Raw genomic sequence first — 207646 nt, forward strand, 5'->3', positions numbered from 1 at the left:
GTGTACCCACATGTTCAACTTGTGTTCAGATTTTAATTTTATTACTATCCAGTACCACTCTGTGCACATTTGCTTGTCTGTCTCTATTCATCAAGAAAGAAAACTGGAAGCCAGGTCTTGTAAAAAAAAAAAAGATTGACATTTGCTTCTGTTGTTAACGCTGATAAGACAAGAGACAGCAAAAGAGGACATGACAGAGCGAAAAAGTTAACGACACAGTCACTGTAAAATTAAAGAATAACCTCTTTTATTCCTATAGGCTTTATGTATCAGGAAATAATATTAAAACATTTAAATGATCTGGTCCTTACCAAGTCTTAAAGTTAGGAAAACCTACAGAGGAACTACAAAAACCCAAAAGCTACATCTGCAGATGTTTAGGTAAGGTTAGCTTAGGTTTGCAAGCTTGCATCTGAATAAACAACAAGACCTCTAGCACAATGTCCTTTGGACAGATGAGACTGGATGTTTGGCCACGGTGCACAGCACCACATTTGGAGAAAACCAAGGCTGATAAAGTCAGAAAATGACTGATTGACGTTGTTGCTATAGCAATAGAAGTGGTTCTTAAAAGCTACTGAATCATGGAGTTCACACAGCTTCTGCATTTTGGTTTAGTTTTTATTAAACAAATAATGACATGGTGTAATATGTCAAATGTTGTTGTTCACCTCAGGTTGTATTTAAATAATTTTACAACCTGGCAAGGACCAGATGATTATACGTATATAAAACCCTAAAATTTACTTTCTCTTACCATGACTGCAGGTGCATTTTACCCTGACTGCACACTTTCCTGCTATGTCCTTGTTAAGAATACACAAACTGGATCTTGGCAGAAATGTTATTTTTAGTGCTATCCAAATGTGATCACTTAAGACGCCTTGGCTTACACAAAGGTACACATGCATAAACGTACACGGTCGGCCTTTATTATCATTAAAAACTTCCTTATTTGACAATAAAAACATATTACGTGACAAATGCTGAGAAGTTGATCAGGTGATCAACTTCTCAGCATTTGTTTACTGTTTCCCCAAAAGTTGTCTTTCTTGTTCGATGGTATGAACAGTCAGATACCTTAAACTACAGTCAGCATCATCCAAACTGTCAGATGCAAGGCAAGTATTTTTCTAAGGAGGTCTTGTTGTAAAGCTCTTGTGACATAACCCACCATGATCCATACAGTCATAGTGTGACAAGGGCTTGTTTTCTGAGGGAACAGTGACTGACCCCCGCTTTTGTCCTTTGAGACAATAAGTAGGCATTGTCTCCTCAGACTGACTGAGTTCAAAGTAACAAACCCACTCAATGTTCCTTGAACGAGCTCCAAGGACATTAGGAAAGCTTGATTCTCTGTGTTAATCTGTGCAGATGTCATCTCATAGAATTGTGTTGTTCTTTCACAGCGCTGCACTGACCTTTGTAATTGCTTGGGCGCTGATCTACGTCATTATATCAAAGCCGCAATTGAGTAAAGTCTGCTGTCCTTGCTCTTTTGTTCTCTGCTGAACAATGCAGCTGAACTGGCAGCTGGACTTTTGTAATAAAATAAAAAAAAATGCTTCAAATATAATGAAGTTATCTGAGTTTAGTTATACATTACTGGAAAAGAATCTCTAAGAATTTTGTAATAAAAGGTATCCAAAGGAAAAAAAACTTATGGAAATTAATCTACAGTTATTTTGTCTGACTAGACCTTTGCTTTCCTCAGTGTGTATATGTGGTTGGACGACAGGGAAGGTTTGAAGGTTTGTGTAGTTTATGAGCAGGTTTTCATAAGCCAGATGAAGATCATTGACATCATCCACCGGAGACTGACACCGCCAGGTGCCCCAGTCACGGTGCTCTGTCTGTGAACCTCCATGTTCGAAAAATTTCAAACACATCACATTCAGTCGTCCCCGTGCTTCTACATTTCACATCCTTTCCCTTTGACTCACACAGGTCACAAAGGTTAATGACCACAGTCGCGGCTGTTACCCAATGCGCTGTGTCACCATGTGCTCTCCAAAAAAGTATTGTCGTCTTCGCCAGTCCTTCTTCTCTGATGTAAATGTGTGTGTGTGTATGTTTTAGCACATGTGTTTCACATGGGGTGGTGCATCTGAGGTTTTTCTACCATCTGCCAAAGGCTTAATAAATGGCCAAATTTAAAATAGAAACTGAGTAATGCATTTAGGAGAGGCACTGAGATTACAAGAGACAGAGTGGGCTCCAGAAAGCAAACACTTTAAAAATGTGTCCCCATTCTCTCTCTTTGTCACTGTTCATAAGTGATCTCTCTCTCTCTCTCTCTCTCTCACACACACATAGAAATAGAACATGGGTGGGTGTGTCTCTGGAAAGGATTTGTCTATTGATATCTGTCTGAAGGCTGGCAGCCTGCCACCCCCCCCCCCCCCCCCCCACACACACACACACACACTGCAAACTCAAGTTCATGACCTGTTATGCAACTCTGCTCATTGGCCATTGTAACAGATTTAAAACACATCTGCATCTAAAACAGATGTAGTTTCCATTCGTCACTTAAAAGTAAGTAAGAAAGAAATCACTCATTTGACACTATACAATAACTACTTATGCTCCAGTATTGTAAATATATACAGTGCTGTGAAATGCATTAACAATTTTGCTAATGCTTAATATTTTTTTTTACATATTTGTCACATTTAAGTGATTCGTATGAAGTTAATTTGAATTTTAGACAAAGATAATATGACTAAATACAAAATACAATTTTTAAGTGATGATTTCATTGATTAAGAGATAAAAGCTTCAAAACCTACCTGGCGCTATGCAGAAAACTAACTGCCACCTAAACTTAATAACTGGATGTGCCACTCTTAGTAAAAGAACTGCAATCAAGCATGTGTGATAACTGGCAACGAGTCTTTCACATTACTGTAGAGGAATTTTGTCTCACTCTTCTTAGAATTACTTTAATTCAGCCACACTGGTATAGAGGACCAGCACAATTTATTATTATTATTATTTTGGGGGGATGTGTGTGAATCTTCTGGTTCTCCACAGTTTACAGTCAAAGCATCTCAATCTGATTTCAGTCCAGACTTTAACTAGCCCACTTCAAAAACTTACATTGTTATATTTCAGAGGTGGACTTGCTGGTGTGTTTCAGATCACTGTCCTGCTGTGCACTCAAGCTTCTGGTTATGAGCAGATGGCCACACATTCTCCTTCAGGATTTTCTGGCAGAGAGCAGAATTCATGGTTCCATCAGTTACTCATCCTGGATGAGTCATCGGGCAGCAGCAAATTTCTGACTATATTTTTGTTTGATCTGAAACATTTAAGTAGGACAAATGTACACAAAAGGTAAGAAATCAGGACGGGGGGGAAATACTTTTTTGCAGCACTGTGAATTGTTTTGTAGTGAATAAAACAGCCTGCACAAGTACAAACACCACAGTGACATAGCCAAAGCAGTGAAAAAGCACTTTATTTATCGTTGTTTTTTCAGCTAAGATTTAAAGTGTGTTTTTGGCTGGTGAACAAAAGGTCTATTGACTGCGTGTGTATTTAAAAATTACATTTTAATATTAAGTTTGCAAAATATTTTGACTTAGAGTCAGGTATTGCATTCGGTTTCTTCTGGCCTTAAGTGTGTTATCCTATCTTAAATCTGAATATATCTTAAACATATAAAACAGGAAATATAGCAAGTAAAATAGCAACCTAGAATTCCTCATGTGCCAGCTGTATAAAATTACAGAAGAGGATTAGGGCCACTGGAATAAAAAAGTGGGCACATCTTTTTTCCCCTTCTTTTCCAGAATTCTGAGAAAAAAGTCATAATACTGACTTTAAAGTCAGACTTTAATTCTGACATTAAAGTCGTAAAGACTTTAATTCTGAGAAAAAAGTCAGAATTTAATTCTGACATTAAAGTCAGAATTCTGAGAAATTAAATCAGAATCAGAATCAGAATACTTTATTGATCCCTAGGGGAAATTATTTTGGTTACAGTGCTCCAGTATAAACAGTAACAAAGACAGACAATACACTAAGTAAGAAATAGACACAACATATACAATATATACATGCATATCTATACACATATAAGTCACTTATTGATAAATAGCTGAATAAGAAAGAAGAGCATGAGCAAAAAGGGTGTAGCTATTGCAGTATACAGCGTGTTAAGTGGATGAGCTGTACAGGGAGATGGCCACAGGCAGGAATGATTTCCTGTGTCGTTCAGTGGTGCTTTTTGGTAATCTCAGTCTCTCACTGAACGTGCTCCTGTGACGGACCAGCATGTCATGGAGTGGGTAAAGTCAGAATTCTGACATTCTGACTTCTTAGAATTCTGACTTTAATTCTGACTTTAATGTCAGAATTCTGACTTTTTTCTCAGAATGGAAAAGAAGAAAAAAAGACGTGCCCACTTTCTTTTTTCTTTCGGTGGCCCTAATCCTCTTCCATATAAAATAGGGCTGCAAATAATGATTACTTTAAAAAAAATATTGTGCAGTTTTACACTTTAGATACATTTACTGTTTCTCTGTTATAGTCCTATAAATCAGTCACACATTGAAAGTTTCACTACTTTCTAATGAGTATTTCTATTATGCTTGCCTTTTGTTTGCTTTTAACAACTAATTGTTCAGGTCTGCTTAGACTATATATTTTCTTCTTCTTCTGTTTTTGGTATCCTCCCATTCACGTTATGCCTATGAGCATGGACTTCTTTACATCACCTTACATTACATCTGGAAACCTCTGAGGTCTCACTAAAAGCTTAGGTATCTTTTTTAGCCGCATCTAAAACATGATACAGGGATTCCCCTGCCTGACTGGAGACATTGGCTGGGATGGCTGACCTCCCCTGAGCTGGATAGTGCCTCTGGAAACTGCAGTCAGGTGGTTGCATGGATGATGACAAGCTGTCATCGGACTGAAAATAAATTTCGGAGCCATACATTTCACAGAGACTTCTCGTTTTCATCTCCCACAGTGCTTGCGCGCACGCTTGACCCAGACATGTTTAAACTTTCTTTTTTCTTTTCCCCCAGTCAGATTTACTGCACAATAATTAATCATTTAATTTGTATTTAGTTTCTACTGTTACATCTTTGTCCCATGTCTCCAGGGTTCCACTGCTATGGGTTTGTAGTCTGTACTATCTGTTTCAGGACCATTGCTTGTTTCATGTGCTTGAAATGCACATTACACTTGGCTGCTGTATTCTACTTTCTGTCCACAGAAAGCCGAAAATGTGAAAAGTCTCTGCAAAATGACCAGGACCTGAGTGAGATCATGTGCAGAAGCTGTTTATGCAAAGTAATAGGCCAAGTAAAAATATTTTTAAAAAATGGTAAGTTGAATGATTCTGGTATATCCTGCCAGACAACTACTTTTTTGGAACTAGTTTTGCTTGAATTATTATTTGTTTGGAACTATATTTAAACAGTTTTAGTAACCTTTTAAAAGTCATTTATAGCTTTTGCATAAAAACCACAGTGTGTAACCTTTCTATTCCAGTTTTTGATTACATCAGAGGCATTTCTCACAAGTCTTACCCTTGTGATGCTCATTCGGTTTGCCTGACGTCTCGTACAGAGATTCCTTAAAGGCATGCGGTTTTTCGAAGTTAATCTCACTGTCACTCAGCTCCTGTTAATTTGGCAAACCTCTGATCTGGAGGATCTTGTTACACATATATCCGATGGAGTGTTTCCTGCAGTAGAGCTAGCTGTGAGCTTTAAAAAATGTGATCTATATTTATGACCTGATTTAACTTGTTTGGGCAGTTTTCATCATTTGTATGCATACTGTAGAAATTTACACATTTGCCTAATAAACAAAAGCTTACTGGTTCAGTCTTTGGAGGAGACACTAATCTCTTTTGGGGCTGCGTCAGGAAGGGCATCCGGCATTAAAAAAAATTGCCAAATAAGGTATGTGGCACTACCTGCTGTGGCAGCCCCTTGTGAATAAAGGAGCAGCCAAAATTAGCTTTACATGCATAGGGCTTTACACTTTGAGTTGTTATGGAGACATCCCACATACCTTACTTCTAATAGGCTGTTGTCACCACAGTGAGGCTACCTGCCCAGCAAGCATTTGTAGGATTGTTTTAATGAGAGTCACAGAGTATTAGTATTATACTGTGTCAGAAAACCTTTGAAACGCTGCCCTATTGCCTCAAGGTGTAAAGCATAGCGTAGTCCACAGCTTTTCACCAGCACAGGGTGAAATAGATGCTTGACACCAGATGGTGTTGTTATAGAGAGAAAGCGACACTGCGCTGCTGCTAGGCCCACATATCTAAGAATGGCTGAGTCCTAGAGCCACCAGTGCTTCTTTGACCTTCTTGAATAATTTAGGTGCTTACTCATTTCAAGCTGGGCTATCGTTCCTGTTTATGGCTGCCACTTAGCAGTTGGTCATCATCTCTCAGTCATGGAAGGTGTGACGAGTTTTAATCCTGAGATTGGCGATAATCTCCCCACCATCTTAATTTTTTTCTGCTTAGTTGCTGTGAGCCCAGTTTGAAAATGGCAAGCGTATTCCTGGAAGGTTCAGCGTCAGGACAGATCCCTGGCCTATGCCAGGGAAACCAGTTGGACAGAGAAATAGAGCGAGATATTTGTCATTGAGAGGACGAAAGGAGTTCTGTTCAGTGCGTGACCGACCCGCTCCGAGTAGTTGTGGTATAATGTTGAACAAATGCCAGCTGCATTCCTGTTTCCACCTCACTCTCTGTAGCTCCCACCCTGCCATTCAGGCAGACTCATTAAGTGCCCTTTTGTTGGGGGGATTACAGAGTTTATATTTAACCTGTGTTCTCACTGTCAGTGGACTGCCGAAGCAGTGGCTGGCAATGCCAGCTGTGTTCATCTGGTGTCTCACTCCCACAAGTGTCTCCACACATTGTCAGCCTCTCTGCCTCTCACCTCTCTGCTCCCGGGACTTTTCTCCCTCTCAATAAATCAGAGCTCCCCATCTATTCCAGTTATTGTTTTATCTATATTTGCCAATACAGGTTCAAGTTTCTTCGCGTGAGGGTCCAACTTTGCACACGCAAGACCTGAGCACCATGAAAACTGCCTCTGATTTTAAGCCATTGTCTTGCACCTGATTAGTTAGGCATCCCATGTTTTCTGAAATCTTCCCAACTGCACTGAGTGCGTTTGTGTGCATGTACGTATATAAAGTGCCTTGAGGTGACTGTTGTTGTGATTTGGCGCTATATAAATAAAATTGAATTGAATGTACGTGTACACATACAAACATGCATTCACGCAATGCACTTTTCCTTGTCTGCCACTATGAGTGTGCACTGTGGCTTCAGGGACATAGTGTGCTCATCATGCTGAGCAGAATGACTCGTTTGACTTCTAATTTGTCACTGACTCATACAGAATGCAGTTTTATGGTTTTAACAAGCCCTTAATAGCAGAAACATTGTAATAGTAGATGAGGTTTAAGACATGGAAGCAGCAGATTCTATTTTGGGGTTTTGTTTTGCATCTCTTTGTGGCTGATTGTTATTTTGACCCTGATGACTTTTTTTAGTAGCATGTGCAGAGTGTGTGATAATTCTGAAGTGGTGCTCGTGTAGTTTTTTGCTATTGCACGTAGACCAGCAGGTACTGTTCTTGAAGCACACTAAAGCAGGCAAAGGGTGTTTTTGCTTCAGCTGAGCAACGACTCTCATTGGTGTGCAACAAACACTAGACTCTCTCTCTCTGGACTTTCTGCCTCATGTTTCCTCTTCTGCTTCCTCAGGCTCAGTTTCTATCTCTCTGTCTGACTCCATCTTAGGTTTTGTATTAACTAGTCAAGGCATGATAGAGTTTTGGATGTATGTTTTGGACTGGCAGATACAGATCAGACATTTTGGCTCCTGTGTTCAGTACATAGGTGTGGATCTAAATGTTCTTGCCAAGTGATAGGAATAAGCCGGATCGCTATGTATCTAGGCTCCCCCTTGGCGCCCACCACGCAGCCACAATTGAAAATAGATGTGCATAATTTGGCTGAGCTCTTACAGGTCTCTTTCAAAGGCTACATGCTGAGCAAATATCCAGAGGCTACTTTGTACCTCGGACTACAGTTGGGTGACAAATGGAAAGAAAACCCTTCTTGAGGTCTTTTTTGTGTGAACCTACAGAAATGGTGCCATTTTCAAATAAACCCTTCAAACCACCTTTAGTGCACTTCACATTTAGAAAAGTCAGTTGGAGTAATGAAACACCTTTCTTCCAAAAGTACCTCATTTGGTACTTCTAATGATGATTGTGGTGATAAAGAGCCTAATCTAATACACGGATCCAAAATCTCTCATTGATGTTTAGGTGGGTTATGGCTTGGTCACTGCATAGACAGTAACATCTAATTGACATTATTTTTATACTCATCAAGCCATTCAGTTGTTGTCATTGTTATCCTGGCAGAGATTGCTTACGTCAGGATAGAAATATTTGGGACAAGTGGATCCAAAATGCACCTCACAGTATAACATACCCTTGCAGCCTCACTGTAGTGCAGTGTGTTGTTTTGTTTTTTTCTTTCATTGATTTGTCCCTGTTTTAGTGATGATCTGTCTTTTGTGATAGTAATGAATAGTTTGGACTTATTTGTAGATGACTCAAACCTATGCTGTGAGTATATATTTCTGAGAAACTTTTATACCATTTTCTTCTTTCATCCATCTATACTTCCTCATGAAAGCACAGGATGCTGTCAAAAACATTTTGGTACTAAGTCATAGGAGCTACATAAAATACAATTTGTGAAGTTACTCATTATCTGTTGGTGTTAAGGTTGTACAAGGAGGATGCTCTTTCATTATCAAGAAAATAAAATGAAATGTAGTCAAATAGTACTTTGGTTTATAAAATGAGTCAAATATTAATGAGCCCATATAATAGACTGATTAAATGTGTCTTAGAAAAATTCATAAATTAATACATTTATCATAAAAATAAATGTATTAATGTATTAATTTACCCTCCCAAGACCCAAAGTCTTTTGTGGCATGCATTTTTAATTTCTCTTTGCTATTTGGGCTGATTGGGACCTGATGAATGTAAAAACAAAGAATTATCTTTTACCTGATTTTGCTCTACAAGGGCAAACACATATGAGGGCATTTGTTTTAGTTTTCGATAGAGCAGTGGCAGTATAATGTCCTCGTAAGCGATGTTCCCTCTAAGCTGACACGGTCTCCGCGCACAGAAAATCTGCGTGCGCACAAAAAAATCTAACCTGTATTAAAATTAAAATAAATACGTTTACAGTTCATTCTGTTTTGCAGTGTGAGTCAGTAAGTGACCGGTGACTGGCTGCTCCAGCCAATGATGCGATTCACATTCGTATATACGCAGCTAATCAACGTCGTTGACAGGCTATGACAGCGTCCTTATGTGCCGACACCGGTGTTTTAGCTAGCAAAGCGGCGTGGCTGATGTGGAGTGAAGCCAAGTTTGCAATGTTTGTTTTTTTCCTGAATACTATCATTGTTTGTATTTACTGTGTGAAGAATTGGTAAAACGGCGTTTTATAAGGAAAGCACTCAAAAGCACTCTCCGCCTGTGAACAAAAACAAAACCAAAAAACCCCAGCCTTTCCTATTGGTGGAAAAATGTACCATGTCGACCAATCAAAAAATGATATGGCCACATGGCATTTAGTTGTTTAGGAAGGGGGGAAGTTTTAGGAGTGACAGCGGTGTTTTGAGATGTGAGAGATTTGCAACGTTTAGCGTGTTTGGAGTCTAAAGTTAGTGTGTTGTCTTGTGTAGTTAGTGTGTAGTGTAGTCAATAGTTTTGTTGTGTGCGTCAGAACAATGAGGCGACTGCTGAATGTTACAGGTGTTCAGTGTTGGGAAGGTTACTTTTAAAATGTATTCCATTACAGAATACCGAATACATGCCCCAAAATGTATTCTGTAACGTATTCCGTTACGTTACTCAATGAGAGTAACGTATTCTGAATACTTTGGATTACTTAATATATTATCATGCTGTTTACAACTACGTGAATGTACTATTGCTGTGATTTATTACTGTTACTGAAGGTCCGCGGCTCCGAACCGCAGTAAAGGGACTTCTGGCTAATACGGTGGCTTCCGTGTCGGGCTCGTAGCTGAAAACTAGCTTTACTTTGTTGTCTGGGTCAACTTTGCTAGCGAGAGACAGAGAGAGGCGTTGAAAGGCTGCTCCAACGGAACTTATTTTTTCCGGAGGAAAACACGAACACAGTGTACAGTTGAGTCTTAATAGCTTACTTACAAATGGGCTCGTCAGGCACTCTTCTTGGCTGCAGTGGTTATTATTATATTTACATGCTTCCAGCTCCCGTTTTTGCTCCGTGACAGCTCGGACTTTTCCTTTCTCTCCCTCCCACGTTCACAGACACATAACGTGTATGGCAGTCCATTCTCGCTGCAGCACGGACTACACTGCCCATCAGGCTACATTCTTTAGGGCCATGCCTGTAGCATTCTGCCTTTTAGCTTAGCACAACAACAACAACAAAAAAGCGCTCTCTCACCCAGGAAACGTGCAGCGAGAGAGCGCGTCACCCTGTAACCATGGCAACCGTAACGCTGCCGCCTGGAACAACAGAACGTAGCTGTCAAACAAACCCAAACAGTCCTGACCCGCGACAATATGAAACAGGAAAGTACCGCCGTGTAATCCATTTATTTCAACAAAGTAACTGTATTCTGAATACCACCTTTTTAAACGGTAACTGTAACGGAATACAGTTACTCATATTTTGTATTCTGAATACGTAACGGCGGTACATGTATTCCGTTACTCCCCAACACTGCAGGTGTTACAGGAGTGAAACATCTCCTGTTGTCAGGCCTGCAGGTATCAGGCTGTTGTTCTCCTTTATCTCATAGTGGACAGAAATTATTTTTTGGAGTGGCACAAATAATTTGTGTGGCATCAAATTTGATGCAGAACAGCTGATTGTTCTGTAAATAGTTTGAAATGTTTATTTAAAAAACTGCCTTGGCTGCATTTTTAGGTAAACAGCTGCAAAAAACTTTGTTTGCAAAACTCAGTTACTTTTTTGAAGAAGTAACTATATAATTAATTTCCCAACATTGGTCATTATATACTGTATTTTGCAGACAGAAAGTTACAGGACTCTCTCCCAGACCACAGACTCATACTCATAATACAAGTCAGAGCTTTATAAAAAGAAAAAAGGAGTTCAAGTTATTTTTACTTCCAATAGTGTTAACATACTACACAGGTCATGAACAAGACTTTTTAAAATTTTCATTGTAAGTGGGCTAAAGCAGTTAATTAAAAGTAGTCTAACATAAATGTAAATGCTGTAATTTGATTATTTTAATAAACCATGTAACTCGGATGGATTCGATGCTGGCGTGACCACAGTGCACACGTCTTATGTCGCTTACAGTGGTCCAAGGGATCGCTCAGGGAGTTTGTGTGTTTGCTCAGACACATGAAAAATTAGAGGGAACATTGCTTGTAAGAGATATCAGGCCCTTGTTGAGCAGAATTTCGTATTTTGGTCTAGACAACCCCAAAATGTGATGTCCACATATGTGGATGTCAGGCCCTGGGAGGTTAAATTAATAAATTATACTTATAAATTAATTAACAGTACAGATAATTACTAAAGAAATTGCATGTTTCTATAATGGTTAATCCACAGGTATGCACAGGCTCTTTAATCAAAATGATATTTTTAATGCTAAAATATAATTAATGTTTGTATCCATGCATTTTTGAATTAACATTTTTAGAAAAGCTCAAAAAATGAATCAAACAGTAAAGCACATCATTATCTTTGATTAAGATGCAAAATTACAGTTATTTTCATGTGCATCCCCAACCTGTTTGGGAATGCACATTCAGTTTGATGCTGCTGTTTTAAGATAGAGGAAGGCTCATTCTAATGACTTGGGCTTATGCATCTGTAATGTGCACTGGATCACTTCTGCTGTATCAAAATAGAAAACTTAATTCTATTTTGGGTAAAGAGAATTAAGTCTTATGAAGAAATTATGGCAGATAGGCTTAGCCTTCAGGCCTGGACAAAGCAGACACACTACTGGGTTGTAGATTGGGAGCCAGCTCCACCATATTGTGAGGTTTGTGGTGAAATCACAGACATGTGCATGCAAATAGTCAGGACTCAACTTTGAATGGTGTATCTGAAAATGGCACCATTTCTGTAGGTTCACACAAAAAAGACCTCAAAAGAGATGTCAAGCAAATTTAAATCAGGTACGTTTCTTACTATTTTTTTGGAGTCACAACTTTTTGATTGCTCCTTATATCTGACATTAACAGTTGCCAAAAGTCAGTCTGGTTAACCTAGCAAACTGTCTTTAACCTTATTTGTGAAGCATTTATTTTTAATAGCAAAATGCAGTAAACAGCATGTAGCTCCATGGTTAAATTCAGCACAGTGTATTTGCAAAAGTGATGCTAGTTCATATTCTAACAAAATATTTGCAGGAAAGATGAAGTTACAAGTGTAAAAGAGCCACAGGATTGCTATACATAGCTTCCTGTTCAGTTTGTGGCCATTCTAGAGAGGATCTGTTTCCTGTTTACATCCCCTAAACACATATATTTTTATTTCTTTTATATTCATTGATTGTTACAGATGTTATCTGGCTAACTGTTAAAGATTGGGAGGATATAATAAGCTTTCTGTTGTACATCACTTAGATTTCCTCTTTTCTACCTCCATGGGCCCCAGGTATTCTCTAGACCCCCTTTGGACCAGCGCCAGGCTTACAATCAGCACCCACTTAGAGACCATCTTCTGATTCATCACCCCAAATCACAGGAGTCTCAGAAGCCTCCCCACAACCCTGCATATCTGTCACCTCCACTGCTCATTATCCAGGTATAGAGCTTTATATTAGGATAAAAGCAGCCACACTAATGGGCGAAGAGTCAAAAAGGTCATTTCAGTTTTAAATGAAGTGGAGGATGAGAGGTTAACAGCGGGTATTGAAGTTTCATCCCATTTTGTCCCAAAATGGAAGTTTCCTTCTCCTTTAGGCATCAGTTTTGTGGACTGAGTGTAATCTGTACTGTGTCATATTGCTGGCTAGTCTTTTGCTTTGAGAGGATGAAGTGCTTATTATGTTGGATAAATGCTGCTGTTTTGGGGGAAGATTGAGGACTGGATGTTCACTTGACAAAGAGATTGAAATGATGGCTGCATTAGTGCAGGAAGGGGTGTAGTTTCTGTATGGGAGGAGGAGGGCGGGGATCCTTCGGAGGGGGATGTGGATGGGCTCATCTGTAATCCTCTGACATGTGCGCTGTTTCTCACGTGCACACACAACCACTGCAGTGCAGAGCAATCTATGGCACAGAAACATGCTGCACTGCTGCCAGTGCAGCCCACGCTGCTTTGTAGCAGCCAACGTCCCCGCCCACACAGACTTGAACCCACAGTGCATTTCAGTGCCTCGCTAGACGTTTCTGTGCTGTTGTACCTGTGCTATAGTGGAGCGTTGGAGTGCATCTTCACACTGACCTTTTTCTGCCCTGCCACAAAAATCTGCACATTAAGGCCACAGTGATGCTTGTTGGTACATTTTGAAAGCAGTTTCTGGTCTTTGCAATTATGTGAATCACTTCTAATTGACTTCTTCTTGACCTACTTACAGATTTAGAACTGGTTGCGCTATTTTTGTTCTCCAGTTAAATGATATAGTTTAATACCAATAAAAAAGCTGTTTGGTTGCTTTGGATAAGCTTAATAGGTATTATATTGCACTGCTTTATACTGTTATATCTATACTGTTAACAGTTTATATATCACTGTGAGCTTAATTTAAGAGCAAAGGAAATATTATTATAATAATTATTATATTAAAATCCATTTTTTATAAAGTCATCACTTAAGCAGGTCCAGTAAAGGGTAAATAATAAATCAACATAAACTAACAACTACAAGTATTTTACAGCTGACATCAGTGATGTCAGTGCTTTCATCAGTGTGAGACACTTTCACGTCTCATGCTGATTGCAGGACTGTTTTTTTTTGTTCCTTGCACTGAAAGGCAGAGTTCACATGCAGCCTGTGCTGCAAGCCGTGTGAGCAGCAGTCAAAATATTAGGCAGACTATCACTGAACCATAGCAAGCTTTTGTTTGAAAGCGCCTAGTGTGTCTCATTCCCATCACAATAATGTGCATCTAATAGTATGTGCATGTACTTGAGGTCAGTCAGCACCAAGCTTCTAAGTTGCTGTAAGTGGACACCGTATTAGAGTCTGATCTTACCGTATTATGTTTATGCACGTGTGTGGGTTTTTTCCAAGGATTAATATTCATCTGGGCAGCAGTCAGCAAGAGCTGAGACTGTGTGGGCTTTCTTCACGCTGAGTTAGTTTACAGTGTAAAGTGTCCTGGAAGGGTACTCTCTTGCCTTCAGTGCAGTGGTCACATTTCTTTTAATAAGAGGAGGTCTCAGCCATTAGTATGTCTGACTTTACTCATACTATTATCCTTCAGTCCTCTCTTCACCTCTCTTTTTTCTTCTTTTTCGTCTAAATATTACTCACTCCACTTTACTGTTTCTTTTTTTCTTTGTTTACTAAAATTACTGCCTCTTTTAAGTATGGCTCTAGCCCTTCCTTATAAAGACATAAACAGAGATGCACGTGGTTGGACAGTGTGCTGTCACCTCTTGTTATGGCGCATGTCCTTGTTGGGTAGAAAGTAGCTGTATCCAAATGGCTGCATTTGGCTGTGCACATTAGTGTGTAAGTGTCTGCATAGGGCCTTGTTATAAAGATTACACTGAGGACATTCCATGGTGTTTATGTCAGATCACAGCTTTTAAAGGTTTACGATGAGGGATATGTGTGCTATTCCTGTAGGTGAAAGACGTGTGTGTATGTTTTTATTAGGTCTGAGAAATGTGCCGTTGTACTAAATGATGTGTAGCGTTCGCTCTGTTCCGTCACCTCGTGCAAAGCGGTAGATAGCTGGAGTTGACACACTTCGGAGGTGAGATAATGTCAGTAATTCACATACGGTATTCAAACACACGTGCAAACGCATGCGGGTTAGTTGTGTGCTAGTTATTTTTACAGAACGTCTAACAGAAATGGAAACACTTGACCATGGTTGACTGTGCCTGTGTATGAAGGAACATCAGAGCAGATTTTTGATGCGTCTTAGCTTGTATAATGACATTGTTATTACATTGTTATTACAAATAAATTACTGCTGGAAAAACTATTCATACTGCATTAAAAAGTAAAAAAAAAAACAAAATACAAAAAACCCCGTTAATCACTGGGTTGTGCATTTACAACTGCAGCATCTGCAAAATGTTGTTGTTGTCTGTCTTGGAAACTGTTCAAATACCCACACTGTCATGGTCCCTTAAGGCAAAGGAGGAGTGATGAGTGTTGTTGACATGCTACTATGTCAAGAGCCCTATCTATAGGATTAGCAGAATGAGGGCTTCCAGCCACCGTGCAAAGAACAAGTTGACGAGATGCCTTAAGTCCTGTATGACAGGCATTATTTCTGCTCTCAACATCTTGCCCGACTCCAAGCTTCCTGGCAAAGACAGAGAGGCAATAATGGATCTATTAAAATGTTTATGCAAAACTAACAAAAGCCAGTAATTTTTTTAACAGCCATGCCATAGAGCTGCTGTTCTATCTCTGTTATAATCTTCATTCTTTAGTTTTTGAAAACTAAATCAGAGAGTGTGGGCGTGCCAATGCCTTTTGACCTTTCTCAGCTGCAGTGGAGGAACTCAGCCAGTTAGCCATGGGAAAAGTTCATGCAAGGCCTGTATGAGCACAATCCCAGACCCAGATAAATCCTTTTGAATTATGGGTTTAATGTCACTGATATGCTAACGTTACCAGTTGTGAAAATAATATCTATGAAAACATTATTTGAATAATATAGTGACCTTTTATTAAAAGTATTTCTGTGCATCATAGCTTAATGACAAAATCCGCACTTTTTGACTTACTGTGCTGTCAAATTAGTGATTAGTTGTTTCCGTCAATGAAACTGCTGTGTTCATGAGACATTAAGCAGCACCCAGGAGTCCATTAGCAGTTCTGTGTCAGACAGGAGCTGGTAACCTGCATTGTGTCAGTGGACTGGAGCCAGCTCAGTCTCTCTCGAATGCTTCTGTGTCACAGTGTCTGTGTGTGTGTGAAAGAGAGACACTTTAAGCATGTGGCAAAGCTTAAATCCAGGAAGTACGTGACGTCTACGTTCTCATTTCCTGTACATTGCTGAGCTTTACGGCTTCACAAGTACTCCCCTAATTCAGTGACTCGCGATCCAGTCACAAACTTTGGCAGTACTCCTGGATTAACAGTTACTGGGAAGACCTTATTATACTAAGAAGCATTCTCAGTCCTCTATCCTGTTTTAATTAATTAGATGACCAAAGACAAGTCAGAAAAGAGTTTTGCTTCTATCTCGTTAGACAGATTTTAAAGACTTGATTTAGGATGGCATGCCATCCTCTTGGCACTATACTGAGACTAAATAATTAGCTAATTAATGCTGGATCATTTGCCACTTGCAAAGGATTGGTGTCTTCTAGAACAAGTTCTAGCTGCCCCACCTTTTGCACTCCAGAGTTCTTTGTTATTTTCATGCTCCAGCAAATCATATTTATTGCACATCTTCTTGCCCTGAACCAAATACACATAAAAAAAATTATAAAATAAATTAGGTCTACAAAAATTGTCCTTTTGAATTTCTTAGTTTTTTACAAGTCAAAACATCTGGTAACATACTGTGTAATTGTTTAAAAATTATTTATAAGCCATTTAATTTGGTAATGGAAATATTGATGCCTCATCTTTACACTCAACATGGTTTGGTCAGAGAAACCGGTCCAGCCTGTGTGTGTGTATGAGTGCGATGCCCTCATTGCTCACACCCACATGCATTTATGTACACACTTGTTAAGCAGATAGAAAGAACCGTGCTCATCCTTTAGCTGTAAAAGTTTAAAAATCTTATTTTATTGATATCCATATACACAAAAAAGAAATGAGCACTAACAGGGAACAGAAAGAGAGCTCCTGCAATTTTCCCATATTAGCTTTATTTTATTAGCGCCTTAATAATTACAAAAGGAAAGATGGAGCCAGAGGCCTTAAGGCCATTACAAAGCACGTTACGAAAAAAGATGACGAGAAATTCCCAGTTTTTTGGATGCAAACTTGTAAATCCACACCAAAGGCTTGTGTTTTTGTGAAAAATTTGTCCTCAAAATTTGCACTGTGCAAAAAAAAAAAAAAAATGGCGTCGACATCAAGCAGTGATGAGCCGGTGCTGATGTTTCTAAACAAGAAAAAGAAGAACCTGATATTCTGGGTCCATGCAATTTTCAAGAGAAGGCAGCAGGGAGAATTTCATGGTTTGATCTAGGAGTTAAAGCTGTATCATGACCACTTTTGTACATATTTTAGCATTTGAGTGGGGAAGTTTGAGCTTTTGTTGGCAGGGTTAGGACATCTGAGGAGGCAGAGAAATCATTTCAGAGAGCCGATTGATCCAGAGCAACGTCTAGCTGTGTGTCTGATTCATCCAGCAAAATTACACGGTTGATTTGAACAGCTGCATTAAGAGTGGAAGAGTCTGAAAAATATTTTTAGCACACAAAACATTCACACATGTTTATGCGCCTGGTGTGTAAAAGCCTTTAGACTGCTGAATGCTTCCCATGAGGTGCTGAGCACTTCTCCATTCCCATGTCTTTACATGCTGCTATTGCGTGTTATTGAAGTCTGTCTTCTGTCTTGTGTAGTTTGTGTTTTACTCTGTTTATTATTTGTGTTTATTGTTGCTTCTGCTCGTCTACCAACCAGTTATGGCAGACAACTGCCTCTGGCAGAATCCTGCTCAGAGAGTGGCTGAGAGTTTCTTCCTTTATGTGTAATCATTTTGACAGCTTCAGGTTTATTTGCATGCATGACAAAAAGGACAAGACCAAAAATAGACTGTACAGCCATGGTTGAAATTTGACCAGTAGGTACAACGATGAGACTTCTATGTATGCCCTCATTGTCCATAGTGGCAGCCACTGAATTGTTTTCTCTCAGTGTGATTCCTGTGTATAATTGTCTGTTGCTTTTGGCATGGTGCAGACTTAGTTTTATAAATAGCTACTTTCTGTCCTGAATTGCCAACAGCATGTGGTATTTTTAGTGCCAGATTAGGTGTTTGGTGACCCATGAGGATTTGATTACCAGGTTTATCGGGCTCAAAGCGAGGTGATCAGTCTGAAAATTGACCCCGTAAATCTCCACCCAGGTAAGATTATCCTTTTTCCACTGTGGCCATGCCATGTGCCAGATCAGGTATATCAGAACATGTACAAGCTTGTGTAGTGAGATGTTTTGATTGTTTGTTTTGATTGCCTTATCCATGTATGCATTTCTGTGTTTGTTCCTGTCAGCATGCATGACGCCTGGGTTCTGCACACCTGAATGTGAGTCATTGTACCTTGCATGTGTTCATTGTGTAAATTGATCCATTAAAAATTCAGACGCGTGCCACCTGATTAAGATTATGCACTATGTCTCATCCTAAATCTTGTTAAGCGCTTGGAGGACATAAGGTCGACACATCAGAATTGTAATGTAGAACCTGAAAAAAAATACTGTGTATAAACAATATTTATTGATAAAATGTCCTTGGTTGTATAAAAAAGTTTTTAAGATTTTTAGGGGGTGTTCTCTCTAAGTAAAACCATGCTTCTTGTTACTTTGTACTTCATGTTCTCCACTGATGCCTCTATATTTTTCATCTGTATGACTACAAGGAGAAAGATCTTAGCCACCCATCCTGCCTGAGCTCATTCAAGATCCTTCTCTATAATTTTCATCTTAATAGAGACATCTAGTCCAGACTGTTTATAAGTACATAAGTTTAGTTTGGGAAAAAATAGAGTCTTACATGCAGTTGCAGTATTTCTGGACTTACACAAGGCATTTGACGTCCCTGACCACAGATTATTATTGAAAAGGTTAGAACTGTATGGAATAAGGGACAGCAGATATTTTGTTAAGTAGTTGTTTAGAAGATCAGTATTAATATGTCTATGTAAATAATACAAGGTCACAACTAGTAAGTGTCACATGTGGTGTTCCACATGGTTCTCTACTTGGTCCTTTACTTTTTATGTTGTATATAAATGATTTATGTAGGCATTTATACATTTAAAATGGATTTTGTTTGCTAATTATAGTACTGTGCTTGGTAGCAAGGAAAATCAAAATGCGGTAAAAAAAGAATTTAAATAAATTATTTGCAAAGAATATGTTGTCATTGAATTTAAATAAAATAAAATTCCTGCTCACTCACGCCTCCATACTTGACCTACAGCCTGCAATGAGAAATACAAGGTGTGAACAAAAAGGTATTTAAAAAACTCACAAATTGCTCATTCAGTTGACAGTTGGCACTCCATAGCCTGTCACATTTTGAAATAGTGAAACTATCCAAACATGTCTTCTGATCATAATTTTAGAACAGTCACGTTATATAAAGCCTTGTAAATCTACTGTAGCCTTGAATCAACATGACACTGACCCACTTGATGTCCTCAGTGACATACCAGCGCTCACTGTATTTTCTGGGCTGCCATATTTTGTTGATAGATAAAAGCTCACCAATTAAGATTGCTAAGTGAGCCCTTTGATCTTGCTGTACTTGTTAATCATAGTTAAGGATGCTTAGACAGGTGTCTGTATGACTTTGAAAATGATGCAGAAGGTGAAGTTGAAAGGGATTTAAGGTAAAGGTGTAAACATAGACGGTTACTTTTCCAGCACAAACAGAAGAAAAGGTTCGTCTGGTCTTTCTTGTGTACTTTTTGCAAGATCTTCTTGCCTAAGCATTTGCTTAATATGTGTTCAGTCGGGCAAAGGCATATTTATATTTGAGAAGATGTGTTTTTGGAATGAAGAGAAAAGCAAATTTTGTCCAAATATAAATTCATATTTTTGCTAATAAATATCTATACAAATGTAAGCGAGTCGATTAGTATAAAATACACAAGGTGAGTGTAGTGGACATGGTGTAGGCTCAGTATTTGTGTAATTTCCATGGTAACAGCTCCAATAGTACATATAAAGACTTTGAACTTGAGCTTCACAAATAGCTTTGAGTAAAGTTTGATGGTCTGTCTGCCTGATGATCGACTGCTGATATTCACTTTGTTCTTCTTTCCATTCCATAAAGGCACCCTGTCTCTGTGTTTTGAGTTTACTGGGGATTAAGATTCACGTTTTTGATTTGCAAAGCTGTTTTCTTCATGTTCTGTGGTACACAGATTAAAATCTGGCCTCTTTTTTCAGCAGCGCAAGACCTTATCACCTCATCAAGAGACGTTATTTTGACTGTGCAGTTGTTGAATGTTCCGTACAGGTGAGGGGTTGGATTTGGGACTTTGCGTCACCTGCATATCTCATATCTCAGTTTCTCTGTTTGTGACGGACACGTGCGTCGGCATCACTGTGAAAAGCCCCTGTTAACTACCCCATGCTGTGCATGGCTCATTACTTTCAAGGTCATAGCAGTCCCTTACACTTGTCTCTCATGTTTGTCTTTTTAGATTTGATCTAGTGTATCCTATCATACATTTAAATTCCTCTGCGTAACTTAAAAAGTAATTTGTTACATCATAAAACATTAAAACTGTTGTGTGAATTAGATCATGTTTGTTTATGTTTGTGCTCACTTGAGCTGTTGGAAATAAAAAGCATACCTGAACTCTATAGCTTCAAACAGCATGCGTCCTGTAGCTTTAAATGTAAACGAATGCCAGCACGCTGTTCTCTTGCGTGGTTTCATGATTTTATGGCATTGTCAACTGTCGTTTTCATCTCCTGTTTCATGTTAAATATAGTGGACAATGCAAGTCTTGGCACTGATGTTGTTTCGTATTTGAACAGCAAGACAAATGCAGGATCATAAAATTGTTGTTTGATCAAAGATCTCAGTGCCACTGCTCAAATGTTGCTTTAGGCTTCAGTTGACATATAGCATTGTACGATTTTAGCTACAATCAAATCGGGATTTAAAGACAGCAACCTTTCTCTAAAATAAAAAAGAAACACGCCATTGACATTCGTTTGTGTTTTAGTTTAGAAACTGAAATAAAAGTCATCACAGGCTTTTCAAGATTTTACTGCAGAGAACAAAGCAGCCTCAGCCTCACTGCTCACAGATAAAAGGGAGATGTGCAAAAGTCGGTGGCTGCCCCACCCTATCTTTTGTCCACAAAAAAAGGTAATTGCACTGAATATACACGTTTATTTAACTGGGAATATTCCCTGCTTGTTTATCATGGCCCATTTCCCCTTTTGTTCCAGGAGGCAGGATTAGAGAGATTAGTGCTGACTCTGTTCCTACAACCCCAGCCAGTCACCAACTCTAACTTAAAGCACACACTGATATGTGCACACAAAACATGTTATGATATGTTGGAGGCAGCAAACATGCATTTATATGTTTTGGGAATAGTACACTGTGCACTTACACGGGTTCCTCGTCAGCAGTTTAAAGTTAGCCTCACTGCAGTTAGCAGTGAGCGACTGGTTTAATCAGATGTTGTTTTGCCTGCTACGATAATCTATGTCAAGGAGGTCTGGGAGAGTGCAAGATGAGGATTATAGTTTCCACTCAAGTCAGAGCACAAGCTCTTAGAAACCTTACGCGTCACTCCTACCAACGCCTTTACTTCATAACAACACAGCTCTGAAGCCAACAGTGACTGAAGAAATCACTGATAACAGTAGAAGACTATGCGAATGGAACCGGCTTTACTATCAACAACGCTTTACTATAGATTGTAAGCTGAAGGTAGGGGTCCCCCATTTTTAATCATGCTGTTTGCTACCCTGTTATTACTAAAATGTGAAAGCTGGTTTGTAAAATTGCAATATTTTAAAAGAAATTAAAGTAAAACGATTTTTTTTTTTAGCCTTATGGCAGTTATACCAGCAAACAGCAGTAATTACAGAAAACCTAAATTTATGTTATGCAGTAAATTGTATGAGGAACAATTACAAGTATGTAACAAATCTCCTAAGAGTGACATTAAATTTGAGGCGTCTTCCTTTTTGCATGTTTTCCTGGAAGAGCAAAGCTACTTGTTCATCCAGGAACATGAAGTATTTTGTCTAGTTTGACTTTTTTTTTTTACTTATATTTGACTGCTGTTTTGCATTGGATGTCAGTTTGTGTGTTTAACTCCTGTCCTAGTTCTGTGCTTCTCTCCCCCACACCGTACGTCTTTTAAGGAAATGCTGGTGCTTATTCTGCCAGTTTGTTAAAACCCCCGCTGTCGCGCAGAGAAACAGCTGAGTTCAGCTCTGCCCTCCCTCCTTGTTTTTATTCTCCTCTTCCTCTCTCCCTTCACCCAGACTGCCCCCTCCCACCCCTGTCTTTGTTTGCTTGCTTCTCTGGGCTGCCACCCAACAACCTGCTTTAGATGCACGTGATTGGTGGGCTGCCTGTGATAGGGCGGGCCGAGTGTCAGGCTCCTGAGAGCTTTACCAGTAGTGAGCCAGCTCTCATCTGTCATAAGGCGTCGAGTCTGCGGAAAAGGCACAACCAGGGTCTGTGTCTGGTCGCCTTATCTGCCGCAGCAGCACAACTCCAAACCTTAATGTATAAAGGACATAAGACGGCTTTGTTTTGTTTTTTTCTACCAGGCTACAAGGACTGTAAGGCAAGGAGCCGAAAGGAATTGAGTATTCAGTAAACCTGAGTCGTGTTTTCTGTTTCTCTTCCTCCTTCCTGTCCTTTGTTTTCGAGCAGCAGTATCAGTGAGAGCATCGGCACAGCAGATCACCATCACAGCAAACGCTTCGGAAAGCACCGCCGGAATAACTCATAAAAACAAACTGCGATCTTTAATGCAGCGTGCTAGGACTAGTCCTCGGGGGATCTGTAGCCCGTGAGTGTGTGCGAGTCCCTGCCGGAAAGGGCCCCCACCATATTGTTGGTGCGTGCGTCAGGAGTCTAATGCCCGCGGCAGTGTGGTCAGGGCCAGAGGAGGATGAGTCCGGCTGTGGAGGCTCAGGCCCAGGAGGTCATGGATGCGGAGCAAAAACAAAAGCAACAGAACAAGCTGCAGCACCAGCAGTGCTACATGGAGAAAGGAGTGATGCTTGAGCCCTTCGTGCACCAGGTCGGGGGACATTCCTGCGTCCTACGCTTTGGAGAGCAGACCATCTGCAAGCCTCTCATTCCCCGCGAGCATCAGTTCTACAAAAGTCTGCCTGCAGCAATGAGGAGGTTTACCCCCCAGTACAGAGGTAATGACAACTGCTGTGTTTTTTCATGCATGTCTCTTTCTTTACGTGCATACTTCTTTTTTGTGCATACATACATCAGATAGGTATAGATGTGTGCAGAGCCTACTTGTATGTGTCTTGTGTGCAATTTTAGATTATTAGGAACTAGAGATCCCCATGTCTGCACAAGTAGGTGCTTGCCAGCTTTATACCGCATTGTGCCACAGGAGGGTGCTGTAGCTGAGGTTGTAATTGGGACAAGCGGGCCTTTCAATTGTGCTGCTTGGCTAGCTGAGTGATGAACTGAAGGTAAGTCAGGTGAGCAATTGCGAGCCACTGTTTTTGTGTTGTTTTACTTTTTTCTTTTTACCGGGCAACACACCAATGAGATGAAAAGGGAACTATGTGAGATTCTTCCTCCTTTGGATCCAGAAATGCAGGCAGTTGCTGGAGGAGGTCACCTGCAAAGGTCAACGTAGGTGGTGCCTCACAAAACCACTGAATGGCTTTGTATTATTTCACAGACGTTTGAGACACTCCCACGTTTTTTTTTTTAATTGTCAAATATGAAGCATAGTGAGTGACGATAGCAAGCAGAAACTGTTGGACCGGTTAAACATACCATCTCTTATTTACATAGCCAACATTGCTCCTGCATTCATCTCATTCTTTCTTTCAGAGAGTGTGATGGATTAAAGGGATTAAACTATGAGTAACAGCAGTAAGGCCTTTTCTTTACAGCAAAGCCCTTTGCTACTGTGTCCTTATTTCCCTTCACATTACACTACAGCAGATCCTCTTTAAATGCTATCTAAGACCCTTCCTCAAAGAGCAGCGGAGCCGGTTCTTTTGTGTCACCAGCAGAGAATTGTAAGGTGATATAGAGCAAATGCATGTCTCTGGTCTTCCTAAAAAGCACTGTGCTGCCTTCAGTTTGCTGTCCCATATAATAGTTCCAACAAACCCCAGAAGTGATGAAGTTAAATTCACTCTGTAAATTGACTGTTTTGTGACACCTGTGCACTGTTTTCCATGTCAACAGTTTCCCCCATTTATATTTGTCTTCACAATGAGGCATACTTGCTTGCTACATGCTTCACCTTCTCTCGGCTTGTGCTTCAGCCATACATGTCCCATGTATGGCTGAATTTTCCTAAGCAAAGGGGAAAATTATGGAAATATATATTTTCTGTTGAAGTTACTGAACTTGAATCTTCCAAACTTTTCTGACTCACTGAAGCTCCTGTTATTTTGTTAGCATCAGAAAATATACGATTCTTTCTCCTGTATGTGACTTTCTGGTTCCTACGTGTTTTACAGTGTATGTATACTATTGATTAGTTTGCTTTAGATAACTGGTGGTAATCAATAAACTGAATTCTGACTTAAGTTTTTATAGCCTGGTGTCTTTTGTGTTTGGGCTGTTATTTGAATGTGTTGATTAGAGCTCGGTGTGCGTCAACCATCCACTTCAGTCCTAGTTTTGTGTCATTTCAACATACATCTCTTATCCAAGTCGTGCTGCTTAAAGCAGTTTCCTTTAAGTTTGTCATCCGCTTTGATAGTTTCCTGTGAAACAAATTCCCTTCACTGTTCAGTGAGCCTGTGTCTAAAATGTACCTTTCTGTCTCCGTCTCAGGTGTGGTGTCCGTGAGCTTCGAGGAGGACGAGGAGGGGAATCTTTGCCTAATCGCCTACCCCCTTGATAGTGACCCAGCCACAGATCTGGTGAACAATGAGCACTCGGTGGACTGTGACCCCAAGAGTAAGATGATGACATGGGGAAAAATGATGGCCTCCTCGTTGCTAGCGGACAGCAAAGATGGCCGAAGCCGCAACTCTCGTAAAGACAAGGAGAAAAGGTGAGACAGAAGGAAATACCCTATCACAGACAGTAGTTGACTCAGGAACCTGTTAGTCATGATAAGATAGGACGTGTTTGATGCATCAGCAGGTGGGAGCAAAGTGAGTCATTTTCACGCTGATCTCACTGCTCATGTAAAAGAAATTAAAGATGGTTTAGGAGCCGTTATGCAACCGTATTACCTTATAACCAACTTTAAATTTTCCATGAATGTAGCTGCAGAGGCATACCACGACTTATGATGCGCACACTGACTGATGCATACAATCTTAAGCCTAACTGTCTTTAAATACAGCTGGAGGCTGATCCTTGGAGTTGGCAGCTAGAGAGAGGGTCAAAGAGTCATTGTTGCATAATTGCAATAGATTCATTCTAATGCCTTTATACAAAAGCAAAACTTTGACTTAGGTAGCCCTGTGCTGGGGATTAGAGAAACAACTAGAGGGATTATTGGGGTTAAACAAGGAAAACTGATGTTTGAATGCATGGATGGTGGTGAGTGAAAGATTCCACTTCGTACCTCTTTCCAGGAATTTTTTCTTTCTCCATACTTTACTCCTCATTTCCTGCTCTTTAGCCATGTGTAACTACAGTGGTTGCTTTCTTTCCATGTCTTTCATTCAGTGTTCAAAAGCTGCAGGAGGACATGGAGTTGGAGTGGCTGAAGCAGGCTGAGGTGCTCTACTACCGACTGGAGCACAGCCACAGTAACGCTGTCCCACAGCTCAAACACAACCCTTGGAGCCTCAAGTGTCACCAGCAGCACCTGCAGAGGATGAAGGAGAATGCTAAACACCGCAACCAGTACAGTATCCTTTCACTGACTGAGTTTTCTTTTCAAACTGTCTTATATGTGACTGCAGAGAAAGGCTACGTAATTTTATTTATTTATTTTTTTGGGGGGGGGGAGAGAGATTGTAATGAAATGCATTGTAGGTTCCAGGCCAGTGTACATGGCATGAGTCCTGGCCAAGTAAGCCACCAGATTACGGTTATCAGTGGATTCAGTACCCGCTGCCCGTTATCTAATACATTGTTCTCTGTTCTGTGGCATTGCATTTCAGAAGCACTCTTATCGGTTACCTGATATTGCTCTGATTTGATTTTACATATTGCAAGGACAAATGTTAACGGAGCTGAATCTTTCGAGGAAACGCTCAGTTCTGTTTTCTCATTCAGCCTCGTCCAGCAGGTTTAACTTAAAACTGGTTAGTCCAGAAGAAGGTAGTATTTTGTCTGTTTTGTCTTCCTTGACTCATTTTCTCAGAATTCATTCTGCTTGAAAACCTGACCTGGCGGCACACCGTGCCGTGCGTGTTGGACCTAAAGATGGGCACGCGACAGCATGGAGACGACGCTTCAGAGGAGAAGAAGGCCATGCAGATACGCAAGTGCCAGCAGAGCACATCGGCCTTAATAGGAGTCCGTCTGTGTGGCATGCAGGTGAGCTTTCAGGCAAAAGCTATTATCTATACTCATTTCTTACTCTTAAAGAAATAGAAAAGAGATGATATTTTGGGAAATATATGAAATAAGAGTATTGTCATGTCTGTCTATTGAATGCTATATAAGCTGACTTGTAGCTTAGCGTAAAGACTGGAAACAGAGACAGAAGGCTCACCCATTTAAAACATTACAGCTGTTTGTCAATTGTCTGAAAACACAATTAGAAACAATGTCTTGGTGGTTTATGTGGGTAATCCAGCTTTAGTGCCCAAGACTGCGACTGTTAAAAGTTAATGCTTTTACCCTACAATGCTACAAAATCTGCAACAGTTCCTGTTGTAATCTGATTAACTTGTTTTATAGCCATCTAGCCTGAAACACGCTGGCCTTTTAATTATACGAGAACACAAGTCTGTCTGTTTGAAAACTTTGAATAAGGCAAAAAAATATCTTGGTGAGGTGGAAAGATTGACTGCAGATACACTCTATAGCCATTTTAATGCGAATGTTTGAGACTCTGTGAACTCCTTTCCAGCTTTTTCAACCTCTCCATGTTTTCTCATCACAACAGGTGTACCAGAGTGACACAGATCAGCTGATGTTTATGAACAAGTACCATGGCCGCAAACTGACCCTTGCGGGCTTCAAGGAGGCTCTGTTCCAATTCTTCCACAGCGGTCGGCGTCTGCGACACGAACTGCTTTCCCCGGTGCTTAGCAGGCTCAGAGAAATGCAGGCTGCACTGGAGGCCTGTGAATCCTACCGCTTTTACTCCAGCTCTCTGCTCATCATCTATGATGGAGCTCCACACAGAAAACACACACGCCGACACACTGAGGACGGGCTCTCTGAAGAGGAAGAAGATGAGGATGATGAGGACGAGGAGGTGGAAGCCGAGCCAGAAATGGACGAAGAGGAAGAGGAGGAGGAGGTGGGTGAAGTTGCAGGTGCGCTTGGTTTTCCACACAGTCCCTCCACGTCTAGTGATAGCAGCAGCAGCAGCGGGAGCTCAGGTATCAGCCAGACTCACCTGTCCTGCTCAGACACTCACAGCTCTGTGGTGGATGTGAGAATGATAGACTTTGCCCACACCACCTGCAGACATTACCGGGAAGACAGCGTGGTCCACGAGGGCCAGGACAGCGGCTACATCTTTGGTCTCCAGAACCTGATCACCATCATTTCTGAGCTGGAGAACCAAAGTACAGACTGAATACTGACATAACATTCATCCGTTCAAACACAGAGGCACAATAACACACTGTCTGAACCTTGAACGAATGGAGGAAGAGCAGACTGCATTAAAGGGGAGAGAAATTTCTTCTCTTATCTTCAAAGTTGGACTTCATTGTAGCTGGTCTTTGATCGGACCCCCTTCCTGTTTCTGCCACTGGTGCTTCTCGATGTGGCCGTTGAGTACGTCCATCCTCAGGATGTGAAACAGACCTGCAAGTAACATAAAAGCCATCTGTGTGAATGATGCAGTGATTTACCCGTTGTCACCGTTCTGTTTTAACCCATTAAGTAACCATTAGAAAAAAGGGTAGGCAGCAAAAGGAAAGGCAGTTTGAAGTTTGAGACAGTAGAAATGTTTCCTTGTGTCTGATTTCCAAAGAAAAGTGTTGTCATTTTGCACACGCAAACATGCACTTCTGCTGAGTGCGTGTTTAGACTGAGGGCTATCATAGAGAGCAGGAGTAGTATGACAACAGAGTCCACGGGGAGAGAGGTGGTGAGCGCACGCCCTCCATTCTCCTCTTTTACCTGGTCATTCTGCCATCCTTCTCCCCTGTTCATCTATATTCAAAGAGACTATATTCATATAGGTGTCAGAAAGAGGTGAGATAGAGCTATTTATTTATATGACATCTTTCATAAAATAATCTAAAAGTTCAAAAAATGTGAATGGAAGGTAGTACATTCCATGTTATTAATGTTACAATAATGATATTAATAAATATTGTTATTTGACATGTTTGGATACCTCTATCTTGTATATCTGTGCTGTCCACAGTTTGTTCACAGAAAAATTAAAAACCTTGGTTTGTGGTAACATCAGTGTCCTCTTTAATATTCGACGTTGGGGTTTGTTTGTTTGTTTTTTTGTTTTGTTTTTAAGACGTTTACAGAGAAACCACATTTCCTGCTCAAACCAAAGGGAAATGTTGGCAGTCAAATTTTATGCAAATGAGTGCTCGTTGCCTCTGTGCGTGAATGTATGGAGGCAGATGACCTCTTTTTGGCGTGCCGCTCAGTAAAAGCCCGTGATGACCGACTGATTAGTATATCTACCATCAACACTGAAAGTATGAAAAGACTGCAGACAATTCAGTGCAAGCAGGTGCCAGGGCTTGTTCCCCAACACCACCACCTGCTGTGAAGAATTACTAAGGCACATGCCCAGGCTACTGTGGATACTTCTTGTAATATTGTGCAGCCAACACACCACCACCCTCCCCTCCTCCTTGCCCCGAAACATATTTACAGCCTTACTCTTCGGTCTGGAAGAGTTTCTGTTGCTGGGCGAGGCGAGAGGATGACTGCATCATGTCTTGCCTCAGCCAGTCCCGGTCATCTACAGCTGGTCTGTGGCAGAGTCATCTGCTCTTGGAGTCACAAGCTTCGTGTGATGTGAGGACAGCATCAGCAGTGTGAGTGGAGAGGAGCCGTTACGCAGACAAGCTTGTGTCAACAGAGTGCATGGGCCATTACTGCTCCGCTGTCCTGTCTGTGGAATGTGCTGTCCTGCTAGCACAGATATCCATCTGGCACCCGATATGAAATCAGTCAGAAGTATAAGGCACGATTATGCAACCGAAGTCTTTTATTTCTAAAGAAACATTTTGATATTTCAGTTAACACACGCTGTAATCATCCACGACCGCACACGCTGTTCTCCTGTAAAATGAGAACCTAAGTATTATAAGACATTTTTCAGATATGGTGTTGGTTATAGTAGCATAAAAATAAAGCACAGTGTGTGCTGAATTACTGCCCGCGAATCACCATCTGTTACATGCTGGCGTGATTTTGAATGTGAGTGGTTTGTCTCATAAGGTCTGACATAGACATACTTCCCTTAACTAGTCATTGTATTTAAATGGGGAAATACAAAATGTCTAATAATCATCCTTTTGAAGATTATGTTAGCATGTGTATGTGCATGTGTGATAATATTAATGCACATTTAAGTCTTTGTTTGGCTAAATATTGAGAATAACTCAGGTAAAATATTTTATATATTATTTGGAATTCTGTAGTATAGTGTGATAATCTGCTTACAGCACTGATCCCACTGTTTGACCTATGCTTGCTCTTAATACTGTGTTACAGCGTGGCTTGGCCACGACAAAAGGGGAGGACACACACAGTTTTTGGCAGTTCACCAAAGAAATTTATTAAACAAATGGAATAAACTTCAATACATCACAAAAGCACAAAATTAGCAGAGTCAAATTTAGGGAATCAGGAAACGTGTGTCCACTGGGTTGTCAATCACAGTCTTGAACCTTGCTGATTGCAACTGCGGTATCACTTTGAGAATACAATATCAATTCAAACCCTTACAGTTTGAGCAGACAGTTGTGGTAGTTCATTCCTCGGAGTGTCTTGTTATTGTAAAACAAAAAAGGTTTTGTTAATTCATAGAAAATGTGTTTTCAAAATGTGGACTCATTGTAAAAAAAAAAAAAAAACCCAAAAAACAAACAAAAACCTGAAATTTCTGGTAGATGATGGAATTATTATTAATGGAGTTATTAATTGTTTATCTGTTACTTAATAACTGTGGTGTAGTATGAATAGCCATGGGACAGGTCTTCATTAGTAGGAAAAGTTGTAAAACTTTTGGCGATACAGTTAAAAGCCCAAAATGTAAGCCATCCTTCACATTTTCCAAAGCCATCCAGTGAGCAGGATTGGAGTCTTTGGCGGACCAGTTCTGGCCCCTGGGCCTTATGCTTGACACCCTTGCTTTAAAGTCTTGGTAAGAGGGGAAAGATTTATGAGCACTTACTGTATTTGTATTAGCAAGAGTCCATCAGACCCCAGTGTTTGCCATGTTAAATGGAGTGCCAGGGAGCCGCTGCGGAGCTGCTGTCAGTTTTGTGATGTTTCGGAGTTGTGCACATGCAAAGGGATGGGGAGACTGATAGATGAGAGGATGGAGAAGATAAGCTCTCCGTCTCCACTGTGCTGCGAAGAGTGGGGGGGTGGTGTGTTAACCAGTGTTACATAACAGCCTCAGGGTCAGTGGGCTGCTTTCAACCATTAATGAGATCCCATTCTGTCACTGTGTTGTGAGCATGCGTGTGAGCACGTATATTACACAGATTCACTGTTGCGCTACGCTACAATTCTTGCTTATTTATTTATGAGACATTGTGTGTGTGTGTGTGTGTTTGTGTGCATGTGCATCATTGTGCCCCATTGCTTTGTGAAGGTTGCTGCTGGAAGTGGAGCACTTGCGTAACATTGGTTAAAATCACCATGGCAACAGCAGCCTTTGCCGGGAATGAAATAGTGTCAAAGCTTTTTGGGACGCCAGAGTAACAATCCCCCTCCTCATCACTATATGAATACACTTTCTGTCCCCATAGGCTTCATTCATTAAATCTGCTCTAACATCTTACGAGCGCCGAGCCTTTCCTTGCACACCGTTCGCTCTCGCTTGTTCTTGCACATTTAAGGCAGTTGCGTGTGAAACAAAGACAAAGACCTGCTGCAAAAACTGCTTTGAAAACGCCGTCCATACTGAAGTTTGGGGCTATTCTTGTTTTTTCACCTCTGTCAGCTCGTTTCCTTATCTCGGCACCTCAGTGTTTCAGTTATCTAATAACTTTATTATACAACTAACCCTTCAACGAGTCTTCAGTTCTTATGGAGGAAAGCCCAGACTAGGCCTGCTCCACTTTATTCTTGGCTCTTGTTTTATGTTTATAGGACTCATCCTTGACTCGTGCTCAAACAGAGATATGCCTCAACATGCAAACATGAGAGGGGAAAAATAACACAGCTTTCTGCTATTAATTTCAAGCGTTTGCAGTTTCAGTTGTTGGTAAACGTCCATTAAATCTATTTTTAATTTCCTCCACCTGAGAACAGCGTGAAATCCTGATAGGTTCTACATAATTTAAGATCAGTCCCTCTGCTAAACCCTACATAAACTCACCCACATGCAAGCGCATTACAGCTTATGGTTTGAAATATAAAATAGATTTAAGGACTCGTCAATTCAAGATTATAATCAATAATGAAAAATGTTAGGTGCATGAAGACTAACTGCCAAGTGACTAACATGTGATCTGCTGCATCATATGTCTCACTGTGTCCTCTCACTGCCATCTGAGAATTGCTCCATTGTTTTCCACAGAATTTAGAGCTGCTGCCTCAGCCTGAGGCGAAAGTACACTGGTGTTATTTACTTCTCCTATAGGACACTGCTCTGACCTATCGTACCAAAACCAGTTTATTGTTGTTATATTGTTAATACCATTACATGTTTTTGTGTTATTTATTTCAGCAGATTGACCTAGACACTTTACTTGATAAGATTTAGCTTTATATCCTGTTTGTAAGGTTTGTTTTGCAAACTTCTAGCCTCATCAGACCAAAAGATACCACACATAGATTCAGATTATACGGCTGGAATTGAATTTAGCGCATGCAGTTCATTTACACTCAGTAAAGTAGCACTTATAATCCAAAATGAGCAGCTGAATGAGGACATAGAAGCAAAATATTTAGCTGTGAGTAGGCAAACTGTGAAATTTTGCCATATTCATGCTCAGATATAGACAGAAACTTGGAGATGCATCAGTCAGAAGCAGGCCAGGCCTGTTTTGACAGGTGTTAAATTGAGCTTACTCGACAGTGACGAGCCCTGCACAGGCAGTTACATAAACGGGTCAATAATGTTATAAGAGGGACATGAAAGCAAGGCAGGATGACTGAATGGAGTCGTTACCTTTCTACTATTTCTCACACATTGGGATTATACAGAAAAAAATAAACATTGTGTAATATGATGATGATTGTGAGGATTAATCTCCTGACCTGCTTTAATAAATATACATAAATTTGATTAGAGCTCAGGCAGCAGTGAGGTGTGTGTGTGTGTGTGCACCATGTTTGCATATCTTTGTCGGGACCAAAAATTGGAAGTTTACTATACTTGTGGGGACCAACAGCCCTTATGGGGACAAAATCCCAGCCCCCACGAGTTTGAAGTCATTATCGAGACTCAAAATGTGGTTTTAGTGTCGGGGTTACAATTAGGTTATGGTTAGGGTCAAGGTAAACAGCTAGGGAAAGCATTATGTCAATTAGATGTCCCCACCAGGATATGACAACACAACTGTGTGTGTGCTTGTTTGTGTGTGGATACAGAACCTGTGTATACAGTCACACAATTTGGTTTCAGGTCAGTACTGGAGAAAGCTGCCCTTTACTCAGAGCAACATCAGGATTTTTTATTGCTACATATAAATCCAAAAGGAAAGCTTTTCTGTGATGTGCGTTTTAGATATGCGTGTGACGTAGATGTGCTATAAAATGAATTAACCCACGACAAATGATAGTTAGAAGTTAGTGTGGTACTTTATTGTATGACAATATTCAGGCATGAAGACCTTTTTATTGCAATGATTAAAAAGGGACTTTTAATGTCAAAATATGCGATTGTGTAATTTAATTTTACCAAAAGATGCTCCATAAGATCTTCTTTCCTTTTCCACACAAGCAGTGCAAATGTGAAATGGTGTATGTGTGTACTGTATATATGAAAATGCTCCAAAAAATTAGGAATATACTATGTAAAACTTGAGATTAATACTAGACAACAAACAAACAAAAAGAAAATTATTCTTTGTCTGGAAATGTCATGAAATAATCAGAGTAAATACTGAAAATTGATGACATAATGGGAGTGATTGTTTATCATAGCATGATAAAATCATGTCATAACCTCATTCCTGTCTGTTTCATTCAGTTCATCAAATCCCAGCTCTTGCACTTTGTCCAGCTCTTACACACAGAGCAGCATTAAAGTCCTATTAACACTAGGAGAGCTCATGTCTAGCGGGTTTTAACCACTGAATGGAATCAAATGGACTGTCCAGTCACAGAAAGAGCCAGAAAAATGGTTCACACACGCAACAGAGGAGAGGCAAAATCGAGCCAAGATGTAATTAGAGTGTTGCATAACGTTGGTGGTGACGCTGTCTGCCAGGCACTGAGCTGGCCTGAGGCGCTTGTTGTGCACATCCCTGTCAACCTATCATCCTCATTTACACTGACCTCTTAATTACTCTAATGAAGCATCACAAAAACAGATTAACAATAAACAAACTATTTGTGCAAGCTAACCCATGAAGGTCGAATCAATAGAAAGACTTTCTGACCTCTTAAACCAGACTTTGGGTGTCACTGGATTTGTACTACTCCACTAGGCCTCTATAGGATTAGTCATGGATTACATCAGTTTAGGCTTTAGTTGGAAATTAGATAAATACTGTGAATACATAAAACCATTGTTTAGAAGGCTTTGCGGTCATAGGTGACTGCCAAAGCGAGTTCATGGCCTCTGTTGTTTTACAGATAGACAGACACCAGACATGGTGTTATAAAGTGAGAATTCAGGTACGGCAGCCAAATCTACATCCCATTTCTTTCTCTTTCTAACTATGCTTCGATGTGCTCTATCCTCAGTGGTGGGTTTATATAACACCAATATATATAATAGCCTAAATAGCACTTGTGGGTACTGAAGTTTTAATTCGGGAGCATCTATAAAGTCATGATTAAACAAGACTGAGGAGCACAATCTATTGTACCTGTGTGTGAAAGAAGCATACAAATGGGTTGACTGGACATCACTGCCTTTTATTCTACTGGTTTCAGTCCACTCCCAGCTTCTTTAATGCAATTTTATTTCCCAAACCTCCCTGATTTGCTGAGGACAGCTGCCCACTGACTGAGTAAAGGCTCACACATGCTTCCACGCCCTTGGGCACAATTCACTGTTTACATTCACACATCTCTAAAAATAAGGATAAAAATCTGTGACTCATCTGGAACAGACGCAAACTACCCGACTGGCCTCCCACTGCTCAGTCGGGCTGCACGTCTGTGTCACCCTAGACGACATCACTATGTGGAGGCATATGTGTCTGCTTATGTGTAGGTGAATACACCAGGGCGCAATTTATTCTGAAACTGAGGTCAGAAATCATGGATATGATACACCCGCAGCAGTATGTGAAGGGAAAGTTAAACTAATAAATGGCTTTTTTTTTTTTTTTTGCTAAGTCTCTTTTTCGCCCTGCGATTGAAGAGGGAGTGTTGCTGCTTTTCATTAAGAAACAATTCACTGACATCCAAATGAATGAATTTAATTACAGCACTGTTTACCAGCTGTAGAAAGCCAGTAACGTCATTGGACAGTCATTAGCTTACAAAACAGGTAGGATTTCTAAGGCCTTACTTGGCAGTAAATGGGTTTCTCATATTGGTCAAATATCCATACTGGCTGATTAAACATGGCGATGGATGATGTTTATCTGTACCATCATTTCTGCCCCGATGAAGTGTTCAAAGTCAGCCTGAAGAAGAGCTGAAAGACTTCAGTTATTTTATATCATGAAGATTTTGACATTTGGAAATCTGCTATTTTAAACATAGGTAAGACATAATGTGCAGACAATTAAAATTGTCCTTACAGTATTGTGCAAAAGTATTGAGCCACTCCTCATTTCTTTATATTTTGCTTCAAAGGAGCCATGTATCCCATGTATTGACCTCCCCAGAGCCTGGGCCTTAACATTATTGAAACAGTGTGAGGTCATCTTAATAGAGAACAGAGCAAAAATCAGCCAACATCTAAAGAAGAGCTTTGAGTGTCTTTCAAGGACCCTGGAGAACTATTCCTACTTAGAGAAATGACTAAGAGAGTTCAGGCTGTGTTGAAGAATAAATGTGGTTGTTCCAAACATTGGACTGTACAAACTCACTCACTCAAAATATGAAGACATGAGGGGTGACTCGAGACTTTTGCACAATACTGTAAGGACCATTTTAATTATTGTTAGCCAAAGAAATGCCAGAAAATGTTTATTTTTGTACTTTTATTCTTTTCATTGAAAGAAATTATTTACATTTTTTATGCCTTACAGCAAAAGCAAGTTTCACTTCCTGGTTAAAAATGTTTTTAAATGAAACAAAAATGAGGAAAGCAGTGGTAGTTTATCCATTACTTTATCTTAGTTTTTCCTAAAATGATCTAATATCCCTATACTTTTAATAAAGGCCTGTCTATATGATAAAAGTCCTGTGCATCATGAGGTGTATTGCATTTTAGGCCACCAAAATCATTTTGTTACCAAAGAGCAGTCTTGATTCCAAATTTTTCTTTTTGTCACAAAAAAGTGCAGCAAAATTGATTTTGGTTTCATTAGATATAATTATCATACATCTCAGCTTGAACTCATATTTATCTGATTTATAAAGTTTAAGCACTTGTAATTTGTTTGACTACACTGACAGGCTTGAATATTTATTTTATAGTTATTTCTGTTACGGAATTTAAAAAGTCGGTTAATGTGAAATTTGTGAGGTCTCATTTGTAAGCATTAAAACATATTTCAACAAGGCACTGTTTGCCCTTCTGGGAGCTTTTTGCTTTTAGCCAAAGAGGAAATCTCATCAGATTTACTTTCACCAACTGCTGGGTCCAGACCAGAGGATAGGTTTGACTTTGAGCACCTGAGCCTCTGGCAAGATTCAAATTTAAAATGCAAAGCACTGGGAAGAGACTCTCTGCTGTGGCTTGAGGTTTCATGTATTACATAATTGAAGGCTGCAGACAGCCACCGTATCCTCCATGGGAACGCACCTTTACTTACTGACATTTCAGTTTCATTTGCTTGAAATTTTCCTATTGCGTCTTTACACTGCTGTTTTCCGTGAATTTTTGATTCACTTGTTTTCTATAGGAAAAAAAAAACATGTAATTCACTCCAAAATAAATGCATATAAACTTGTAATAACTTGTGTTTAGTAGATCAAAGTTTCCACATGACTGGCAGGAAAAAATGTAATTTGGATTTTAATAGAATTCAAAGTAGTGGGAAAACCAGAGACTGGTGGGAGGCTGTGTGGAATTTGCTTGTCCTCACCTCGGTGTTAGCTCACAGCTCTGCGGTCATTATGTAACCACATGAACAAATATCTCTTTATCTTAGGGCAGATGAGCAGGCTCCCAACCACCCTCCGCTGTGTGCGTGTGTGCGTGCGTGTGTGTGTATATTTCCTGCTGAAAAACAAATCAAGTGATCGTTGATAGCAGGTCCACAGAGTCTGACTGATCAGACGGACAGCCGGCTGAAAGATTCAGTTGACATTGTGCTGTTATTTGAATCTACAGGTCAGTGCTCATCACCAATGAAGACTTCACCAAGTATAACAAAGTGATGACATTCGCACAGAAATTTAGCCCTAAATCAATGGATTTATGTGTGGAGGTTGTTTAAATACTCAATCAACAGTGAAATTTAAAAAAAATCATAAACCACACACACACACACACACACACCTTACATCAAGGCTATAGCAACACTGAGCTCTAGTGGTGAGAACTGATATATTAAAGCAGGGGTGTCAAACACAAGCCCCTAGGAAATGACGGAAATGTTCGTGATTCTCGTGATCGATGGAGATTTAGGTTTAGGCAATGAACAACCAGAACTTTTTCTATAATTATACAGATCATGTGGAAAAAACAGAGACTGCTGAAAATGCCATTCTTTTTCTTACATTAAGATACATCTGGGATTTAATGTGTAGTTGCAGATCTTTACACTGACAGAAAGTGGAGTTTCACTTGTCGTCCCACTTAAGAACAAACTGGTCTGTATGATGTAGAAATTAATTAGCTCTCAGTTCACTGCTGATGTCTTTGCTCCTTGCCATTGTGTTAACACACACCTGAATGCTCCAGAGCAGCATACTGCCAAACCCCTACATTTATAGATGTTCTCACATTTGTTGTTCAAATAATTATTAAATGATAATCAGATTAGTCAGTTGATTTGATTATTAACAGCTGGCTGCTACTTACCCTCTATTCCTAGCACTAAGCAGTAAGAGTGCAGTTAGTTTGTCACACACTGTTTCTGAACTTTAGATTCATTTGTGCAAAATGACTAGTGAAATGGCATAAGATGCAATGTTTTATGGTTTGTCTGAGACTGAGTTTATTTAACGCCTGCCAAGGACCAGGTGATGATTTTTATTGTGTCTATTATTATGCACAAAAGCTTAAAACTGAAGCAATGTGTACTTTTTTGAAATCTAATTATACTGAAGAATAGGGAAAGTGGGGCCATACCAAATCTACCAGGAGAACATCTTCTTAAATATCTTCTCAAATACCTAAGCTGGGCAACACTGGGGTGGGGCTATTTGGGGGTCTCTGTGCTTGTAGAAGTTCAGGGTAACCAGGAGGATTTATTTCTGTAATTATGAGGCATCGTTATAAGAGGTAAATACAAATATGTTTTTAATACCGTCGGCACTGAAACACACGTCAAACACTACTGATAGTAAAACTTATGTGGAAACTACATTTATTGGTGGAAACCAATGAGGGCAGCAAAGCACCTTCCAGCTTGTCGTCTTCTCAACCGAAGAAGGAAATGACGCTCGCTGGAGGTTGGGGCGCCCCCTGTAGGGTAGGATGACTTTGTGATATAGCTGCTAGAATATAAATGTTAAAAAATTAAAATCACGCATTTTCCGAGTTAATATTGTTGGTTTATCAGCTCTGACAAAGTGTCTTCACAGACCGAGCTGTGGGCGGCCTGCAGCGGGCTTCGTGTCGGCTCTGCTGGGCTCGGAGCAGTGACGTGGGGTAGCGGCTTGTCTGGTGACGTGTCTCTACGGCTCCCTCTTTTCTCACGGAGCGGCTGATGGAGCCACACTGAAATCGCACAGCACTCAAACGGATACCAGTAACACGGCAGGAGTCGGACTAAGGACACCATGGGAAGTACGTGTTATGTTTTCTTGTGTATATGCTTGTTTTTGGTGCTCTAAAATACCTGCTATCTTTTTCCTTTTTAAAATCTCGAACATTAAAGGGCACTCGGCTCTCGTCGGAGAAGCTAATTGGCTAACCTTGGCCAGGTTATGTGGCACTTGGAGCTAGCTCATAACGGGAGAAGGTTTACAGCCTAGTTATTTTTCGATTGGATTAAGTACCATTGTAGTGATTTATATCACGCTGGGATGCCTCTTGTGTGTCTTTTTGAGCGGTGTGTCAATTCTTCATCTTAGAGAATGATGGCTAACTTGTTCTGTGATTGAACGCCAGTTAGCATCACGCTAAATGAACTAACCATGTACAGCACAGAGGTCTTTACTTTCTCCTTCACTTTTATAATGTAACTAGCTTTTAAGTCCAGTTTGACTTTCTGTGCGGCTGGGAAGCAAAAAAAGAAAAGAAAGAAAGAACCGAAGCGTGTGTGTGAAATCACTTTCTGTCATAGTCAGTTTCATTGATTGATAGAGCGGATCAAGGTGACAAAACATTAGGCAGCTCCACCGTAAGCGGTCTAAAAGTGAGCACACACCTAATATTAGTAACTCCCAGCTGTGCTTACTTTTCTACATCCTCGTTGTTGCATTTTAGCGTGATGACGAGACTGGCTTGTTTGGTTTTGCTGCCAGCTGTTTAGCTGCTGGTTAGTGATGACGTAGCATCAAAGTAGATCTGGCTAAAGAGGAACAAAAGCTCAGATGTTGTTGATACTCATAGTAGAGCTGCTTGATGTGTTGTTTGGTGTAAATACATATACATTTTTTAACTCGTCACTCTCTTTTCAGTCAAATTTTTGGAGGTCATCAAGCCGTTCTGTGCAGTCCTGCCAGAAATCCAGAAACCAGAAAGAAAGGTAAGCTTTGAGCTTTAGTTTAGTACATTAGTACACAGTAGTGATGATTTACACGACGAATGAATACGAACAACAGCTTATTATCTCCTCTGTTTTTCTTCTTTTTTTAATTTTATTTTTTTAAACCTTGCAGATTCAGTTTAGAGAAAAAGTACTATGGACCGCCATCACACTATTCATCTTTTTGGTGTGCTGCCAGGTTGGTATCTGTCAGTGACAGCCTTCCTACTGGTTGTGCTTTTGGTCATAGTGCTTTGTTGCATAATTTTTTCTCTTTTTTTTGTTCTTGCAGATCCCACTCTTTGGCATCATGTCATCAGATTCAGCAGATCCCTTCTACTGGATGAGAGTAATCCTGGCCTCCAACCGAGGTGTTTACTTATATTTAATTGGTTTCAAAAGAACTTTGCATTTTGCGTTCTTTGTGACTTTGCCAAGGAAAATAATCTAATCCCACTGTCTTGTCATGCAGGACGTAATCTTTTATCACGTGTCATAAGTCAAAGGTCAAAAGTTGCAGGCACTCTTACATTGTTTTTGTGTTTGTGACGCTGTCTGTGTTCTTCAGGTACTCTGATGGAGCTGGGTATCTCACCCATTGTCACCTCAGGCCTCATCATGCAGCTGCTGGCTGGTGCCAAGATCATTGAGGTGGGAGACACTCCTAAGGACAGAGCCCTCTTCAACGGAGCTCAGAAATGTAGGTGTTATTATTACTCATCAGACAGTTGCTATTTTCAGAAGCTGTCACGTACCTTTTTGAAGCTTTAAAGATGTCTTTGATACTCTGATGCTTGCACTTTCATAACAGCTCTCATTTCAGTTGTGTCAGTTGTGCCTGTTTCACATTTTTTGATGTACTTTTGCAGTGTTTGGAATGATCATCACCATTGGACAGGCTATTGTGTATGTCATGACTGGCATGTATGGAGATCCTTCAGAGATGGGTGCTGGGATATGCTTGCTCATCATCATACAGGTTAATATAAATTACAACTGCTAACACCATATAAAAAAAAAAGATTTAAACTTTTTAACCTACCTACAAAATGAGCATTTGTCAAGAAGAGTGTTAAACTCCTGCCTTTGTCTCCAGCTCTTTGTTGCAGGTCTGATTGTCTTGCTACTGGACGAGCTGCTGCAGAAGGGTTATGGCCTGGGATCTGGTATTTCTCTCTTCATTGCAACCAATATCTGTGAGACCATCGTCTGGAAAGCCTTCAGCCCCACAACTGTCAACACTGGCAGAGGTATTGGCACTAAGAAACAAAAGGCTTTAAAGCTGAGTGATTGCAGAGCGAGGTATTTCTGTGTATCTATATTACTCTGACTTAATCTGTGGGTCTTTCCCAGGTACTGAGTTTGAGGGAGCCATCATCGCTCTTTTCCATCTGCTGGCCACCCGTACAGACAAAGTGCGTGCTCTAAGAGAAGCCTTCTACAGGCAGAACCTGCCCAACCTCATGAACCTCATCGCCACTGTCTTTGTGTTTGCAGTGGTCATATACTTCCAGGTGACTTACTGTTTATCTCACCTGATTTTTATTTGACTCTGAGGAATATGCATTGTATTAAATCAAATGTTTCTTCATCAGGGCTTCAGGGTTGACCTGCCCATCAAGTCAGCACGCTACCGTGGCCAATACAACACCTACCCCATTAAATTGTTCTACACTTCCAACATCCCCATCATCCTCCAGTCTGCCCTGGTCTCCAATCTGTATGTGATTTCTCAGATGCTCTCAACACGTTTCAGTGGCAACTTCCTGGTCAACCTCCTGGGAACCTGGTCTGTAAGTACATTTAGTCCAAGTCATGGCAGCATAGGCATGAAGCAGGCAACTTAAATGCTGCTTTATTATGAGGAGCCATGGCTCGTCTCCACCCTATTCAGTACAAATACAATATTTGTGTTTAGGACACTTCGAGTGGAGGACCAGCTCGTGCCTACCCAGTGGGCGGTCTGTGCTACTACCTTTCTCCACCTGAATCATTTGGTTCGGTTCTAGACGACCCCGTTCACGCCGTCATCTACATCGTGTTCATGCTCGGCTCCTGTGCCTTCTTCTCCAAGACCTGGATCGAGGTCTCAGGATCCTCTGCCAAAGATGTAAGTGTGTCTTCGTGCAAACATGTAGGGTGTTCGTTATGTCAGAATCATGTATTAAATATGTCCACCGATTTTTATTTTGTACGTCTCAGGTGGCGAAGCAGCTCAAGGAGCAGCAGATGGTAATGAGAGGACACAGAGAGACCTCCATGGTGCACGAACTTAACAGGTACACAAAAAAAGACTTGGAAATGCGCTCTTAGGTTTAATGTTTGCAGCATATTTAAGTCTTTATTTCTGCCTACTTTCTATCTGCAGGTACATCCCCACAGCTGCTGCATTTGGTGGGCTCTGTATAGGAGGGCTCTCAGTCATGGCAGACTTCCTGGGTGCCATCGGCTCAGGTACAGGAATCCTGCTGGCTGTGACCATCATCTACCAGTACTTCGAGATCTTCGTGAAGGAGCAGAGTGAAGTTGGCAGCATGTCAGCGCTGCTCTTCTAGAAAACACTACTTTTTTTTTTTTGCGACAGACACAAAAGAATCCACCCCTATCAATGTTTTTTTTATGTTGCAATATGTACAATCAGTCTGTTTTGCAGCTGGGAGACGTAAATTTTATGCCATCGTCTTTGCGCTCCACCACACTGCTCCTGCATTTCAATGCTGAGAAAACTCTTTTGGTTACGTCCAGGGTTGAGCATGGTATTGTGTCTTTATTTCCTTTTTTTTTTTTTGTCCCGTCCCAGTAGCAGTTACCCATCTCTCTGCAGGCTGCCTGAATCCCCACTGACTGTCTTATCAGCTGAAGAAGACCTTAAAAAAAGTTTGAGGTGCTGTCTTTGACTGACCTCAGGCATTGTTCATTGCAGCATGTTCAAGGAACACTAAGACAGCATGTTGATGCTTATTTCAAGCTGAAAGCACTGTGCCTGGATATATCGGGGGGAACTGAAAGAAAGCCATCTTGTTCATCACCTAGCAATCATTGTTGAGGTTTCTAAGAGCCTATAGTAGGATGTGGAAAGTACAGATAAGATATGTTTGTACTCCTGATAAGGTTTCCGGTAATCTCATACAGTTTACCTTTGCTTTGATTTTAAATCTCATGGACTATGTTTATATTTACTCTGGTCTAATGTAAGGCGCAGTGGTTGTCCTCTTGTCTCTGGGTCCTCAAAGGAAAGTGTTTGTCTGTGTTGTCATGCTCTTTTTATTCCCAGACTGAATCGCTGCACAAAACTGCCGAGATGGTCGGGATGAGGGTGGGTTTGATAGGGATGGAAAAAGGGGTCTCATTTTTGTTTTTACTTTATGTAACAGACATAATTGTGTTATTAAAAAAACAGGATTTGTTTTCCAATACACTTGGAAATTGTTTTGATTCTTGTTGTTGTTGTTTTTATTTACAGTAGCAACTATTCTTACCACATGTTATTGTTCCAGCAACCAACACGTAGATAATGAGTTACTATGTAGTTAAAAGTTTATATCTAGAGTAGGGCATTATTGGGTGCTGTAACTTGTGACTTCCTGTAGAGGTCACTCTGTCTTTTGAGATACCTGCTCCACATTTGAGTTAAACTGGCAATGTGGCTAACTTAGAGAGAGAGCCACACACAGTTGTATGCACACCTACAGTCAATCTAGAGTCAACAGTTACCCTAACAAGCATGTTTGTGGACTGTGGGAGGAAAGTGGACTTCCCAGGTAAAACCCACAGAGGTGCAGGGAGTCCTCAGCTGGACACAAATACTTTTAAATCTTGCTGACTCTTACTTGTAAGTGTCCCCTTTATACCCTCATTCATAAATTTTTCTCAGTATAATAGCATATATTTAAGAGATATTTAAGTTAAAATTTTGTAATTGCAGACCAAAAAAATCAAGGCCCCACTTACCAATGAAAATGCATAATGTGGACTGTAATTCCATAAGGAAGTTGGAATCTTTAAGTAATCAGTCTTTTTCAGAAAATGAATTTGAACCTTCCATCCAAAATCTAACAGAGCTCTATCTGTAGTTTTACATATACGAGGGTCAACATGCAGAGATTTTGCAATGAATGTTAGTCTTGAGATTCAGCCTTTGAAAGCAAAATTCTTCCTTTTAATGACAAATCTTGTAGAAACCATGAGTTTAAGCTTTTTTAACTTTTTCTATTATGGGATTGAAGTTATTAAAACATTGCTGTGATTCAATAAGTTCAATATTAACACCTAAATAGGTAACTGAGTTTTTCACAGGAATATGTGAGATAGAGTCAGTATTACAATCCTTCGTCCTAAGTCACACTTTTTAAGCTTAAGAAAAAGACCAGAAGCTTTAGAGAATGATTCTAAGAAAAGAAATCTGTGAGTTATATATATATATTTAAAACAATGTTGTGTTATTAGAAAGTTGACTAATGAAAATTGTCCTTTTAGTGATATAAATGCCCTGTAAGTTGCTAGATTTTATATGAGACCACAGCAGCTGAGCAACAAGAAGAAAAAGTTATGATGAAATCAAATTGAATGAAATTATGTCTGGTGCCAAATTACACATATCTGACTGATGACCCATGTTTAACTGTAATACAGCAGTTGGTATTGTTATATAACACTCTAACAGCGTTGCATAAAAACTCTCCAAAACCATGCTTTTTACGTAAATGGTGTAAAAACTGGTGTATACCTGTGTCAAAGGCCTATCTAAAATTTAAAAACACAATATAGCCATTATCTGGAATTAAGTATGTAATCCAACAGATCCAAGGCAAGTCTGATATTACTGGAAATATGTTTGTTAGGTAAAAAGCCAGGTTGCTCTTAATCAGTTATTGGTTCTAACACCAATGTGATTTTCTGTGCAAAGACAAGAGCCAAAAGTTTGTATCATTATTTAATAAGCGCATCGGACGCCAGCTGTCAACTAAACGCAAATCTTTTTTAGGTTTGGGAATTAAAGGAGTAAACACTCCTTGAGTCATACTCCAGGGTTATGCACCAAGTGATATGAATTCATTAAATCGCTGTAATAAGAAAGGGAACTAACTGGGGAGCAAATAATTTATAGAGCTCAGATGAAAGGCCACCTGTCCCCGGTGATTTATTATTTTCAGCCGTCTAACACAGTCTATGATTTCTTTAAGTGATAACGAAGCGCCACTTAATTCATTATCAAGTTTGGGAGTGTTTTGTAAAGAGTTTAGAAAAGCCAGAGCATCACTCTCACACTATTTTGATGTATAAAGTTTTTTTTATATAATAAAATGAACAGAAATTAGATGGTTATCAGTTACCACTTCTTCTATTCTTAAATGAGTAACTGTATTCAGTTTTGCTGTATATTTTTCTAACATAGGAATTCTGCCCTCCTCCAGCCATCGTTTCCGAGACACCACAAATGCCCCTCCTTTATACGTTGTCCAGTCCTTCTTTTAAATCTTGTTTTGTAACGCTATTATTTACAGAACACTTGAGTGACGTCATTACTGCGCGCCCGCGTGTGCTCAGGTCAGGCATTGGTCTGGACGCCGGGTAGCCTGTCAAATGAAATCGTTTAATTTGCTAAATAGTCTTTCTCGCACTAGAGCCCAGAGGACGAGGCCCGACGAGCCGTAGCATCAGCAGACATGTCGTACTGCAGGCAGGAAGGTAATTTTTTTTATCTTCTTTCATTCATTTTTGCTTCCATGGCTGAGCAATGTCACCGAGCGAGCCACCACCACCATGCTAGGCTAACGTCTACACCCAGCGAGACCTTAGAGTTTGTTACAGTATGTCAGGAAACCGGCTAGCCTCCTGCTATAGCCAACACAGCTTTCAAACAGATTGCAGTACTTTTTGACTTAATGCTGTGATTACTGCAGTAAAGTGCGTGTAAAACAGTGACTGCGGTGCTGTTAAACAGCTAGCAGTGTTGCTCTTGGTGCTGCCATGAGTTTCAAGCAGCAGGTGAAAAGCCAGTCACTGTCATACTTATTATAGCTTTTCACCTGTCATTGTTCTTCAGTCAGCACATAATCTTCTCAGTTAATTTTCAAAGTGGAGCCAGGTGTTTCAGTCAGCAAGCTTTTACTTGTTGCAGCAATGAAAGATTATAAATGAAAGTCATAGACCCAGTAACCCATTTCCTCGTGTTTTTGTGTTTTGCCTTGTTTTAAGGTAAAGATCGCATCATCTTTGTGACGAAGGAAGACCATGAGACACCCAGCAACGCTGAGCTGGTAGCGGATGACCCCAACGATCCATACGAGGAACAGGGTTAGTCTTTCAGACTATATAGATGTGCTTTCCAAAAGAATAATTTGATTTATTTGCTGATGTGCAGTTGTTTGCTTTCCGTAGTGTAGTGGTTTACACATTTGCCTGACAAATGAAAGATCCCTGGTTCATCTCCTGAGAAGAGACACAAATCCCTGTGGCGATACATCAGGAAGGGTTTATGATGTGAAAGGATCTACCCACTGTGGCAGGTTCTTGTGAATAAGGGTGTAGCTGATAGTAGCTTGTTCTTATTTAATGATTATAATACTGTGCAAGTTCTAAGCCACCCCTCATATCTTTATATTTTCCTTCCAAGGAGACAAAATTTCTTGTATTTTTTTTAAGTGGTCTTGATGAATAGTTCTCACAGTTTCAATGTTTTTCTTTGGAAATTGACGGCTTTTGACGCTCAACTTCAGTCTAGACCTTGTACCTGACCATTTTCAGAGGGTTTTGTATTCTTTTATTTTGTATGCTACTTAACAGTAACTTATAACTCATTTGAGTTAAAAAAAAAAAAAAAAAAAAGAACCAGTATGTTCTTTAAAAAAATGAAAGGAAGCTGGACAATTGGAGGACAAAAGAAGAAGTAGCAGGCCTAAAAACCTCTTTACAGCAAATGAACAGTATCTGAAAGTCATGTCCTTAAGAAATAGCAAAAATTCCAAAGACCTGACACAAGACCCGAGAGATGTATCTGGCTCTTCAGTTGTTGCTGAAGCTTCATCAGAAGTGGTCTCGGTGGAAGGATCGCTGTCAAGAAGCTATTTGTTAATGAAGGGAAAAAATTGGCTGAGTCAGATATTCACTTTTAAGCTCATTAGAATTCTGCAAACTCTAAATTTGCCTTAGATGCTGTTTTTCCATGTATGTTTCCACATCTTTTAGTAGGTTGCATCTCCACTGAAAAAATATGAATTTGGAAGGTGACTGAGGACTTGTGCACAGTACTGTATTTTTATAAGGTTGATGGATGTGACTGAAAAGAACTGAAGAAACAGTTGGCAAAGAAAGAAAAACCTGGGTTGTCATTAAAAATAGATTTATGTTTATGTCATTGTGCTATTTTTCGTACCAGGTTTAGTTGCCTGGAAACCACATAAACATAGATGCTTCACATTAACCAGAGACCGTTCATTTTTAAAGAAAAAACTGATTAATTAGCAGTACCCCCCCCCCCCTTTTCTTTTTTCTTTTTTTTTTTTTTATTTCTCAGATAACTTTTGTGAAAACTTTTATGCCATAAACACAGGAATGTTTCTTTCTCTAAAGACCACCCCATATAAACAACATTGGACCCTCCCTGAGCACTAAATATCTGTGACTAATTAAGCAACAGTCAGATCTACTTTAGGTTATTTTGTAATGAATAGTTAATGAACAAGACTGTGTGTATGTGACTCATTAGTAAAATACCATTTAGGCTTGGAGACTGTGTGGCTCAGTTAGATTTTTGTGATACTGTCCGCTAACAGCTACACATCCAGATCTCTCTTGGTGATCTTGGTAGTGCAGGATGCACTACTTTAGTTTCATTAAACATTTAAGGTTTTCTGCTAACCTGCCACGCTCTGATGTCTTTAGGCCTCATCCTGCCAAATGGAGACATAAACTGGAACTGCCCGTGTCTGGGCGGGATGGCCAGCGGACCATGCGGCTCTCAGTTTAAGGAGGCCTTCTCGTGCTTTCACTACAGTAAGGAAGAAGTGAAGGGTTCCGAGTGCATCGACCATTTCCGTAACATGCAGGAGTGCATGCAGAGGTACCCCGAGCTCTATCCCCAGGAGAACGACAAAGACGAGTCCGCCGCCCCGTCTGACAGTGCTGCCTTAACATCCGAGAGTCACTCTACTGCGGTCACCTCAGCTGTTTCGTCTGACAGCACCTCACCTACAGACGGCCAGACCACCAGCTAGAGTTGATTAGGTCAGCGTTAGAGACTTGTCCAAAAGGAGCTCCAATTGGTCTCTTCTCCTCCTCAAGCCTTCAGAGAGGGACTATTGATACAGTTCTGACACTCACAGGAAATCGACGGGCCATCAGGAGAAGAATTTCAGAGAGACGTAGAGCGTGTACACAAATACGAGCTGCTTCATTGGCTGAACACTTAGGCAAAAAAAACCCTAATTAAATTATCTGATTATTGACAGTGGGCCAAGTGATTTGCTTCAGGGACATCAGCCGAAATGCTCATTTTTATGCAGTGCAAACATCACTTGCTGCTTGTTCTCACGCCAGTCAGAATTTCAGCATGTATCCCAAGGTCAGTTGTGCAGGAGTATAACTAAGCATTTATATTAGTTCATCTAAGAAATCACAGGTCGATCTTTTGATTTGAGTGATGCTCAGCTTTATTTTACCTCAGACAGTTTTTCAGCACTTCAACTTGCTTTCCACCACTCGAGACCAAAGCAGAAATAATCGACAAGAAAGCTGTTGAAACATCTGTACTGTTTTAGATGTTCTGTTTCTGACTTGTTGGCATCATGTACTGAGTCTCCATCTATAACTGTTAGTTTGGTCATCTCTTCTGTTAGTTTTCAATCTGGCCTGTCACATTCACCTGTGAATGCATTAATGTTTTTGTCATGTTAATGCAATCATGAGTCTTCATTTGAATGCTGTGGTCACCACTCGTGGTTTTTCCAGATTAAAATGATTGCCTGACATTTTCAATCTCCATTTTACGTTCATTCTAAAGAGAGAGGGCAGTGTCCCAGTTTCTTGTAGGATAAACATTTATATTTATTAGACAGTCGGCTGTGCTCATTCTTCAATGCTCAGATTTAACAAGGTGCTGGAAATGTCCTAGAGTTTTGCGTTTTTTATTGACGTCATAGTTTTACGCAGCTGTTGCAGGTTGGTGAGCGCAACATTCACATTTGGCTGCACTCTGGTGACTCTGCAGGCCACTGTCGCACGCACTTCAGCTGATTGTCATGAAAGCAGGCTGAGATTATATGAACTTTGTGACATGACATGTTGTCCTGCTTAAAGTAGCTATTAAAAGATGAGTAAATGATAAGAGGGTGCAGGTGGTCAACAACATTACTCGAGTAGGCTGTGGCATTTGAATTTTGCTCAAATGGAACTAAAAGGTATCAATAATCAGCCCCCACACACAGTACACCCCTGAATTATAGATCCATGGGTTCACGTCAGATCAGCACACCTGGCTCATGTTCAGAGTCACTAGAACCACCTTTCTTCCTCTCTGCTATGCTCCTGCATATCTATCTGCATATCTAAATTCACAGAGTCCAAGCCACATGATTGGCTGATGAAATATTTTCTATATGAGCAGGTGTAGCTGATGAAGTGCCTGATGTTTATATGTTAATTGCAGTATTTTACACTTGGTTTTCTGCTGATTTAAAAAAAAGGAGATGTAGTATTACAGGAAGATGTGTTAGCTTAACAAATCAAAGTATTTTTGCAGTAGCTATCCAGATCCAAAATGAATCTGGCTATAAGGGGAAAAAACAAGCAAAAATAAAATCAACTATTTATACAAATTAGGTCTTTAACATCAAGTACAGCACCTTAAGTCAGACCACTTTAACATCCATTCACTCTCTTGCCCACATGTTGGATGCTTCTCTTCAGTTATAAAGCCTCAACGAGCTGGACAAGTTTGACTCCTGGATTTTCAGTCCACTATCTGAATTGGTCACTCACTCATGAGTATCTTGTAAAATCCTTCTGGATTGCATTCCTCCTCATATTTAGATCATATGGATCAGCGGCATCCATTTCTCAGGCTGTTTGATACAATCAGACCTACTTGAGGTGTCCATGGAACCACGACGCTCTGCATAGTGACAAGCAAACGGCCCGTTCCAGGCTCCTCTTTGCCTGCAAGCAGGTACTCCATACCTGCGAGAGAAAAAAATAAAGATACTGTATATGGATTCAATCTAAAACGTGAGTATTTTTATTGCAGGGATCTCAAACTCAGTGGGCCACATATAAAAGAAATCTGTCAGCATGACAGTTTGGGCTTGAATTGCCCAGATGGTAATTATAAAGCAGAATGTTTTTGTTAATTAATTGGCCAATTTTATTTATTTGTTTAAAAATGTAAAAAACAAAACAATTTTTATAAAATGTTTATATTAGATTGTGATAAATGGTAGATTTTCTGTCATTTAATTGTTTATGAAGCTTATGCATAGTAAGGAACATCTGTATTCACTCATTTGTCTATTCATTACACCATTTCCACTTCCTACCGCTGTAAAACTCAATGCTGACATCGTTGCTGTAGTCCAGTCATCTTTCTTCAAACCAGTCAGCCTCCCCTCTGCGTACTTTAAATCTTTCATTTTCCCTTCTGGACTCCTTCGTGCAACCCACCTCCTCGCCATCTCCGCCTCACACAAGTCCCTTCATCCAAGCCTCCATCATTTCGTTACCACCACTATCAGTGTCTAGACTTCTGGACGTCCTGCCCTAATGGCTATCACTACTGGGATTTCATTCTGCTGTTATTGGGGCATCAGAGTCTAATCGCCAAATAGCATAATCGGATTCTATATATCAATAAGTCATATTCTTAGTATTGGTATAAGTATTGGAGTCTTCTAGGTTTAACATCCCTGCTTTACTGTTATTGATGGGGGATAATAGTTGGTTTTGCAGATGCCTTTTAAAGATTTGCTTGAAACATTTCTTACCTGGGTTTAATATGGGGCATGTGCAGCCACGGCTGGTCCAGGACAGAGGATAGATGCTGGCGGTTCCTAAGCGCAGCGCCACCTGACCTGATCGAAGGACCTTGCGAACTTTGACATGAACTTCAGCATGGCTGCCTTTGTCATGAGCAGACAACACATTGGCCTTGATGACTGCAACAGGCCACAAAGAAAGAAAACAGAGAGATCATTCTGAACCTTAAACCAAACTGTAGATGTATGTAATGTTTTTTTAATCAAGTGAAGGCTGGACCTCTTGTTGCTTACCATAATCATGTTTGGTCTTGCAGAGCTCAGACGCACTTCTCAGCTTTTTCTCTTTACAGCTACACTTCCCTGTGTATAGAAACAGAGTTATGCTCTGTATATTTACATAGGAGAAAAATGGTTGAACCAGCGTTATTCATCATAATGCAGATTAACATCACCTGTGTAATGCACAGCAGAGACTGTGAGCTCCTGAGACAAGTGTGTTTCTTCTTCAGTTGGCAAAAAATGATCCAAATCAGGTATTTTCCCACCAATGGGCACATTTAACATTTGCTTATTTGTGTAGCTGTAAAAGTGGAATAAAGCATGTGATTATTACCAATTACTTATCATCCATTAAATTTAGTCTGATAAGTGAAAAATATCTACCTGTGGAGACACTGGCCAGTGAATGGATCACATTGGTGGGGGCATGTGCAAGGTTTGCATCCCTCCCCTCCAAAGCCCCAGTAGCCAGGTAGACAGTGGCTGCAGCTTGTGCCCCCTACACCAGATTTACAGTGGCACTGGCCACTCCTAGGGTGGCACCAGGGTCCCTCCTTTCCAGGTGGAGAAGGGAAAGAACCCTGAGGATCACACCAGCAGCCTGAGTGACAAAAGTTAATTAAAAACAGTTAGAAAAATGCCAGCAGATGGAGCTATAGCATTTGTAAGCTTCCCCTATGTTGAATCTCTTTTACTAAGAACAGCTATAGACATGTCAGCTAACCCAATACACAGTAAAACACCCCTCTGCCTTTTGACTCTTACGTGTGCACGTGTGGGGGGAGCTGAGGGGCAGGGATGGGCGGCGGTGGTAGCCAGAGCGACAGCGATGGCATCTACGCCCCGCTGTGTTGTGCTGGCAGTCCTCACACACACCCCCACTGAGTCTTCCAGAGGAAAGCCATGCCCGCTGAGAGAAGTGGCAGGTAGCTGCGTGACCATGACACTCACACTCTTTGGTTGTGAGGATGTGTGATGTCACAGCGATCAGAAGGATGAGAGAGATGAGAGAAAGTGAACAGGTGACACACTTAGCATGGTCCAATTTAAATTTAAAGTAACCAAGACATTCAACATTAATTTAAAAGGTTTGGACTGCATTAATTTTTTTAGGCAAGTGAACACGATTGCTTCTTGTCTTAGTCATTCACACTCACACACAAATAACCATGCATGTTACTAACCTCCCATCCGGAGCTTGGTCCAGTATCTTGGCCAGGAGGAGTTGGGGTTTGCACCACCAACTCTGCAATTAGTAGACAACCCGCATTCCACCACCTCCTCCTCTAACTATTCACATCTTTCCCCCATGCTTTAAAATCTTCTCTCTGTTATTTTCCTTTGTCAGCAAAATGGCATCTCACATACGTAACAGCTGTACAGAGCTGCTGTTGGTCACTTACTCTGGCATGGGTTGGCCTCCCCACTGCTTCCATTGGCAGGCCTCCAAGGTCGATCATTGTAGAGCGGGGTGCACTCATCACAGTGATCTCCAGCTGTGTGGTGAGTACACAGACACCTACCAAACACCTGGAAAACACATCTTCATCTACATTTGATTTTGTTAGAGATACCTGCTGTACAAAGAACCATAAAATATGTCAAGGCTGTTAATGTAAAGTGTAAATTTAAAGGACCTTTAACTGTGACCTAATCTAATCTCTTTAAACCAATATTCTGAGTGTGTAATGAATTATTTTTGTACCTTTTTCACTTCAGTGTTTTATTTTTTTTACTTTTGATACAAGCATACATACATGCAGGATAAAACGCTCACCATGTTACTGTCCTCTGTTTCCTTGTTTCCATTGTTGTGTGGTACACAATACTCAGCATGTCCATGGCACAGGCAGGTGCCTCTTGCCAGTAAAGTATAAATAGCGTAAGGTGCTGAAGCAGAGTTTTCTGAACTGGATGGGGGTGTGTGGACTGAGGATGTGAAGCTTGTCCAGCGTCCTGGGGGGGTCAGAGCTGGGCTACAGGTCTGGGACTTTAGCAGTCTGACACGGAGATTTGTGATGGTCAGGTGAGAGAGGGCCTCTAGACTGTAGGGGTCAAGTGTCATAGCACTGCTGGGGTTTAGAGTACGTAAGATGACCTAGGAGGAGAAACATAGCTTTAAACTGCACTGAATGAAACATTTGCACAATGCATTATATCCAAATATCCTCTACCTCTCCGCCAGTGCAGGGTGCAGCATCAGTATAGCGGGATGTACACGGTGACCCTGGCTGATCAAAGTCATCAGGCAAACCGAATTCTACACTGCAATTATACGCAAAAACCTTTAAAGCTTCCCACGTCTTTCCAAAGTCCACTGAGCGTTCAATGGCCATGGCAGCAGGGCGCGGTGACTTGAACACCAAAACCAGGTGAGTAAGATAGAATTTTGTTTCCAAGTCTAAACGTATCTCATCCTGCTGCTCCCGCATGGTTCTACCTCCACCTGATGCCCACCAGGTATCTGGATGCAAGAAAGGGTCATCAGTCATGTGAAGAGCTGGGTGAGGATCCTGAGAGCAGGCCTGAGGACTGACAGAAGGTTGGGGACACAGAGGATGCTGGGATGTGCTGTTCCCACAGCAGTTCGAGAGGGTGAACAGGGTCCTGCCACTTGCCAGGTTTCCTATGGGTGGACTACAGGCACGGTCCAGGCAACTAGAAACTGAGGCAGAGGGTGAATGAGAGTCAGTGAGAGTGTGAGACAGTAGTGGAAAAAGTTTATACCATGACTGAGGAATACAGATCTGGCGATGTCCGTGCTGCCAGTGCATTTTCCAACACATGGCATTGCGGACAAAGCCAAAGTGCTGCTCATTGGGTTTTCCATGAATATTTAATTTGCCTGACCGCTGTGCTGTCACAGAATCCTGTCCTGCCCCCCCACCCCCGACTGGACAGCGTTAAGACTCGGGTTACATGTAATGGAAGGACACAAAGCTGTCAGACTATCAAATGCATCAGGAGCGAGCGTGACTTTTGCTTTACATTTGGGACAAGATATAAAAACACAGCGAGTTATTCAGTGTCATAGAAATGTACATCCTTTACAATAACTCAGTGACTTAAAACATAACCCGAAATAGAGGGCACAATGTCGCTGCTAATTTTTTAGAAATAAGAGCATCACTGCAAACGGATGATGCGCCTCACCTGCTTCACTGCCGCGCGTCACAACCAAAAATAGCCAACCGAGCGCCACCAGCATCAGATGTCGAGGTGTCCCGAGCATATTAGACAGCGTTGTCCTCGTTCCTGCTGTGTTTACAACATGCACGGTGCGTCACGTGCTTCCCCACAGAGGTTGATCCCAGCATAATGTGTGCCCTAATTAACAGTCCAACTCATTTCTTTGGCTAATTACGCAATGCGCAAAGTGTCCAGATAAATCCAAGACTAAGTGTTTTTTTTCCCCCTCGATGTCCTTCCAGGAACAGTGCAGACGTCTGAGGCTCAGTTCATCGTCAGGGACGGCTCTCTCGAACAGATGCGGACTGTGCGTTTCAAATGAGAAGTCAGTCTCTATTCGGCAGCGAATTTAAAACGAAATATTGCTAATTTGCATGTGACCTTTCATGTCCTCCATACTGCTCCAACTAAAATGCAAATAAACTCAAGTAAACATTTTCACGAATATCCATCCAACCCGACATCTGTGTGCACCGGCCAAGTCCAAAGCTCCATGCATTTATGCACAGAGAGGAGTGTGGGCTCTATTTATGGATCTCCTCCACCCACCCACACGCACACACAAACAAAACACCCTCATTTTACTTGAATCTGCCAATCTTTTATCCACGTTGTGGTGCGTCGTGCGCTCTAGGGAAGGGACCTGCGATTACAATTTGAGTCAGTCTCACATAAGAGCTAAACCATGTCCCCTCACTGACCTTAATAGACCTATTTAATTACTTTATCTGCTTCTGCCCCTTTGTTTTTCAGCAGCATTAATTCCAAGTCATAATGCTCTTTGAAGTCTGTAGCGGGAAGAAATCCGAGTGGGGAGCCAAGAATACTCCTTCGTGCAGTTATTTGCAACTTGATGGGCATTATGGCAACAAAAGGAACGTTCATGCAAATGAGAAGGACAAGAAAAGGGCAATTCTTCTTTAAAAACCGGCTGCCTGGATAGATTACAGTGACATTTTTCTTTTTAACACTGGAATATAAACACATGTTCTGGTACTTCAAAATATATTTTCAACCACAGGAAACATATTGTAGAGTTCTTCGCTGAGCTTGATGCATTTTCTCTTCCTGGCGCGCGCACACACACAACAAATTGGGACAATAAACACAATGTCTCCTCAGTTTTATGGCTTAACTTCAAATACAGGGGCGCTCGGAAAATCGGAATAGACGCACAGAATTGGATTGGTTTCCATAAACGTCCCCAGTGACATACAAAGTGTTTGCAGGACTGCCTGCCTGGTTGTGTGAAGTTAAAAAAATGGAATTAGAAAGATTAGCATGGACCAGCCATGATGTATTATTTTTGTTACCTTTAAAATTACAGTTAAATTTCATTTTACCTCTACAATAAATAATAATCCTTGAAAGCGCATTTCCTGTCCTTTATGTCTGGATTTAGAATATTCGAGAATACATTATTTATCATTTATTTACATTTAAGAATATATTTCTCTTTAATACAAATATAGAGAGCTTACTCAATATGGACATAAAAAAAATCTATTTAAATTTGTTAATGCAAAGTCAACTATGAACACCAAATTTCATAGGAAGTTATTATCCATTATCTATGGTTTTTAACTTATTTTCTGTACAGCACTTTGGTCCTGTGCTGGGTATTTAAAGTGCTTTGTAAATAAAATTGGATTGGATCCATGAAGAAATCTGTGCCTGCGTCATCTGTCTCCCTCAAAATGACTGACAGAGTTTTCCTAGCCCACCTGACTGTGTGTGATATTTTAAACTGGGAGCCATTGCATTGCAATAAATACTTCACTCATTAAAACAGTGCAGACCCCCACCAATGTGTTTTGAATCTTGAAGCCAAAATGAGCAGTTAAATGCAATTTACTTGCAGAGGTGATTGCTTGTTGCTCTTTAAAATGTTTTATAGCTCTGCTGCAAACTTTTACCTCAAACCTACAATTTTCGAGCCTTTTTCAAATTGATAACACTCAGACGCAATAAGAACTTGTGCTAGAGCCAACTATACCACAGCAATGATTTGACTCTATGCTATATCCATTACCCGTCCTCCTTAAATGCACAAATCCACACGGACACCTGTGAAAAGATGTGAAATCAACTGCATGTGTGCCGTTAATGCAGAACCGACTCTAAATTGGGCTAAAGCAGTCATAAACTACAGCGTGTCTCTGTGTTTCCAGCATTACCAGATAACAGCAAATCCCTCATAAATGGCATTGCCCTAATCTCCCATAAAACTATTCTTAGCATGTAGTGCACTGCTGGAGTAAAACGAAAGGAGAAACCGTGAGATGTGTGATGTGGATGTAGGCCAGCCTCTCAGGCTTTATTGTGTACAGGCCCACCAGGCACGAGCTGCTCTTAGAGTGGAAAGCAAGAGGTAAGAGTGAATGAAGAAATTTACAACAGATATAGATGAAGTGACATCCATCTGAGATTTTTTTTACAGCATTTTTTGCAAATAATGTTTTGACAATAAAAATGATCATTCTGCTGTTCGTTTTTTGTTATGTCTGTTGGTAGGATGAATAGTAAAGTGTGAACATATTTAAAAATAATTTAGAAAAGAAGAAATTAATCCAATTCACTGTTTCTAACATGTGCTGCACTCCTTTTTCCAAGCAAATACATTCTCTAAATGTTCAAGATGTATCTTCATCAAAGCTCCCAGCTGTGAGAGGTCAAATACCAGCCTGAAAGGGTCAGGGGGATCTCCTATCTGCCCCATGACTGCTCCTCTAATTGCTCCTCTTTCTCTCATTTACAGGGCTTAATGGGGGCCGGTGGGGTTAGAGAGCCAGGGTCAGAGGAACAGGGACCCCCTACCTCCCACCCTTAGTGTTTGTCCAGGCTGTTCATACATGTGTGTGTCAAGGATATGTAGTCCACACTTCTGCATCTCCTTCTCCCTTCATGCTTTATTTGTGATCTGCATGTCAGCTCATTTGTATCTCCAGGGATGAAGAGGATTAAGCTCCTTCCTTACATGACTTTACTCCACATGGGCCCAGAGGCCAACATGATCGCGCTTTCATTTGCTTTGACATTTTTTTTCCAGCCTAATTTAAAACATCTCCATTTTGTTGTGGACATTTTGCTATGGCAACACACGGTAGGATTTCATATGACGTTATCCACTGGCCACAGGGGCAACCAGTAAAAGCCATGGTGTGCTTGAGTTAAGCACTCGGGTTAGAATTAACTGGCATGTTGACATTTTTTTAACTTTGAGTCAGATTTCTTTTCTTTTCTAGGCTTTTCAAGATGAACCAAATAGGATAGATAGCCCAGTACATCCAGTAAATCCTACTAGCAATCAACAACTTTTAAATACTGAAAACACCAGTTGAAATGTAGTAGAAAGATCTATGGTTCAAATATAATGGAGAGATTAGAGGTGTATTTCCCCAGGATTGCAGGACCAAGTCGGTCCATTGCTTTAATTTGTTATCACTGTGAGAATGATAACCAGTGTGGAAAGCTTTCAAAGAGACATCCTTACTGGTGTTTATTGTAACAGTCCTCATGTCGCACATTGACATTAATCAAGCGCAGACAGCTTACAGGCAGACTGCTAACTTGTTGTTCATTTGCACATCTACTTTGCGTGTGTGTGAGACGATGTGCATGCTTACGTTCCAGCATCATAGGTTTAGATTACACTGTGCCTCTTTGATGTGAGAGAATGAATGACACAGATTAAGTTGTCAGGCCAGAAAATGATAGACGCCAGATGAGGCAGAATGACAAATAATGTCCTCTGGGAAGCCCAGGGGCACGCTGCCAAAACAATAATGTGTGCATCTGTGAACTCATGGGTGGATTTGTGAGTGTTTGCTCACAGAAGAGTTATGGCGATAACCTTACATATGTGTAACCTTAATTGAAACAATCCAGAACTGTTCCTGTATACAGAGAAAATGGGAAAATTAGCCTCCCTGTGAAATTTTATGTTTGAAATTTTCCAAATACTTTTTCATCAGTGTAAGGCATTTTTCAGCATAGCATTTCTAAACATACTTGTTTTCCTTAGAAGCAGAAATCATTTCTGCTTGACACAATAACAGACTTATTTAAGAAAGAACAAACAAATATTACCAAAGCCTGTCGTATTAGCTTCCTGAAAAACTGACCTTTTTATTGAGCCACAGCATAAAGCGCTGCTGTGCAGTGATGTGCTTTAACTTTGTGATGCTCAAATCAAGTTTAAACTGAGGGTTTTCTTGAATTTACACACAGTATAAAAACATCACCAAAGGTTTAAGCTGTCATTTAAGAAATAATCATGCCAAAAACAAAAGAAATCACTTTAAAAAAAAGGGAAAAAAAGATTTGCTGATGCTCACAAAGCAGGAGGTGGATATACAAAGTTATCACAGCGTTTCCAAGTATCATCAAGAAATTCAAAGAGTGCCACACAGTGCAGAACAAGACTGATAAAGGTAGGAGGCAAAGGATTTCAAAAGATTTCATCTCTTGTCAGTTTTGAAATGTGTCTTAAGATCCCAAAACAACTGCCAAACACTAGTGAATGACTTAGCCAAGTCAGAGAACCATAGAGAGAACTCAGTAATGGGTGACCTCCAATTCTGCAGAAGTTACACCTTCAAGCCAGACTAAAGTATGCTAAGGACAACCTTAAGAAAGCATATTGGAAGCACATCATTTGATCAAATTAAATAAACAAGAGTTTTTTGACCGCAAAGATGCTGCCTTTAATTTACAGAAAGAAAGGACAGCTCAGGAGGAGTGTGTGAGACTTGCTGAAAACTACAGCAAACCGCTGCAGGCTGTAATCCAGCAAAAAGGACACAGAACTGATGATTAGCACTGGGTGTGCTAATGATTTTAACCCTGGCAACTTTTGTTTCTGTGTGAAAAGTGAAATAATGTAATCATCCAAAATAAAACCAGGATATTTGGAAAAGCTGTGCTAAAAAAACCTGTGCTCTGTTTGACAGCATTTGGCAAATACTTTAAAAAAAAGGAAATTTAAGAATAATTCTGCTTTCTTCCTCCTATTCGTTACTGATTCTAAACAAGCATGCTGGGAATGCACCAGTTGAAAGTTGATGGCTTATTAATAGATGAAACTGTATACTGTACACATACACACATGAAAGTACACATTCCAAATACTGTCCACTTAATCTTTTGTCTCTGATTTTGTTTTGTTTTTTTGTTTTTTTGGTATATCTGTTTATGATAATCAACTAAGAAACTCACTATTTCCTTATGTTTGTGACTCGCATAAACACACTTTCACTCCGACACATGAACATATGCATGAACACATGCATGCAAGCACTGACACAGTCACTTGATAACCTTTTACTTTGCCCACCCACTCACACACACACTGGTTTTCTACAACAATAACACACTACATGTGCTGTGGATTCAATTCACTGCCTTCTTGTTCTTCCAGCTCAGATTTACACACCCAGTTAGATAAAACACATGTTTCAAACAGCTTCAGTAAATTCAAAGAAAAATACTTTGGCATGAAAATGTGACATAAATAGCAAACAGCGAAATGAAGAAAGCAGCATAATGAAGCAGGGTTACGTGATTAACACTAATTCTAGGAGTTTGGGATAAGTTAGCTGCAACAGTTACAAAATTAATGCTTGTGCTTAAATAAACCCAAATGGATTTTTAGCTTTGAGTATTTTTACTCTGTCCCCCTTCAGAAGTCATGCTTAGAAATGGGGAAAATGAAAAATCAAATGCAGCTGCTTCAGGTCCCAGGACATAAGTTGCAGGCTCTGGGCCGCTTTGTTGCTTTGAGGCCCTTCTCAACTCATTAAAAGTGTTTTTACTGGCATACCAAGTCCACCTGTGAGTCATCCAACTCATGATGGCAACTTCAATGCATAGCCGAGTGCAAAGGTCACCGTTAAACAACAGTAACTCATAGGAGCAGGCAATGTCAAAAATGAAATCTGCACGGGTACCGCGTCATGCATGTGTGGCTCGTATCGGCTTTGCCCTCATAAAATGCAGAGGCACAAAGCGCGGCCATGTTAATGTGACATTTGCTGCCCTCGTGGTGCGTCTTTTTCATTTATCAACTGACACTCGTGACATTCATTGACCACTGTGGTGTTATCTTCCAGATCAGATGCCCTTTAAATAAGAAAAAGGGCTTCGAAACGGGGTGTTTGTTCTAGGTGTAAATTATTCTCACTGTGTTTCCAGGGGTTTGAGCTCCAGAGTCTAAATGTGCAAATATATATAATCCCTTACAAGCATTTGTTATCCATACTCTCAGGACATTTAACGATGCTCCCTGGGAGTGTATAGCATAGTTTTGTATATTTCCACTGAAGTGTGCAAATGTGAAAAAAATTAATAAATAAATCACACTCTAACAGGGGTGTGTGCCCACTTTTGTGGTTGGATTTGTGGTTTCTCCATAAGAAAAGAGGTATGTGGGAATTTGTGCAACCATTAAGGCCTTCCTGGACTGCCCAACAATGAGGCAGTGAAGGAGGAATAAGTGGTGTTTGATCCTATCAACCAACATCTGGCCTACAGGAGGAGCTAAAGTTAGCAGCCCATGCTGATGTCATTAGGGTAAAATAGTAAGTATACTGGCAAAGGCACAGTGCTCCCAACATGACAGCACTGTTAGTGTAGTAGGGAGGTGGCAGAGATGAGGACAGATTATACCTGCTGGTGATTATGTAAGTGACTCATCTTCATGTCCTTTTAACAGCTGATCTCTTTTGTCAGTCTTCTGCTCCTAGGCTGCTGGAGTTAGCAGGGAGGCCTCCTGGGAGAGAACGAGGAATACAGGGTGGATCAAGGCTGTAACAAAGCTTTTTAGAGTTTAATCAGTTCCACTCATCGAGAGTTGCTGGCCACATCTGTCCAATCAAGTCCCATTTCCATGGCGGGCTCCTGGCTCCAAAGATGGCTACAGTACTGTCAGCCAGACTTTGATAGGCAACTCTGTTTCGAGGACCACCACCTCATCAGAGACTTGTGGTTCTTGTGTGGGTTTCTTTGGAACCTCTATCGGCCGGATCTCCTCGCTGATGTAATCAATAGCTCTGGCATGTGTTAATCATTAATAAACTGCTGTGGTCAGGATGATTTAAGCGCTGAGAGCACTCTGATATGATAATGTCATTAGATGTGGGTTGTTTAGCTCCTTAGGGAAGTTTTTTATTTTCATGTCCTCTTTGTGTGAGATCATCATTTTGGAGCTCTTTTCAGTCTAGGACAGTGAAGAAAAAGACTCCTAGCTAAACATTTAAGCAAGCCCATCCTAAATGATAGATATGTGTGGCACAGAATTACAACATCGATAGGACCCATATCAAGTCAGTAAGTCTTTACTCGACCAGTACCTCAAAGGAGCTGGGTACAGTAACTTAGATCACCTCACAAACCTACAACAAGACACTGACCTCCTACACCGTGAGAGGAGAAGATTGAACATTTAGGGTCAGGGGAGTGTGTGCTCCAGTTGCATTCCATTATGTTATCATCACAGACATTACATTCAATGTTATTACTAGAAGCAGCATTTTCTTTTTTGGTCTTTTTTCTTTAAGAGCAGCCAGAAAAGCAGAGCCTTTCCAGCTCGATCCCTCAGTCTAGCCAAGAAAAACCAAGTCTAATCCTCTTCTCCTGCCTCGGTGTCCAACCTCACATACAACTCACAGTAAGGCCTTACCTTTGCCACGTCTTTCTTTGCCATAAACCTCACCTTTCAGTACTCTAATTCCTTCATCTCTCTTGCTTTTCTACTCTTCTTCATTTCACTACCAATCTCCTTTTTCTTCTTTCCTCTGTACAGAGGATACACAAAACGCTTCCCTTATGCCACCCTATGTTCCTCCTTCCACCACTATCTGTCCTTCCACATTTCTAGACACACTCGCTTCATCCAACTTACTTTAGAATTCCTCTCTCTCTTCTAACTAATATCCAAGATGTGGGGCATTCAAATATTCAAGATTATATCTTCAATTTTAAGCTTCAAACTTACAATCCTATATCATCACTTCCTCAAAACCCTTCACGTACTCTTCCTTCAAGATTACCCCTACTCTTTCTTAACTTTCTCTTACACAATTGGAATCCGCATCCAAAGCTCCTGGCTTTGCTCCCCGTTCACCTGGTCTTCTGCACATAAAACACATCTACCTTCCTTCTCTCCATTATATCAGCCACAAACAACTTCTGTAATATGTGAGACTTTTGGAAACCTAAAGAAAGGGTAGCAGATGTGTACTCTATTGCTAGTTCTGACCCAGGAAGAGACTCATACCTGGAAGACATACATGCATCTGTCGCCACTGCAGGTTAGATTAAATGGATAACTGATAGTCTTTTTGTTCACAACATAGAAAGAAAGAAAATAAATTATAGGGGAAAATTAACATTGTACTTCCTTTAACCTAATATTGTCACGGGTTGCCAGGGCAAGCCGTGTGTGAGTTATTAAGGACCCAAGATGCAGACTGCTTCAGAAGTGAGCGAGCTTTATTACATGAAGGGCGAACAAAACAGGAACGTGGTGGACAAAAGCAAAACCAAAGAGTAACCTAAACTGGGAAAAGCTAAGCAAAACAAACCTGAAATCTAGAGACATGAAACAGAGATGCAGGGAGACGCAGAAAACATAGGGAAACCACACAGGACGACGGAGGGAGATACGCAGACGAACCAGCAACACACATGCGAAAACACAGGGCTTAAATACACACAGGGCAATCAGGGAATGGGAAACAGGAGGGAGGCATGGCTGGGAGTAATTGGACATAACGAGACAAGGGGAGGTGAAACTAGAAACACTGACGGGAGACACAGACCTACAAAAAAAACAGGAACTCACACATGCAAAGACAGAGACTAAGAAACGCGGACTTGACATGGGAATACACAGGCAGAAATGACTAAACACTAAACTGAGGAAGAACAGAACCAACAACCAAAGAAATAGAAAACCAGAACCAAAATACATCATAATAATAGAAAACACAAAACGCTGGGTCAAAAGACCCAGGATCATGACAAATATATTATGGGAATTGCTGAGTGCTTTGTGATCTGAAAGATGTCAATGTGTTGGTGTATCCATAACACACTGGTTACAGATGCATATTTTTGTAACGTGGGCTCATTTTTTAAATTCTGCACTATTATTGTCACAATTCACCTTCACATCGCAACTACTCAGTATTTTTATTTCTTGTCCCCCTGGCCCACATCTTGAGACATTGTCCCACATTCTGACTGGCTCGACAGGTCCTGCGCTTTTCTAAAATCTGGATTTTACCCAACACATGTGAAGGGAAGGCTTTTTATTATAGGGAAATAAAGGATAACCAGTCTAAAGTTACATAAAGCTTTGCAGATTTTGCTGAATATGATGAAAACTACCGCAAAGAAAATGAAGCAGCAGTATATACTGAGAAATAATTTTTTCAGTGTGTCACAGGAGAGAATATAGTGTTAAAAAATAGCGTAAAGTGGCACAGTATGTTTGACATAATAGGCTAAACACTGCTTAAGTTGTCAAATATGGCTCAAAAAGATTTGCCAACTTGTAGACACATCCCAAAGACTGTTGCCATGCAGAATAGCTGAAATAACAGAGAATCTGAGAGTATATAAAGAACAGACTTCAGTTTCCCTTTATTCTTATTTACTTTGCGTTGGAAAAGTTACATTCAAATATATCTGACTACCACCCAGCATTGTTGGAAGGTATCCCACTTTGTCCCACACAAATACTGTGTTTGTCCTACATTGAGATGGTTTGGAAACAAGAGACAACAAGGGGATAAATAAGAGTACTTTGTTTCAAAATGTCCGCACAAATACTTTCTAGGTTGTGATGGTTGAAATAAAAAAAGTGTAACAACCTTGCCTACAGCTACAGCTGGGAGAGGACAGCTGTTTCTCCACTACTATCTACTATCATCTTCGTCCCCATGACAACCGTTGCCGCGTCTAACAGTACTTCCACTTAGAAACTAAGATTTTCTACAGTTCAGCTTCAGCTATGTGGTGGACACACAAAAGACCTGTAACAGCTTGCAACTGAATTAAAAAATATGGTATGTCGTACTTATTTTTTCCCCTTTTGCTTACAGAGTTAAATTACCAAATGCTACTCGTTAATTGTGTTCAGCGAAGCCAATCACAAAGGCTGAATGCTAAGGCTAAGCACCCGGCGTATGTTTAACACCCTGTCGGTTAAAAGACTACCTCCAGCTGAAGTCGGGCAAAACATACGTTTAACGTACGTCGTGTATTCAGCGTTAAGTAATGTCTAGTTTCCCTTTTACATTTTGTACTATTATCCACTTTAGTAACGCGTGTATAAACTTATATGTGCAACATATAAAGCTTCAACTTTTCATACACATTTTAATCACCCGACATTTAATATTCGTTAAATCATATCATTGAAGAAGTAGGTGACTAAACCCAGCTGTCATTGCTCACACATACATTTTTTAAAAATCCTGCTTGAAAGAGTGAGAACACAGGATTTCCTGGTTCCGGGGTACCTCATCCACCCAGAGATCCTCCAGAGCCCAAGCCTTCAACTCGTCAGAAATACAATGTCTTCAAAGTGGGTAAAGGCTCTATGAGAGATCAGAGGGGAATATTCTCTGAGACAATCTCTACATTAAAATTCCAGGTAAAAGCTTCTCTGATTCCTCTAAAATGACTGATTGTTGTTGCTCTAATGAGAAACTCTTGAGTAATTGCTTATGTGTATGCGGCTTGTACACCTAATGCCCAGCAGGTGTCAGAGCCTCAGTCCATGCTGACATTTGGTCATAACTCACGGGAGGGTGAGTAGTGCTTTATGACATTTTAGACATCTGATATTTTATTGTTGCATTGATTTTTTTGTTTTAAATCTCCTAGAAAAAAAAATTCCAAAACATTTTGTGCTATCTGTAAAATCTGACTTCTGTTTACTTCAAAAGCAGTCGCCAAGACTCCACCTCATCGGCCCAGATGGGCAGCTGAGGATTGCCTTGTACCACATGTACAACATAATTCATTCTTCTCGGAGAATCCATACTTTTGCCGGGGTGGAGATAAACCCAAAGTCCAAATACCCTACAAAACTCGTCCTGGCTCCATCCCCCGCAAATTAGCGATAGAGAGGTGTGTACTATTTTTGTGTACTACACATGGCATCTGCGGCTGTAGTCATGGTTATTTTGAATACTGTAAGACCAGATTCAGTGGTCACGTCTCATATAGTGTGCAATACATGCTCATTTTTCCTTTATTGTACAGCAGCTTTTAGTAGAGTCAGTAAGTTGTTTTATCTCAAAGTACTGCTGTGAAATAACTGCATTTTTTATACTGTGTTGCTAACAGATGTCGAAGGGAATACTTACATTTACATGTTGAAGAGCTCCTGGCAGAAAAGAGCATAGATTCTGATCTCTTATTGCCAAGACCATTGAAAAATAACACCATACCAGACGGTCCTATTTCGCTGTTCCTCCCACTGGAGGTGAGCCTGTTACACAACTGTCCAATCAAGTCCCTCTTTTTAGACTTTTTTTTTCTCATTGCAATACTTTCCATATTTATATATAATGTTATATACACCAAACTTTTCCATGTTTTTTATTGAGCTGTTTGACAATGAAGAATATGACTGTCGGACTCCAGAAGACTGGCTTGCTTTGGGCAATGCCGAAGGATCGCCTGATCGAAAACCTATTCCTGGAAAAGCCCTGCTACCTACAGATGATGAAATTGCAAATGGTAAAGTGTCATAGATATGTACATGTAGCTGCTGTATTGGGTGCTGCGCCTGGTTGGAGCTTGGCCTCCTAATGTCTGTAGATCTATGTAGGCAAAGGTCAATTTAAAATCAGTGAATCAGTGAATCTTCAGCCGGTTTTTTAAATGGTGTTTAGTTTGTTACAAATGATACTTAGGATATTTATTATGCCATAATTATTAATGCCATAATAAATAATATTTATTAATAAGCGCGGATGGGGACGCGATCATTACCGATTGTGTCTTTATCTGTAAACTGCAGTTCAACAATGTGTAGTGCTCAAGTTTTTTGGCACTTTTTCTTCCTTTTAATCCTTTTTTTGGATTAATTTAAGATATTCATTCAAAGGTAATGAGAAGCAATTTATAAGTGGCCATACAACAATACAACACAGACACCAGTGAATTTAGAAATAAATGTAGTAATGTGTTATTAAATCCCTCTTTTCTGTTCTTTTGCAGATGAGTCTGCAAGCGCAAGCCCACCTCTGAAGTACAGCTGGCATTTAGTTGGAATTCTTGATTACTGTAAAGAGAAATGTCAGTATCTGGTAGAGAAGGTCCACCAGACAGACAAAAAAGAAAGTCCTGATATAAATGAAGAGCATAAGCAGAGTAAATCCCCTGGTTGGTTTCAATGTCTTTAAACTGTTGTAACTCTAGAGTGTTGTCTCTTCATCTCTCTCTCTGCTGTTACTGACCATGTCATTGATCTGTCACCCGCTTTCTGCATAGAAACAGACTCTTTAATAGCAGGCAGTAAGTACTGGATACCCAAGATCAGACTGTTATTCTGTGCTGAAGACCCACGTGTCTTTGTTGAGCGGGTACGGTTTGCCCTGCGCTACAGAGAGGAAACAGAGGCACTTATTTTCTACCACTTTTCAGTGGACTGCATGCCCATCTGCAGGAAAACACCGTCTCTCAATACTGACAGTCTCCAGAGTATCAAACAACGTGCCCTCTCAGCTCCTGGCCTTAAGCTGAAAAAGTGAGTGATATCCTGTCTTATTAATTCTGTATGATCTGCTTTTTTACTAACTAACAGCATGGATAAATGCAATATTGTGTGTGCAGTTTAGAGACATGTGTTGCAGGCTTGGAGAAGGAGGTCAGACTGGATTATGACCGTACAATGAACCGCTTGATTTTTGACAAAGTAGTGATGAGCTGCCCTGAAGACCTTTCACATATCACCCTGCCACAGAAGGACCCTGAATATGTGCCCTCACAAGGTAAGATATTTAGCATTATGCACTTCCTGGTCACTCAGGTCATAATTAAGGAAATGTAGCATCTGCTAACACCTTCAGAATCAAAACACTGTTGTGTTTTATCTATGCAGGATGTGTTCTGGTTCCTTACTCTGCCTATGAGGGGAATCGAGCTGCATTTATTTTCAAGTCCATGCGAACTAGGCCAGAGCTGATCTGTGTGCTTTCTGAAATGTGGCATGAGTGCAAAAAAGTAGAAAACATGAGGCTGTTCAACTTGATGTTGGGTAAACCACTTCCATTGGATCAATTTGAACTTGACCAGTCTCAGACACATACTCAGGTACTGTTGCACCGAGAGAGTATCAGGTAAAAACCTGTGTTTACCGGCCAGGTTTACTAAATAGGGCAAATTAGCCTGTGAGTGCAGTCCCCAAATAGTGCTGATAGCTGTGGTCATTTTTATGGGTAATTTACAAAAGTTGTGCTGTTTACAAAGCACAGACAGTTCATTTCACTATCAAGTGCAAAAAAGTTTCAGATTCAATGTTAAATATTGGCACAAATAGCAATAAATAGTGAGTTGCAAGTGTTAGTAAATCTGTTTGCATACTTGATTTAGATATTCTCTGTGTTTTGGGCCTTAAGAAAAAAACTCCCAGACATCCATATGCAACAGAGTTAGTCACAATAATCTCAGACTTTTCACTTCTTACATGCAATTTTGCCACTGTGTGATCTTTTCAAATTTCAACAGTACTTTGTTTTTACACCAGAAATGAGTTTGCGCCGGCAAACTCATTACAACACTCAATGTAGTTATTTAATAAGCTCATAGGAGATTATTCATTTTGTAACTACAAGTTTACCAATATAAAGATCTTAATCTAACCTCTTCTTCCTTATCCAGATAACCCTGTTTCTTAGAGAGAACTGGACCAGCACACTGTGCAACAGCATCCGGTACAACCTTGCGAATATGGGCAAGGGAACATACAACATAAACGAGACTTGCTGGGAGACTTACAAGGTTTCCAAGCTGTCTAAACTCCTCAATCTGGTGCATTACAACATGCAGGACTCCCTCCGCGTCCTTGTGAAGAACTCATTGGTCAGCCTGACCAAGGTCGTGATGGATGCCTGCCACAATGTCCTGATGTGTCCTCAGGACTTCGTCTGGGGGAATGACCTAATCACTAGCCACTACAAGTACGATAAAATGCATTTGCACAACTTTCTCTTTTCCTTTTCCTATTTTGTGGGCTTTGTAATAATGAATTAAATATAACTGATTACGATACTTAAAATAATAATTATTTATGTCTGCAATATAACAATTATCCATGTCTAGGCCAAAGAAGAATCCTATTTTCCTGGTGGACCTGGTTCTGGATGAGAGTGGGGTTCATTACAACACCCCCTTGGAGAATTTTTCAGCATCTACAGTGAACCTGTTTGATAACAGCATTATTTGCACACGTAGTGTTCCTCTGCTTAATAGGGTAAATCAAATCTCCTGAGTAATACAGCATACATTACAAATGAGAATGCAATGAGGCTTCAAAATACACTACTTTGAAAAAAAGGTTTAAGTAGTCTCTCTTTTTGTCAAATTTTACTAGGAAAAATGGGACAGAAACATTCAAGCATAGATGGAATTAAAGTATATAAGACAAAAACAGAGAATTTGTGTAGTTCTAAGGAGCTCAAAGATTAGTATTTACTATGACCACCTTGATTCTCCTGCACAGTCTGCGCTCTCTTAGAAAAGCATTCTTGCAATGTTTTTTAAGTAGTGTTCAGGATTAGTTTTTCAGGCTTCTTCAAGGACATTCAAAGCTCCTTGGATGTGGGCTGCCTTTCGTTTCATGACAGAGCCTCCACTGTGTCTTACAGATGGACACTCACTCCATATGACCTGTTGTCACTGATTTTCAGTCCAGTTCTTGTATAATTCAGCATGCCTCAGCCTTTTCTCCCTGTTTCCCTTCCATAAGGTTGGTTACTTGACAGCCACCCTTCAACTTAGACCATTTCTGATGAAGCTAGATGGATTAACTCAAGAGCCAGATATATTTCTCAGGTTCTGTGTCAGATCTTTGTTGTATTTTTACCTATTTCTACATTACATGACCTTCAGATACTGTTTATCTGCTGTAGATAGAGTTTTAAGCCTACCGTTTTTTCTTTTGTCCAACTTTTCATTGATTTGACTTGTGACAATAAATGCCTAAAGATACAATTTAAAAGTGGATCTTTGCAGCCTTTGAGTTAGGCACCGTTTTTATATTTGAATTGTTCTCTGAAAATAAGTACTAACACTGAAAATTTGTAAAATAAAAAATAAATATATAAATAAATAAATAAAAAGCAGCCAATGTCCAAAGAACTTTGAAAGACCTTCAGAAAGCCTGGATAACTATTGCTCAAGACTACTTTGGAAAATCAGAAGGTCTGGCTCCTTGGAAGTAAAATTCAAAGAAATGGGGGGTATATACTCTTATAATGATGAATTTTGAAAGTGACACTGATATTTGAATAGTTTTGCATGTGCCTGTACCAGTTTGTGTTGCAGAAGTTATTTATGGTTGGGGAGCCTTTACTTGAGTCAGTGCATTTGGAGGAACCACAAATAACCGAGCTGAGGGAGAAGATCCGTGATGTTCTAATACAAGCAACAATACCTCTCAGGGCTTATGCTGCTGAGTATGAGAAGTACTTAGAGCTGCACAATTTGGACATACAAGCTTACATTCTCACGTAAGTCTGTGTTTGAAGTGACGTGCCCACTTTTCACAAGTGTGAGATGTGGGTCTGTTGGATATGTGGCCTATTTAGAATGTGTTCCTTACTGAATGAACTCGTGCTTTTCTTGTTTCTTTGTTTCTCTCATGTCCCCATCATTTGGCTACCAGATCTTGTGATGCAGAAATGACATCCCAAGAACTGAAAAAAGAGGTGCAGCAGCATCTCAAAGAAAAGGGAATAATTGAACAGTCCTTGCCATCCTCCCTAGTGATTGGTCCATTTCATGTTTGTGTTAACGGGGTACGCAAGTCTCTCTCAGAAAAGAGAAAGGAGTTAGCCACGGCACTACTAGACCACCTTGCTCTGAAGCTACGTATTCAGGTTGACCAGGTAAGGCTAAATATTTTCTTCTATTGAGAACATGAACAATAATAACTTTAATTGTTATTTATTTATTTATTTATTCGTTTATTTTTAAAGATATCCTACATTAAATTCAGCTTGAAATGAAATTTTTCTTGTTTTTCTCTTAAATTTTGGTTATTTTTTTATGTGTAGGCATGTGAAGAATGTGAAATTATTAACAGAAAGCTACATGAGAAACCCTTTGGCATCGAGGAACTGAGTGAAAAGAGGCAGTGGATGAAACAAATCCCAGAACAGCTTGAGAGTTACAAGGTCGAATGGGTGAAGTGGGTGTTTCTGTAGTACATATTAAATTAAGAATTACTTTATGAATCCATCCTTCTTTTTCTAATCTGCAAACAGGAACGTCTTGCCAAGACCTTGTCAGACTACGAGCTCATAGAAGAATTTTTCCACTCTCTTCCCAACAATGATGTCAACAAAAAGTATGTGTATGATTATTGTTAGTTAAAAGGGAACTTGTTTTAGAGACCTTGTAGGAGACTTTGTGAGATTTATAGTGACTTATCTGTGCAGGTGGAGAGCCATTGAATGGCCACAAAAGATAATCAACCAAATGGAACCAGTAGCCACCCAGCACTTGGAGGATGAGGAGTGCTTCCGCAAGAGCCATCTAACTGAGCAGAGCAACTTTGAGGAGCATTTAGCTAATCTACAGGTCGACTCAATCGACTATATTTTTTACTTTTAGCTTTTCTTTCCAAGCTCCTTAGACTATGATGACCTGGATGACTGAGAACCTTCACAGACTTTTAGCTGGAGGTTTCTTCCTGTTAAAACTGAGGTTTTTTTTATACCAAATGTCGCCAAGAGCGTCTTCAAAGGGGGTCATCTGTTTGTTGGAGTTTTGTCTGTATTTTTGTAGGGTCTTTACCTTACAAAATAAAGTGCCCTGGAGCAACTCTTGTTGTGAATTGGTGCTATGTAGATAAAACTGATTTGAATTGTTTTTTGCTTTATTAAGCAGACACTTAGAGCAGCGCATGTGTCCACTATATGACAGAGTTCCTAATTATACTGATGTTGCATGGTTCTAAAGTAGTCACTGTATGTTTCTAGATGATTGTTGCTAGGTTTGCGAGCCATGGAGGCATTGATCATGCCCATGAGATGGCCAACGAGGTCAGGCAGAGAAGCAAGCAACTTAAGGAGTGCCAAACTCTGGCCCAAACTTCCAACAACAGGGAACGCTTGTTCGGCATGACAGTCACAAATGTAAGTAAAACAGTGGCTCAGGTTAAATGATTTTTGTGTGATTAATTCAAAAACTAAAGAGTATCTATTTATCATGGGCGTTAATGTTTATTACAGTATGACCGTGTGCAGAAGCTTGTAAAAGACTTCCAGCCTTATAGAGATTTATGGACCACCACCTCTGATTGGCTACGCTGGAGTGAAAGCTGGTTCTGTGACCCACTGTCTTCTATTGATCCTGAGCAGGTTGAGCACATTGTCACTGAAGCCTATAAGACCATCCACAAATGTATTAAACAGTTCAACGACATTCCTGGTAGGTGACACATGTATTACCATTTAAATTTCACAAAGCTGTGTCTTCCATTTCAAAATATGACTGACATTGTTGTTTTTTAATGGGCTTTTCTTGGTGTCTTACACAACTCTAGACTGCCAAATGGTGGCAAATCTAATTCTCAGCAAGATTGAGGACTTCCGTCCTTACATCCCTCTAATTCAGGGACTAAGGAACCCAGGGATGAAGAGCCGCCACTGGGAGATGCTTTCAGAACGCGCTCAAATTAAAGTCATGCCTAAAGCCAACTTGACCTTGTCTCACTGCCTGGAGCTTGGCCTACAGAACTACGTGGATGACATAGCTCAAGTGGCCGAGGTGGCTGGGAAAGAATATTCTATTGAACAGGTGCTGCTGAACAAGAATCCTTGATTAAACTGTTTCAATAGTGTTTGTAAAAAATTTTAATGTTGTGTCTTTTTTTTATCCTCGGCAAAATGTAGTTCAGATAGGGATGCTTCTGCTGTTTTAAAGCAGTAGGGACTCTACTCATTTTGGCTATGTACACTGTCAGTGTGTGAATTTGTTTTAGCTAAAACCGATGCTGCTTCCTCTTTTATCCCATACCTTTTCACCCAGGCCCTGGAAAAGATGGAAAAAGAGTGGTCCGCAGTAGTCATTGATGTTTTGCCCTACAAGAACACAGGAACTTACATTTTAACGAGCCCAGATGAAGTGTCTCAGTTGCTCGATGACCACATTGTCATGACACAGAGCATGTCCTTGTCACCCTTCAAAAAAACATTTGAGGCACGAATCAACACCTGGGAGAGCAAGCTCAGAATGACTCAGGTGCACAACACAGACACCTATCAGCTGTGGAAGTCTTGTGATTTGTGTTTCTCATGTTGTGCTGCTGCCCTCTTTTGGTGTATACAGGATGTACTGGAGGAGTGGCTGATGTGCCAGCGTTCGTGGCTGTACCTAGAACCCATATTCAGTTCTGATGACATCAATCAGCAGCTGCCTACAGAAGGAAAAAGATATCAGCAAATGGAGCAAAATTGGAGGAGTATTATGAAAAGTGCCTTTAATAATCAAAAGGTCAGAGAGAGGCTTAGAGTTCTGTGTGGAACTAGAGAATACTGGTGGTTCACAAGTTGTTGTGGACTATATATGATTGTTTTTGTGAATGTTTCTAGGTGATCAATCTGTTTCCAGATGCTCATCTACTAACGCAACTTAAGAATTGTAACAGACTTTTGGAACAGGTGCAGAAGGGTCTCAGTGAGTACTTGGAAACAAAACGAAGTTTATTCCCCAGGTAAGACACAGACAAAATGGATCAGCTTTAAAAAGATTTCTTTTTTCAATTAATTATTTTTTTTTTAATTTTATGTGAAGAGCTTTTGTAAATCACCTTTTTCCACATGCCATCCCAAACAGTGAGGAAACCCCTCAAAACTGCCTTTTCCTGTTATAAATGAGCAGAGTTGAGATTTTGAGTGTACTTAACAAAGTAACTGTGTTTGATGCACCCTAAATATTTGCTTGTAGGTTTTACTTCCTGTCAGATGATGAGCTCCTGGAGATTCTGTCCCAAACCAAAGATCCCACTGCAGTTCAGCCACACCTGCGTAAATGCTTCGAGAACATTGCACAGGTTTGCTTTGGCTCACTATTACATGTTAAGACAACATGTGCAAAACATGGCTAAGATTTCTATTGTTTCTTAGCTTCAGTTTCAGTCAGACCTGCAGATCACACACATGTACTCTGGAGAAGGGGAACAGGTAAAACTGTTCTTTCCAGTTTGTCCTACTGGTAATGTGGAGGACTGGCTGAAGGATGTGGAGAAGTCTATGAAAGCTACTTTAAGAGATAACATTGACCGGTCACTCAAAGACTACCATGAGGTACATGAACCTGACTTTTATTGTTTTTCACACGTAATAGGCATTTCAATAAGATGCTATGTGATTTCTTTTCTCAGCAACCACGTGTAGAGTGGGTGTTATCATGGCCTGGTCAAGTGGTGATAGCCGGCTGTCAGGTCTTATGGACCGCTGAGGTGTCAGACGCTTTGGAGCAGAGAAACTTAGCCACTCGTCTTTATCCCCAACTACAGACACAGGTGTGGATGTGATTTAGACTAGCCAGTCAAAAATATTGCCATTTTATTGCTCTCATTGCACTGAACACTGTTCACACGAGAGTCTAACAACATTGTTAACATTCTACCTTTTTTTGTGAAGTTGGGGGACTTGGTGAAGCTTGTGCGAGGACAGCTCTCCAAGATGCAGCGAGCTGTGCTGTCTGCCCTTATTGTCATAGAAGTCCATGCTAAAGATGTAGCAGCCAAAATGGTGGAGCAGGAGGTCTCAAGCATCAATGACTTTGAGTGGATCAGCCAACTAAGGTTTCCTTCTTATTTTGCTGTTGTTTTTACTTCTGAACTTTGGAGTTCCTTCATGGGGTAAATGTGAAACATTGTAGGTGCAGAAGGAGTGTTACATTTATGCGATGCTGTTTGTAGATACTACTGGGCAAAAGGTGATTTGTACATCCGCGCAGTGAATGCAGAATTTCTGTATGGCTACGAGTACCTTGGTAACTCTGGACGGCTGGTCATCACTCCACTCACTGACAGGTAAAGGTTACTCCACCCTGTTTTTAACTGAATATCATTCACCAATTTGAACACTAATCTGGCTTTTTTAGATGCTACTTGACCCTGACAGGAGCTCTGCATCTGAAGTTTGGAGGGGCACCCGCAGGTCCAGCAGGCACAGGAAAGACAGAAACAACTAAAGACCTTGGAAAGGCTCTGGCCATCCAGACGGTAGTTTTCAACTGTTCTGATCAGCTGGACTTTATTGCAATGGGCAAATTTCTCAAAGGACTGGCCAGGTAACAGCTTGTTGGTATGACACAATGATTCAGCTGTTACAAAAGGTAGCACCATACATTTGTGATTCCTTATCTGGCTCACACTTTGTAGCTCTGGTGCCTGGGCCTGCTTTGATGAGTTTAATCGAATTGATGTTGAAGTGTTGTCTGTGGTGGCGCAGCAGATCACCACTATACAAAAGGCCCAGCAGCAACGGGTGAGAAGCTGATTGCACTTTTTTACACTTTCACACCCCTACCTACCAGCTACAGATTTAAGTATCACTTAAATATGTATACATATATATTACCTAATTCTTTTTATAAAAGGTAATTATGCATGTTATGTATGTTATGTTTTTAGGCAGAGAGGTTTGTGTTTGAGGGGGTAGAGATCCCTCTTGTCCCCTCTTGCGCGGTATTCATCACTATGAATCCTGGTTATGCTGGCCGCACAGAACTGCCTGACAATCTCAAGGTTTGACATGATAACTCGAACTTAATTAATTGTGTCATTGTAACACTGAGGATAAGCTGATGAGGTTCAAAAAATGAGATCACATCTTCCACAGGCCCTGTTTCGTCCCGTGGCCATGATGGTCCCTAACTATGCAATGATAGCTGAGATCTCCCTATACTCATTTGGCTTCAGTGATGCCAAAGTTCTCTCCAACAAGATCACAACAACTTTCAAACTCTCCTCTGAACAGCTGAGCTCTCAGGTATGAACTCAGAGGACTCTCCATACCTCTTCATAGATGCTATAAATGGCAACACCAGTGTCATTTACAGCAGAAAACTGAAACGATTGTATTTTATACAGAATCTGCCACAGTTGGGAGTTGAGACACACTACTCTCTACCAGTGAGCATTTTTATCACTCATTGGTAGAGAGTCTTCAAATTTTCTGCTTTTTTCTGGTAATTTTTTGTGGTTTGTGTAGTTTTACTTTAATATTGATGTTGACGTTGTTTTTGTTGTTTACTAAATGATGAGAACAGCTAACTAAACTGCAATAAATCTGGTCAGTTTGAACAGAAATTTTATTTAAATTTATTAAATTTTATTAGTTTTTGACTTTGTAAAATTGGCAAATAAGACATTAAACTGTGTGTAGAGTCATAATGTTACAAAGAGTTGAACTCTGTGACCTTTGTGTTTTGTTCTGTGAAGGATCATTATGATTTTGGTATGAGAGCTGTTAAGACTGTGATCTCAGCTGCTGGAAACCTAAAAAGGGAAAATCCTAACATGAACGAGGTGCCATTATTTTTCTCTTGCGTGTATCTAGAAGTAGATTTGTGAGCTGTGAAAAATCTTTTGATTGCAAATTTAAAAATGATATTATTTTACAATCTGTCCTGTAGGAGCTGATTTGTCTTCGGGCCATTCAAGATGTCAATGTACCAAAGTTTTTACAGGACGACCTGAAGCTCTTCAGTGGCATCGTGTCTGATCTTTTTCCCAAGATAAAACAGGAGCCGATCAATTATGGCACACTGGAAGAGTCCATTCGTAATGTCTGCACTGCGAAGAACCTCAAAGATGTCGATGGTCAGTGTTTCTAAAAGTGTTTCTTTTGTCTTTATTTTTGAGTGAGTTAATAACAGAACTGGTGATCATTCCAGGGTATATTAACAAGTGTATTCAGCTGTATGAAACCACTGTGGTGAGACATGGCCTGATGTTGGTGGGACCTTCTGGATCAGGGAAAACCAAAGTGAGTCATTTTCATGTTGTTCTTGTGTTTAATGTTTTTGTGTTACTTTATCTTAATAAACACTGTTCATTTTAGTGTTATGAGATTCTAGGTGCAGCAATAACAGCTCTGAAGGACCAGCCCTCTGTGAGCGGTGGTGTCTACGAGGCTGTTCAAACATATGTCCTCAACCCAAAGTCAATTACCATGGGACAACTTTATGGAGAGTATGACCTGCTCACACATGAGTGGTAAGAATGCCCCTTCTGACATGATTTATAGAGGAGTTTAAAAAAAGGCACCAACATTTTGGCTTTTTTTCCACCCCTGTAGGACAGACGGTATCCTCTCGTGTCTTATTCGCCAAGGCGTAGCATCTATGGACCAGAAGAAAAAGTGGTACATGTTTGACGGGCCAGTGGATGCTGTGTGGATTGAGAACATGAACACTGTCCTGGATGACAACAAAAAGCTTTGTCTCAGCTCTGGCGAAATCATTAAGCTCACCGACGTAAGATGAAGGTTTCGTTTTCCCAACCTTGGGTTTTCAGTCAGTCTGTTATCTCTTCACCAATTTTGTTTTGCATCTTTCTCGAGTAGGTCATGACCATGATGTTTGAGGTGCAGGACCTGGCAGTTGCATCTCCGGCTACAGTGTCTCGCTGTGGTATGGTCTACTTGGAGCCAAGTATTCTGGGACTCACCCCTTTCACAGAGTGCTGGCTGAGGCAGATTCCTAAAGCCCTGAAACCATACAAAGAGATGCTCAGCTCTCTGTTTGACAGGTTTCTGCAGGTAAAAGAGTAGTCAACATAACTGAGACAGTACAATATTAAAGCTTCTGGCTGTTACAGTCTTTATAAAAACAATTTAATTCTCTGTATTTTATTTAGGACTCCATTACATTTGTCCGCACTTCAGTAAAGGAGGTCATCGCATCTCTGGACAGCAACCTCACCTGTAGTCTGCTTAAAATGATGGACTGCTTTTTCACTCCCTTCAATATTAAAGAGGTTTGTGTCAATCTTGGCTGTGTCAGAATGTCTCTTATAATACTCATGCTTCCCTCACAAGTCTTTCATTATTGTTTAGGGTGAAAGGCCACCACCTCAAGCGAAATTGGACCATCTAAAGGAGCTGATTGAGCCCTGGTTCTTTTTCTGTCTGGTGTGGAGTGTAGGAGCCACAGGAGATGCAGCTAGCTGCCAGCGCTTCAGTGCGTGGCTCAGAAACAAAATGGCAGAAGAGAGGGTCAGCTTATCATCTTTGCTTTGGCATCCCAGACACATTGAATATATATTAAGTATAATATACGTCCACTGGATAATTCTTGACAGCAGTTTATTTCAACATTGTAAATGTATTTCTCCTTCAGATCAACTTGTGTTTTCCAGAAGAAGGCTCAGTGTATGACTACAGACTTGATGATGGAATAAGGAATCAGGATGGTGACGATGACGATGAGGGAGGAAAAGTAAAAGAACAGAAATTTTTACATAAATGTTAGATGAAACTATCGATTCATTTTTTGCTGAGTCAGCCTTTTTTCTGTACTATAGGTCCAGTGGGTCAGCTGGATGAAGTATGCAGAGAGTGTAGTAATCACCCCAGAAACAAATTTTTCAGACATTATTGTTCCAACTGCAGACACAGTGAGAATGTCTTTCCTGTTGGATATGCTTTTAACCAACAAGAAACCTGTGAGTGCAGCTTCCTATGATTAAAGTAATTTTTAAGGTTTTCAATGGAAAGTTGAAACTGTTGAAAAGATTAAAACAGTTTAATCTGTTTAATGCGCATGTGTTTCCAGGTGCTCTGTATTGGGCCAACTGGCACAGGAAAGACCCTGACCATGTCAAACAAGTTGCTAAATAACATGCCCGCTGAATACATCACACACTTCCTCATGTTCTCTGCCCGCACTTCAGCCAGTCAGACTCAAGATTTCATTGACAGCAAAGTAGACAAAAGGTACCGAGATGTGTTCCAAATTAAACCAACGAGATATTTTCAGTAAGGCAACAATATCGCTGATCCTCGCCCTTTGATTGGTGCATGTGCTTGTGTGTCAGGTGGAAGGGTGTGTTTGGACCTCCAATAGGGAAGTACTTTGTCTTTTTCATCGATGACCTAAACATGCCCATGTTGGAGACCTATGGTGCTCAGCCTCCCATTGAACTGCTGAGGCAGTGGATGGACCACGGAGGCTGGTACGACAAGACTCAGACAGGTGAGAGCTTTCAGCCTATTTCATGTTCTTACTTTTACTGTTCCCAGGAATATTTCTGTATAAACATTTGAACCTTTTAGCTTCATTTTGTATTAATTGGCTGGTTTTACCATCTGAGGGCATTCTTACAACATTGATCGTTCATGTTCCAACACTAAAATTTGTTTTTTATTTCAATATTTTGGATCAGAAATGAAGCGTTCATAGTATTGAGGTTCTCTTTTTGTTTGTACACAGGGACTTTCAGGCAACTAGTGGATATCAATTTTGCCTGTGCCATGGGACCCCCAGGTGGAGGGCGAAACCCGATAACTCAGCGCTTCACACGCCACTTCAACTTCTTGTCCTTTACTGAACTGGATGATGCCAGCAAGAAAAACATTTTTTCTACCATTCTAGGAAGTTGGATGGGTAAGCAGGACTACCGAGTCCTACCACTGGGTTTGAATTTAAGACCACATGTTAATGTTATGTTAGTGAATGCAGGATAGATATTAGCCTAAAAACTTTCTGGCTCATTATTTGTTCTCTTTCATATGGAAATATGAGTAAAAAGGAACCAGGCAGTAAGTTTAGGGATACAGAAAATGGAAATGTTGCTTAATACTCAGTCAGTTTTATACTTGTGTTTCTTTAATACAAAAAGAACCAAAGTGTTTTTGAATTATGGTCAGGTAAAACAGCTCAATTGTTAAATGGAGGATTTTGGAAAAAAACAAACTTGGACCGATGCTTTGTGAAAGTCTTTCAATCTAATGCCTTTCTTTATTTCTCTGTGTGTCTCTCTATCTCTCTCTTTTTTTCCTATCAGCACCTGTACCAACAATCCAGCCACTGAATGAGTCTCTTGTAGATGCCACTATCCGAGTCTACTCCACCATTACCTCCCAGCTGCTCCCAACTCCAGCCAAATCCCATTACACTTTCAATCTCAGAGATCTATCCAAAGTCTTTCAGGGCATCCTCATGGCTGAAGCTAGAATGATAGAGGCAAGTCTGACATGATTAGTTATGTTGGTAGTTATGATTAAATAGTCATATTTATAACGTTGAATACATTGTAGGTCTATCCTTTCGTTTCCTAATGTCACATGACTTTACTCTTTACTGTAACCAATGAAATAAGTAACGTCATTACATTACAGCACTTTAAGATCGACCTGCAAAACTCAGACGACAGGACTGACAGATATGAGTGGAGCATTAATAACTCAATGGCAACTGCTGAGATTATTTTAAAATCCCAAGTCCAAAGTTAGCTTTTTTGTTTGTTTATTTTTGATTGTTTATTTTAGGATAAAGTACAGCTACTCCAGCTGTGGTACCACGAAAGCTGCCGGATTTTCCAGGACCGCCTGGTGTGTGATGAGGATAGAGAGTGGTTCAACGGGCTCCTGAAAGACTGCATTGAAGAATTTGACTGCTGCTTTGAAGAGGTTGTCCCCTGCCATCCTGTTTTGTACGGAGATTTCATGGATTCCAGAGCTGACCACAAAGGCTATAAACTCATAGATGACAAAGAGAAGGTGAGCGCTGTTACTCCAGCCTTAAAAATTGTTTCGGTGGGTGATTTTTTTTTTCTTTTCACTTTTTCAAGCAGCTGATTTATAATCATGGATGTTTTTCTGTTGGCCTCATTAATGTGTTTTTGTCCTTTCAGCAGAACTGATTTTAATATTGCTTTTCTTTATATGAAATTGTCTAGTTGGTAAAAGTAATGGAGGAGTACATGGAAGACTACAATCACATCAGCATGACCAAGATGAAGCTGGTGCTCTTTATGGATGCCATTGAGCACGTGTGTCGTATCAGGCGGATCTTGCGGCAGCCCCTAGGCAATGCCCTGCTCCTTGGAGTGGGTGGCAGTGGACGCCAGTCACTCACTAAGCTGGCCTCTTATATGTAAGATTCCTATCATTCTTATAGCTGAGATGTATTTGAGATGTAGATTCAGTAACATAAAACTATCAGCCTTTGGTTGCTTTTATTTTACATTAAAGTTTAATTGTTATAGAAACATGGAGAATGTGCTCCAATCATGTTGTGGCTCAGCTTTCACAAAGCATTTGTTCATACTCAGATCAGAATATGAGTGTTTCCAGATTGAGCTCTCTAAGAACTATGACCAAACTGAGTGGAGAGAAGATATTAAAAACATCATGTTCAAGGCAGGCCTCCAGAACCAGCAGATCACCTTCCTCTTTGTAGACACACAGGTATACTGCCGCACATTCTTACCATCTCATATTCTTGACTGTATAATAAGCTGATGAAACTACATGTGTGGATATGTACTTTTACTTCCTATGCAAAACCCGAGTCCATTTTTAAACTCACTGTTAAAAGTTAACTGTTAAATGTCCAATCACCAGATTAAGAGTGAGTTGTTCCTGGAGGATATCAACAGCATTTTGAATAGCGGTGATGTGCCCAACCTGTATGCATCAGATGAGCAGGAGCGTATCCTGATGGGAATGAAGCCAGTGGTGCTAGACCTGGGCCACCAGCCAACTAAAGCCAATCTCATGGCTGCCTACATCAGGAGAGTTCGCACCAATATTCACACTGTTCTCTGCATGAGGTTAGTAACGCTGAGTTTTAATGTGTAATCTCCCTTTCCTGCTGCTTATATTTCCATTCTTCATTTTTTCCACTACAGTCCCATTGGTGAGGTGTTTCGTGCACGACTGAGGCAGTTTCCTTCGCTGGTGACGTGTTGTACCATAGACTGGTTCAGCACTTGGCCAGAGGAGGCTCTCCTGGCTGTGGCCACATCATTTCTTAATGAGATACCTCAAGTAGAAGCAAACCCAACTGCCATGAGGGGACTGGTGAGAATCCTGGATTTTGTGTCTATGCATGTAGACAAAGCCAGGAAGCACTATGTTCAAAGTATAAGTAATAAAAATAAGAATTGTAGCAACCTTGGTGATAGCTTTCACACATTTAAACATGAGGCCAATTTGCCACTGGTGTTAAGTTTGAGAGTTAGCATTGTATGCTTTTCTTTTTCATGGGTTAATTGATCATTTATATTCCCTATATAGTCAGCATCCGTCTTTATGCTTTCATTTTTCACATTAAGGGTCAAATAAGGTTTTTTTTTAAAAAAAGCATCCTGCTCTGTTCTAAAAATCCTTCGTTATTTGCAACTATGCACTAAACTGTTCAGACCTAAGAGATAAAATGTTAGGGAAAATGTACAGTAAGCTGAAAAATGACTCTTAAACTGTTACGGGTTTGTGTTTTGCTGTGCCAAGAATCTGCATTTCTGCTTCTGCTGTTTGGATTTAGAGTAAATGCATTAATATACACAGTCATGGAGTTTGGATAGCATTTACAGCAGCAGGAACTTTTATGCTGAGGGGTAGGGGACTAAAAGCAGCTTCCAGGTCTCTACAACACAGTTTTATCCTTTGATTTTGTAAGGTGACACAAATAACTACACTAGTGACTATTTTTTTTCCTAACTGATTTCTTTTTTGTAGACAACAATGTGTGTGAGGATTCACCAGATGGTGGCCAGGAAGAGTGAACAGTACGTGGCTGAACTATCTCGACACAACTATGTCACACCTAAAAGCTACCTGGAACTGTTCAAAATCTTCTCAGATCTCATTAGACGCAAAAAACAAGAGCTGTCTGGTGCTCGACAACGCATGAACACTGGTCTGGAGAAGGCAAGGCATTGCATAATAACAAGAAAATTCATGGTTCACGGTTTAAATTCATGCGTTTAATGAGAAGTCTTAGTTAAATGTCTGTTATATGATGGTCCTGTAGCTTCTTAGCACTGCTGAAGGTGTGAGTAAAATGCAAGAGGAGCTGGAGACTATGAGACCTCTTTTGGAGGAGGCTGCTAAGGACACTAAAGTTACCATGGAGACCATTAAAGTAAGAAAACATTAATGTAGTTTTCTTGACCACAATACAGTCAGAGTTAGAGCAACCAAATCTGGGACCAGTTTCTTTTGTTCAGCATTTTTCCATATGTTCACATGGGGTGTGTATGCTTTGTACGTGTATGTTGAGGGTAATTCTTACTCTACATTACTAGAAAGACACAGTGGTTGCAGAGGAGACCCGTAGGTCAGTGCAAGAAGAGGAGGCAAAAGCTTCAGAGAAGGCCCGTGTTGCAGGAGCCATTGCAGCAGATGCTCAGAGAGACTTAGACGAAGCTCTGCCAGCCTTGGATGCTGCCCTGGCCAGCCTCAAGTCACTCAACAAGAATGATGTCACTGAGGTCAGGGATTTTGATAATGACTGGCTAAGATATTTTTCACATATCAGATATGTGCAGATGTACAGTATCAGTATCTTTTTAGTTGTTTTTTGTTTGGGGGTTTATATAGGTGCGAGCCATGCAGCGACCTCCTCAAGGTGTAAAGCTGGTTATTGAAGCAGTGTGCATTATGAAAGGCATCAAACCCAAAAAGGTACCTGGGGAGAAACCTGGCACCAAGGTTGATGACTACTGGGAGCCTGGGAAGGGTCTGCTCCAGGACCCTGGAAAGTTTCTGGAAAGTCTCTTCAAATATGATAAGGTATAGCATGTATTGATGAAAACATTATTGTTGTCTTTCTCAGGTTTGAGTTTATGCTTCAAGTTTCAGTGTTTGATGTTTGCAGTGTATTAAAAGCAGCATTTTCTGCCTCCTATACTGCAGGATAACATCCCAGAGAATGTGATCAGCTTAATCCAGCCATATATAGATAATGAGGAATTTCAGCCAGCTTCCATTGCCAAGATTTCCAAAGCTTGCACTTCCATTTGCCAGTGGGTGCGAGCCATGCATGCATATAACTTTGTGGCGAAGGCTGTGGAACCTAAAAGGGTAAAACTGTGTTAATTATCTATGTGTGACATACAATAGATATAGTAATATGTCTTTCAGATAACAGAGTCATCAAAACAGTAAATGTGTGAATTTGCATGCAGATAGCTCTCCAGGCAGCCCAAGAGGACTTAGCAGAAACCCAGCGAAATCTGGATAAAGCTGAAGAGAAACTGGTAGGAGTGGAAGCTGGGATTGCCACTTTGCAGGCCAAGTACCAGGACTGCCTAGCTAAGAAGGACGAGCTGGACAACAAGTATCAACTGTGTGAGGCTCGTCTCGTCCGAGCAGACAAGGTCAGACACCCGGGAGAAAAAATTGGCATTACAGCTACAACCCACATGGCCAAATCAAGCAGTTAGAAACAACACATTAACTTATATAGTAATGCAATTGTTTCAGTCTATATACTAAACTGTTTGGAACATATACATAAAAAATGAAAAAATACCCCCCCACCCCCCCCCCACCCCCCAAAAAAACAACAGAAAGCAGAAAAATTTACAGTACCAGTTACTATGTGTCCTTAAATGTTAGTCTTTTTTCATATTTTCCAGCTTATTGGTGGATTGGCAGATGAAAAAGTGCGTTGGAAGGAGACAGTACAACATTTGGATTACATGATCAGTAACGTAGCCGGTGACATGCTTCTGTCTGCAGGATATGTTGCATACTTGGGACCCTTCACTGTAAGTTTATCATAATAAAATGTTGCACTGTATCTGTCTATATTCCTCATTTTAGCATGTCTCCATCTGGTCCTCTTCCACAATACAATATATATGCAGTTATCACTGAAGCATAATTTGTGTGTTGATTATTTTTGTTTTTTTCTTTTTTTTTAGGGAGAGTACCGAGCAGCCATGGCTAAAGAATTGCTGAAAGGTTTCAAAGAGCTGGGTGTTCCACACACTGATGAACCCAACCTGGTCAGCACTCTGGGAGATCCAGTGAACATCCGCACCTGGCAGGTTGGAGGCAATTTATTTGTTGTCCTTCAGGATAAAAAGCCGATCACGACAGATTACTGTAAAATGAGACTGTCTTTGCTATCAAATTCTGTCTTTGATTTCGTATAGGATTGGCTTATTTTGTTTTTTCACCCTTTCTGGGTTAATTTGACTTTTTATTGTGTTAATGTTATTTTTTATTTCTGTGTGCCTATAGATAGCAGGCTTGCCCAAGGATAACCTTTCTGTGGAGAATGGTGTGATTTCTCAGTACTCTTTGCGCTGGGCCCTCTTCATTGATCCTCAGGGACAAGCAAACACATGGATCAAAAACATGGTGAAGTCAAACTGTGCTGATTATGTCAAAACTTGAGAGAAGAAAAAGAGCAGTATTTGGATATACACTGCGCAAAAAAGATAAAGGAACACTTTAACATGCATTTAACTATACAGATACTTACTTGGGATTGTGTTAGGAATTACAGGATGCCACATTGTTTGATGGAAATGAAAATTATCGACCTACAGAAGGCTGAAAAGATGAGAAGGGGAAGATGTCAGTGGCCTCTACCTGTAAAATTATTGCTGTTTTTGCCTCATTGCCCCTCCAGTGTACCTGTTGTTAGTGTCATTAACACCAAAGCAGCTGAAACTGATTAATGACCCCAACTGCTACTTAACTGACCACATCAAGTTTAACTATCTTGATATACTCTGATTAAAAAGTGTTCCTTTATTTTATTTTATTTTTTTGAATGTGATATGTAATTATGTGATCAAGCGTTGGTATCATAAAGTTTCTAGTGCACATAATTAATATGTTAACAACAACAACATCACAGGTACCTGCAGTGATGTGTAACAAACTCTGGACATATTATTAACACATACATGCTTAAATAGTTTTTTGAATTACTGCTTACTCATAAATGTTTCCTATGGTCACCCAGGAAAGGGACAGTGGGTTGGAGGTTGTGAAACTCAGTGACCGGGACTTCCTGCGCAGGCTTGAGAATGCAATCCGCTTCGGTAAACCCTGCCTCTTAGAGAATGTGGGGGAAGAACTAGATCCTGCTCTAGAACCTGTCCTGTTACAACAGGTGATTACTCGCACACCTGCTGCAAACAAATGGTTCTTTTTATTTCAGTGTTATTCACATTTCTAACACACCACTATGTTTATCTCACACCTATTAAGACTTTTAAGCAGCAAGGCCATACTTTACTGAAACTGGGCGATTCACTCATCGACTACCACGAGTCTTTCAAGATGTACCTCACAACCAAGCTGCCCAACCCACACTACTCTCCAGAGTTTTCTGCCAAAGTCACACTCATAAACTTCACCCTGTCACCCAGGTAACACACATTTTAATTTTAGTATCTGCTGTGATTATAATTTATTTAGTCCATCACTGAAAAGATTGGCAGGATGTTAAAATGTAATTGCTTGGACATTGTCCTGACTCCTGCAAACCTGTTTCTGTTAGTGATACTTACTCATACCGTCTGAATTTGTGGGACTGTGCATTCTATTTATATTCAGTGGTCTACAAGACCAGTTGTTGGGAATAGTGGTGGCTAAAGAGCAGCAAGACTTGGAGGTTGCAAAGAACCAGCTAATCACCAGCAATGCCAAGATGAAGCAGGAGCTGAAAGAAATTGAGGATGAGATACTGTTCCGACTCAGCTCCACAGAGGGCAACCCTGTGGACAATGAGGAGCTCATCCGAGTGTTGGAGGCTTCGAAGATCAAAGCTGGAGAGATCAAGGTCAGGCAGTGGAAAAGTTTTTGTCTAACATCATATATCGGGGAAGTGTTTAAATAATTTTTTTACACCCTAGTTCATAAAATGTTGGTGATGCATCATTAAACTTTTAAGCCACATTTGCTCTGTTTTCGATTTCTGGGTTTCTGGCAGGCTAAAGTGAAGGCAGCAGAAAAGACGGAGAAGGACATTGATGCCGCCCGTCTGGAGTATGTCCCTGTGGCTGTGCGTGCACAGATCCTCTTCTTCTGCGTGTCAGATCTGTCCAATGTTGACCCAATGTACCAGTACTCTCTGGAGTGGTTCCTGGGAATCTTTTTGTCTGGTATTGCCAACTCTAGAAGTGCAGGTAGTCAGCAAGATTATACACTGAACTATATATGTAAAGATAACAAAATCACAAGAACTGCTTTATGATGTACATATATGAAAACCAGATGTGAACAATGTTATGGTAGCACCTTTTTTCTTGACATGTTTCACACAGACACAGTGGAGGAGAGAATCTGGAACATCAATGAATATTTCACCTTCAGCCTGTATGGTAATATATGTCGCAGCTTGTTTGAGAAACACAAACTGATGTTTGCCTTTCTCCTGTGCGCTCGCATCATGATGAACGACAACAAGATTGACATGGTGAGTAACGGCAAGAAGGGGATCTGTCATCTTCTTTAAGCAGCCTAAATACATGTGATGAAGCTGCGTCGCCTCCTTTTGGCAGGTCGAGTGGCGCTACCTGTTGTCTGGAGGAATGCCTGTCCAACAGCTGGCCAACCCAGCAGTAAGCTGGCTGTCAGAACGTGCCTGGCAGGACATTTTAGGCCTCAGCACTCTGGAAAAATTTTCTAACCTGGCGCAAAGCTTCCCTGAACATCTGGAGGGCTTCAAGAAAATTTTTGACAGTAGCCAGCCTCACAGGCATGTAAAGCCAAACACTGTGCTAACACATTCACACTTTGCACCTTCATTTGTACGTTGCAGAAGCTGTGAGTGTCTAACAAGCTGTGCTTGTGTCTGTATAATCGCCTAAAGGGAGCCCCTCCCAGGAGCGTGGGACGTCATCCTGGACTCTTTCCAGAAGCTGCTGGTCCTGCGCTGTCTAAGGGCTGACTGCCTCATTCAAGGCCTGCAGGACTTTGTTGCTGCTGAGTTAGGACAGCGCTTCATAGAGCCTCAGGTAAAGTACTTCTCCCTTCTTAAAATGCATAGTAAATCTCAGTTGTGTGCAGTAACATGACACTATGACACTGTATGTGATAACATCATTTATGGCTTATTTCTCTTTCCATCTTTCTGCAGACATCAGACCTGTCTGTCGTCTTCACAGAGTCATCTTCCTCCACTCCCCTGATCTTTGTTCTGTCCCCTGGCACCGACCCTGCTGCTGACCTCTACAAATTTGCTGATGTCATGCAGTTCTCCAAGAAAATGAGCGCCATCTCTCTTGGCCAAGGCCAGGTCAGTTTTAGAAGGGGGGCCTGGGAATTCTCACTCTCTCTCACACATGCACTCTCTGACTCACAGGGATCTGCTGTAAATCACATTTTCACTGAACCAGGCCACTGTCGTTTGTCTTGGTGAGAATGAGAATGAGAGCACCTCTGTGCTAATTGTTTTCACTATTTATGACCATTCCAGGACAATGTACTCCAGGGGCCATAAATGAGCTTAAGAAGATTGAATGATAAATGCAGACTCAGTGTCCAAAAACCTTAAACCGTGCTGGCAACATTCTTCTAGCAGCACACTTTAGCCGTTCAATAGACATTAGCATCACATTACTCTAACGTGAATTAGAATCTTGGCTCGTGTCAGGCTTTTTGTATCCCCCCTTCTCAATTTCTGTCTGCATTCAACTGAGTGCCCAAAACCTTTCAGCTGTAGGGAGATGCACTGAGGCCCACAGTCAAAATATTATTTATGAGACCAGCTTCTCCAATAATGATTAAACCTATCAGAAATGCTGTCATTTGTGTGATTCAGGGCCCCTGGGCTGAGAGTCTGATGCACGATGCCATGGAAAGAGGTCACTGGGTTTTTTTCCAGAACTGTCATCTGGCACCCAGCTGGATGCCTACCCTGGAGAGACTTATTGAAAACATCAACCCACTAAAGGTGACAACAAGAGGACACAAATATAAACCAGAAGCAAAACAGATCCTCAGTGTGTATATGTTAGACTAGCCAAGGACACAGAGCTTTTTCATCCTTTATATTCCAAGGGAAAAATCTGTCTCTTTTCCTGTACAGGTGCACGAGAACTTCCGCCTGTGGCTCACAAGTCTTCCCAGCAATAAGTTCCCGGTGTCTGTTCTGCAGAATGGTTCCAAGATGACCATTGAACCTCCAAGGGGCATCAAGGCCAACCTACAGAAAACCTACATGAGGCTCACTAATGATTTTCTCTCCTCTTCCACCAAGGTCTGTCTCAAGTACTTCTCAGTGTCTCTGATTGGTTTCCCATATTTAGCTCCTGCTTGGTTTGACAGCATATAGTAAAGTCTTCTCAAACCAGTGCGTAGATTTGCTATGGATGGTTCCTCTCCTCTTCTTTCTTGTCTAGAAAGCAGACTTTAAGTCTTTGCTGCTGTCTCTCTGCCTGTTCCATGGAATTGCTTTGGAGAGACGAAAGTTTGGCCCTTTGGGCTTCAACATTCCCTATGAGTTCACTGATGGCGACCTGAACATCTGTATCAGCCAGCTCAAAATGTTCCTGGATGAGTACCAGGACATCCCATACAAGGTGGAGGCAACACTTCTGTCTCTGTTTCATTACCTATTTGAAGATGATGTTTCAAATTGCTCCTACTTATACATACTGTTTCTTACAGATAGTTGATGTATAAGCTATAAGCAGAAACACAGGCCATCTAGGAAAGACACCTGTGTTCTGGTTTTCGGTAGAGATTATGTGTGTGCATCTGCCTGTGCCGAGCATGTTCATTTGTCTGTCTCCCATTGCTGTCCTCCACCTGTCCAGGTTCTAAAATACACTGCAGGGGAGATAAATTATGGTGGCCGTGTGACAGATGACTGGGACAGACGATGTCTGCTCAGTGTGCTGGAGGACTTCTATTGTCCTGCTGTTCTCAGTAGTGATCATGTCTACTCTGCATCTGGAGTCTACCGGCAAATAGACACAAAACTGGATATCAAGGTTAGATAAACTCAGAACTCTCTGTTTACTATACATAATTTTGAGTTTATAACAGGCTATTGATTGTGAGACAAGCAAAGTATAAAAGGCAAGTGTGTGCCTTATCAAACTTAAATAGGGGCATATGTTTTTTTAAAAAGCAGAAAAGAGTCATGCTATATGCATTTTTTGGAAGTAAGGCTGAGTTAGCCAAGCCTGGGGGGAAACATCAGTCATGTAAAACACCATGAGTCACACAGCCATCAAATATAAATCAGTCATAGAGAACAAAAGTTTCCACAGCTCAGAGAAGTTAAACTATCACAGGAGTTACTGTGCTGCAATGCCACAGTGTGTTTCCCTTTGTGTGAGTTTGTTCTTTAACAAGTTCACAACAATAGAAACTGTTTTCTCTCTTCTTGCTGCCATTCACAAACAAGGAAATATAACAAGAGAGGCTGTGAGTATTTGCCTGCAGTAACACAGATTGCAGAAAAGCCTGAAAGCCTGTGATTTAAGCTTAGACAAAAAATGCAGTCCAATCAAGACATTTTGTTAAAAATGCTGTAAAATGTTAACTCTGATTATGTCAAACACTGACTGCTTGACTGACTTGCTGTCATGGCAATTGTGACCCTAGGGTTATTTGGCATACATTCGTGGTTTGCCCATCAATGACACACCTGAGATCTTTGGTCTCCATGACAACGCTAACATCAGCTTTGCTCAGAATGAGGCCTTTGCCTTGTTAGACGCTGTGGTTCGTCTCCAGCCCCGAGCTACATCTGCTGGGGGCAAAACTCTTGAGGAGGTACCGATACAGATTCATTTGTCTTTAGATGTCTTTATTATTACTACTAGCATCATGTTATTGATTGCTTAATAATTCAATGTAGCACTAATTGTTATTGATTGCTTTGTAATTAAATAGAGTTTGAGAGGTGCGGGGCATGTGATGTGCTGTCTGTGATCTGTGTTTCTTTCTGTGCTACAGATAGTGGAGGAGATAGTGGCAGGCATCGTTGAAAAGATCCCTCCTCCTTTTGACGTTGAAGAAGTGATGGAAAAATACCCGGTGCTCTATGAGGAGTCCATGAACACTGTGCTCATCCAGGAGGTCATCAGGTAACATTAGGCTGTACTATTAAACAATTAATTACATGGTTAAAAAAAATGTCATTCCACTCTGATCTTCATTATAAGAGCAGAGTGGAATGGCAAAAAGGGTTTTAAAAGAAACACCACTCAACTAGATATCAATAACTATGTAATCATACTTGTGTATGAGCTGATGTAGCTGGCGTCAGAAATTTGTCCAGAGTGAGTCTGGAGGCTGAAGGTCCCAGAATCCGACTTAGTATCTCCTGAGTCATTCGTATTGATCAACAAACTTTTTTTTTTTATATATAGAGTAGAAATATTTTGTCGATTAAGTGAAGGTTTTTTGTTATCATGAAGAAATCTGAGGAGGAATGAAACATACAGGGTCATTTCATCATCCCTCTGCAAGGTGAATGCTTATCTGGTTTTGTGGAGCTATGCACAAAAAGAAATTTTTGCACATTAATCAACCTGATCTGGGAGTGTCTCATTACCTCACACATATTAGTAGATTTCTGGTATGTCATGCCCTGAAAATTGCGTTTTACTCAAACTGTGGGCATGTGGTTATTAGTGCTTTAGTAACTTGTAATTATGTTTTTTTTTTTATCTTTCAGATATAACAAGCTGCTGGAGGTCATCTCTCTGAGTCTCAGAGATATTGTGAAGGCTTTGAAAGGTTCAGTGGTGATGTCATCAGCGCTCGAGCTTATGGCCCGCAGCTTATTCAACAATGCAGTGCCTGATATGTGGAAAGCCAAGGCAAGGCACACACAGCTGTTACTTTACATGTGACTCACTTTGTAGCAGGGGCTGCACATGTGAATGTATTCTTTTTTTTCTCTCTGTTGTTATCCTTTTTTTTTTTCTTCAAATTTTTGTATCACTAGATTGTGCACACTTGTGACTTGAATATTTGAAATGCCATTTCACTGAGCAGAAAATCAAATAAACTTTTGGTGACATTTCTGTTCTCCTCCTAAAATGTAATAATGTGCTTTCTGTGAATGCACAGAGCATACAACCAATACAACAGTTTGCCTCCACTGTTCTCGTTCTTCAGGCCTACCCGTCTCTGAAGCCTCTGGCCTCCTGGGTGTCAGACCTGCTTCAGAGGATCAATTTCCTACAGAGATGGATCTCTAACGGCATTCCACCTGCATTCTGGATTAGCGGCTTCTTTTTCCCGCAGGCTTTTCTCACCGGAACCCTCCAGAATTATGCCCGTCGCTCTGGCACCTCAATTGACACGATTGGATTTGACTTTGAGGTCAGACCGTAGGCTGCCTCACTAGCAGCAATGTTTTAAAGAACAGCCTTACAGATTTAAAAATTGCTTCGTATCTGTATGTATATAAAGTGCTACATTCATAATGACTTTGACCCCCCCACCCCAGCCCCAACCCAGGTTTTCACTGGTCTTGACCTACTTTTTTGTGATGATTTATCCTTCAGGTATTAGTGAAGTCAGTGTCAGAGATTACAGAAATACCAGACACAGGCTGCTACATTCACGGTCTATTCCTGGAGGGGGCTCGCTGGGATAACAAAGCAGGTCAGCTCGCAGAGTCCAGACCCAAGGAGCTCTACACGCAAATGGCCATCATCTGGCTGATCCCCAAACCCAACCGAAAACCTCCAGCCTCAGGGATCTATGTATGCCCTATCTACAAGACACTCACACGAGCTGGTCAGTATATAGAGGAGTGATATAGATTAGTATAGAGATTATAAGAGATAATATAGATTAGTTACAGCTTTTTGTAAATTTGTGGGGAAAAAACAAAAGAAAAGTCCATGTTTGTGAAACTCTGGCTCAGGTTATGATCTGTAGTCAGTAGGTGTGCCGTCATATGTTTGTGCGTATCTCTGTTTGCTGGTTTTATTACTCACCCAAAATAGACTCCAGTGAGGGTCCAATTTCATGAAGCATCTGAAAGTGCTGAAAGTGCAGCTCAGTTTTTTCCACTCACAGCGCAATGCCAACGTCTTGGCACCTTAGGCTGCTCACAAATCCTTCCCTCAGTGTAGCAATGAAAAAACAGTAGTTTAAAACACTTTTGTCTTTAAGTCACTGAAGTGCTCTATGTGCTTTTGCAGGGACTCTGTCCACCACCGGCCACTCTACCAACTATGTGATATCGTTGGAGCTGCCAACACGTCACACTCAGAGGCACTGGATCAAACGGGGTGTTGCACTCATCTGTGCACTGGACTACTGAGCAAATGCACACTTTTACACGCACTTGCAAAACCACATGCAGAGAAAAAACACCCTGCCATGACGAAGATCAAATAAAACCGAGGTTTCTATGTGCACCCTGTGGAACGAGAAATTAGTTATATTAGTTATTATTAGTTATTGTTATTAGTTACTGGTTATCTTCTTTAATCTGTCTAATAAACTGTTCACAAGCAATATCCTCTGTGTTTATTTACCATCACTAAAATCACTTGGTAATTGGATCCTTTTTTTGTGTGTATTTTCTGCACAGCCAAATATACAACCGTTATTACCACTGACTAGTTTCACCTCCCCACAGCGCTCATTTGTTACTTGAATATCCGTCCTGCTCCTTTAAGGCGGCCGCGTAGGTCAGTTGAGAAATATGACTTGACTGAAGGAGGGTGGCGCTTAAACTACTGTGACAGTGACTGGCCATGTGAATGCAGTTGAAGGAGTCTAGATCAGCGGGAAACCGAGATCAACAGATAATCGTCACCACTGCCTTTTTTCTTTTCTTTTTTTTTTACCCCCCAAACACGTCTGACTGGAATTTTCTTAAATGGTTCATTTGCGCTCAAATTCTTTTTTGGATTTTCTCTCAAGGGCCACCCCGGATCGGTAAAGTTCAGAGAGCTACATTTAAAGAATATAATTATAGTGTAGTTTCCCCAAATGGACTCTGACTTGTAAGCCTGTGTGAAGATAGAGTGGAGTCACTGTGGTAGAGTCCGCACGGGACAGGCGGATGCGTTAGAGGTCTCAGCTTTACGCATTTACCGGAGGAGGGCTGGACTCATCGCGTTAATCCGGAGAGTTGCTCACAGTTTGTCCCTCTGTGCACCGCTGTTGACAGCAAGCCGGTGTGAAACATGCTGCAAAATGGAAACGGAAAACAAAAAGCTCCCCAACCGCCAAATGCTGGTGAGACAGAGTCAGACTCCACGGATGGCAACCCGAAACTGCAGCAAGAGCAGCCGGCAGTTCCCCCAGCCGCCGACAAGCAGGACGCAGAGTCCACACACTTCCCCATGCCCACTTACCCTAAACTGGAGATAAAGCGAAACGCGGTGACGGACGATTATAAAGTCTCCAATCAGGTTCTGGGCTTGGGGATCAACGGCAAAGTCCTCGAGTGCTTTAACAAGAAAACTGGAGAGAAGTGCGCGCTAAAGGTATTGAAGTCTGATGAGTATATCATAAATTGTCCCCGACCCTCCTGTTTACACTCTCACAGTATAACTGCAGACTTTATAGCTTTTAAACGATAGCTCTAGATCATCCCAGCTGAAAGAACACCTGTTTCTGATACAAGTTTAGTTTATCTCTCACTTTGTTTGGATGTAATAACATAGATGTCCACTGTCCAGACTGGTCAATCCATTTGGAAAAACAGGCGTCAGTCCATTATGTTGGATTATGGTGGTGTGTCTATGTATTTATTTATATCACTTGCTGCTCCTCTAAATTTGATCATAATCTAATGCAAGTATGGTTTAAATACCAAACTGTGTGGAAACACGGGTCTATCCTAAAGCGTTTGTTTGCACTGTGGGTTTAAATATAAGAGTGGAAACTTGTGCAGACAAGAATCAAGAACTATGACCTTTATGGAAGTAGAATTTTCTTTTTCCAGGAACATGAAAGGTTACAGGTTACTAACAAAACCAGTGTTTGACATAGACAGATAGATGAATAGATTGCTGGTTTTGCATGTATATATACCTACTGATCATATTGGGTTTGACATGCACTGTACATGCTTCTCCCCGAGCTCACATTCACATATCTGGTGGTGTTTCCTGGAAGGTCAGCCTTTTGCAATCAGTTCCAAGTTAATGGGTGTGTGGTCACCTAGCCATAAAATATCACGTGCTACACTGCTTCAAAGAGACACGGACTGTGATGGTGACACTTTATTCTGGGAGCGGTGGAAACCTTCACACTCATCTGCACACATGCACAGGTCGTCAGGTTTTCACCTGTCACCACTGCTCCACAGACCGGGAGAGATTTACTGGCTTAGAGTAATCCATCTGGATCTGAGCTGCCAGCCAGGCAGCAGTGTCAAAAGGAGAGCATACCCAAACTTTGGGATAGAAACTAAAGCTAAAGATTTAAAAAAGAGATAAACTGCAGCAGGAAATTGAACATTACAAAAAAAAGATAGAATGCCAAAATCAGAAAGGGGATACTTTTCTTGATAGCATCATGGGTGGGACCGGTAAAGAAAACAATTCTGCTTAGAAATATGAGCAGAAAGAATTATTTAAAAAGAAAAAGACTTCCGATGCGGAAAAAATCTTCAGGCAAAATGCTAATCTGAATCCAGCAAGTTTTTTCTTTTGTCAGAAGTAATGACAGAACTGAAACACACACAGAAAGTTTTTTGTCTTTTAATGTTCTGCCAAAAGACTGTGTGTGTGTGTGTGTGTGTGTGTGCGTGTGCGTGTGTGTCACTGCAACCACACTGTTCCATAGGGGAAAGCCTGCAATAGATCGCTGTGACCCAAGTAGAGAGGGACCACATCACATTAAGCCTCTGACCATCTTCTTCTCTCTGAAGATCTGTTAAAAGGTGTTAAGAGACGGCAGAAGAAACACCTCTGATGGCTCAGTCTGTCTTCTCTATTGTAGCTGCTGCAGTTTTTCTTTTGCACTGTGCTCGTTTATACAGCCGTTTATGTAAATTTGATTAATTTTGTTATGTCAAGTTAAATAGTGAGTAAAAGTAAACAGAGGCTAGTCTGATGTAGAGTCGGAAGAAAAGCGTTGACCGGCCCATTGGGTTTTTAAATTAAGTGTTGCTCTGAGCGCTGAATGTAATAGATGGCTATGGCTTTAATCTATTTTGCAGCAGTGCTTGAACAAAGCCATCCTTTCAGTGTAATGCAGTTAAAGTTATCTTGATTCTTTTAACTTGGATTTTTCTTACTTAACAGCAGGGGATGGGATGCGTTCGTGACCTCCGCCATTAACTGCTAAGACAGAAGTACAAATCTGGCCGGTGATTGTTCCATTTAAGAGAACATTGGGCCTTTTCGAGTGAAGCTAAATGGCCTGCAGGTCTGTTTTACTCATAGTCAAAATCTTATCAGTGGCTTAGGGTTCTGTGGTTATCACTATGGCACACTTGTAGCACATATGAGTGCGTTTCAGGGTGTAAATTGACCAAACCATAAAGGAAATGCCCACTGTTTTGGTTAAAGGCAGCTCCAAAAAAGACCTTTGTTTTGAAAGTTTCTGTAAGATGTCATAGGTTAGGGTTAAGCTCCCTCCAACAAGTTAATCAGTCTCTGGGGTCCTCTGGAATGAATTGAAGGATTTAGGCTTTTAAACCTCATCAACCCAACAGAGCTGGAAGTGTCTTGTTAGGATCACTCTGATCACTCTGTACCTTTACAGCACAAAGGAACTTTATGTTTTCATTGCTTCACTTCCACTTTCTATATGCAAAAATGCATTGTGGGTATTTTTATACTTGAGCAGTAGAAGTCTTCTAAGAGCTGGCTGTGGCTCAGGAGGGAGCACAGGTCATCTGCATCCTTGGGCAAGATACTGAACTGAAGTTCCCCTGATGTGTTCATCAGAGTGTGAATGTCAGACAGAAAGCAAAGTGTGTGAATGACCGAGGTTCAAGTAGAAAAGCACTATAGAAGAACCAGACCATTTACCATTTTGAGTGAGTTTTTTAGGCTTTTTAAATCATTATAAAGGGAAAAAAATGTGATTCTAGGATTGGCATCATCAGTCTGTGTATCACTTTGGTCCGAAAGGAAAAGAAACAACCCAACAAATCTTTGATGTTCTCTGAATATGAACATGTTAGCATTCCTGATATTAGCATTTAGCACTTACACAGTCTCCTGCTTTCTAGACCACTTTGCTGTAGCCTTTATGAGCAGATCTTTATTGGCAGATGTTGTAAAGATAAACCACATTTTTATGAAGATATACAGACCAGCACTTTGAAATTCACTAATATTTAATAGAGTGTAAACATGTTCGAGCAATTAAAGTGTGTTTGTGTGTGTGTGCGCGCACGTGTTAGCCAAGGTTCGTGTGGGAGGCAGCATGTGGTTAAACTCAGTGGGCGTTATCAGCTAAAGGTGTGTGTCTCAGTGTTTCTTAAGCTTCTCCTGACACAGATCTGATTCGTCTGAGTGTCGAGTCATCGTTGACTGGTTTACGTGCCCTTTCAAATAAGAACAAAATCCTTCTGAAGATTAACTGTCTCATTCTCTTAGTCCTTCCTCTGCAACCCTTTTAATGTTTTACTACAGCGCTACAGGCCCCTTTTTATTAGAGCCGATTCTGTTTCGCTGCAGGAAATTAAGGAAACCAGCTCATAAACTATCTGCTCTTGATTGGAGTCGTAAAGCTATAAATTACATAGCAAAAGCAAAACCTGCCCACTGCTCCGCTTAAAGTCAAGGCAAGTGGGCGAGGGTGAGCAAAATAGGACACATGTAGTAGCAGATCAGACACCGGAAACCCTCAACTTCTTCTTTTAACACACTGCCGTCCTCTGAACTCTTTGCTTCCTCTTTGACATTAGCAAGCAAAAAAAGGCACTACACAGATGAGCTGTTTCTTTCCGGCATTTTGGAGTTTCCAAGAAATTCATGTTTACCCACCAGCTGAATCCAATTTGCTTGGGTAGAGCCTTGCGAAAGTCACCTGTAACACACCACAGATATATGTATGTGTGTCTGTCATACGTCAGTGAGTCAAACTCTGTGTGTGTTGTGTATTCCAGGCCCAGTCTGTAAGCAGACCGGCCTTGTGAACAACAGGGGATAGCTCCATCACTGTCACATCCAAAAATACCCCTTGACTGTGTGCTATGTCAAAGTCTGCCACCTGCTTTGTACGTCTCTGTGTGTGTATATGTGTGTTTATGTATTCCAGTATTTATAGGCATCAGTTCTTATACTGACGTTAGAGCTTAAACTACCAATCTACTTACAGTCGTTTTGAAAAGAAAGTAACCTTTTTCCATTCTTTGGTTTTACATAACAACAAAAAAATCATCTGACTCTCACCAGTTGTTAAAACTATTTAAATGCCACCTCAAAGGAGGAACAGCACGCAACATGAGATTATAAGTCATTACTTATTAAACAATAGCTAAGCTAAAATACGGAAGTCGTGTAAGAGACTAAGCACACCTCACGATTCAGTAGCTTGTAGAATCACCGTTAGCTGCAGTAACCTTAAGTAATGGTTTTCTGTATGAGTATCAGTCTCTCACATGTTTGTGAATGAATTTTGGCGCACTTTCTTTACAATGTTATGGGTATTTGTTTATGCACAGCTCTCTTAGGTCATGCCACAGCCTTTGCGTCTGTGCTTGGGATCAATACAGTATCATTGACCCAGTTTAGCCCAAGCTGTAGTCGCACAAACGCCCTCACCTTTGAATTTAAAGTACTTTGGTATACAGAGGAGTTCATGGTTGACTCAATGAGTGCAAGGTACCCAGGTCCTGTGGCTGGAAAGCAAACCCAAATCATCACCCCCTCCACCACCGTGCTCGACAGTTGGTGTGGGGTGTTTGTGCCGATGTGCTGTGTTTGGTTTTCACCAAACGTAACACTGTGAAACATGGCCCAACATCTCCACACTGGTTTGTTCATATGAAACTTTGCAAAGCTAAGCTGTGCTGCAAATGTTCTTTTTAGATCGAAGAGGCTTTTTTTCCCCAGTCACCTCTCAAAAAAAGCCATATTTGTTCAGTCTTTTTCTATTTGTGCTGTCACGAACTTTAACAGTTAACATACCAACTGAGGCCTGTGGAGTCTGAGATATAACTGCACTGTCTGACCTTGGGGTAAATTTGATGTCTTGAATGTTTTCCAGTTGTGAGTAATCAGACTAAAACCAAGATTGATGAGCAACAAGGTCACTCGTGATGTCTTGACGTTGTGTAACACACACCTGAATGCTGCAGACCAGAGAACTGCCAAAAATCATCTGCTTTTATAGAATTGAATGCATCTGCCTAGCAACACCTGGCTCCTACTTACCCTCTTAACTCCTTTGTAAGCAGTAGGGATGTACTGCTGACTGCTTTTACAGTTTTTGACTGACTTTTTGTTAAAAAAAAAAAAATAACAGCACAGTGTAATATATCATGTAATTTTTTCATACAAAAACGTATTTGCCAAATTTCTAGACCCACATATGTCTTGACATGTAAAATCTAAGACGATGTAGATTATTTTTACCATCAATGTATTTAGTATTGATTCATCTACTTATCAGCTTGGCTCATGTATATCACATTATGCAGAAAAAAACAAAAACTGCTTTCTTGGACTAAGATAAATAAATCCCAGGAAATATTTGGATTTTTTTGCTGTAAACACAGTTTATAATTAACAGCAATTTTTTTTTACTTTATTTACTGTTTTCTGCCAGCTGTATGAAAATGTTTTTATAAAATGATGCTGCTGCTTTGTTACACTACACCAAAACTATCCATGTTAAAGTTGAATGACTCCTTATAAACGATTATATAACATGACATGATCTGTCCTTCTCTCTGCGTCTCTCCCAGATTCTCTATGATAGTCCCAAAGCAAGGCGAGAGGTGGAGCTCCACTGGCGAGTGTCAGGAGGGCCGTACATCGTTCGCATCCTGAGCCTGTATGAGAACATGTATCACGGGAAGAAGTGCTTGCTCATCATCATGGAGTGGTAGGATCTCAGCAGTCAGTTAGCACTTCCTTGAATCAAACAATTTCTCTGTACTTTCCTTTTTAAAGCTTTTCTTAAAAAAACAGTGTTTTGAAACTTAGAGCAAGTCTGCTCTCTTTTTGTTGAAAGCATGACGTTAAAGAAGTTTTCATTCTGCAGGATGTAATGATGAATCACTATTTTAATGTGAAAAAGAGCTCGGAGTGGGTACAGATTCCCATAAGTCACAGCTCTGAGTAGGACAAGAGATGGTATAAGATGACGCCCTTTGAATAAATGACAACATAACAAAGTGACTGATTAAAAATAACAAGCTAAAGTTGCCCTGCATCATTTTTACAGCTTCCACTTTTGCTTTTTCTCTCTTTTTTTTAACCTTGCTTCATGACAAACAAAGAAAATGAGCTCAGCAATGATTAAGGTCTTACAACATGCCCACATGTTTTTCCAACAAGATACTATCAACGCTGTTGTGACACTGTAGCCGCACAGATAACAGTAACTCAAGCTCAAAGTGTTAGTTGGGCTAAATATAAACAGAATTAAGAGGCCGTCCTGTATATGGTCTCCTTCTGACAAATAATAACACTAGTTCTTTACTGGGGTTAGGTTAGGATAGAGCCGGGCACACGCTTACGTCATCTGTGGATTTTATTTGAGATCAGAGATTACGTCACCTTTCAGCACAGCCGGTGAAGCCATTCCCTCGAACGTTATGCAGACGTCACGGCAGCCATGTTGACACGAAGTAACACAGGTGTTACCGGTGTCATTAACCAGGCAGTCTGATTTATTTACGAGCTTTAATTATGTGATTAGTAACACCTGCGTTTTCCAGCTACGTCGTGTCGCATAGCCGCTGGGAGAAAAGGGTCTATTTTTTTAAAGAAAATAGGTGTAACACATGTTTAGTTACATAATAAGCTCTGCCCCACTGAGCCATAGTAACCTTTAACTTTATACAAGTTAAAGGTCAGTTATAAGAGCTGCTGCTCTGAAGCTGACATAGAGACAGAATTCCATCTGGGCTTCATGTGTCATGACAAACTGTTTGTAATGAATTCAACGCCATTGCTAAACAGCCTGTCTGTTTGTGTAAGTGTGTGTGTGTGTGTGTGTGTGTGCGTGTGTGTGGTTCAGGTATTGCTCATGTTGTGGGGAAGTGTCTTCCTTATAAGGACAAAAACACTTGTCTACATATGGTAACTGTCCAAGTCAATGCATGTTGTAAGGTAGGAGAAGGTTAAAGGTTTGGAAAGTCACTACAGTTAAGGTGAATATGAGTGAAGGATACATAACTCTGTGTGTGCACGTATGTGTGTGTGTGTGTGTGTGGGTGTGCTTTGACACATGTTTGAACTCTGGACTTTTTATTTCTCCAAGGGCGATGTGAATAATTCAGAGCAAAACAAAGGAACTAAATAGGCAACAAAGCAGAAAAGAAATGACACCTTTGCTCAGTATGTGGGAATTTTAAACAGTGACTGATTGTCATCACCGCATCGACTGACATGGCAGGTGTTTGTTAGTTAGTGACCTTGACGGTACACTCACAGCGAGAGAATGTCTGCTGCTTCCTGTATGAAGGAAGTTGCACGGCCCGCTGTGGGTAGCATAGCACTCGGTCGCTCCCGTTCCTCCTTCAGCTCTCAGTTCATTTGTGATCCACAAGAAGCGTGCTAGAGTAAGTGTGCTTACTTAATGCAATTATGGAGACATTTTTCCAAAGAACCCAAGGTGGAGTTTCAGGTATCAGTGATTCTCTATGACACACAATGAAAGTGGAGAGTGGGAAGCACAATCATCTGGTTCAAGATGTTTTTGGTAGCGAGAGTCTCTGAACGTTTCTCAGATATAAAATGAAACCAAATGTTTATGTTATTGCAAAATAACGTCTTATTGTGTTACTAAGTCATTAATGACACTACAGAAGTGACAAATAGTGTTTATATCACTGCAAGATGAATTAATAATGGCACACTCATTCAGTATAAACACTGTTCTGTTTAGTAGGAATTTGGTGCTTTTCCCTTCTTCCTGTTTTTAAACTGTCTCGGTTTCACTTTCACTCAGTATTTTTATTATTTCACTTACCGTTTCGTCACAGAAGAAACTCCAAAAGATTTAGCGGCGTGAGTAAATAGTTCATAATTAAGTAAAAGAATCCCCACTTTAAAAAATAACAATAGTAGTTTAAAATAATCCTGGTGCTTTTGCTTTGGGGAAAAACCAAAATTTCTTTTGGTCTTCCTTTCCTTTACTGATTGAAAAAAATGCTCCCAAATTTTGGTGTAAAGGCAAGCGGATCTTTAATGATCCCTAATGTGTAATTGACAGACAACCTTTACATGGACAGGGTCCTGTAGCAGAGCTACTAGTCTCCTGTCGTCTGATCAGGGTCACCCATCTGTTCCACACACTTATTTTAAAAGTAGACATGATCACGTTTTAGACCCTTAACTTTGGAACAGCTTTCCTTATCAGGTTGGCTGATGGTTGGCTCTGTGGTTTGTTTGAATCTTTTGTCTGTTATCTGTGGCTTTTTGTTCTCCTAATCTTTGTGTACAGCAGTGTGTGTATGCAGGATTGAATGAAAGGCTGTGTGCTTGACTCTGTATAAATATGTACACTTATTTTTAAAGCCTTTTTATCCAAACTGTGAAGCACTTTGTAAAAGTGTTACACGTGTACTAACAGAAATGTGGGTACTATTCTATAATACACTGATCCCTGTTCTCTCCCTGCTTGTCTATGTGTCCAGTATGGAGGGAGGAGAGCTGTTCAGCAGAATCCAGGCCAGAGGAGACCAGGCGTTCACTGAAAAAGGTGAGGACTGATGGAGGGCAGACTCCACGTGATGGATACGCAGCAACGGTGATGTGTTAACTAGTTAAAGCGAGCTCTCTTTCATTTGTGCCTCCTGTTGTTTTAACACTGGAATTGCTTCTGGTTTGAGAGAGCCTGCTTACCTGTTTTTCCTCCCAGAGGCATCAGAGATTATGAGGGACATTGGCACGGCCATCGATTTTCTCCACAACATCGATATCGCGCACAGAGACATCAAGGTACGCAGAGATGAAGTTCAGTGCCCAAATCATGAAGCGTGTGATCATGTCTGGGTAGTTTGGTGAAAGCTTGGTTCACTTGTTTTCCTCTGCTGCTTCCACCTCCAGCCAGAGAACCTGCTGTACACAAGTAAAGAGAGAAATGCGGTCCTCAAACTGACAGACTTTGGCTTTGCAAAGGAGACCACGCTGCACAATCCTTTGCAGACTCCTTGTTATACTCCGTACTATGTGGGTAAGATGCCTTACTTTATTGTCCTGGGATGGGTTCGGGCCATATTAACAAATGGGCCAGATGTTTCAAAAGGACAGTAATAAGCTGCTGAGTCACTTTTTGCCTGTGCCCTAATCTCCACTGTTATATTGTTTGTACGTGTGTATTCCTGTTGATAAGCTCCCGAGGTTCTGGGTCCAGAGAAGTACGACAAGTCATGTGACATGTGGTCTCTGGGCGTCATCATGTACATCCTGTGAGTACTGTCTTTGTGTGGAGGGCAGTGCTGATGTCACCACAGATGTTATTGTTCGACGCATGTATTTGTATTTCGATATTGTTACAAGAAGCGCTACTTAATTTTATTACGTTTTACGTATTACGGCTTGTTTGTCTCTGCAGATTGTGCGGCTTCCCTCCGTTTTACTCGAATACAGGCCAAGCCATTTCTCCTGGGATGAAGAGGAGGATCAGGATGGGCCAGTATGAATTTCCTAATCCAGAGTGGTCGGACGTGTCACAGGAAGGTGAGGAACTCAAACTAAAACACTGTCAAACAGCAAAATAGCTTGCAGCCATGTAGGCAACGAGCACATAGTTACCGTTAGGTCTATTGGTTTTTGGACAAGGACACAGTTTTTGTAGGGTTGCCTCTTTACACCAGCACAGTGGATTTTAAATCAAACAGGTGATTGAAGTGCAGACCAGATACTTTTTGAAGTCTAGAAACCACAGACCAAATGTTGTGCTTCCTACCTTAAGATGCTCTGCCAGGCCTTTACTGCAGCCTCCTTCAGTTGCTGCTTGTTTGTGGGTTTTTCTGCGTTCAAATTTGTTAATGTTAGGTTGAGATCAGCTGACTGACTTGGCCATTGAAAACTGTTGAAGACTGTATCAGATATAGTGGGTAGAGGGTTGTTTAAATAAAAAAAAAAAAATCTAAAATTATTGTAAATTTCATACACATGTCGAATTAAAGCCACTGTGCTGTTTAAGAGATGCAAAATTCATAAACATGTTTCATTCTTCAAAAATGTACAAATTTTCTACAACTTTTAATTTTGTATGGCAGCAAAAAAAGTGTAGCTTTCCTCTGTGTAATCCATATGAAAAGAAACACCTGTAGGCTAAAAATCTGAGCTTTTGTGTGAGAATTACAAAAAAACACTTTTAATATATTTGTCTTTTTATTGTAAACATTTGCAAGTTTTACAAATGTTTACAATCATGTGTGACACAGCAGTGTTTATCTGCATTCATGCATGTATGGCCTGTTTGTCTGCTTGCGGTCTCCCTTGTCAGAAACAGGAAACCTTAAACAGTAGGGGCTGCACTCAGGCCAATTCTGCAGATTTACTAAATGTCAATGTATGTCAAGTTAAGATATTATCATACAGAAAAATTTCCGAGAATCATACACAGCAAGATATAATCTTGCCCCACATTTCTTGTGATGAACCACATTTTGCTAAAGCTGAATTTAATTTCACCCGTCACACCCAGGCCTGATTGCTGCCAGACCTGTCGAATCAAGAAGTCACTTAAAGAGAAACTGCCTGACAAAGTGAAACAAGCTAAAAGATCTCAAAAAGCAACATTTCATGCCATGACCTAATTTAAAAAGTCACTGACAACTATCAGTCTTAGAAAGTTTAGCAAAATCTCCAGTGTTAAATTAACACTAGAGAGTGTCTATATGGGTCCACTCCTCTGAGTGTTAAATATAACACTGTTGAGTATTAAATGAACACTTTTGACAGTGTTATATTTTTTAAAGTAACCTAGTCAGTTTTGAAGATTAACAATCACTAACACTGAGCAGTGCTGATTTTCTAACACTGGAAAATAACTCAAAATGTTAGAAATTTTCCAGTGTTAGAAAATATTTAACACTCAGAAGAGTGGACCCATATAGACACTCTCTAGTGTCAATTTAACACTGGAGATTTTGCTGTGTACAAAGTCATTTTTAAGGCTTTGGGACTCCAGTGAACCACAATGGGAGCCATTATCCACAAATTTAGAAAACTTGGAACAGTGGTGAACCTTCCCAGGAGTGGCTGGCCTACCTGAAAGTTCTCCAAGAGTACATCAACAACTCATCGAGGAGGTCACAAAAGAATCCAGAACAACATCTAAAGAACTGAAGGCCTCACGTGCCTCAGTTAAGGTCAGAGTTCACGAGGCATCTATGGGGGAGGTCCAAGGAGAAAACCACTGCTGACCAAAAACACCCACAAGGGCTCGTCTCACATTTGCCAAAAACCATCTTGATTATCCCCAAGACTTTGACTCTCTGGACCGACGAGACAAAAGGTGATCTGGGCGACTTGCTGTAACTGATGGAACCGTGAATTCTGCTCTCTACCACAAAATCCTGAACTGTGGCCATCAGTTCATGCCCTGAAGCTCAAGTGCACAGCAGGACGGTGATCTGAAACACACCAGCAAGTCCACCTGTGAATGGCTCAAAAAAGCAAAATGAAGGTTTTGAAGTGGCCTAGTCAAAGTGGACTGAAATGTGATTGAGATGCTTTGACCTTAAACAGGCGGTTCGTAGTCGAAAACCCTCCAATGTGACTGATTTAAAATAATTCTCCAAAGATGAGTGGGCCACAATTCCTACACAAACACTTGATTGCAATTATTCCTGCCAAGGGTGACACAACCAGTTATTAGGTTTAGGGGGGGATTACTTTTTCAGATATAGCCAGGTAGTTTGGGATTTTTTTCCCCAATAAATCTTGTTCTAATGTTCAATATTCTATCCATTGTCACTGTCTCATTAAATTGCATCCAGTGTTAAATATGTGGCTCCGTTTGCTCTAGTGACTCCTTCTTCTTCTTGGTATTATATTTAAACTCTACTCTGACCTTTGATTTAACCTTCCTAGTAGCAGGAAATTTGTAATGATGCAAATTAAAGTTACAAGGGTTTTTTTTTAGCATAATATCCCTGAGTAATATTTTCCTTTTCCTTCACAGTGTGCTGTTGAAAGTACTTTGACTCACAGAAAATGCACCAGTGAAATATGTTGTTAATTGAATAAGTTTGGTTGTGGAAACATCAACAACTGGGGGGAAAAACCAAACCAAAAAAAACTTATATTCTGCTTCCATGGAGCTAATTTCAGACAGTGGTGCTGGGTATATTTTCAAAATTGATGTCAGAAAAGTCAGATTTTTAACCAAAATATTTTGAAATACCATATGGAAAGCATCTGGCTGGCAACAGCTTCTCTGTAAAGCATGACAGGGATCCCAAATGCACTGATAATAGATCATAGAAAGACACATAAAACACTATCAGTCTGTTCTCCCCAGAGCCTGAACCTCGAGACTAATTGAAGAAATTACAAGAAAGTGTGCCTAAGAGTTCAGCCTTTGTTAAAGAATAAAGGTGGCCATGCAAAATATTCACTTTGAGGGTTATTTAAACTGTAAAAACTGTGTTTTTGCCTTATATCCTGTATTTCCCTGTACATTTGCCCATGTTTCAGCAAATCACAGCATATATTTTCAACTTATCTACCAATATATAAAACAATGAGACAAGCAGCTGTTTTAATAGTGATATTTGAATTCAACACATCAAAGTCCACTATAAATAGGACATTTTATCTCCAAGGCAAACATCATGTGAAAAGTTGTAAACTTTGCATTGCCTTGTGTCTCCCAGCAAAAGATTTGATCCACCAACTACTGAAGACAGACCCTAACGAGAGAATGACCATCACCCAGTTTACGAACCACCCCTGGATCAATGTAAGCACCCGTACACGCCTCATCTACTGTTTCCTGCTCGTCTGTGCATCTGTTTGCTTATGTCCTCATCGGTGTTTGTGTTTTGACTCTGCAGCAGTCCATGATGGTTCCTTCCACTCCCCTGCACACCACACGGGTCCTGACAGAAGACAGAGAGATGTGGGAGGACGTGAAGGTCAGTAGCACGACAACATCGACCCCCTCTGGTCACATCTTGACATTACAGCTTGTTAATGATAGGCTGCTGAAATGTTCAGCTTGCGGTAGGGTTTCAGTAACTGGTGCAGTGGTTTATAGACCAGTATGGGGGCAAACTCCAAAAATATTGAACTGGTAACTTTCCAGAATGCATGAGAATGTCCCAGTCTACTCTGGTTTATCTTGAAACCTCGAGCCTCCATGTCCGATCTGAAATGCATCTAAAGGCATACATATGATGTAATCAAGGCCGCTTACAATCACATCATTAAAAAGCTCAGAACCACAGAGGACATATACAACAATTTCAGCTGTTGGAGTAAAACCCTAACGACCTCTAAACAGATTTTCATGTGTGAAAACAGCAAAGTGGCCCTTTAAATATTCTAATGATTGAAATGTGAGGAAAACTGCCATCCTCATGTCTTTACATTCTGATAATCTCCTGACAACCAGCAGGGAGAAGAAGTGTTCACAGTCTGTACAACTGTATGAGTTACAGTTTAATATTTAACCCAAACACACCTAAGCTTAGCTTACCTTTTGCCATTCCTGCATTTTTTTCCTGATTTAAACTACTAAAAAAAAGAAAAGGGAAAAAGAAAACACCACTTCCTCATATCAAGTCCATTCAACCATGCAGAAATGTACAAAATGTCTCATTTAGGCAATCACATATTTTCAATCCCTGTAAATAACATGTGGAATGGCACATTCCTTCACAACAGCTGAATGAACAGGTTTGTCATGATAAGGTGTGAAAAGACCATTCAGCAAAAATGATACGCTCACAATACACCACTGTTCATTTCTGCAGTGGGTACTGGGTACAGCGTTGCATAAAAGGCCACTTCTCAAAAAGCAAAGAGTCAGGAGGGTACAGTCTTTATATTGAGCTTTATTCACAGTAAATGAAAAAGGTTTAGTTTTCTCTGAGGTCTGTTCTGACTCATTTTGAGTTCAGTCCTTGTTTAAAATCATAAAAATATTACCAGCCTGTTTCCTTTTTTCTTTCTACGTTTGCTTAGTTTTTTCCTGCTGCACAGATCTTGAACAGCAGCGAACTGCGTGGAAGCCTTTGCAGCAAACATTTTGACATTATAGGAAACATCCTCCTTGTTTCCTTTCTAAGAGTTGATGGTGTGAAAAATGACTAATGAGAGGATAGATGTCAGCTCTAATTATTTTTGGGTGGTGTAAAGCCTGTTAACAGCTAACCTGACACCATCCTACAGTAATAAATTCCACTTATCAGCACTTTTAAAGCTTCTCTGGTTAACATATCATCTCTTTTTTTTAAATTCAGACCTATACTGATGTGTAAACAAAAAAAAGTTGCAGGCTCTTTGGGTTTTATGTCCTCACAGTTTCTTGACCAACACCTGCAACTGTTCCCTGCTGAGAAACAGTCCTCACTAAAACCTCAGCTTCTCCTTTTTATACTTTTTGTTTGGAAAACAAAAAGCAGACATATTGCGTTAATTCATTAGCTTTAGCGTGCTTGCTTGTTTTCTCCATTTTATGTCTTGATGTTATGCTAAGCTAACTGGCTGCTCTTTGGAAACATACATGTGCCACTGGTAAAAAGCAAAGGGTTTCCACATCCGTAAGCGCCAGCTAAATCCTCCAACATCTGCCTCTTCTCTCGCAGGAAGAGATGACCAGCGCTTTAGCGACCATGCGTGTGGACTATGACCAGGTGAAGATCAAAGATCTCGACACCTCCAGCAACCCTCTGCTCAACAAGAGGCGCAAGAAGGCCGCTGCGGGGGGCAAGAGTGGGTCCACGGTATGCCAGAGTCAGTGAGGCAAGGATGAGCTTTGGTGGAAGGTTCAAGAGGTGCTTTAGACTTCTGAGAGACTCAACTTCAAGCAAGTGCGCTCTAAAATAAGAGACATTAGGAACGCCAGAGTTAAACCTGGATATTTTGGGGATGTGGAGACGTGATATCACCTGTCTGTTGTCACCGCAGGCCTCTCTGTTTTTAATTATTTTGTGTAATAATGTCTATTATTTTTTGGGAGGGGGCTGGGCTGTTTGTAAGAGTACCTGTGTGTAGAGATGCGGTATTTGTAGTGGTATATGTTGTGTATTTGAATGCTGGATTTACCTGTCTAAGGTGTAACTATGCAGTTGTGTGCAGATCACACTCAAAGAAACTGTGGACAGACTGTGAAACTAAAAGGCTCATTATTGTCTTTTGTCTTAATATCGTCCTTCTTTTGCTGCCTTCCTTTTAGGATTCAAAATCCTAAAACGTTAATAAAATGTAGCCTCCACAATCGCTTCCATCTGAGAAACTTTTTTTGTACAGAATCACTGCTGCAGATCAGTCTGGTGTCCTGTTAACAGAGCAGCACTCAGACTGTCAGCTTCCTGTAGCTGCAGTGGGCTAACGGCTGATTGTGTTGCATTGGCAAGTTGTGTCAGTTTTCCTGAGAAATTTCTTATGTGTCACTGTGGTGATAAAATGCTTCCACTAAATTGTGGCTACAGTTTCTCTTTAAAATACAACCTTAGCAGGGAGAAAGGAAACCTCTTATGTTGGGTGAATCCACTTCACATAGATGCTAAGATTTTCCACGTGGTGGTTCTAAACACGCTCCTAAACTTAAAATAGGAGTTTTCGTGTGACAGACACGTTTCCTGTGGATGTGGCAACATTTTTCTTTTTTTTGGTATCGTGTATTTCAGGCTTTGTCAGGCTGCTATTAATAGGAGCAGTGAAGTAGTTCTGTGGGTCGCAGCCATCTGACATGTCATTCAACTGCAAAAGGTCAACATTTCCATGTTTATGATTGCAACCTTTAGCCCACTTTGATCATGTGATGCTGAGGGTGTTAAGGGGAAGCTGATCATAAAAAGCTACTTGGCTTTTCTGCCTTTGGGATGTTGCCATACCGTCAGCGGGACTGCACAGCTCTTCTTCAGGCCTCTGTGAACATAAGAAGTTTAGAAGTTTAGAAAACAATAAAGTCTCAGCTTTCCCCGAGTGGAATATTACAGCATATTCCAAAGGATGTTTTTTTTCCTCGTGACGAATTAGGGGAGGGAATGTTTTTGTGCTAATCGCTCCATAATACAGAGACAAGTCCAGTCATGATGTTCCACTATGTCTCAATTACTAACATGATGTTGACATAACAGTGTCTTGAACACTTCCTTTTTTTTGCGTAATTCCACAAAAGCAAAAGGTTGCAAACCAAAAGGATGACAATAAAAATAATGAAAGCATGCCTGCTTAGGTTAGGAGTCTGTTTCCTCAGTGGACGATCACAAATTACATCTTTGATTGAGTCATTTGGTTGCTGTTATCAAACACAGTTTTTTAAAATGTGGTTATCCTGGTGTACTGTGAGAGGTTTTGGGTGCGAGGCTACCAGCAGGAGCATAGGGTGAGTGGGGTGAGTGGTTTGATCTCTTTAGCCTTTAGTGAGGAATGTGCTGAAGGTCGGTGGAGAGTTACGTGACTTTCCACTGTTTCTTCTCCACACCGTCATGAATAGTCTGTGTTGTAGGTGAAGCCTCCCGAGTACTGGTCGTTTCCATTTCCACGTGTTTTTCTGCCCATGCCTCGTCATTTCCCCGGTGTCGTCCTATCTTATCTTTTCTGTGTCTGTATGTGAGACTGTCTTATTCTTTATTCACAGATCTGCATTTGCAGGCTCCTGCTCGACAATTAGTCTCACCATCACTATTATAGTTAAGGGTATCATCATTGCCACCAAAATAGCCTCAAGTCCTCACAGGCATGTCACATGATGCTTATATTATCTCCAGGGGGTCACAGTGCTTGGTAGCTCAGTGCATGTGTGCTTCATTTCATAGCATTGTATGGAAGATCGGAGAATTCTTTACTGCAGCTATAACTGATACTTAGATGCGCCTTGACTTCATTTTTTTTTCACGATTGTTGTCTTAGAACTTTAAATAAATTAAGTTGGGTTTTGTCACAGAAAAATATGAAAAGAGGCATAAAAATAAATGTTAGTACCATTGGAACCACCAAGAATCTCTCCAAGATCACAGGTCTCCATTTGGTGTGATTCATCTTGCACTGATCATACTGCACACATCATATTTTGTAGTCTTTCTTCCATTCTTTCCGTCACAGGTGCAATAACTCTCCGAAAACTATTTTATACCAGGAGTCTTCCTGTGTGTGTTGTCCAATTAAACGCAGCAGGACTGTAAACAACAGGCAAGGAGGAGCAGTCTTCCTGAGCTACAGAGAACAAGTTCTGCAAGTATGACAGCTCCTGGAAAGCTTTTTTTAAACAAGGATTTGGCTTTCACATTCAGCAGTAAATAAGTGACATGGTTAGTTTTTTTTTGTATTATTTGAGCAGAATATTCTATATGGCTAAGTAGGATAAAGAAATTTTAGAGCACATTAAGCATACACTGGATGATTTTTGAGTTTTTATTGTTATGGTATGAACTATGGAGGTCTGTGTAATTGAATGATTCTTTCTTGAACTGTGCATTTTATAAGCCATAAGTGTCACGTGAAAGCAGATGAGGTGAAGCCCCAATAAGCTGCAGTGTTGTGGACGGGTCCCAGAGGTGCAGACGCTGTACCCCCTGAGCTGGATTGAGAATCAGTTTTACTGATAGTATTTTTTTTAATTAGAAAATCAATTTTACTGTAAGTGAAATTAAGCCATACAATTTGGTTATACTCATACGTTATAGTAACAACAAGACCATGGTAATATTATAGTTAACTGTAGCTTAGAGAATCTGACTCAAGAGTACAGTGATTTCTGAGTGCATGGGCCTGTGCAAGTCCAACACAAGTCAGACCTTGGAAAGTCGGCTTCCCCTCATATATATGACTGTGGAACTTAATAAAAAAAAAAAGGTCATCGCCAGGTCGCGAGACTGGCTTTAAACCATGATCCCACTGAAGACCTGCAAACCAAACCAACGTACTGCGCGTTTATGGATATTTTCCAAACCGGTTCATGATATATATAGGTTTGAGTTTATGCTATGCAGGCATTTTTGTTTTGTTTTGTTTGTTTTTTTGAATGAAACGTCACATACCCACATCCCTGTCAAAGTTGGCTGCCAATCCAGTTCTTCTTCTTTTGCTCTGGGTTGGGCTGGTAAGGACGTTCCGGACTGTCTAAACGTGGGTGGGGTGTAGGAGGGTCATAAGGCAGGTAGGCTGCTCTTTCATTACACCCATTTTTGTCGAAAGCCGTCCTCCTGACTCCAGGTTCCCGCATACGTACACGCGCGCGCGCGCACATCGGGGGGTGTGTACAGTGAGCATCAGTGGCGCTGGCTGCTGTTGGACGCACGTACACACCGCCAGGCACTGCGCTCCATCAGACGGACGCCCATGATGAGAGGCTGCTCCAGCAGGTCCAAGCTCTCGCAGAACCAGGACAGAGCGGGTAAGAGGCGTCGATTTCCACGCTCCTCGGATCCGTTCGTTCAGCACTTTGAATTGTTCTCCTTTAACAGACAGACAGCGTAGGACGGCGAGGGGCAGCCCTTAAAGACGTAAACAAGAGTCGATGCCTGTTGGTGTGCTGGCGCTTTCACCTTTACCCTACATAACGGCAGCTGGCGACAGTCTCTGGGTTTTTCTCTTAAATAGTTGGCAGACTTATTTGGAACAGCAGCAGCTTCACAGCTACAGTCGGGCGGGTGTTTTGGAGCTGCTGCTGGAATAAAATAAAATTAAAAAAAATAAATAACAAAACGACAATGTTAAGATTTGGGCGCGTGCGTGCGACACATCTCCCAGGTTATTAGTGTGTGTCATCACCGGGCTGTGATTGCTGTCATGGTCCTACACTGATTCCTGTGGTGCTGCTGGAGAGGCTGATGGTTTGCGTTTTATGGCTGTTTGTTGTGACTGATCAGATCCCGCTGCGATGTAACCGCAGCCTGACGCTCGTGTCTGCTTCATCCTCGATCGTAATAAGCTGAGGGCTCCCTCACACTCCCTGTACGGCCAATGCCGACTTTACTACCAAGTGTAATGTTAACGTCCACTACTATATTGGGAAATGACTTGTCCAGTATGTTACAGGCTACAGGCGGTTAGCCGCAATCAGAGCCTGACAGCTGCTGGGAGGAGGAGGAGGAGCCCGGCTCAGCTCTGTTTCCTGTTCATGTTCTCCAGTGGAGCTTTTTAAGACGACACTGAAAAACGTGCGAGAACCTCCTGCCAAGCAGGAGTGTCAGTGGAGGATTGTCTGTGGCTGATTTCTCATAGGCCGTGTACAACTTTATGCAAATATCCTTCATCTGATGTTCTCTAGCTGACTTTTACGCAGTTTTGCGGTTTCAAAACTTTTTGCACTACAGCATTTTTATTTGGCAGCTTAAAATCTAAAAATAAATCACGAGTTACTGTGCCATTTCTTTGTGGACCTGATGAACCTGACATATATTATAGTCTACTAGCAGACAGGGAATTTGAGCGTGTAGGGCCTATTTAATTAGAAAACCTCCATCAGAGCATATTTAGGTCAAGGGCCCTGTTGCTACCCCATCACGATCGACTCTGTGCTCGAAAATAGTATATTATAACCAGAGGTGGGTAGGGTAAAAAATTGTACTCAAGTAATAGTAGCACTACCTCAACATAGTTTTACTCAAGTAAAAGTAAAAGTAGCCGTTCAAAAAATTACTTAAGTAACAGTAAAAAAGAATTTAATTTTTTTTTTAAAAATGCTACTTTAGTACTGTGTAACTGATCATAACATCTGATTTAATGTTTAAAAATGAGATAATCAAACAGACAAAAATATAAAGTTTAGTGCAAATTTTGGTATTTGAAAGACTGAAAAGCAAAAAACAACAACAAGATATTAATAATAAGATTAAAAAAATAATACATCTAAGCAGAAACTGTTAAAAGAAACTTGACATAAACTGTGGGTTTGTGTCTGTGTCTCGTGCATTTTTGATTAAAATGTGTTTATTATTCATGCAGTGAAGTTACACTGAGTAGAGTAGCGAGAAATTTTTCTCAAGTAAGAGTAGCAGTGCTTCATAATAATATTACTCAAGTAAAATTTAAAAGCACAGTGCAGTAAAGCTACTCCTAAAATAATTTTTTTTCCAAAGTACTCAGGTATATTTAAATGAGTAAATGTAATTAGTGACTACCCACCTCTGATTATAACACATAAGCATAAGAAGCAAACCCGAGAGTGTAAAGAGCTTTGAAAAACATATTAGGTACACCAGTGCAGTGATGTAAACTTTTAATACAGGTCTGATCAGGTCTGCATAAGTTCTGCCTTTGTGAAGCTTTCTGTGTTTAGTTTTTATGTTTAGTGTCTGTGTGGTGTGCTAAGTTCTGTGTCCACTGCGGGGGTTTTGCACTCCCCCAACTGCTTTACTCTGTTCACCTGAGATGAAGAGCACATGAACTAACAGATTATTGTGCATATATGAAAGAATTGGACTTGCTGAAATTAGTGACCAGTGAGATGTGTTTTCAGGCTGGTGAGTTTGATTCCAGTAGCAAAGTTTAATATACTGATAGACTGCAGACCTACAGATGAGGACAGATGGAGTATAATACTGCCATCTCATGGACATTGTCAGGGAGTGGGGTGAAGTGTGGAGAATGTGGGGAAAAAAGTTTTTTGCCATATAAAATGTGAAAGAAAAGCAGACATTTTTCACTTTACGTTTGATGTAGTGCAAAAACTATGGTTTGAGTCAAGTTTCTAAGTAAGCCTCAGATTGTGACAGTGAACATAACAGCAGAAGAACCCTGAAACAGAAATAGACATTATTAATTTTGTCTGTATCTACACACTTTTTTCTGGCCTTTTTGGACAGGTCTGTTTGTGAGTATGAAAATAGAATAAGTGGACTATGACTATGACTAATGAGTCGAAACTCAAAGCAGTGCTGTGGTGTATAATCCCGCATAATACACAGTGTCATCTTGTTGCTCCACACCTTCAAGAGTCAGGAGGAGTCAGGAGCAGCAACTAGTCATGGCTATCTCTTGGCCATGACCAGGCTAGTTGCTGCTTCAGGACTATTTACTGTTATTTTATTACATTTTACAGACACATACATTTGAATCGGGAAACACCAAACCCCTGTACTCAATTAAAACTAAAACATCTTTCCTAAAGACACACACACAGTGTTTTTAATGCTGACTAGACTTCTGCGAATCAGGTCAAAGGTTAAAGGTGGAAAGAACTATGCTGAAAATGTGGTTGCCAGGTTAGACAGTGATGAGAGGAATGGATAAAAGTGAAAGCACCTTTTTGGCTACAAAGGTCTATTGAGGTCCATTTAAAGTAGAACTTTTAGGTTTTTGTTAGTGAGTTTATGTAGAAGTTCAAAACCATAAAAGAAGAAGAAGAAAGAAAGGGAGAAAGCATGACTTTTACATACCTGATGTCTAGGAAACGTGTCGTTTATCAGTACTCTGCTGAGTGTATTTGAAATACAAACATGATATGGTTTTATGTGATAACACATATTGTTGAGTCTCCTAATCATCATACATAAGTTTTTTCTTATTGTTTGTTTTAAGCATTATACATCAGTTTATGACCTTTCAGCTAAAAGTAAGCATTTGTAATTACTGTCTTTTCAGCATTGATTGCTTATAAAATGGGTTCTGACCTTAATCTAAATCTCATTTATAAACCAACACAACTAGAGTAAATAAAAACACACGATCACTTGACCTTTATGAACATACTCACTATGTAACCCGGACCTCTGTGGTATGACTTTTCCAAAAGCTACCTTGGATTCAAATGTTCCAGTTAAGGATGTAAACCTGGAAATGTGAGTTAGGCTGCTCTCCATTTAAATACAAGCAAACAAAATTTGTGCTGACAAGGTCTGCTCTTCTCAAGAAATACTAGTTGTGTAAAGCATGCTTCTGTTGTGATAGCTTTTACAGGATCTTTGTCAAATTGTTATTAAGCTTTTCTAAAGACCTGGGCATTGATTAGTCCACAAGAAGGCAAAATATACAGCTAAAGAAAATTCAAGACTGGTGATCCACTCTTTTTTTTTTCTTCCGCCTGTCCCGTTTGGTTCTTTTGCCATCAGAATTATTGTCTAAAGGCAAAGAAAGATGCCCAATGGATTTACTTTACCAAATGGACCATCCCAGCCTTGCCGTATTGGTCCATTTGATTCACCTTTGCTTTTATTGTTTATTTTATTTTATTTTCACTTGCTACACACGGGACAGACATGACTGAGGGAAAGAAAAGGGAGAAAGAAAGAGAGGTAGGGAAAGAAAAACAGCGGGGAAGAGGAACGGTGATAAAGGGCAAAAAACAAAAACCAACAAAACAAACAGACAAAAATACAAATATCAATCACCTGGATCACCTGTTGAGAAAGAAAAAAGAGAAAACAAGCAAAAGAAAGAGAGCAATATAATAAACAACATCATCGCAATAATCTATGTGAATATAACAGTAAATACTAAATATTGAATATTATTGTGCAGCACGTAGGATCGACAGCTGGTGAGCCACTCTTGAGGAGTGAGTGTCCTGCAAAGTTCACACTGGGGGCATCGCATGCACTCCTGAAATAGGCAACAAAGTATATAATTTAGAGAAAAGGTAGTATACAGTGTTCAATGGTAACCTTATTGTCCCCAATGGGAAATTGATTTGCAGTATGTCCACACATGAAACAACACACACACAAAAAAAACCAGCCCAGAGAGAACAGCCCAAATGTTATCATCAACAAAGTCCAATGTGCAGTAGTGATGGCAACAACGCTTATGGTTTAGTGTTATTAATCATGATAATAGCAGCAGGTATAAAAGGCACTCTATGTCTCTTGGTTACTAAGGTTACTAAGTCTGGTCTTATTGGTCAAAGACAAATTACCATGGCAAGCAATGATACAAAACATTAAAATAGATTCAATAAAACTTTTATAAAAAAGGGTCATCATTTCAGAATCTCCTTAAAAAGTACGGTCGTTATTGGACCTTTTTCACTGTAGCATCAAAATGTGACTCAAAGGACAGAACCTTATCAAGAACAACCCCTAAGTACTTAAAACTATCCACCAGTTCAATTGCTGCATCATGTACTACTGTTGGTGCAGGATGGGGGGATGGCTTCCTGAAGTCAATTACCATGTCCTTACTTTTCAAGCTGCTGATCTTTAAGAATGACTGATCACACCAAGAAGCAGACTCATCCACAACAGGTCCAAAAGTCTAAAATCCCTCCAACAAGATTAAAATCCAGTTTAAACTGGTTAAGAAGTTTATCAGCTAAGAGATGTGGCTGGATAGTATTAAAAGCTGAAGAAAAGTCAATAAATAGGAGCCGAGCATGAGCTTTGGTCTCATCCAGCTGGCGATATAGGAAATTTAATAAAGTAACCATAGCATCATACAAGGCCTGTTATTAAAATTATAATTATCACTAATTAATAAATGTATTAATTAATTAGTATTGGAGAAAGCATACTATGAAAGAAACCAATGTTATTTAAAAAAAAATAAAATTAATGGAAACAAAGTCTAAGTTTTCTCTCCGCTGATGTTACGCACTGCTTTTGGGACATGCTGTAGACAGATGACAAGAAAGCTGAAGTTGTGGAGCAACGCAGATGCCAAACTTCAGTACCAACTGTGAAGCATAGTGGTGGAAATCGTGTTTTGAAACTGCTTTGCTGTCTCTGTGCCTTGCAATTACTGAAAGAACAGTGAATTCAAAACTGTATCAAAATGTTTTATGGCAGAATGTCAAAGCAGCCCTTCATTATGTAAAGCTTAGGAGAGGTTGGTTGGTACAACAGTGACCCAATGTCACTGTGAGCACTTTAAGCCAAATGAGATGCTGCTGATCATAAGAGGACCATTAAAATCAAGACCAGCCAGAAATATTTTTGAGCTTAAAACTGTTATTTAGAGATGGGCCGATGCAAATGTCAATGCTGCTACTGGTGCTGAATTGAAACTAGGGCAGTAGGATTTACACTTGTTTCTATCCTCTAAGTTCAGTTGTAGCGCACTGATTTATTTATCTATTTATTTGTTTTGTGGAAATGAAAAAATAGACCTCAAATACTGCACTATAAAAGTCCCTGAACCTTTTTGTGTTCACTGTCACATCCATTTTACTTCTCGCCTATAGCACAGTGAAACAACAGAAGTTGACCCAAAGCGTTTTGGAGACAGGCACTCAGTTTCAAAATTCACGAGAAGCTGAAAGGTGTGTCATTGTGGAGAGTAAACGTCACAGTGATTTAATTGCCATTAAAATGTGTTCATAATTTGCAAATTGATCGTGATGCATGTCATAAATCATGACACCCTGCTCTCTGTTAAATACGCTGCATTTATAGGTTAACAATATTGATATCAGCAATACTGGCCCCGTAATTATTTGTTATGGGGTAATTGGTGTAATTATGCAACGATTGTGTTTTGTGGTTGCGCAAAACATATAAAACTTACGTTTAACCACAAAATTGTTTTGCGCCTGTGCTGTGATCATTACGTCCAACTGCCGGTTGTTGGTATCGGCAGATCAGGTCACGTGACAAGTGGCACAGAGAAAGAAAAGAGCGCTCGTGCCGTCTCCATCCCGCCACACCAACGCGGATGAAGCACCGGTCACCTTCAGAGCAGCATCACGGGAAGAAGCCCCGTGTTCCTGCTGCCGCCGCGGCTACCTCCACCTCACCGCAAGACGGAATGGAGGACAAAGCAGCGACAAATCCGCGGGAGCTCACGCAAAACCCCCTGAAGAAGATTTGGATGCCGTATAAAAACGGCCTTCCTGAAAAACACATTTCTCAAAGGAAGGGTGCGTATGACGTGGCGACAACAGTTAGCTTGACTATATAACGTTTGTGGTCATATGAGTATCAGTGGTTGTGCTTCACTGTTTCTCCGGAACCCTTTTTTTCCCCCTTTTTTCTCTTCCGCGTGCGCGTGAGCGCGTGTGTAGAGGCTTCCAGCCTGCCGTGAATAATGAGCGCTGGGTCAGTACGCATTAATATCTGTGTGGTACAGTAGCTGCCGTTACCGCGGGGGGTACAGTTCGCAGAGGTCAGACGTCTCTCTGCTGCAGCAGCCATCTGGTTCGCACGCTTATGTAAGGACTCACATGATGCTCGCCGCACATGAAGGCTGCTCGTATCGAGGAGAAAGGACTGGTACGAGGGGTGTCCCTCTGTGTCGACCGCCGGTTGTAAACAGGAATTGTATCCCCGCAGTCATGCGGCTCATTCGCCGTGTGGCTGTGCTGCTGAGTTTTACCAGCGCGCCGCAGCACGGTCAGGGTCTCCTCATTGTGGCCTGACTCGGAGAGGATTATTGGAATGAGCAGAGTTTAAAATAATGAGCATGTGGCGAGTGGTTGACTGCTCTCTGGCCCAGTCACCTGTATACGCAGTGGCTCAGTGTGCTGGCTTTCTCCAGATGTCTGTTGCAGTAAAAGTGCTGTTTCACAAGACCCCAGACACATCTTACAGCAACTGTGACCTCTGTTATACTTCTGTCTATCACTCCACGTTGTCAGGGTGGAGAGACTTTATCAAGATGAAAGATATCAGCACCACGCAGGCACACACATTCTGATAATGCCAATCTAACGTTCAAATTATATCTTTATAAATTGTGTAATATGAAAGATAGCATTTTGGAGCCAGTCTCCTAATCTATCCCCAAACCTGGTTGTTGACAGTCTTGATTGAGTAACTGCGTGTTTTTAAATTTGACTTTCGTATTGTAAGGGATCAGCTCAGGACTGAAGCTTCTTTGACCACTTTCATTTCAGTATGCATGACCAACTGTCCCACACTCATTGTTACCGTGGGCCTACCTGCCAGAGGGAAGACCTACATCTCCAAGAAACTGACCCGCTATCTCAACTGGATCGGAGTGCCCACCAGAGGTACATGTGCCATAGAGTTGAACACAGTGTGTCAGATTTTAGTAAAATTATGCACAAGAGCAGAAGCAGCAGTGAGTGTGTTTTGAGTGCAATTAAAATAAATAGCTTTTGCCTCCATTTTTTTTCTCTTTAGAGTTTAATGTTGGACAGTACAGAAGAGAGTTTGTAAAGATCTACAAGTCCTTTGAGTTCTTCCGTCCGGACAACGAGGAGGGGTTAAAGATCAGAAGGTAAGGGTGCTTTTGGCATCATGCGACCTTAACAAGTTATTTAATCACTAATCATGTAACATTTTATGGCCGGTTGTCTGTGATTTTCACAGACAGTGTGCTTCAGCGGCATTGAACGATGTGCGGGAGTACCTCACAGAAGACGGAGGCCAGGTTGCGGTGGGTCATATGTTAATTATTACACAGGCTGAGATATTTTCTTCAGCTCAGATACGGGGTGCAGTGCTAAAAAGCTCATATAATCTGTGTGTTACTACAGGTGTTCGATGCAACAAACACTACCCGAGAAAGAAGGGAGACCATCCTGGAGTTTGCGGAGCAGAATGGCTTTAAGGTAACGTGGCGGGCTCAAAGTGAGGGTTCGGGTTTTGCTGGCGGTCACACTGACTCTGTCTTCCCTCAGGTGTTCTTTGTGGAGTCTGTGTGTGAAGACCCAGATGTCATACAGGAGAACATAGTGGTGAGTGTCTGTGTTTGTTGGCGCTGTTTTGACTCGTTAGAAGATGCAGGGCTCACTCCTCTGCTGTTGCTCTGCTTTAGCAAGTGAAACTGGGTAGCCCGGACTACACCAACTGCAACACAGAAGAAGCAGTGGAAGATTTCATGAAGCGGATTAAGTGCTATGAAAACTCGTACGAGACGCTGGATGAGGTTCTGGACAGGTGAGGTGGAACCTGGTGATGGTGTGTGTGTCCCCATTGCAAAACTATGGGAGTAACCGGCTTAGAAACACATTTTCTTATTGTATTTTATCTGTGTTCTCCCTCAGAGATCTGTCCTACATTAAAATCATGGATGTTGGTCAGCGGTACTTGGTCAACAGAGTGTTGGACCACATCCAGAGCCGGATTGTCTACTACCTCATGAACATCCACATCACACCCCGCTCCATCTACCTGTGCCGCCACGGGGAGAGCGAGCTAAACGTCAAGGGTCGTATTGGAGGAGACTCGGGTCTGACGATTAGAGGGAAGGAGGTACAACGAAACTTTACAATCAAAGAAAAAATGTCTTCTAAACCCTTACCCGTCTTCCTCCTGACTGCATGAGCTATTGTGAAAATAAATAAATAAAGGTTTTGTTTTTCTTCCTCCAGTTTGCTAAGAAGCTGAGCCACTTCATCCAGGAGCAAAACATTAGCGACCTCAAGGTATGGACTAGTCAGATGAAGAGAACCATCCAGACAGCCGAAGCCCTCAATGTGCCCTATGAACAGTGGAAGGTCCTGAATGAGATTGATGCTGTAGGTGGTGCTCTCTTGGCTTCCGCACATCACTGTTGACTACCTCTTTGTGCTTCTGTGTTGAAGTTTTAACCTGTATGTGCATTTTAGGGTGTGTGCGAGGAGTTGATGTATGAAGAGATCCAAAAAAACTACCCTCTGGAGTTTGCACTAAGAGACCAGGACAAATATCGCTATCGCTATCCAAAAGGAGAGGTCAGTGGCTACTTTTTAACATGTGGAACATTGCTAATGCAGGGAGGATTTTCCTTCGTGGGTATAATAAAGTGCTCTTTTTCTTTCTGATAAACACAAACATGATCTAATTTTATCTTAATGGCTTCTGGCAGCCTACTCTGTGCTAATGAGCTTCAGCTTCTCAGACAGTATCGGCTTAACACTAGATCACAGTAAACAAAGGCTTCAACATTAGTCTGTGTGTGTGTGTGCCAGATATATGTGATCAGGTGGTTTGAGGTGGACCTGAATGCCTGCTGGTCCTTTCTCACCTTTAGTTCATTTCATTACCTCTCCATTAATCTGTAACAGGAAGATGGATGTGGGCATTAGCTGGTTGCCCAGTCGGGCGGTGACATCATGCTTTGGGAAATGTCGTTAAAGCCTGTGTTAGTCTACACAGCCTGTATGGATTTTCCATTTGCTCAGATGTCATCCTGTTCACCTGTGAATTAATTACTCTGCAGGATGTGTCAATGTCAAGTGGAAGTCTTATTTTACGCATTCAGTTTTTTATATTGTTTTGGGGGTCGCACCGTGCTTTCTGTCTGTGATTTTTGCCTTTTCCGTTGTTTTGTGGCACTCAGTCCTATGAGGACCTGGTGCAGCGGTTGGAGCCCGTCATCATGGAGCTGGAGCGGCAGGAGAACGTGCTGGTCATCTGTCATCAAGCTGTCATGCGCTGCCTGTTGGCATACTTTCTGGACAAAACAGCAGGTCAGTCTTCAAACTGAAATGTTAAGAAACCTGAGAGGTGTAAGAGAAAAATAATTTTAGGACACATAGTTTAGTGTAAAACACACACAACATTTTTATTATAGATGAGGTAGATCCTGGAGCTATCTGCTCAGTTTCCTGTTCACATCTATTGAAGGCAGAGTGATAGACGAATTATTGTGCACGTCTTGCGTTTCAGTCCGGTCCCCGGCTGCTTCCGCAGTTTCACATGCCAGACTAACTTTTGTGCACCTCACAGACCTTCTTGGTTGGGTTAGAGTCTTTTGAACTAAGGTGCTGGATGAGAGGTTTGTGCGCTGACGTGTTTTGCATAAAGCTGTGACACATTTTTCAAGTGAGCAGTTGGAGACGTACGTGGCTGACTGACCTCATTTCTGTTTTTCCTTTATTTCAATAATTCCTCCACTTCAGAATTCTTCACTGTGTCACTGTCTCACACTCACACTGTACTTGAGGGGTATTGAAAACTGCCATATTGTATTTAGCGATCAAGGTTTTTTTTCACCCCTCCAAAATAATGATCCATGATGAGTTTAGTAGCAGACAATGTCCTCGCTGTTATTTTGAAAGTTACCTTGCTGTTAGCCAGATAGTCCATGATATCATCTCTAATGAGTGCAGCCTGTGACAGTAGTCTTTGTTGTGAGGCTACACAAAGTAAAGTGCAGGTCCAAGAATGTGGAGTTGGAGTCCATCTGCAAGAAAAGAAAGCAGAGAGAACTGATTTGGACCCATTCTTTATTCATCACAAAATACTTGTTTACTACCTGATGAATCATATCTTTTATAAATTCATTAAAAAAAGTGTGCATGTGACTCCTTTAGCATGCACATGCACGAGTACCTGCTCCCACTATTAAAGGAATCTAAATATGTGAAAAGCACTGTGTGTACTTATACGGCGGTGCTCTAATGAACTCATCTTTCCATACAGAGGAGCTTCCATATCTGAAGTGCCCACTGCACACGGTGCTGAAGCTGACACCGGTGGCCTACGGTAGGTCCGCTGTCGTGCTAATGTGCAATGTACAAACTGAATATACATCTGCTGCCACATAAACTAATCAAACAAACCTTCTGTCTGCACGCTTAGGCTGTAAAGTGGAGTCCATAAGCCTAAACGTGGACGCAGTGAACACGCACAGAGAGAGACCAGCGGTGGGTAGCATGACACGCACACGCACACATTAAACAGACACATACAGCAGAGCCTGCTTTCACACAGGCAAGGCGGCTCACTGTGGTGCTTCTTTCTGATTTCCATGCTTTCGTAATCGATGCAGAGCAGGCTCGTCTGGCAGATCGTGTGTTGGTTACAGATTAATGAAACACTGACTAACTAATCATCACATTCTCCCTCGTTCCCTTTAGGTAAATAGTCCTCCAAGTGGACCATTTTAACTGTTTTTTATTATTATTATTATTTTTTTCTTACAAGAGTTGATTCTGAACAACGATGAATTCTGCATAACATACTACAACAGTGAATTTTTATGCTCTGCATGAATTGTGTGTTATGATAGAGCGCTCAGATTACTTAATTTTTTAACTTTTGCACTAGATTGGCAAAACCATAAATATGTGCATACGGTGGTTTCATTTCTTCTTGATGCTGTCACACAAGTGGAAAAACAGATAAATCCGTGTGGGGGAAAAAAACGTTTAAACCTTAAACGTGATGCATTATTCCAAGTCTTTGACATGGTGTGTGCCCAGTGGATTTCATGTCTCCCTTGTGTTTTGATCCCTCCCCCTTTTTGTCTGTTTTTTTTATCAAACAGAACGTAGACGTGTCGCGGATGTCAGAGGAAGCTTTGCTAACAGTGCCATCTCACCAGTGAGGCAGTACCCTCCCCTCCCAACACCCCCAACCCTCCCCCCTCCTTTAGTCCTTCATTACCCACACAGAACCCTTCAGATGCACAGTGTACCTTCAGGAAAAAAAATCCCTGACTGAGTCTCTTTCCACTCTTCATGTCTTCTGTTCTTCCTTCTCTTGTAATAATAAGACGTGATGATGGTGGTAATCGACTGGAATCCAGTTTGTAATTTTTCATTTATTAATCCTGTCACGGACCTTGTGACAAGCTCATTCTCCTATTTTTGGAGAATGAATAAAAAAACAAAACAATCAAACAACAACAACAACAAATGAAGGTGTTTTTGAACTGATGCTGTACTCCCGACTGTGAAACAGTGACACTCCAGCACCTTCTGAAGTGCAGTCAGTGAACACGTGTTGTTTATTTGATTCTGTCTGTTGAACTGATTTTTAACCACGTTAACTTTTAATGGTGTGCCATCACTTTATATGTTTGTTGATAGCAGTCAGGAAACTCTTAAGGTTAGCGCTTTGTGACGTAGCCAAGTGGTGCAGTTTCTCTATATTTGCACATAAGCTCCTGTTTAATTTGTTAAGATGTCCTAACACTGTCTAATGAAGATCCTGGAAATATGAAATTACACTTTTCTTGTGAAACAATGTGAAGACTCTCACAGTGTTTTTCACATCACTGATCAGAACTAAGAGGAAGCTATTTCTGTTGACTGTTTTTAAATAAACTACACTTCCATTTCATGTATCTTTATCACTCTTTTTGTGCTTCATTTTAGAAAGCATGGTATGAAATCTGCTTCACTGTTTGATATTAATGAATTGGCAAAGACTTAAAATGGGTGTAGAACGCTGACTTGGGTGTTTCTTACTGATATCAGAGGGAGATCAAACAAACATTGGAATTTCCTTCGTATCTTCTTCTGTGTACACATGAAACGTTCAGTGCAGTGCCCTTCCCATTCTGCAGTGCAAACCAGGAGACTCTGAGATTTCTCCCGGTCATTCATATGCAAAGACTCCACTGGGGTGAATAGCAAACAGCTAAACAAAACGCTCACTGTGCCAGTCACAGATTTCTGTCTGCACTGACTTAACAAGGCTCTCTGATTAAAATTAAACAAAATAAGAAAGGAAATTTAAAAAATCACATTTAAAGTAAAGAAAAAGTAGTAACAAGCATTTTAGGTTAGTCTCAGGTGCTGCTGTGAGGTTTAGAGAAACATGTAGTTACCAACTTCCAGACACCAATAACTTGGCAGTCTGTTCACGCCAGTGACTGTCATGGTGATGGGGCTCTCCAGATGGTGCCTTGGGCAAAAGAAATGCAAAAAGTCGTGCATGCCAGTGGATGGAAAACTGATGGAAGAAGTCACAGCAGCAGTAGACAAAAACATTAACATCCACTGACAGAGAAAAAAAGGCTTTCTTTTTTTCACCCCAGTAAAAGAAGAGTCCTTGTTTTGGTGACTTGTGATAAAAGTGGGCTTGTGTTCATGTATATTCACTCAGGACACTGACGCTGCTGCATTCCTTCTTCCAGAACGTGAACGTCCACCGTACGGCTGAAGACGCCCTGCAGACCGTCCCTTCTCATCTCTGATACCTCTGCTGGCTGGAACCCGGTGATGCTGAAAGCTGGACCTTTCCCCTTCCTCCTTTTTCTTCCTTTTTTTTTTTTTCACCTTTCCAAATGTGCACAACCTCCTCACACTGGTGACCATCTGGTTAATGTGTCTCCTCCTTCCTCCTCCACCAGCACCATACACACACACACACACACATTTCTCTGTTACCCCTTGTTTAAGCATATTTTTTTGAGGAACCCGCGAGTGTCGTGGGGCCCTCGGCATCGCTGGTCCAAATTATTTATGAATCAAAGTATTGTCTTGCACAGCAGGGAGTTAAACGCTTGGCTCACACAGCAGATTCCTGTCTGCCTGTTACTGTACTCAGTGTGGTTTCATTGTGTTGATTTTGCGCAGCAGTAGCACTAACACTGAAAGTTACTGTGATGTGTCTTGAAGTATTAACCCTGTGATTTTTTTTTCCCCGCTCCATGTTTTTGATATGCAACTGTAGCGTGCAATCATCATCGGATGTGAAGCTGTCTTCAGTGATAATGTGCAATTTGTAGGCCGCAAACCTACTCGGACAACAGCTTACTATTTTTAAAGTGCTGATTCAGTAATAGATTAAAGGACTGGGTTGTTAATTTTTAATGGTAAACAAGTAGCCATTTCATTTTGTAGGGCTGGCTGGTGTAATAGCTTTCCTTAGCTATGTGGTGTACAGTGTCAGCTGAAACTGGTGTTTTATGTAAATGATGATTCCACACACGGGCCTTCAGTGAAATACACTCACATGCTTTCGTCACTTGTTTCTGTGGAGAACACATCAGAGCATTAAACATGCAAAACAGAAAAAAAGAACACGATATTAGCTTGAAGTTGGTGTTGTGGGTCAAGATTTTAAAAATTGTACATCCCAACTACACGATAATAAAGATGTTATTTTTTTAAGCCAACCACTCCAATCTGTCTTCTCACTTGAGATTTTTGTGACTGCATACCTTGTGATGGGTTTCTTTATGAGGGTTTTGTGCAGTACTGGTTCGTGTTGTGGTTATTTCTTGATAATGGGATTATTTGTGGGCGGCGCGGTGGTTAGCACTGTTGCCTCACAGCAAGAAGGTCCTAAGGTTGACTCCATCATCTGGACGGGGCATTTCTGTGTGGCCAACATGCTGTGCAGTGTGTGCTTAAAAAATTTAAGGAAACTGGGCGAGTAATTACACAACGACTGGACTGAAAATCAGTGGCAACAGGTCTCCAGGAGTGAGGGAGCCAAATCAAAAACGTCAAATCGTCAATATGTACGGAGGTGTTCAGGAGAGAGGTCCAACAGTGAGTGCCTACAGCCATCTGTAAAACACGGTGGAGGGTCTGTCATGGTGTAGGGTTGCATTTCAGCCAGTGGTTTTTAGAGATCTTGTTAAAATTGATGGGATTTTAAACAGATTAATCAGGAAATACCACCTGGAAATGATCTGATTATCAACATTATTCGAGCAGTGTGGGATCATCTTTGATGTCCTTCAAGAAGCCTGCAGAACTATTTCTAAAAACTCATTAAAGAAATGACAAGAGAGCTCACCTAAAAGACATCAGGCGGTAGTTAAGAATAACGGTGATCAAATCAAATGTTGACTTATAAGCTGTTCTGCCTTTAAAAAAAAGTATTTCTATGTGTGTTTATACCTTCCAATCAATTGCTGCATTTCCTACTTTCTTAGCAAAATATAAATTTGGGTGATTTAACACTTATGCACAGTACTGTACAGTCAAATGCATGAACCACAATGGAAACTTGGGAAGTTGCAAAGCTATCTTGCCATTATTGTAAAGTTAATTTGGCTGCATCCTCTTCGAGCCAGGACAGAAACACAAATCTCTTCCTCCCTGCGTGTGACGGCAGTATCAGCCTCCACGAGTCACAACTTTTGTGAAGCATGTGTGCGTGTAGTAAGTACAGCTGCTCAAATTAAAGTGGATTTTTTTTTTTTTAGAAATACTTAAGGTTATTGTGAAAATGCCGCTTTCTTCACAGCACACTCAAGTCTTGATTTGGATCGAGCGATTCGGATTAAGTTGTGAATGTGAACAAACACCGTCAGACGCAACGATTCACACCTCTTCACACGCACTTCCCCTTCCTGGCAGCTGAAACGGCGCACAGCAGTTACGCATAAGGCAAAATGTGGTTAAAGGGCAGGCTAAGAACAACTTCCTCTGAAACAGAGCAAATCCATTTATAGGAACAGCAACAGTGCAGCAAAAACATCAGCTTTCAAACACAAACGGGTATAAACAACTGAGTTTTATTATTATATTTCCGTATCTTCTTGCATGACTGATGGCAGTTTCTTTACAGTGAGCTCTTTCTACGTGTGACTTAACACTTCCACAAACAAGTATGTCCTGAACAGAGAAAATTTGGAGACAAATTTAAAACGACAGTGACAGAACACACAGACAAAAAAATACAAAATTCTGGTGAGTTTTATTTGGAACAGCACAGCCTTAGTGCTCCTGTACTCATGGTTATCAACTTGATTAATACTTTAAGGACCCGCCTTTGTTTGGGGATTTGTTCTAAGTGGCTGAAAATGAAACTGTAAATATTTCATTATGTACAGTCATTGATATTCATGAGTACAGGAAGACACTCGGGTGTAAAGGGTAATCAAAGGGTATCAAAGCCAGATTGGTCACGTTCCTCTCCTCTCGGGTCGGCTGCTTACTCCTTTAACTCTCCACTCTTGTGCTGAGTGGCCCTTGGAACATTCCCAGGGTGGCACGGGGGAAACCCTAACACTTCCATCAGAACTGTAAAGACAAGAGAATCAAATTAACATGAGGCAATAATAAAAGCGGAGCCGCTGCAGAAAGAGAACAAGTTACTTACATTCTTGAGGAATTCTTCGGCAACAATACGGGCCCTGGCGTTAACCGAAAGTTTCATCTCACTGATCTCCTTGTCGATCTCCTCCATGAAGTGGATGACAAAGTCCACCAACTTGTGTTTGTACATCTGCTCCGTGTGGAAGTTGGTAATCAAGAAGCTAATATCATATCCCTAAAATAAGAGTGGAAAAAAGAAAAGACACCATTTGTGTTACTGCATTAAAGCTAGTGTAATTACTGAGATATTTATTGTTGTTTCCTTCTTTTGCGTGCTCCCTTTAGGGGTCAACACAGCGGATCATCTGCCTCCAACTCCCCCCCCCCATCCCTAACATCCTCCCCTGCTGCACCAACCCTCTTCTCTATTGAGGTGTTTACGGTCTGTATGATGTTTCTAAAACATGCATGCATGCATGAAGACCTTTATGACTCATTTAAAAAGCTCCCACACTTCCTCATTTTCTACGTGGTATTCTTCCTCTGATACTGTTAATAAGTACTGATTTCTCTTTCGTCACTCGCTGTCTCTTACCTCTACTGGCTTCCTCCGCAGAATGAAGAAGTTCTCTGCTCTCATCATCATGAAGCGCATAAACTTGTGGCAAAGGATCTTCTCGATCTCATCGGCCTGCAGTCAATCATAGTAGTTTTTAAAGAGTGTTAGAATATTCTGGAAAGTCATAACCACAATAAAAGTTAAAACCATGCTAGCTCTACTGACCTGCTTGACAGCAATACTGACTCTGACGGAGTTGATGGATCCCTCGATGAGAACCTTCTCCTTGTCATTACGGCTGATCACCACCGGCTGAAGCAGCAGCTCCTTACTGCTCCTGTAACAGCAGCAAAAACAGTCCTTCTAAACACAGTAAAACTCAACGTTATGCTCGAGACCCCGCAACACTGAACGGGGAGGACACCTGCGAACAAGCTGAGGCAAGTCCCTTCAGTCCAACTTTAAAGCCTTGCCCTTGCTTGTAGCCATTTTTCTTCCCTCCTTGATTTTCTTATGCAAGTTTGCACATGACTGAACTCGTCTGCCAGCAGCTGATCATAATACACACATCTTTAGGGCAGGAGAAACATGAGGAAGCATAGGGTGGGAAGCAGCAGGGGACAAACCAGTGAGACTCAACTGAGTGCTGCTAAACATACCTGACCTCCACCTCTGGCTTGTTGTGGCGCTCCACCACTTGAGAGGAGAAGTTCTCCAGACATAGGGCTGCCTGCAAGGTGGCCCTCACAGCGTTTAAGTAGGGGCGCAGAGTCGCTGTCTGAAGAGAAAAGTAATAAAAGGTCAATACCTAGGAGGATTCGGGCACATGCAATGAGCTTTATTCCTTCCAGTTGAATAAAGGTAAATCGCCCAGCAGGGACTGGTATTTAAGGCTACGCATGACAATAATCCGTGTACAAGTCTCACTTGACAGCTGTTATCACGGGCAGAATGAACAAGTATCTACTAATGCTACGTAGCTACGTGTAGATCTCTCTGCTATATGAATGCAGAAGAGGATGTGATGCCTTCAGGTGATCGACACTGCAGTTCATCCAAATTATTTACTGTGTTTATGCCAGCTATATACGTCGCTTTTCCACAGTTTAAGGACAAACTGTGGTGGAGCTACAGGTCACAGAAACGAGCAGAAAAGGAAACGAGAGGAAAAGACAGCTCAGTCAATCTGTTTCTGCAAACCGTATCAAGGATGCCCGAAATCTCATTTTGCTGCAGCCAACCAGAAACCACGTCTACAAGGAACACACAGCTAGCTAGCTAATCTTAAGTTAAATGTGGCAGTAGTTAGTTGGGGTAATTGGTTAAATAATTAAATATAAAGCTGAGTGTTGTGCTGGAGACTTACCATTTTTGAGCTGTAAAAGACGGAAGTTCCTCAGCCACGCCTGGGACGACTCTTCCGTAAATCCTACATAGTCGAGAAAATCTATGGTGTGTTCGTTTTGATGCAAGGGTTAGTCTAATGAATAGTTTTTACCCACCCAGCGTAAATGTCACGGTTCGCGTTTATTTCTCCGCCCAGGTGGAGTGTGTTTTTAATAAAACGAGCACACCCTAGGGTGTTCCCATTCTGCACTATGAAGAGGGGACAACGGCTGTTGTCTCACGAGTTTTTATTTTTACCTTATATGGTTTTGATAGTTAGATGTCAATTATCAAGATTAACGTACACAAACTATACTGTCTAACTTCCAAATCAAAAGCTTGGCAGCAAATATTTTTAATACGCCTAGGTTTGGTATCATCCGATGATACCATTGTGATAGACTACTCAACAGGCTCTATGAAGCGCCAAGTCTCCAGACTCTGTATTCTCAGACTTACCACTTTTTAAATTGCTTTTACGACTTAAAATGCCTGGTTAGGTTTTGTAAAATTTAACTATCTCATTTTTTTTCCTCAGAATCGTCATTATATATAAAATGGGACATCATTTTAGGTGAATAATTTTCACACACACCCCTCTTACCACAATGGTTTCACCCATCATGGACGCCATTCAGTGAAGGTAACTATCGCTGCTCTAAAACATTATACACATTATAATTTGTGCGCTATATTTGTGTGGTGTGGGTTTAAAACACCCACGTTTAAAGCGTCTGTGCGCAAATCATGAATATAAAAGAAACCCTTGTTAGAATTTAAACGTATTCTCCAGCATTTCGGGCCCAGCGAGCCTGCGCTCTTTAAAGCAGTCCTGACTGTACGTGCGGCCGTACGTAAGTGTTTCTGAATTTGTGTGTGAGAGCTACAGGCACAGAGCTGGACTCACATTGTATGTCAGTCTGATAATCTAATGAGTACTTTGTCTTATGCCAGTAAAATCACTGTCAGGTCTTTGCTGCAATACATCATGAGTGAGTTGAAGGACTGCCCCCCACTGAAATACTACGACTTTAAGCCCGTGGAGCATGTCAAGGTATGCCCCCGCTACACTGCTGTGCTGGGCCGCTCAGAGGATGATGGCATCGGCATCGAAGAGCTGGATACCCTGCAGCTGGAGCTGGAGACACTGCTGTCCTCTGCTACCCGCCGCCTCCGAGCATTGGAAGAGCAGAGACAGGTAGGAACAAGCTGGTGACCTCTCTTCTTTCATGTAACTTTTCTTTTAACCATAAGGTTTTCATCTCTAAGCATCTAGATGCAGCCTTGTATATTAAAGGCTACCATAATTTTTTCCTCTCTATTTATCTCAGATCCTTACAGACTGGCAAGATAAGAAGGGAGATAAACGCTTTCTGAAGCTGGGAAAAGACCCAGACCCCGCTGCCTCATCTCGCCACAAACCAAAGAAGCAGAAATTGGACGGTAAAGGAGGTCATGGGCCAGGCCAAGGTCCCGGCAGACCCAAAACCAAAAACCTGCAGCCAAAAGTACAAGAGTATGAATTTACAGATGACCCTCAAGACATTCCCCGCAACCCTAAAAATGATGCTCCCAACAGGTCCGCAACAACATACAAAATATATCTGCTTAGTTTTATTTTCTCTTTGATGTTTCATTTCTTTTTTTCCTTCTAATTTTCAAGTTATTCTCAGATGTGTGTTTTAGCAAGAAAATAATTTTATTCTTATATTGTAATATTTCTGTTTTTAAGATTCTGGGCCTCAGTGGAGCCATACTGTGCAGATATTACAAATGAAGAAGTACGATTGTTGGAGGAGCTTCTTAAACCACCAGAGGATGAAGCAGACTACTTCAAGGTATGACATAAAGAGCCATGTACGCAATGTTATGTTACAAATAACTGTATCCAATGCAGTGAATAAGAGTGTTTTGAGGTTTGGGGCTGATCTGTGTTAATGGTAGATTCCAGCATTGGGAAAACACTACTCTCAGCGGTGGGCTCAGGAGGATCTGCTGGAGGAGCAGAGGGAAGGAGCACGAGCCAACGACAAAAAGAAAAGCGTCATGGGAGGGCCGCTTTCTGAATTGGACGCAAAAGGTGAGGGAAAGGCTCACCTGCGCCTACATATGACTGTGCATGAACTAGTAACTCCACCTTAACACTAACATTTATCTTCACTGCTGTAGATGTGGACTCGCTGCTGAAAAAGTCAGAATCCCAACACGAATCTCCAGAAGACGGTTGTCCCTTTGGTCCTCTCACACAGCGTCTGCTGCAGGCCCTTGTAGAGGTCAGACTCATCATTTTGTGACCAGCTTTTGCCCTGATAACGCTTATAATAATGCATCATTGCGTTTTAAAAAATACAAATAATATACATATAAATACATGAGCATGGTTTCTTCCAGGAGAACATTATATCCCCCATGGAGGATTCCCCTATACCAGACATTTCAGGAAAGGATGCTAACGATGGTGCTGGGACTTCACCCCGAAGCCAAGGAAAAGCTTTTAGGTATAATGTCAGCATCAAATACATTTTTGATATATTACATGAGAGGACCTACTGAAATAGCAGCCATTTTTAAACACAATCTCCTCATCCGCACAGACCTCGGTATCCTCAGCATGAAACAAAAGACAAAACGCATTCAATCTTTTTTAGGATGTTTTGGCAGGTCAGCAGCTAATTCTTCAAAGTACCTCAATTTACTGTCTACTTTCATGCAGCTGTGCATGCACACACAAACGTGGATGTTTATTCCTGTCCATTAAATTTAAAGGGAAGAATTGGTTCTAGATTTAAGGTGGTAACAAAAAAAAAAAAAAAAAGGTGGTAACATTTTTCAATATATATTTCCTCGATGATATTCGTTGGTTCTTTTAGTGGTGTTTTCTGCTCTGCATCTGCATATTTCTTATAATCTTTGCCATCTTTAGTGTTCCTCATACACGTTCCCTGGAGGCTCGAATCAAAGAGGAGCTGGTAGCCCAGGGGTTGCTGGAGTCCGAGGAGCGACCTGGCCAGGGAGGAGACTCTGAGGATGAGGTCCTTGCAGAGCTGCAGAAGAGACAAGCAGAACTCAAAGCCCTGAGCGCTCACAACCGAGCCAGAAAGCAGGAGCTGCTACGGTGAGGACAGAGAGCAGCAGTGGTTCTGTTTGCCACCTAAGTGAAACTGTACATGTGTTAGAGATCTTTGATCACATGAAACTCTGGATTTGCTGTTTTTTCACAGGTTGGCAAAAGAGGAGATGCGCAAACAGGAGTTAAGGCAGAGAGTCAGGGTGTCTGACAATGAGGTGATGGAGGCATTTCGGCGAATCATGGCAGCCAGGCAGAAGAAACGTACCCCAACTAAGAAGGAGAAAGATCAGGCCTGGAAAGCACTGAAGGAGAGGGAAAGCATTCTCAAATTACTGGATGGATAGAGGAAACCACAGTTTCTGTGGTGAAAAAAATATTGGAAGAAACCTCTTCAACCTAACCCACAGCTCAAACAGCTGTCAGTTGCATCAAAGGCCTCTTTCAGGCATCCCTGTCCGTTGATCTGCCGGCATCTGGACACGCCAGCTTCATGATAGAACACAGACCATGCTGACCTTTGGGAATTGGAAATGGTCAAAATGGCTTTATTCTTACTGTAAATAGAAATGAATATAACTTGTTATTGCATGGTATTTTCTAGTGGGTTGGGCTGAGCAACTCGCAAATATGCATTGTGCACATGCAGTCATGTTAACTCTGCGGCAAACAGTATCACTTGTGTCGCTCAGCCTGACTGAGTGGCATTACCGTTGCAATGCAGGCTCCTCACTGATGTATGAAGCCACATGTTCAGATTCCAGCAGTTAAATGGAAGGTATGTGAAAGAGGCCAGTGATGTAACATACCGTTTATTGCAGCTCTGCATGATTTTAGGTAGGGACGTTTCTGTAGTTGTTTTTGTTCCATGTGATGTACAGCAGAGCGCTCATCGGATCAGTAACATTCATCATGCATCACTGAGTTTTATACTGTTGTTTGGAACGTTTTTCTTTGTTGGTTCATTTTTATTTTATTTTATTTTTTTTTACATTTTTTTAAATTTCATCTGCCATTGTAATGCTGTGAAAAGAATACATCAGTACAATTTAAGAAAAGGTTTTGTATATGTTAAAAAAAAACCAGACAAGATGCTGCAGTGTGTGCAGCAACATCTCTTCCCTTCAGTGCTAACAGTGGGTCCACCAGGAGCAAAAAAAGACATAGACCATTGCTACTTATTAAAACAATAAAACTGTTACATCTGTTGATATTTGTGCTTTTGCTTTCTTTATGTTCTTAGTCAGTTTATTTATTAGCAACCAATGTTAAAAAAAAATGCTGACCACATAATTAACAATACATTAGAATAAAATTAAATAAAAACACAAACATGAGAGAAACAATGTGATCAACATGTCAAATGGGCCGAAAACCAAGAAGAAGAGGTGAGCCCGATGCTGTAATCAAGCAGTGTGAGCTTCTGATTACAGAAAACTGTTCCCAGCAGCATAACATGATGCATTACGATTAAAGAGGCAGTAACGTCCATCATCTCTATCTCAAAGATATATTCACTGCATGATATTCAGTTTTCAGTTGCTGATGCTGAAATCCAGCGGGTGGAAAAGGTTTACCTGATCACATACTTTGGTTTTTCACCGTATTAGAAGTACTTTTCTATGTAGGTCTCTAAGGAATGCTTAAAACTGTCTTCATTTAAAAGGCAAAACAAGATATTTTCTTCATTCGGCTGCTGGGCTGTAGAATAAAATACAGTCACATTGTTCCAGCAATAGCAGTAGTAATTAAGAGACAACTCTTAGACTGGAAGTTATTCTGTTTGTCACCAGTTTTTTTGCTGATGAGGAGGATGTTCTTAAAATCTTTTTAAACTGCTGTACATAAAAGCTACATGTATTCATTAATAAGCCACACTGCACATTGCAAATCCAGATTTCCTGCAGGGCACCACTAGATGGCAGTCTGTGCCTTTTGGTATACATTGTAGCCCATGGTTGACATAATTGCAATACTGTGTGTGTCTCTTTGTTGGTCATTGTATATGTCCATCTTTCACTTTATGATCCTCACCGATCTGGATTTGGGGATAAAGTAAGAGACTGTTGCTCAGTGTGCAGCTGTGGGTCACACAGTTCATCCTACAGAGAAACAGTCACCCAAAAAAATGTCACCAGTAAGAAACAGTTTCCTTAAGAAACTGTCACATGGTCACAGCAAAAACCACCAAACTGCTGTTCACTCAGATAGATTCAGAAAGTATCTTTTGAAAAGTCCGCAGCTATGCTGATGTTTCTTTGTCATTCTCAGCAGTTTCAAACAGCTTTTCTGTGATTCTTTCTCCTGATGTGTGTGATAAGAAAAGACTCGTCCATGTGACTTTCAAACTCAGGAGGCTTTATTAGAAATGTGTACAAAGTCCTATCATTGCTGTCTCTAATTTTTTTGTGGTAGTTTCATTTTAATGAAGAGAGGCAAAATATTAAATAAGTATTTGATCCCCTACAACACAGCCAAAATTCAGGTTCCCACAGATTGCCTGTGTGACCACATGACACAAGATTACAATCAGTCAGTCAATTATAGATTCTCCTGATCTCAACTTCGTATCTTTATAAAGTACTCCTGCCCACAGAATTAGTTTCAGTCCTTGGACAAATCAGAATCAGACCTAAGATTTGTCAAAGGACATCAGGGACAAGATTGACCATCAGCTTAATGAGAAGATGACAACTGCTGGTGCAATTATTCAGAAATAGAACAAATATGAAATGACCATCAATCCACCTCAATCTGGAGCTTCATGCAAGATTTTGCCTGATGATACGAAGAGGATCATGAGAAAGGTGGTGAAGCAGCACAGAACGACATGGGAGGAGCAGTGACAAAGAACACCACTACAACACACATAATAGAACTTGCAGACGCTGCAAAATTGCAGAGTCTGCAAGTTCCACCTGCTCATGAAGACACATGTACAGGCCTGTCTTAAGTTTACCAGTGAAAATGCTGTGGTCATATGAAGCCAAACTCAAGCTCTTTGGCATCAACTTAACCTGCCATGTTTGGAAGAAGAGAAATGCTGTATATGACCCAAAGAATACCATCCCAACAGTCACCATGGAGGTGGAAGCATTATGATATGGGGGCTGTTTTTCTGCTAAGGGTGCAGGACGACTTCACGGCACTGAGGGGCCAAAAGACCGGGCCATATACCATAAAATCTTGGACTAGAACCTCCTTCCCTCAGCCAGAACACTAAATATGGGTCATGGCTTGGTTTTCCAGCATTAAAGTGACCCAAAACATACTGCCAAGGCAACAAAGACGTGGCAAAAGAAGAAACACATTAAAGTCATTGAGTGGTTTAGCCAGTCTCCAGACCCCAACTCTATAGAAAGTCTGTGGAGGAAGCTGAAGGTTCGGGTTTCCAAGCAGTAATAAAAAAAAATCCTAAAGGATTTAGAAAGTTTCTGTAAAGAGGAGGGAGCTAAAATCCCTCCTGAGATGTGTGCAAACCTGATGACCAACTGCAGAAAATGTCTTACCGCTGTGGTTGCCAACAAGAGTTTCTCCACCAAGTATTAAGTCATGTTTTGGGGATCAAGTACTTATTTCACTCAATGACATGCAAATCAACTTGAAACTTTAATGTAGCTTTTATGTAATGTGTTTTTTCTGCATTATATTCTGTCTCCCGTCATTAAAATGAAACTACTAAAAAAAAATAGAGACTGTTCATTAATGTGAAACTTCCAAATTCAGCAGGGGATCAAATAATAATTCCCCCCACTGTAGCACCCATAAAGCTACCTCTTTTAATCTGACTTTTAATCTGTGAGGCCTGTACAATCTTATGACACAGAGCTATTTCCTGATGAAACTGCTATAACTTGGTCAGTCGGTCAAGTCACGATCAAGGCAGTGAAACTCTCTCTGTTGACCCTCTATTACAAAGCATGTGAAAACCCCGCAGCGCCACAGATAAAATCTCCTCTTCTCTCAACATGTTTAGGTTTACGTCAGATCCCCAAGCATTGCTGACATGACAGATTTCAGGCTTTGAACTACATCTAGTCAGGTTGCTTGTTTGTATTTTAAATAGCCTTGAGCTCCACAGTGCAGGTTTGTCAGGAACAAATCAGCTTACATCTTGCGACATCTTAAAATCCGGCTGAATCATTATGAATTTAACAGCAGCCTGTCAGGGGGGGAAAAGGGTGGCAATAATGCCCTGTTTATTACATTGTGTACGTGTTTTGCTTGTGTGTTTCCGTGTTTGTGTCTAACAGCAAATGGAAACTTACTGAATCTACATTAATACAACCCAGAAGATAAAATCAGGAACTGGCATGCTGGAGTTTCTAACAATGGTGCAAACAGTCATTATTTTAAAAACTCCTCAGTTTAGGCGAGTGTCCTCTATGCAAATCCATAATGCCATCAGCTCTTGTGTATGAAAGCTTTTAATAACATGCAAACCTATTGAGTCCTCCTCACAGGTGAATGAGAGGCTGAATAGATTGCTGTGGCGGCCCCTCGAGGCTGGGCGTATCACACAGGTCTTTTGTTGCATTTGTTGTCATTAGACCTAAACTGAAGGGCAGGTGGGTTTTGTGTTGATACACTGCTCATACATGCTCAATGATGCTCGTCCTCTGTTTGCTCATCACATATTGAGCCTCTTTTTTTAAAAAAAAGAAAGAAAGAAAGAAAGAAAAGAGGGGAAAAAGGGCTAGTTAGACTCCTTTTGACAACCCAGGTGGTGCGTGTGTCCCCGATGCTCACTGGATCAGCGAGGCTCCATCTCCAGTCCCCTCTCCCCGTGTGAAATTCAGCTACGTGGTGAGCTTCTTCACTCCTCTCTGCCATGGCCCGTAAAGTTTTACGGCTGTTTGAAGAAGAGGACCCGCCACTGGAGGGTGTGGGTAAATAAGTTTGGCACGAGATATGCATCTGCTGCACATCAACAGACAGATAGACTATAATAAATATATTTCTGTTATGTGAGCAGACATTGTGCGGGGCGACGTGTGTTTACATGTGCACACACGCACAGTTATCCCATGCTACTATCACCCCAGATCAGAGGAGGGCGTTCTCTCCATTGCCTCTTTGTTTTGCCACTGTGTACCAACCATATTTCTTTCTCTGTGGCTCTCCTACTCCACCTCCGTGCCTGCGTTCCTCAGCTGGAACTGAGCATGCATAAAAGGCTGACACACACAAACACACACACACACACACACACACACACACACACACACACACACACACACACAAGCACGCACAAGCACAAGGAGAGATACATAGAGCTGGAGGGTTTCAACATAAATCTGTTGATTCTTTGTCCTAATGCTATGTCAGCTTTCATGCTGAATTGAAATTGTGTGTGTGACAGAGATACAGACAGAGGTTGAGACAGCTGCTGAGGCTGGCTGGTCCACTGAGAAGACCCTCTGTCCAGCCAGGCCACGCCTCGGCCCTTCTCCCGCACAGAGAACTATTGTCTCCAGTGCTCCTTCCACTGTTCTGATGTCATGGTTTGTCCTTCCCCAGAGGGTTGCTGCTGCTGCTGCTGCTGGTGGTGCTGTTGTGGTAAAACTGGAAAGGCCTTTTAGCACAAGGCCAGAAACAAAAGCGACTGGATGGTGCACACTGCAAATAGTTCTGCATACCAGTACACAAAACTCTCATATGCTCTCATCTTTTTGGCCACTCCTTTAACCTGCCCTGATTTGAATCTTATTTGCTTACCATTTGCGTGGCAGTTGATGCCTTTCTTCTGTGACTCCGGAGTTTGGCAGCTCAAATGCAAATCGCTCTCTTCTGCCCTGATCATCCCCACCTGTCCGGGCTCCTGGGCTGTCTGCTCATTGGTGAAGTAGAAATAAATATTCTTGGGCTACTTCTTCCAGCCCTGTTGTAATTCCTCTGGTGTATTTTGTAGAATACGAGCAGTCTACCACAGACTCGCTGCTTTTACATTAAGCTGTGAGGGCTTTGCTCATTATTTAGGTGTACAAGAAGAATTGTTACCAGAGTAGTCTAAGTTTGGGTATTTGAGAGATTGTGTTTGTGGTATTTTGGAAATGTAAAAAAAAAAAAAAATGCATATCTGGTTTCGATCAGAATAAATGACATAAGCTGAGGTTTAACTTCTGTTAGATCCAAGACCTACAAGATAAATCACGATAAACTGCTGATGCTAAATTCTGCATACAGAGTCTCTCCTCTGAGAGACTCATACCATTACAGGTCCATGATCTCTCTCAGTCCCTTCTGCATTGGTAGCGAAGTTTCCTAAGTACTGTGACAATTTGTGTTTGGCTGTTCTTTGTTTGAATCACCTAGGCAATGAGTGAGATAAGAACGAAAGAGTGTGGAGTTGTTAGGAGGCTATTTATCTTTGGCAGTAAATGTGGACAACAGCATTCAAAGCTCTTGAAGTATGTTTTGCAGTGGAGATAAGGCCTGATAGCAGAGGTATGTAGAGGGCTATGTATGGATAAATATGCACATATTTTCCACAGAGATTTAATGCAACTGCTTCTGGAATAGGGAGACCACCCTTATAGAGGTGGGATTTGGAGAATCGTCACACTCTTCCTTATTGGGCTTGGATAAATAAACATACCACTTTCCTGCTACGGGTCTCCCTCTAAGACTCTAAGCGAGAGGACATCACCGGCAGTGTCGATGATAGTTGTTGAGGAGCAAAGGAGACACAATGAAAAATGCTTCTGTCACCACCCACCACTGCTTTGTCAGCCTCTCCCCATGTTTCTTTTGCTTCCTCTGCTCTGTGATTATTATCAGCCCAGATCATTATCAGGCTAACTCTCCCCTCACTGTGATGGAGAGGAGGGTCGGCCTCCCGCATGGCTTTGGTGAGAGATTTCTAACAGCAGCAAAGGAGGAGGGGATGGGACAGGGGAAACAAGACAAGAGGCCTAATAAAGTCCATCTAAATTTAGAGACAGCGGGCCCTTTTTCCCCTTGTCCTTATAAAGAGCTGCTGGTGAATCCAGGCAGGCTATCCTCCTCGCTGTACTGAGCTCAGATCACTCCCTACAGGATGGGGAACATAACCGTCGGTGCATGAAAACACACACACACTCGTGTGCGCAAACACAGAGGACCATGTTGTTTTATGAAACAGAGGACGGGGAACTTGGAGGGGTATTTTTTTTCTTTACACAAGAGGGCAAGTTTGGTGGAACATACTAAAATAGGAGAGGTTTGAGGAAACCACCAAAAAGAAATGATGGGAGAAATGAGCAACTGGTGGGGGGCGGTTCACGTGCAGGAGATTGTGAAAGAAACCACAGATGAATTCGTGGCTAAAAATATCTCAGAGGGTGGGTTGTATATTTCATCTTATGTTAGCACAATCCCTTCCCCCGATCAAAAGATGCCCCTTTTTTGATGTCATTAAGAATCATTGCGTTTTATAAAGTTTATACTAAGATCTCACCTGACCTTTTGGGGCTCTGTCTATGGAGAACAAAACGCATCATCTACAATCATATTAATTAGTGGGCTTTAGAAAAGAAAAAGCAGAGCCAAGCCCTCTCCCTGTTTCCTGCCTCATTGCTAACAGTCTGCATGGAAGCAAATGCAGATAGTTAAAAATAAGGCAATGAGAAACATTCCTTTAAAATGTTTCTTGAACTCTCGGTTTCACTGATGACTCCATCTATCCGAACTTCAAGAAACACCTGTTGCACATGGTAGGATTTTTTAAAAAAATGTAAAATAGAACCGGAGCTCTCCACTGTTTGAAAAAGCCTCACCGCTTGCAAACGATGAAGCCGGCAGTCAGCAAACATGAATGCGACCTTTCCCCTTATGACAAATTAACAAATTCAACAGCTGCGTCACCGATGCAAGTGACTAATGTGATTTACTACCATATCTGCTGCTGTCTGTCTGAAGCGCCCTTATCAGGAATGGCCTGTCCTGGGTGTGACATCAGCAGCTGCTTCCTACCCCCCACCTTTGATTAAATAACAACCCAAGTGAGATGCAGGTCATGTGCTGGTTCGTGTGGACGGGAGACACAAATACAGAACACTTAAAGTTCACTTTTGACACGAGGAGAGAGATATGTATGATGTTTTGTTTTCGCTGTGCGCTGCTAAGGCAGAGGCCATTTTCACAGCTGCCCTGGTACAGTAAGCCAGGAGTGACAGCAAAGGGTCAAAAGGCAAAAAGGGTGGAGGGGTGGGGGTGGAAGGAGTGGTGTTTTTTTTTTTCTTCTTAATTCCTCTTTTACACCTGTTGCTTCCTGCCTCTTGTGGCCTGTTACCACACAGGAAGACACTGGTGGACACACTTTAAACCTACAGACATAGGGACCGTCTGAGCTGATACGCAGAAAGGCAAGCACACAAAAACATTGCATTCATACAGTCACAGACTTGTTATATAAGACCCCCTCCTCTACACACACACACACACGCATACACATAGTGTGTGTGCTTCTGACACACAGTCAAAAGCACAGTCTGACAGTCTAAAGCTAAAGTGGATCGATCATTGTGTTTTGTGTGTGTGTGTGTGTGTGTGTGTGTGTATGTGTGTGTGTGTGTATGTGTGTGTGTGTGTGTGTGTGTGTGTGTGAGGGAGAGAGTGTGTCAGTTTGTGGTCACGAAAGCCCCACTGAGAGAGGAAGCTCAGCTGTCAGTAGCTGTCAGGTGCTGGGCCTCTCTCTCTGTCTGTCTCTCTCTTTATTTGCTGCTCCTGCTGTAGAGAACCTCAACCCCCTTCTCTTTCTTACTCTCCCTTCCCTTTTCTGCCCTCCAACAGCGGCAGGCTGGGTTTGAGGTCGAGGTGGAGGCGCTGCTCCCTTAGCACAAGCATGTTGACCAGAGATAAGGAAATATGGCACACAACCAACACCCCCACCTCCACTCCCCCCACCAACCCTACCCGTCTGGGGGCTAAACATGTTACAAACACATACATATATGCACACACATATGCAGCAAACAAGTAGTTATTTTGTGGCGTGATGACCAGATCTTGTTACCGCATTGCCATCCCAGCACTTTAAGTATTTCTTGCCCGTTCACCTCCTCTCTTGTCTTCTGGCACTCGGCTCCGCTGATCTCTCTCTCTCTCTCTCTCTCTCTCTCTCTCACCCCGTGAAGGGTGTTACCCATGCTACATTAGGTGCTCACATGCAGAAAGGCACAGACCAAACAGGCACTCTCTGCAAAGATGCTCCTCATTCAGTGGGAGTGAAAACATTTCCCTGAGTGTGCATGCCAGCGCTGCTATAGACTGGTGGTTTGGCGTGGTGTGGAAGCGTCTGTGGCGCCTCAGCCCCTTGCTTCGCGTTGTGAGATGTGTTGAGGGTGGGCGGGGGTGGTTGTTGTTGAGGTGGAGAGCAGAGTGGGGGGGTGCCTGAGCTTGTGATTGCAGATCGGCTCTGATGGGTATCCCCTTGGCCCTTTCTTGAGTAAGACACACTCAGATCACATTACAGGCCTGAGAACTGAGGGAAGACAGCGCGAGTGAGGGCAACAACTACTAGGAGGAGACACACACACACACACACATGCATGCATGCAGGGTAATAAACTGCAATCCACATGTTCACGATTGCACAGCACAGCACTATGACATGAATGTAATCAATTCCCTTGAATGGGGGACCATGCTGTTTCCAGCTGTATGTTTTTTTCTGCCTCATCATTTACTCCTGTTTGATTTTAAGAAGTTTCAGCACAAGCTTGACTCCTGCATAAGGCCATCTCGTGTGGCTCATCTCGTTATCACCGACCTCTGTGGAAGTGCCAGAAGAATCAGCAGGTGTGAGAGTGGCGTGTACAGCCGTCCAAAAGCAGCTGATAGGACGCAGGCCTGCTGTTGGATAAGCACTACTTTCTGCCAGAGCCCTGAAAACTCACACTGAGCCACAAATGTCTCAGCCTTTATCAGCCACAGACACCACGGCCCCCGTGTGCACACTTTCCAAGTCACTTTCCAGAAACACTGTTGACTTTCAAAGATTACCATACTTCCCACCACCTTACACTATCCAGGTATCATCACTTAAGCACAGTGAAATAGAGTATGAACGCTATTTCCAAGCTTATGTAAACTTCAGATCGCTGATTCTTCTCAACTTGGGATTTAGTTACAATATGTATGTATAACACTGACTGCTGTTCAGCTATAGTTCCAAATATTCTTTTTAAAGTTCGAAGAAAACATTGTTATATCTAGAAGATAAAAGTCTATTGCTTTAAATCTCTGCTATCTGTGCAGTCTTACAGGTTCAGCAGGCTGAATGCTTCCTTAATTATTTGAACAATTTGAGGTTACTGGCAACTTTTCAATCAGTTGAAATGCTTTCAGTTCTCATTTCCTGGTTTCTGTTTATTTTGTTTTCATGCATCATACATGTAGTTTTCTTTCACACTTCTTCTATTGCAAACTGGGTTAAAAAACAAAGCAACCTACAGCACATTACCAAGATAAGCGATCCTTTATGCACTGTGCTCTGACAATGTCACCTTCAAATACAGCTAAAGCACAGCATGGGTGTCCCAACTGGAGAGTCTTCATCCACTCAATCGGATCCTGTTGTCATGAGCTCCTGTTCCCCTTGGTTACAGTTAGTGTGTCTCTCATTTTGGGTGCAACACAAACAATGTCAGTACACCCTGTTTAAACAAGTTAGTGTCCAGAGATGTTTTTCCACTTCTCCAGTTTAAGACATCTGTTCTGTTGATTGGCCTTTTAGTGCTTTAATACCGATCACTCGTCCCCCCCACCCCTCACCGACCTACTGACTGTCTCTGCTTCTAATTTAAACCTGACTCTCTCCAGACCTGTCCATGTTATCTCAATGTGTTGTTGATGTGGGAAAAGGCCACAGGAGAGAACATGTGATGGGTTTCTTGGGTCTGGTATTTTCTTATGAGAGGCAGGGTAAATATAGTAGCTGGAGCCTATCAGACGCCACTGCACCAACACTCCCCAGGCCCAGACGGGCCCATCGGGGCTGCGGTCTGACGAGCATCACAGGCACAGGAGGCTCTATAGACAGTCAGATACTCATTCGTGGTTATATCCCAAATATTAAATAACACGCTCATAAAATGGGTAATTTATGACTCTCTATGAAACATTAACTTTCAAATGGGGGCTGCCTGATTCTCACACTTGTCATACAGTTTCTAAATAAAATACAACACTTACCTTTCTTTAATAAGGTGCAAGTAATCATGCTGTTACACCTTCCATTGATATTTTTATTCTATACACACACAGGACTTATGAATTATAGAAAGGTTCTTTTTTTTCATATGGGCGTCTAATTTGGGCTAATTTGAGAGTCATGGTGTTGTGAGCAGTTTGTGATTAAAGTTGAGCTGGGGTATGATAAGATAGGACTGTTTTCATGACTCTTCTGAGGAATCACTTGACGTCAGAGTGGCACAGCAGAGCGAGAAGCAAGTGGAGAGTGAGATTTGACTGAACCTTTTATTTTGTATGTGCATGTGAAAGAGAGACAGGCCGAGAGACAGACAGAGAGGCCTCGTGGTGACTCAGCATAACGAGGTCTGCTGGACCTCCGTGACCTCGTTCGTCAAGCTGACACCGGGGTCTGTTTCTGCCATGTAATTCAAAAGAAGAATGTGACGAGGAGAAAAAGATAAGCAAGGATGAGAACAGACGAGGAGAAAGGCAGAGAGAGAAAACAGGGGCGAGAAAAAAAGCGGAAAACGGCATGTGAGGAGAAACAGAACTGCTAGCACTGAAGTGGGGTAGACGGGGAGGTGTTAGGAGGGGGGGGGGGGGGGGGGGTTACAAATGACAAGCAGAAAAGTTGAGTAAACAAATGTGTGAGCGAGTTCACAAACACAGAACCAGAAGGACGGGGGTGAGATAGTGAAAGATTAATAGTGACAAAGTGAAGTAAAGAGAAACGAGTGGGACCAGAGCTGCCTCACTACAGTCGCAACCAGTAAACAGCAACAGCAGATATAATAATTCTGCTAAACACAAGTGTTTAAAAATCTCTGACATGTTGCAGCTATAAAAACTGCAACTTGTTCTGTGTGTTGGAATCGTGTCCTAACACATTGCATGGCTTCTTACTCTGTCAGTACATTTTGATCCTTAACACAATTCCTGAACACAAACTTATTTTGCTATCATCAAATGAATTTAATTCTTTAATAAAGCACCAAATTACACTAACAGTTGCTTCAAGATGCTTTATATTATAAGGTAAAGACCCGAGGATAATAGGGAGAAAAACCCCAACAATCAGATGACCCCCTATGAGCAAGCACTTGGTGAGAGTGGGAAGGAAAAACTGTCTTTTATCAGAAAGAAACCTCCGGCAGAACCAGGCTCTGGGAGGGTCAGACATCTGTGCCATGGCGGGTTGAGGATGATGGGAGGAAGACGAGGCAAAATACATACTGTGGAAAATAGCCAGAAAATACTCATAAGTAATGATTAAATGCAAAGTGGTGTATAAACACATAGAAAGTAAAAAGAGGTGAGTGATAAGGAAGCCCCCAGCAGTCTAAGCGCTAATATGAGGTATTTAAGGCAAAATAGGTCCTGATTATTCAAGACTTTGCATGAGAAGGATTTTAAATTTGATTCTGGATATAACAGGGAGCCAGTGTGGGGGAAATATGCTCTAGTCCCTGACAGCACTCTTGCTCCTGTGTGGTGAAAAACAAAATGCTCATCCTCTGGTGCTAACTGAAATGTTATTATGCTAACTTGCAAAGCTAAGGTGATGAATACGGTTAAAACATAAAGAGTAGAATAGCAAGATGGAAATGGTTATTATGATGTCACCACCACCGCTTTGCGACCATTACCATCTTTGATTTTTTTGTTGTGTTTTAGAGCCATATGTGATCATATTTTTGGACACTACAGTAGAGTGCTAAGTTATCAGCTAATGCTAGCAAGCTTTGCTCGTAAGACGTGACCATAGACTATGTTACAGAACATATTTAGAACAATGAGTTATAAGAAAAGCTCAGCTCTCATAGAGTTGTAATGTAGTGTGAAATTTGTCATAGACCACAAAAACATTTTAAATCCTGCTTTTTAACCATTTTTTAAAAAGTGATAGACGTAACCACTTAAATGTTACCCATGATTTCTGGTATCTGCATTTTAAACCTTCCTCATTCAAGCTTTGGCTTTATAATAATTTACCATATTTGGATGCAAGGGTGACATGCTCGGGTAAGTGCTCAGCAAACTGCATCTATGAACTGTATGCATGCAACCCACTCCATACCTGCTAATCGATGCTAATAAAATACTACACCTACCTACTACTCATCAAAACTGAAGCTTCTTGAACAGGCTGTACCAACGAACTCGAGGCCTAGCAGTGACCGGCTACAGCATTATCAGCACACCTGTCAATCAAAGCAGCCACGCTTCATTGAGCCATTATACAGGTGTTATGAAAAGACCAACACTTTTTATAACAGGTTAAACATGGATTTTAATGCTGTTGGGTATTTTAGCTTAGAGTGGCCTTGAAGGCCGCTTTGGTACACAGAGTACACTACTTTGTGTGGCTCTGTGATTCTTGCTTGGGTTACATTTTAACAGTGCTGAGTTAGCATCGTTAAGTCATGTTAGCAGTTCTTTATAGCCTCAGTCAGCCTACTACAGTTACAGTTGTTTTGTTTTCATTAATCTCTTCGAAGGTGGAAGAATGACACTACACTATATTATTTAAAAGAAACTTGGTGTATCTTTTGAAAAGAAAGCCTAGCCACGAGAGAGAAGTATGCAAATAATTACATGCAATAAAACTCATACAAAAACAACTTGAAGGTAAACATGTCCAAGTGTAACAGCTCTAGCATGAATAAGGTGTGAATGGATTTCAATGAAAAACATCCCTTGAACTCAGGATGATATTGTAAATCATTGTTGCAAGGATAAAACTGAGGTTGAGAACAAAATAATGTGTTTTTGTTTCTTACAACCCTGCCTGCGCTTTGCTTTCCCGGGCTTAGCGGGGTTTTAGAAGTGACACATCCCCTAAAGAAGCTGATGTAAGCACTACCAGGGAAAAAAATGCTGCTGGGAGACAGTGCTAGGCAGCCTTGTTTAGCAGAGACAGAAAAAAAAAACAACAAAAAACAAACAAACAAACAAAAAAAGTTACTTGCAGCTCAGCATAATGGGCCTCAAAGCACTTTCTGACAAACACCTTTTATTTAAGTTTTATACTAAACTCTCAGCAAGGGAACGAAAGCAAAGTGCACTGTTCAAGGGAACACCCAGCTCTGCTGAGAAGGTGGTGTTGTTGCTTGATAAAAGTCTGGGCCTCCTGCTCTCCCCCACCCCCAACACTCATATGCAAGACCTGACAACACTCATTGCCCTGAACACACACACACACACACACACACACGACTGAACCCTGCCACTTCACAGGGTTTTTAAAGTGTGATCACAGCAGGATGTGTATTTTGTTACAAATGCAATGACATAAATTTGCTCTTTGGCTTTTATCGTTGACATTTCACATTAATAATAAAAGACAGAAGACAACAGGAGGCATATTTTAAGTACAAATTTTATTTTTTGGTATGGCTTCTTTGAAGGAACTGTAAAAGACATTCTTAATGGAGAAAAAAAAAAAAAAATCTAGAGCATTTCCAGAAAATATGAATGGGCATCAATGAGCCAGCTGACAAATCCACTGACGGGGTGCAGCTGTGTCTCTGCAAGTTAAATGACATCAGTGCCATAACTGTAGTCATAATAACAAAACAAAAAAGCTATTTTAACTTAGTACCTCTTATAAATACCTACATATAAATATTGTAAATGTACTTAATGACAGACAACATTAAAATGCTGTACATGAATGTCCTTTTTGAGAGCAACAGTTTGACAATCTCAGTGACAAAAGACAAAAGAAGAAACAACACTGGTGTTTGAGCTCAGTGTCAGCTACCTTTAAACATTGATATACAAAGCTCCTGGTCCCCGTATGGCCACATACTGCTTGTGATTATCTACATCCATCTGAAATTATCAAGACCCAAGTCAGATAAATGTGACTGCTGGAAACAGTCAGGTCAGTTTCAAGGAACTCTCTGCACTTGGTTCTCTGGTGTGGGAGGGGCACTTAAGTTTCAAAAAGGAAGTTGTTGTTGTTGTTGTTGTTAAATTAAGGCCTCTTCAAATAAAATAAGTGTGTATTCCTGACATCATCTCGGGACAATGGAGCTCCGACAGTCTTATACTGAAACTTTCTGTCACCTCTTGAGGTGAAATCTCTTGTTGTCCTCCTGTGTGGTGCTGAACGCTGGAGGTTTGTTCATGGGGCAGTGCTCTGCCTTACTGTGTATAGCACCGGGATAGGCTCCCCAATCACCACCGTACACCCTCATCTCTGACTGTTCCCCCAGTGTCCTAAAGCAGCATTGCCCTTCATATCCACCCCAGATCCACGGAAATCTGGAGGTAACAGGGGTTTAACATGTCCCCGACAGCTCTCAAAACATCAATATGTACCATGGACATATACAACTTCCACTGATTGAGCAGAGAAACATGCAAACATTGATAATAATAGCATAGAAATAAAACATGGACAAGGACATTAATACAATAATAAAGAAGGATAAAAATAATAATAATAATTAAAAAAAAAAAAGAAAGAAAAAAAGAAAGAAAAAAAAAAAAGAAGAAGAAAAAAAAAAAAAGAAGAAGTGTCAGCTTCTGGAAGCTCTCGGAAGCAGCCACATATACTGCTCAGCTTCTCAACCTGAACCTTAGTCCTCCCACCACTTTTACCCTTTAACCAATGAGCCAAAAGCTCATCCTGATCATATAGTGCAATAGTCCCACCCTTTTTTCCTGAAAGCTACTTGTGGCAACAGCAGGATCACCCTGTAGGGCATTTTTCAATATCCTCTGTCCAAAGGCTTGCAACCACTCCACCTCCATCTCCTCCTCTTCCTCCTGCACCCCTTCCTCTGCTCCTCACCCTGCTCACTGCATACGGTCTGGCTGGATGTGCTGCTGTGGGGCGTAATGCAGGAACGCTGCACCAGGGCCAGTGGCAGAAGGGAGAGTGGGGTGTACGGTAGGTGGGGCTGTGGTGGCGGTGGAAGGCCCAACAGTGGCTGTGGGGCTGGCGGTGTAGCTGTAGCCCAAGAAGCCAGCTGGGGAGGCGGCGTACGGGTACTGCTGCTCAAAGGCAGCCTGGGCGTACTGGGTGTAGGCTGCGCTGTAGTCCAGGTACGGGCTGGTGCTGACAGAAGTAGAAACCTGAGTGGGCAGCACCAGGCTGGGCTGCACATATGCTTGCGGGTAGATGTAAGGCTGGGCCAACCTGCACACAGACACAGTTGGGGGGGGGGTTAGACAAGAGGACTAAAACAACTGCAAGAGAAATCCAACGCCTGGCTCCATTGTTTACACTGCGACCAGAGGGCGAGCATGTTGGAAATATACACTCTAGTGTCCAGAACTTTGAGAACTCCCACAGAAATCCACTATTATTAAGGATATTACGGATAATTACACGAAAGAGAAAAGGTGAGGGAGGCAGACTCAACCCTCCGTCAGTGTCAGTTAGTAAAAGCTACAGAACCTGTTGGATAGGCCCTCCTGGAAGGACGGGGGAGGGAGGGGGTGAATGAGAGTCAGCCGTTACTGGCAGGTTTTCAAGCTCAGGCATCAGCAGAGTGTTTTAACAGCTGCTGCACTTCACTTACTAGACACACACACACACACACACACACACACAGGGAAGTGCATGGAGGGAGGGCAGAAGTTGCAGTTGCTCTTGTTCTGGCTTAGTTTGAAAATCTCACTACAACAGGTGAACATGTTAGCTGGGGAGGGGAGGGGAGGGGGATTATGGTGGCAGGGGAGCTCATCAGGGTTGGGTGCGAGGCTCTGCCAGGCCACATGGGCAGACTCTCAGATGTAGCTGATTAGAGCTGTGGGGTCTGGGGACTGTACAGTCTTTGCTTTGCCACTTTATCCACAAAAGAAATGGAAGTGGAGAGGGTTTTAGATTAGTCTATTTTTACTCAGGATTTGAAGTACATCTTTGGAGTTTGTTGTATAAAGGGATTAGTGATGGCAGCAAGCAAAAGAGCCCCCCTCTTTCATATACATGGTGATATAACTGACTATTGTGAGAGCCTTGACCCCGGATCCTGCAGTCGTGTGGTGGGCAGGGCAGGCGGGCGGGCTGGGGGGGGGTATCCGCAGACAAAGGCAAGATAGCAACAACAAAATGTCACATTGACTTACACTCTTCAGCTGTATCTCAGTGCTGAATAAAATCTTCCTCTCATGGACTGTTTTCAAGTTTCAGTCTTATTGTTTTCCCCTCTCACACAGATTCAGTCCATTAGATGAAGGTTAGTATTAAAACACAGCTATCAAGCAACCAAAAAAAAAAACAAAACAAAAACACAGAAACTTAAGCATGCAGGATAGGGATTTCATCATAGTCTCAATACACTCATTTACACACACCTATCTAATACCTCTGCCCTCCCCATTTATCCACCCGCCAACACACACACCCGTTGCCACTGCAAACCTCAAACCATGCCATAATAGGGAAAGAGTCACAGTACAAATCAGGATAACCTCTTCACTTCATATCACACAGAAGGGTAAAGATAAAAAGGCACTCCAGTCCATCACAGCACACGGCACTTCACTCTCAAGCCATCACTGGCACCTTGGAGAGAGGCTGGCTGAGGGAGGAAGGAGGGGCGGGTGGGTAGATATTTTCTGCCATATCCCTTCTCGGGACTAGTCCGAGTACTGTGGGCATCCTCTCATCCTCTGCTGGCGCACTGGTCAGCTGGCAGCAGGAAGCAACCATGGCATAAGAGTGATTATTGTCAGCAGTAACATTAACGTCCTATTGTGTGGTTAAATAGATGCAGGGAAGAAAGAAGGGGGGGGGGGGAAGAAGCATTTTTCAGGTATCATCTCAAATGGAAAATTCAAACTCCATAAAACTTTTATTGTATTCAAACAACAAATGAGTCATCTGGCAAGTGAAGGGGAAATGAGGCCTAGTGCCAGTGGTCTGAGCACAAAACAAAACAGTGGCTTTTAACAAGTAGGCATAAGCAAATGAGAGCAACCCCCACCCGTGAGCGCAATCTACAACTTCACTCGCAATGCTTTCGAGCTACTCACAAAGAGGCATTCACTCTGCACACAGCTTTCAAAGATAGCCATACATTAATGCTGCGGGGCATATGTATGCGCTTTCACTCGCCTCGTGTATAATGAGTTCGCATGTTCTGAGGCAGATTTTGGCCTCAGGCAAGTGACCTTGTGTAGGTGAAGAGAAATACAAAAATGAGAGACAAAGCAGTCCTGAATTAGATCTTGTGTCTGTGAAGAGGAACGGATAGACATACAGTGAGAGAGGGGGAAAAAAAAAAGAAAAAAAAAAGATGGTACCGAGGCAAGTTAGGGACGAGGCCACAGATGCCAAGTGGACTTCCCCCCCCCCCCCCCCCCCCCCCCCCCCGCCCGGCGGGTTGGGGGGGAGCAGGGGAATGTTGATGACGGCCCGAAGATTATAGGTCAGCTGGTTTTGTGCTGACAGCCAGTCTGTGTGCGCCTCACATAGTGACACTCTGAGAATGGCAGGCTGAGGCACCAGAGAGACAAGCTTACAAGAAACCATTTGATGCCCGTAAACATTACTAATATAAGCAGCTGAACTCTCTGTCATTAATGAAGGCCGCATAACGATCTGATGGGAAAAATTCTGCGCTCGCGTCACACACTGAGCAGCTAAATATTTCTACATGATAACACAAGTGAAGTTTCAGTGCGTGACTCACCACAACACAGAGTGGGGAAACAGACAGGACTGGATAGGGCGAGAAATTAACAACCCATTTACAATACCTTGAAGAGGGCCTGCACTCTTTGTTAAAAGGAACCTGTTGTTCTTTGAAGTCAGACAGACGAAGAAAAAAAAAAAAAAAAAAGTGTTTTGTTTGACACCTGTAGAGGTGAGTTTCCAAGGGAGGCACAGTCTCATTAAAGCATTAAGCCTACAACACCAGGCTTCCCATACCCTTCCCCCCCTCATTCGCTTTTTACCCCCGTCTCACAGTCTCACAGAGGTGTCAGTTTTCAATATCTCCTTTTGACACCCTGGCAGTTGCAACACTGTAAGGGGAGAAATGAAAGTTTAAAAAAAAGAAAGAAAAGAAAATGCAAAAGAATATACACATAAATTGCGTGATGCACGAGAAGCAAGCACACTGACAACTCATCTCCTCGCCATCAAAACAATGTCCCTGGCCTCAGTGGCCCCCTCAGGCCTTCACACTCCACCACATCTGCTGACCACAGCTATACACACATCCAGAGCAGCAAGCCCTAACCGGCACACCACCGCCACTGAGACGCTCTACTGTATAAAAATCCTACTTCAGATCATGTCCTCCTCATGCCATATGTTGTCAAGTGAGGGGGGGGGGGGTGAGAGGGCTGAAAGAAAAGCCACTTGTACACTCTGCATCTTAGGGAAGCCTGGGTGTATCCACCCTGCCATACAGAAGAAACTCAGGAGGACAGGTGCTCTGTGTGCCTTTCCACGTCTCTGGGGTGGCGTTCATGGGAAATTAAGGGGGGTGTAAAGACTGTAACATGAACCAGCACCTGTCAGATGCATGCCTCAAACCGGCACTGCATATGGCAAACTCTCAGGGTCTGGTACCATCCATGCGCTTTGTGCAGTAGGACCGTGGACATGGGACTTTTCTGTGCCTTCTTAAGGTCTTGGAACATGAAAGGACATCCCCCCCCCGGGAATCCTATAATTTAGAATTTGTGATATCTTTCAGAACGCTGTATGGCTCATAAGTACTCCTCATAAAAGTCCTAAGTCTTTTGGCTTCACTGTTCTCAATAACTACTAAAATATTTCCTACTTTGTCATTGTCCCTGTGGACTGTCCTGGGATTTCCATGAAGCTCACATATACCTTATAGGGCAGCAACTTACAAATTACTTTTCTATATTAATCCACATTGCTTTTACTAATTCATGGTTGCCCTTGTTCCTTTTTATAGAAGAGTTCAATCACAACTGAAGCAAACTCCAACCAAAGCCACAAAGCAAAATCTAAAAGCATAAATATGTAGTTAATGCTCATATAAAACCCAGTAAAATATGCACATCCAAAGCAAAAAACCAAACAAAAACAATAATAAAAAAGAACCCCCAAACAAAAACAAAACCACATACACAGTTGTGATAAATCACTCTCAAACCACCACAAAGTCCTAACATTAAAAAACTAAGCATCGGGCTAGTTAATAATGGGCTTACAATTTAGCATTTAGCATCTTTTTAAGACTAAACCATGGAAGAACTGTTTTTTCTAATATATAAGCAATTTATTTCAAAACCTGTCCCTGTGTTTCTTGCATTTTCCTCCAGACAGCTGAGTGTTTTGCAGTGGTGTAGCTTTAAGGATGATATCTGAGAGCTGTCGGTTAGAGTAGGGGGGTGGGGGGGTGTCATTACTCTAGTGAAATGCTCATTAGCTGCCCAGCAGACCGTGGCTCCTAGACGCTATCCAGGCTGTTTCTACAACAAAGCCACTTGGAGAAAGTCTTCTCAGTGACAGAGCCCGGTCAGGCAGGTACACGAGTCAACAGGCTTCTGCCAGAAGTTAACAAGTGAGTCACACATTCACCTCTGGAATGCACTTCTATTACCACAGATATGCGAATCATCTCCCGGCCCTACAAAACTCAAATATGCTAATAGGCTACTTGTGGAGTTGCATGTGGACACAGAAACTGACGTGTGCTTCCCAGAGGCCCTGTTTGTCAAAGAAATGGTAGCCTAGCGGCGTTGCGCAGAGCGTGATGCGAGCGAACACAGCTAAGCGAGCGCCCACTCCCTCTCACTTACCCATACTGCCTCTGGATGAGCGCTGGGTGGATGGGCTGCACTCCGATGGATATGCCTGCAAGAGAGGAGGCTGGCTGTCAGACACACATCTGCATTTACAGAGGAGGGCTAGAGAACAATACACAGAGGGCATGGAGAGACAGAGGCAGAGCCTGTTTCGATCCTGCCACAGAACAACAATTTCAAATGTGTGGCGAGCAACAGTACCAACATGTATGCACTTGGGAAACTGGGTGTCGTTCGGCCCGTAAATAATGGCAAGCTAAGAACACATGTTGCACAGTTAATTATAGTCTTTAGCCCTCGTGGGGGTGGGGGGGTGTATTTTAGCTAATCAGTTTGTAAAGATGACGTCTAAGCCTTCCCAAGAACTCAAACAAGTATTAAATAATCTTTTGATGATGGTGACCTCATTCCTGTCAAGCAATCTGTAGTTCTGATGGGAGTTTGAACCTCACACCTGCTTTCAGTTTTATGGATACTGATAACTTTTGTTTTCTTGCATTTCCTTGCAACAAGTCTTGAAATAAACCTCATCTTACCGGTCTGTAAGCTACGAGGCTTGGCACCCAGGTAAGCCAGGTTGACGTTGGCCTTCCTGCCATCAATGATGGGGTTGGGATCCTTGCAGGCCCTCTCTGCTGCTCCTCGATCTGTCATAGTCACCTGGTGGCACAGTCAGAGGGAAAAAAAAGATTTAAACTACTACGTCATGTTACAAATAGCTTCATGGCTTTGGTCTGACAAATCAAAACAAAACCAAAACGCGCTTTAAAAATTAAAAAACAAAACAGGTTTTGGTCTTCACGAAAGCCCCTCCCCCCCCACCCCTACAGGCTTTCTTCTGTTATGATCCCGTTTCTCTCAAGAAGGGGAAACTACAAACAAAGCACAATGATAATCTTTGAAAACTGCCCACAACAGCAGTAGCCGGCCACTCAGCTGCCACACGGCCATGGGCAGAGCTGCTGAAATATGGATCTGGGGAGAGCAACAAGGAGCTTATCCAATTAGGGCCAAAATAAGGAGATTGGTATTAGTCCACCCCCCCCCCCCCCTCTCCCTCCTGGCATTAGTCGAGGCCTTCTGTTTTGATTGCCATGTTCTGCCAACACAGAGTCACCTCTGTGTGAGAAACGAGCAGCGAATGTAGGCCACAGATTGCATTGTTTAAGTGGACCATTAAAAAAAAAAAAGCCTCTTCATCGTGGAAGGATCTGGAACAAAGCCCACTCAGGGCCTGTGTTGTGAACACACAGGAAGGAACGAGGCCGTGTTTACACTGAAGAGCCTTGCTGTGGGGGGGTTCTACTAATCCACCTCTGAAGTGTGTTTAGGAAAAAAAGAAGAAAAAAGGTGTACTCAGCTTTGGGCAACTCCCCTGCCCTGCTGCCAGCTACCTCTGCTCCAACTGAAACCCTCAGAAAAATAGAGTGAGCAGGTTGCCTCATGCCACACACACACACAAAAAAAAGTGTAACTGAGCATAAAGTGCTCATCATGTCACTGTGTATCATCCTCGGCAGCACCCATATCACCCTGAGCCTGTCTAACCTGAAACACCAGCCTCCTCGTGAAGCCGCTCAATACCAGCTAGACTCACAGGACGGGCTTTCTTCTCAGTTAGAAGGCTGATGTGTAAACACAAGAGAGCAATTGTCTTACAATTGTGCCGTTAGAGGTAAACATGAACACATAACCGTTTTCCATTCCTTCTTTGGCCCGAGAGGTCGTTATTTGGGCTGATGCAGCTTTCCAAGTTCTAGTAAATATTTGCATTTCTTATGCGCTTCTGTTCTTTGTGTCAGAAAGAGTGCAGGTCTTTGTCTTGCGAGAACAAGACAAGTCACCTCTTAATGTAGTTTTACACTGGGCTTTGCAGGGGTTCTTTGACACTTCTCACTAACACAGCGTAAATCAACTATGGCCAAACACAGTTCCACTCAACACAATGCGATGACCTCATAAACAGCAGGTTTAAGCACAAGTCAACAAGTTCAGCTTGCAGAACGATGCGATCAAAGGGAAACTTAACATAAATGTGGGGAATGGGATAAAGTCAAATTTACTGATGCTGGAATTTCTCTCAGCAGCCAAGATGTGATGTAAATCATGTGCTCCGGTCCTTGACAATGGAGGGCAGGGTGTACAAAGTAAGCCTCCCCACTGCTCCAAAATAACCATATAAAGCCAGCAAGAAGTGCAGGCTGTCAACACACACACACACACACACACACACACACACACACACACACACACACACTTCCAAGAGCCATAAGCCGAGGCTGTTCAGGAGTGAATGAGGTGGGGGAGACTTGATTGGGTGGGTGGGTTTGGGGGGGGGGGGGGGGGGGGGGCATCAGACATATGTTGAAATATAATCTTCTTAGTTATCCATCAACTTGTGTGAGCCCTCATCCTCATTAAGCTAAAATAACAGCCAGCCAGGCAAAAACGGAGATGCTGCTGTGCAATTGTGCGGTTAAGCCTCAGTGTGTGTGCGCGCGTGTGTTAGGGGTTGTGGTGGGGTGCATTTGACATGTATTTGAATGACTGCATGCTGTATTATGCGGAGTCACAAAACTCAGAGAGAGAGAGACACAGCAGCAAACAAAAAGATCGCTGTTATGTAGACACAAACAGAATTTAGCTGATAGATGATGCGGTCTGATTGCGCTAAATGTCGTGAAAGCGAGCGGATGATAGTGAAAGTTTTGCTTCTACTTACGAAGCCGTATCCTCGGGATTTGCCGGTCTGTCGGTCCGTTATCACCACAGCCTCATCAATGTCCCCAAAGGCCTCAAAGTATTTTCTAAGTGAGGCATCGTTTGTGTGGTACGGCAGCCCGCCGACAAAGATCTTGGTAAAAGTAGTGTCTTTCTGAAGCGCTGTGGGATGCATGACGTCCAGGGCTCCGTTCATATACTGATGAAGAAGCATTGGATCAGCCGGAGACCGGTACTTGGCACGCGGAAGACTTAGAGTTAACAGAGTCCCAGCATCAGAGAAACCAAGCCCAGTCTCGCTATGTTTTACTCGAGTTTCTCCCACTCTTTTTTATAGTTTTTTTTTTTTTTTCAAAGTTGCAGCAACCTGATGATATCCACGACTCAGTCCGCGCGAACTCACGTCGAGGATGCCTGCTGCTTCGCTGCTGAGAGGAACCGTGCTGGGACCATTTATAGTGCAGTTACCCGGGCCACGCCCCCTTCCGCTGCCAGCCAATCGGCTTACAGCCTAGGTGTCGGCCTTGGCAGCGCTCACTCCCACTGGTTTCCCCCTTCATCCTTCCCCGGCGCTGTGCTGCACCTGCTTTTGTCTTTTACAAACACAAAGAAAAAGCCGCACACTACGGCAAAAAGCGCGGCCCTGCCACATGGTTCTGTAACGAGGAAGTAAAGGATTCAGCTTCTTTCCTAAAACACCTAACCCAGAGTTTAAAAGCTGCAGTCTAGAGTGCTTATTTTACTCTCGTTTGACTTTGGAATCGTGAGGTAGCAGCCATAGCCTGAGCAGATAGCAAAAGTTAAAGAGTTGCTAATGATTAAACTCTCTATGCTCCTGAAAAAAGGGGCCGCTGAAAGAGCAGCTAAGCTCACATACACAAACTCTGGAGCCTTACATGGTCATGATAAGCTCCTGATTTCCATGTTTATCATGTAGTCGACATAAAACAGTCACTCATCTACAGCACATAGAAAGTGCTTCAGTCTCATGATCACTATAAACTTTTTTACATCTCAAAAGGCTGGAATAGCACCTAATAATATTACCATATATAGTCTTTGACTCTTTTGAGCCAGATGCCATGATTCCAATAACTTTACATGATTGGGCATTCCGTTAACAGACTAGTTAAGCCATATTTTTTGATAGTATACTGAGAAATTAATGGGGCAAGTGTAAAAATGTATTCAAAGTGCTTGCCAGATGTTGCATTCTCTATGTACTGCTAATAACAGACCCACTGATGCCTTCAGCTGTAAGTGCTGAAAGCAACAGGTCAGGCCTCATACAATAAGTTTAAATTGCCATTTTGCCTTGGAGTTCCAGTTAATCGTTTTATTTGACTTGGAGGACTTTCTGTTCAGCTAATCAAAAGAGTTTGGTGCAGTGGGTGAACTGTTGAGGAACCAGGAGCCAGAGAAGTGTCACAAGCATCACCTCATGAAAGTCGAGGTGAGCCGATGAACTGTTGAAGCAGCACACCTTCCCGCCTTCAGTGCCTTGGAGTTCCAATGCTAAGTACCAAGGGTCAGGCCGACAGTGAGGTGATACTCTAATGACCTCAATAAAAAAGGTATTTAATTCACACCTTCTCCCCTATGAACTGCTTCACTTTTCTCGCATGCCCTTTGTAGCTGCTCTTGCTACCTCGTTCATATCTTCTTGATAAATCCCTCCCTTTTCCAGCTTTGTGCCTCAGTCAAAAACCCCAGTGTTTAACTTTGATATCATTTGTCCTGCTTAAGCTCCCTGGCCTTTTCTATAGGTAACAGCGGGAATTAAAACCATACAGGGCAAAATGCTCCACCTGCTGGTTAGCTTGGATTAACACAGGCAGAGAGGAGGAGACACCGTGAGCCAGATGTTCAGTTTATCTTAACTTTATGATTATTCCCAACACCTACAGAGAAATAAACAGCTGAAGTATTAAAGACAGCGGTGATGTTTGAAGGTGATGTTTTTAGATGCAGGGTACAGTTCCGCAAATTCTCAGCAATCGAGACAGCAAAATAGCTGGGCTCTCCCTCAGGCTGGAATGAACATGTTCAAATCTAAGTGTTTACACATATTTATTTATACAGTTTCCGAGTTTCATTAATGAAGCTAAACCATGGGTAACAGCAAACCGCAAGAAAATGAAGAGCTGTAAAAAACAAAAAGAAAAGCTGGACATATTAAAAAAAAATTAACCATAACATCCAGATGAATGCCAAATAAAGCCCTCTCCCTCTAAGACCAACTGTCATGCAGCTGTCATCAATGCCAGGATGGGTAGGCCCTTCTGATTGGTCCATGCACAGTACACAGCCCAACGGCATTGGTCCAGGTGTTTGTCGTAAGGAAGGAGTCTTTCTAGAGCGTATACACACTAAAGCAGCAGGTCGTCCGAATTTCCCCACAAAAGATGCGACTTGGCACGATGAATCTGGAGACAGGAGGGAGCAGTCAGTGACAGGGAACATTCTGAGGTTTCTTTTTGTCTTTTTTTTTTTTTGTTTATTTCTGAAAATTTGCTCCTTTTTGCACATAACAGTCACAAAATACATCACCATACAGCAGAGAAATGCATCACTACTCATCAGGCATAAATCAACATTTACAATTCATAGTTAATGTAAACCTTTGATGAATCCATTTATAAAAATACATTTTCACTGCCCATAATTTAATAAAACTCTCAATAATTTAATAAATTAATGAAATCTGTCTTTAAATACATTTTTTTTTGTGCTTCGGATTACACTGCAAAGTCTAAAGACTTTCAAACTCAGTGCTCTAAAGTAGCCAGCAGGCCTCATCCTGTGCTTTTTTGATTGTACAGGTGCAAAAGCTGCTTCAATACATTATCACAGCAGAAACCACACAAACCTTTAGCAAAACTTCACTTATGGTCTGTACAAGCTACTTAAAGCAGTACATGACGATGCTGAGATCTGAATCAGTATCCTTACTTCACACATCCATGCATGCCCTTGAAAGGCCCCTGTGAGAGTCAGAGGAGAACTGAGGAAACAGGGCAGCCGTGTCCAGTGACCACGGTCTCCAGGTTTATAGACATTAACTGCCCTTCTCTCACCATTTCTTGTTCCGAGGCTTCAGCTCCTCAGCGGCGTTCCTCAGGAAGATGTAGTTCTTTTTCTGGGGGTTGTAGTACTCATGGCCCTGAATGATGACGAGTAGAAGTCAGAGTGAAAAGGCAAGCTTTGCTAACTAGAGTACTGATCCAACAACTGTAATGATTTATTAGCGCCTACCTTTGACCAGTCGTAACTGGAAGCATACGCAAAGATGTTGCCATTATGGTTGAAGCAGCAAGCTGTGATGGGCTGGTCGAGCTGCTCTGAGGTCTTCAACTTTGTGCGGGCATCTTTGTCCCAGAAGCTGAAGCGTCCGTCTGAGCCCACGGTAGCCAGAGTGCCATGGACAGGATGGAAGGCGATGGCATTCACCTGGTGGGAGAAAACATAAAATAGGAAGAACAATTATACACAAATAAAAATGAAAGAGATTCATTTAACAGATATTACAGATCCAAATAAAAAAAACCAAGAGAAAATTGTGCCATTATTCAACAGATAATTAGGCAATTATGTAATAATGACTGTATTTAAAAGCTCAAAGCATGGAGATATCAGTCATAGCCACATTAAGACTAAAGAAAGCATTAAATAAAACTAACGATTGCAGATAATGAAATGTAATATTTTAAATTACACTGCAGTTCTTTCATCATCATTTTTAAACCTTACTTATTAAGATCATTAGGAAAGGGAGGACTGTGCAATGATTTTAGTTGTACTATATGAAGACAGGTTGTACTGTATCTTTTAAATTTTGTATTGATCTCACTCCTGCTGTTGAACTTATAATAAATTGAATAAATTCACCTATTTACTAGCATGTTGTAATTACAAAGTTTAACTCTGTGAAATGCAGACAAATTCCAAATTTTAATCTCCTGTACTTGTGCAAAATGGAAAACAAAGCAAACATAAAAACTGCACCAATTTACACAAATCTTAGTTGGTTTAACCAAGAGTATATCATTACTAAAATGAATCCCATGTTTCTCCTTTAACAAGAATAATGTTTACAATAAATCAGAGCTTCATTTAACACTGAAGCGCTTCAATAAAGTCCACAAACTAGGATAGTCTCATCAAATGATATCTCCTTTAAGAGCAAACAGACTCAAACTCACAAAATATATTTATCTACAATGCCGGCACTGGCCCAGAATTATGACCAACTTACTGCATAGATGTCCTGTGGAGTGGTTGTGTTGGTTCCATTGGACCTGTGGCACTTGAAGGTGAAGTTATCTTTGGCTCTGAAACAAATGAACAGTGATTCATATTTCAGTTTCAATTATAGAACCAGAACAATAATTTTATAAAAAAAGAAAGAAAGAAAAAAGATGCACACTTGAATTCGAGCAGTGGATTGTATTAGTCACTCACGGGTTTGGAGGATTGATATAGTGGATTGCCACTCGGCCCTCAATGCTTCCCAGTGCAAAACCCGTAGGCTTGTTCTGCTTGTCCTTGAATATGGCCACACAGCGGTGCTGCAAGGATGTCACATTGGTTAAAGAGTAGTAATGCCAATATCTTGACATGCATGTAGCACCGATTAAAAATGAATCTTAGCAGTGTACAAAATTACAAAAGTGAGTGGCATAAGGTATACATATATTTGGAAAAGACAAAAATCACCTGATGTTTGAGAGGAGAGTCTATTCGGCGAAACTCAGAGGGCTGGTTCTCTAGTTGGTACACTATCAGGCCTCTCTCAGCTGTGGCAACCACTGCCATGGGGTACACCTACACAGGGCACATTAAACATAAAAGATAAAGTCAATCAATAATCAGTCTATTCTGTGAGCATCAGAATTTGTCATACTCATAAATCACTTACAACATCTGCGCAGTAGCATCTCTCAGGCATCTGCAGTGACATCATAGGATTGGGAGATCGAGTATCCCAGAACTAAAGAGGCAAATAGAAAAAGCTCTCAATTTTCTAAGTGTTGTTTATAATTAATCATTTTCTCAAACAGCATTCAACATCTGTGTCTTTGAATAAATTTCAGCAAATTCAATTATTTGGAATCACTCCACAGGTGTGTATATGCTTAATGAGACATGTGGTTGGTTAAAGGGTCACTTCAGGGTGATCCCCAAAAGCTAAATTGAGCCAGCCAGGATAAAAACAGAAACATTTAAACTCCGTTTACACCCAATGTCACATAAAACTTGCATTGGCTCAAAGTGGCCAGTTTTAATGAAAGGTGGATTCTGATACAGACAGATGTAACCAAGTGGTCTTCTAGGCTTTATCTCAGTAATGTTAAATGACTGAACTGGATGACCACACTCTGTTTGTGGAATCTTATCTTATTTAAATGATGGCTTATGATGCAATTAACTATAGACACTTGTATTTTGATTAGGGGAATTCTATTATTTTATTTGTATATTACTACTTGGCATGTTTGTGTATTACTGTGATGGATGCAACCTAAATGCTAAAAATTGAAGCTTTAAAACAGAAATTCACAAACCAATGTGCGAAGGCTAGGTGGCTAACTATCAGTCATACGAATTTCTACTATTCACTTGCCATTAATTACAATGAAAAATAAGCCATTGCAAAAAACATGTCCCATATTTTTTCAAACTATTGTTCATTTTTTTGCACTCAAACTAATGAATCCATTAGACATAGTAAAAACTCTTGGTCATGTTTTAATGCCTTGTCCCTACAGATATTCCATGAAAGCAAAAACTGAATGCACAAGTTGACAAGCATTAAAAGATGCTGCTTTTACCTTCAGTGTTTTATCCCAACTGCCAGTCATGATACAGCTGTAGTTTGGGGCCTTGATCCAGTGGATTGCTTTAATTGGGCCATCGTGCTATGGAGAGAAATAATGAGAAATGTAACATGATTCTGCTTCATTCATGTCCACACAGTTGTTCTGGGTTTCTGCTCCAACCTGTGCGATCTGGATGGCTTGATTGCTGTTGAGATCCCACATCTTGGCTGTCTTGTCACAGGAAGCTGTGAAGACTTTGCTTCCATCCTGGACAGAAAAAAACCGAAAAGCAGATCATAAATTACTCTACAACCAGACAGCATCTACTGCAAAGATTACATTTTAAACATTAAACCAGACCTTCCCAAAGTGTGGGGCCATTGCAGGGGGGGCGCGGTATGAAAAGCGAAAAAAAAAAAAACAAAACAAAAAAAAACCAACGCTTGGACACTGCTAGCACAGGGCACCCACACAAACGCAAAGCAGGAGATGAAGCATCGCTGAATATGTTTCCAAACCAACTTCATTCTAAGCCAAAGACTAGAAAATATGGTGAAGCATATCTGCCCTTTGGTTTCACCTGCACAAGTGCCGAAGTAGGTCTCCCCTGCATAATTGGTTTTCCCTGCGTGGGGAGCACGCGCTGGGCTCTCCAAATCACGGACAAACAGTATCCCACAATCTTGATTTTTAGTTTACAAACTTGTTGTAATGACTAACTACTCCTGAAATTTTGGAGATGTTAGCTCTTTATACAGTAAAGTTACAGTGGGATGCAAATAATATCAGGCTGATCCTGCCACGATTTGTTCCCCCGGTTCAAATCACGGACAAACAGTATCCCACAGCTGTTTATGTTTTTAAACCCATTTTGCACAGAGAGGCATTTTTTGAAAAATGTATTGATAGCAATGTTGAATATTATTACACAGGAAAAAAACAACTACATGTAAAATAATTACACCGTGATGCCTCTGCCTTTCTAAATGGAGGGACAGTAACTGCGTGTGTATATGTAAGCGTTTAAAAACTGAAGATAGTCAGATTAACAGTATTTTGTCTCTATCTGCCATTCTGCAATTCATCTCATGTAAACAATAACATGGCGCACAGCGTGACGTGAAAAAAGGCACATACCTTTGATGTGACGAACTCTGTATTCCTCGTCCACACAAAAAATCTCCGTTTTCGGTGATTCGAAACGCCGTTTATGTGTGGCCGAAACAGCTGCGTTTTCAAAAATACCCGTGTAGGTGTGGACGTAGCGTAAAAGAGTTAGTAGTTTATTTTCTTACTACCTGTAATTTATTGCAGATTACTCGTATTTGCTTAATTGTTTACTAAATGTTTGAGGTGTGAAATAAACTGCAATGGAGCAAAATATGGCTGTGTGTGGTTGGAGGATGTGTTTGTGTGTGTGCGCGCGCGAGAAAGGGGGGTGGGGGGGGGGGGTGGGGGGGGGGGGGGGGGGCGAACATTTTCTTGTAAAACAAAGGGGGGCCCAGCAAAAGAAGTTTGGGAACCACTGCATTAAACCTACATCACTCCAGCAGGCATCCAGCACTGGACCTGTGTGCATTTGTTGGGCCTTGGGAACAGTCTGTCCATTGTCCTGCACCTCCCAACATCGGACCTAAGAGTCAGACGATAAACCACTGTTAAGATTTTCAAAAAGTAAAATATGCACGATGTATATAGAAGTCTCAAAGAGGAAAAAGAAAGAGCAGAAGAGAGCAGAGGGATATACTATGGTATATCCCTCCCATATGGTTGGGAACAGGTTATGTTCAGCATTCTTGTTTAAAATCTGCTTGAAGTACTTTGTTCTCACCAATTCTTTTATTTACAGCCATTTTTAATTGTTATATAGAGACTCTGCTGGTTGAACACATTTTATACGTGGGAGCTGTTAAGGACTGAAGCCCTGCTGTAAAGTTACAGCAGTGCAAACTGTGCATCATATTGCTGCTGGAATGTGAAAGACAAAGTGACAATTCTAATCTGCTGCTTTACTCTTACACTGCTGGAACTGCAGCTACAGGGACACAGAACACACTCAAAAGATACAGGCTTAATCAATAAAAAAATAACATCTCTCTTATTAGGTTACAGGACAGAAACCTTTCGCGTCTAAATTTACCCAGTTTAGATTTTCAGAGCTCTGATGTTTGGCCATCACATTAGAAATAACTACAGAAGTGAGTTTTAAAATAAGCACAACGCTGGGCTTAACAGAGACAGTTGGTAACTACCATCATTATACCCATTATTTAGGCTTTTTCAGGCCAGTATAAACAAATATTGAAGTGTGTATATTAGGCATAGTGCCTTTATTGAACAATGTTGAATTTCACATCCTGCTCATACATTATGTGTCACTCTTTTTAAAATATGCTAATTACACATTATATATGGACTAGGCAACATGATTTAGCGATTAGTACTAATAAAACTATAGTAATAATCTTTCATTTACTCACTCCACCATAGGCAATAAATGCGAGTGAATAAATTACTCACATCATTAGCCCAGGATCCTCCAATGAGGAAGTTTCCAGGCATGGTGGGTGGGCTGAAAGCCAGGCAGCTGATGCTGTCATCTGGAGGTGAAGTCACTTCGACATCCTATAAGGCAAGACAAAAAAACAATAAAGAAGCATGAGGAAGACCAGTGACAAAATGAGGACAGAGTTTTAAACGAGTCCTTTTAACATTTAACAAAGTTTATGTCATACAACATATTGACAACACTATTGGGCCACCTATACATTTTAGCTACAGCAGCTTTTATGAGATCCCATTCATTAACATGGAGTTGGTTCCCCCTAGGCAGCTGTAACATATTCTATTTTTCTGTGAAGGCTTTCAACAAAATTTGGAGTGCAACTGCAGAATGCTTTTGTCCATTCATCCAGAAGAACATTTGTGAGTTTAAACATTGATGTTGGGTGAGAGGGACTGGGTTGTTAATCAAAAAGATGTTAGCTCGTCAGCTATGGAACCATACCGCGAAGCTCTTGATGCACAGTTTTTGTGTTGATGTTAATGTCAGAAGACATCTGCAGTAAGTGGGTCAGCAAATCATTGGCTACTTTTACCCACTATGTACCTCAGCACTCTGCAACTTCACTCTGTAACTTTACCTGGCCTGGCTGAGTTGCCAGTAGTTTCTAACTGCTTCCACTTTGCAACAATATCACTTACAGTTAAGCGTGTAATATCTAGAAGGCAAGAAGTTTAACTTCTTGCAAGTCAGTACTTGAATTCAGTGAGTATTTTACAACAACTCAGTCTTTCAAAAATGTTTGTAATGGCTAGCTGTTAGATTTTATACCTATGGAATGGCACTAAACACCTCAATTCAAAGATTAAGTGGTGTGGTCCAATACTTTTGCACATATAGTGTATGTTGTGCTCTTGTAGGCCGCTTTACCTTCATGGGATTGTGGCTGTCTGTTGTCGTGCTTCCAAACACCCCGGTCCCTCCAGTCCCAAACCCCGAGCTTGTTCCAAACAAACTCATAGTGCACTAACGTCAGCCACCCTTGAGAGAACAAAGAAAGACAGTGCTTTTATATGAAACAACACGCTAACTGCCAAAAGTTGTTAGTGCATCAAACAATACCATGAACCACTGAGCAGGTGATGAAAACAAGTGAATATTGCATGTGTGAAACACCGGATAGCACACATTACGACATCCATTCAAGTACAATAAATTAGTTTTGCTTACAAGCGATATATAACTGCACTCAAGTTATCGTTGTTATTATTATTGAAGATATAACTAAGTCACACATCTGGATAACCAAAACTTAGCATGACAGCTAAAGGAAATGCTAGCTACATCACTTGCCGCTGCTAACTAAATCACGCTACCAGGCTCGTTAATAAAAGGATAAATGGTCATTTAACTTCGATTGATATTTAAAATATGGCTGAACCTATAAGCCACTATTATGACACCTTTCTCTGTGTGAAAATAAATACGTTTGAAAAAACCGAGCTCGCTAACATTAGCTAAGCAACTCTTGACAAACCACTGTGCCTCCCGAGTTGAAAAAAACCAAACAAATTTTCATGTTTGGTGACAATTTTAAACAACCATAATTGAAAATTTCACGGTCACTGAAACCTTCTCATACCTACAGGGATATACATACCACTAATTTCCTTCTACTCTGGATGTAATGTCGTAACGCTGAAAACGCTAGAAGTGTGCCGCAGCGCTTGTTCCTTTGAGTGCGTAGTCGCAGGTTGATGACGCTTTGGCTCCAGCGCTCAAGAAAATGCAAACCGAAAGGTAAACGCTGTGTGGCAGCAAAGCAACAGGCTGCATGCAAGCATACTGTACGTCTATGGGCAGCCCATTGGCGTTAAGGTGCCCTTTCAATTTCTGATTTTTTTTTATATGACACGATTTAGATGAAATACTGTACAGATAACCAAAAAGTAAGAAAGTGGCAGATGGTTATTAAGCTAAGGGAAATCATAAGTAAAGTACTATGTATATAGCCTGCAGCCTAGGAAGTAAGATGTTTTAAACGTAAAATGAAAGGTTACCTCACTCAAATAAATGTAACAAATATTTAGTTTGGAAATATGAGGAATAGAAAATGTTATATCAATACCTTTGGGAGTAAAGGTTTGGTTTAGTAAATGTGCCCACTTTGGAGCAACTGAAATTAAATGTAACCTATGAAAAAGGGGGAAAAACCAAAAGAAAATTATGTGGCAATAAAATTTGCTTCAGTCTCCCTTTCACTGTGGGCTATCTTTCTGTAGCTTTGAAAAAAGGCAATTGTACAATAAGAGCGAATTAAAAATCAGGTTAATCAATAACTAGGTTTGGTAAATTAAATAAGGAACAATTGTGTCAAATTATGAACCTTTTAGTTATAAGACACGAAATATTCAGTGGAGCTGGATGTATAGCTCCAATGGGAAAAGTGGCTTAAATTAAGAAACATGTTTGTTAATTCAACAGTTTCAAAGTGAACCTAAAGGCTTAAACACTATAGGCTTTTAAGGTTTAAAATGTTTGATTTGGAGGCCTCTTGAGTTTATGTGAGTTTACAGAGATCATGAGTCATGTACAGTGCTCTCTGCATAGGAAAAGCCATCTCAAGCACACATCTGGTGTCTGCTATGCAGCGCCAAATTCATTGTTAGTTAGGTGTTTTGTTTTGTTTGAATTCATTAATTTAAGCAATGATCCAGTGACTCTCTCCCCCTCTCTCTCTTCTTTAATACAAATAGTGCTGAGAGGCTATAATTTGTACTTTGCCTAATAGATCACCTTGACCTGTCCGTGGTTTTAATGTTTAGAGTCATTGTTCTGAAACCCGAGTAAACAATCTGTACTTCAGGATTGAATTGTTTTTCTAATTCGGAAATAAGAAGGAATAAATAAAAAGGTGAAAATTACACGCAAAATAATAAATTCAAGCAATTAAATAATGTAATGGTTTTATTGAGTCAGCTCTATTTGTGACTTAATGTAATGGTATTGATTACAAAGTGGGGGATTTTGCCAACTTTCCTCTTGGCTTTTGTTCCTTTTATTGAATTTTATTTTATTTTTTTTTAAATTTTTCATGCTGGTGTAACGTCACAGTCTTTGCTCCTTGCGTTAAATATGCAGTTCTAGATCTCTCTTTGTTTGTTATTTTGTTAGTCATCTGAAGCCAAACCGCTCTTTATGTAAACGCGGTTGATGCGGAACACCTGGGCTGGCTAGCTGATAACTAACCCTTATCGTGATTACGGTTGTTAGGTTTAGTTAAGTCATATAAGTACAACGGAATCGGTGACTGCTGCACTTGCTTCGTAGTACGGATCGCTAATGTGCAAAAGTGCAAACGCGTAAAATAGTTTAGTTTGCACATCAGTGAGCATGACATGGCATTGAAGTACTAAAACTATGACCACAGAAAGAGGTCACAAAGACTGATTGTCAGGTAAGAAGGGATTACCACCAATGCAATGTTCTGATTGGACCCTGCATTCATAAACACAGGACGCTCTGTAGGTACCCCACACCCATCCGTGTGATTAACACAGAGCACTTCACTGTAGAATACAGCAGCCCCTCACCCCCCGTATTCTTATTCTGAACTGCTCCTGCCCCTCCCCTGACACACCGACCTCAGTAAGATCCATCCCCAAGTTGCCATTAAGACGAGCGCACAGCTGTGGCACACCGAAGACCCACGCGCAACGGCAGATCATCAATGAATGATATTCGGTGTAGATAGGTGACAGTGTGTTTGGTGTCACCCACACGCAGGAGGTATCTTTATGACGAAACAGCATCTCCAGTTTTATCTTTCGACTAATTCGAAGCGCGCGTAAAAACTGAGCTAAAATAATGTTGATAAGCGCCTTGGCAAAGATAACGTTCCTCCTGTCGTGGGGTTACTTAGTGCTGGCCACGCGGGTCGCTTTCTCCAACTTCTCCGTGGACAATGAAGTGCGCTCCAGCTTTATCCAGCGGCGACTGAGGGGCCAGGAGCGCAGAGAGATGCAGCGGGAGATCCTCTCCATCCTGGGGCTGCCGCAGCGTCCGCGTCCGCACGTGCACACCAAACGCAATGCCGCCCCAATGTTCATGCTGGACCTCTATAACACTATTAGTATAGACCCAGAACAGCACAGGTATTCAAACTACGAGACCGTTTTACCAACGCAGACCTCCCCACTGGTGACCCCGCAGGACAGCCGATTCCTAGAAGAAGCAGACACGGTGATGAGCTTTGTCAACCTCAGTGAGTAGAGCATGTGTGACTTTTGAAGTCAGGAAGTGTGTTTACTTGGTTGTTAGCGTTTTATCATTTGACTTAACCTGTTTTCTCTAACGCCTCCATGCTTAGATATATATTTAAGTACCCTAAGATTATATTACTTTTATGCACCAAGTCCACGTCGTTCATCCACGTCTGAAACTCCTTCATATCCAAATGACTAAGTTACCCAACCAACCTTGTTTATGTGCATGGTTTGATTTAGTCATCTCAGAATTCAGTTTTAGAATGAGCCCTTTCTCTTTTTTTTAGTTCCTTTCCAGCAGCTGCAATACAACAGACAGCATTAAATGTTTCTGTCTGTCTCTCTTTTTTCTTTTATAATCTGTTGTTTCTGACTCTTACTTTTGGTGACTTTCTTTAGTTGAACTCAAGCATTATGCATTCCAAGCTGTAAATGTTATGACAACATGTATGTATCTGGTTTCCCCAGAACCCCTTCAAAGCTCTAAGGGAGAGGCTTTAGCATTGCTTAGTTTCGCATGACTAGAAATTGAACAGGCATTTCTCAAGTTCAAGGGAGTGAGAGATGAGTCGATGAAGATCGAGATATAAACTGCATCTAAGCATGGTTATTGGTTTAGTAATCTTCCAGGTGCCTGTGCGTGCATTCTTCCGTGCTTGCTTGAAGGGCAGTGGGAGCTTGGGTTTATTCAGACATTATTGAATTTATAAAAGGCAAATCTTGCTTTGTTTTCCATGGAGATTGTGTGGCAGCTCCAATATTACTATGGGAAATCAGCAGACCACATGCTGTTTGAGTGTGTGGTTACATCCCAAACCAGCTCTGATCTTTGGGCTTGCACAGTGTTATTTAGGTCAATGTGCAGAGAGTGGGGTTTGGTCACCTGAAATATGTCTCCAAGAAATCATTAACCTCCCTTTCTGATTGGTTGTCAGTGGCATCGAACTGAAGCTTTATATAACAGGGCCTATTAGAGTTATTTCTTTTGCAACGAGCACATAAAGATGTAGTTAATACAAAACATTTGGAGACCACAAGAAAATCTCAAACATAACATTTTATGTCCCCAGCCCTGAACTTTTAACTGACAGTCTTTAGCTAATGAGATCTGGAAATGCTGTTTCTGAAAACCAACAGCAGATTTGTGTGGTTTCACATTTGAGAACTTTGATTTTAAAGAGCAGTGAGAGGGGGGGGAGAGAGAAAGAAACAATGAGTGTGTATTATTTCGCTGTCAGGCTCACCGCAGCCTCTTGTGCAGGCTCCCACATCGTGCTAAAGTGACTCTATCTTGGTGGTCTCTCGATGATTGCTTCAAGAGTGAACTGGATTACGGTATTTCCCTTCCAAAGACCACAGCTTCCAATATGACGGAGAGCTGCTGCAACTCATTTGATCCTTTTACATAAATCCGGCCCATCTAATCAGTGTCTGTAAGTGATGTGAGTCGTGTTAGAGAGATGGGTAAAGATTTATAATGCGATTCACAGGTGCAACATATAAACATGCTTACTGTCACCATAAAAGGCAGCTATCGTGCTCTGCACATTTTCACTGTCTTTATACTGTTCTGCATTTCTCTGCTCCTCATCTCGGCTCCTTGTTTACCACTTCTGCAGTTTTTCCCCTGACATGTGTACACACTCATCCAATATGCTTTCTCTTTTTTTCTTTCTTTTTTGCATTGTCCATAGCACACCTGCAGAGCATGAGAACAGGCTTTATTGCACAGAAATGTCACCATGTTTAGATAAGATGCAAGAAACTCTTGTAGCGGGAGGAACGACTGAAGAACAGATGGATTGTTGTTTTTCGAGAACAAGCAGGAAGACATGTGCTTGTCCTGCTAAGCTGATTGAACAAAAAAAAATCCATTAAGATAATTTTTTTCCACTCTGAAATGTATTACTGCCTTGTGTGTGTGGCTTCTCTTTTACGTGTTAAAGCAGATTTATGAAAGGCTTTCTTTTCTTTGTCTTTGATAGTTCTCTTTCAGGGTTGTTAAACATAAAGTTCATGGATTCATGGATCTCGAAGGAAATTAAGTGCTTTATTTGTCATCACCTTTTATTTAAATTTAGATAAAATGTTTCTGAAATTAATAGACTAACTTGCATATCCTGTTTTTTTTTTAGTGCAGATTTGTGATCCATCTTTAAACTCCCATGCTGTGAAGAAGACACTTACTACAAAAATTGCAATAGGTTAATAGTGGCTCTGCAGCTATGTGGCCCTTTAGCGTTAGGGGTAATCCAAAGTGTTGAAATGCCTCCCAGAGGGAAGTTTGCATATCTGAGGTCTGATCTCTGCAGCTAATGGTCCCTAACGTAAACACACCAAGTCCTTACAAGCAATTATTGCTTTCATAAAATCACCCCTCTCTCCCTTCCAGCATTTAATTGCGGTCAAACAAATGACTCGCAGGGTTCAGAATGCACTGCTCTTAACGATGAGCGGCTTGTGCGTGTGTTTCTGCGCTAAGTGTTTGTAGACGTCTGTGAGTCAAAGCATGTGTGAGAGAGCTCTGCAGTGCCATGAAAAAAAAAAAAAAAGTTTCTAGCAATCGAGATCTTGTAAGGATGGATTTTTTTTTTTAAACAATAGTGTGCTCCATCAGTTGGAGTACAGGATGATGTCATTGCTGATGATGTAGTGTGTACCAGTGAGCAGGATGTGTTTAACATGGCTAATCGCTGCTCCCCTCTGCTGCACACCTTCAGCAGAGACCCCGGCTGCTGTGCTGTTTCCAAGGACAAGCATGTTGACTAATGCTGTAAAAACATGACACTGGCAAGCTCCAGGACGCTTCGGGGTCTTTCTGACCACCATTCCTTTTTCTTTTTTTTTTCCTGGAAACTCTGAGTGTTGGAGAGCTTCAGCCGGCTCAGGACTGGGCAGAAACCTCGCAGTGTCACCAGCTACTGCTGCTCCACTTTCTCCTACAGTCAGACTGAACTCACCGGATGGCGACGTATTGCAAAACGATCAGGGAGCCGTAATGGGCACAGACACCGGGTGTAATGGCACATGTGAATTTGTGTGCCTCTCTCTGCTTTATGTGAGCGTATTTGTAAAAGTACACTAGCTGCTGTGGTTTTCCGGGCTGCGCCTTAACTGGCCTTTTCTTGTGGTCAGCACATGTGTGCAATTTAAACAGGGAGCCAAACTGAGCCATGAGTATTTTTTTCTTCCTTTCCTTCACATTGGCCTGTATGGCAAACTTGGCTAAAGTGATGTTTAGATCAGTCATTTTACTCATGGCAGCAGGATTTTTCCTATTTCAACCCGAGTGCTTCCGAGCTGCGGGCAGAGCAACACACATCAGAGAACTGACTGAATGTTTTGAGAGACCACAGTTGCTTTACCATCTGATTGCACTAAGTGGTTTGCCTTAGTGCCTTTTCAGTGTCTGTGCAAACTTTCTTTTTGAAGGTCAAAAGGATTTTTTTCACCTAGTGTGTGTGTGTGTGTGTGCGCGCGCCTCTGGGAGAAAACAATAAACCGTTTATTATGGCGATGTTGTAACCAGATGGTCTATAAGGGGGATAATCCTTTTTTAAAGCACATCAAAGCCACCACCTGCTCTTCAGGTTTGTCTGTCTGTTGTCATCTTGTAGTTGATCAGGATCAAGATCTCCTCCTCCAGCGCCATGCTACAGAGTTTCGCTTTGACCTTTCACGTATTCCAGAGGGAGAGGCCATCACAGCAGCAGAGTTCAGGATTTACAAGGATCTCATCCAGGAGCACAGTGAGAACAAAACATTCAGAGTGAGTCTCTACCAGGTGCTGCAGGATCCTCCAAACAGGTAAAGAGAGTTTCTGATTTGCTCCTTTCTCTGTTTTTAATTGATATTATCATATATGTCAACCCTGTCCTTGCAGCAGATGTCAGAAAAAAAATCTGCCCCTTATTTTTCTTCTTTGTTATGGCTCTGTACTGCTGGCAGTATTTGTCTATTAGCTACATATGCATCTCCGTGATATCTTGTACTCAACAGCCGCTAGGGATCAACATTGCTGACTAATGATTCCCTAATATGTCTGCTAATATCATTTTGTGTGCGTGTGCTGACTTTAGAATGAGATTAATCCTTTTTATTAATGTACCCCCCCCCCCCCCATTTTTTTTCTTCTTCTTTTTTTAATTCATGATTTCTTAGATCATTGAGCTCGACTCCATGGTTTGAGTCCTCTTGCTGAATTTCAACAGGCTAAACACTTGTTTTTCTTAGAAAATGGGTTGTTGGGCTACGTTTCCCCACAGCTTATTTGTGCTGATGTTCGTGTCAGTGCTGCCACTGTTGACACAGAAATTAGTGTCAATTACGGAAATATAGTGACTCTCTCAGAGCGGTTTACTCTCACGCTGTCTGAGAAAATCAGCTCCCAGGAGACCGGTGTTTATATCACACAGCTGAAGCTACAAAATAACACCAAACCCTCAACACGTCAGTTTTTCTATTACACAGTTATCTCTCCATCATACCTCCTTTTCTCTGCCAGTGTCTGATATGTTTTAAACTTTCTTTTTATTTTCCTTGTTGAAAGCTGCAGGTGAATTTACACACCAACGTCCCTCTAACCTCAGGGAAAAGTCTGTTTTGTTTTGTGTTGGGACTCTCTAGAAATCCAGCACAAAAACGTCTCGCAGGATTTCTTCTGACCCTCATACATGGTGGCAGCTGGCACTGTTACATTATTAACACAGATGTCTTGAAACTAACCAGCGAGCTAGACCTGAAATAATAAATTGTGAAACTGCTAATTTATTGATCAATTTTTATTTTGATAACTCAATCATTTGGATATTTTTTTTCCAAGCAAAAATGACATAAAATTCCCCAGAATAAGCTTTTCACATGTGGATAAAAACTAAAACGCACTACAACATTAAGATTTCCTCTGATACATTGATGTAACTGCATACTTTACCCTGTGTATTGTGTTAATTTTTATTAACTTGTGTTAACTGGCAATTCCTAGAGTTGGTCATCTTTTTTTAAAAACTTTATTTACATGTACATCAGGCTTTCTCACTGTCTGAGGCCTCATTGGATCTTTTTAAGGTTGTTATGTTTTTGGCTTTGAGAACTCAAAACTTTACAGTAACAACCATTAAATCACATTTATTATTTAGGGTGCTATTGAGAATGCAAATTAATGTTTTGACACAATACCAGCAAAGCAATAAGAAATTATAGATACCAGTATAATATAAAATGATATGGTGTATGTCATAAGATGCCTGATTTACTGATTCTTTTACATTTACATTACATTTTTATACCTTCAATGCCAAATTAATGTTTTGAATCTGAAAGTACTTCCATTAATATTCTTCATATTTGTTGCTTTTGAGAAGGTGCTCAAATTTTGGTTTCACAATTTAAAAGAAATCAGACTTTTGGAACCGGGGAAATTCACAAATTTTAAGACCCTTATGATGGAAACTTTTAGAAATTCTGTTGACACAATTTAAGATTTAATAAAGGGGGAAAAAAACCTCCAGGTTTGTGTTTCAGTCCAAACAGAAACTCTTGGAAATGCTCACAGGCGCAAACAACACCTACTTTTTGTTTCTTGACTGACCCCCACAAAAAGAAGCCAAAACTGTAAAAGTCAGCCTCTCAAACAATTTCTTTCTTAGATTTGTGGAGCTAAAACTTAATTTTGAGTCTTCATAATTAAAACTAATTAATAAAAACTAATTAAAACTAAAGATAAAGATTCATAACAAATACAGCTTTTATAAAGAAAACGTGTAGTGACATGACAAACATGCATCTGCAGAGGACCAGACATTAGAAAAATGATTACGACAGGATTTACAAAGAAACTCGTACTAGGTTTTAATATTTGGTCAGAAGCTTGTAAAATGGCTGATAACACACAGCACCACTCCGTAGGTGTATTTGACTGGTCCTATTGCATCAGCTGAATTAAAGCTGGTCAGCAATGATTTAAAATCATGGGTTTGGATAAAAAGGGGTCATGTGCCAGCCAGTAGGTGTAGATTAAAGTGTTTTATCTGTGAGAGTGGGGCTGCCGGCAGCACCATTGTCATTCAGACACACAAAAGCCACTCCACACAGACAAGCAGGCAGCAGGACAAAAGACAGACGTCTGAAACTCAGACTATAAACAAAGCAATTCTCTGTTGAGATCTGCCCCTAAGCGGACACGCATCAGCATTAAAGTGCTGCTTTGATAACATTCAAAGTGGGAGGACTGCATGATTTAGGGGGGTAGCTGTCAGGGAATTTAACTGAGGTGATACTTAGACTTTTACATTTTAAATTAGAATGGTTTCATTCGCTTCCACTTTGCATTTATTTCCTGAAAATGTCAGCATCATATAAAACGCTGTGCTGTTAAGGGAGTGATAAAACCACACACACACACAGCTGCAATATTTTCCCGCTTGTTGAATTTTTCCCTTCAGCTTGGACTTCAGCAAATGAAATGTGTCCACTTAGATTAAACTCAAGTCTCTAACCATCGACTGGTACAGTTTCTCTGATCCGTCTCCATCGTGGGTTTACCCTCAAACACATTGCTGAAGCTTAGCACTTTAACCTCACTGTAACTGGTGAACTTCAGCTCCACTGTATTGGTATAGTGAGCTTAAAAAAACCCCATAACAAGTGGTCCAATACTTCTGCACTCTAAGTAGTACAGGATCTCACATATGCTTTTGACATTTGTGGTGTATTAAATATTGAAAGCCAAACATTTTCCCAAGCATACCACATTCCTTTAGATGTGTTTGTATTTTCAAGAACGTCCGCGGTTTCCATAAATTTCACCGTGGAATGAAATCCATTTGCAGTGAAAAACAAGAGCGAGGTAACCCATCATGGTGGAGTTTCATCGACACTGCATTTTAATTTGTTCTGTGGAAAAGCCGATCGACTGAGTCCGCAGGGGAATGATTTTGCTTTGCACTTGGAGCTTTTCTGCGCTGAAATCCCTCGAGTGTGTTTACATTTCATTCTGTCCTCAGTGACTTGGAGCTGTTCCTGCTGGACCGGCGAGAAGTTCTGGCTTCAGAAGAGGGATGGTTGGTCTTTGACCTGACCACCACAAGTAACCTGTGGCTGGTCAACCCTGAGCATAATCTTGGCCTGCACTTGGTCCTTGAGGACAGTCATGGTCAGTGATTATCCAAAATTGATTCTACAACACTGAAAAATGGAGTGTGATCCATGGTAGTAATATTAAAAAATAAATAAATCAATAAATAAGTGATCCTTTTATGTAATTATGGCTTGGTTGCCTCTTTGGTTTGTTCTCTCTGTCTCCATCTGCAGGTCAGAAGAGAAACCCCCAGTTAGCTGGAGTGGTAGTGGGCGGTGGGCCTCAGGACAAGCAGCCATTCCTGGTTGTCTTCTTCAAAACCAATGAGGTGCGACTCCGCAGCGTTCGTTCAGCCAATGGCCAAAAGGGGCGCCAGTCAAGCCGCTCTAAACCCCAGAGGACTGTTCAAGATGCACTGAGGGCGGTGGAAGCTGCAACAGGTTACTGAACCCCTAAACCCTCTTTTCCCAGATGAAGACGACCTCCCTTGTACCCTTAATGATGAGTTTTGACACCTCAATGTGAATAAAGACGTGATTTGACATTTTTCCAGGGGTAGCAGTAATAAGCTGTATAGGCAGAGCTCACCCTGACTAACATCTGATACACACTCAGTCATTTTGTTCTGAAAACAGGCCTGAAATATAACAGAAACCACTCGGTTCAAAAAAGGAACGCAAGGGTTACTCCTCGTAGGCGTCTAAAGTTTGAAAATGTCACTCATGAACGGAGTAATTTCAGGAGCTTTAAGAACCTGTTGTGTCAACTGATATTTGCTTTTTGTTTTCAGCCAATATCGGCATCTCTAAAGAAGGATGTAAAAAGCATGAGCTGTATGTCAGCTTCAAGGATTTGGGATGGCAGGTATAAAACTAAAATTTATCAGCATTTTTTTTTTTGAAAGCATTTCTTCAAAAGTGACAATTAACAAACACTTTAATAAAAAAAACTCTGACCAGGACTGGATCATAGCACCAGAGGGCTACGCAGCATATTACTGTGAGGGAGAATGTGCTTTTCCTCTGAACTCCTACATGAATGCCACCAATCACGCTATTGTGCAAACTCTGGTAAGCCTCAAACGATCCCTGATTAAAGGCATTTCCTCTGTAGCCTCTGCTCTCCCTGAGGATATATTTTGTATTTCTTCTGTGCCACAGGTGCACTTTATCAACCCAGAGACGGTGCCCAAAGCCTGCTGTGCCCCAACACAGCTCCACGGCATCTCTGTGCTCTATTTTGATGAAAGCTCCAATGTCATCCTCAAGAAGTACCGCAACATGGTGGTCAGAGCCTGTGGCTGTCACTGACTACTCATATTCCCCTCTGTGACGCGTACAAATCCAGAGAGATGCTGAAGAAAGGCGGAATCGGAGCGATGATTAACTGACTGGTCACCGGAGAGCTTTTGCCACAGAGCTTTATTCTGGGGGTCTGTTTTTTTTTTTTTTTTTTTTTATATGACCAGCAGCTGAGCCAGCTTTAACCACTACCACAGCATAAATAGAGCTACTGGTCACAAAAAGGGATTTTATGGATTTTTTTCTTCTTTGTAACGGATTTTATTTTTTTATATACTTTTGTGTGAAACTAGAGAGACTGCACCGAAAGGACTTTGAGCAGTGTGCAGAAGTTTCATAAGCTCAGAAGGAACTTGTAAAAAGTACTGGTAGTGGTGTGCACTATCATACATGCAACAAATATCTCTATTTGAATTCTTCTTAAAATAAGAATAAAGGGTTTTGTCTTTGTGGTAATTTAATTAAAACAGACTTTACAGCTCATAAAACTATAAATCTTCCTCTTGAAGCCTCTCACCATCGTTTTTGGATGAACCTGTGTTTAGATGAGAGAAATGAAGTCTGGAGTTCAGCAGGGCAGTGAGTTAATGCCAGTGGGATACATTCATAAACATTGCAGTTGTTCAGAGATTTGCCAAAATATTAAACCCACTCGCAGGTGAAGTAAATAACATTTGACCGTGTTTTCATAATGAAATGTTCTGCTGGGAATCATGTGAACGTACCACCCACCTGAACATTGTTGCAGGCCTCACCGAGCAGGACAAATCACTCAGGAAAAAGCTTAAGCATCACAGCAGATTCCCTAGATCCCAGTCTGGTTGAGCATCAGTGGGCTGACCTGGAACAAGGCTGGTCAATGAAGGCTCTGACTGCCAACCTGTTCAATCCACACGACCTGCTACGAAACCCAACATCACTCCTCCATCTGCTCTATCCACACTTTGTCTGGTGTCAGAGCAGAGCTGCAGCTGGACTGTGTTTTGTCGCTAACCAAGATTTCCTTTTTTTTTTTTTTTTACCTCAAAAGTTGTCTCAGCAGATGTATTATTAGCATGTTTGGCTTGTAAACACCTCTGTAAGTACTGAATGGGCTGCACAGTTAACACATGGAATATTTATTTCTTCAGCTTTGCTTCACCTTCACCTACAGCACCTTGTGTCCAATAACTCTGCCATTATTATTATTAACTCTACATTTAAAGATCATCCTATTCACTTAAAACGAACTGTTAGGCGAGCTGTGTATACGCACACTTTCCAGTCTTTTTCATGTCCACTCTTAGCAGTGGGACACATTCAAAAAGGAGCATCAGTACAAAAAAGAAAGCACAGCATATACACAATACAATATATCCAGGCATTAAAAAAAGGCATTTATACCGACATCACCGAGAAGCTTTGTGCCTCTAACGTAGCATATTACACTCGCACACCACAGCCCACGCTTTTAAAAGCACAGGTTAAACCTGTTATCGAAGAAATAGAGGTAGAAGCGTAAAATGAAATCCTTCTCATGTAGCGAAAAAAATCACGTTTGTTGTAAATCTGAAATTGTCAAATTGGTTAAAGTATCCAGTTTCCAATTCAGAGCAAAGTTTCCTTTTGTGATCACAAAGAACTCTTACATAATACCAGGCAGGAAAGAGAGAAACTATCATGAGCAGCGAAAGACCTGAGGGAGTATTTTTATGTGCTTTTCAAGGAACGTGGGCTGATTTAGTCAGAACTGCTAGAAATAATAATATGAACACTTACATCAGAGCCAAAAACTCAAACACACTATCCTTTGAACTAACAGGGTTTCCCTCAAACGCATTGTCACTGAAGCGGTTTTATGTGGCAACACAAATTTTACACTTTGGTTCTACATTTCAAAAAGAAAAGGTCTTACATAGCCTGAGTTCTTGCGTATAAGATCTGAATTATGTGCTGCTGCAGACTTTGTGTAGGCTTACAGCAGATGCAATGTCGAGCTCTGACACGATTCATGTTGTCAGCGTGTGATCCCTGACTAACCTTGACAAATACAGCATGTGTTATCACACCTCCGGGGGATCCTGAGAGTTAATCTTTCCTCTTTAAGCGGTTCCTCCTTAGATACAATCATGATACCAACAGTCAAGCACAGAAATAGGATTCAGGAGGTAGAATGACAGTAAATACAGGCTGATTAGAAAAGAGCTGAAAAGCAACCAGCTAGCTCCCTGCTAATGAAACAGCCACTGTTCACTACATGCAATTAGTTCCTGGACCTCTCAGCTCAGGGGCTGAGAAGTGCCTCCTGCGGACCGCCTCTGCGCCCCTCTTCGGCTCCAGTGCTTGTTCCCCTGGCCTTGTGGGAAGCAGTGTGCTCGGGCCAGATTGTGGATGTGGTGCTTTTAGGGACTCACACCCTTCCTCTTCTAACTTCCCGGGTGAGGTTTTTGGTTCTGATGTGGCTGGCTGTGGAGCCTGGGGAGCTAATACAGGTGTGAGAGCCAGGCAGACATCCCCTACGCTGAGCTGGTGGCACTGCAGGCCGCAGAGGCGAGCAGTCCTCTGAGGGCTGCAGGAAGACCAGCCGCGCCCACGCACGAAGAACGGGTACTCCACATACACATCCACCAGCTCCTGCAGGAGGCAGACAGATGCATACAGAGGAAGCTGTGAGACAAGCACGGCTTAGACGTTTGCTCACTAGAGGGTGGTGTTGTTCCATTATGGTGGATCTATTCATGCTTCATGTAACAGCAAGAAGATAGAATTAACAGTACCTATGGATTTCAGGTTTTTATGCACATTATCAATGCATACAAAAATTCACTTGTTACACCATCTGGTTTAAAAGCAAGAGTATACTGATTCAAATTTTCTGCAGGTAAGTACACACCTTTTAATTTACCCAATTATAGATTTTTCTAAACCTTGTGCTAAACATTGCAGAGCCTCCAGAAAAAATAGCTTTCAGGCATGAGGCAGATCTTACTGGATATCTTCTTTTCTTAACTGCCAACACACTCAGATCATTTCCCTGTTTGCAGCACTCTCCTTTGGCCTTAAAATTACTACTGAAGGCGGCCACAAAAATAGCAACAGACATACAGCTCCATCTTATAAAATAGCTGCTTTATTTCCCAAAACAGCTAGCCACTGCAGTGTTTTGCAGAAGACACCGATACAGGAAGTGCAAATGCTCCTGACTATTTTCAGCTTCAGATTAATACAAGCTTTCTATGCTAGTATTTTTCACAGCCTGTAGTATTTTATTGCAAATCCCACAGCGCACTCAAGGTGTTGCTAACAGTTTTCTTGGCGATAATGGAGCGCCATGGCACTGAAGGATAAGTTTAGGATGCACATGCATTACACCTTTAATTCGAGCTATTCATGCATTTGAATTTGCCATTGAAAATTTTCACTAAGTTCAGTTATTATTTTTTATGTACATGAGTGTGTTTAGGAAGACAGTGATGTATGTGACCATGTAACACAGGAATGTACTCTAATGTATGTCTGGTGTAAGGATACCAGCTGTTCTGGATTGTAAATACCATTAGGTCTGAGAATAGTGGCTAAAAAGCATCATAAATACCATAAAAATAAAATAATGGTTTAGAGCTTTTGAGCAGAAGTCAATAAATTAATGTTTTTTACACCATCTAACCAGGAGATCCAGATGCTCTTTTTGGTGGGAATGCTATGTAAAAAGAATAGTAACAATAATGTGTGTTATGAATATTAACACCACAGTGGGAATTTCTTTCACCTGGCTTTGCTGGTCGTGAAGCATGATGAGGAGGCGGGAGATCGAGGACGAGGAAGCTGAGGGGGAAATACTCTGCACCGTGCAGCAGCTCAGGCGGAGGTCTGGACAGGCCAGTGAGCCAAGCAGGAAGTCTTCAGTTTGCAGGTGCTCTACCCTCCTCAGCCGCCCGTCCCTGAGCTCAATCAGAGAACCGGCCACAAAGTGAGGGAGGAGCCAGGGGAAACGGTTAGGAGAGGCGGTGGAGGAGGAAACGTGCTCAGAGGAGGGCCTCGTGGGAGATCTTGAAGCGTCGTCCTTCGTGAAGCTGCCAGCGCTTTTGGAGTTTTTTGGGGAAACTTGTATGAAGGAATGTCCAGAAATAGAGGCAGCCTTTGTTGATCTGTGCGACAAATCAGGTTGAAGTTTGGGGTTCTCACGGGGAGAGTGAGGTAGGCTTGTGCTCAAAGGTGAAGTACTTGCCTTTTCGACCCTGGGAAAATACTCAGTTTTTCTCTCTCCTTTTCTCATGTATGGACCTTTATGCCTGCTGTAGGTCTGCCTCTCTGCGTTCAAACTCTTCTCTCTTGAAGTCTTGTGCTTCTCCCAGCTGTACGCTCCACTCGCTCTGTGGAAACCCTCCAGGGAGACAGCGTTGAATCTGGAAGGATAGTACGGATGGCCTGGGTGGAGTGCAGGTGTGCCAGATATGTGGCTTTGGTGCTGATAGTGGTTAGGAAAGTCCCATCCAGGGTGCAAGGGGTTGAACTCTCTCCACTCTGCCCAACCATGATGCTCCCTGAATGCAGAAAGAATCTGTGGTTTGGACCTGTTAGGTGTGGGTGTCTGCATCCAGGGCTGGTACAGGGCAGTAACCCGTCTCGGCACAGGCTGGAATGGGCCAGTGTGCTTTGTGGTGAGTTCGGTGTGGCTCTTGTAAGGGTATGGCGCCTTAAAGTTTGCAGCATCGCACTGCTGCTGCTGCTGCTGCTGCTGCTGCTGAAGTGGCGAGCTTGGTCTTTGGTCCCTCTTCTTGAGCGGGAGGCTGTCCCTACCCGGGACCAGAGCCGAGTTTGTTGTGAAGCTCATGGGCTCGAGCTGATCGTCACTCACACCGACACTCCCGAAGAACTACAGGTGGCGTTGTGATCATGTGACACGGGCTCCATTAGTCTCTTGGCAACTGTCGCCAATCCAAGGTCGCCACAATCTGAACAGCAGGAGAAACAGTTACTAATGCACTTCATATCCCCACAGACAAGTTGTCAAGCTGGAGAAAATAACTGCATTTCCCTTTGTAGAGTTTCTCTTACTCTGGTGTTTCCCCTCTCTCTGAAAAATTCACAGAACTTTCCCTCTCTCCCCTCCCGCGAAAGTACAACATGGTGAGATCAGTGCCTGTGAATATCCTTCCACATCTGAACAAAAACTCCTCCATCAGCTTCAAATTACAGCTTTCCAACCACCAATTGCCATATTGACAGGGCTAAGTTTGATGGACACCTACCAGCTCCTTTGTAAAAAAAAAAAAAAAAAAAAAGAAAGAAAGAAAGAAAAAGTTACTATGGTTACAAAGTGCTGTACACTGTGCTTGGTGGAGGCATGAGTGTAGTGGAGACGAGGCAGAGCAAAATGTTAGTGGTGGGTGTAAAGTCAGGGGTTAGATTTTATCAGTAACACAGTAAACTTTGAGGTTAATAAGGTCGGTCAACAATGATGAGGAAAATATGTGTGTTAAGTGACTAAATGTGAGAGGGATGTTAAACACACAGACCAAGCTTGCATCTTTCTCATAATGAAGAGAACCCCCTCCAGCACCTACAGAAACCCTATCATCCTTCTTACGTGCATGCACAGTTGTGAGTCAGCTCACTGAGGTGGGCTAAATATAAGCAGTCTGTGGCCAGACACACACCAGTTTCAAGACGCTGCAGACATGCTCTTTCATACATATATCTATATATATATATATATATATAAGTGATGCAAGGAGGTAAAGGACAGCAGAGGACTTTTACAGCCTGCCAATGCAAAGCTCATCTCATTATGTCATCATCAAAGCTGAGCGCCGCCGCTGAAAGAACTTCTTTCACTCATCTTGACAGTCATGTCTCTGACATAAAGCTGCTTCTCTGTTATGTGTGCGTATCTGTGTGTGCGTGTGGTATCAGACGACACCCACACAGCGACATTCCTGTGCAAGCACCCGGCGTTATATCAGGACGCATAAATAGGTAACTATTTGTCAGCTAAATGCTTGCAGTGTGAATGTAAATTAATTCAAATGGAATCGAGGTGTGGGCCACTCACTCACAGTGACCTACACAGGTACAATCAGATCGTGCGTCTGACAGGCCTGCTCAGGACGGTTTCTCCATGCTCAGTGACCATATGAGGCGATCGTGATCACTACAGGTCGCTAATCTATGGAAATGAAATGTATACACAGCAGCATTTAGTGTGTTTGATGCCTTTATGGTTGAGATAATCTGCGCCGAGGTCAGTACTGTTTGCATATCAGTAGTGGCAATATTGCGCTTAGTTTGCTCGATGCTTTCTTTCTGTGAAACTGAATATAATCAGGTTTAACCTCTGTAACCAGTTGAAGCAAAGAGTTTCTCAGACATGCATTCAGAGCACAAAATTATCTCCTTTAAAAAACAGATTATCTATGGATGATACACTTACTTGCATGTTTTTCCATTCATCCATTTGTGTCTCCCTGTGCATCCATCTTCACAGAGAATTTCCATCCATGTTCATGTCCAACAGGAGCGCCGACTTTCCACAAACACACACGCATACACACACTCACGCACACACACACACCTGTCTGTCTTGTGTCGTCCTCGCAGACTGGGGGAGGAAAAAAGCCAAACGGAGCAGAGTGAACAGAGGCATCCAGACAAGCTCAACAGACTGTCTATTAGACACACACTCCTCTCTTCTTTCTCCTCTCTTCTTTTCTCTTCTCCCCCCCTCTCTCTCTCTCTCTTCCCTCCTACTCGCTTTTACATTTTACACTCCCACTCTGCTCAGCCAGTCAGTCAGCCCTTAACCTTTCTCAGACTGATTTCATGCCTCTCCCTCCCTCTCTCTCAGTCTCTCACACCTGAACTTGCTCACCCTGTGTTTGCTGCCGAGTGGCACTTTTAGCTTCTCTTCCATTTGTAATCATCCTTCCTCTCCATGTTCCACGCGCTCCCTCTCCCTCACTCTGTGGCTCTCTCTCCGTCTCCCTCTCTCTCTGTTGTTGCGTGTATAATTAGAAATGAGACTGCTGTGCAACTCCTCAGCTGATGGTAGGCGTATGACTGCCTGATGGCTTTGGCGCTTTGCCTGGTGGAGTGAGGGCGGGAAACCATAGCTTTAGCCTGGGCATGCTCACACACACACACACATGCACACACAGGCGAATACGACAAAAAAGAGCCCACAAAACAGAAATCTGAGAACACAAAGCCTTGCCTTGCTGTTAATTCTTCCTGTTTCTCACTTCCTGTTCTTTTTTTATCTTGACTAAAGTATTCAGAGATTCAGCCTTGAGCACACATGCTAACCCTCTGGAAAAAAATATCATAACATTTGGTTGTCGTGTGGGAAACATTCTGCTTTCTCATCTGACTTTAAAACACAAGAAAGAGGACACGGCTTTTGATGTACGGCTGCCTCAGCAACACAGCAGCCTGGGTCCCAGCTACTGATTGTATTTTATTTTTTTGCAGGGCCTCAGCAGGTGAACCCCCAGTCATGGGAAAGCCTACGCGTAATTCAGTTTGTGGTGAAGAGGATTTCTTACTTTGAGTCACATCATGCTTCCTCTGCCCACTCTCGCTTTCTGTATCTGCCTCTCTTTTGATTTTTCTTCTTCTTTTTTTTTTGTAATCCACTGGTGTACGCACATACGCACACACAAAGAGAAAGTTCACAGCATGTTAAGTGATTGCATTGCAAACCTCTGCCACAACCAGCATATTCAGGCTAAACCACCACAACCACTGACATTTAGAAAAGAAATGTTTTTATTGATAGAAATCGCCAATGACTCCCACTACTTCCCAACTGCTACATCTACAGCTTGTATTTACAGTTTCAGTTTGGCGCTTGGCACAGACACCAAGTGTGACTTTCAGTAGTGAAAGTTTCCATGCTTGTGCACAGGGAGTTAGAGGTTTGCAGTTTTCACAAATTGCATGCCTTTGCACGATTCACACATGACTAAAATATCTTTTTTTTGTTTAAATATATCTATTTGTTATCTACATATGCAGACCAGACATATGTTTATATATTTTTTCTTTTGATAATGTTCTTGTTTGTTTGTTTGCTTTTTGTGGATGATCAGCAAGTTGGCTTCTATTGTGCTGATTCTTGTTGTACAGATTCTTGCAATGACTCACATCAGTATCTTTTCCTGCTTGCATCTGAAACCAGACACTGTTTAAAAGCCACTCTCAAGTGCGATGCTGTGTTTTGGAAAAAAGAAAAAAGAGAGAGGGAGGGAGAGAGAGAGGCAGTGATGTAATGCTGCTCGAAGCCTCTGCATGCAAATATTGTATAATCAGCAAGTCCTGCTTAGAGAACATGGAACTGACGCCTCTTGGCCACTAGATGGTGCTCAGGACACACAAACGATCAGATACAGTGCTGAGTGATGGTTTTCTCTCACACTGCTAACTGTCCTTTTTTTGCCACTTGAAAACTATAGATAATAATAATTATTATTACTATTAATATAAAAATTCCTCCTACTCCCTTTTCACGCTTTCCCATCAGCTATTATTACTGTTATTATCATCACCATTCTTCTTTTTATTATTATCATCCTCATAATTATCATTATTATTAAGTTTAAAAAGTATTACTGATAGAGAACAAAATATTCTTTCTAAAGCGTTGAATTTGTCCATAAAAACAGTTATTAAAGAACTTTTTGTAACTCTCCCTCTGACTCTCAAGGTGAAGCAGTCAGGTTTAAATAAATAAATAAAATAAAATAAAAGCGCGACAGGGAACAAGAGGCAGACAGGGAGGAGGCGAGGGGGAGGGAGGGGGTGTAAGAGGACCAAAAATAACAAAAGGCATGTGCCTGTCTCTCCTCGGTATTTTCCACTCCGTTACATAAAAATCCCTCCTTCCCGCTTCTCAATAAGCCTCCTTGCTCTCTCCGTCTCTGCCAGCTCCTCCCTCCGCCCTGTCATTGGTCAGCTGGCCGTCCTAACAAAGCCGCTGTCTTGATCTCGTCTAAGTGGTTCTCAGGGAGTCCACTGAGGGAGGAAGGAGGAAGTGAGCGGCAGGGTGGCAGCAGTCCCGCATCAGTCCCGCATCAGTCACTTCGGAGCAGTCTGAGTGAGAACTGGAGAGGTGGGAGATGCTCCCCTGGCTCAGTGCTGAACTGTCACAGGGCTGACCAGCCGCCGCATACTCGTCATCCTCAGCGCCTCAACCTGTTTCTGACAACTTTCCAGTTAACATGAGCTCCTCGTCAGCCAACCTGCACAACAAACGCCTACCCTGTAAGTGCTTTTATTATTTATTCTCTTATTCTTTGCAGAACCTCAGCTTTCAGGTCAGGTGGTAATATTTTGACCAGAGGTTTGCCCCAGTAACACGTTTTTTTTTTTTAGACACAAAAATGCAGGGCATAAGAGAGAAAAGGGTTCCTCTCCATATTTGGTAGGCTTGCTTGTCTCTTGTGCTTTCCCCCGATTCGTTGGTGTGCCGCGAGGTCTTTAAAAGTCCATCTTTTAATCTAGATTTGTAAATAAGAAATGAAAGTATCATCATAAATTGATTTAGAGCTCTATTACCATAGTGTGTGTGTGTGTGTGAGATATAATAGGAAACCTTGTGGGATAGGTCTGGCTATGAGTTAAGTAGCTGCTGTTGTGATGCTGTCCGAAGTGACTTGTCCAAGTGCTGTGCCAGCCAAAAATCAGTCAGGAATGTTGAATCATCACCCTGAGTAATGGTCCACTAATACCAAAAGAATAGGTCGCACTCTCTTTGCACAAGAACAGGGATGCATTCCCACACACACACACACACACACACACACACACACACACACACACACACACTGAGGCAGCCTTGGATCGGGGCCACCACACAGCCCCAGACAAAGATCTCTTATTTCTAATGGGATTGCGCCCGCAGATCTCATCAGAGTTGACTCACTGCAACAGAGTCTGCAGCTTGTTCCGCGGACACACCAACCCAGATAGGATCCAAAATTGAATTAGTCCCAAAGAGATCAGTGATTTCACGAGGCTAAAAAGGATCAGGGCCGTAACTCCAGAGAAGACGTCTCCCATCTGTTGCTCTGGCCCGGCCCCGCTTTATCACATTCTGATTTTTCTTTTCTTTTTTTTTTTTTGTGGGAATGTGCCAGTGAGGGCTGGTTGTGCTGTGAAGTGAGGGATTGACCAGCTGTTGAGAGCATGCTGCAGACAGAAATGTTGAGGCTGAAAAAGGAAATTGTTTCTATACTCCATGTTTCATAGCTTGGTCCCTTTGGGCACGACCCAGATAAGATGGAGGAGGTTGATGCTCTTTAATAAGCAAATTAGAGGAGTAAAAACGAAATCCTTATCATGTACTGTGTGTTTCATTAATTGTTTACTCTCTGAGGGATTCATACAGTACGCACACCTGTCTCTGCTTTGCTGCCCTGCTATCTAATGGAGCTTAGCATCTAAGCTAGAAGGGAAACAAGTGGCACTACACTGAACAACCTCTATTAAACAGAACATTGTTGACAGCTACAATTAAATGTTTATGTATGAGAGCACTGTTGAATATCACGTATATGGCTGGGGATGCTAACCTGCCTACAGTGATGGAATTTGCAGGATTTAATGATTGGGACATGTTTACACATCTCTGTGATAGTGTTTCATAATGACCAGCTGGTGAGTCTATAGGGAAATGCTCTCAGTCTATTCCAGTGTAGTAGCAGAACTCACTGACACACTTTATAGCCGTGGCCCTAGAATCACCTTATTTCACACTTCAGAATCTATGTCCACATAAATGGGTTTAATAACAACTTTCTGCTGGCTGCTCTCGTAGGTCATTGGGACCAAACTGACTTGAGTTTGGTTTAATTATTGCTTAAGTCTGGATCACACTGATAAATCGAGGCTAATGCACCAATAAGAGCGTTTCCTTTTTTCAAGATTCAGACACTACAAAGCAAGGCACTCGTAATACCGTGTTATTATTCTCAAACAAGACTCATTGCTCACTAATGTGAGAAGAGCTCTCATGTTGCGAATACACTGATTATTCTGCTGCAAACAATGCTTCTTGGCATGTCGGTGCCTTAAGCTAATTGAATGTTTTTGAGTGTTAGCGTGCGATTATACAAAACACGGATGTCTGAACGGTTCCCATTAATTTAGCGTAAGCCCCGTAGCCCTGAGGATACAGACCAGCTCCGTTAATTAGTTCTCCAACAAATCCATCTCCTTACTTTTCAGCTCAATAGCATTTTGTGTATCCCTCCAGGGTTCAGAGCCACTCAGACAGCAACAGTTTGTCACTGAGAGGAAACAAATTCACACCAAAAGAAAAAGTAAAGTGGATCTGATGACCTTTTATGGTATGAGATGGTTCTCAGAAAATACCACACAGAGAAGGTGACATTCACATCACTGCTTTGGTTCAGCCCCCAGGTCCCCTGGTTAAATTAGCCTAGCTAGTTATCAGCCCACATTCTTACATAACCATATATAAAACTGATGTACAACTATAGAAAACATTACAGCATCCCATTATTCAGTATACAGTGCTAATTGCTTTTGGCACACATGATCCTTTGTGCACCTTTTTGCTAGCGAGAGGCATCCTGTACGTCATCCTGAGGACATTAGTTAAAAAATAAAGGGGGTGTTTTCGGTCAGCAACAAAGACTGAGCTTTCCTTAAGATGGCATGATGATACAGCTTATCTAACGAAGTTTGTTGTCGACCAGTGATTTTTCCAGCCAGTCTGACACTCCTGTTCAGTTTGTTCCTGTTTGCCAAACCAGACTGGTTACCATACCAGACTGAGAGATTGAACACAAAACTGTGAGTTTGAACATTTCCCTAATGGTTTACTGTGTAATGGCCATGTTTTTGTAGTTTTCTGACATTCTACTGACTGTTTAATCCATAAATTAAGAACCACAGCATAAAATAAATGAATCTCTCAGCCCTTATCCTAGCTTTAAACACTGACTGTTTGCTAACTGCGCTGCCTCAAATGACAACATTTGCTACTGGATGTCAGCTAAGATTTTAGCATCTGAAGAATGAGATGTTTCCTCCAATAGGTGGTGGAATCCAAATTGCATCTTTTCTTTTTTCTTCCCTATTCACAAGGGGCCGATGGAGCCACATGTTTTGATTTGGCAGATTTTTACACCAGATGGTCTTTCCGATGCAACCCCCTCAGGGATTTGTTCCTCCTCCTGGTCTCAAACACGGGATCTTTCACGTGTTAAGTGTGTGTTAATCACTAAATTATGGTGGTGGACTCCAAATACAGAGCAAAAACACTGTGAATATTGGACTTAGTCATTGATATATAAAAAGACAAGGCACAATAGGACGACACCTCTGTGATGTGTTTCTGCCATTCCACCAAACCACAAAATTGCCATCAGACAGCATCAGTTCTAATGATTATTTTTCCTTTTTTGGATCTCGTATATCTCGTAACCATATTCAAAGTAGCTTGAATCACCTTTCCTTCCCAGTCTGTTGCTTAAACTTGAGCAGATCCTGCTCACCATGTCCGTACGCCTAAATGCTTTGACTTTCTGTCATGTGATTTGCTGATTAATTATCGGCATTAGTGAGCATCAGTATAGCTGTCAGTGTTGGTGTTCGGCCTCATGCCAAAGATAATCAGAGCGGTGCTGACAGTAAGGACAACAGAAGACCTCAAGTGTGATATCGCTTTGAGCTCTTCAAGTGCCATTTCTTAAATAATACTATGCAACGATAGATGAGACCTATTTAAAAAATATTTGGCTCCCAACATGCGCCCTCAGTCAGTGTCAGTGGTTCTGGATGGCAGTGGTTTTCAGGCTGTCACTTCTGTGAGATGAGTGTCTGGTTCTTTCCATGTCCTGGGTAAGATTTCCCAAAGCTGGTGGGAGATGTTACCCACGGCTTGGTTGAAGTGCAGTATACCAGGAAATCTCTCTAAAGCTGTTTCCTATCCAAGCTGCAGATAAAGGAGCCAAAAGTCTACATGATGTAAATCAGCACTTGTGTGAATGCCTTTTGTGCAGCTTTTGTCTGCAAAGGGTTAAAGTTTAAATACTAAAATAGTGAGAAAACTTGCATGAATTCTTTAACAAGTGTGCAAAAAAGGCAATGATTGGATTCGTACAGTAATTGGTGCTCAGTACATCAAGATAACGCTGCACTGACTTTTATCATAGTTTATACAGAAACTGCAGGCCACCCTATCTGAGTCTCAATAAACAGACGAGCCGTGTCTGAGAGACTGTTTGGTTTAACCAAACATTCTTACAATTCTCCCGGCTGAGATGAAAATTGCTCCAAACCTTCCTCACAAAAATGAGGAGAGGCAGGGAGACTTTACAAGAAGAAAAGAGAGAAGTGTTAAGGTGACTGAAACAAGAAGAGTCGCTCAATGTTTTAATAAAGACAGAAACAGAGTTTTTCTCTGTATTTCTGTCAGGATGATGATGTACCCAAAATATTTCTGAGCGTGTCTACAGATTTAATTATCAGATTTTAAAAAGTGTCTGTTTTCTGAGCTCAGCTATGTCGCCGTGCCCTGATTCAGGCTGTTGACAGTCACTCTACATACACTTTGCCTCTAACAAGCGGAACAAACTCATTAATACTGTTTACTTCAGTGTAAGACCGTGTAATTTGCCGCTGCACTCAACAGAGATTTGTGCATTATTGACTGGTTGGCTTAAGTAATTGAACACTGTGTTGTTCATCAAGAGTGATTTTGAATAAGAGGATTTGTAAATGTTCTGGGTACATCAGTACTTTGTCATCCGCTGAAGCCCATTGTGTCGATCAGAACTCACGGCAGTCTGCTGGTGGACGTATGGAGGGCAGTGGGTCAGGACGCTGACCTACAAACAGTCCTATTGTGGGTTTACAAAAAAGGGGAAGGAAGGAGAGGGTTAACACTGATGTCATTGTTGGTGGATGGTGCTGGACACTGCTTTGTCCTGGGATGAAGAGACACTCATGCACCCAGCAGACATGCAAACACACATCAACAACAGTTATAAATAATTCACTGCTCTTGCAACTGGAGTCTAATAAATGTCACTTTCTTGTAGGAGTAAAAAGAAAACAGTGCGAGAAACCCAAAATAATATGAGAGGTAAAACAGACACTGCACAGCCTCCGTGCTGTTGTTCTCCATTTTGGTTGTTGTTCCACTTCAGTTCAAGGCACTTTTGGAAGGACAGTGCAACGTTTTCATAAACTGCAGCGATTCAAACTTTGCAGGGACCACCAGTATGCTCTGATCAGGATAAGAAGAAGCACAACGAGATGTTTTTAATATTAGTTGTATACTTGTGCTGTAATTTCAGACTGCTTCACTGCTCCCACTGTTAGGGTAAATCTACCTGTAGCCAGCCACTGAGTCACCATTAATTACCACAGACACTGATCCACTAATGACCAGCTCTGCACTGTGAACAACCCACTGATACTGTTAAGATTACTGCTCTGTCGGAAGAGACTATCAGTAAAAATAACAACTAATGAGCCCAGCTATTACTTCCTGTGTCTCTTCATCTCTACAAACCAAACTCTTGCTTTAACTTACTTTTATCTACCCCTTTCCATCATATAACACATTTTTCTTTAGACAGCCCACTTCTCAGTTTTAGCCTTTCAGCCTCCCTGACCTTTTCTCCCTCTCGCTTTCTGCCTCCTTTATGTGTTTACATCCTCTGCTTCTGCTCCCTCGCTCATTCTCTCTTGTCGCAGTCGGGAACCGGTCCATGTGAAATAAAATCTCTCTCCTCTGATAAGCTAAAGTGTGTCTGGGTGGAAAGGGCAGCCAGTCTTTAACTGTAGCCTCAGACCAAACAAGTGTTACCTCACATCTGTCCCACGGTTTAGAAGTAGATGGTCGTCACCCCTCTCGTTTGTTAGATAAACTACAATTGCACAGTGTGTTTGAGGGAGGCAGAAACAGAGCCAAGAGCTGTTATTTGAATTCTTTTGCTTTTCTACTGCAGTCTGCTACTTTAATTTAAGGAACCAGAGGGCTGAGGGTAGGTACCACCGCTAGAGCCATTTAAATGGCAATAATACCAGCTGTTTGTAAAAGGAAAACACTTCTCAGAAAAAAAGCCTCGGCTTGGCTGAATAGAATCAACCCAAGTGTTTGGCAAAGGGCTCTATAATCAAAGCAGAAGAGGAAATTGTGGTTCTCTCCTGATTTCTGTTTAGTTGCTGTTTACTGAAAAGTTGTAGCTCGTGCTGCTCCAACAACTGGATTGTCTCGGGAGGCCTTTTTCCTCTGCTCTGTTCTGCTCTGACCTTCCCCTGCCTGTGAGCTCACATTTTCATTTAGAACAGTGATGGGCTAATGGGAGCCTCCAGGCGACAGCGAACCCTCCTATCCCTTCATTTAGCCTCCAGATCAATGTGTTGCCTCTACTATTTGTGCAGTAAACTGCCATTACAAAGTCCTGTCCTTGAGAACATCACGGGGGAACGAGGCACGTGGCATGCAGATGCTAAATAGATACAAAGATTGACCCGATTTTCTTTTTTCTTTATGCATTTATGCACTCGCATAGTGCCCTGTTTTGTTCAGTTTGTCAAGTAGAACAAAGTAGAGCATACTCTAGAATGAATATCTGCTGGATGTCTCTGAGTCTGCCTCATTAGGATATTATAACATGTTTTTTTTTTTCTCGGAAGTCTAACAAAACTTTATGCAGGTACTTGAGTCCTTACAGTTACATCTTTTTTTTTTTCCTAGCATTCTGATGACAGTTTTTCATTGGCTTTATAAGATGAATTAGCCTAATTCCTAAAGTGATTTCCTGTAAGTGGAATCATGTCTAAGAAGTGCAGGCCCGCCCCGTTCTCTTACATTGCTGCTTTTGTCTGAATTTGAATGGGCTCTTTCTCCCACTGCCGCCTGAGCGGAGGATCTGAGTTTGTGTTTATGTGGGAAGCCAGAGCAGTACACGGACATGTCCAGCACGCTCCCTCTTTCTTCATCCTTCTGTCTGTTCCAGTCATTCTGCATGCCCAGCTGGTCTTGAGCCCTGGTCTATGACCTTTTCTTCCTCAAGTCCCAGGGCACTGACAGGAAGGAAGGAGGGGGGTGACTGGAAGGACAGAGGGGAGAGACATGAGGAGAGAAACAGAAAGAATGGTATACTGGACAACGATGGAGAAAGGAAAACTGAACAGAATGCTTAAAGGAATAGTATGGCTTAAAGAAAGAAATTGAGATAGAACAGGATTTTTAAAAAGTCATACTGCAAAATAGGAGGAAGGAGCAAAGAAGAGATAAAAATAGGCAGAAAAAAAAATCAGAAATGCCACTGAAGGATGAGAAAAGGAAATAAATGACAGTTTAATGCATGTTGCCTCATTCAGCAGCAGGAACTTCAAACATATTGTGGTACATAGGGAGAAATAATGAATTGATCCCGTGCTGAATTTGTACGTTTCTTCATTTGCAAAGAAATGAACGGTCTTTAAATTTGGTGACAACTGGTGGCGAGATCATTTGGAAATTGAAGAAATCTAAAATCACCATCAAGCATACTTGGTCTGGCGATCTATGCAAGATCTTACCACATAGGGTGATCATATTCATGAGGAAGGTGGTGGATCAAAACTACAGTAGGAGCTTGTTAATGATCTCGACTTGCTGTGTTTGCATAAAGAGAAATGCAGAGTAGAGGTGGAGGTGGGAACATTATGCTCTGGGGCTGTTTTTCTAATAAGGGTACAAGACAACGTCATCGTATTGAGGGGCCGATGGATGCGGCCACCTGCTATAAAATCTTGGATAAGAAGCTCTTTCTCTCAGCTAGAACTCTGAAAATGGGTCGTGGATGGGCCTTTCAGCATGACAGTGAGCCACCAAGCCAACAATGGCTAAAGAAGAATCATTAAGGTCATGTAGTGGTCTAGCCAGTCTTCAAACCTCAGTCCTGTAGAAAATCTGTGGAGGGAGCTGAAGCTTTGAGTTTCTAAGCTGCAGCCAAGAAACTGAAAGAATTTGGAGAGTTTCTGTAAAGGGTGTGGTTCTAAATACGTATTTCACTCGATGACATGCAAATCAATGTGTTTGTGTTTTGGTTTGTTTCTCTTTTCCCCTAAATGTTTATGTTAATATTCTGTCTCTCTCCATTAAAATAAAACTACCATAAAAATTAGAGAACAAATAATTATTTCCTCCAGCGTAGGAAACTAAATACTTTGGCTTGCAGAGTGGATGAATCAGACTTGACATGTAACCTGGACACCATGGCCATGGTTTTCTTTCGAGGATTTCCCTGTGTGAGTCACTAGGTCATCTGCGGCTACCGAAGCCCACTGATCAAAGTTACCCAGCAGGAAAAAGAACCAGGAGGAGTGAAGCAAAATCAATGTGAGGATATACATCTGTAGCTAACCTTTAGCTCTCCATGTGCCTCAGCCTTTAAGTAGAAACAATCAATGCTGTGATCAATCAGTCCTTAACAGAGTAGTGAAAAAAAACAAAACCTCCAGGATAGGCAGTTTGCTTAAACCTGTTGCCTGTCATGGAAAGTGAAATTTTGTCCCAGCCTCCAAAAATCGTGTTTATTTTCTGTAAGCTCTTATTTTAACAGAAAAAGGATTATTGTTAAGCCAGCACAAATCAAGTGTTTCATCCCACATGATGTCCTCAGCCGGTCACATTAAATAAGGGTCTCTTTTTATCTAAACACACATATCAGACAAGCAGTGCCTAATTGTGACAGACATCTTGCTTCGTCAGCTCAGCTCCCTTTGCTTTCCTTAAGGCTCTGAGGACAAAGGCATTCCTGATTGTGCAACAGTGCAGTGCGAAGAGAGCATCACAGACCCACGACCTCAAACGTCTCTATGAAGACAGAAATGCTGGAAAGGCAAAACGCTGCAAGAGTGACTGATGCACCAATGTAAAAAAAAAAAAAGTTTTGAAAGACTTCAGGAAAGAGGTGTGGTGTCTGTACCAGTTGTACTAACTATAATAATAATAATAATAATAATGCCCATACATCATTTTTCACCTGTCCAATTCAGGGTTACAGATCATTATAATTGTTTAGTGGCCCTGGATGAACTTTCCAAAGTTTAAGAAAATGATCATCATTGGGTTCTCCTTCTCACGTCAGGCTCTTGGTCAGTGGGGTTTTGGATGTTTCTGACCTTCTGAAGAACATTAATAAGGCATAAAAATGTAACTGATCTCTTGATGTAAAAGTAAAAATAAGATGAATGCTCGTTCCTGTGCTAATGCAGGGTATTGTTAGCTTTCTGTTGCCAGTTTGTTTAGAAATTTTTTCAGGCTGTGGAGAGTCCTTTCTTTATTTCTGGGTTCTGTGTCTACACCCACATACCGTAGGTGCTGTCAGCATCACTCTGGGGTTTGAATGGTCTTCTTCCTCTTTTCCCTCCAAAGCTGTCTGCCTGTCTGATCCCAAAGCCAAGCCCGGCCACTGTACCCAGGAGGGACTCTATCAAAGAGGGCCAGAGACGAGCTGCAGTGACAGGCTCGTGTCGTTCCGCCACCACAGACGTGACTCATGGGGGGCACTGCGCTGAGACAGCACTCCAAAGAAGGCAACCTGTTGCTGCTTTTAGGCTTGTGCTGCAGTTTGGGGATTTAAAGTGATTATGCAACAAGTCTTTATAGTTCATAATGAGGACATAAAGAGGGTTTGTAGCAAAGATAGTCTCCTCACATTGCCAGAGAAAGAGATTTTTTTTTTTTACCCCTTTTCCTTGTAAACATCCTGAGAACATTGTCTTTCTGTTCTCCATCACTTGCCTGTGTATTTATAGAGCTGCTGTGACTGCTGATCTCAACAAAGACCAGATAATCTTCACATTACTTCCAGTTTGGACATGGCTTGAAAGCCTCATCCAATTAGCTCAATCCCCTGCCTGCAGGTTGTAAGAGCTCCTCAAAATTCAGACACTGCTCTAATGACTACAACATACTGTATGCACACTGAGAGTAAGTGATGACGTGTAGAACACATGCTTTCATCTTTTCTCTCTGAGTCTAGTAGAAGGAGGAAAAGAAGTAACAATCTCATAAGTATCTGTGGCCAGGTGAAATGTTCCCCTCAGTTTCCTGTCTCCTGTTGGCTCCAAATGCATATTTAGCATCCAAACATGTGACCGGTGTCCATCGTCTCATCCAGCTCTTTCCTGGTGTTTAGAGATGCTAAATGACTTTCATTTTAATTGCCTCTGCATTTTTTTTGCTTTGTTTTTTGTAGAACATCTGACTAGTGTTGTTGAATAATGAGGGTTTCCAATACCGGTTCTAAGCGAATAGCGCACTGCGCATGCACGCAGTAAAAAATGTCTAACACAGTATCGGGTCTCCATCCCTGGAGTCAAGCTGCTTGCATGTAACATCTGCTCAGTTACACAGTAAAAGCTTACAAGGAATCACGAATCCAGAGTCTTTACTAAGCATCGAACATTTTTGGTCTGTTTTTCTGTTGAATTTATTGATAGATTACTTAGACACAACCAAGATATCTACACGCCTCTACACGCTCATTTCAGCTGGTCTTTTTTAAATATATTTTTTCCTTCGAAGTCATGTGCTCTGATACTTGCACTATTCCTTCCTTCCTTCCTTCCTTCCTTCCTTCCAGGGTTTTCTCCCCTCCTCCTGACAGCTCTCATTTGCATAGCAATCTTTACTGATTTAGTAATGGGCTGGTATGGTGTGGCTGTTAGGAGAGTGATTTGGGATTTCCAGGAAAATCTAAAGCAGTGTGTTAATGGAATTATCCAAAAGGCAAATATATTCATTAATATCTTGGACTTTAGATATATTACATACTAAAAACACTAAAAACTCTATATAGAGAGATATAGAGAAATAGATAGCTATAGTAACAATCACTTTAACATTACATCAGGTTGGTGGCCTATGATGATAAACTGAAGCTACTTAAGGGCTTCTGCTTACATTTGACTAGTAAATATCAAGTTAATAAAGTTGATAAAGGATTTCAAATGTTCCACAGCTTACTTTTAAACTTAGTTTGATCAAAGAGTAGGGCTGCCACTTTGTTTTTTTTGTTTTTTTTAAATAACAGAAACTGATAAAATGATATGAATCACTGCATTAAAAAGAATATAGTTTGCTGTACTGGTCATTTGGCTGTAATATACGATTCATCTAAAAGAACATAAATAAAGCGTAGTTTCTGCTAAAGTAGATACAGTTAGTATGCTTAAAATAGTGTATAAAAAGCACATCTTTATTCAAATGGGACATGTTTGAGTATTGGACTTTGGCTCAGACTATGTTGACTGTTTGATCCCAGGCCTCTCCACATGTATAGCAGCTCTGCCACCTTTAAGTGACTGTGTGATCAAGACACATGGTGAAGCACAAAGCTTAAACTGGTGTTGTTCTTGCACCATTAACTTAAAACAGAACTATAAACATTATACAGATTATATATGGGAGATCTATTTTGCATCATTCTTTCCTTATAAACAACATCCATACTAGTTTCACATCCTTAATTTCTTCATTTTCATGAATAAATCATAGAATTAAGGTTTGTAATCTGAGACATATAAAATCTAATAGGGAGGTAATGGAGGTAATGCAAAATTCTGCTAATTTCTTCCCTTTCCAATCAGCACAAATTAATTGTATAGTTTTTTATTGTATAGTTTTACTTTCATTGGGGTTTCTTGTACCTTTGTAACAGATAATCTAACTATTGAAAGTTGAAAGACAGAAATCCTTCTGCTTCACAGTTCACGTGTGGATTAATGTCTCCCCCTACTGGCTACCAACATTGACCCCTGAGTATATGTATAATGGCTCTCAAGCTAAACAATCCTTAGCTTGAGATGGTCTTACTGACCACCACATGCACCTTCAGAGTGAAAGAACTAGTTTGTGAACTCCACCCTGCTGTGGTGGAGGCCTCACCTGGCCCAGCCTCCAAATGACAGGTGGCTGTAGATCAGGAGGTAGAGCAGGTCTACTAATTGGAAGGTTGGTGGTTTGAGTCTGCATGCCAAATATCTTTGGGCAAGATGCTAACCGCAGGTTGCTCTCTGATTCATCCATTGAATGGGCATGTTGTATAAAGTGCTTTGAGTGCTCTGGGAGAGTAGAAAAGCGCTCTATAAATCCAGGGATGCAGTGAAAACTTCAGCTGAGCTGGTGTCTGAGTTCCTCTTCTTCTCTTGTGATTGCCAGCGGAGAGCGAGCGCAGTCAGAGGCTCCCAGATGTGGACGCAGCACAGCAACTCAAGCTGAGAGAGAGACAGCGTTTCTTTGAGGAAGTCTTCCAGCACGATGTGGACGTCTACCTTTCCTCGGCACACCTTTGTATCAAAGATTACAGAAGACGTGAGTTGAACTGTTTGTGTTTATGAATGAACACGTGCCATATAAATGCACAATAGTATTATCATACTGTTGTTTCTCTTCTTACTGCAGCTCCTATTGGCAGCATCTCTTCTATGGAGGTGAATGTGGACTTGTTGGATCAAATGGAGCTGATTGACATCTCTGACCAGGAGGGTTTGGATGTCTTTTTCAGTTCCGTAGGAGAAGAAGGAATGCTGACTTCCCCGCTGCCAGGTAAAGAACAGAACCTTATATAATGCACAGCAGCACAGCTGCATCGCTAACAGTGTTTTTCTCTGACGTCCTAGGAAATAACCACAATGAGGAAGCCATCAGTAATGGACTGTTTCGACATGTCCTTGAAAGTCTTGACGCCAAGTCCCGCATGTCCTCCACATCTTCAAATTCTTCCTCTGACAGCCAGACCATGAATGTCAACGGGGAAGACACTCCTGTGGTTGGGTCAGACAGCGAGGAAACACACACCAATACAGTCAAGCGCAGAGCCATGTCCCCAAAGACAGAGGAGGGGAAAAGTTCGAATTCAGCTCCGTCTTCATAGATTACACCCTCTCCTCAGTAGATCTCTGCCTGCAACACTGATGTTAACACCTGAGTGAAGAGCGGACTTTGACTTGAGAGTTATTGAAACAGACGTCTGGGTATTTCTTCCATATAACTGTCTTTGATCACTATTTACAACCTTCCTGTTTGATCAATTAAGCTTAGGGTTGTTGGGACTATTAACTGTAAAGATGGAGACTTTTTTTTTTTAAACCTCACAGATGGCTGATTAAATTTGTACAGTATTAACACAAAGCAGGGAGGTAAAGCAATAACTGAAACAAAAATATTTGGATAAAGTATGACCTGTGTTCATTTGGTAAAAGATTGTTTCAGGGTTTTGTGTTTTTTAAAGTTCTGGTATTGAAATCAAAACTCTCACAACAAATTAATTGTTTTAACAATAAAGGAAGAGAAAAAAAAACTTTTGTGTGCTTGTAAGAATCAAACAGTGCTTCCGTCTGGTTGTTTCGCTTCCTGGGCCTAAAATTTTGTGCAAAAGTCTCGAGCACCACTCATATTCTTTTCTGTTTTTCTTTGGACATTGGTTTATTCATTTATTTTTTTCACCCATTTTCAGTCCAGTCCAGTCCTTGTAATAGAACATTTTCAGAGGAATGTTGTGCCTACAAATAACAGACAACTCAGCAGAGAACCAATTTTAAATCATATCTTTAGACACTTTGTTTCCATGAAAAATTTCCTATAAAAAATGCCAAACTTAAGTTTTACAGACGTAAAATTGTATTTTGACATTCCCAAATTTTTTATGTCTTGAAATGATGTGCAATGTGTTCGTTACAAAAAACAGAAAACTGGACAACTGGAGGAAAAATGAAGTGGCAGGCCTAAAACTCTATCTACAGCTGATGAACAGTATCAAAAAGTCATGTCCTGAAGAAATATGGGGAAAAATAATCCAGCAGTGGCCTGATACATCTACTGTTCACCAGTGCCCCATCAGACCTGGTCTCAGTGGAGGCGTGGCTCTAGGTCATTCTTCTGTGGAGCACATACATTTGTGAAAGCATTCCTTTCAAGCAATATGATGACAAAACCTGTTGCGCTGTCATTGTATTTCACAGCATCCACTCATGAGGAATTCAGAAGGGAAAATCTCTCCAATACAGGAAACTCTGGGAACCAGGTTGCATATGCATAAGCTGGAATCCTCTGATATTCATTGAGTATGACAGCACCCACCAGGAAGAACACCAGATCATTTTACCCCAAATCTACTGTTAGTTTACAAGAGTAAGCTTTTTCTATATTATTATAAGGAAACCTTTTGTGAGATTTGCAAGAAATCTTCTGCCGCTCACACAAAGTCTTAAAACCCACATGGAGTCGGTTAGGTGCACTGGTATAATCTTTACGTGCATCAGACAGTGCTCAAAGTAAGGATATCAACCAAACAGGAAATATCACTACTCATTTGTAAAATGTTCAGTATTCCTGACATATTAAGAAAAAGAGTCTTGTAATTGATTAATTAAACATCCCCTGTATGAGATGTTTCCAGACTAATCAATGAAGAATTCAGTGTTGTAAATTTGGAGACACAGATTCGATCTTATATTGATAGACTGGGTTTAGCGTTCCTCTCTGGTCTGGGTCATTAGACCAGAGTGAGGCACTGAGTCAAAGGTTTTCTTGTAGTCAATCCAGGCGGTGCACAGGTTGGTCAGTCTGGTCTTCTAATCACAGTCATGTGATGAGCCATGTCCCCAAATACAGAGGAGGGCAAAAGTCCGAATTCAGCTTTGTCTTTCTCCTCAGTAGATCTCTGTCTGCAACACAGATGTAAACACCTGAGTGAGGCGTGGACTGTGAGAGCGAAGAGTGAGAGGTACTGGGGCTCTCTTCCGTATAGTTTTTTGATTCGACCTCACAGATAGGTGATTAAATTGTATACAGTATTAACACAGTGCAGGGCAGTATATTAATAACTGGAACAACAAGAGCACTCAGAGAATGCAACTCCCCTGAAAGGCGTCGTATACTCAGACTTGATGTTTCATGATGTTTTTTATTACAACATGCTGATGTCAGCCTGCTTTTATTATTATAACATGATGACAGTTTGTTATTATTGTGACATCGTAGGACATCATATTGAAAAAATAAAAAAATGATGAAATCTTTTTTTCCAAGGTCAACTTGGACCCCGGGTGCTAACAATGAAGGTCACAATGGCAGTCAAGGCCTAGTATGTTGTTGTGTAGTTTGAAGACAATCTGTAGAAAATTGAGGGTAAGTTGTTATTGATTTCTATATTTGGTGTGACCTTGACCTTAATCTGATTTTCACCTAAATTAAATCAGCTCGAGATGTTATTGGTATCTACCCCCCAAAAAAGAAAGAAAGAAACCTCTCGTGAGTAGGTAATCACAATGAAGCAGTTCGTTTTAATTTGCAGATTCAAATTGGTCTTCATACCTTTGGCCACCAGATGCCACCAAAGAGCACTGTGTTTACAAGCTTTGAATAACGAACCCTTTTTCAGTACAGGTTTCTGGACTGGTAATCTGCCGTCCTGGGCATTTGTCCGGTGGCCTGATGCACTTTCGGGCTAATGGGTGAATTAATGGGCCGGTGCATAACAGCCCGTTCATTTTCATTACGGACACTGTATTGTCCAATCACATCTCTTCACAGCTGGGCCTTCCTCTACCTTCACTGTACTGAGTAACCGCAATGTCTAACTGCCAGCTATCCCTGGAGCGGGGGGAGGGGCGGGATGATACTAAACTGCAGTTCCCTGTAAGAGTTCAGTGTCTGTGTCTTGCACCACCAAACTGAAGTTGTGAAAATTGTTTCAGAACTGGCCACAGACAAGTTTGGACTTTCTGTTGCTGTGCCAAGGACTGAGTGTTCTGTTTCTGAACCAGCCAGTGTTCTCAATGTTTGTTTGGAACATGACTTTGGAAATTCAAATACTGACAAGAAAATGCCTGAACTGAATAACAGTCAGTTCAGTTGGGTTTCCTTGACACCATGCCTGAATGTTGTGCCTGTTGCTTCTGGGCAATTTATGACGTCCAATAGTTTTGTTTCTAAGGAAGACAAAGTCAAAGTTTTTGTTTCTAACCTATGTTTTTGTAGAAAATTAGAGTATTGGGGATTGACTGCTCCTGATAATGCACTGTCTGCAGTCACAGATAATGTAAAGACCATTCAGAGATGGTCTTTCCCTTTTCATGGAAATTGCCTCCTTGACTCCCCACTCAAACCAGCATTCCTTCCTGTCCAGGATGTGTACATCCTCATCATTGAAAGAGTGTCCAGTGGCCTGTATAGATGTAAATAGACTTCAGAGTCCTGGCCTGACGAGTTAGCTCTTCTGTGTTGTGCCATCCGCTTAGCCAGAGGTTGTTTGGTTTCCTCAATGTATACATCATGTCAATCCTCCTGCCACTCAAGACCATGCACTACATTACTCTGTTTGTGTCGGGTGACCTTGGGGTGGACCAATTTTTGGCGCAGCATGTTTTGGGGTTTAAAAGCCACAAAGACATGGTGGTTAGAAGAAATCCATCTCAGCTGTTCCGATACTCCTGACACATACGGGATCACTAAGAGTTTTTGCTTAGGCAGCGGTTGTCCTTCTCTCCTGGATCGGCTGGAGCTTTCTTTGGACACCTTCCCAGCTTTGACAAAAGTCCAACTGGGATAACCACATTTACTCAGGGTCCTCCTGATGTGATGTTCTTCTGCTTCCCTGGCCGCTGTGTCTGTGGGGATGGTGTTTGCTTTGTGTTGTAGCGTCCTGATTACACCCAGTTTGTGTTCCAGTGGATGATAAGAGTCAAACCTTAAATACTAATCTGTATGCGTAGGTTTACGATACACATCAACTTTTAATTGTCCCCCATTGCTGATGGAAATCTTACAATCTAAGAAGGCTAACCTGCCACTTTTCATATCCTCCCTGGTGAATTTGATGTGTTGGTCTACTGAGTTAATGTGATTAATGATCAAATCTCAGGTACGTCCTGAAATTTGATTTTTACCCAGGTGTCATCCACATACCTGAACCAATGACTTGGTGGTGTTCCAGGGTAGGATAACAAAGCCCTCCTTTCCACTTCTTCCATGCACAAGTTGGCCACAACTTTTTGGGATTTACTTACCTGGATGATTGAGCATGCATCAAGACAGCAATGTGAAGAACTTTCTCCCTTTGACTGAAACCTTGTCTGGGGCCTATCCGGAGACTGAGCTGGCAGCCTCCGCCAACTCTGGGCCCCTGGAGGCTTCCACTCCTGCTTTAGATGGGGGCTCAGTGTAGAGGTCTCTACACTGTCTGGTCTTGGACTGCCCGAGCCTGCTCTGACTGGGTCAGAGGGCCTCGCTCAGCAACACCAGCCACCTGCCAAGACACACCTCGGCCGGCCACCAGAACTTCTCCATCACCATCACTGGTCCCGCTCCCAGTCATACCACGTCTCCACTGCTGGTCGCATGGCTGGCCTCCTGAACAGTTTCATCTCTGCCACTGGTCAATCTTCCCCGGCCCTAGGGTTAAGCCCTGTCTGCCACATGGGCTTGACTCTTAGTCTGCCACATGGAGTTGAAGAAACAGACATGGGAACAAAACGGACTCAGGAGACAAAACACACTAACACAACTAAGACACACAGAGGGAGAGGGAGCGACACACACTGAGATGAAGATAAGGCACAAAGGAAACCTAATGGACAAGAGAACATAAACCAGAAATTACAAGTAAACTCAAAACATAAGGAAAAGCATGAGCATAAAAGTCCAGTGTGTTTCCTGTTTTATTTTGACAGTCTCTCATCCTGTGTTCAGTTTCGCTTCCCTCATCTTAATATGTCTATTCATTCCATCTATGTTCCCAAGTGTCTCTATTTCCCCTAATCCCCCTCATGTGTATTTCTGGTATCAGTTTCCCTTTGTCTCTTGTCAGTTTGTCTGCTTTTCTCGTTTCACGTTGCAGGTTTCATGTTCTGATTTTAACGTTCTATGTCTAGTGTCTAGTATTTAGTTTGCCCAGTTTTAGTTCTAGTTAGTTTAGTTTTAGTTTCCTTCTGTGTTTTGTTTTGTATCTTGCATCAGCCACAAGTAAACGGTTCATCTTTTGAATCTAGTTTTGTCTCCCTGCGTCTGCTTTCATGCCTTAAGTAATAGAAATTCTGAAGAAATTTGCTACATTTCTGAAGAAATTCAACAAAGATCTAAAACAGGACCTGAGAGATGCATCTGCCTCTTGTTTTCTTCTGTTTACCGACACCTCTTCAAAATAGTCTAAATGGAAGAGTGTCTGTCACGAAGCCATTCTTAAGAAAGGGAAACGGTTAGAAAAGGCTGAGGAATGCCAGATTACACAAGAACCAGACTGTAAGTCTGTGGCAACAGGTCTGATGGAGTATTGAAGGGAAAATTGTCCCAGGTCGCAATTTCCTTTCACTAATGGCTTTGCAAAAATTGCATAAAAAGCACACACAACAACAAAACCATTATAATCCAGAAACACTTCCTACATTGAAATAAACATCATCACGTCAGCACAGACTGCTACATGTCTCGCCATTACCTGCGGAAACCAGGGCCTTTCAAAGGTGGTAGTATTGAAAGTCATGTTTGGCTTTGTGACTTTCTGTGTAGTTCCTGGGACACTTGAAACTTTGATTGCTCTTTTGAAAATAATTTATTTTCATGCACATGCTGTTTTTCTTTTTGCACAGTAATAACTATTTTTGTATTTACTGCAGTTTTTAAAAATTTGCGTATCTCAAAAATGAAATTATGAAGATACCACAACTTTTTTGCATTTACAGTTTTGATGCATATACCTCTGAAATTTCTGCAAAAAAACTTGTAAAAAAATGTTTTCAATTTCTTTGTAGATTATTGTACTTTTTAGCAGTTTGTGTAGTTACTATGTACTGTACTTAATGTAGTTACTATGGACTTAATTTGGGATATAGCAACTTGAAATGCTCCAAGAAAAATGGCACTACAGCAGAGGTGGTGTTAAGGAGGAGGAGGTTCAGAGGAAGCGGGAGCTTGTTATCATCATGCAGTCATCCGGTCAGAATGAGAATGAACAGTCATCAATCGCTTACAGGTTTCTCATTTTATTTGAATAATCAGTATTGAAGGACACACATGGACCAACTCTGAAAAGAAACAAAGTGTGATTTAAGTCCCTCATTAACTTAAAATAATAAGCGAACTCAGGAGACCCCCCCAAAAAAACCTCACCTCTGCTGCCGCCCCATGTGGGAGTAAAGAAAAAGTGAGCTGTAGGTGAGTGCAGTCATTATATAATGTGTGACACTGAAATTGTGAAATTATTATTTCATCATTATGTTAATATATCACAAGGTTCAGTTATCTTTCCACAAAAATAGAAGCTACTTTTTATTTTTCTTACTCTGAATACATTTCAGAACCTGTACTTTTTTACTTTTACTTGAGTAAAGAAGAAGAATACTTCAACTTTTCCTGGAGTATTTTTAAAAGTAGTATTTGTACTTCTTAAGTACTTCTTAAGTACAGAATGTCTGTACTTTTGCCAACTCAGCAGCATGCAAAAATGTAAAGATAAGCTCTAGTGGACTTGTTCTATGTTGGGCTTAAAGTGTGGAGGCTCTGTCATTCAGCCAACGGTGTCGAGGATCTCGTCAAAATGTAATTATGGACACAGAAAAGGACTGTGAGATTTTGCTATATCATGAAATACCATCTGGAAAGTGTCTAATTGGCAACAGCTTCATTTTCCAGGATGGCAGTGATCCCATACCTCTACCTAAGCATTACTGAAGCAGTTTGGGATCATCTTGACAACCAACAGCCAACACTGAAGGAAGTACCTTGAATATCCTTGAAGAAGCCTGGAGAACTATTCCTGAGCAATATTCAGAAGTCGTTGTAAACTTACTATTGTATTTCCATTTTGCACATGTTAAAATAAATCCCTAGACCTAGTTTCCATTTTATATACAAAACAAAGGGTTAGCTCAGGAATATTGCACAGTATTTACTCTATATATAGTTGGATTTAGCATAAGATGTGAAGACAGTCCAAAAAGTCCTTAAGTCTGCATGATCTCTAATGGTAAACAGGAGACAAATAAAAGTCAGATAAAACTGTTTGAGACATTAACTCAACTAGCTACTTTCAAGTTTTCACTATTTATTTTTGTGTGGCTACTTTGTGATTCAGAAGTGATTGCATGTCAGCATGCAATGTGATTAGTTTCACAGCTGGATGCACCCTCAGTCGTCATGGTTTAAAAAAACAAACAAAAATGGCAACGGTTAAATTATGGAAGTAATATAGTATCATCAGAATTCAACTATTTTTAGACATTGAATTTATAACACTGAATTTTTATCCTCCAAATTTCCCTGCATAAATATTCACCTGCAAAAATTCACCTGCAAAAAATGCAACTGCAAAAATTCACCTGCAAAAAATTTTGCAGGTGAATTTTTGCAAAAAAAAGTACAGGTTCTGAAATGTACAGTCTGAGGAGAAGTTTCCTTTAAAAGTAGCAAAGACATTGCCAATCATTTCTGCTTTCAGCAGCAAACCGCTTTCTGCCATAGAGACATTTGGGCAGCAAGGTTTTATAAAGTCAGATGACACTTGGATAAATGATTCAAACACAGACACTTTATCCATTAGAGTTTTTTCTAGATTTAATTCACTTTTTATTTCAAATTTGTATTTCTATTTTGTTTGTCAGTGATGTCATTGTTGTCACGTTCTGCTTTAGAGTACACCCGTTAATAATACTAAGCACGTGTTTGACTCTTTGGCACAAAAATGTCTTCAAATTTCAAATGTCTCCTATGTTTCAAGCTTTTTAAAACGGATACTTCAGGCAATACTCGATCACCAGCAGGCACGGGGGTGTGTATCACAAAAGGATTCTGCTGCTTGCAATTTATATTTGATACAGCACTGCTAATTTTTTATGGTTACTTTTTGATTCAGAAGTGATAGCATACCAGCGTGCAATGCATACAGAGTGATTCGTTTCACAGTTGAATGCACTCCCGCTTATCATGCTTTAAAAAAACAAAGATGACAACGGTAAAATTCCCGAACTCCATTTTTCAAAACAGCAGTTCATGAACCAGTGTACAGTCTGAGGAGGAGAAGTTTGCCTTGAAAGAACTTTAATGCAGAAAG

The 207646-nt window shown here is 41.3% G+C and overlaps 14 protein-coding genes and 2 long non-coding RNA genes across 22 annotated transcripts; 10 read left to right on the forward strand and 6 right to left on the reverse strand.

Moving 5' to 3' along the window:
• The first annotated feature begins 18175 nt into the window (after window positions 1–18175).
• Window positions 18176–20624, forward strand: LOC134627225 (uncharacterized). Its single transcript, XR_010093876.1, has 3 exons — window positions 18176–18298; window positions 18444–18476; window positions 20347–20624. It is a non-coding gene; the product is annotated as an uncharacterized LOC134627225 (long non-coding RNA).
• Window positions 20625–21691: 1067 nt separating this feature from the next.
• Window positions 21692–28655, forward strand: LOC134628041 (inositol hexakisphosphate kinase 2-like). Of its 2 annotated transcripts, XM_063474637.1 has the most exons (6): window positions 21692–21853; window positions 22814–23313; window positions 24932–25154; window positions 25781–25965; window positions 26424–26599; window positions 27174–28655. In XM_063474637.1, exons 2-6 carry the CDS (start codon window positions 23055–23057, stop codon window positions 27813–27815), a joined length of 1485 nt encoding a protein of 494 aa, XP_063330707.1. In that variant the 5' UTR covers window positions 21692–21853; window positions 22814–23054; the 3' UTR covers window positions 27816–28655. The 2 variants fall into 2 exon arrangements, with proteins under 2 accessions (XP_063330707.1, XP_063330706.1); XM_063474636.1 differs by lacking the exon at window positions 21692–21853 and having other exon boundaries at window positions 22243–23313.
• Window positions 28656–38516: 9861 nt separating this feature from the next.
• LOC134628043 (protein transport protein Sec61 subunit alpha-like 1) lies at window positions 38517–42969 on the forward strand. The gene is made up of 12 exons (XM_063474638.1): window positions 38517–38645; window positions 39482–39549; window positions 39683–39748; window positions 39842–39920; window positions 40118–40249; window positions 40419–40528; window positions 40646–40799; window positions 40903–41063; window positions 41145–41342; window positions 41468–41659; window positions 41752–41828; window positions 41918–42969. Exons 1-12 carry the CDS (start codon window positions 38639–38641, stop codon window positions 42102–42104), a joined length of 1431 nt encoding a protein of 476 aa, XP_063330708.1. The 5' UTR covers window positions 38517–38638; the 3' UTR covers window positions 42105–42969.
• A 2109-nt stretch (window positions 42970–45078) lies between these two features.
• On the forward strand, window positions 45079–48874 carry chchd4a (coiled-coil-helix-coiled-coil-helix domain containing 4a). Its single transcript, XM_063474640.1, has 3 exons — window positions 45079–45237; window positions 45748–45846; window positions 47434–48874. Exons 1-3 carry the CDS (start codon window positions 45216–45218, stop codon window positions 47763–47765), a joined length of 453 nt encoding a protein of 150 aa, XP_063330710.1. The 5' UTR covers window positions 45079–45215; the 3' UTR covers window positions 47766–48874.
• A 118-nt stretch (window positions 48875–48992) lies between these two features.
• Window positions 48993–54459, reverse strand: si:dkey-202e22.2 (netrin-4). Its single transcript, XM_063474639.1, has 10 exons — window positions 53952–54459; window positions 52973–53463; window positions 52576–52896; window positions 52202–52328; window positions 51564–51752; window positions 51183–51399; window positions 50972–51099; window positions 50811–50879; window positions 50526–50696; window positions 48993–49725 (listed from the first exon to the last, which is right to left on the reverse strand). The coding sequence occupies exons 1-10, from the start codon at window positions 54028–54030 to the stop codon at window positions 49589–49591; spliced, it is 1929 nt and encodes a 642-aa protein (XP_063330709.1). The 5' UTR covers window positions 54031–54459; the 3' UTR covers window positions 48993–49588.
• A 7989-nt stretch (window positions 54460–62448) lies between these two features.
• Window positions 62449–92635, forward strand: dnah1 (dynein, axonemal, heavy chain 1). The gene is made up of 78 exons (XM_063475015.1): window positions 62449–62534; window positions 64527–64647; window positions 64756–64804; window positions 64943–65126; window positions 65346–65484; window positions 65609–65741; window positions 66225–66389; window positions 66498–66753; window positions 66840–66997; window positions 67108–67319; window positions 67887–68185; window positions 68328–68478; window positions 69540–69736; window positions 69892–70114; window positions 70283–70402; window positions 70493–70575; window positions 70667–70808; window positions 71210–71365; window positions 71462–71660; window positions 71776–72029; window positions 72261–72473; window positions 72561–72725; window positions 72824–72945; window positions 73179–73284; window positions 73358–73537; window positions 73615–73755; window positions 73877–74040; window positions 74158–74271; window positions 74343–74531; window positions 74623–74728; window positions 74875–74988; window positions 75083–75232; window positions 75685–75771; window positions 75879–76065; window positions 76140–76231; window positions 76307–76461; window positions 76544–76721; window positions 76811–77005; window positions 77104–77223; window positions 77303–77461; window positions 77586–77684; window positions 77770–77910; window positions 78021–78181; window positions 78283–78440; window positions 78678–78851; window positions 79252–79430; window positions 79736–79966; window positions 80146–80342; window positions 80521–80656; window positions 80813–81021; window positions 81100–81271; window positions 81929–82120; window positions 82224–82334; window positions 82498–82683; window positions 82793–82984; window positions 83108–83275; window positions 83380–83571; window positions 83833–83964; window positions 84121–84246; window positions 84443–84562; window positions 85176–85325; window positions 85424–85584; window positions 85772–85997; window positions 86148–86343; window positions 86482–86633; window positions 86719–86915; window positions 87030–87174; window positions 87297–87455; window positions 87981–88112; window positions 88248–88422; window positions 88565–88740; window positions 88978–89154; window positions 89774–89944; window positions 90128–90258; window positions 90852–90996; window positions 91298–91504; window positions 91690–91924; window positions 92335–92635. The coding sequence occupies exons 1-78, from the start codon at window positions 62449–62451 to the stop codon at window positions 92454–92456; spliced, it is 12597 nt and encodes a 4198-aa protein (XP_063331085.1). The 3' UTR covers window positions 92457–92635.
• A 234-nt stretch (window positions 92636–92869) lies between these two features.
• On the forward strand, window positions 92870–108687 carry mapkapk3 (MAPK activated protein kinase 3). Its single transcript, XM_063474642.1, has 10 exons — window positions 92870–93633; window positions 99021–99160; window positions 101922–101986; window positions 102146–102225; window positions 102334–102460; window positions 102620–102695; window positions 102842–102966; window positions 106119–106204; window positions 106299–106379; window positions 108054–108687. Exons 1-10 carry the CDS (start codon window positions 93331–93333, stop codon window positions 108207–108209), a joined length of 1239 nt encoding a protein of 412 aa, XP_063330712.1. The 5' UTR covers window positions 92870–93330; the 3' UTR covers window positions 108210–108687.
• Window positions 108688–111723: 3036 nt separating this feature from the next.
• On the forward strand, window positions 111724–126082 carry LOC134628047 (6-phosphofructo-2-kinase/fructose-2,6-bisphosphatase 4-like). 4 transcript variants are annotated; one of them, XM_063474645.1, is made up of 14 exons: window positions 111724–111808; window positions 119183–119299; window positions 119433–119529; window positions 119622–119688; window positions 119789–119863; window positions 119933–119989; window positions 120070–120191; window positions 120299–120506; window positions 120626–120772; window positions 120863–120967; window positions 121576–121705; window positions 122661–122723; window positions 122820–122884; window positions 125104–126082. In XM_063474645.1, the coding sequence occupies exons 1-14, from the start codon at window positions 111754–111756 to the stop codon at window positions 125161–125163; spliced, it is 1368 nt and encodes a 455-aa protein (XP_063330715.1). In that variant the 5' UTR covers window positions 111724–111753; the 3' UTR covers window positions 125164–126082. The 4 variants fall into 4 exon arrangements, with proteins under 4 accessions (XP_063330715.1, XP_063330716.1, XP_063330714.1 ...); XM_063474646.1 differs by lacking the exon at window positions 125104–126082 and adding an exon at window positions 123508–124304; XM_063474644.1 differs by lacking the exons at window positions 111724–111808; window positions 125104–126082 and adding exons at window positions 117931–118207; window positions 123508–124304.
• Window positions 121642–125089, reverse strand: LOC134628048 (uncharacterized). Its single transcript, XR_010093943.1, has 3 exons — window positions 124795–125089; window positions 122301–122421; window positions 121642–121735 (listed from the first exon to the last, which is right to left on the reverse strand). It is a non-coding gene; the product is annotated as an uncharacterized LOC134628048 (long non-coding RNA).
• A 1342-nt stretch (window positions 126083–127424) lies between the features above and the next one.
• Window positions 127425–130014, reverse strand: LOC134627226 (actin-related protein 2/3 complex subunit 4). The gene is made up of 6 exons (XM_063473175.1): window positions 129889–130014; window positions 129182–129300; window positions 128748–128859; window positions 128559–128654; window positions 128028–128198; window positions 127425–127948 (listed from the first exon to the last, which is right to left on the reverse strand). The coding sequence occupies exons 1-6, from the start codon at window positions 129889–129891 to the stop codon at window positions 127943–127945; spliced, it is 507 nt and encodes a 168-aa protein (XP_063329245.1). The 5' UTR covers window positions 129892–130014; the 3' UTR covers window positions 127425–127942.
• A 473-nt stretch (window positions 130015–130487) lies between these two features.
• tada3l (transcriptional adaptor 3 (NGG1 homolog, yeast)-like) lies at window positions 130488–134184 on the forward strand. Of its 2 annotated transcripts, none has more exons than XM_063473177.1 (9): window positions 130488–130551; window positions 130863–131106; window positions 131240–131487; window positions 131641–131746; window positions 131853–131988; window positions 132078–132181; window positions 132300–132406; window positions 132832–133023; window positions 133130–134184. In XM_063473177.1, the coding sequence occupies exons 2-9, from the start codon at window positions 130897–130899 to the stop codon at window positions 133320–133322; spliced, it is 1296 nt and encodes a 431-aa protein (XP_063329247.1). In that variant the 5' UTR covers window positions 130488–130551; window positions 130863–130896; the 3' UTR covers window positions 133323–134184. The 2 variants fall into 2 exon arrangements, with proteins under 2 accessions (XP_063329247.1, XP_063329246.1); XM_063473176.1 differs by lacking the exon at window positions 130488–130551 and adding an exon at window positions 130580–130762.
• A 13327-nt stretch (window positions 134185–147511) lies between these two features.
• LOC134628053 (RNA-binding protein 38-like) lies at window positions 147512–157062 on the reverse strand. The gene is made up of 4 exons (XM_063474651.1): window positions 156620–157062; window positions 154434–154557; window positions 153892–153946; window positions 147512–149299 (listed from the first exon to the last, which is right to left on the reverse strand). Exons 1-4 carry the CDS (start codon window positions 156830–156832, stop codon window positions 148957–148959), a joined length of 735 nt encoding a protein of 244 aa, XP_063330721.1. The 5' UTR covers window positions 156833–157062; the 3' UTR covers window positions 147512–148956.
• Window positions 157063–158671: 1609 nt separating this feature from the next.
• rae1 (ribonucleic acid export 1) lies at window positions 158672–166711 on the reverse strand. 2 transcript variants are annotated; one of them, XM_063474650.1, is made up of 13 exons: window positions 166601–166711; window positions 165871–165981; window positions 164958–165062; window positions 163978–164070; window positions 162618–162704; window positions 162450–162536; window positions 161537–161608; window positions 161335–161442; window positions 161080–161186; window positions 160874–160949; window positions 159874–160068; window positions 159696–159781; window positions 158672–159044 (listed from the first exon to the last, which is right to left on the reverse strand). In XM_063474650.1, coding segments are annotated over exons 2-13 (1107 nt in total). In that variant the 5' UTR covers window positions 165961–165981; window positions 166601–166711; the 3' UTR covers window positions 158672–159043. The 2 variants fall into 2 exon arrangements, with proteins under 2 accessions (XP_063330720.1, XP_063330719.1); XM_063474649.1 differs by lacking the exon at window positions 158672–159044 and having other exon boundaries at window positions 159692–159781.
• Window positions 166712–168807: 2096 nt separating this feature from the next.
• Window positions 168808–177995, forward strand: LOC134628050 (bone morphogenetic protein 7-like). The gene is made up of 7 exons (XM_063474648.1): window positions 168808–169204; window positions 172823–173012; window positions 176210–176358; window positions 176517–176723; window positions 177074–177147; window positions 177243–177353; window positions 177444–177995. The coding sequence occupies exons 1-7, from the start codon at window positions 168808–168810 to the stop codon at window positions 177591–177593; spliced, it is 1278 nt and encodes a 425-aa protein (XP_063330718.1). The 3' UTR covers window positions 177594–177995.
• A 1821-nt stretch (window positions 177996–179816) lies between these two features.
• On the reverse strand, window positions 179817–182397 carry LOC134628249 (uncharacterized). The gene is made up of 2 exons (XM_063475016.1): window positions 181333–182397; window positions 179817–180197 (listed from the first exon to the last, which is right to left on the reverse strand). Exons 1-2 carry the CDS (start codon window positions 182395–182397, stop codon window positions 179817–179819), a joined length of 1446 nt encoding a protein of 481 aa, XP_063331086.1.
• Window positions 182398–186540: 4143 nt separating this feature from the next.
• Window positions 186541–199896, forward strand: LOC134627228 (dysbindin-like). The gene is made up of 4 exons (XM_063473178.1): window positions 186541–186824; window positions 198760–198912; window positions 199003–199146; window positions 199221–199896. Exons 1-4 carry the CDS (start codon window positions 186782–186784, stop codon window positions 199472–199474), a joined length of 594 nt encoding a protein of 197 aa, XP_063329248.1. The 5' UTR covers window positions 186541–186781; the 3' UTR covers window positions 199475–199896.
• Window positions 199897–207646: the final 7750 nt, after the last annotated feature.

Source organism: Pelmatolapia mariae, linkage group LG5, assembly GCF_036321145.2.
Source record: "Pelmatolapia mariae isolate MD_Pm_ZW linkage group LG5, Pm_UMD_F_2, whole genome shotgun sequence".
Taxonomy (NCBI): domain Eukaryota; kingdom Metazoa; phylum Chordata; class Actinopteri; order Cichliformes; family Cichlidae; genus Pelmatolapia; species Pelmatolapia mariae.

What these genes read in the sequence shown, in the direction of transcription:
- mapkapk3 (XM_063474642.1), top strand. Translation starts at nt 93,331, where the DNA reads ATGCTGCAAAATGGAAACGGAAAACAAAAAGCTCCCCAACCGCCAAAT. An exon ending in TCGCGCACAGAGACATCAAG is followed by an intron (nt 102,226 to 102,333) that starts GTACGCAGAGAT and finishes TTCCACCTCCAG; the next exon opens with CCAGAGAACCTGCTGTACAC. An exon ending in CGAACCACCCCTGGATCAAT is followed by an intron (nt 106,205 to 106,298) that starts GTAAGCACCCGT and finishes TTGACTCTGCAG; the next exon opens with CAGTCCATGATGGTTCCTTC.
- si:dkey-202e22.2 (XM_063474639.1), bottom strand. Translation starts at nt 54,030, where the DNA reads ATGCTCGGGACACCTCGACATCTGATGCTGGTGGCGCTCGGTTGGCTA. An exon ending in GGAGGCCAACCCATGCCAGA is followed by an intron (nt 51,753 to 52,201) that starts GTAAGTGACCAA and finishes TCACAACCAAAG; the next exon opens with AGTGTGAGTGTCATGGTCAC. An exon ending in ACTGGCCAGTGTCTCCACAG is followed by an intron (nt 51,100 to 51,182) that starts GTAGATATTTTT and finishes CCACTTTTACAG; the next exon opens with CTACACAAATAAGCAAATGT.
- LOC134628249 (XM_063475016.1), bottom strand. Translation starts at nt 182,397, where the DNA reads ATGAGCTTCACAACAAACTCGGCTCTGGTCCCGGGTAGGGACAGCCTC. An exon ending in TTCACGACCAGCAAAGCCAG is followed by an intron (nt 180,198 to 181,332) that starts GTGAAAGAAATT and finishes TGCCTCCTGCAG; the next exon opens with GAGCTGGTGGATGTGTATGT.
- LOC134628043 (XM_063474638.1), top strand. An exon ending in AACTGTCAACACTGGCAGAG is followed by an intron (nt 40,800 to 40,902) that starts GTATTGGCACTA and finishes GGTCTTTCCCAG; the next exon opens with GTACTGAGTTTGAGGGAGCC. An exon ending in ACCTCCTGGGAACCTGGTCT is followed by an intron (nt 41,343 to 41,467) that starts GTAAGTACATTT and finishes ATTTGTGTTTAG; the next exon opens with GACACTTCGAGTGGAGGACC.
- LOC134628047 (XM_063474644.1), top strand. Translation starts at nt 118,003, where the DNA reads ATGAAGCACCGGTCACCTTCAGAGCAGCATCACGGGAAGAAGCCCCGT. An exon ending in GATCGGAGTGCCCACCAGAG is followed by an intron (nt 119,300 to 119,432) that starts GTACATGTGCCA and finishes TTTTCTCTTTAG; the next exon opens with AGTTTAATGTTGGACAGTAC. An exon ending in GCTGACACCGGTGGCCTACG is followed by an intron (nt 122,724 to 122,819) that starts GTAGGTCCGCTG and finishes CTGCACGCTTAG; the next exon opens with GCTGTAAAGTGGAGTCCATA.
- LOC134627226 (XM_063473175.1), bottom strand. An exon ending in AAGCCAGAGGTGGAGGTCAG is followed by an intron (nt 128,860 to 129,181) that starts GTATGTTTAGCA and finishes CTGCTGTTACAG; the next exon opens with GAGCAGTAAGGAGCTGCTGC. An exon ending in TGCGGAGGAAGCCAGTAGAG is followed by an intron (nt 128,199 to 128,558) that starts GTAAGAGACAGC and finishes CTCTTATTTTAG; the next exon opens with GGATATGATATTAGCTTCTT.
- rae1 (XM_063474649.1), bottom strand. Translation starts at nt 165,960, where the DNA reads ATGAGTTTGTTTGGAACAAGCTCGGGGTTTGGGACTGGAGGGACCGGG. An exon ending in AAGCCATCCAGATCGCACAG is followed by an intron (nt 162,537 to 162,617) that starts GTTGGAGCAGAA and finishes TTCTCTCCATAG; the next exon opens with CACGATGGCCCAATTAAAGC. An exon ending in GTTGGGATAAAACACTGAAG is followed by an intron (nt 161,609 to 162,449) that starts GTAAAAGCAGCA and finishes TTGCCTCTTTAG; the next exon opens with TTCTGGGATACTCGATCTCC.
- dnah1 (XM_063475015.1), top strand. Translation starts at nt 62,449, where the DNA reads ATGCAGACTGCTTCAGAAGTGAGCGAGCTTTATTACATGAAGGGCGAA. An exon ending in TCCTCTTTGTAGACACACAG is followed by an intron (nt 80,657 to 80,812) that starts GTATACTGCCGC and finishes TCCAATCACCAG; the next exon opens with ATTAAGAGTGAGTTGTTCCT. An exon ending in CAAGACACTCACACGAGCTG is followed by an intron (nt 91,925 to 92,334) that starts GTCAGTATATAG and finishes GTGCTTTTGCAG; the next exon opens with GGACTCTGTCCACCACCGGC.
- tada3l (XM_063473177.1), top strand. Translation starts at nt 130,897, where the DNA reads ATGAGTGAGTTGAAGGACTGCCCCCCACTGAAATACTACGACTTTAAG. An exon ending in CATTGGAAGAGCAGAGACAG is followed by an intron (nt 131,107 to 131,239) that starts GTAGGAACAAGC and finishes TATTTATCTCAG; the next exon opens with ATCCTTACAGACTGGCAAGA. An exon ending in TGCTGCAGGCCCTTGTAGAG is followed by an intron (nt 132,182 to 132,299) that starts GTCAGACTCATC and finishes GGTTTCTTCCAG; the next exon opens with GAGAACATTATATCCCCCAT.
- LOC134628050 (XM_063474648.1), top strand. Translation starts at nt 168,808, where the DNA reads ATGTTGATAAGCGCCTTGGCAAAGATAACGTTCCTCCTGTCGTGGGGT. An exon ending in GGTCCTTGAGGACAGTCATG is followed by an intron (nt 176,359 to 176,516) that starts GTCAGTGATTAT and finishes CTCCATCTGCAG; the next exon opens with GTCAGAAGAGAAACCCCCAG. An exon ending in TCAAGGATTTGGGATGGCAG is followed by an intron (nt 177,148 to 177,242) that starts GTATAAAACTAA and finishes AACTCTGACCAG; the next exon opens with GACTGGATCATAGCACCAGA.
- LOC134628041 (XM_063474637.1), top strand. Translation starts at nt 23,055, where the DNA reads ATGAGTCCGGCTGTGGAGGCTCAGGCCCAGGAGGTCATGGATGCGGAG. An exon ending in GTTTACCCCCCAGTACAGAG is followed by an intron (nt 23,314 to 24,931) that starts GTAATGACAACT and finishes TCTCCGTCTCAG; the next exon opens with GTGTGGTGTCCGTGAGCTTC. An exon ending in TAAACACCGCAACCAGTACA is followed by an intron (nt 25,966 to 26,423) that starts GTATCCTTTCAC and finishes TCATTTTCTCAG; the next exon opens with AATTCATTCTGCTTGAAAAC.
- LOC134627228 (XM_063473178.1), top strand. Translation starts at nt 186,782, where the DNA reads ATGAGCTCCTCGTCAGCCAACCTGCACAACAAACGCCTACCCT. An exon ending in GCACAACAAACGCCTACCCT is followed by an intron (nt 186,825 to 198,759) that starts GTAAGTGCTTTT and finishes TGTGATTGCCAG; the next exon opens with CGGAGAGCGAGCGCAGTCAG. An exon ending in TATCAAAGATTACAGAAGAC is followed by an intron (nt 198,913 to 199,002) that starts GTGAGTTGAACT and finishes TTCTTACTGCAG; the next exon opens with CTCCTATTGGCAGCATCTCT.
- LOC134628053 (XM_063474651.1), bottom strand. Translation starts at nt 156,832, where the DNA reads ATGCTTCTTCATCAGTATATGAACGGAGCCCTGGACGTCATGCATCCC. An exon ending in GCCTCGTAGCTTACAGACCG is followed by an intron (nt 153,947 to 154,433) that starts GTAAGATGAGGT and finishes CCTCTCTTGCAG; the next exon opens with GCATATCCATCGGAGTGCAG. An exon ending in CTCATCCAGAGGCAGTATGG is followed by an intron (nt 149,300 to 153,891) that starts GTAAGTGAGAGG and finishes GTCTGTGTGCAG; the next exon opens with GTTGGCCCAGCCTTACATCT.
- chchd4a (XM_063474640.1), top strand. Translation starts at nt 45,216, where the DNA reads ATGTCGTACTGCAGGCAGGAAG. An exon ending in GTCGTACTGCAGGCAGGAAG is followed by an intron (nt 45,238 to 45,747) that starts GTAATTTTTTTT and finishes CCTTGTTTTAAG; the next exon opens with GTAAAGATCGCATCATCTTT. An exon ending in CGATCCATACGAGGAACAGG is followed by an intron (nt 45,847 to 47,433) that starts GTTAGTCTTTCA and finishes TGATGTCTTTAG; the next exon opens with GCCTCATCCTGCCAAATGGA.